The following is a 288,358-nucleotide window of genomic DNA, read 5'->3' as shown; positions in this document are numbered from 1 at the left end:
GCACCAGAAACATGACCTACTTCTTCTTCTTCTTCTTCTTCTTTCATGTGGCGTGTACAGCCTGAAGTTGTTGGACAACTTGTTCTATTCGATCTTCCGTTTGTGCACGTCGAGTTGATTGCATTAGTCGAAACAGGGCGGACCACGTGAAGGTTGCAATCTTCCACCCCAGAAACATGATGACTCTTGTGTATTGCCTGGGTGAGGCCTGCTGTACGATTTTACCAGGTTGTATGCAAAACAAAGCATTTCATTGTACATAGGTACATGTGACAATAAAGTGTCCTTAAATCATTAAAATAATGCTATACATAAATACAATCCAGCCCAACCAAAGTACAGTAGATAGACAGGGCTGGGCCTGGTCCTATGCTGCACTGGTCTCATTAGACATAGGTACCATTCACCCCATCGATTCTGCTCCACCATTCGATCGTGGCTGATCTATGTACTACTACCTAATCTTCTTGTCCTGCCTCCCAACCCATATCATCCCGCACATGTTAAAACTAATCGGACACCCACATGCCCATCCTAAATCTTTGTGAAAGTCATTCCTCATTTTTAAGCTCAGTGCTGGCCATTGCCTTCCATGGGGCTCAGGGGAAACAGTGACCAAGTTAAAACCAGAATGGAGGCAAACCTTCATGCGAGAGCAAGAATTTTTTTGCAATCTCAACCAATCATCAAGTTGACTCCAGAGGAGAGATTAATCTCTGGCTCCATCCACAGGTGTAATTCCTGGGGTCACAACACGCCAGTTAAAGTTACCGGAATTTGAAACAAGGCATTAGCACAAGGACTGTAGCCCAGCTGGAGCCCATTTGTTTTTGGAAGGAACCTGTATGTGTGTGTGAAAATTCTTTGAACCTGCAGTGTCGAAAAGTGTTTTTTTCTTCCCCAGAGAAAATGAAGCTCATGTTAATCACCTCCCATCTCCACAATGCTACGAATCCTCAAGCTAAACCTCTTTCATACTGGAATACCTGCAAACAATAAGCTCAGGGTTAAACTCAGAAGGAAATCATCTGCCTCCAATGTGAAGCTGTTCCAATGGGATTTGGAAGAGAAGCAGTTTCTTTTCATAAAAATAAATATAACTCGAACCCAACAGGTGTGCAATTGGGGACTGCTTTTGTCAAATGTTTAGAAATTCCGAGAGACATATTTTCTTGCTGCCTACACCCTCTCCGCCATCGGTTCAATGCTCTTCTTTCAAAACTCTGGTTATATATTTTTTCTAAGCCAACATTCCTTGAAGATGATACTGCAGCTTTGGAAATCAATGCGCACTGCCAGTCTAGTGCTAACAGAGTGGCCCAAATTGTGTGTGTGTGTGTGTGTGTCTGCGTGTGCACGTGCACGTGTGTGTGTTCGGCATGTGTGTGCGTGCATGTGTGCATGTATGTGTGTGTATATGTGTGAAGGTATGTGCGTGCAAATATTTGTGTGGGTGGGTGCGTGGGTGTGCGTCTGAGCACGCCCGTGCATGTTCGTGTGAGTGTGCAAGTGCGCATGCGTGCGTGTGTGTCTTTTTATTATAAATTCACCCCGTGCACAGTTGTTCCCAATCTGCCTGACGCGCTCTAATTACTAATAGGCGAGAGTTCTGGTGTGAACACTTGTGGCACTGGTGTGGAATTCCTGATACCAAAGCTCAAGAGGATGAATTTCCTGCTAAAATAGCACTGGAAGGGTCAAAGCATGAGCTCGCTTAGAATTCTCGTGTAGGGAGTGGACATCGTTGTGGGGCCAACAGTTACTGCCCAGTCCTCGAGCAGATGAGCGTTCAACTTCCACAGCTGCAGTCCACGTGGCAAAGCTATTTCTACAATAGTTCCAGGATTTAACCCCAGCAGCAATGAAGATATATGTCCAGGCCAAACTAGTTCTTGACAGGGAGAGAACTTGCACTGGTGGAGTTACCATGAGGCTGGGGCCTTAATCTTTCTTATCTTATCTTGCATTAAACATTTTACCCTTTATACTGTATGTATACACTGTGGGCGGCTTGATTGTAATCATGTATTGTCAGTTTGCTGACTGGATAGCACACAACAAAAAGCTTTTCACTGTACCTCAGTACACATGACAATAATAAATTAAACTAAACTAAATTAAAAGTTTGAAAGCACCACCCACTAGATTCAGGAATGGCTTCTCCCCTGCTGCTCTCAGTCTCTTGTATGGACCTCTTATTTGCTAGGGATGAATTCCCGATCTTCCAATCTACCTCGTTGCGGCCTTGCACTTTTTTTTTAATTGTCAACTGTACACCAAATATGGCTGGTAACCAATGGTGTGCAGTGTAATGCGATCGATATGGCCTTTGATTGGGCAAGTAAGTGTTCAAATCTGACAATGAAAAAAATACTTATTGAATTCACAAGCTGTCAACATGTATCTCTGTTCTTTATTCTTTGGCAAATTATCAGTAGCTGCCAGCCGGTAAAATATTTTGCGCCTGTTGTTAATTATCCTTGAACCAAATGAGTTACTGGGACCCAGAGCTTTTCACTTTCTTCAGGTATGTACAATAGCATTACGAAGAGAGGCGAGAGTGAAGCTGATGGTGAGGATCCTGGAAATTGTTAACCAAGATAAAACACAACTGTAGCCAATTTTTCAGCTAAGAACCGTTACCTGATACTATTGTGTGAGTCAAGAGATTATTCACTTCTGTGCCAGCACATGATTAAAACACACTGTGACACTTCTGTGTCCTCCGACATCAAATCCTTCCCTTCTCACCTTAAACATATGCCCTCTAGAATTAGCCTTCCCTACCTTGGGAAAAAGACTGACCATCCACCTTACCTGAATAGTTCAACGGTTCAATGGTTCTTTCCAGTCACGTATGCACTGCATAGTGAAATTTGGTTTGCATAGCTCACACATGCACAAATCGCCATCCCTTTACGCCATTCACAAAAAGGCCAAAGTTCGATCCACATGCTTGATCGATGTACTGGAGCGGCACCCGATCCAGGTAAGCCCCAGACTGCTGCAGGGCCTCCTCCGTCGCCCTGGTCCGGCTCGGCCCACCAACCGATGTCCCTCTCCTCGCCTGACCTCGATGTCCCTGTCCTGTGTCCCGGGGACCCCTCCTGCAGCCGACCTGGAAGGCACTGGAGACAATACCCCGGTTCCTCTCCTCTCGCTCCTCCCACTCCTCGCGTCTGTCATCGCCAGAGGATCCCTTCTCCTCAAATCTCAGGTGTTCGGGACCAAGCTCGGCGATTCCGATCTTCCCCCCTGCAGGCCGCGGCCCGCTGGGTCTTTCTTCACGACGCCCCGCCAGGTCTTTCCCTGTTTCGCTCCGCGGCGCATCCCGGGAACCTTCTGTGCCTCACAAATTTATAAACCACTATAAGATCAATTCTCATCCACTTTCACTCCAGGGAAAACAGACCCAACCTATCCAGACTCTCCTTTTAACTCAGACCTCCACTTCCTGCACCATCTTTAGACTTTACGTTAAACTTTAGATTTTAGAGATACAGCATAGAAATAGGCACTTTGGCCCACTGAGTCAGCGCAGATCAACAATCACCCCACTCTCACTCTATCCTATACAGTAGGAACAATTTACAATTTTACCATCCTCGTGAATCTTTACGGCAACACTCTGGAATTTAGAAGGATGAGAGGGTATCTTATTGAAACATATAAGATTGTTAAGGGTTTGGACACGATAGAGGCAGGAAACATGTTCCCGATGTTGGGGGAGTCCAGAACCAGGAGCCACAGTTTAAGAATAAGGGGTAAGCCATTTAGAACGGAGTTGAGGAAACACTTTTTCTCACAGAGAGTTGTGAGTCTGTGGAATTCTCTGCCTCAGAGGGCAGTGGAGGCCGGTTCTCTGGATACTTTCAAGAGAGAGCTAGCTAGGGCTCTTAAAGATAGCGGAGTCAGGAGATATGGGGAGAAGGCAGGAACGGGGTACAGATTGGGCATGATCAGCCATGATCACGTTGAATGGCGGTGCTGGATCGAAGGGCCGAATGGCCTACTCCTGCACATATTGTCTCTCTAAGTTCAATCATTGAGTGTATTTAAGATGGACATCAATGGTAGTTTATTGTCACAAGGCAAAGTGAAATTCAGTTTTGCATGCAGTTCAGTACAAGTATTACTAAATCATAAGCACATCTTAGATACAGTACAAATGTACAGGAATAGTACACTGACACAGTATACAAGAGTCGCCATTTTCAAGACCCAGTTGTTGTAAGTGCAGAGTTTCTTGGCCTGACCATGAAGGTCCGTTGTGCTGGTGGCATTGCAGGGTTGGCCTAGCCAAGCGTAGCCATTGTGTCCTCCACCGCTGCTCCACCGCTCTGTGCCACTGCAGGCCTTGTCCGGTCCGCGGGCTAGGCCTCTTGGAGCGGTGCCCGATCCAGCAGAGCCCCAGGCTGCAGCAGGGCCTCCAGCGGCCCACTCCACCGTCAAGGCACTGCACTACCTCCCGCAGCTGGTCTGCCTACCGGACCCCTGTTCTGTCTCCGACTCCCTCCTCTCTGGTCCTCGGGGCCGAGCAGGGCCGGGCTCGGCGGCTTCCCTGAACGGATGTGTTCCCGGTTCCGCAGCGGGCGAGCCAGGCCTGATGTCGGCTCAATAGACAATAGACAATAGACAATAGGTGCAGGAGTAGGCCCTTCGGCCCTTCAAGCCAGCACCGCCATTCAATGTGATCATGGCTGATCATCCCCAATCAGTAGCCCAATAGCTCGCTGGGATCCTTCTGCCATGTGGCATGCCGGGATACATAAGGATATAGGGGAAGGCTTGGAAAGTGGTGCTGTGTTAGTGCTTTGATACTGAAAGCACAGCAGGCTCAAGGGACCATATAGTCTTCTGCTGTTCCTGTTGCCTGTTCTTATAATATGTGTTTATTGTTGTTTTTTATTGCATTGTATGTATGACTGCAGGCACGAAATTTCGTTCAGACTTCGGTCTGAATGACAATAAAGGCTATCTGTATCTGTATCTGTTATGAACTCATCATTATATAATTCCTGCAAAGATATTTGAGAATAGAAGAATAGAAACACAGAGGAAGAACAAGGAATGCCATCGGGGTAACTCATTGGCTCACAGTATGGCAGCGGTAGAGTTGCTACCTCACAGCGCCGGTGACCTGGGTCCGGTCCTGGCTGCGGGTGCTGTCTGCACAGAGTTTGTACATTCTTCCTGTGACCACGTAGGTTTTCCCTGGGTGCTCCAGTTTCCTCCCAGACTCCAAAGACGTGCAGGTTTGTAGGTTAATTAAAGATTGTAAATTGTTCCTAGTGCTAATGTACGGGGATTGCTGGGCGGTGCGGACTTGGTGGGCTGAAGGACCTGTTTCTGCGGGGTATCTCTAAACTAAACTAATATTGAGACTCAAAGCATAGATAGGGTAGAAACAAATAACTGCAGAATAGCTTGAAGCCCTTCGGTCTCCATCCGAAACGTCACCTATCCATGTTCTCCAGAGAAGCTGCCTGAGCCGTTGATATTCCAGCACTTTGTGTCCTTTTGCATAGGCAGGGTAGTCAGCCAGAACATTTCTCCCCACGGTGGAAATGTCAAAGACTAGAGGGCATAGCTTCAAGGTGAGATGGACAATGTTTAAAGGAGATGTGCGGAGCATGTTTTTTATACTCAGAGGGTGGTGGGTGCCTGGAACGTGCTGCCAGGGGTGGTGGTGGAGGAAGATATGATAGCGACTTTTTGATAGGCATGTGGATATGCAGCAAATGGAGGGATATGGATCAAGTGTAGACAGATAAGATTAGTTGATGTTGGCATCATGTTCGGCACAGACATTGCAGTCCAAAGGGTCTGTCCCTGTGTTGTACTGTTCTATGTTCCGACAGCCTCAACCCATTGCAATTTTTTTACCTCGAAGGGTTTGGAGTAGCATCCACCTTTTGAGAATTGGTTGCTATATGGAAAGCATGAATAAAATAATTGTTTACACAGTGGCTGATAGTACCACAGCAGAGTACCACAGAGGTCAGGGCTTGGGCCAAAGCTATTCATAATATTTAACACTGATTTGGATGAAGAAACAAACTGGGAAACTGCAAACTTTGCCAACAAGACTAAACTGGGTGGGATTGTGAATTGCAACAACAGGCTTCAAGGAGACTTGGATTGTGGCAGCAAGGGAAAAACTTGGCCAATGCAGTGCAACATGTAAAACCCACCCACAAGTGAAATAAACCATCTTTCATAGTTGAAATAAAACTGTAAATGTAAACAGACAACCAGTCAGGTATTGAACCGGCTTCAAGATCACATGTGTAGGAAGGAACTGCAATAGACAATAGACAATAGGTGCAGGAGTAGGCCATTCGGCACTTCGAGTCAGCACCACCATTCAATGTGATCATGGCTGATTATCCTGCAGATGCTGGTTTACACCGAGGATAGACACAAAGTGCTGGAGTAACTCAGCGGGTCAGACAATATATCTGGAGAAGAGGAATTGACCTTCATCGAGGGGATTTATTGCAGTCGCTGCCTCAAAAAGGCTGGCAGTATCATCAAAGACCCACACCAGCCTGGCCACACACTCATCTCCCTGCTACCTTCAGGTAGAAGGTACAGGAGCCTGAAGACTGCAACAACCAGGTTCAGGAATAGCTACTTCCCCACAGCCATCAGGCTATTAAACCTAGCTCGGACAAAACTGATTATTAATAACCCATTATCTGTTATTTGCACTTTATCAGTTTATTTATTCATGTGTGTATATATTTATATTATGGTATATGGACACACTGATCTGTTTTGTAGTAAATGCCTACTATGTTCTGTGTGCTGAAGCAAAGCAAATGTTTCATTGTCCTATCAGGGACACAGGACAATAAACTCACTTGACTTGACTTGACTTGAATTGGTGACGTTTCGGGTCGAGACCTTTCTTCAGACTGACAATCAAGGGGGTGGGGAAACTAGAGGTATGAAAAAGTACAGAACACGTCACCGCCGGCACCGATAACCCGGAAAAGTTGAAGCCCACAATGGTCCATTGCTGGGGACAAAGGGATACGAACAATGAAACTAGCAGGACAACTAGAGAGGCGGGGGTGGCGGGGATGGCTGGGGGGAGGGACAGAGAGAGAGAGGGAATGCAAGGGTCACTGTAACTATATAGAGAAATCTATATTCATACACATGGTCACCTCACAATGTCTTACTGAGGTGTACAAAATCATGAGAGGAATAGATTGGACAGTCTTTTGCCCAGAGCAGGGGACATGGGTTTAAGATGGGGGTGTAAAGGGTGGTGGGTGCATGGAACAAACAGGAGGTAGTTGAGGCAGGTACTATTGCAGTGTTTAAGGAATATTTAGACAGGTACATGGAGAGGGTAGGTTTTGAGGGATATGGGGCAAAGGCAGACAGGTGAAACTAGTGTAGATGGGGCATGTCGGTCAGTGTGAGCAAGTTGGGTTGAAAGGCCTGTTTCCACGCTGTATGACTTTAAGAATCTATGACTAAAGAAAATCCTTCATATCTAGGTAAATCTATTCCTCCAAATACATATTAAATCCCATCCCAGCACCTGGCGGTACAATGCTGCAATGCTACAGTTGTTGCATAACAGCACCAGAGACCTGGGTTCGGTCCTGACCTCGGGTGCCATCAGTGCGGAGTTTGTACATTCTTGACTGTGACCGCGTGGATTTCCTCCGGGTGCTCCGGTTTCATAGAAACATAGAAAATAGGTGCAGGAGTAGGCCATTCGGCCCTTCGAGCCTGCACCGCCATTCAATATGATCATGGCTGATCATACAACTCAGTATCCTGTACCTGCCTTCCCTCCATACCCCCTGATACCTTTAGCCACAAGGGCCACATCTAACTCCCTCTTAAATAGAGCCAATGAACTGGCCTCAACTACCTTCTGTGGCAGAGAATTCCAGAGATTCACCACTCTCTGTGTGAAAAATATTTTTCTCATCTCGGTCCTAAAAGATTTCCCCCTTATCCTCCCGCATCTCAAAGACGTGCAGCTTGGTAGGTTAATTGGCTTTGGTAAAATTATAAATTGTCCCTAGTGTATAGTGCTAGTTTACGGGGTGATCGTTGGTCAGCGCAGGCCCTGTGGGCCAAAGGGCCTGTTTCCGCGCTGTATCTCTAAAGTCTAAGGTCTAAAGATAAATTCAATGCATCCCAAATCCCAACAGACAATCAAGCTTACACCTGATTGTGTAGGATGAAAAAGTGGGATAACATGGATCGAGTGTATGGGTGATCATTGGTCAGCGTGGCCAAAGGGCCTGTTTCCAAGCTGTATCTCTAAACTAAACTTGGCTGTTTCTTCAGTAAGTACAATGCTTGTCTCTTATCACCATGCAAATCCGATTACAGAGCTGATCAGGTGAAGAAATACATGGGGTCAGCTTCTCAGTTCGTGACCTTCAACCTGTGTCCCTTTGATCCACCAAGCTTCGATGCACATTCATACTCACTGCCTCTGGCTCTCTCTGACACAACAACACACAGCCATGCGTCATGAACTGACCCATTGCAGAGTTGTGGACGCAGCCCAGACGAACACGCAAACCAACCTCCCTTCCATGGACTCCATCTACATCTCATCTGTCTCGGCAAAGCCACCAGCATAATCAAGGACCAGTCTCCTCCCGGTCACTCCCTCTCTCCCCTCTCCCATCAGGCAAGAGGTACGGAAGTTTGAAAATGCACACCTCCAGATTCAGGGGAAGTTTCTTCCCTGGTGTTAGTGTTCCCCTCCCACCAACTAGAGAGGGGTGCTGACCTCCCATCTACCTCATTTGAAACCTTAAACCTATTCTTATTCAGACTTTAACTTGCACTAAACGCTATTCTCTTTATGTTCAAGAAGGAACTGCAGATGCTGGAAAATCGAAGGTACACAAAAGGGCTGGAGAAACTCAGCGGGTGAGGCAGCATCTATGGAGCGAAGGAAATAGGCAACATTTCGGGCCAAAACCCTTGGGTTTGTCTGTGCAGACAGCACCAACAGATAGTCAGGCACGAGCCCAGGTCTCTAGCACTGTAAGGCATCAACTCTACTGCTGTGCCAGAGTGCCGCCCCTTTTTAACAAATGAATGAGTGGAGCATCTCCACTCGATCAAACCTATCAGACTGCTCCTTGAGATGTTCTCAACAAAAGGAGTCATCGTTGGAGGGATCAACAACTATTACTTTGTGACCAATGTATACGGAGTGCACTTCACGAAGATGTTTAGTGCCTTTTCAACAAACCCTTCTCACGTTGGTCCCGTATGGTGCCCATGTGCCTTGTTTAGTCTACACCTTTGACACAATTCGCGGTGATAAGTGAGGCTGATTGCTAATGTAATGTAGCAATGAACATCAATTTCAGCTGCTGTTTATCAGCTGTTTTGACATGTAGTTTACTCAAGCGTTAACTTCAACAATAACCTCAATGCTAATGCAGAATTTCAATGGATTTGTTTTTGTGTCTTCAATTATTTCCAACTGGGAATATTAAGGCCTTTCCAACAGGGGAGATTGACTTCAGAGATACAGAGCGGAAACAGGCCCCTCGGCCCACCGTGTACACGCCGACCAGCGATCACCCCGTACACTAGCACTATCCTACACACTAGGGACAATTTACAATTTTTACCAAAGCCAATTAACCTGCAAACCCGCATGTCTCTAGAACGTGGGAGGAAACCAGAGCACCCGGAGAAAACCCACGCAGTCACAGGGAGGACATACAAACTCCGTACACAAAACCCCTCTTGGTTAGGATCAAACCCGGGTCTCTGGCGCTGTAAGGCTGCAGCTCTACCGCTGTGCCACTATGCCGCCCATGTTCGATCCTGACCTCGGGTGCTGCCTCTGTGGAGTTTGTACGTTCTCCCTGTGACCCTGTGAGTTTCCTCCGGGTACTCTGGTTTCCTTCCATATCCTGAAGATGTGCAGGTTAATAGGTTAATTGGCTTCTGTAAACTTCCCCTAGTGTGTAGGATGTGAAAGTGGGAACTAGTGTGAACTAGTGATCGATGGCCAGCGCAGAGTCGGTGGACAAAAGGCTTGTTTCTATGCTGTGTTATTAAATGAAACTAAACTAAACTGAAATGAACAACTGAACTGAACTGAACAAAACAGAACTAAACTAAACTATATTAAACTAAGCTAAACTGAACCGAACCAAACCAAACCAAACCAAACTAAACTAAAAGTGCCAATTTTTTAGCCTGGAGAAATGTAACCCTCGTGATGTGAAATGGAAAGATCAGAAGGAAGCTCAACAAAGTTGGCACCATCGCAGCAACAGTAACACTACATTGTTACAAATAAATCACATGAAATCAGATAAACGTCATCGTCAGATTTTTTATCCGATTTGTAGTCTATAATCCAGGTGTGAGCATCAGCAGGTATGTTACTTTGACAGGGCATCATTACTTTGTGATCTCTTGAACATTATCTTGGATTGCTGTCCCGAAGGTGGGCTCAATGTTAAAAGTAAAAGTCATGGATATTAATTTAGATGAGACAGCAGTGGTGTTTAGAGGCAAGATAAAGAGAAAACACCCCTGCTCTGTTTTGGACACAAAGTGCTGGAGTAACTCAGCGGTTCAGGCAGCATCTGTAGAGAACATGGATTGGATGACGTTTCAGGTCGAAACCTTTCTTCAGAATGACCCACTGAGTTACTACATCAGTCCATCAGTCTGATGAAGGGTCTCGGCCCAAAATGTCATCCGTCCATTCCATAAGATCAGAGGGGAGTCTGAGAGTACTGAGTCTGGGGGTGGGCACTTTCAAGCCCCTGCACCTCCTGCCCAAAGGGAGTGGGGAGAAGAAAGAATGACCGGGGTGGAACAAGTCTTTGATTAGGTTGGCTGTTTTTCTGAGGCAGCGTGAAGTGTAGATGGAGTCAATGGTGGGGATTCCAGTCTGTGTGATGGACTGGGCTCCATCCACAACTTCTGCATTTATTTACCATTGCCACTTCAAAGTATGAAGGTAGTTCAACTACACATCAGCACCATTCTCTGCGGTGTTTTGCCCTTCTTTATAAAACAACTGCGCCGGGAGTTTGCTCCAGCCATTAAATTAGTCCCATCCCCCCATGGAATCGATCTCCAGTTTCCATAGGCTGGTATTGGTTGCAGCCCTTTGATGAACTCATGAGATGAAGATGTACAATTATTTGCAGGGACGCTAATCAGCACATGATCAAAGCAGGGTAGAAACTAACCTCCCAACAAACCGGGCACTGTAAACCAATCTAACCACTTCCAATCGGGTAGCTTGAAAGTTGATTTCTCCCATAGACAGAAAATGCTGGAGTAACTGAGCAGGACAGGCAGCACCTCTGGAGAGAAGGAATGGGTGTTATTTCGGGTCAAGATTCTTCTTCAGACTTCAGTTGAATTCTCCCGTTTTAGGTAACAAACCTACAGACGCTACAACCCCCCCCACCCCCCCCCCCTCCTCCCCATCCTCCCCCACCTTACATGCTATGAAACAGGTCCTTCAAACTACACTGAGGTACAGTGTAATGGTTGTTTGTTGCGTGCTATCCAGTCAGCAAAAAGACTATCCAATCAAACTGTCCACAGTGTACAGATACAGGATAAAGGGAATAAAGTTTACTGTAAGATAAAGTCCAGTAAAGTCCGATTAGAAATAGTTCGATGGTCTCCACTTAGGTGGATGGGAGGTCAGGACCACTCTCTAGTTGGTGAGAGGACGGTTCAGTTGCCTGATAACAGCTGGGACGAAACTGTCCCTGAATCTGGAGGTGTGCGTTTTGAAACTTCTGCACCTCCTGAGGGGGAGAGGGGAGAGGAGGGAGTGACGGGGGTGAGACTGGTCCTTGATTACGCTGGTGGCCTTGCCGAGGCAGCGAAGGACCTGTTCCATACCAGTCGTATAACTCCATGGAACGGTTATGACGAAGTCCTTCAAACTTGCTACCATTCCCCATAAAGAGACGTTTTGTTGCATTGCCAAAATGGAGGAAGTTTATCAAAGCCTGTGCTGCAGGCTACCTGTTGCGAAGGAATATCTGATCGCTGAGATTAGACTGAGGCCGTTTTTTTTTCACCTCCCAGTGTCACAGAAAAATCTCTTGGCCCCTTTCTTTCCTGAAAGAAGCTGTCATTCAGGAAATATGAGTCTGCTGGCTACAACTGTCACTCTGTAATGGGCTTGTCTTAAGGGGGTGCAAAAGGATTAAAGTCACAGAAGCTTCAGCTTCATGCCACAGATAGACAATAACTCTACACTCCCTCCCCACAGTCTAATCTTCAGCTTGACATTCTTCACAGCAGTGGTCTCTCAGGCATCAGGTCCCTGTTATCAACACCGCGCATTTCTGCAGGCTTTCTTTCAAGCCCATTGGAAAGCGAACTGTTGCCTCTGGCACGACTCACCCTTTACCATCCCTCTTCTCTTTTGAACACTCATGAAGCTGAGAAGTAAAATGATTGAGAGTGAAAAATAAAGATGTGTCAATACCACAGCATAGATAAACGCTCCGCTCTCCCACTGAGCTGGTGCTTGGTTTTTGATTTTAGTTTAGTTTAGTTTAGTTTCGTTCAGAGCACGCAAACAGGCCCTACGGCCCAACCAGTCCATGCCGACCAGCGATCATTCCGTACACTAGCACTATCCTACACACTAGGGACAATTTACAATTTTTCCGAAACCAATTAACCTACAAACCTGTACGTTTTTGGAGTGTGGGAGGAAACCGGAGCACCCGGAGAAAACCCATGCGGTCACGGGGAGAACGTACAAACTCCACACAGACAGCACCCACAGTCAGGATTGAACCCAGATCTCTGGTGCTGTGGTGCTGTGAACTCTACAACTGTGCCATTGTGCCACCTCAATCACAGCATGATACAAGTGGATCACAGTACATTCTTTCTCAACCTGCACTCCCTTCTAAGTTCAGGTTTATTATTGTGATGATCGTTTGTTTATCCTCATGTATAGAACATAGAGCAGTACAGCCCAGGAACAGGCCCTTTGCTGAACATAATGCCAGGTTAGTTAGTTTAGTTTATTGTCACGTGTACCAAGGTACAGTGAAAATCTATTTGTTGCGTGCTATCCAGTCAGTGAAAAGACTATACATGATTACAATCAAGCCGTCCACAGTGTACAGATACAGGATAAAGGGACTAACGTTTAGTGCAAGATAAGGTCCAGTAAAGTCTGAATAAAGATAATCTGAGGGTATGTGGTGAGGTAGATGGTAGCTCAGAACCCTTCTCTAGTTGTTATTTGGATGGTTCAGTTGCCTGATAACAGCTGGGAAGACACTGTCACTGAATCTAGAGGTGTGCGTTTTCACACTTCTGTATCTCTTGCCGATGTACATCTTCTCCAGAATGCTGCCTGACCTTCTGAGTTACTCCAGTACTTTGTGCCCTTTTGTGTATTAACCAGCAGCTGCAGTTCTTTATTTCTACAATGATGCCAGATTAACTTGTAGAAACAAGGAACTGCAGTTGCTGGTTTGCAAAGGAAAAAAAACCCCACAAAGTGCTGGAGTAACTCAGCAGGTCAGGCGACATCTTTGGAGGACATGGATAGGTGATGCATCCTTATTGAGACTGATTGTAGGGGGGGATGGAAATGCTGGAAGAGATGAGGGGCAGGACAAAGCCTGGCACGGATGCGGTGGGACGAGGGGCCTATTGCCACGCCGTATCTCTAAAGTCTAAAGTCAAGCTGAAGAGATAAGGAACTGCAGATGCTGGAATCTTGGACGGAAGACAAATTGCGAGTCAGGCAGTATCTCTGAAGGGTGTGGAGGAGGGTCCCGACCCGAAATGTTGCCTATCCACGTTCTCCGGAGATGCAGCCTGACCTGCTGAGTTTCGCCAGTGCTTTGTGTACTAAACCACTCCACCTCAGTCCTCACCTTTAGCCCCAAGGCAGGGCAGTGCAGAAAGTAACTTGGATCTATGCGCTGATTTTCACAGGAACACTGGAGTAAAGTAGGCCAGTTAGCCTCGAGCATGTTTCACCATTGAATAAGATCATGGCTAAGCTGTGACCTAACTCCACGTATCCGCATCTTCCCCTTAAATACTTCGGATTGAGAAAAATCGATCAGCCTCAGATTTAAAATAAACCCTTGACATTATTTACCTTCTGCAGAGGGAAATTCCAAACTTCTGCCATCCTCTAATAGTGATATCAATCAGTTTTTATTGTCACATTTACTGAGATACAGTGAAAAGATTTTTGATGCGTGCCAGACAGTTAAATCAAATCATACTATAGTGTAGATAGGGTGGACAGAATCTTGTTCCCAGGGTGGAAATGGTAAAGATGAGAGGGCATAGTTTTAAGGTGAAAGGGGCAACGTTTAAAGGAGATGTGTCAGGCAAGTGTATTTTTTTGCACAGAGAGTGGTGGGTGATTAGAACATACTGTCAGGGGAGGCAAACAAGATAGAAGCATTGAAGGGGCTTGTGGATAGGCACATGGATATACAGCAAATGGAGGGATATGGGTCATGTGCAGACAGAGGAAATTAGGTTAACATGGTATCATGCTTAGCACGGACATGGTGGGCCGAGGGGCCTGTTCCTGTGCTGTATTATTCAATGTTCTATACATGAGGATAATCAAACCCTACATATATAACCATATAACCATATAACAATTACAGCACGGAAACAGGCCATCTCGGCCCTACAAGTCCGTGCCGAACAATTATTTTCCCTTAGCCCCACCTGCCTGCACTCATACCATAACCCTCCATTCCCTTCTCATCCATATGCCTATCCAATTTATTTTTAAATGATACCAACGAACCTGCCTCCACCACTTCCACTCGAAGCTCATTCCACACCGCTACCACTCTCTGAGTAAAGAAGTTTCCCCTCATGTTACCCCTAAACTTCTGTCCCTTAATTCTGAAGTCATGTCCTCTTGTTTGAATCTTCCCTATTCTCAAAGGGAAAAGCTTGTCCACATCAACTCTGTCTATCCCTCTCATCATTTTAAAGACCTCTATCAAGTCCCCCCTTAACCTTCTGCGCTCCAGAGAATAAAGACCTAACTTATTCAACCTTTCTCTGTAACTTAGTTGTTGAAACCCAGGCAACATTCTAGTAAATCTCCTCTGTACTCTCTCTATTTTGTTGACATCCTTCCTATAATTGGGCGACCAAAATTGTACACCATACTCCAGATTTGGTCTCACCAATGTCTTGTACAATTTTAACATTACATTACATTAAGGGCCTGTCCCACTGTACGAGGTAATTCACGAGTTCTCCCGAGTTTTCCCCTGATTTGAACTCGGAGAATGTCCGTAGCGGGTCCGTAGGAGTTCGTGGATGTCCCGTAGCGGCCCGTACGAGTAACGGTAGGTACTCGGGAAATCCGGTAAACTCGTGATGTTTTTTCAACACTGTGAAAAATGTCCACGAGTAAAAAAATACTTGTGATGAAAAAATGTTTAACTTTTTACTCGTACGAGCCGCTACGAGACATCCACGAACACCTACGGACCCGCTACGGACATTCTCCGATTTCGAATCAGGGGAAAACTCGGGAGAACTCTTGAATTACCTCGTACAGTGGGACAGGCCCTTAAGTGCAACAAGTAGTGCAAAAAATAAAATTCCAGATTGCAGAATATCTTCTAACTGCATTTTTGAAACAAAAGCTAGTCTTTAATTATTATGTTAAGATATTGGTGTTTTCTTCACAGTCACAGCCACAAATTCATGCTCAAGGCTGCAAGGTGATCAGGATCCCAACATAGACAATGATTCAACTGGATGGGCCAGCCATGGTCTGCCCATTGTATTAGGTACCATTCATTCAAGACCCTGTCATCCCTCTATTAAAGAAGTGCAGGGTTTACTGTACACACTGGCACACAAAAAAGCTGGAGAAACTCAGCGGGTGCAGCAGCATCTATGGAGCGAAGGAAATAGGCAACGTTTCGGGCCGAAACCCTTCTTCAGTCTGAAGAAGGGTTTCGGCCCGAAACGTTGCCTATTTCCTTCGCTCCATAGATGCTGCTGCACCCGCTGAGTTTCTCCAGCTTTTTTGTGTACCTTCGATTTTCCAGCATCTGCAGTTCCTTCTTAAACACTTACTGTACACACTGTTCCTTCCACCTTCTAGATGATTCAAAGTGCTGGAGTAACTCAGTGGTTCAGGCAGCATCTCTGGTGAACATTGATAGGTGATGTCTCGGGTCAGAACCCTTTGTCCCGACCCGAAATATCACCTATCCGTGTTCTCCAGGAATGCTGCCTGATCTGCTGAGTTACTCCAGCACTTTGTATCTTTTGTAAACCGGCATCTGCAGTTCCTTGTTACCACCTTCTAGAGATTCGTGATTTTGCAAGATCTTTAGAAGTGACCGCACAGAAATAGGCCATTCAGCTCACTGAACCAAGAGCACCTCTTCCAGTGGGCTGACACTAAATGCTGGAGTAACTCAGTGAGTCAGGCAGCATCCCTGGAGAACATGCATCTGTGGTGTTTCAGGTCAGGACCCTCCTTCAGACCTGCTGAGTTACTCCAGCACTTTGTGTCTTTCCTTGGTAAACCAACATCTGCAGTTCCTTCCTTCTACGTTCTTCCAGTGGACTGATCTGCTCTAATCCAATTTCCCTCAGGAAGAACAATCATGAAGGCACGGAAAAAGAATGATTAATCGTAGCTGTGATTTAAATGTGTTAACTTCAAACCTGACAAACCTTTTCTTGGAGCTGTCTTTTCTGATGACCAGAATACATTGCCGGGTTGATGAATTATATTATTATATTATTGCCTGCAAGACAGCTTGTTCCTGGAAGGTCTTTAAATACTCCTCCTGGAGTTAATTAAGTCGTGGGTGCCTCCGAGGCTATTCTGGTGCCTGCATTTTCCATCATGTGTCAGGACAAGTATGCTAGCTTTCCGAATCTCAAACAGTTCTGCTTATTGCACCTCTCTGTGGCAACTTACTGTGATCTCAGTCCTGGACAATTTTAGCAGTACTGTGAGCTCAAACCAACTGGGAAGAAATGAACAGTCCCTTTGCTATTCCAAAGGAGAACAGGGAAGTTCTCCGTGTTGAGTTTTGTTTAGAGATTCAGCGCGGAAACAGGCCCTTCAGCCCACCGAGTCCGCGCTGACTAGCTAGCACTATCCTACACACTAGGGACAATTTACAATTTTCATCAAAGTCAATTAACCTACAAGCCTGTACGTCTTTGGAGTGTGGGAGGAAAGTGGAACACCCAAAGAAATCCCATGCAGTCACAGGGAGAACGTACAAGCTCCATACAGACAGCACCCATAGTCAAGATCGAACCTGAGTGTCTGGTGATGTAAGGCAGTAGCTCTACCACTGAGCCACCATTCCCGCCGTATGTCCCAGTGTGTGACACTGTGTCCGAGTGTCAATATTTATTCCTTTTTTTTTTTTCTTCGAGTCCGTTGCAATCTCAGATTTCGTTCTGCCAGTATCTGGCGCAGGTCACAGCTCCTTATTCCTTAAACATTCCTTAAACAGATGACACAATCTCATTAGTATATGAAAAAAAGACAAAGAATTATACTTATACAATGATAATATCTTACTTATACATTGATAATACTTTACTCGGTTATAGTGGACAATTGGCAGTAACGGTTCGGGGGGGGGGGTCGAATGGTTTTCGTTATTGCCAATTATCCACTATAACCAAGTAAGGTATTACCATTTAAGTAGTAGAAACATGCTGTGAGGCATGCTGGCTTATACACAAAAGGACACAAAGTGCTGGAATAACTCAGTGGGTCAGGCAACATCAAGAGAATATGGATGGGTGACATTTTCGGTTGGGACCCTTCTTCAGACTAATTGTCAGATGGGGTGGGGGAGGGAGAAGAAAGCTGGAAGAGAGGTGGGAGCAGGACAAAGCTTGGCAAGTGATAGGTGGGTATAGGTGAGTACGGGGGGGGGGGGGGGGGAAACTGTTCTCCCGCAACGCTGATTACAGTACATCGGGTCGGGTTACTGAAATGGATGAAAAAAAGGCCCACGTTCCGCTCCGTTGCGTACTACATGTCAGCTCATTGCATTTAGAAGGAGTGGTCTATCTTGCTCCGCTATAGGATCTTTGTTCCTGACCTATCTCATTGGAAACCTTTGAACTATCTTTAATTAAACTTTATCTTGCACAAAATTATATATCTTTTATCCTCTATCTGTACACTGTGAACGGCTTGATAGTAATCATGTATAGTCTGTACATTGACTGGATAGCGCGCAAGAAAAAAGATGTTCACTGTACCTGATAATAATAATCTAAACTAAACTAAACCAGCTCTCTCAAATACAAACACTTACATTTACCTCAACATTCAATTCTCATGTATCTCAAAGCCTAAAGTTCTAGGGGGCACAAAAAACAAACTTTTTCCAAAAATTCAAGCCGTCAAGACAAATTACAGGCTGAAAAAGGATTGGGTTCCCAGAGCATTGAAGGCCAGACTGGTGGGTCATGGTCAACAGGGGCGGCACGGTGGTGCAGCGGTAGAATTGCTGCCTCACAGCGGCAGAGACCCAGGTTCGATCCTGACTACAGGTGCTGTCGGTACGGAGTTTGTACATTCTCCCTCTGACCTCGTGGGTCTTCTCCGAGACCTGCGGTTTCCTCACACACTCCAAAGACGTGCGGCTCTGTAGGTTAATTAGCTCCGGTGAAAAAAATGTAAATTGGTGTGTAGGATACGGAGCGGTGTACGGGGTGGGCCAAAGGGCCTGATTTCACGAAGTCTAAAGTGGGCCGGTGAGGAAGAAAGGGGTCTCTGAATATTTCCATCTCATGGATCACAGCGTTTACAATGTCAACTAGTTTGTGCCAACTTTTAATTCATTAATTGAATTTATTTTCTAAAGTCTAAAAAAGTCCTGTGCTTTGGACACCCATGGATTGGGGCGCTGTTAATAAATTCTTTGAGCAGCTGTACATCCAGCAATCCCCCACTTCTTTGTGTTTTGCTCCACCCCTTCCACCTGTCAACTGAGTGGTGCTGCACTCCTGCTCCCAAGTGTCAAGACCCTTGCTCTGAACCACCTTTTCCACCTTGCACAGACATACTTGTTTCTGAACTTGGTTGAAAGCATTTGCCACCTTTAAACCTCTCCTGGGAAGCAATTAACTGAAGGTCCTTGTGCCTTCATCACCTCTCTGCAGTTTACAAGGGCAGAACACATTGCATGTTCCTGTTAGTTGCCAGGCTCCTGCTTCAAGCACACATCTGCCACAGCACAACTAAACATTCATGTCCAGACTTTTAGAGATACAGCTCAGAAATAGGCCCTTCGGCCCTCCGAGTCAGCAACGGCCAGCGATCACCCCGTACACCAGCACTATCCCATGCACTAGGGGTAATTTACAATTTTTACCTGAAGCCAATTAACATACAAACCTGCATTTCTTTGGATGTGGGGGGAAACCGGAGCACCGGGAGGAAGCCCACACAGTCACAGGAAGAACGTACAAATTACATACAGACAGCAAATCATGATCAAACCTGAGTCTCTGACACTATATGGCATTATAAGGCAGCTATATACCGCTGCGCCACTTTGCCTCTCTGCCAGGGCTGCCAACATTGGGTGAGAGTTGGGTGTGAGAAATCGCGAAAGCCCAAGCCTGAGGGAGCGTATCGACCGGGGGGGGGGGGGGGGGGGGGAGGGTGTGGGAAGGGGGGGGGGGGTGTGGGAGGGGGATGTCCCCCCCTTGCATTGGTACGGAGCTTTTGCATTTTTCAGCTTGAAATTGTGCAATCTGGTGCATACTGTAGCGAGTCTTTTAACTTGCACTTGAATGCAATATTTATGCTTTAAATTGGATTAGCTATGAATAAGTTTAGGCTAAATTACATTCCTAATTACATTCCACAGTAGAGCCAGGCTCTGATCAACAGGTGCAGCACATGAATGATCTTAGTATATTCATGTATGGAAATCAGATTATAATCAAACACTTGGCCCATTTTGACCAACCTGGGTCTCACTGCACACCTGGTACTACTCCTGACCCTGACTCCAGTTGCATACCTTCTCTCATTCCTGACCCGGTCCAGCCTTACACCTGGCCCCCTATTCTACCCTGATCATAGCTGCTTACCTGCTTAGGTTCCCAGTGCTGAACACTCCCATTGTCCCAGCTTTGACTGCACACCTAGTACTATTCCAGACCTTGACTCTGGATGCACACTTGGCCTTGCTCCTAGCCCCTCTGCACTGACAATATATCTGGCCCACACATAAAGCCCCATATCTGACCCCCTGGACTTAACATATTACGTTCAAGTCCACAGGTGCTTATCTAATGCGGTAATCTTTCATGGGGCACTTCACAGACCAAATTTTGTATAACAAAATTTGCTACATCCATTGGCTTCCTTGTTATCTAACATGCTAGTTACTTTGTCAAAGAAGTCATCAATTGGTTGAACACAATTTCTCATCCATAAAGTTATACTCACTCAGCTGTATAAGTATTCTGTTAGCATTTCCTTCATTTTCCTAACAAACTGTCCTGAAGTCATTTTCACCCCCAATATTTTCAGTATTTTGCTGTCTTCCTCTCAGCTGGGACTTTTCCGAAATACAAAGTCCAATAACTATATATTTAAGCAATATTATTCTACTAAATGTGGTCTTGAGAGTACATAATATTTTCTGTGGTATTCACAACACAACAATGATAAAAAAGATCTTTGTTTTGATTGCACATACCAACATGCATACATTATTATATTACAGGTAATATGTACTGAGGACAAATTTTTGTTCCAATGCACCCCATTCCCAATTACTTTTACATCGAAGTGATTGAAATCTAAGTGAAGTTTAAATGGCATCAGGAAAATAAAACTTCTGGAAGGATGATATTCATTACATGTTTGGTTGGAGTCAGTATCAGCACAATTACTATACTTTACTTCGGAGTCACGTGAGTGACTACGTGAAGAAGGGCCATCCGTCTGCGTGCGCGTCATTACGTCTGAACGCAAACGCGCAACGGGCTGGCAGAAGCACTGCGTCCTCCCAGGCCGTTAGGATGGGCAGGTAAGGAAAGTTGAATCACTTACCTGCGTTCTTTCGGGCTTGAAACTTTTTGTAGTTTCAGGGCCCAGATGTCGAGGATACGGTCCGTGGGGAAGTCGGCTGCTGAAGACCGCAGCATTTCCCCAGTAGCCCGGGGCCTACAGCAGGCAGTACCGGGAGCCTCGCATAATGGGGCAACCCAATGTCTTCCCCATTGGAGGGGGAAGTACATATGGAAGAAACCACTCTGAATCAGAGTACAAAAGCAGGGGGGGGGAACCTTCCCAGGGACAAGCAGAAGAAAGGAAGTAAGTAAGTAACTTTTACTTATATAGCACTGTTTAAGTTAACTTGCACCAAAGAGCTTTACATAAAATAAATAATAAGCACAAAAGAAAAGAAATACTTCTGCAATCATCCAGGTTCCACTGGGTGCTTCCCTGGGTAGAGATCTAGAAAATGTCTCCTGCTCTGAGGAGAGGAGCATTCACGGTCAGTTTCAGTCTGACCCAAAGCAAGAATCTCATTTAGGCCCGCTGGAGGGGCCATGTCAGCGCAGGTATCCTCAGGGGCCTGCGGCAGCACCTGTTTTCAGGGCTACCTACAAATCTCACTCTCAATGGAGGGGAGTGTGAGTGATCAGTAGGTAACTGATCTCGAATTACAATACTATACAATACCATTTATTTGTCATTTGAACCTCACATAACGTTCAAACGAAATTTGGTTTCGAGATCAGTAGGTAACTGATCTCGAATTAAAGTATGAACATACTGAAGCACATGCATATGGCCTCAAGAGACAGCAGTTGGCAGAATATCCGCACAAATGCCGGCAAGGGAACAGCGCTATCAGGGTGACATTGGAGAAACCAGCCGCCGAATCCTCTCTTCAGGTAAAACCAGAAGAAGGAAGCAAAAGCTGTCGGACCAATCAAGGTACCAACGACAAGCAAACTTCATCAGTAGGCGACAACACACCCCACATCTCCATAGGGGGTAAGCAGTTCACTGAAGCCGGTGGTAGCTTGAAAGCTGGGCACGGAAATATGATCAGGGTCGTCTTTCAAGGCAGACTCAGAATTATGGCCAGAATTGTTCGACAAGGCAGGCTCAGTATGATAAGGTTTTCAGATCAAGACCCAAGCAGAGGTCAGGAGAAACATGGAATCCACACTTCCTACCAGTCCAACTCCCAATCAAGGAGAGAAAAGGAACCCACATCAGGGGCCTTTGGGCTTACCACAAGACCACCGGTAGCCATGGAGGTAGGTGGGTCTGGGTTTACTGAAACAAGGGATTGTGGACCAGTTACATGTTGGTAATTTTACTCTTGTGTTTTTGTTTCAAAATGACAATAACATGAATTTCAGATCTGGTTTTTAAAAACAGATAACAACATATGATTATTTTTTACTGCACAACATACATAGGTTCCAAGCAGACTTGGAACTCGGACCGGAATTGTCTTCAAGGCAGGCCCAGTATTTTGGGCAGGATTGCCTTCCAGGACAGGTGACAGATGGAGGATGTCACTTCATCCAGGTTTAACTCATTTGTGCAGTACAGACTTTTAGAAACAGCAATTTTTTGTTACGGTCTAACTACTGTTTTATAGGAGCTTCCTATAAAATGGTCACATGGCATGCATCGACCTCAAAGATGCATACTATTCGGTGTCTATTCATTAAGAACAGGAGATATTTGAAGTTTAACTGGATGGCATGGCTCTGCCAAATGGGTTGACATTAGCTCCTAGACTATTGACTAAACTACGGAAACCAATTCTGGGACTACAAAGGTCTCAAAACCACATAGTAATGGCATATTTGGAGGACATTTTCATCTTGGAGTCACCAAGAATTGGCAGAAGCATCAGTCAAAGCAAACCAAAACCCTGTTTGAAAGAATTGGTTACCTCATCCATCCAGTTACATCAAAATTGACACCTACAAGGGTAATTGATTACCTAGAATTTACTATCAAAAACAGTAAATATGTTGGTGACTTTGCCATGGGGCAAACGACAATATTAATTAAGCCTGCAATGACCTGATAGTCAAATACTAGCCATCTATCAGGCAAACAGCGAGTGTAATTGGCAAATAGTAGCTGCATTCCCAGCAGTACGGGCCTTTGCATTACCAGAACTTACAGCAAGCAAAGGAACGAACACTCAGATTACATGCAGGCCGAATTGGCAAACTATGGATTGCCAGCAGAGGCCATTGTTGAATAACTATGGTGGATAACGAATGGGAGACAGCTCAGGGAAATTTTGCTCGAAAGCCATCGAGGGTTCTTCAGACCTATGCAAGCGGCTAAGGATGGGGAGACACCAACACAGTCTAAAGCTGTGGGGGCAGATGGAATGAGCAGGAGTCTGTTATTCCCCAACACATGGAATCAATTACCCAGAATTGTTGGGGACACAATATGGACTCAAGGTTCTCTGTAGCGATATGCAACCGGTGCTTGTTCAAATTCAGATTGATAACACCACTGCGGTGGCATATATCCAATAACAAGGGTGGTGTAAAATCTGTATCTTACGACAGATTGTCGAACCTCATTTGGCACTGGTGTATCGAGAGGAATATTTGGGAAATCTACGAGGTAGATATAACACGGTGACAGATGCTGGATCACGAATGTTTAATAACAACACAGAATGGATGTTGAATCAGACAGTATTTAACAAAATAACTACACGATTTGGCATACCAGATATTGATCTGTTTGCATCTAGACTAACCATTAGTTACCCAGATATGTGTCCTGCGAGCTGGATCCAGGAGCAAGGCAGTGGATGCTTTCTCCCTCAATTGGGGAGGAATGTTTATGTATGCTTTCCGCCAATTTGTCTCACAAACCGATGCTTGACAAAAATCAAGCAAGACTAAGCCACAGGCATATTGGTAGTGCCAGATTGGCCTACTCAAGCCTGGTCCCCAAAAATTTTGGGAATTATAGTCCAGCCAGTAATGGCTGTACCCAAGAGCAGGGGCCTCCTAGTGAACCCAGTTACAGGGAGTAATCATCCACTACATGAACGTATAACTTGTTGGTCTGCAGATTCTGAGGAGACCATTTCAAGGCATAGGACTGTCCGAACAAATACAACACAGTTCGGATAACGGATGTCTTGGAGTTCCTATCAACTGTACTATAACTATAAACTGTTATAGTGCATCTATAGTGCCAGAGGCGCACTCTCCTCCAATCTGATGCCGGAAGCAGGGCACAGTTCGATAGGAACGCACCCCTTTACAACAAAATTCATGAAGGGAATTTACAATTTAAGACTTCCAAGGCCAAGGTACACTGACACATGGGATGTGAGCGTGGTACAAACCCTACTTTGACAGTGGGGACCGCCTATAACTAACCCTGAAGGTGGTATGCTGACAAAGAGTCCAGACACTGCAAAAGCTACAGTTGGACTACATGACCACCAATATGAACAACATAACATTCCTAATCAGGAACCTGATAAAACAGGCCAGGAATGCCAGGGATGGAGATCCAGTTCTTGGCATATCCAGAGGACCAACGGTTGTGTGGGTGGTAACATACTAACACCACTATCTGAGAGTTACGGAGAACCTCAGAGGCTCAGAACAATCGGTCCTCATCAGCCATAAAAAAAAACCACACCAAAAGGTGTCAACTCAAACCATCTCCAGATGGTCAAAAGAGGTAATGGCGGTAGCAGGAGTAAACATTTATATGGTTAAATCTCACTCCACCAGGGCTGCATCTACGTCGGCAGCAAGAGCCATAGACGTGCCCCTTGACGACATCCTAGTGGCTGCAGGATGGACGAATGAAATAACGATCCACCGGTTTTATAACAAACCCATAACCGGACTGGGGGTGTTTGCACGTACCATTTTAAGTTCTGTCCCTTAGTTTCCCCCCCAGGGTTGGGAGGGGTAACTTTTTAAAAAACTTTTCTTTCATTTAAAGCATCAGTTTCTTTACTTAACTACGTAATGTCTGAATGCTTTAATGATTACACGCATCCATGGTCAATCCATTCAGTGTGTGACGCCTGGATTTGTAACCGGCGTAAAATCACAGAGCTTTGAAATCTTCACGTAGTCACTCACGGGACTCCGAAGTAAAATAGTAAGATTAAACGAGAACTTACCAGTTTGAAGTTTGATCAGTATTTTATGAGGAGTTACGATGAGCGATTACGTGCCCACCGCTCCCACCCTCATACTATCAAGGTCATATGGAAGTTCAAGTTTTTCACAATCTTACTATTCTCAGGTCTTCTTTTTTATCTGTGATTTAACACCGCTGCTTTGAAGCTTGACGCGCACGCAGACGGACAGCCCTTCTTCACGTAATCGCTCATCGTAACTCCTCATAAAATCAAGATCAAACTTCAAACTGGTAAATTCTCGTTTAATCTTACTATTAAACTTTGAATCTTCAAATGTCCTGGTTCAAACTAAAACAAAAGACGAATAATAATCTCCTCACATTCCCCTGCAAGTATCTCTGTCACTCCTTTAAAATATGCCCCTTCTTTGAACAAGCCCTTAAACATCGCATTTGAATCAGTTTACATCTGATTACACTCCTTGAGGATGTTCATCTACGTGTTCAATTAATAAAACAACAAGATTGGGGACATTTCTATTCAATCTGCAAAGGAATTTGGGGGGGGGGGGGGGGGGTTAGAAATGGTCAGTGAGGTAAACAAACATAATAGTTGACTACATTATACCTCCACCATGCATGAATGCTTCAAAATCAAGTGGTCAGGTTTTATTGCCATATACTCAAGCAAAGAAACATAGAAAATAGGTGCAGGAATAGGCCATTCGGCCCTTCGAGCCATTCAATATGATCATGGCTATTCATTTAAAATCACTACCTCTTTCCTGTTTTCTCCCCATATCCCTAGATTTCACTAGCCCCAAGAGCGAAATGTCTCTTGAAAACATCCAGTGAATTGGCCTCCACTGCCTTCTGTGGCAGAACATTTCACAGATTCACAACTCTCTGCGTGAAGAAAGTTTGACCCATCTTAGTCCTAACTAGCCTCTCCTTTATTCTTAAACTGTGACCCCTGGTTCTGAACGCCCCCAACATCGGGAACATTTTCCTGCAGTTACAGTAAGTGAAAATCTAGCAGGCATGCAGGATGCTTTCTCCAACCACCCCCATTTGAAGGCCACTATCTTCCTCCGTTTCTACCCAGTGCTTGGTACTTACTTCCAGCAGCCACTGGTTGTCTTCCAGGATGCACCGAGCCGCAGCCAAATCCATGCCGGTCACCTGGGCGAATTCGGCACAGAAACTCTCACGGCAGCGGCGCAACTCTTCCGACGCCTCCGACGCCCAGGGACTCTTGCACTGAGGCTGCTCCATGGCCGGAGCTGCAGCGAGCGACTCGCCAGCCCGGCAAACAATTGCCAGCCCAGCAAACACTCACCAGCCCGGGCTCCCCATCCACATCTGTCCCCGCCACTGCTTCTGCTTCCATCCCTCCCTCAGCCCTGGCTCTCCAACACCCGCGGCCCATGCAGTTGATATGAGTTTTGAAATTTTCGTTGATCACAGAATTTCTCACGACAGAGCGTGAGAAATTTGTGATCAGCGTGAGAGCGTGAGAATTTGGCGAAATGCGTGATTCTCACGCTCAATGCGTGAGAGTTGGCAGCCCTGGCACGCCGTTTAGGTTTATTATTGTCATGTATACAGTGAAAAGCTTTATTGCCAAAGAGTTTCAGGCTAGAGTTTCATCAGACCAGAGAATCTTGTTTCTCATGCCTTTTGGCAAACTCCAAGCGGGCTGTCATGTGCCTTTTACTGAGGAGTGCTTCCGTCTGGCCACTCTACCATAAAAGCCTGATTGGTGGAGTGCTGCAGATATAGTTGTCCTTCTGGAGTGCTGCAGATATAGTTGTCCCATCTCCACAGAGGAACTCTAGAGCTCTGTCAGAGTGACCATCGGGGCTTGGTCCCTGACCAAGGCCCTTCTCCTCCGATTGCTCAGTTTGGCCTTGCGGCCACCTCTCTGAAGAGTCCTGGTTATTCCAAAGTTCTTCCATTTAAGAATGACGGAAGCCACTGTGCTCTTTGGGACCTGCAATGCTGCAGAAATTATTTAATACCCTTTCCCAGATCTGTGTCTCGACACAATCCTGTCTCAGAGGAATACAGACAATTCCTTCATCTTCATGGCTTGGTTTTTGCTCTGACATGCATTGTCAACTGCAGGACGTTATATAGACAGGTGTGAGCTGTTCCAAATCATGTCCAATCAATTTAATTTACCACTGTGGACTCCAATCAAGTTGCAGAAAAATCTCAAGGATAATCAATGGAAACAGGATGAACCTAAGCTCAATTTTGAGTTTCATAGCAAAGGGTCTGAATACTTATGTAAATGAGATATTTCAGTTATTTCTTTTTAATTACGTTGCAAAAAATTCTAAACACCTTTTTTCGCTTTTTTATTATGGGGTATTGTGTGTAGATTGTTGATAAAAAAAATAATGTAATCCATCTTAGAATAAGGCTGTAACGTAACAAAATGTGGAAACAGTGAAGGGGTCTGAATACTTTTTGAACGCACTGTAATTACAATCAAGTGAAACTCAAGTAAAATAGGTGAAGCAAACGGGAAGATACAGAGTGCAGAATATAATTCTCAGCGTTGTAGTGCAGCAGTTCCTGAGACAAAGTCCTAAGCTCAGGTGCTGTCTTTGTGGAGTTAGCACGTTTTTCCTGTGGCCGAGGAGAATTTCTGGTGATTCTCCAATTTCCTCTCAATTCCCATTAATGTGTGCGTTGCTAATCTGCATCTAGTGTGCAGTCAGTGGTAAAATCTGGAGTCGATGTGATGGGAATATTAGGAGAATAAAAACATTGAGTTATAGAGTAGGGAAACAGGCCAGTTGGCCCAACTGGCCATGCTAACCATGATGCAGCATCTATGCTAGTCCCACCTGCCTGTGTTTGGCCCATCTCCCTCTAAACGTTTCCTATCCATGTATCTGTCCAAATATCTTTTAAATGCTGTTATAGTACCTGTCTCAACTACCTCCTCTGGCAGCTCGTTTCATACGCTCACCATCCTCTGTGCGAAAAAGTTGTCCCTCTGGTTCATAATAAATCTTTGCCCTCTCACTTTAAGCCCATGTCCTCTAGTTCCTGATTCTCCTACTCTGGGTAAAAGGCATTGTGCATACACCCTATCCATTCCCCTCATGATTTTATGCACCTCTGCAAGATCATCCCTCAGCCTCCTGTACTTCAAGGAATAAAGTCCTAAACTGCCCAACCTCTCCCTATAGCCCAGGCCCTCAAATTCATGCGATTAAGGTAGAATGCAGGATGAGTGCGAATATGTGGATGATGGCCAGCATGACTCAATGGGCCAAAGGGCCTGGTTCCGTGCAGCATGACACTAAGATTTATTTAAGGAAGACAATATTACCTGCTTCTACTGCTATGTCACTCCACACTCATGACAGTGCAGTTGTCATTTTGGTTGAGTTGAGTTTATTGTCACATGTACCGGGGTACAGTGAAAAGCTTTAGTTGTGTGCTAGCCAGTCAGCGGAATGACAATACATGATTACAATCGAGCCGTCCACAGTGTACAGATACATGATAAGGTGAATGACGTGAATAATGTTTAGTGCAAGATAATGTCCAGTAAAATCCGATCAAAGATAGTGCGAGGGTCTCCAATGCGGTAGATAGTAGCTCGGTAGAGTATGCCAGACAAGGAGAGATACACAGAGGTTGACGGAAACATTCTTTGACATCTGAAATTTTTTGTTAGCAGATTAACATTCGTACGTTAACCCATGAGATTTGCAAAGACCTGCCCCAACGAAATCTAACCGTACACAAGGCCCAAGGCATTTCAACAGTAGAATTGGCTTTACGCACCATTGTGTAAAACGGATAACTGACAGGTTCTGTTCGCTGGCTATGGTGGTGATGGTGGAGACTGGGAGATCATAGTTCAGTTTAGAGATACCACGGACAAACAGGCCCTGTGACCGCACCATGTCCGCGCCGACCGACAATCACCCCATACACTGGTTCTATCTTACACTCTAGGGACAATTTACAGAAGCCCGAGCTGCTGCCTTGTAGCGCAGATGTACCATGCCTTACAGAGCTTTTTTCCATGCTATACAGTGTTTAGACTTTAGGTTTAAGAGCTACAGCACAGAACAGGCCCTTCAGCCCACTGGATCCGCGCTGACCGGCGATCACCTCATACACCAGCACTATCCTACTCACTAGTGACTATTTACATTTTTTACCATTACAATTAACCTACAAACCTGTACGTTGTTGGAATGTGGATGGGAACCGGAGGTGTCAATAGACAATAGCCAATAGTGTGTGTGTGTATGTATATCATTTATACATACATATATATAGATATATACACACACACACACACACACACACACACACACACACACACACACACACACACACACACACACACACACACACACACACACACACGCACACACGCACACACACACACACACACACACATATATATATATATATAAATAGTAGTGCAAACACAAAAATAATGTCCCCAAGTCTAAGTAGTTTGGACCTTATTTGGAGGTTATAGAGTTTAATGGCCTGATGGTCGTTGGGAAGAAACTGCTCATGAACCTGGATGTTACAGGCACTGCCAATGTTTCATAGATTGAGCTCCTTTCTGCCGAGCCTGCTCCAATTTTTTAATCCACCAGGAAGGTTCTTTTAGATTGTCTGTTGATAACCATGTTTCTCTCAGTACTGCCGCCCTTCATCTATTCCAGGCACCCTGCCATTTCTACCGGCTGGGTCATGGTATGTTAATAATCAATAACCCTTTCAGCATCCCCCAGCACTTGTTAGGCTTCTGCAAGTGATAACATCTACCATTGTAAACACTAGCATGGGCACTTCATACAAAGAAGTGCAAACAAGAACACGATGACCAAAAGAAAAAGTGCTTTAACTCTTTACGGTCCATAAAAAAGCAAGGGAAAATTAACTGAATATTGAGGGCCTGATGTCAATTCCTTTTGGGGTGGCACAGTGGCGCAGCAGTAGAATTGCTGCCTCACAGCACCGGATACTAGGGTTTGATCCAAACTATGAGTGCTGTCTGTACGGAGTTTGGACGTTCTTCCTGAGACTGCGTTGGTTTGCTCCAGGTGCTACAGACACTCCAGACATGCAGGTTTGCAGGTTAATTGGCTTCTGTAAATTATAAATTGTTCTTAGTGAGTAGGATAGTGCTGGTATATAGGGTGATCGCTGGTCAGCGCAGACTCAGTCGCCGAAGGGCCTGTTTCCACACTGTATCTCCAAAGTTGCTAAAGTAAAATTTGGCAATATTCTCTCTGTCCCTTTTTCTCTCACACGCTCTTTCACTATCTTTCTCTTTTTCTCACTCATTCACTGGTTCCGTTTAGAGGTACAGTGTGGGTAACAGGCCCTTCGGCCTACCGGGTCCACGCGGACTGGGTTGACTGCGCTGACCAGCGATCACCCCGTACACTAGTCCTATTCTGCACACTTGGAGAAACTATTTTTCAGAAGCCAATTCCTACAAACCTGCTCACCTTTGGAATGTAGGTGCAAACCGGAGTACCCGGAAAAACTCATGAGGTCACAGTGCAAACGTGCAAACTGTACGCAGACAACAACAGTACTCAGGATCAAACCCGGGTCTCTAGTGCTGTGTGACAAGATACAAGATACAAGATACATGTATTTGTCACATGTGCCAGATGGCACAGTGAAATGAGGTTCCCATACAGCCATACAATAAAAATAAAGAACACAACACACGATAGAATTCAACATAAAAACATCCCCCCACAGCAGAATCAAAGTTTCCCACTGTGAGGGAAGGCACCAAAGTCAGTCTCTTCCTCCAATGTTCCCCAATGTTCACCCATGGTCGGGGCCTCCCCGAGCCCTCCGCAGTCACCGCTACGGGCGGCCCGATGTTCAGGCCCGCTCGCCGGGGTGATGTAAGTCCGACGTCGGGGCTGGGGGACGTCCTCAGCGGCCTGGACAACAGAGTCGGCCACCTCCTACCAGAGTCCGCGGTTCCCAAAGTCCGCAGGCCGCGCCGGGCGGAGACTCATGCTGGCGGCCCTCTGCAAGGAGCCCCAGGACTCCGCGACAGCAACTCAATCACTGCACCACTGTGCCAGCCACACTCTCACACACTCTCTTTCTCCTGCACTCTCTGTTTCACTGTATCTCTCTCTCTCTCTCTCTCTCCTGCACACTCTCTCTCCCTCTCCCTCTCCCTCTCCCTCTCCCTCTCCCTCTCCCTCTCCCTCTCCCTCTCCCTCTCCCACTTTTTCTTTCTCACCATCTCTCTCTCTCTCTCTCTCTCTCTCGTTCTCCCTCGCTCTTGCTGTAACTTCCAGATTTGCTCCAAAGACTTGAATCCAAAATCCCAGTGACCCACAGCTCCATTGGGAAATGATTCTGAATCACCTTGAGGCCCAGATTTTGATAGTTCTACGTTGTAAGCAAAGACCAAAAATGGTGGAATTTGCATTTGATTTACATTCAATTCAAATCCACCCAGAATCGTAGGTATGTTCAAATCAGCCAGAAAATACAGATTTAGATTAATTAACCATATTTAGGTTCAGATTGCAACCGAACAAAATCAGCCCAATAATGTTTAATGTAATAAAAATGAACTGCAGATCCCTGTTTGCACCAAAGATAGACACAAAGTGCTGGAATAACTCAGTGGGTCAGGCAGCATCAATGGAGAAAAAGGACAGGTGATGGTTTGGGTCTGACGAAGGGTTCCAACTCGAAACGTCATCTATCCATGTTCTCCAGAGATGTTGCCTGACCCGCTGAGCAACCCTAGTATTTTGTGTCTATCTCTCCGATAAAGCTTCCCTTATTTAAAGCAAACATTTTTTTTTGGTGTGTGTTTTGAATCATGATTGGCTCTCTAATTATTTTGTAACTTTTCTCAGTCCTGAAACTTAGTGGCATTCAGGTCCCTATCTAAACATCATCTCATCATTGATTATAAAACTTATAGCTTATGAAATTAAATTAACTTTTAATAATTTAATAATGATAACTTTGTCGGCGGCAGGCACGTGGCAACAGTTGTGTACCGCTTAGGTTGTCTGCAAAACAAAGCATTTCACTGTACCTAGGTACATGTGACAATGAAGTATCATTCATTCATTCATTCATTCATTCATTCATTCATTCATTCATTCATTCATTCATTCATTCATTCATTCATTCATTCATTCATTCATTCATTCATTTATAGTTAAAACAATACAAGTTTTACACCCCAACTTCCACCAAAACAAACTGCACATTAGATGTTTATGGGAGCTTTGAGCACTGCTCCCTCTGACCACAAAATAACCTTGACTGCCTTTGAGAGTTTCCAAACCATGCTTCTGAAAAATCCAATCAGAATTTCTGATTGCCTGTCAGGCTGTAAACATTATCGCAACCATCATCCCCAACCTACAATAAGTCTTGGTATTATCAATCTGCAGGTTATCTTGTCAGAACACACATGCACTAAAATGTCACCTAAATGTAAACAAGAGTTGAGTGTTATGGAATATGCAGGGGGACAGCTCCTGGAATAAAAATCAAACCTGTTGCCTGAGAGGAGATTAGAGTCATTGAAGCCTACAGCACAGAAACAACTTGTCGGCCCAACTCGTCCAAGCCGCCCATTTAGATTTTACATTTTAAAGGTACAGCGCGTGAACAGGCCCGTCGCCCTACCGAGTCCGTGCCGACTCCTCCTCCTACACTAGTACTATATTACACACTAAAGATAATTTACAATTTTTTTTACCAAAGCCAATTAACCTACAAACCTGCATGTCTTTGGAGTGTGGGAGGAATCTGGAGCACTTGGAGAAAACCTATGTGGTAACTGGAAGAACGTACAAACTCCGTACAGACAGCACCCGTAGTCAGGATCAAACCTGGGTCTCTGGCACTGCTGTGCCGCACAAAATAACCAAAACTCCCTCTGAAATAAAACAGGAAATGCTAGACCATGTGTTTATGGTATGCTTGTAAAACTGTAGCAAGTAAGAATTTATTTGTTCTGGTCCCGGTGCATATGGTGATTGGCTTTTAGTTTTAGAGATACAGCATGGAAACAGGCACTTCAGCCCGTCGAGTCAATGCCAAACGGCAATCTCCCGTTCACACTGCTATGCTATCCCGCTTTCGCATCCACTCATCCATTCACTAGGGGCAATTTACCTACAAAGGACCAAACCCTGATCTTTGGCACTGTGAGGCAACACTGTGCCACTTCGCCATCTAAAGTAGCCAACATTCCCTCCAACTGCACCTCCCATTCAACAATGCCCCATTCAACAAGGCTTCCTATTCAGGAATAATTACTTAACAAAAAAGACAAAAAAGTATCAAGAAATAGGAATATCAGAAGTTATTGCCATTCAGCCTCATTGGGGTCATTGTCATACAACATGGAAACGGGGTGGGAGATTGCAACCTTCACGTGGTCCACCCTGTTTCGACTAATGCAATCGACCCAACTTGCACAAACAAATAGATCTAATAGAGCAATTGACCTACAACTTTAGGCTGTGCACGCCATATGCAAGAAGAAGAAGAGGAAGCATGGAAACAGGCCACTCGGCCCAAGTGGCCCCATCTAAGTTTGTTCCATTTGCCAGCATTTGCCCATATCCCTCTAAACCTTTCTTATCCATGTACCTGTTTAACTGTCTTTGAAATATAGTTATGGTTCCTGCCTTAACTACCTTAGTGTCATAGTGGTGCAGTGGTAGAGTTGCTGCCTCACAGCGCCAGAGACCCAGGTTAGATCCTGACCATGGGTCGTGTCTGTACGGAGTTTGTACGTTCTATCTGTGACCGTGTGGGTTTTCTCCGGGTGCTCTGGTTTTCTCCCACACTCCAAAGACTTACAGGTTTGTAGGTTAATTGGCTTCTGTAAATTGTCTCTAGTGTGTAGAACAGAACTAGTGTACGGGTGATCACTAGTGGACGCGGACTCAGTGGGCCAAATAGCCTGTTTTCATGCTGTATATCTAAAACTAAAACTAAAACTACCTGTTATCTAGCAGCACATTCCATACACCCACCACCCTCTGAGTGAAAATGTTGCCCCTCAGGTCCCTATTAAATATTTCCTCTGTCATCTTAAACCAATGTACTTTGGTTCTTGATTAGCTGCCTTTGGGTAAAAGGTTTGTGCATTCACCCTTTCTATTCCCCTCATGATTTTATACACTTTATGAGATCACCCTCAGCCTCCTGCACACCAAGGAATAGCGTCCTGATTTTTTGGCACACTCTCCTGAGCCAGGAGTATCTTCTGGGATTCGACATCCAGGTGAAGTACGACAATAAAAGCTCTTGTACAAACTGTTGACTTCAGAAACATTCCTGACATTATTGTTTTATTTTTCTCGCTATTACCTCATGCTTATGTGTTTTGCTTTGGCACGGTGGCTGGCTAAAAATCTCCTCGCGTAGGCTCAAGTCAACTGTCAAATATTAATCTCGTCCCAGTGTGTTGGATGTATCTGCTCTTTGAACAAAATCACTTTGAAATGTTCATTCATATTTGCACAATGTGTGTGAATGAACACTGAAAGGGTTATATCATTCAAGAGTCTCCTTGGTTATCTGGTTCTGTGCCCTAATCACAACTCGGGGTGGGGTGTGAGAAAATTATGATTGATAACATTCATGGGCTACACCTTGGGATATTTGACTGTTGGCTGGGCTTAGGAATTGTATTTGGTACTGGCCCCAACACATAGACAGACAGCAGCACTTTGCAAAGCCACAGTGGTGTGTAACAGTAGAGTTGCTGCCTTACAGTGCCAGAGACCTGGGTTTCATCCTGACTACGGGTGCTGTCTGTATGGAGTTTGCACGTTCTCCCTGTGACCACGTGGGTTTTCTCCGGGCCCAAAGATGCTACCTTAACCTATTTCCCTGTTCCGCCATCTTTGGTCAAAGGAATGCTTTGAAGTAGACAAATTATAGACCGGAATATATAGGACATTGTTGAATGGGAAGGGCAGTTGGTCGGAGTGTTGGTTACTTTGGGTGGCACAGTGTCACAGTGCTGCTCCCTCATAGTGCCGGACATCAGGGTTCGATCCTGACCTTGGGTGCTGTCAGTGGCGACTTGGCACCTTTTCCCTGTGTCCTTCAGCCCACCGAGTCAATGCTGACCATCAATCTCCCATTCACACTGGTTGGATGTTATCCAACTTTCGCATCCACTCACCAACTCACTAGGGGCAATAACCTTAACCTTCAGCCGGGTTTTCTTCGGGTGCTCCGGTTTCCTCCCACACTCCAAAGACATGCAGGTTTGTAGGTTGGCTTCCGTCAATTGTTCCTAGTGTATAGGATAGTGCTAATGCACAGGTGATCGCTGGTTGGCGAGCACTCGGTGGGCCAAAGGGCCAGTTTCCATGCTGTATATCAAATGTCTAAAGTATGGCAACAGGCCCTTTGGCCCAACTTGCCCGTGCCAACCAAGATGCCCCATCTACACCAGTTCCACCTGGCTGCAATTAACCCATATTTGTTTAAACCTCTATCATGTACTTGTCCAAATGTTTTTCAGAGATAGACAATAGACAATAAACAATAGACAATAGGTCAGGAGTAGGCCATTCGGCCCATCAAGCCAGCAATGTGATCATGCCATGCAATGTGATCATGGCTGATCATCCCCAATCAGTACCCCGTTCCTGCCTTCTCCCCATATCCCCTGATGGGGTGGAAGGTGAGGACAAGAGGGACTCTGTCCTTGTTGCGAATGGGAGGAGGGGGAGCAAGAGCGGAGCTGTGGGATATCGAGGAGACCCTTGTGAGAGCCTCACATATAATGGAATTATATCCTAAAGAATTTCCTAAAGAAATGGGTTTGCTAAAGATGATTACAGGTTTGTGATTCTAGGTTTACTATTCAGACACCCATCTATATTTGAAGCACTGAAGGGCCTCGACCCGAAACGTCACCTATTCCTTCATTGCATAGATGCTACCTTTCTATGTTTACCTCACCCGCTGAGTTTCCCCAGCATTTGTGTCTACCTTATATTTTCATCCAAGTCATTATATCTGTCACAAACGACAGAGGTCCCAGAACTGATCCCTTCGGCATGGACCAAACAGTGGCATTAGGGAAAGGGAGAGGTGGAAGTATCTGTCTCCTGGTAAAATCTTTGTGGTGCTCAGATGTACCGGGTCCGATCTGCGGCAGAGACCCGGGTTCGATCCTGACTCCGGGTGCTGTCTGTATGGAGTTTGTGCGTTCTCCCTGTGACCGCGTGGATTTCTCCAGGTGCTCCAGTTTCCTCCCACACTACAAACACATGCTGGTTTGTAGGTTAATTGGCTTTGGTAAAATTGTAAATTTACCCTAGTGTACAACTCCTCCCCCTTCTGTGGTGGGGTAGACTGACTCCCCTTCCCCCTCCCCGATCTTTACACACCCCCAATCCTGGACTTTCCGCTCCTAACTTTAATTTCATGTTTCATGTATCTTGTTGTGTTTAATGCTTGTTGCTAGACCAAGTTCCCTCCTGGTATAAATAAAGTTCTAATAAACAATAAATGAATAAAGATCCAATCTCCAGGGTCATCGTTGATCAGGGGCGGAGGGCCTGGTGCCACGCTGTATCTCTGAAGTCTAATGTACAGGCCCTGTCCAACTCCTGCTCTCCACACCTGGAACATCTGGCAGTGAAGTGCCGTCACTTCTACCTCCAGAGAGAACTCAACAACCAAATGGGTTCAGAAGCCTGCTAACAGACGGGAAGAAGCTGTGCCTGAGTCTGGTGGTGCGCGCTTTCAAGCTGTATACCTTCTGCCGAACGGGAGCAGTGAGAAGGAACGACTGGGGGACAAGTCTTTGATTATGTTGGCTGCTTTTCCGAGGCAGCATGAAGTGTCCATGGAGTCTGATGATGGAGTCTGTTCTCTGTGCTACATCTGCAACTCTGCTACATCGACAACTCTGCAGTTTCTTTTTATGACTTTGCCTCCAGAACATCGAAGCGACCCCCCCCCCCCCCCCCCCCCACCACTCCCCTCCTCTGCAGTAAAAGACCAAGACTCGGGCCACCTATATTTTACTGGTATAAAACATTGCCATCGCAGCCCGGTTCTCTGCACCTGTTTAAACAAACTCTGGGTGAGGGGGGGGGGAAGAGAGATGGCTTTGTTTGTCCGCCCTTTCACTGTACAAAACAGGTCGGTCTGAAGCTTAGCACAAATACCTCATCTTGAACTGGATTTATTTGTGTTTCTCCGGTGGAGTTTTTGTGGGTCAGAGCAGCCAGCCAAGAAAAGCAAGCGCTGTCCGGCCACCCCGCCCAGCGATGTGCAGGACAGATGACAGTCAATATTATTTCCTTCTGAAAATGTCATGCTTTCGATTTATTTACACTGAGCGGAGTACGTATCTAATGGGCACTTTTCTGCACAAGCGAAATAGTCACCGCACTTCACAGCTGCACTGCTGGCGAAAATGCTGAATGATTTTTTTTATTTCTGATGTATCCTGGGTCACATTTAGAGTCACCGTGACCCGCGCTTTGGTACCACGAATGGTTACCGGGGTTGAGCAGCTTTGAAGAAGGCACCCGCCACCCCTAGTGGTCACCTCCAACTACTTCTCCATCTGAGGAGTTTAGACTTTAACACATGTATGCAGCGAGGAACCAAGTCCTTCGGACGACCGAATCACCCCGGACACTAGCACACTCCTACACGCCAGGGACGATTTTACAATTTACCGAAGCCAATTAATTTACAAACCTGCACGTCTTTGGAGCGTGTGTGGGATAGGAGTGGGGGGGGGGGGGCACATAATCATAGGGAGAATGTACAAACTGCGGACAGACATCACCCGCTGTCATGATCGATCCCAGACCTGGCGCTGTGAGGCAGCCAGCAAATCTGTGTCGCCCCGTCCACGTTTTATGGGCCAAACGCGGGCAGGTGGAACTAACGTGGACGGGGCATCTTAGTCGGCGTGGCCCGTGGGCAATGGTGGACCTGCCGCTTTGTTGAACGAGGAGATGTTTTTTTTGAAGAAGGAAAATCTGACCAGTTCGCCAGAACTATCTCGCCCTCACTTCGTTGGTGGTCTTTCCAATGAGAGAAGCCACTGCTTGCATGACCAAGATTATTCCTGGCCGCGGGGAATGTGCGGTTGGAAAAGAAACTGATTCACCATGCCACACACACACACACCTTCCCTGCTCCGCTCTCATCCATTTATTTAATCCCACAAATGTTAATAAAAAATAAAGAAGGGGGGGGGGGGGGGGGAACCTCCCTGGATTCTTCAGGGTCAGTGAGTCAGTGATTTTGAAGGCGACACTTTTGGAAGAGTAGCGCCAAGCACATTGGCGATAGCAGCATTGTGCTGGTGCCCAGTTTTAATGTTGGTTGTAAATATTTGTTAGCTCTTTGAAGTAGAGTCATGGAGTCATACAGCTCAGAAACAGGCAATTCGGCCCAACTTGCCCACACGGACCAAGATGCCCGCAGTTTTTAAATCATTAGTTGATACAGCATTGAAACAGGCCCTTCGGCCCACCATTCCCTCAATAAATGAGTTTGGTATTCCGACTGCGCATGCCCAGGTCATAGGTCTGCGATAAACATTCTCGGCAGCTGTGCTGCTGTGTGTATACAGACCTGCGTTTCAAAGCGCCTTGAGTATTCTAGAAAGGCGCTATATAAATCCCATCCATTATTATTATTATTATTATCCGTAGTCAGGATCGAACCCGGGTCTCTGGCGCTGCAAGCGCTGTTGAGTTGCTACTGGTTCACCCTCGTCCCCTCCCGAGTGTCCCATCCCTGTCCGGGGGCGGCCGGAGATGTCCGGGGTGATCCTGGACTGACGGAACACCGGCCCGGAGCAGTGGCAGCCCCAGGCTTACAGACAGCGCGGAGAAGAAGCGCTAACTCCAGCTCAACTCTGCCTGTCCCGCCGGGTTAGCCGACAGCTCTGGACTGACGTTAAAATGCAGCCATTTGGAGATTATTCCCGCCCAGTTTCTGAAGATTATTAAAGTGGAGGAATGAGAGGGTTAGACAATTATCGATTTGGCAAAGATGAATAGATGTGGTGGAAGGAACTGCAGATAGTGGTTTATACGGTAGACACAAAGAGGATGGGTGCTGTTTCAGGTCGGAACCTTCGGGTCAGAAAGGTTCTGACCAGAAACGTCACCCATCCTTTTTCTCCAGAGATGCCGCCTGACCCGCTGAGTTACTTCAGCATTTTGAGAATATCTGTTGCAGTAATATCTGATTTTGCAGGAATCCTTGGGTGGTTTGCTGCAGTGTTGGCCACTTCCTTCCTGAGTATTTTACCCGTACACTTGATACAGAGACTATTGTCAAGGACCTGGCCACTGCCTGGCTCTGTCTGTAAACAGTTTAGTCTTGTGAGGGTTGCTTCAAGTCTGTGTGCTTACCACATGGACCACATGGGTTGGCCTGAAGGACTTGAGGCTTAGAGCAGGTGGAATTTCAAAGCTGCATTATACTGCTGCTCACACCATCACTCAGGTTGGTCTCTTCTATCTTGACTGGTATATATATAAGGTTTACACTGTTCCAGTGTATAACTAGGATGAAATGTTCAGAGATGCTTTGCAAGAGCATTACCAAGGAAAACCTAATACTGGGCCACTAAGAGAGGTATTGGACAAGGATGGGGTTGAGGAGTTTCCTGAAAGAGAAGATACTGGTGAAGAGCTTTAGGAAGGAATTCCAGCTCGTAGGTCTGCAGAAGCAGAGCAATGAAGACTTCCTCACCATGAAAGGGATCTACAGGAGGTGCTGCCTCAAAAAGGCAGCCAGCATCTTCAAAGACTAACAGCACCTGGCCACGCTCTCTATTTCTTTCCTGCCACTTGGGATGAAGGTGCAGGAGTCTGAAAACTGTGACTTCCACGTTCAAGTACAACTTCATCCCAACAACTATCAGGGTCTTGAATATAAGACATAAAAACAAGGATGTAATGCTGAGGCTTTATAAGGCACTGGTCAGCCAGCATTTGGAGTATTATTATGATCAGTTTTGGGCCCCATATCTGAGGAAGAATATGCTGGCGTAGGAGAAGGTCCAGAGATGGACACCAGGAATGGTTGGGTTAACATATGGTGAGCGTTTGACGGCACTGGACCCGTGCTCGCTGTAGTTTAAAAGAATGAAACTTACTGAATATTGAAAGACCATCATAGCGTAGATGCGGAAAGGATGTTTCCGCTCGTGGGAGAGTCTAGGACCAGAGGGCATGCCTTCAGAATAAAAGAATGTGCCTTTAGAAAGGAGATGAGGAAGAATTTATTTGGTCAGAGAGTGATGAATCTGTGGAATTCATTGCCACAGAAGGCTGTTGAGGCCATCAATGGATATTTTTAAGGTAGTGATGAATAGATTCTTGATTAACACAGGAGCAGCGGTGGAGGACACCAACGGTTCTGCTTGGCATAGCTGACCCCGCAACACCGCCAGCACAACAGGCATTCATGGCTAGGCCAAGAACCCTGCACTTACAGCAACTGGGACATGAAAATGGCACCAAAATCTGGCGACTGTATGGTGACACAGTGTACTGCTGCTGAACACATGTACTGTATTCGAGATTCTTAGCTAAGAGGTATCCAAGGACAGAAAGGTCTGTGTAGGAATGGGAGGGAGAATTAAAGTGTCCAGCAACCGGGGAACAGGTTGGTTCACACGGGCTGAGCGAAGGTGTTTTGCGAAACGATCGCCCAGTCTGCGTTTGGTCTTGCCCACATCTTGAACAACGGATACAGTAGATGAGATTGGAAGTGCAAGTGAACCTCTGCCCTTGGACAGAGTCGAGGGAGGAGGTATAGCGACAGATGTTGCATCTTCTGTGGTTGCAGGAGAAGGGGGTCGTTTGGTGGGAAGGGATGAGTTAGCCATCCCTTGTATGCAATGGCTGATGGGGTGGAAGGTAAGGACTTGGGGGACTCCGTCTCTGTTGCGACTAATGGGAGGGGGGGGGGGACAAGGGTGGAGCTGTGGGGTACCGAGCAGACACGGGTGAGGGCCTCATTTATGATGGGAGAAGATATTCCCCCATTCCTTAAAGAATGAGGATATATCGGATATTCTAGTATGGTACGCCTCCTCTCGGGCGCAGATGCGGCGTAGAGGGAGGAATTGGGAGTAGGGGATAGTCTTTGCAGGAAGTTTGGTGGGAAGAAGTGTAGTCGAGGTTGTTGTGGGAGTCAGTGGGTTTGTAATAGACATCAGTCAAGAGTCTATTTCTTGTGATGGAGACCATGAGATCAAGAAAGGGGAGTGAGGTGTCGGAGATGGTCCAAGTAAATTTGAGTGCAGGATGAAAATTGGTGGTGAAGTTGATGAAGTCCATGAGTTCTGCAGCGGTGCAGGAAGTAGCACCGATGCATTCGTCAATGTAACGGAGATAGAGTTCGGGGATAGGGCCAGTGTACACCTGGAACAGGGATTGTTCAAGGGAGCAGAACTGGGATGAATAAGCTCAGATGGGAATTCAGCGGTAACTCCAACATCAATGCAAATATCAGATCCAAACTGTTGGTTATCTCTCTGTCCACAGACGGTGAGCTGTTCTGCTAAGTGTTTTCTGTTTTTATTTCCTGCTTTCAAAACATTATTGAAGGAATGGTTATGCGATACCACACGCACTCATACCAGTCACATACACAGTCATACCTGACACAGTCACGCCAGACACATACATAGTCTCACACAAGCAGTTACACCAGCCACACCACAGACAGAGACACACACGACCACTCCAGGCACGACACACAATCACACCACAGACACGACACGCAGTCACACTACAGATACGCGCACAATCACACCAGACTTAGTCACACCACAGACACGTGCACACACTTCAGACGCAGTGGTGCATGCATACACACACACACACACAAGCCACGCACACCAATGTCACACACATACACAGACCTCCACGCATAATGTATTTCAAGTTCAGATCTAGACGGACAAAAAGTAATAGAATCCAACCCATCCCCCACCTCTGGGTGAAATATTACCTCTTCATGAACCATGGTAAAGCATTTATGGGTTGCACAGGTTCAGAGCCCGTGAATGAGTTGATGTAGGTGTCAAATAAAGAGCAACACAAGTAGGAACGGGATGTGGGGCATGCTGGTTAGTTGTAAATGTTTCATTCAGGAGTTCATGCTCAGTACATGGGTATACAGTATCTCACTACACCTTATTTAATTGGTTTGAGCTGTATCTATAGAGGAGCAGCCTGCTTTACTCGCTTAGGGTCAGAAGCAATAGTATAGGACACAGCAGGATATAGATCGGTTATAGATAGGGGCTGAAAAATGGCAGATGGTGTTTAACCCAGGAAAGTCTGAGGTGTTGTACTTTGGGAGGTCAAATGCAAGAAGAACGTACACAGTTAATGACCCTTTTTTAGACCCACAGTAACAAGAGGATTTCAGTATAGGAATAGAGAGGTTCTTCTGCAGTCGTATAGGGCTCTGGTAAGACCACATCTGGAGTACTGTGTACAGTTTTGGTCTCCTAATTTGAGGAAGGACATCCTTGTGATTGAGGCAGTGCAGCGTAGGTTCACGAGATTGATCCCTGGGATGGCGGGACTGTCATCTGAGGAAAGAATGAAAAGACTGGGCTTATACTCACTGGAATTTAGAAGGATGAGGGGGATATCTTATAGAAACATATAACATTATAAAGGGACTGGACAAGCTAGATGCAGGAAAAATGTTCCCAATGTTGGACGAGTCCAGAACCAGGGGCCACAGTCTTAGAATAAAGGGGAAGCCATTTAAGACTGAGGTGAGAAAAATCTTTATCACCCAGAGTTGTGAATTTGTGGAATTCCCTGCCACAGAGGGCAGTGGAGGCCTTCTTCTTCTTATCGAGTCCACACACAAGATTAGAAGTTGTTCAGCCAGAGCTGAACACACTTCTCGGCATCTGCACAATGGTGTCTGTCTTGCGCTTCTTGTGCGTCTTGTGCGTGGTGGTGGAAAGATTGGTTGAAACAGGGCCGCGACGTGAACGCTCTTTCCTTGACCCCAGTGGAGGCCAAATCACTGGATGGATTTAAGAGCGTTAGATAGAGCTCTAGGGGCTGGTGGATAGCATAAGTAAGGTAGACAATTAGAATCTTTTTCCAGGATGGGGTTGTCAAACAATTGAGGGCATATAGCTTTACGGGTGTGGGTGACAAACTTTAAAGGAGGCGTGTGGGGCAAGATTATTTTTTAGACAGCAAGCGGTAGGTGTCTGGAGCACACTGCTAGTGGTGGTGGTGGAAGCAATACAATACAATACAATATTTATTGTCATTTGAACCTCAGTGAGGCTCAAACGAAACTCTGTTTTTACAGCCATACAAACAAAAACAAAAAAACGATTCCTACGAGACACACAACCAATTTAATTCACACAAACATCTATCACAGTGAACCTCCTCCTCACTGTGATGGAAGACAAAGTCTTTTCTCTCCCCCCTGCTCTCCATTTTTCTCCCGATGTTGAAGCCCCAGGCGGGCTTGGTAAGTCCCACGGCCATTTTAGGCCGCGCCGGGCGATGTACGGCCCCGCTCCAGGTCTAAATGTCACAATGTTGGAGCCCCCGGCGGGCGCTGGAATGTCCCGCGGCCATTTAAGCCGCACCGGGTGATGTACGGCCCCGCGACACAGGCCGGAGGTTGCGTTGCGGGAGCTCCGGAAAGCGGTCTCCCACCCGGACCTGCGAGCTCCCGATATCACAGTCCACAAAAGCTGCGTTGCTGGAGCCTCCGAGCCCCGGAGTTGGGCCGCAGCAGCGAGCCACCACTGTTCCCCACGCTCCGAGGCCGGCCAGCCCCATGATGGTAGTCCGCAGCTCTGCGACTGGAGCCCCCAGGTCGTTCCGGCTGGAGGCCGCTCCAAGGTGCTAGGCCCCAACGACAACGGAGACCCGACAGCAGATATGATAGTGGCATTTAAGAGGCTTTTAGATTGGCACATGAGTATACAGGAAATGGTGTGATATAGATCCAGAGCAGAGAGAGGGGATTAATGGAATTTTGCATCATGTTCAGCACGGACATCATGTACAGAAAGGTCTGTACCAATGCTGCATGGATTAGAGTGTGTATGTGTGTGTGTGCTCGAAAAAACGACGCTCTAATGGTAAGATTTTTACATATTCCTGTAGTTTTATCCCATGGATTCAGAAATCAGCTTACCTGAACATTTTGTGCTTTATTCCTTGAGTTATTAATAAAAATGTTCACAAATTCACCACGAGTGAACATCTGGGAAGATCTGCGGGGAGGCTGGCTGGACTATGGTACCTTCCTCAACTTTGGTGCCACTGTGGGGTTATGTTGTGTCGTGGACTTCTGCGTTTGTGCTTTTAAAAAAAATCTTTAACTTATTTATTATTTTTATGTTACTTGACTGTAAGGAAAATCAATTTCGTTGTCTCTTATGAGATAATAACAATAAATTGAATACAATACAATAACAGGCTAGACACAAAACGCTGGAGTAAGTCAGCGGGACAGGCAGCATCTCTGGAGAGAAGGAATGGCTGACGTTTCAGGTCGAGACACTTCTTCAGGCGATAACAGGCTGTTTATTATAAGCAGGAAACCCAGTATCTTTCCTCTCTCTCCCTTTCTACAACATTGCCACCTGGAGGTTAAATGTTGAAACCCGTCTCATCTCTGTGGTTAAATACTATAATAAAATCCCTTCTGACAAGGAGTATTAGACCTGAAATACTAACTCGGTTTCATTTCCCATAGGTGCAGCCAAACTTGCTTTCAGCATTTTCTGGGTTAGATTTACAACATTTGCAGTTTTTAAAAAGAATATATTAATTAGGTAATTAGGTATATTAATTAGGTAATTGGTAATTTTTACTGGTATTTTTCATTTACTGATTTGATATTATAATGGGTGCAACATTCATGAATTGAAATAATGGGTTCTGGGAATAGAATTTATGACATAAAATCCATCTTTCAGCTAGTTAAACTCGCTGGCAAATTATATAACAACCATTCAAACATCCGCAAGTATTTTTCTCAATAATTCCAAAGGCTTTTTTCATGAATTTACAAGACTTCGGCATATTTGGCAAGGGGAATATTTAAAGCCTATTATCCCTATTTGGTCTTGGAAGATGGTGGCAACATTTCCCCTTGAAATGCTACTAAATCTAGCAGCTTGATATTGTGATATTGCTGGGCTGGTGGGCCTGTTTATAAACAATTATAATGCAATCTATCTTATGTCTATTTACGCAGCCTTCAGAGGATAAGAGATTTCCTTCTCTATAGGATATTAATGGTATCCAAGATTATGAACATTAAATTCTCCAATTTTAGGTAATCTCTCACTATTCACCGCCCCCCTTCCCTCCACAGATGCTGTCTGACCCATTAGACTTTAGAGATACAGCGTGGAAACAGGCCCTTCGGCCCACCAAGTCCGTGCCGACCAGCAATCACCCCATACACTAACACTATCCTACACACTCGGGACAATTTACAATTTCACCAAAGCCAATTAACCTACAAATCTGTACGTCTTTAGAATGTGGGAGGAAACCGGAGCACCTGGAGAAAACACACGCGGCCACAGGGAGAACGCACAAACTCCATTCAGACAGCACCCGTGGTCAGGATTGAACCTGTGTCTAAGGAGCTGTAAGGCAGCAGCTCTACTGTTATGCCACGGTGCCACCCTATGGGCACTGTGCACCTGCTGAGCTCCTCCAGTAGTTTTTTACTCAACTGATGGCTGTACAAGATTGGATATCCTACAAAGAGTGTGACGCATTCCTTGATATCTCAAGACAATTATAAAGATATAGCATGGAAATAGGCCCTTCGACCTATCAAGTCCACGCCGACCTTGTTCACACTAGTTCTTCATTAACCAACTTTCACATCCACTCTCTCAACGAGAGGCAATTTACAGGTCAAATAACCTACAAACCCACACATTTTGTTGATGTGGGAGGAGACCTGAGCACCTGGAGGAAACCCACACGTTCACAAGTAGAACATGCAACCTCCACACTCACAGCACTTGAGTTCAGGATCGAACTGAGGAGGCTGAGGAGAGGAGGCTACGCAAAACGCTGGAGAGGGAGAGACGAAAGAAGGAGATGTCAAGCAAGCTGATTCAGTGTGATGCTTGCAGTATGTGGGAGGTCAAGGACACTGCTGGTGCCTTTGGCTGCTACAAATGTGAGAAGTGCATCCAGGTACAGCTCCTGAAGGACCGTGTTGGGGAACTGGAGAAGCAAGTGGATGACCTCAGGTTCGTCCGAGAAACAGAGTCCTTCCTCAACAAGTCCTAGAGTAAGATTGTTACACCTAAGGTACTGGAAGAGAGAAGGTGGGTGACGGTGAGAAAGGGAGGGAAGCATGGAATGCAAACGTCCCCGGGTGTTGTACCTCTTGTGAACAGGTTAGATGTGGCCCCTGTGGCTAATCAGGGGGTATGGAGAGAAGGCAGGTACAGGATACCGAGTTGGATGATCAGCCATGATCATATTGAATGGCGGTGCAGGCTCGAAGGGCCAAATGGCCTACTCCTGCACCTATTTTCTATGTTTCTATGAACCTTGGTCTCTGGCACTGTGAGGAATCTTGCAATTGCGCCACTGCGCCAAGGTCTAAATCCCTAAACCCCCTACCCAAGTGGAGTCAACCAAAAGAGATGCACCAATTCAAGAAGGCAGATCACCACCCAGGGCAATTTGAAAGGCAGTACATTTTAGACCATAAGACATAGGAACAAAAATAGGACATTCAGCCGATCATGTCTACTCCTCCAATCGATCATGGCTGATCTGTTTTAATCTTCTTGTCCAGTCTAGCAAACCTCTAAACCCCATTCTACTGCCTTCCCCCCCAATAACCTTCAATGTACTTACTGATCAAGAACCTATCAATCTCCACTTTAAAAATACCCAATGTCTTGGCCTTCACAGCTGTCAGTGGCTGAATTCCACAGATCACCACCCCCTGGCTAAAGAAATGTTTAATCTCCATTCTATTTTTTTTTCTTTGCCTCGGATCCTGAGAATGAATTAAAAACTCTCAATGCATAGCCCTCCAACAGCAATTGCATTGAATCTATTTTGTGCAAAGGCCTCTATGTTGTTTCTGACATTGCAATATAAATAGGGTGGCACAGAGGTGGAGTTGCTGCCTTACAACACCAGAGACCAGCGTTCGATCCTGACTATGGGTACTGCTTGTGCGGAGTTAGTATGTTGTCCCTGTGTTTTTAGTTTTAGAGATGCAGCGTAGAAACAGGCCCTCCAGCCCACCAAGTCAACTCTGACCAACAATCACCTGTACACTATTTCTATCCTACACACTGGGGAACATTTACAGAAGCCAATTAACCTACAAACCTGAACCTACAACCTCCTTAGTTTGTGCATTCCCAGCTGTGGCCTTGTGGACATTTTCCGAGTGCTTCGGTTTCCTCCCACACTCCAAAGACGTATGTTTTGTAGGTTGATTGACTATGGTAAAAATTATAAACTATCCCTAGTGTACGGGGACAGTATATGTGGTGCTAGTATATGGGGTGATCACTGGACGGCATGAACTCTGTGGACCAAAGGGGCTGTTACCACATTGTATTTCCAAAGATACTAAAGAATACACATTTTTCTCTGTCAATGATTGTGATTCAAGTTGAACTGTGATTACAAAAAGCTGAAAAAAATCAAAGCCAAGATGAAAATGTGCCTCAAACATGGAGTGTCTGCCGCACATCCGACTCTGCAATGAGGCAGGGCTGTCAGTGCTCAGTAATGAGCAGTATTCATTCCCAGCTTATTTTATGACTGAGGCCACAGGTCACACATGCACCTGTACCGGAGACCAAACAATGCCACGCTGTCAATAGAGATCAGTCATACAAGTTGAAAGTGAAGCAATTGACAACAAGGCCAAATGCCAATAAACACGCTTTAAAGCACTTTGCTTGCAGCACCAGGCACAAATATCCCTTTTGAAATCATTCCCTGGCAATCCAGCCAGCTGGCTCTCAACCTCGCCTTTTCTAACACCCTGTCAAAGTTTGTTTTCTTCAACAACCTGACAAGCAATCTGAGACTGCTCTCGTTACACCATACTCACCACCGCTGGGAGGTGTCTGCAATCTGTAAGCGCCATCTCCTGTCCGATGGCCTCTAGTGCTTTTGAGTCAAATAAACGAGGCTGGGTACCCAGGGTATGGCATGAGACAATACAACCAATGGGATCTCTGTTATACTTTCCCTTCTGCAATATCTAATATGAGATTGCACATTATAGGCTTTAAAAGGGGCAGAAAGTGAAGTAAGGAAGAAACTGTGGATGCTGGTTTATACTGAAGATAGATACAAAATGTTGGTGAAACATGCTTTGCAATGGCGACAGAGGGAACTGCAGATGCTAGAACCTTGAGCAAAACATCAAGTGTTGCAGGAACTCAGCTTGTCAGACAGTATCTGCGGAGGGAATGGATAGAGGTGTTGGACCAGGACATTTGTTCAGACTGACTGAATCCGACTGAAGGGGAGTCCTGAACCAACACATTTGTCTACCCATTCCCTTCATTGATGCTGCCTGACCTCCTGAGTTCTTTCAGCACTTTGTGGCCTGTACTGAACGGAGGTTGTTAAAGGAGATGTACCTTTTTTCCTTAAAAACAATTGCATGCCAGGGGTTAAATCCAAAGAAATAGATGTCCACAGATCCTAGGTCAACAAGGTGGTTAAAAAGGCATTATCATATGGGCATGCTTCCCTTCATTAGTTGTGGCAGAATACATGAACAGGAAGATTACACTAGAACCATATTCAATGCTAATTAGTATGCAGTTTGTGCACATTGTGCAGTCTTGGTCACATTAAAGAAACATTATTTCACTGGCGAGGATGTTGAAGCCATGATGCTGTCTCGGATTAGACATTTTCAGCTGTGAGGAAACATTGAATTAGCAGGCAACACAAGGAACTGCACATGCCCGAATCCTGAAATGCTAAGCACTGGAGCAGCTCAGCAGGTCAATTAGCATCTCTGGAGGACATGGATACATGGTGTTTTGGGTCAGGACTCTTCTTCAGACCTGGACTCTGAAGAAAAAGGTTTTGACCCAAAATGTTACCTAGCCATGTTCTCCGGAGATGCTGCCTAACCCTTTGTGTTTTACTTGAATTAGCACAGATTGTTCTCTTTCTAAGAGACTAAACAGAGGTGTATAAAAGTATGAAGGATCTGGAAACAGGAAATTGAAAATGGACTGTTTCCCAAGGGACATCATTTTTAAATAGTTTGCAGGATTAGGAGGGAGATGAGAGAAAATGGTGTCAGGAACTTTCTGCCTGAAAGGGTAGGAGAAACAGAAATCATTTTAGTATTGAATGACATGCATCGGAACAACTGTAACCCGCAGGACTAGAGCTAGAAGGCAGGGATCTGACTAGTTACCACCCATCTTAGATGGCATGGGCTGCCAAATGGGTTTGTTGTTTGGTACATTTTGAATGATGTTTCATGGAGTGTGGGGAGCAAAAAAAAACACAAAACAAAAAAAACTTACCTCAACATATATTTTTGTCCCTTATCTCTCAACGAGTGACAGACCAAAGAGCTAATTCTAGCTCTCTGTCCAATCAGCTATCTCACCAAGAAAGGGAGAAGGAAACTGTAGCTGCACATCAGAAGCCTGCTTGATCATAGAACTCCAAAACAAGTCTCCAGGGTCACCTTAAGCATAATTAAAAACTGAAATACTGCACATTTTTAAAGACAGACTGCATTGTAAGCAAATGTGTGGAAATTACGAGATCATCCATTTTGGATCCAGGAAAAGAATAGAGATGCTACGGGTGCTTCTGTGTGGAGTTTGTATGTTCTCCCCGTGATCGCATGGCTTTTCTCCAGGTGCTCCGGTTTCCTCCCACATGCCAAAGACATGAGAGTTTGTAGGTTAATTGGCCTCTGTAAATTGCCCCTTGTAGGACAGAACTAATGAACGGGTGATCGCTGGTCAGCGAGGACTCATTGGGCCGAAGGGACAGTTTCCACGTCGTATCTCTAAAGCTAAAACTGCATTATAATTCATTCCTGAGATGTGGGTATTGCAAGTATGATCAAGTCTTATACTCAATACTAATGAAACAGATTGGCTGACTTGCTATGCCATTTCAGAAAGCATTTAAGTGTTTGATACAGCTTTGGTTAGTAATGTTTAGATTAAGGAATATACACCATCTTTAAAAAAAACTTTTAGAGATACAGCGTGGCCTACCCAGTGCACTTGCATTATCCTATACATTAATCATAATTTATAATTTTGGATTGTAGGAGAAAACCCACCCAGTCACAGGGAGAACGTACAAACTCCGTACAGACGGCACCCACAGTCAGGTTCCAACATAGGTCTCTGGCGCTGTAAGACAGCAACCCCACCGCTGCACTATCTCACTGGGTAGTAAGTTCCAATGATTCTAGTAAGTTCCAATAAGCAACAATGAATACTTCAGAAAGGCAGTGATGCGCAAGTTATCATCATTGCCTCATAGCTCCAGGGACTTGGGTTCAATCTTGATTTCGGATGCTGCTTGTGTGCAGTTTTTTAATGTTCTCCCTGCAACGTGTGGTTTTCTATTGGGTGTTCTTCTTTCTTCGCGCTTGCCATGGATGCAATGATAGGTTAATATGGTGTGAAGGAAGGAGGTGGAAAGGACTAAGTTCAGGACACGTTATTAAATGGTAAAAGAGTTGTTGATGCAAAACATTTGAGACACCTTCAGAATGGCATGGTGGTGAAACTTGTGGAGCTACTGCCTCGTAGCTTTGCTGAGTCTAGTTCAATCCTGCCCTCCAGTGGTATTTGTGTGAATACAATGAGGTTTACATGTTTTCTGTGACTGAGTCATGTTCCTCCCACACAGTAAAGACGTGCGTAACGGTAGGGGAATTGGCCATTGTTAATTGTTCCTCGTGTGCCGATGAGTGGTAGATTCTGGGGAGCTGATGCGAATGCGAGAATTAAAACATGGGTTTTGTGTAGAGTTATTGGAAATGTGTGCCAAGTTAGCATGGATTTGGTGGGTCGATTAGCCCATTTCTGTGCTGCGTGACTCTATGATCAAGTTATAACCCAGAGATTTCAAGCTTCTCTAATTAAATTTCAGTTACAATCTGTTACAGAAGCGAGGGATTACTACATTACTCCACCTGAAAGATTAAAATCAATATTGCATGTACCTGTACCATCATAAACTAATGTTCAAAATGGAGTAAAAGGGGAGGAAAAAAACCAAATCAAGAATCACAGCTCAGATTTCTGAAACCTGTTTTGCCAAGTCAGGATGTGAAATGTCATGCAAGCAAAAAGAATTGGAGATAGACACAAAATGCTGGAGTAACTCAGGACAGGTAGCATATCTGGTGATGTTTTGGGTCGGAACCCTTCTTCAGACTGAAGAAGGGTTCTGACCTGAAACGTCACCTGTTCCTTTTCTACAAAGATGACGCCTGACTTACTGAGTTACTGCAGCATTTTGTGTCTATCTAGGTGACGGGATCATTTTTATGAGTCAACTGCGTTGTATGGGACAAGGTGTCTCACGTAGGCAAGTGCCTAGAGGGATACAAACTTACCTTCCCCGCATAGCATTAATGAGCAAATTGCATTTGTAGTGACTGCACAATTGTGTTCGTTTGGTGCATTCAGCAAGTTGAAATAGCACAAATGGGATATGAATTAATAATTACTGTCGTTTTTCTGTTAGCAAGATTCCTCATTTTATGCCTCAAAACCAACTGAACCAATCCCTTTTCCAGTCAGGTTTGAATAGACACAAGAAACTGCATATGCGGGAATCCTGAGGAAAACAAACACATTTTGGATTGGGACCTTTCTTCAGACTGATGGGAAGTTAGGGGGTGGGGGGGGATGAGAAAGCTGGAATAAAATAGGTGAGGATGGGGCAAAGCCTGGCAAGTGGCAGGGATGGGAGACAAGCATAGAGGAGAAAGGAGCAGGGGGGGGGGGGGGGGGCAGAAGCAACATGAGCTCGCCAGGGTAGTGGGGGCATAACTTGAAACCGGAGAATTTAATATTCAATCTTGACCTAGTAATAGTCTATTAGAATCATTGTGCTCATTTTGACTTGCCACATTCTACTCCCTTCCAAGAGATCTAGATGCAACAGAGCTAAATATGGTGGTCCTCAAATGAACCAGTTGGAAGCCCAGTACGTCACCTTTCAACTCCCCAGAGATGGTGCTTGACCACCTCAGCATTTGTGTCTTATTTTGGAAATTGACTTAATCCATTCCAAATTTGTTCATATAACCAGAACCTATAAGTCTCTGCAGTCCACTAAAATTAGTTTTCCTAATTTAGTGTTTCATCTCATCATAACCCTTCCATCTATTTTTCAAAAATCACCCATGGAAAGTCTGCAATCAAAAAAAATTTCCTCCAATCAGAATCCCACAGTGTATTAATGCTCCAGAATTTACTGAAAATTCTTTGGTCCTCAGAAGAAAAAGCTTCCAATCAAGGGGAGATTTAGTGATAAAGGGTTCCAGTTATAATCAGATGCATAAGCCAAAGTAAATATCCTCAGGTACAGTAGGGAACATCTAAAAAATGACTTGCATTTGCTCTACACAATTGTTTAGGTACAACTGCCAAATCAAGTGGATTGAGATATTCCCGATGATTTAACTGGCTGCAAGTCCTTTTGACCTGCTGTTTATCATCCTAGTCATTCTCCAAGCTTGGTTTCATTTTAGCACCACTTATCTTTTTAAACCTTCAGTCAACACTGAGGAATCGTGGCAGTGTAGCACAATATGAACTGTGGGTCGTCTTCTGAACTTCATTTTAAAATCCCAAGCATACTTCTCTACAACAACTTCTCTTATAATTCAGCACCCAATAATATCTTTGGTGGTATTAGGCTTGAACATTTGTCCAGACTAATGGATGCGATTCTTTAATATCCCTTGACTTTAAGATGTTGCACAATACTGCAATTTATTTTCTAGTGAACTCAGCAAGGTCCAAAGGAGAAGGGGAACCAGGTCCCGGTGAGCCAGATGCCAATCAGAATGTTTAAATAGCAGATTATAGAAGATTTACTGCATTTAAAAATCACCTTTTGGATCAAACCTTTCAACTGATTATTCCTAGAATTTATGGAAGAGATCAGAAAAGTCACACCGTTCCTGCACCATTAAATTGCCTAACAATTGAATATATAATATTCAGAATGCAAGGTCTCATTAAATCAAAAATGTCAGTCTCATGATAAACCACGGATAAATCCACAAAAGGAAACTTAACAAATGAGAAATGACAACACTGTATAGTTTGTCTTATTGTTTAATCATCTTCCTTGTGAAAACCCTTCTCTACAACAGCAAAGAATTTTGCCAGGTAAATTAACTCCAGAGTAATACTCCAGTGAATATAAAGGGCTCCAAATCAGTTCTTATTTAGCTGTGTAGCTGATGCAAATGTAGGCATGAAAAAGCTTGATGTAATACAAAGAGTGCAGTGAAATACAGTTTAAAAACGGTATTTGCCTTCTAGGCTAAGCAGTTTGATGCCTACCTTGACAGTAGTTTATATATGCTGACCTACTTTGATGATACAGTCACCTATATCGGTGCAACAGTTGACACTTGGCTAAGCATGTAAACCTGTATGTGCTTTTTTCTTTATAAACATCTTATAAACCAGCCCAGCAAACTGGAGGGAAGAAAGTACCCAGAAGGAAAAGTCTTAAAACAATGGCCGACACCAATTTTGTGCCAGCAGCAAATACCTGTGCGTTTTACTTATTGACAACGGCCAAGTCTACCTGGCTTTAGATGTTACAACAAATACACAAACTTTGGTTTGACATTATTTGTCAGGAGACATGGTAATAAATTTTGACTGAACTAAAGAGTGCAATGTGGATCACATTTACTGCCAGTTTCCCTCATCAGAAAGGATGCAACAGTATATAGATTGTAGTAATGCAGTCCAAATAGGTTTTGTGGCATCAGTGCTGGCTGATCAGTACTGACTTCAGTAAGTTGACCTCCTTTCACGGTGATGTTTGCTAATGAAGTATTTGAAGAACTCATACACAGACCAGGCAATAGCTGTAGATGGCATTTGATAGATTATTCTCGCCTGAACTCCCTTAAAATATGCTGGGATTCCACCCAGTCTGTAAACCGTCCTGAAGGCATTTGCCATGCCAGAAATATGTCCGCTGATGTTGAGGGAGTTTAGAGCCAAGGATTCCTGTGTGTTTAGTAGTGTTTTGCAAACGTCCAGTGGTGTTGTTACTGCTGCCGAGACAGCACCTGCCATAGCTCCGGAGAGAACGTGCGAGGAAGGGTTGTATTGTCTGTGCGGATTCAACTTTTCCTGCAAGAACTCATAAGTCATGAAATGAACAGCTTGGAAGGGGATGTTCATAGTCAGTTGGGTTGTGTAGCTCCGATAGAATGCTCCAGCCCCTTCCTTTTTCCACACGGTGCTCATACAGTCTAACACCCGCTTGTAGGGAGAGTTGTACATCTGCATCCTTTGCTTCACCACTACGACGTTCAACAGCAGATCAACGCAAACGTTCCAGTCCGCAGAAAAGGGAAGTCGAGTCGGATTTCCAGGCCAGGCCATCCCAGGTCACAAGTGCAGGTCATGTCAAAGAGAGATGGGTTTTAGAGCAACAAAAACAAAACATTAAAAAGGGAGAGAACAGGAAACAAGTTAGAGAAACAGTCGACAACTCTCCCCATCCCACATGCCAGCAGAATGAAACCACTTTGCCATCAAGTGCAAAGCCCCAAGATTGTTTTAATGAAAGCAATACATTACTTATTTGGAATATGGATTGTTAAAACGGCACTCTAAATTGCTGCGTTCAAAAATATTGAATATTGCTTTAAAAACACAACTTATCAGGCAGATTTGTAGATGATTGCCTTAACAGCGAGAAACAGAACATTTGAAAGAAAATGTTACCCTAAAGTAAAATTTTTACAATTCTTAACTGCCTGTTATGACAAATTTTGCAACCTACTGATTTCTTAATCTACACTTTTTGCAGTTTTCTCTCATATCAAAACAGAAATTCTTCTCTCTACACCATTCCCAATGTATAATAAAACCACAGATTTCAATACTGGACAGCATATGTACAGTTATAATTTGCCCCTATTGTTATTCTTGATTAACATGAACTATGTAGACTTAAAATGTTTTTGACATTTGCCAATTCATGATGTCAAGCAAAATTTCCACTGTCAGCTTCAGTCAGTATATAAAGGTTCAAAGGGAAAATTGGCCAAATTCTATAGGATCACTTGTTTACAGTTTTAATTAAAAGACAAAATGACATGGGGTTAGTAAATTTAAATCTTATTTATCGAAAGGATTCACCCAACTGAAAGAGACTGATCAACTACTGAGTCCAACTCATGGGGGTTCTTTAAAAATAAATGTTTATGCATGGATGCTCTGGTCCATTTTAGATAACAGGCTGAAAGATCATTTTATGGATTTAGACAAAAAATGGAATCTAAGGAATTGAATAATGTTCTCATATCTCTGAAAAGATGACCAAGTAATAGAGATTTGTTGTGATTTGAAAGGCAGCTCCTCACCCACTTCCCACATTATTTTTCTCTACACCATGCAGCTGAAATGGATAAAAACTTGACAACGTCCCTAAATATGTTACTTGAAATACTGCAGAAAAAGGTTTGCAGACTTCAGTGAGAAGATAGAAGAGAGTAGCCCGAGTTAGCCTGGGAGGCCAAATCACTGGATGGATTTAAGAGAGTTAGAGCTCTAGGGGTTAGTGGAATCAGGGGATATGGGGAGAAGGCAGGCACGGGTTATTGATTGGGGACGATCAGCCATAATCACAATGAATGGCGGTGCTGGTGCGAAGGGCCAAATGGCCTCCTCCTGTACCTATTTTCTCTGTTTCTATGTAATTATCTCAAACTTCACAGAAATCCAAATGAGGTTGAACCATTTTCTGAAAACATCTCCAGAATTTGCAGATTGAGTTTTAGTTTAACTTATTGTCACATGTACCGAGGTACAGTGAAAAGCTTGTTGTTGTGTGTTATCCAGTCAGCGTAAAGACTACATGGTTACAATTGAGCCGACCACAGTGTAGATACATGATAAAGGGAATAACGTTTAGTGTAAAATAAAGTCCAGAAATGTCTGAATAAAGATAGTCCGATGATCTCCAACGAGGTAGGTTGTAGCTCAGGATCACTCACTAGTTGTTGATAGGATGGTTTAGTTGCCCGATAACAGCAGGGAAGAACTACAGTTCTCAAGAAAAACGGATTAAAACATCTAAAAGGCAGTTGTTCAATTATAGCAAACCTCCAAACTCGTCCGTTCAGCTACTGCAGAAAAATAATTACCCAATTATTGATTTATCATTAAGTGCAGAGACTACCTAAAATTAAAAAAATGATTGATGAAATTCTAACATTTACCTCAACACAAGATTGGCCACATGGTATGTGGCCATAAGATTCATAAACTTAACAAGCGACTTACAGGTAACTGCATTTATGAACCCAAATTTCAACAGGCAAATTTACCTCGAGGCTACCCAGCAAAGCCCAATCTCTTGTCTTACCATTATATCAGGTACTATCCAAATGAGTCACTTAAAAACAATTTTCTTCCCCTCTCTTTTTTAATACTTAAATGCATGCTCTTGTTAAATTGTTCGGTGAACATCTGAATGGCTTGTTTACGTGCTTCAATACCCACCTGACTGGATTACAAAGATAAAGCCGGTTGTCAGCCTGCCAGGCACCCTTAAGTCTACAAACCAATTTACAGCATTTTCTCCAAAGCACAAGACAGTTATTTGCACATTAGAAGACACTGGAATGTAGTGGAAATAATATCTAAATGATTTTTAATTAACAATGTTCATTTAGGAATATGTAAATCTAAGAAAATACTACATCCAAGTTCCCTTTTCCATAAACCCCACCCCCACATCTTTCTTGAGGATCTTTTCCTTGCAGCTGCAGGCAATGCTGCACCTGCCCTTCCAACATCCAAAGAGTCTTTACATGTGAAGATGTACACTTCTTCCAATCAAGATGTTCAGAATGTGCTCTCTCAATTTTGGAGAAACCAAATGCAGACTGGGTGACCATCCTGCGGAGCACTAGTGTTCAATCCACGGGCATAGAGGTTCACACTGCTTGCCATGTTGATTCTCCATCCTACTCCCACTCCAATTTATTGGCTGTAGCCTCCTGCACGGAGAACCAATGCAACTGCAAGGACCAGCACCTCATCTTGTTTCCAGTCAAACGACCCAGCTAAAAACCGCAAATGCCATTGTTCCATTGGGTCAGATCCATATTCTGAGAGATTTGGCATTCCTGCTACTTCCATTGTCTGCTGGTAAACTGAATAAAATGTAGAAATATCCCAATCGCTGCAAAACCTTCCACATTCAAAGAAAAAAACTGTTCATGTGTCATGACAGAAAGCATTTAAAATCCAGACATTGCTACAATTTATAACCATGAGAATGCTTACCATAACAGGAACTTCTTTCTACTGGCTATATTTATTTGTGAATCAAATAAAAGAAATGCAGTGTCATAAATGCATAGGTGGCAGAACAGGAACTGCAGACATTTCTGGGATATCCAGAAGCCCAATAAAGTTACAACTTCAGGAAATTTCATACGTCAATGGAATTAATGTTCTTGTTTGTTCACACCACTAGAAGTATGGGTTCAATATACTGAGTGAAGGGCTGGGGCTGAAGAAATATGCAAATTTACTGCTCCAAATTAGTCTGAAGGGTCTCGACCAGAAACGTCTCTCCAGAGATGCTGCCTGCCCCGCTGAGTTACTCCAGCTTTTTGTGTCTATCTTCAGTTTAAACCAGCATCTGCAGTCCCTTCCTACATACTATATACCCCTACTGGTAAACATGTCTCTTATGTTGCCCTTTACAGCTAGCACTGCCTTGGCTCAAACACACAAGTATGGGCAGCCTAGACACAATATCTGAAGACTTCAAACCCCTTAACGCGTAGTCAACAGGAGAGTAAAAAACAAATGGTTGAGGAAGAGGTTCGGCGGATGGGGCAAGCAGTATGGGCAAAAGTATTGAGGGCAGAATAATAAGTGGAGAGAAATCCAAAGCAAAGCTTGCAGCTAAGATGTTATTAATGGCATTCACCATTAGAAATATATCAGCTGCAATGCATTCTGTTTAAATACAGGGGAGAATATTACTGATAAATGTAGGAAAAGTAGTCATCTTGGGGAAATTAGCAATTAATAGAAACCATGTAGACCTTGGGTAGACGTATCAATACTCACTGCACCTGCATAACAAGAATGGTCTTTCTCATCCTACAGACCAGTAGTTTAATAAATACCTTCATACACAAGACCTTGGTTTCCCCAGCTGCGTAGACCCTTCACAAGGCGACACCAATTAAGGGACTATAAACTTGCTTTTTTTTTTAATATATTTTTTATAAACAGCTTCTGCTGCTTATCAATCAACAACAATTTCACTGTCATTTATGCAGCACCTGGCTATTTCCTTAAACCTTTTACATTTCACCATTTTGAATCCAAACAATGTTTAAGAAATTGAAAAACCCAAGGCTGCAATCAGTGATGATCCAGGGTGTTCATAGCATGAAAGGATGCAACTATTCACATTGGGCAATTTATCCGTTTTTATGTAGACTTCAAAATGGACCACTGAATTGCAGAGAAGCAGTGCATCAAGAGGCCAGTCAGACTAACTGTAGTCATACAGAATCTAAACTCTCCTGGCACGAGGTCAGAAACTTAAACTATTTGTCAATTTGCTCGAGTCAGCTTACTAGTAAAAAAATGTAAAGCAAGCACAACTCAGCATACAAACTCCAACAATGCACCCCACAGGAAATTACCCTTTCCTCTTGGTCACTTTCCAGTTGAAAAATTGAGTCAAGTTGTTGTCAAGCCCTTACATTCAGACAATAACTTCATTTTTGAAAGAGTGCACACATGATTACATTATCTTGCATAAAGCCTACTTCCATTTTTCTGGGATCACATCTGACAAGTAGGACACATAAAGTTTGTTACTTTTGAGAAAAATCAGAAGCATTAGCGATCTTTAAAAAAAACCCCAGAAAGCTTCAATACCAGGTGGAAAGCAGTTGGAGGATCTAGAAAATAGTCAATCCCTTTCCGACCGAAACACTATCCAGGTTACAAGCTGAAATTTACCTCAAATTGTATTGATTCATCAGGGGGAGAGAGGAAGAGGGAAGAACAGAACACAACCACTTCCAGCTTTGGAAAGCAACTTTACTCACAAAAGCACAGGCTTTGCATTCAGATTAAAAAGTCAAGATAACCCTATGTTAAAAACACTGTTACATGGAGTAGCCAAGAAGCATTGACAAGTACATTTTATAATACTTACACCATGTTTGAAGATAAAAGCTAAAATACATATTTGAACCTCAGGCTGCTGAAACAAAAAGGTTACATTTGCTGCAAACATCAGGGAGCAATGCAAGCAATTCATTGAGTGAAACAAATATTCATCCTTTTTCTACCTTACTCCAAAAATGAAAAAAAGCCAAGCGATTTCTCTTTTAAGTGTATAGTAAATTCTTCATATTTCTTAAAAGCCATACTTAAATGTTCAAACCAAAAACAAGTCAAACATAATGTGATTAGCAGAGTTTTAAATTCCATTAAAACAGCAGATTTCATAGAAAAGGAACAATAAAGATCGATACCCAAGAATGATCAAGCCAAGTTTAAGAGGGTAAAAATTTAAATGTATTCTGGGAAAGAAATTAAATTCATTTTACTTTATGCAGAACATTGGAGGAAATCTAGGAACAATCTTTTGTATATAGTTACGGAAGGAAGGAAAAGGAAGTGTGGAGATGGACAGAAATGAGGACAACAAAAACAAAAAAATGCTGGAAATACTTAGCAGGTCAGGTTGCGTCTGTACAAAGAGAAACAGTCGACGTTTCAAGTCGGCGACTGTCAAAACTGAAAAGGAGACATAAGAATGTTATAAAGCTACAGGGAGAAATGTCTCCAATAGAGTAAAACTGGGCTGACCATGACGATAAGTTGTGGACAAGCTTACCTGGTTAATGTGCAACTGGGAATGGTTAGTGGGCGAGGCAAAAATAATTTGAGTTGAAAAACGAAGAGCACGAAGACAAGCCCAGTGGATCAGGCTAGGCATGCTCTCCATTCCAAAGGAAAAAAATCTTATCCCCCATGGTCACACTAGTTTTATTCTGTTAGAGACATCCATCTCCCCCAGCTGCCCTGCAGCTTTACAAACTTCTTTTTGTCTCCTTTTCAGTTTTGAAAAGGATCCCCGACCTGAAACGTTTTCTCCCCTACAGATGCAGCCTGCCCTGCTCAGCATTCCCAGCATTTCCGGTTTTTGTTTTAGAAGCAGCGGCATTTTTTTAAATTTGCAGAAAAGAGTGCAGGATTATAAATTATAACCGCAAATAAATGTTAATTTAATGAGTAACAACACACCATTGGTTGTAAATGTTTTACCTGTGGAAAGTTGAGGGGAATAAAAAGTAAATTTTTTCAAATCCTCCTATCAACCCCCAGGAGTTAAAGTGTAAAGTATTATAGAAGTAGGCATTGGTAAAGCATGCCTTCCCAGAGACAACAGATTGTTCTTTTTGATGTCCCCTTCAGCATTTGTGGGTTATCAAAATCGAAATTCCTTTATAGTCCGTTACAAATTTATAAAATGATTTGTTTTTCTCTACTTTTTAAAATATATTTCCTCTGGACAGGTTACAATAAAAATGTATGGCAGATTTGATACAGGCTAACTTCTGTGACGTCTTCTGCTCTTACGGTGGTGGAAGAGCATTAAACAGTTCTTCACTAAATATATTCAATTGAGAATTGCTCAATGAAAATTAGTCTAATTCGGATCCAAAGTAAAATTTAGTAAAAAGTTACATTCTTGTGTTTATATACATTACAAAGCTTTTTGTTTTGGATAATGGAACACTCTTGAAGTGTGATCTCTTTTGTAGGAAATACAGAACCCAATTCTAACATCCTCGAGAACAAAGACCAAGTCATTGTAACATTGCTTCAACAAACAATACGGCAATGACCAGGTAATGCATTTTAAGAATATTAGCAGAGGGGTACCAATTACATCCAGCATATTTGGATAACCCATTTTCATTGAGGAGTGCCATTTGGTTCAATGTTTCATCGGTAAACAACAGCTTAGACAGTCCAGTACTACCGGAAGGGTCAACAGATGACAAAAGCTTTACGGAAAATATAGAACAAAAAGAGCTCCAAATGGAAACAGCAAGAACATTCCAGAAATGTTGCAGACCCAGAAACCTCTGAACCATTTTATACTTTTCAAAACAATACAATCGCACAGACATCCGATTTGAATCTGTATTCATACATTTAAGTAAAAAACAATCAGGGCAACATTTGCAGTTAAATTCTTAATACTGTCAACATTACCTTCAGCAGGGTTCATAGCTGCATCATGAAACAAAGTCGCCACACATCCTGCTGCACCTGTAAAAGAAACTCCACACATGAATAAAGGTCATAATCACACAGAACTATCAACATTGCTGGAGGAAATTGTATCCCCAAAAATATCAAAATATCTAATAGCATGAACTGCAAGGAGCCCAAGAGCAGAACATTCAGAGCCCTGTGCGGATAGCCCGAGGAATCAATACTACTTTAATAGATGGGCCGTATTGTTTCACATTTGTTCCCCATATATCTTGATTGAGGAAAATAGGTGAATGAAAGCCAAGAAAACTGGGTAAAAGTCAGTTGCCATTACATCTACTGAATGGCTCAGGAAGCTCAATCATTTTGAGTATTCGACTTGTTTATATTTTTGTTGCCCTTCACACATGCTATTGTCACTGCCAAACACATCAACAGGAGGAGCAATTCAGGCAAGCTAATGGCAATTTATTTCTCCTCCCGAGAAATTGTGCCTACATTCTGTAGCATGGCCTGCTGAGAAAAGAGGGGGAAAACATTCATCCTGCCAACCAAATCAACTGGAACTCTGGTTCCACGCAGAGCAGCAAGTTTAGTTGTTTGAGGACTAGGTGCAGTTAGGTCCAAACCGAAGGTTTAAAAACCAGGAAGGCATCACATTTGATCACCTGGCTAAGCAAGTCAGCTGTTTTCACCCAAGGAGGGATGGTAGGGTGTGGTTGGGTATGGTTGCATGAATGAGATGAGAATGAACTCCATCTCTACCAAAATACTTGTTGTGAATGTGCATTAGCAGCATGGAGGACAGAGATGTGTAGTGCATCCATCACCTTGCCCATCAGAAACCAGCACCACTGTGTCGCTAATGTCTTCAACAATTTAATAATAACAAAAAAAATAATGCATGTGCATTAATCGTGACTGGATATGCTTATCTTGCATATGAAAAATAACCACAAGTGGTGAGATTATACCCAGCACCCAAGATGACTCTCAGAGTGAAGTATGGAGATAAAAGTAAAAAACAACATCTGGGCTATGGTTTAAATGATTTAGTATTTTGTGTTCGGATTTGCAATGTAATATTCAAAATTAATGTGGCAATAATGTACTACACTTTTCAAAGTTAGCATTTTTCTTCTTCAGAGATAGATTCTAACCCAGATGATTCACCTTCTAACACTTGTTAATGGGTCTCAATTACAGCAAACTCTGCCAACCTACAGTTCCCACTTCACAAATGCATCACAAGGAATTCAAATTAATTAATAATTCAGCAACCATAGAATACACCGATCCAAAAAAAACTTACTGGCTCATTAAGTTAAAAAAAGACCATACATTGAATCAATAGTTTCTTTTTACAATGTGTAGCAAAGTCATGACAGGATTATGTCACAAGTTGAACTGGCAAATTCAAACACCTATTTAAAATCCTTCAATGTAGCATTTCTGAGAAAAGTGTTCAATTAAAATACCAGATCACAATTTTGAAAACACAGGCAAGGCAAAGACATACCAATATTTTACTTACCAAGATTCACAACCTGCAAAATGAAACAGGGACTAGGAGGAAGGATTGGAAGATAAACAACAGCTAAACTGAAAATATCACAACTGTAGTTGCCAGCTTATAAGCAAGTACCATGTATTAATGCAAAACAGGGTTACATAAGCTTTGAGTTGCAAGATTAAAAAGTTCCTAGGTATTGTAAATTAATTACTGGAATTAATAGCTCTACCTCAGTCAGGAATGCTCAGTTGAGAATCTGATATTTTAAGTGAAAAACATGAAAATTAAAGTCAACTAGATTGCATATTAGAAAGTTATATCAGGAGAAAACATTATTCTCTGGATAACATTCAATAAGCTTTATCAAGTCACAGTTTAAGCAATCAGGCACACACCTATGTTGTTAAAATGTGAAACTCCTGCACTCTACTATGTTATGATTGAGTATTGCTAAAAGGAGAGTAAAACATTGTACATACCCAAAAGATACAGGGGAAGATCATCGAAAGGCACTGGGCAAATAGTCAGATGAATGAATGTTGTCAAATAAAAACTCAGAACCACACTAAGTGGCAGACACAGATACAAGTCGAAACAATATAAAAAGGTCAAAATTCTCTGGGAGGAAGTACCACTAGATGGAGCACAGCACAAAATAATCTGCAGGACTGGCTCCAACTTTCAAAAAGTGACAACCAGGAAATAAAGAGTAACAACTAGAACAACTGAAGTGAGAGAGGGAGAAGCTTAACAAGTATCTGCAGACTGATTGCACACCACGGATTAAGAAAAGTTTAATTGACGATCAAAGTAATTTGTATTTTTGAAACTTCAATTAAAAGCATTGGCAAATAATAGTACGACAATGAGACGTCAACTCATAGCTAACCATATTTAGTGAGATGATAACTGGAATTAAACAAAGGTGGTTTCGACAGTTGTGAAACAGCTATGCATCATAAAACACCATATGCAGAGTGGAACGGAAGGAGCATACGCCAATCTTGTGTAAGATTTGTTATTAATCTTCCATTCAAAGTTCAGTGCCAATTTTTTCTTCAAAAAAGTATCATCAAACTTAAAAATCCGGAAATTGAAATTTAAAATCTACAAATTCAACCTCTTCAGTTGAAATTTTCAGTATATAATTCCAAGGTAATATGATTTTCTGAAAATGTCCTACCTTGGAAACCATTTGTTTAAATTTGAAGTAAATCCCGAACAAGAATTAGGTATACCTGAGAGTATGTCAAGCAACTTCAAAGAGCAGCCAAGTCAAATCTATCACTGTGAACCTGGATTCATTAATCCAGAGCTCTAGCCCAGTAACGTAATTGCTATGCCACACATATACTGCACATTAACCCGAGATGCAAAGAGACTTTTAACTACAATATCGTCAATTGCAATTAAGCCAACTTGCATGACATTTTCAGCACAGAAACACGCCTTTTCACTAATCAGATCTACGGCAATGGTTATGCTCCACAGAAATTGCCTAGCAACCTCCATCTTTCCCAATAAACATTTCTACTCTTTCTCTAACACACACTTATCATTCTTCTCCTTCATTATATCTATGCTGAATGCCTCAACCATTAAGTAGCTTCAAGTTCAATATCACCGTGTACTTGAAAAACACACTTTTGGATGTCAGTGCAAAATAAATTCACACAGGTTTCTTCAAGCCATTCTCAGGCAATAGAGGCAATTAGGCCATTCGGCCCAGTTAATCTACTCCGGCCCATCAGGCTTTCTTACTTCTACTTAATAAATTGAATTAAATATTATTTATATCCAACACAAATCAAAAACATGCAAAAAGATTTAGATCTTCCAGAAACATGGAATTAGTGTAAAAAAGTGAGTGTTTTAAAAGAACAGCCATTCTTCCCAAGTTTAGTATCCCACAAGCTCATAATTGCTGCAAGTGGTTTATTTAGTTGCGTTAGGTCCCCATTAGGTCCTATCATCTGTTTTCTAGGTAAAAACACAGAGAGCAAAACTAAGTTACATCACAGCAATGAATGAAAAAAAAGTCAAGGCTAGGAAAAGACCAACATGCTTACAGGAAGGCAGATTAGTAGATTTTAAAACCAGGACAGCACAAGCAGTTTTCAGCATTAGGTGAACATTCTGGTCAAGGTACCTGTACAGAGCATTAAAAGATTACATGAAAGCAACAAATGGTAAGATGAGGTATAAGGGTGAAAACTGAGGAAGAATCACTGAAGTAATTAATACCATTAGCTATGTGACTATTACCACCCGGATGGATGGTATCACTCAATGTCTTTTTAATCTTTTCATAGCAGGCAAAATAGAGGGCATGTGCTGGCCCGGCACCAGTGGCAGTCACATTTAATCCTCTCATTGGCCTCCAAAAACCTTCAGTACGGACAATCCTCTTCAAAGCATCCATTACATTCCTGTATCGGGCAGCAGGGTCTGGCTGCAGGCTCTGCATTCGGGTCTGAAATCAAAGAACAGGAAAGCTATTTAAAGCAAGTACAAAAACACTTGTGGTTTACAGCAACACCTCTTCAGTGGAATTTACACAAAATCATAATTGACCATTAGGTTATCTTGATGAGGTACATCCATCACATTATATCTAGTGAATGAACAGAATTCAAAGCTGGGAGAATGAGTTGTATCAAAATCTACAGGCTTTTCAGGAAGAGAATTGAACTTTTTTTTTTAAAAGCCTAGTCACCATCTGGATTCTGTTCAACCAATTACTAAGATACCCAAGCTCATCCGCATTAGTTTGATTTTAAATCTCACCTGCAGATTTTCCTTTCATCACTCCCAACCACAAAAAATTAAACATGTTTTAAAAACATCATTCAAACTAAAATATATTTACAGATCATATCTTCAATTCAGTTTTTCAACTAGAGCCTTCTTTAAACTTCAAAAAATTAGTCCAGCTATCAATTTTCTCACCTCAACTCACGTTGAAAAATTCTGTTAATTCAAAATCATTTAATACAGTAACTCAATTCAAAGCAAACATTACAAAAACTACACTTAAACTTCCATATTTACGCAATTTAATTAAGCCAGCTCGTCTTTCTAATGACAATATTTCAAATGATAGATTTAACACATATAGAAGATGTCTACCATCCCTGAGATTTTGTGATTTACATGGTAACCCGTGATCACATGTAAAAATCCAGGCGATTAAATCGGAGCAGTTCACTTAGTTGGAGACAGAGTAAAGGCCCTGTCCCACTTACTTGTCCTAGGCACGCAAATTACGCAACCTTGTCGTCGCGTTGAGGTGCACGAGCATCGTGTGGCTACGCAGGGCCGGTCCCACTGAGAAGCACGGAGGGGTATGGAGTCGTGCACGGTATCGCGCTGCACTCCGAAATTTTGTAGCGAACAAAATCTTCGCACGCCACCGGCCTGTCGCGTAACTGACGGCCAAAATGGGACAGGCCCAAGACCCTGGCACCGCGCAACGTCTCACCTCCAACAGCAGCAGAAGCAGGCAACCGATCGCCGAGCTCATCCTGGGGCTCACGGCCGTTGCGGATCCGGTCCGCCCCCACTTCTACTCCCAGAGCGGGACCAAGAAAATTGAAGATAGACACAAAATGCAGGAGTAACTCAGTGGGACCGGCAGCATCTCTGGAGAGAAAGAATGGATAACGTTTCGGGTCAAGACCCTTCTTTCAGACTGAAGGGTCTCGACCCGAAACATCACCCGTTCCTTCTCTCCAGAGATGCTGCCGGTCCCGCTGAGTTACTCCTGCATTTTGTGTCTATCTTCAAATGACGTCACGCGTTCCAGACGGCTGTGCGGGCGCATGAAGTCGCGCGCAGCCTCCGCGGAACCATCGCGCCCACGAGGTCGCGTAATTAGCGTGCCAAGGACTCGCAAGTGGGACAGGGGTTTAAGGCCCAGCTGGTAGCAAATGGCTACTCAGTGCTGTGATATTTATGTCATGCAAGTGTACAGCAAGTTAGAAATCCAGTATTATCCCAAACTGTTTGTTTCAGGTCTTCAAAGAGATAGCTACTAGCCCTAATGAATCTCCAAACAACAGCAGTCTGCTACAATGGATTCAAAGAGTATACATTTTCTCCAACCCTGACTGCAATGTTAATCTTGTCCCACCCTTCTAGGGCACCGACTGTCATTTATTTCCAGGCACTAGGTGGAGAAAAGGTACACAAAAATGCTGGAGAAACTCAGCGGGTGCAGCAGCATCTATGGAGCGAATAGGTGACGTTTCGGGCCGAAACCCTTCTTCAGTCTGAAGAAGGGTTTCGGCCCGAAAAGTCACCTATTTCCTTCGCTCCATAGATGCTGCTGCACCCGCTGAGTTTCTCCAGCATTTTTGTGTACCTTCGATTTGCCAGCATCTGCAGTTCCTTCTTGAACACAGGTGGAGAAAAGAGTCACTGCTCAACAATGCCAAACAAGTGCTGTACTTACTTCCATATGTTTGGAGCCAAGTGTGTATAGTACAACTATAAGTTGACACCTCCTTAGTTCACAAACAAACCTGAATTTCTCCCAATTCTTACCTGAACTGAAAGGCTATTTTTCCATATGTGAATCAGGCAGCAATTGTTGTTCCTTGAAAATGTGCTTTCTCTAGTGCTAATCTGCAAAAGCTATCATTACAAAATGAGACATGAGGTTTAATGTATTCCCATTGCATGTGTTCACTACACCAAAAAATATGTACAATAATAGATTGGTTACCAATTTCATTTTGACAATCGGCATATAGCCATACTGCACAGAAACAGGCCTACACGAGTTTCTCCCGCCTGCATTGCCCATATCTCTCTAAACGTTTCCTATCCATGCACCTGTCCAACTGTCTTTTAAATGTTATAGTACCTGCCTCAACGAAATCCTCTGGCCACTATATACTCACTGTGGTAGGAGGCCTCAAGGCTGTAATGGATCAGTGGTAGAGGTAAAAATGTTTAGGGTAGTGAGGGGGATCCCAATAAAGCAGTTTATGCCCGGGATGGCGTCAAAGCAAGTGGGGAAGAGTCTATCATTCCCCCGACTTGTGCCTTGAAGATAGTGGAAGGACTTGGGGAGTAAAGAGTTATTTAAACCGGCTCTTGCATTCAACTCATTTGAACTACATACTAATGGTGATTACATTTCTTCACAAAATCCCAATACCATCCTCGCTTCCCCCAAAAGAGTTCATTGAAGAGGGAGGGTGGGAGAAGACTGATGGATTTGCCATTGAATGTCAAGGCTTTTGTTAGATTCAAAATGCTAAAACATTTTTGCAGGAATATCCTTAAAGTTACTTTGCATACAAACACTTAAACCATTATTTAGTAATGTAAACAATCATACTGATAATATATTTTATAATTAACCCAGCTTCACTTCCTGCCAACACCATCCTTTCCTTGAACTCTTTTACAGTAGAGAAAGTAATAGAGACTCATGTTGCACAACAGATCACTGCTACTCATTTTCCCAAATGAATTTGAAACAGTATGCAAATAATATTAATTAAAACTTGCAGTTAGGCATTATTTGCAGTTTCTTCACGTTTATTGTCGCTCTTGCTCACAACTTTCAAATCTTCAAGATACCAGATATTTTTCATCAGAAAATTTCATAAAACAGTATTTGCTTCTGGTTTGCAAGCACATACGCACGAAAAGACACTTTGGTAAAAGGGCAAAGAGAAGGTCACATTCGCGGAAAAGAATATGATAGAAAGCATCAAAACGAATTATATATTTTTTAAATAGGTATTACAAGCTTCGCTTTCCCACACCATGTGTGGAGAAAACAATGCAATTTTACCAATTAAAACAAAACTGTCATCCAGCTACCAAAATTGGACCTTTATCAGCAGCTCTATCTCACACTCAGTCAACTTAAACATATTGATTCTCATTTCACACAACTTAAGGAAAACTCCTTTCAATCCAAAAGGCTTGATTAGCAGAAAATAGGTACAAGAGCACTCAAGTTATATCCAGTAATATTTACTAATGTACCTTCACATTAAGTTCACAAGATGATATTGGTTCTGGCAAAAGCAGTGGTTATTTAATCAAGATGATTGTGTTACCATACCCGAAGGGGCTTCCTTTACAGGTAACATTTCAGGTGAATATTTCCCAGACGGTAATGGAATTTTACCTGCACGGATTTAAACCATCAAAATAACAGACACTTATTTCAATACATGTTGCTGAAGTTTTCTAACTGAAGCAGTTCATCTGCACAAGAATTGTTACATTTCAAATGCTGTACTTTGGCTTAATTCAGTCTGACAAATATAAGCAGCAGGTAGCCTCAGAACCACAATGGGAAATGAACAATATTCATAACAACATTGTTTCTGAACAGCATTCATTCAGACAAATCTGCTTAGCTCCTACATTACTACTAGTTTTGATCTTCCTGCGGCAAAAGGAAGACTTAATTACCCACAAGTCTAGGTAAGGCCTATCTAGTCTATTGTTCAGTCCAAACAATTTTTAAGAGTTGCAGATTCCCCAAGGGAGTCGCTTAATTTTTAGTGGCCAGACATTTGAATCCTCCATCCTATTCCTACTGTTGCACAGTTCCAATGAAACAAAGCATATTTGAGGAACATGCCTCATCTCCCATCTAAGACCATTACATCCTGGGTCTCAATATCCATTTCAGATAACTCACTTTTTCAGATGAATCAGAAATTCCCAGTTTTGCTGCAAACTGTCCATCTGTAAAATTGTCAGCTTTCCTCTCTATGCTCTCTACCGAGTGTTTCGGTCTCAGACTTCAAAGTTCTGACTTAAATTTCACAGCTTCCGTATGTTTCTTTGTTTTTTGTTTCCCCCCCCCACTGATCTATTAGCCAGATGGCTTTATAAACCTTGCCAATCCTAGCCTCACCTCAGATATTATTTTTATCCCATCCATCCCTTCCCCACACTCTGCAATTTAAGACTAACTTGCTTTCTCTTTCCCAGTTCTGGTAATTGCTCTGAAATATTGGCTCGATATCTCTTTCCATGGATGCTGCCTGATTTGCTAAGTGTTACCAGCATTTCTGTTTTTAATTTTATGTTGGGGAATCAGCCTTCAACCTGGATGTAACCCATAAAGTTGCAAACTGCTGGCTACCCAATTGTTTAGATGTTCAAAAGGGAACTGCAGATGCTGGAATATCGAAGGTACACAAAATTGCTGGGGAAACTCAGCGGGTGCAGCAGCATCTATGGAGCGAAGGAAATAGGCGACGTTTCGGGCCGAAACCCTTCTTCAATTGTTTAGATGTATGGATTCTAGCATCTTAAGCAGTTTCGGTCCGGGATGAATAAAGATCTATCGTATCGTAGAATTAGTCCTTGTTGCAACTGGTATGCTTTGAGCAGAACCACAAAGCTGAATAACTACACGACATTCCCTTTTCATTAAGCTGCAGAGAAGAACTTTCTTTTAATTTTTAATTAAGTCTTGTGACTACATTTTCCAGTAATGAAAATATCAGCTTTACATCGCTGGCAGGATGGACACCCGATTCAAGTGGCGAGGTTCCATTTCACAGTTTGAACACATGAATCAAGCTAACATTTCACTGCAAGATCTAGAGTACGCTTCATTGTCAGCGGTGCTGTGTTTGTTCAACCCAGATCTAAAAGTGCCAATACGGGTTGAAGAGCAGGAAGTTCCTCCAAGATTGCTTCCTCAGCCAGCAAGAACAATAAATTAAAATAGTGCAAACATTCAAAAATGCATCAACGGACAAAAAGTCAATAGTTCAAAATCGTTTCGAAGAGAAGTCAACTTCGAAAAACATTAGGTTGGTATTAACAGCAGAAACAGAAATTGCCACCACCAATTTCACATAAAATAATGTAATTTCAACAGGTACGATCACAATAACGTGGAATTTGTCTTCCCAATCATTTAAATTGCAGATATGTTAGAACTGACCTCTCTGTAGCACTATAATGGCACCTGATTACCAGACTGCACAAGCCAAATCCAATCATCTCTAAATAGTCAATTTACACAGGCTACAGTCCAAAATTCTTACAAAAACACGAATAAAGTTTTAATATTGTTGTTTACAATGACTGTGGAAATCCACTATAAACAAAAGAGTCTAAAAGGCCATATCCTCCCACTGGAAGGGAAATTACACTGAAAGCCTCTGATAAGCCTTTGGAATTAGTCCACCCTAAATTTAGAGGTTTCTAAAACAGGCTTCTAGTGAATGCAATTTCGTTCGAACTAAGTTGTCGTTAGTTAGAGTTTTAAACAAAGCTTTTCTGATTTTACTTGCTTACAAGAAAATGCAAACGGATTGCAATTGTATCAACCACCAATTAATTGCAACCTCACCTTGCACTGATTGAGCTGCTACTTGATTTTAAAACTTAAAACTTGTTTTGCCAGTTTAAAAAAAAAAATCCAAATATAGTCAACGGGCTAATCAGTTGCTGTTTTGACCAAAGGAAAAATAATTACTCGGGTCACACACAGTAAAGACAAATCAATATTTTACAAAATGAGATTACCATCGTATACAAATCCAATTCATTTAAAAAGTTTAAGTCATCGTGCCACAAAATATGACCAAGTCACAGTAATGGCTCACAAACCAACATAATGTTATGCTGAGAGAATGGAGCAACTGGGCTTGTACACTCTGGAGTTTAGAAGGATGAGAGGGCTCTAATTGAAACATATAAGATTGTTAATTTGAGGAATCTGAGGAAAGACATTCTTGCCATAGAGGGAGTACAAAGGTTCACCAGACTGATTCCTGGGATGGCAGGACTTTCATATGAAGAAAGACTGGTTAGACTCGGCTTGTACACGCTGGAATTCAGAAGATTGAGGGGGGGATCTTATAGAAACTTACAAAATTCTTAAGGGGTTGGACAGGCTAGATGCAGGAAGATTATTCCCGATGTTGGGGAAGTCCAGAACTAGAGGTCACAGTTTAAGGATAAGAGGGAAGTCTTTTAGGACCGAGATGAGAAAATAATTTTTTACACAGAGAGTGGTGAATCTGTGGAATTATTTGCCACAGAAGGTAGTTGAGGCCAGTTCATTGGCTATATTTAAGAGGGAGTTAGATGTGGCCCTTGTGGCTAAAGTGATCAGGGGGTATGGGGAGAAGGCAGGGATGGGATACTGAGTTGGATGATCAGCCATGATCATATCGAATGGCGGTGTAGGCTCGAAGGGCCGAATGGCCTACTCCTGCACCTATTTACTATGTTTCTATGTTAAGGGCTTGGACACGCTAGAGGCAGGAAACATGTTCCCGATGTTGGGTGAGTCCAGAACCAGGGGCCACAGTTTAAGAATAAGGAGTAAGCCATTTAGAACCGAGACGAAGAAACACTTTTTCTCACAGAGAGTGGTGAGTCTGTGGAATTCTCTGCCTCAGAGGGTGGTGGAAGCAGGTTCTCTGGATACTTTCAAGAGAGAGCTAGATAGGGCTCTTAAAAATAGCGGAGTCAGGGGATATGGGGAGAAGGCAGGAACGAGGTACTGATTGGGGATGATCAGCCATGATCACATTGAATGGCGGTGCTGGCTCAAAAGGCCAAATGGCCTACTACTGCACCTACTGTCTATTGGGTCATGACCCAAAATGTCACCTATTCATTTTCACCAGAGATGCTGCTTGCCCTGCCGAGTTACTCCAGTATTTTGTGTCTACGTTTGGTATAAAACAACTACTGCAGTACCTTTTACTTTTAGAAGGATTTCAGGAAGTTGATATTTTAAATATCTATGTAACCATGAATGCTTTAAACCCAATAACATACTGCTAATTAGACTCAATTCTTCCACAATCACCCAAATTGTACCAGCAACATTTTCACTCACACATGCATTTGTTTTGTAACTGATAAGATACAATTTTGAGTAATGTAAACAAGATAAGAGCTTGTTAGTTTGAAAAATGAACTCCCAGCAAGTCAGGCACACAACGTGCAGTCTTGGAGGGCAAGTTATGAGCTCCCATTAAGTGTTTTACAGCTTTGTCTCTGCTTCAATCAAATCATATTAATGATTACCATGTCCATAAATAGTTACATCTAATGTTAATGAATAGTTTTAACCTTTATTACATTTATCAATTCGCTACGATATTAGCAACAATCACTTTTTAATTATGGATTTGAAATCTTGTTGCATGAAGCAGCCAAACAAAACTTGTATCATGCCTATCAAAATTGAGGGGAAAAGGTCTGCAGTACTAAGAGGCTATTTTCTTTTTATATAGTGCCACAGCTGGAGAGAAAACTTTCAACTGTACAATTCCAGGATAGTCTGGGTATTGAGTATAGAAGTTGGGACACCATGTTAGTTGTACAAGATGTTGGCGAGACCATATTAAGAGTATTGTTTTGTTTCGGTCAACCTGTTATAGGAGGGATGTTATTAAGTTGGAAAAGAGTGCAGAGAAGATACAAGGATGTTACCAGCAGTAAAGTACCTGCGCTATAGGGAGAGATTGGGAAAGCTAGGATTTTATTCATTGGAGCGCAGGAGGCTAAGGGGTGATTTTATACTCATGATGGGAATAGATAGGATGAATGCAGTCTTTTACCTAGGATAGAGGAATTAAGAACCAGAGGACATAGGTTTAAGGTGAAAGGGGGAAAATGTAATAGGTACGCAAGAGGCAACATTGCCATATGCTCTAAAGGGTCTACGGCATTGATAACCGAAGCAATATGAAGCGGTGAATTGGCACAATATGAATGTACGGAGATCTGAAGTGTTCTTATTACATGAAGTGTCATAAAGTTACTTGACTAAATCAACGACCACGTCAACACTATGTTCACCCAAAAAGTAGAGATCTCCTTTTGTTATGGGCCTGTCCCACTGTCAAGTTATCGGCAGTCGCCAGAAAAACCAGCAACTGGAACAGCAACCGTCAGAGTGGAACACACACACATCACTTCCTTCACCAGCCCGTTCTGCAGGCGGTGGACAGGCCAAGCATGGGGAGTGCTGTCTGACTGAAATTCACACGGTGCAAAGCCAATGTGATGCAGACACACACCGCGATGAACAGGAAAAGTCAAGTTGAGTTGCTGCTGGGCCGTCCCCGCCCGGGTGTCCCGTCCCTGTCCAGGGTGGTGGGACGTTGGCGGCCCTGGATTTGCAGCCAGCGCGGGGGGAGGTGCTGGCTCCAGCTCTGCCTGTCCTGCCGGGTTGGCTGGCAACCCTGGACTGGCAGGGTGCCTGCGCGGAGGGGCACCAACTCGGTTCTGCTCCGACTCCCGGGGGGGGGGGGCTGCGCCTCTCGCCTTGTCCAGTGGCTGTCGGTTGGCCGCCTTGGTGCCAGTGGGGGCCGAGTGCCGGTCATCACCGGGGATGCACACTGGATGCTGCGGTGGCTCGGCGGGTCAGGCAATATCTCTGGAGAAAGTCCTTAACCCAAAACGTCACCCATTCCTTCTCCCTGTGTCGCTGACTTACTGCGGCATTTTGTGTGTATCCAAGTTGATGGCTGGTGCTTGGCTTTTGCCGGAGGGGGTGGGGTTGGGAGTTGGTCGGCGGACCCCAGCCAGTCGTGGAGCGGGGTTGGGCTGGAGTTTCCGCTTCTTCTCCGTGCTGGACGTCTCCGGCCACCCCTCGGGCGAGGAAACGGTCCAGTGGCAGTTCGGCAGCGCTTCGTTGGCTTTTTCTTTACATCGAGCGACCTTTGACAAATCCCATGGGACAAATCCCATGATTCCTTGAGTTTTTTAGAATATCAAACTCGCTTATACACAACAGCACAAGGATAATTTTAATTATAAGAAGGGCGCTGCCCACTAACACGGCTACCTCAAGCCAATCCACTGCCTGAAAATTGCCAGCAGTAATGAAGTCCAAACTTGGCATTAGCAGGTAGGTAGATGTCCCAATTGACAAGACAATTAGAATAGCCATCATGGACCAAGTTGTGTTTACTCATGCTATGTTCCACAAACCTTGCCCTGAAATGGAGGGGACTCTATATAAACACTGCTGTAATTTCTATATGGTGAAACCAAAATGTATAAAAATGGCCTTTATTAAAATCTGACAATGTGCACTTTAACCACATGTGTGTGTTTTCTATTACAAATCTCAAATTGTGGAGTACAGAGGCAAATAAATAAATGATGGGTCTTTGTCTCAAGCATGGAGGGCACTGTATTTAGTCAGTGAGCAGGTGAAGTTATTTGGAGGAGTCTGCTACCCTGCATAAAATAGGTAATTACATGCAAGCGGTTAATTCACTTTAGCTCCAGATTTTTAACTTCTAGTATTGTACTAGAATTGTACCAAAACTATCCCAGTAAACAAACATTAAATGCCAAAGCAACACCAATGGAAAATTAGCAATAAGGGAAAAAAATAAATTCTAACATTTATAAGCCTCCTGGGAAAAATTCTGCATGATTTGGTTGTGTGAAGGAGAAAAGGAAACAGCCTATTCAAATTCCAGGAATCAATTTAGTTTCAGTTTTTATTTTGAATGAAGCTGGGATGAATCTCTTTGGAATTTAACATTAGTGCCAAGATGGCAGATTTCACAGCCAGTCAGAGCTAATTCATTGCCTTTTTCAAAAACATGTTGCATAATGCAGATGAATGATCAGGAAAAAAAAATTTGAATCTATTTGGGGCAATTATTTATTTTTAAGCTGACCAAGTCTAGTGTCTCACCACATTGTTTACTAGCATATTGAATAGAATCACGTGATCAGCCCGCAACTGCATGCTTTTTTTGTCTTTAATTTTAGAGGCAGATTTTTTATTATGCTGTCACAAGTTAACCCAAACAAAGACCAGCACTAGGGTAGATGGACAAGAGGTCATCTATTTACAATTGAGATGAGGAATTTCTCGGGACAATGACTCTAGAGCTGTGGAGGCTGAATCATTGAATATCTTGACAGTTGATTTCCAGACCACACCACATTCAAAAGCAGAAAACAGACAGAAAAACAGAGCAGCGTGCAAGATCACATGACCTTATCGATTGGCAGCACAGGCTCAAGGAATCATATCATTAGCTACACAGCTGATGTGTACATTAAGTTTCACAAAATTTGTATAAAAATTGGAAATCATAAAAGATTAGAAATTTAAAGACAAATGTTGAACATTCAGACTGCAAAACAGATGTACATCCAAGGGTCTTAGGGTCACGACTCAGATATTGTCCAACTACAGGTTTTATGCCATCAAAGCTTGGAAATAATGATAGAAGAAAAGAGGCGACTACAGGATACTGAAGTCAGCAAATGCATGATAATTGACCAGTATTGTTTCACAATGAACTTGATGTAGACCAGGGTACATGCCTGGCTGTCTGCTGCAAATCCAATATGACAGATAAGATGAATTTATTTAGAAAAAAAAAATCAAAATTATTTTGAACATCTGAAATAAAACATTTATTTTCCAAATCCAAGCAGAATAGTTTGGCCAGAAAATGCAAAGAGGAAGATCTCAGTGACATGCAGAAATATCAATCCAGGCTTGCTCGACAATCTAATGACTCAATCATAACAATCCTGATTTGGTTTCCAAAAAAACATTCGCAGCCACATATACAGCAACGGGTTTAAATTTAAATATCAGTTTTAAAGTGAAAGCAACAGAGACTTCAAGACCAGAGAGAATAAAAAGATACAGCTGATTTTTTTTGGAAAAAAAAAAAAAAAACACAAATAAAAAAAATCAGCTTTCTGGACAGAAACTTCAGCTTTCTGTGAACTTGAATAAAATGCTTGTTTAGACCTCAGTGGCAATATAATATTGTCTAGGTCCAAGATCAGATCTTTCCAATCAGTTCAATAAATCTACAAAGTCTGCCAAGGCATTTTTCCCCTAGTTCGCCTCAAGTTGCTTTTAAGTCAACAAAATAGAGAGAGTACAGAGGAGATTTACTAGAATGTTGCCTGGGTTTCAGCAACTAAGTTACAGAGAAAGGTTGAACAAGTTAGGGCTTTATTCTTTGGAGCGCAGAAGGTTAAGGGGGGACTTGATAGAGGTTTTTAAAATGATGAGAGGGATAGACAGAGTTGACGTGGAAAAGCTTTTCCCACTGAGAGTAGGGAAGATTCAAACAAGGGGACATGACTTGAGAATTAAGGGACTGAAGTTTAGGGGTAACATGAGGGGGAACTTCTTTACTCAGAGAGTGGTAGCTGTGTGGAATGAGCTTCCAGTGAAGGTGGTGGAGGCAGGTTCGTTTTTATCATTTAAAAATAAATTGGATAGTTATATGGATGGGAAAGGAATGGAGGGTTATGGTCTGAGCGCAGGTATATGGGACTAGGGAGATTATGTGTTCGGCATGGACTAGAGGGGTCGAGATGGCCTGTTTCCGTGCTGTAATTGTTATATGTTATATGTTAAGTCTACTTCTATCAAACTAGTGCACACCAAATTACCATGACCTATTGAGGTAGAAGTACTTCAGCTAACTATCAAAACATGTTAATTTGTCAGGATGGGAGTTCAAGATTCCAAGGCAACCTCTTCTCTTTTGTATGGAGCTCTGTACCCACCTTTCGAAAAGCTACAGGTGAGAGGGGCATCTTGTTTAGTGAAAGACGGCAGGTCTACCTTCACCATAACCCCACCCCCCAACAGTAAAGAGTCTCAAGTGTGCCTTTTATCACAAGGCCTGGACTCGTGATCATCCTGCACAAGGCAAAAAGAACTATTGAGTCAAGTGAATCAAGCTTGTCACATAACCAAAAATGTTAAAGTGCAGTGTGGGAAGGAATAAAAATCAAATACTGTTGTTTTTCAAATCAAATACGAAGCTTTGTTTTTGGCTTGACAACTCAAAAAATTCAAAAGTATATACTATTTCTAGGCTATTTTGAATGTCACTTTTAGAAAGTCACTGGGTCCATCTCTTTTACAGGAGATGGTGTGCTTTGTTTTAATCTATGTTTTCCAATAGTTGAAAATACACTAATGTTATCAAGTTGGATACCAGCTTCGCAGTTCAGTGTTCAGTTAATTGGGCTCGACTTCACATGCCTGATTTCAGACTTTAATGCACATGTACAGTTCTGGCAGTACTTGCAACCCAAATGCAAACTCAAATGAACCTCCAGACCCATCCACTTAAAGATGGCTCTATGAGCTAGTTTACATCAATAGGACAAAATCACTTCCAACGCTGTGTGAGATGGGCTACATGGGAATGCAACATAGAAATTGTGGGATTTGGAATGATAAACTAGCTGGTACTAATCTACTGGAGGGTCACTCAAAACAAGTATAATTAACTAATGCCCTTTAAGGAAGAAAATGCACATCCTTCATCTGCCCTATATATCACTTCACATTGAAGAATCAAGCATGTTGGCCAATGCTAATGCAATGCCAGCTAGGGTAGCCCATAAATACTAGCATTTTGCGAAATAACCTCATTTTATGAATACGACATTTAAGACAGTGATAGGACATAATGTATTAAATGGCATCAACATGAGGTCTACTGTGTGGCGCCGTACATGGCAGCCTCGCCAACAGCCTGTCTCGTCCCTTTCTTCTTTTGTTGTTTTTACTTGTATGTTTTAGTGTATGTTTAGTTTTTGTATAATGTGGGGTTGGGGTGGGCATTTTTTATCTCCCCTCGACGGAGATGCGATGTTTTCCGTATCAATAGACAACAGATAATAGGTGCAGGAGCAGGCCATTTGGCCCTTCGAGCCAGCACCGCCATTCAATGTGGTCATGGCTGATCATCCCCAATCAGTACCCCGGTCCAGCCTTCTCCCCATATCCCCTGACTCTGCTATTTTTAAGAGCCCTATCTAGCTCTCTTGAAAGCTATCGTATCTCAGTCCGCACTGTACGATGCAGTATCGTATCTCCGTCCGCACTGCAGCCTTAACATTGTGCAGCTGGTGGTCCCTTTGTTAGGGATCGACTTCGGGAGCTCCAACCGCAGGAGCCTCAACCGCCCCGATCGCGGGAGCCTCGATCGCCCCGACCTCGGGAGAAAAAAGGAGGAAAGAAGGTATACATTATTTTCCTTCCATCACAGTGGGGAATGAGGGGTCGCCGAAAAACGAGATTGAACATGCTGCCTGCACTGGTGAGGACTCAGAGGGAGTTTCACATTCTATTTTCAAACCATGTCCATATTTTGCACTGAACCGTAACAGAAAGTTTTTGTTAATGCACTTCTGCAGGACAGTAATACCACTTGAACTAAATGTAATGACTTTTTGGTCATTTAGTAATGCCAGTTGCCTCACTTAGCCATGTTGAAAACAAATTTGTTTCCAGTGTAATTGAACCGCTTCTTACACAATCTTGGAATACTTTTTCCTTCCTTCATATTTCTTTCCAGCATGTTCTTAAACGGTCTTCCTTTTCCACTTAATTAAACTTGGCAAGAACAACAGAACAGATTGTGTTGCAAGGTGGCACGTTGAAAAGTTGACCGACATGAGGGATTGGAATAATTAAATGTATCTTAGATAGCACAATTTTTATTTTAGAATTAAACACGGCAATTTAGATCTTATTCAATGCGTCCTTCATTACTTTCTCAATAAACCTTGGTTGAAGGTGGAGGAAGTACACTGTAAATTACTTCATATCAGTTTTTGAATGGATGGCTTCTTATACTGGAAGCATACCCCCCACCCTATTCTAATGTGCCAGACAAAAAGAAACATCCTCTCAGCATCCAGTCCCTCAAAATCTTACTTTTTGATAAGATCACTGCTCCAAAACTCCAAGTATTGACTCAACTTGTTCAACCTCTGCTCATAATGCCTTCAGTTTAGGAATCAACTTTGTGAAACTACTCCAGACTGCCTCCAAAATCTATTTTCATAGACAAAGCCAAAACTATGTACTGCTCGATGTGTAGTACAGCAGCAATGTCTTCCCTGTCCATATCAATTACACCCTTTGAAATCAAAGATGCAGTTTATATGCTTTTCCAAATTAGTTTGGAAAAGCATATAAAAGTTTATCCTTGATACCCCATCCAATACTAATTATAATTTCAAACAAGCCCAAAATGTGACAGCTTGCATTACACAAGCATTTCTGGGATTTTACTATTATATTTTAGCCACCAATTTACATTAATGGCATGAAAGTTACATGATAGGTGTAATGTAAATGCAGTATTAAGAATTCACAACTGTTAGGACTGCAATAGGAGCTCAGCAAGTCATACAATTAACAAAAACCAAATCACAAAAGGCAGCTAACATTAACAAACTGAAGATGCCAGAAATACATAATAAAAAATAAAATGCTAGAAATACCCATCAAGCAGCATTTGATAAAAGGATTAAATCCTTGAGGATAATGAGCTCTTTTTAGATTTGAGAAAATAAAGAAAAGTTACAGAGAAAGATTGAGTTATGGGAAGAACCAATGATCGCGATTGGGTGGTGACTAAGAAAATATGGAAGACAGATTGGTGTTGGCTGAGAGAGAATGGAAGTCAAGACAAAACTGCAGATGCTAGAACCTTGAACAAAACCCAATGCTGTTAGAACTCAGTGGGTCAGACCGCATCTGTGGAAGAAATGGACAGGCAATGTTTCAGGTTGGGTCTCTTTTTCAAATCTTTTGTTGTTATTATCTTTGTAATCATGTTGGAATAAAGGTGAGGTGTCTACATAGAGAGGAGACCAAGAGGAAAATGACTGGCAGTTTGTTGTCTGCTAAGTTGTTAGTGGCACCCAATTTTTGGTGTCCCTTTCCAAACAAAACAAAAAATGTAAAACAATGCTTCAGCTGAGTTGTAGAACTATTGTTGCTGACATTACAAAGTAGAAAACACTCAGAGTCAAGGAAAACCTAGTACAAAAGTTGCTAGAAATATTCAGCAGGACATGAAAAAGCCGCAGAGAAAGAGCCAACACATAAGTGAACCAGAAACACCAAACTTGCTGCCCAACCTACAGATTTCACTTGATCCACCAGATACCCCAGCATTTTCTGCTTGTACATGCAAACTGGCCAGTTCTCTTACAAACTGGAAAGGTCGTTTATTTGAAATTATTGAATTCCCGAGGACTCAACCAGACTTTCTAGTTTCTGTCAGAAGGAATCAATTTTTATGCAACAGCACAGAATATTGGAGGAAACTAGCAGGTTTGATAACATATTGGGGTGGGGTTAAGGTTTTCCAGTGGATAATCTTTTGTGGTGAGGGTGACATCATTTGTTCTAGTTCTTTTTCTGTTGATGCTGTCTGGGCCACTGAGCATTTCCAGTTTATGTTTAAGGCTTTCTAACCTCTGCAGTTCCATGCTTCAAAATCTCAGACACATTCTGCTCAAATTTAAACTTCTATACATACCAGAGGTAAACCTGGTGGTTTGGAATTTCAAGAATGTGATCCACCCACAAGATAGATGGAAATACTGATCAAAAGTAAATTCCCAGTCTGAAAACTGACTCGTGTTGTTGTCATCAATTTGTTTTAACATTTTGCTCTAAAAAGGCACCATGGGATGGCATGAAATCTGAAATTGTGCCAAGATAGAAAAATACAACCAAGCTTTCCATCTGTTGATGCACCCGAGAAAACGATGACAAATCTTTTGACACGTTATACCTCTAACACATGGTTGATAATTGAGAAAATTACTTGTGTTTTTCAGCTTCTAAACCAGAATATCAGATCTTTTTGGAAAGAAAATGCGATCTCCGAACAGATATGCAAATCGATACCAAGCAGACACAAAATGCTGGAATAACTCGGGTCAGGCAGCATCTCTACAGAAACTGAATAGGTGACTTTTTGGGTATTTATTACATGAAAATTGATATGTTTCCACCGGTACGGTATCCTTGAATGCAATCATATCACAATAATAAAATGTTCCATCATTTACAAGTCCATTGTTTAGCAGGCAAACACCATGTCAATAACATGCAAGATACACAATGTGCAATCAAACAAACACCACTACCAATAAGTGCAGCCATCAAGCAGACTCTTCCAGCTTGCTCACAGAAGATTCTTACCTATCAAGGTCATGTAAGCATCAGCAGCAGATTGCAAGTCACTTGTCAATGGTAGCTGACCACAAGGAAGATAGCAGCAGTGGTTCTACCAACAAGGACCAAGACCTTCTTTTGGAGAATACTCTCGCCATCAAATCCTACAACAGTTTCAACAGTACACCACAGCTTCCTGCTCCTTCCTCAAAGAACTGAAGTGGTGCACGGTCCTCATGTAATGCATAACCCATCATTGGATACAATGCATATTTATCGTTGGATAGCATTGTCACAAGAAAAAAGGCAGCAGGCCAGCGTGGACAATTTACCCGACTGTGCAGCTAGTCAAAGTTTTACTCAGTTGACTTGGTCATCGTGAAGAAACTTGTCTCAAAGTTGCCTCAACCCTAATAGGGTGGTTGATATAGATTTATAGGAACTAGTTAAATCAGGCTCCTATAAATCAGGTCTAGAAAATATATTGCTCATGCAAAGAGGATGGGGGGGGGGGGGGGGAAAGAATGTGACTAATTGAATTAGTCTTTGAAAGAGTTAGTTAGCTGTTAACCTGAATGGTCCATTCTGGGATTCTGATTTGCAGACAGCAACCCAAGAAATGGGTCTCACTTACTTTAACTTTTCAAACATTTTACCAAAAGTAAAATAAAGATTGGAACATGCATAGGAGGCGAGGAGTTGAATCTAAAACATCAGATAAGCTAGAGCAAATGACAAGGAAGAGTAACTTTATGGTCAATGTAGATCTGCAGTAATATACATCTCTTGCAAACTTGTTTCATGTTCAAAAGACATCCACTAAAAAGTTACTCTAAAGGATAAACAGAGAAAACATTTCTTGCTTCTACTCTAGAAATATTATCACTGCAAATTCAGGTAGAGTTGCAGTATTAAGATATTTGCAGATGTTGGGCCTTGCCCACATCATCAATTAAATAAACAAGATAATGGACCTTTCACAAAAGATCTAGAATGTTAGGAGGTCTGCCAACATGCTCCCACTGAACAACAATCTTCAATGAACAATGAAAACCTTGAAAACAGCTGATCTTCATCCCATGAGCCACTTAGCAGCCTCAGCAGGGTTCAAACCATAGACCTTAGAGATGGTCCACTCCTGCAAAATCCAATGGATTGACGTGTAGTACGCAACGGAGCGCAACATCCGCCATTTCAGCAAACCCGGCCCGACCAGTTATGCCTCTCGCAGTGTAATCAGCATTGCGGGAGAACAGTTTGTGTGTTTTTAAACATTTTTAAAATTTATCTTTTTAAATGGCTCATGTCCTGTGTTTGAATTGATTTTTGTATTAAACTTGCAGTAATCAGCATTGCGGGTGAACAGTTTGTGTGTTTTTAGTAGTTCAGGAGATCTTGTTGACGAATATTATGGACCCACTGTCAACATCTGAAATTACAGAAAATATCATATAGGATTAACTTGTAAGAACAATTTGATTACAACTACATACCTGCAGAATGGATGACAAAAATTGTTTTCAGGGGTGGGGAGAGACGTATATTGAAGACACATTTTTCCTCTAATATATCAATTTATCTTAAATGTAGAAGAGCCTTTTAAAATCTTCTTACACTAGCATGCATGCCTTACAACAAGAACAAAAGCAAAAATGTACAGCAGGTGCATAAATCCTTGTAGGAAGTGGGGCAGGTTGACAGAGCAATTAATGAAGCAAATAGGACGCTGGACTTATTAACAGACATTAATATAAAAGTAAAAAAGAGATGTCAAATGATATAATACATTGTTGGGATCATAAGAATAGAATTGTATATGGTTATATGTTATATGATATGGTTACAGTCATCATACATTGGGAAGGAAATTAAGGCTTTAATGTGTGCTCCTCGTGGCATGTCGTTGTTCCCTTCGATGGGGGAGCTGTACAAGTGCAACACAGTCCAGATCAAAGATCATAGTCCCTTCTACGATCTTTAGTATAGATGTCCAACTGAATTTGTACGAGAGGCTGAAAGAAATTTCATTATTTAGCCTGCCCGATCTCTCCCACTTGATAGCTCAGATAGTCGAGTCCTGGCAATGACTCGACTATCTGAGCTATAGGGAGAGATCGGGCAGGCTAAATAATATTTTCACTGCACGGCAGAAAGTAATACATTTTTTCTCACCTTTCCTTTCTCGTGGGGAACCTGCAGACAGGTCGGGTCGTCTACATTGGCCATTCGAGCAAATTGTAGCAGAGCGTACTCCGCTTGTAGATGACACCGTCATGACAGAAGCCGGTTACGGGAATGTCGCTGAAGATAACCCATCAGCTACTACGGCTTTTTCACGGAGTGAACCATCTTGCTCCGCTACAAGATCTTTGGTTCAAACAATAACGTTCACCCCAGGCTCCACACCTTTGGCTGGCTAAGCATATGAAGGTCAACCACCCTGAAAGTAAACTCAAATTCTGTAAGTCACCGACCCTCAAGTTTGAAATCACAGTGGAGTACTTATTCTTGAATAAGTTTGAACAGTGGTATCAGCTGGTGTCCAGAATGGAACTACAGTATATGGAGGTCAATCAAAAAATACAACAGGAATACAGTCTCCTAAACAATCCACCCATACCTTCCAGCATCTACTCCCTCACCTGAAGAGTACGCAGATCCCAGACACAACTGCTCAACCACCTCTGAACTATAGTGATAGAAAACTGGGCTCAACTTCAAAAGAGACAGTTTGAGAGAAAAGATAGAAATTCGCACATTGTTGTTTCATCTTGGTGAACTAGTCTTGATATTTTCCATTAAACTGTGCATAAAATATTACTTTCAACCAATTGAACAGGTAGAAATTATAATGTACTCTTGCCCAGACTCCTTCAAGAGTGGTTTTGTGGTCTAAAGTTTCCTACGAGAAACCCACAGACTGGGCCATAAACAGAGCAGATGATACTTAACAAGGTAGAATGGTGGGTAGATTGTCTGCGATATTATGTACTGCTTTCAGTGCATGCAAATGCCCCTCTGGTCTCTCTCTCACTCCCTTTATTCAGAGAGGAGTGATGTCAGGGAATCCAATTACTCAAACAGGACATTTCATTTTTGCAAAGAAATTTTTCAAAATGTCACAATGACATACCGCATGGGAACAGGCCTTTGGCCCAAGGCCAGTGCCAACCACCAATCACCTATTTATACAACTAAATTAACCTTTTAAGAAAACACTTCCCATAATCTCACCAACTCAGCCACGCCCGCTGTATCGATGGACACTCTACAGTTAGGATCCATGGTCAAGAGTGAATCCAGGTCTCTGCTATTGATGTAGTTGCTCTTAGCAGCTGCAATGCAATGCTTGAACCTGTTGCTCTTAAATATCCCTTGGTGTCAGGCTTGCCAAGGTATACTCACTACAGCTGATTAAACACATTCAGAACCTTGATACTGGAGATTTTGACTGAATATGGGAGAGGGGCAAGAATACTGGAATTTCTCAATCCACTGTAGGACAGAGACAATGTGACATTTCTCTCCAGCGTTTCAGTTGCTGGAAACAGGTAATCCAAGAAAACAAAACACATAGGAAGGTTGGAAGCACCGTTACTGGTGAACTAATAACTAGTGGCCAGATACAAAATCTTGGAACAGTCCTCTAAATGGTGTGCTGATACAATAAATTGTCAATGTCTGCCGTGAATGCAAGGTGGTTCTCAAAATACACAAAATCTGGCATTTTCCAAGGACCTCGATTGTGCATTTTATGAATGGCAGCCGACAGTGCTGTGCAATGTCAAGTTTGTACATGAATAGTCCTTTCCACATATTTAGCACAAACTCAGTGAAGGAATCACTTGCTTAAATAATTAAAATGGAATCTTGAGCAAAAATCAAAAGGCTGGAGGAACTCAGTGGGTCAGGCAGCGGGTTGGGGCTCAGCTTCAGCATGGCCTCTGAATGGGTGTACAAATAAATGTTATCCACTTACTGTAAATCCAATGACTAAGGTTGGGTAATTCCACTTTCCCCACATCTGCTATTTTATTTGGCCCAGTGAGATCAAATCTTTATGTCCATGATCTAATTATACTATTGCTTTTCTGCACTGACTGTTACAGACATTAGGCTGTTTGTTGCATAACCAAAGTTTTGCTCCAAAGGATTATATAAACTTGACAAATAACCAAGCAGAAGAATTGTTCAAGTTGAATTTCAAATGAGACAAGATATTGTTTCCTTGTCCCAAACATCTCTGACTCACTGGTTTACCTGCCCTTGGGTCTGGACAATTTATATCATTCTTCCATAATTTTAACATCGTTTCCTGAGGAACAACAAACTCATGCAAACCAACTAGCATGCACTGAACACGTTGCTATTTAAGACAGACAACACCCTTCGATATTAGAAAACTGCAAGTCATGATGAATCTCCCGGCCAAGTCATCACATCAGTTGAACATTCTGCTTCTATGCCAGATACAAGAAAAAAGCCTGCACAGATATTTTCTGCACAAGATTACCCCTGACCCCCCCCCCCCAATCACAAGTATAATTTAAGATTTTACCCAAAAAAGGGGGGGGGGGGGGGGGGGGGGAGATGGACCATACGGTTACCCACATCACTTATTTTACACAGCATCTTCTCATTTTGCATCTTACTTTATTTGAAGTTTAGCATAGTCGGGGTTGCTCCGCAGTATAATGAAAAGCATAATGCAAATTCATTAATTTGAAAAGATTTTAATTTATTGCAGCTCATGCAACAGAAGGTCTCAAAATACTTTCACTGTGGCCAAAGCACTTTTCACATGCAGTCATTATTGCAAGTTGGAAACAAGAAAACCTATTTTCATTCACACACAGAATATCGTAACAAACTTTTCTGAAATAGATTATTCAGTTAAAGGATAAATATTGAGATGGGCACAAGGTAACAGCGCTAAATGGCAAGTTCATGTACAGCTCAAACTCACTCAGTTTAGACCAACTGCTATAATACAGTTCAACACTGGCATCAATAAATTTACCATTCACATTTGTGTAAAATATGTGTTTTTTTGCAAATGGATTGTACCTTAGCTATCATTCAAGGAGATCCACAAGGTCATTATAACCCATTTCAAGCTTGTAATCCTGACATCTAAAGAAGGACTTGTTGATTCATTTTATTTATTATAGACAATCTTTTCCTGCACAATGGCATTGTTTTCCTTTGGTTAGCTGACCTGCATAAGCAAAGGAATAGAACACCACACACATTTACCCTTACCCCGTGATTAGCAAAAACATCTGTTTTCTGGTAGCAAATTGGCACTTGAATAATGCAGATCACCGGGTACGTTAAAAGCTCCATCACTGTGCCCTTGACTCACAACTAACGTGGACAAGGTCAATTTTAAATATGAAGAGACCATGAGATTTCATTGAGGAAACAGCTTCTTCCAGCATGGTATTGTTTCCATGGCTGCCTGTTTTACATGCCACACAAAGGAGGGTATTCACTCATTCACTGCACCCCCACCCTCCAATTACCCCCACTCTCAAAAAGAATGCTCCTTCACATGTACACTGCAGGATAATTACTTAAAATCATCACAATTTTTGTCACAAGTTTGCACTTTTTTTAAATTAATTCTTTATGCTTGGCCCAAAAAGATTTCCTAATGAGTTTCTGGGTCAGGTACTTTACACATTATATTTGCATTGCTGCTTAAAAGTAATGCTTGACACAGATGAGTCTTACTGTAATTACATAGTGAAATGCAGGCAGAATTAGACCAGGTTTAACAGGCTTCTGCCTTCAATGCAGTTCAACTGGAGGGGATGGAATGAATTGAGATTGTTAGGATTTCTAAGTTATTCAATCACATATGATTCCATGTCCAGCAACAAAAGCAAACGGCATTTTTTCTCCTTTGCATGGTTCGGTTTAACATGAAGGGCATGGAATCCCACAGCTATCCTGCACAAGCATCCTAGAAATATTGTAAAACCAGATTACCAGAAGCAAAACTGAAAACTCCCATCTTGATTACAGAGTCGAGGCTTCAAAAAGTAATTCCCAACTACAAAGAACCATGAGATTCCATAAATGCCTCAATCTTGAATTACAAGTTCACCCCATGTGACCAATATAGTTAGAGTACAAAAGGCACCGTGTGGTCAGAACATCCTAAAGAAAACCTGTCACATCAGTTAACAGAATTAATAAAACTGTTATTTTTCAGCTAAACAACATTCACGTCTTCAACACACCTTATCTGACTACAGCACGCGTAACAATATTAGCTATTAAAATAGAGATACACATCACCAATAATCTACTTTAGAAAGATTACCCACAAACAAAATGGCTGCCAATGTCTACTTTCATAAGCAAAGTCTTCACATAAGCCATTAGGAACAAATACATTGTTAAACTAACGCTATTGTGCTATCACAAAAAAATCCACTACAAATAACAAATCAAATTAATCTTTTTACAGATTTGAACAACCAAATCATAACTTATTGGTTACAAGTAACAAGATACATTGTAAACCAATGGCTAATATATGCCATCCCAAAAGCTGCTGAAACAATCTGTTACCTCCTTTCCCCATATGAAGATAAAATAGAAGCAATTTAAACAAGGCATTTCAATGATAAATCATTGCACATCTTCCCAAACAATCGGTAAATGCAAAAACAAGGAACAGCAGATGCTGGTTAATACACAAGAGGACTCAAAGTGGTGTTTAAGCACAGGTTTTGTCGATACAGGGAGAAGAATAAGAATCAAAACAGATCCCATGTAAAGTAACCACGGTCACAGGTATAGTCTTGACCAAAACATCACCCATTCCTTCTCTCCAGAGATGCTGCCTATCCTGATGAGTTATTCCAGCATTTTGTGTCTATCACAGATATTTGATACATGTACCTATGAGAACTCACCCAAACTACTACACACTTGAATAGGAAAAGTTTTAACACACCAAAGTCACACTGAAGAAATCAGCAAACATACCTGGCTTTTGAATTTCAACAATTTTCTGAAGATACAGGTTTATAGCTGTTGTCTATTTTAGCCGCACAGAGCAAGAAAACTTTCACCGGATGCAAGCAACATGTTAGGGAATTTAGGTGTCCTTTGTCTTCCCTAAAATGTAAACAATTTGCTGGAAAACCTATTGAATCGTTTGTCTTGTAGCTACAGGTTACTTGTAAAATGTTAGCTTCAGCTTTTTCCACCACAGCCACCTAACTTCATGACCTAACCCAAGCCTCCATTTACCACCAGTTCTCTTTTAATTACATCAGCTAATATGCATTATTTGCTTTCTTCTCTTTCATTAATCAACTATATATAAGGACATTTCTAGTTACTAATGTACCACTGAACATTACAAACATTTGCGTAGGTATGTATAACCATTATTCTGCTTCCCTCAGATTTCTTGATAACATTCTTCTAAAACAATTCAGAGCAAAATATATATTTACATATAAACTGATAACATTCCCTAACCAGTCTGAAGAAGGGTCTCGATTCGAAACATCACCAATTCCTTCCCTCCAGAGATGCTACCTGTTACTCCAGCTTTTTGTGTTTATCTTAACATTACATGTTGTGCCCAATTTAGTCGACTCACAGGACTGCACTACCAACTTAATGGGTGAAATGGTTTCTCACATTGCTGTAACAATTCTAGAAAAACTATTGTTCTCAACTATAACTTAAATACAAAAAAAAAATTGTGATCTACTGCCAGCACTTAGTTGGGTGATGTTTGGTCAAGACTATACCTGTGACCATGGTTACTTTACATGGGATCTGTTTAACCAAAACTGCCATTGGGACAATTTTGTCATAAGTTTTTTTTCCTAAAGAAAACACTGTATCAAACAGACTATTAATTTTATTTATCTGTTGATGGGGATAGTTAAATGCACTAGCCCGGTTGGAGTCATTGCCCCTCATTGTCTCAGCCTAGCAATCGAATTAAGCACTGCCAAAATATTCATTACAAAACTTAATCAAAAAACTAAAATCCTTCTCAACTGTAACTATTTATGCAATTATTGATTTGCATGTCAGACAAGGACAGTCCCATAAAAAAAAATCTAATGCTATTCTTACCCAAGGAACAGAACTGAAATGCCATGGCATCAAAACTACAACTTCAAGTAAACTAATTCCCTCCCCAAACCCCCAGCAATTTGAAAGCTTAAGCGCTCCAACATTTATAGAGCTCATGACGTTTCTCCAAAGAGTAGATCGACCACAGAAAATTATCTTCTGCCATATCATTTTACTCCCATCCTTCTAAAGATAAACTTTCAAAAGCAGGATACAAGGAACTGCAGATGCTGGTTTACAAAAAAAGCAACACAAAGCACTGGAGTAACTCAGCGGGTCAGGCAGCATCTTTGGAAAACATGAATAGGCGATGTTTCAGGTTGGGACCCTTCTTTAGACTGAAATGTCAGTTATCCATGTGTTCAAGAAGGAACTGCTGATGCTGGAAAATCGAAGGTACACAAAAAAGCTGGAGAAACTCAGCGGGTGCAGCAGCATCTATGGAGCGAAGGAAATAGGCAACGTTTCGGGCCGAAACCCTTCTTCAGACTGATGGGGGGGGTTATCCATGTTCTCTAGAGATGCTGCCTGACCCGCTGAGTTGCTTCAGAACTTTGTGTGTTTATTTCAAAAGTAGGTTTTGACAGTGGTGTCTCTACAATGCACCACAAAATTCCTAGCTTTGTTAAATCTCCAAAAGTATCAGATTATAACAACCATGTATAAGAAAGAACTACATATGCTGGAAAATTCAAAGGTAGACAAAAATGCTGAAGGAAGGTCTCGACCCAAAAAATCGCATATTCCTTCTCTCCATAGATGCTGCCTTACCCGCTAAGTCCCCATCCTTTCCAAGATGATTTTGACAGTGGTGCCTCTACAATACACCATACAGTTCCTAGCTGACAACTCTCAAAATATCAGAGTATTATAACGTGCTGCTTGTAATAATGCTGCTTGGATAAACTAACATTCTTCTATGCAAGATGATTTTGACAGTGGTACCTCTACAAAACACCATATAATTCCTTGCTTACTCAAGTCCTCAAAAATATTACATTACAGTGCTTGGGCAAAGGAATAATACTATCCTCTTAGGTACACAAAATTACTGGAGAAACTCAGCGGGTGCAGCAGCATCTATGGAGCAAAGGAAATAGGTGACGTTTCGGGCCGAAACCCTTCTTCAGACTGAAGAAGGGTTTCGGCCCGAAACGTCGCCTATTTCCTTCGCTCCATAGATGCTGCTGCACCCGCTGAGTTTCTCCAGCAATTTTGTGTACCTTCGATCTTCCAGCATCTGCAGTTCCTTCTTGAATACTATCCTCTTCCTTTGCAAGGAACTTACTGAGCTCTCTTACTGAACTCTCCAAAAACTGAGAGCTCTGTGTAAAGGAATAAACTACCACTGTCCTTTGCATGGAAAGACACAACATACAGGGGGAACTCAACGTTGTAACCCAGTCTGAAGAAGGGTCCCCACCCAAAACATCATCAATCGATGTTCTCCAGGGCTCGTCAGGGATGTTGTCTGACCGCTGAGTTACTCCAACATTGCGTTTTCCCTTGAACGATGATTTTGACAGTAGTGCCTCTGTAATACATCGTACAAATTAAAAAAAAACTGAAAACTGGATTGAAACTCGGTGCCTGTGTGAGGGAATAAACTATTCCCCTCCTTTGCAAGATAATTTTGACACTGTTGCCTCTACAATACAATGTAGGATTCCTTGCTTAACGAACTTCAAGAACAGAGAACTGTATTGCAATCCAGCGCCTGTGTGAAGGAATAAACTATTCTCCACAATCGCAAGATGATTTTGACACTGATGACTCTACAATAGACCGTACAATTCCTTGCTTGCTGAACTGTCCACAAATACCAGAATTGCAGCACAGCACCTGGGTGAAGGAATAAACTATTTCCCTCCTTTGCAAGATGACTTTGACACTGGTGGCTCTACAATACACCGTACAAATCATTGCTTACTGAACTCTTCAAAAACAGAGAACTGTATTGCAACTCGCTGCTTGTGTGAAGGAATAAACCGTTCCCCTTCTTTACAAGATGAAACTTGCAACTCTCTCGACGTTTCAATTTCCAAAAAGAGACCGGCTGCCAATGCAGATGGACCGTGCCGTTTGTTTTTTTCCACTGCTTGCACCCGCTTCCCTCCCTCCCCCGGCAGCGGACGGCAGGGCTGTCGAGCGAGTACCTTGACGCAGTCGATGGGGTACATCACGCAATGCTCCAGGACCCCGGCCACGGCTCCGGCGATCATGTGCGTGGAGGTGGAAACGGTCTCGGGAAGGCTCTCGTACTCTGGCTCGTTGCTGCTGCTGCTGCTGCTGCTGCTGCTGCTGTTGTTCTCATCCGAGAAATTGTCCATAATACTCAGGAAGCGGCTGGCTGGGGACGGAGGGCTCACCAAGATGTCGAAGAAAGGAGGCGGCGTGGCGAGCGCTGGCGACTTGCGGGCGATGGCCACCGAGCCGCCCGCGATACCCGTCCCGCTGCTGCTGGCACTGCCCTCACCGCTGCTGATCGCTTCGGCTCGCTCCGGTACTTTGATCCTCACCCCTTCATGTTCAAATTCCATCGGGGAAAAACTTGGCGGCCAAGCCCGGGCTGGTTTTCTCTCCCTTCCCCTCCTCTTCCTCCTCGCGGTGTTTGTGGCGCCCCTTTGCCCTAATATCGTCCTCACGTTCGGCTCACTCGACGCGCCGGCCCTTTATGAGGAGCCGCCCGCATCTTCTGCCCCCACCGTCGCTATCCTCTCCTCCTCCTGGCCTAACTTGCGACAGGCAGGGGGGCAAAATGGGGGCCGCTGACCGTGACGTACCACGGTTTCCCAACCCCTCCGCGCCCGCCCAGCCGAACTTCCGCCGGCCGAGGGCGGGACCCAGCCGTGACCCCGCCCTTCACACGACCTGATTGGTCCGCCCTTATGACTGACATCGTCACCGCCACCCCATCCCCTTTCCCATTGGTTGAGACGCATGTCAATCCCCAACGGCTGCCCCTCCCCCTCGCCTCCACCCGCTCCGCTCACGCGCTTCAGAGGGCCGCGTTTTGACTTTCAATCTAACTTGATGAGGAGGTCCCGCCCACTCCCCTCGTTGTCATTGGATGTCACCCCGCCTCTCCCCGTCACTTTGCGCGCTGGTTGGCTGCTTGCCGCGTCACTCATGCAATCAGGTTGGGTTGCGAGGGAGGCATGGTCGGCCGTGAAGGGTTCACGAGGAACGTATTCCAATCATTGGCGGGAAACCCTGTCACATGATTGATAGGACTTGCCACTGCAAGAGCTGTGTGCGGTCCCCAGCAAGGACATGGTGAGAAAGGTTATACGGCCCCTTTAAAGTGGAGGCAGCCACATGGAAGCAGAGTCGTTAATGCAAAAAGTACTAAAATATGCAACACCTTGTAATGACGCGCCTATTACCTAACTTGAAACCAAGTTATCACCAGACTTGAATTTCATTTCAAACTTGCAAATGAAAGCCACAGGCCAACAACATCATGGAAATGTTTGGAATTTCACAATTCCAGAGTTTTACCGGCAAATTGTATCAAAACAAGTAATACTGCGGTTGGATTTATGAATCAGACAAATGGAAGCCAGGGTGGACACAAAATGCTGGAGTGACTCAGCGGACAGGCAGCATCTGTGGAGAGCAGGAATGGGTGACGTTTCGAGTCGAGACCCTTTTTCAGACTTAATACTTTTTCTTCAAATGTTAGGCAGGCTTTTTTGGAAAAAAAGATGTGGTTCTAGAATAGTTGGATGAAGGCCATTTTGGCCATCGAGGTTGTATCTGTCGCAGCAACCTGCAAGATTTATCCACATTTCCTCCACAGCCTGGCAACTTCTTTCGTCACTCATTCCTTCTCTCCAGAGATGCTGCCTGTCCCACTGAGTCACTCCAGCTTTTTGTCACTCTGTTCGGTTTAAACCAGCATCTGCAGTTCCTTCTTCTTACACACTCTTTTAGATATATGACCAGTTCCCAGTACGGGTGATCGCTGATTGGGGCGGTCTCGGTGTGCATAAGGGCCTGTTTCCTCGTTGTATCTCCAAACCAAAAGGGCAAGGGAGCATCTCTGGAGGACATGGCCAAGCGACACTTTGGGTCAAGACTCTTCTTCAGAAATAAAAGTAAAATAATTTGAAATTGATAAACTGCAGGCGGGATTCCTTGCACGTGATCAGTCTCTGTTGTTCACCTGTGAACTTGAAGTCTTCCAAAACTCGGTCACCTGTGTCTGAATGTACACCAAGTTCTATTCACCTATTCTCCCTGTGCTAACCTGCCCACACTGGCAGCTGGTTAAGTAATGCATCAAATGTAAAATTTGTATTGTTTTTTTTCTTCAAATTTCGCCACAGTTTTATCCACCCTGGTTCTAATATCGTCCAGTTTGTAACCCTCCAGGATATCTGAACTCCACAAATGTTGTTCTATTGATCATATTGAAAGTAATTGGACTATAACTGATGGTTCAGCTGTTTAGTAGCAAGGCCACCAACATGATCAAGGACGAGTTTCACCCCGGGCACTCCCTCTTCTCCCCTCTCCAAACAGGCAAGAGGTACAGAAGTTTATAAACAAATACCTCAGATTCATGCTTGTAATCATGTTCAGTCTTTCCAATGACTGGATAGCACACAACAGTACACATGCCAATAAACTAAACAAAACACTCTCCTAATCTCTGGATTTCCCTCTTTGATCGCCCGTGCATCCTCACTTTCCTACTAATCATTTGTCCTGGCAGATCCATTGTGTCTGCTTGTTCATGTCCCACCAAATTTATTTCCACATACCTCGACTCCATGCTATCCCCGCTGGTCAAATTCCTCCCCACCTATGTCCAAGACACCTCAGACGCTCTTCGTCTCCTTCATGACTTGCGTTTTCCAGGCCCCCACTTCCACATCTTCACTATGGATGTCCAGTCACTCTATACCTCCATTCCCCACCAGGATGGTCTTCGACCGCAGAACCAACCAATCGCTGTCTACTAATATTCTCCTCCGCCTGGTCCTTACCCTCAACAACTTTTCCTTTGACTCCTCCCATTTCTGCCAAATCCAAGTGATAGCTATGAGCATGTGCATGGGGCCTAGCTATGCCTGCCACTTTGTAGGGTACATCGAACAATCCTTGTTCGAGGTGTACCGTGGCCCTATCCCCGAACTCTACCTCCGCTAAGTTGACGATTGCATTGGTGCTACCTTCTGCACCCATGCAGACCTCACTGACTTCATCCATTTCACCACTAATTTCCATCCGGCACTCAAATTTACCTGGACCATTTCCAACATCTCCCTACCGTTTCTTGATCTCACCATCTCCATCGCAGGTAACAGACTACTGACTGACATCTACTACAAACCCACTGACTCCCATGGCTATCTGGACTACACTTCTTCCCACCCTGCTTCCTGTAAGGATTCCCTACTCCGAATTCCTCCTTCTACGCCGCATCTGCACCCGGGATGAGGTGATCCAGACCAGGGCATTGGAGATGTCCTCATTGTTTAGGGAACGGGGGTTCCCCTCTTCTATTATAGGTGAGGCTCACCAGGGTCTCCTCAATATCCCGCAGCTCTGCTCTTACTCCCCATCCCCCTACTCGTAACAAGGACAGTCCCCCTTGTCCTGACCTTCCACCCCATCAGCCGTCGCATACAACATATAATCCTCCAACATTTTCGCCACCTCCAAAGGTATCCCACCACTGGCCACATCTTCCCATCTCCTCCCCTTTCTGCTTTCCGCAGACTCCCTTGTCAATTCGTCCCTTCCCATCCAAACTACCCCCTCCATGGGTACTTTCCCTTGCAACCGTAGGAAATGCTACACTTGTCGCTTTGCCTCCCCCCTCGACTCCATCCAAGGACCCAAGCAGTCTTTCCAGGTGAGGCAGAGATTCACCTGCACCTCCTCCAACCTCATCTACTGCATTCGCTGTTCCAGGTGTCAACTTCTCTACATCGGCGAGACCAAGCGCAGGCTTGGCGATCGCTTCGCCCAACACCCCCGCTCAGTTCGCACTAACCAACCTGATCTCCCGGTGCCTCAGCACTTCAACTCTCCCTCCCATTCCGATCTGACCTTTCTGTCCCCCTCCATTACCAGAGTGAGGCCCAGCGCAAATTGGAGGAACAGTACCTCATATTTCGCTTGGGCAGTTTACACCCCAGCGGTATGAACATTGACTTCTCCAATTTCAGATAGTCCTTGCTTTCTCCCTCCTTCCCCTCCACCATCCCAGCTCTCCCACAAGCCTACTGTCTCCGCCTCTTCCTTTCTTTTTCCCACCTCCCCCCCCCCCCGACATCAGTATGAAGAAGGGTCTCGACCCACAACGTGGCCTATTCCTTCTCTCCATAGATGCTGCCTCACCCGCTGAGTTTCTCCAGCATTTTTGTCTACCTTTAATCATTTTAGCCAAGTCTTTTGTTTTCTCCCAAAAATGTCAGCTAGACACTAAATATTTGATTGATAATGCTGTAGTGAGGATGTTTGTTATATTGGAGGTACTACTGTACATAGATAGACCATTTTTATGGTGCTGTTGTAAACAGAGTTACAGCCAACAATTGCATGGAAGCTTTCTTAATTGGAGACACAAGGAATTGTAGACGCCAGAAAATACCTGAGAAAATCAGTGGGTCAGGCAGCATCTGTGGAGGAAATGGACAGACGACATTTCGGGTCAGGACCCTTCTTCACAATGATTGTGGTTGGGAGGGAGTAAGCTGGAAAAGAGGTGGGAGCGGGACAAAGCCTGGCAGGTGATGGGTGGATACGATTAGGAAGTTTGGTTGGCAGAAGGGTGACATAAATGACAAAGGAAGCCATCTTGATTATATATAATTCACGGGTTTTGACACATTTGAGAACTGGGTCCAACTCTGGGGACTACACTTTAAAGAGGTCCTATATTTGTAGAACGATACAAGGAATAGAGGCCTATATTTATGTGGAAAAACTTTTGGAGCAGCGGGTTTCAAAATCATCAATGGTTTGAAAATTGTAAACAGGTCACTATTTCCACTGAAAAGGGGGGTTGCAAAGCTATAAGTGATAAATGAATGGGTGGGGAAAGTGAAAGTTGTTTAAATTGCTGTTATGACCTGAAAGAGAAGTGAAGACAGATGTAAAGGCAACTGGCAAAAGAAAATGGATTCTTATTCAAAGGAAAAATCAACGGCAGTGCAGCAGGGAGAGATCAGTGTCGTGGAACTAGTTGGACGACAACTCAGGGCGAGATTCTGGTGAGGTAGGATCCTGTGCGTTCTGTCCCAGGAGACCACAGAAATGCTGTTTTAATAGCACTGATCGCATTGATCACGACTTCGGGGTGCACAGTGGTGCAGCTGGTAGAGCTGCTGCCTCACAGCATCAGAGACCCAGGTTCGATCCTGACCCCAGGAGCTGTCTGTGTGTGGAGTTTGCATATTCTCCCTGTGACCTTGCGGGTTTCCTCGGGGTGCTCCGGTTTCCTCCCACACCCCCAATACATAAGCGGGTTTGTATGCTGATTGGCCTCTGGAAATTGCACCTAATGTGTAGGGAGTGAATGCGAAGGTGGGATAACATAGAACTCGTTTGAACGGGTGATCGATGGCGCAAGAACCTGTTTCCATGCTGTATCTCAATCAATCAATAACCGAATGTTAGACACAAGGAACTGCAGATGCTGGTTTACAAAAAAAAGGCACAGTGCTGGAGTAACTGACGGGTCGGGCAGCATCTTTGAAGACCATGGATAGTTGACTTATCAGGTCGGGGCCCTTCTTCAAACTGATGGTAATGGTGGGAGAAAGCTAGAAGAGGTGGGGGTAGGACAAAGCCTGACAAGTTATAAGTGGATAGACACAAAGTGCTGAAGTAACTCAGCGGGTCAGGCAGCATCTCTGGAGAGAAGTGATGGATGACGTTTCGGGTCGGAACCCTTCTTCATACGGGTTCTTTAACCCAAAACGTTACCTATTCTTTTTCTCTACTGATGCTGCCTGGCACGCTGATTTACTCCAGCATTTTGGGTCTATTTTTGTTATAAAGCAGCATATGTAGTTCTTTGTTTCTACATTAAGTGATAGGCAGATACAGGTGTAAAGGGTTATGTGTTCTTCAGTGGGTTCAGACACAGTGGCTTTATCCAAACCTTGTGTTATTTTCCCTGTGAGTCGTTTTTTTAAAACCCAACCTAAAGAACAAGCTGTATCATTTGTATAGGAAGGAATTGCAATTGTTGGTTTAAATCGAAGATAGACGCAAAAATCTGCAGTCGCTCAGCGGGTCAGCCAGCATCTCTGGAGAAAAGGAATAGGTGACGTTTCCGGTCAAGACCCTTCTTCAGACTGAGAGAGGGGAAAGGGAAATGAGAGATATAGACGGTGATATAGAGGGATATCGAACAAATGAATGAAAGATATGCAAAAAATTAATGATGATCAAGGCAACGGTCCATTGTTAGCTGAGGGCTAGATGAAAATAATTAAACAATAGAGCTGTATAATTTTCTGCGGCAGGTTATTGAAAAAGTTCAGGCAATGAGATTCTCATTCCCGCTCCTAAAGTCCGTTTAATCATCCCTGTCCAGCAGACATGTTTATCAGTCTAGTGGTCGGGCTACATCTCCGGGCATTCCATTTCCTGTCGTCACCTCACCGCCTTCACCATCTAGCAGAGAGGCAGCCATGTCCGTCTCCCCTGTTTTGGGGTCTGATTGGCTGGAAATGAGCTCAGCCTTTTTATTCCAGGCCAATCGTGTTTTGTCACCCTGGCCTCTCGCACAGAAGAGGGGGAACCAGGAAGTGAAGGGAGAGAAGCTTTCATACATTGCATCCTTTTTAAAAAAAACAATGGCATTGTGCAAAATTTTATTGAGTGAACGTCAGGGGAAATAATAACGCGGTAGAAGGAACAGAAGGTGTTGGGAGGTTCAAAACAAGAAGCAGGGAGTTTCTCTTATGGGAATTTGAATAAAACATGGGAGTTAACATGCCAGATAGAGACGCTGCTTTGATAGGGGAGGAGAAAGCTGGAAGAGAGGTGGGGCGGAAATTCCCAGCGATTTTCTCAGGAAGCTTTGTGCATCCTGATCAATAAAAGACATGTGCTTTTTTTTGTGGACACAAGAAACTGCAGATGCTGGTTTACAAAAGACACAGAGTGCTGATGTAACTCAGTGGTCAGGCAGCATTTCTGGAGGACATGAAGAAACCTGACCTGAAACGTCATCTAAATATGTTTAGTTTAGTTTAGAGATAAAGCATGGAGACAGGCCCTTCGGTCCACCGAGTCCGTGCCGACAACGACCCTCGCACACTAATTCTCTCCTGCATACACTAGGAACACTTTAGAATTGTGCCAAGCCAATTAGCCAACAAACTTGTATGTGTTTGAAGTGTTGGAGGAAACCAGAGCTCCTGGTTACGGGGAAAGCATACAAACTACAGATAACACCCCTAGTCAAGATCAATCCCAGTTCTCCAGATATTGAGTTTTTCCACCATCTTCTGTTTTTATTTCATGAAATTGCTGAAGTTGATTGACTGTTAGAAAGCTACAGCATGGAAGCAGGACCTTCAGACCATCAAGTCCCCGCCGACCATCAACCATCCGTTCTTTTTTTGTCCCATTTTCGCATCCACTCCCTGCACACACGGGGCAATTTAAAGAGGGCCAATTGACTTACAAATCCGCACGTCTTTGAGATGTGGGAGGAAACCAGAGTACCCAGAGGAAACCCACGTGGTCAGGGAGGACGTGTAAACTCTACACAAACAGCACCTGAGGTCAGAATCGAACCTGAGTCTCTGGCACCGTGAGGCAGTAGCTGTACCAGCTGCACTACTGTGCCGCCCAATAATTCCTTATCTCTCCTGAAGCGAACTGAAATGTGTCTCTGAACTAGTGATTCAGAACTTTAATTACTAGTCCAGTAATTTAACCACTACACAAGCATGTACAAATATAGAACCGGTGTAAACAAGTAATCAACGGTCAATGTGGACTCCACGGGCTGAAGCGTCTGTTTCCATAGAACGTGGCACAAAGAACCGTACAGCACAAGGCTAGGGCCTTTGACCCACAACGTCTGTGTCAAATAATGATGCCAAGACTGTAGATGGGTTATGCATGCAACCTATAATGTAGTTACCTCATCACCACTAACCACGCCCCATCATATTAGTATAACTGTAGTATCCTCCCTTTGTTACTCCCACTAGGTCCCAGTACGCCTGAAGGCTGGATGCAGTCAGTGCTGGGACGTGTGTGCCAGGTCCTCCTTCAACTCTTATCTGTCTTCACATGATCCATATCCCTCTATTCCCTGCATATCCATATAGCTATCTAACAGCCTTTTAAATGCCACTATCATATCTGCCTTCACCACCACCCCAGGCAGCACGTTCCAGGCACCCTCACTCTTTATGTAAAAAATATGCCCCGCACATCTCCTTTAAACTTTGCCCCTCTCACCTTAAAACTGCACCCTCTTGTCTTTGACATTTCCACCCAAGGAAAAAAGAATAGATGAGGTTAATGCACCCAGAGCAGGGGAATCAAGAAACAGAGGACAGACATTTAAGGTGAAGGGGTGAAGATTTAATAGGAACCTGAGGGGCAACTTTCTTAAACAAAGGATGGTGGGTATATGGAATGAGCTGCCAGAGCTAATTGAGCCAGGTACTAGCACACCGTTTAAAAGACATTTCGACAGGTATCAGATAATTTTAGGATATGGGTCAAATGCAGGCAAGTGGGACTAGTGTAGATGGGACATGTTGGTCAGCGTGGACAAGTTGGGCCAAAGGGCCTATTTCCACACTCTGTGACCCTTCAACTATGACTGTCTACCCTTTCTATGCCTCTCATTATGTTATATACTTCTATCAGGTCCTCCTTCAACGTCCGCTGTTTCATGTTGTTAAACGAAACAAAACTAAATTGAACTAAACTAAACCTACATCAGAGGAAGCACGTGACAAATTTGGGTTTGGAGGTTACCAAATCCAATAGAGTTCCCTGGCACTCTGCGAACCAAAGTCTTACACTGTCCTGTCACAAGTGATCTTATAGAGGTGTGTAAAATCATGAGCGGAATAGTTTGGGTGGACGAACAAGTTTTTTGCCCAGAGTGGGGGAATTGAGAACCAGAGGACACAGGTTTAAGGTGAAGGGGGAAAGATTTTATAAGAATCTGAGGGATAATGTTTTCACGCAAAGGGTGGTGGGTGTATGGAACGACTTGCCGCAGGAGGTAGTTAAGGCAGGGACTATCACACGTTTAAGAAACAATTAGATAGGTACATGGATAGAACTGGTTTAGAACGATATGGACCAAACGCAGGCAGCTGGAACTCGTGTAGATGGGACATGTTGGTCAGTGTGGACAAGTTACGCTGAAGGGCCAGTTTCCATACCGTATGACTCTATGACTCTTAAGTTATGTATCTGTCAGAAGAGGTCAAGGTGAAGCTCCAACCTTTATACTGGTGAACTCCAGGTAGAATGTGATGTGTTTTCAGTGACCTGCAGTTCACAGCAGTCACAGAAGTTTTAATAAGTTACTGAAGGTTCTGTGGTCAGTCTGTTGTTCTTCTGGGAATGTATTCTTTTATTTATTCGGTACCAGGATACTAACATGCTTATCTGTGCCAGTATTTATTATCCATGCCGTGGAATCTCACTGTTAAAAATGGGTGCTCAGAAAAAATGAACAGCACATTTTTAATAACCCTGTCATTTCTCAACAGAGGCTGGCAGAAGATGAATAATGGTTGATTCCTGGAAATTCCAGGACAATCCCAGAGAACTGGCAAGTATTCCTGCTTCAGAAACAGAAGTCATGCAGAAATAAAGGGGATTGGCAGAGGTGGTAATGTTCGCTGGGCTGACAAACTAATAATAGGTTTGTGGAAACAAAGTTTTGTAACATGAGTTAAAGAATTTCCCAGTGAAATCCAATACTTATGTTTTTCTAGCCATTTTCCCTACAATTCAATAGCTTTACCATAACAACATTATTCAGCAGAATCGCCCATCATCAACATCCTGGCATTATCATTGACCAGAAATGCAACAAGACCATTGGCATAAATATTGTGGCTCGGGTATCATTAGATATCATACAGTAGTGACTCACTAGTTAACTGGAGTCAATGAGAGACAACAGCCTAACTTGAGTAAGAAGCAAATTGGAAAATGAGTCTGGGTAGCTTAGTACTAATGGTATGGACATTGAATTCTCTAATTTTAGGTACAAACAATCCGTCACTCCTCCTCCCCTTTGCCAGGAATCCCACCTGGACTCGCACCCATTTCTCTCATTCTCCTTCCACCTATATTCCTTCCACTGGCTTGACAATTTGCAAATCTTCTATTCTTATCTCACACCTTCTCCCTTTTCATCTCTGGCCTTTGTCCAAGCCTCTTCCTATCACCCCCCCATCTGTATTCACCTATCACTTGCCAGGCTGTCCTGCCCCCACCTTTCCTCTAGCTTTCTTCCCCCCCCCCCCCCCCCCCCCACGTCCTGACCATAATTAGACCCGACCCGAAATTTCTTATATCCATGTTCTCCAGAAACACTCCCTGACCCGGTGAGTTACTTCAGCACTTAGTATGTTTTTTACTAAACCAACATCTGCAGTTCCTTGAGCCTGGAAAATATGTCTGTTCAGTTCCATTTAATCCATTGGAGAGATAGAACTAAAACGGAGGAGTGTCACGGTGGCGCAGCGGTCGAGTTACTGTCTTACAGTGCCAGAGACCCAGGTTCGATTCTGACCAAGGGTGCTGTCTGTACGGAGTTTGTACATTCTCCTTGCGACCGCGTGGGTTTTCCCCGGGTGCTCCGGTTTCAAAACGCACACCTCCAGATTCAGGGACACTTGCTTCCCCGCTGTGATCAGGCAACTGAACTACCAAAAACTAGAGAGTGGTCCTGAGCTACTATCTACCTCATTCGAAACCTTCTGACTATCTTTGAATGGACTTTACTGGACTTTACATTGCACTAAATGTTATTCCCTTTATCATGTATCTGTACACTGGATGGCTCCATTGTAATCATGTATAGTCTTTCCATTGACAAGTTAGCGCGCAACAAAGATTTTCACTGTACCGGGGCCTATCCTTTGGAATTGTCTCCCTCAGCTATCTGACCCTCTCTCTTTAGCAAAAACTTTTAAAGCTTTTGGTCGTATACAAACTTAAAGCACACGGTATTGGGGGTTCAGTATTGATGTGGATAGAGAACTGGCTGGCAAACAGGAAGCAAAGAGTAGGAGTAAACGGGTCCTTTTCACAATGGCAGGCAGTGACTAGTGGGGTACCGCAAGGCTCAGTGCTGGGACCCCAGCTATTTACAATTTATATTAATGATCTGGATGAGGGAATTGAAGGCAACATCTCCAAGTTTGCGGATGACACTAAGCTGGGGGGCAGTGTTAGCTGTGAGGAGGATGCTAGGAGACTGCAAGGTGACTTGGATATTTGGCAGATGCAGTATAATGTGGATAAATGTGAGGTTATCCACTTTGGTGGCAAAAACAGGAAAGCAGACTATTATCTAAATGGTGGCCGATTAGGAAAAGGGGAGATGCAGCGAGACCTGGGTGTCATGGTACACCAGTCATTGAAAGTAGGCATGCAGGTGCAGCAGGCAGTGAAGAAAGCGAATGGTATGTTAGCTTTCATAGCAAAAGGATTTGAGTATAGGAGCAGGGAGGTTCTACTGCAGTTGTACAGGGTCTTGGTGAGACCACACCTGGAGTATTGCGTACAGTTTTGGTCTCCAAATCTGAGGAAGGACATTATAGCCATAGAGGGAGTGCAGAGAAGGTTCACCAGACTGATTCCTGGGATGTCAGGACTTTCATATGAAGAAAGACTGGATAGACTTGGCTTATACTCGCTAGAATTTAGGAGATTGAGAGGGGATCTTATAGAAACGTACAAAATTCTTAAGGGGTTGGACAGGCTAGATGCAGGAAGATTGTTCCCGATGTTGGGGAAGTCCAGGACAAGGGGTCACAGCTTAAGGATAAGGGGGAAATCCTTTAGGACCGAGATGAGAAGAAACTTTTTCACACAGAGAGTGGTGAATCTCTGGAACTCTCTGCCACAGAGGGTAGTTGAGGCCAGTTCATTGGCTATATTTAAGAGGGAGTTAGATGTGGCCCTTGTGGCTAAAGGGATCAGGGGGTATGGAGAGAAGGCAGATACGGGATACTGAGTTGGATAATCAGCCATGATCATATTGAATGGCGGTGCAGGCTCGAAGGGCCGAATGGCCTACTCCTGCACCTATTTTCTATGTTTCTATGTATCTATGGTCACCTGTTCTTTCATGCTGCCAAATGTTCTTGATGATTCCATGGGTTTAGTTTAGTTTAGAGGTACATCATGGAAACTGGCCCTTCTGTCCACCGAGTCCACGCTAACCATCGATCATACTTTCACACTAGTTCTATAATATGACCCATCAGCTCCCTACACACTCGGGTTGGTATGGCCCATTAATCTACAAACTCGTGCATTTTAGGTTGTGGGAGGAAACTGGAGCACCCAGTGAAAACCTAACAAGTCACAGGGTGAAAATGCAAATTCCACACAGGTAGCATCTGAGGTCAGGATCGAACCCGGATATCTGGCGCTGCGATGCAACGGATCTACCAGCTGCGCCACTGAGCTGCCGGATGAAGCATCTTGATATGAATTTCGTTTAAAACTCCTTTATAAATATGTTTATGATGTTATTGAATTTTGAAACTGAGGGAGAATATGTGATACTGAGTAAAATAACAAGTTTTTTTGTTCGGTACAAGAAACTGCAGAAGCTGGCTTACAAAAGAATAAAATAAAGTGCAGAAGGAACTAAGTCGGTCAGGCTGTATCTCTGGAGAATATGCAAACGTGACATTTCGGGTCAGGACCCTTCTTCAGACTCAATAAGGCGCCTTTAATAAACATACTTGTTCCATGGTCAAAAATCAAAATAATGGTGTTTAACCATTTAGAGGTGGCAATTCATTGTAATGTCACGAATAAAGCAACTTGGTGAAATACAGTGACAATTTTTGTTCTTATTTACCAGCAGTTGTCATAGCAGCTTGCGGATAAAGTTCATGGGAAGTGAAGATACTGAATGCAAGTTGAATATCTCATGGGTATTGGTGTAATATCTCCTCGAGGGATAAATAGGCTCTTACAATGATGGCATTGATTGAAAGAAACACAACATGTTTGTTGTGAAGTATGTCAATGCATGTGTGGACATTTCAGAAAAGTTGGTGACTCAATTATCGGCTTCTTTGAACCTCTGGTTGTGCCATACCCTGAGGTTAGATGCTAAGAAAGGCGTCTGCAAACAGTAAGCTGGTTACAGGAGGGAACTAAATGCGTTCTATCCCCTGAAATATAAAAGAGATCTACAATTCTTCATGTTGTGCATACTCAGTTAATGGCTGGAGATGAGTTACCCTCACTGAGACCACACTAACACCTATACTTAGAAACATAGAAAATAGGTGCAGGAGTAGGCCATTCGTCCCTTCAAGCCTGCACCGCCATTCAATATGATCATGGCTGATCATCCAACTCAGTATCCTGTACCTGCCTTCTCTCCATACCCCCTGATCTCTTTAGCCACAAGGGCCACATCTAACTCCCTCTAAAATATAGCCAATGAACTGGCCTCAACTACCTTCTGTGGCAGAGAATTCCACAGATTCACCACTCTCTGTGCGAAAAATGTTTTTCTCATCTCAGTCATAAAAGACTTCCCCCTTATCCTTCCACCATCTGGCCCCCCCATATCTCACTGACCTCCTCTCCCCCTACCAATCCTCACGGTCCCTCAGATCCACATCAGCCGGTCTCCTCTCCATCCACAAATCCAACCTCCGCAGTTTTGGGGACAGAGCCTTCTTCAGGGCAGCTCCCAGGCTCTGGAACTCCCTCCCCCAACTGATCCGCAATTCCGTGTCCCTCACCATCTTCCAGTCCCGCTTCAAGACCCATCTCTTCACCTCTGCCTATCCTTAGCCCCACGTCCCCCTCCCTTTTCATCTGTGCTTAAATTGCCTCATATTGTGTTTTGAATTGAATTCTGTCTTTAATTTGTGTACTAGTCATGTCTCTACTATTTATTTCATTCCGCTTACATGTTTTTCCTCTACTTGCTAAATTTTTGTAAGGTGTCCTTGAGACTCTTGAAAGGCGCCCATAAATATAATGTATTATTATTATTATCCTTAAACTGTGACCCATTGTTCTGGACTTCCCCAACATCGGGAACAATCTTCCTGCATCCAGCCTGTCCAACCCCTTAAGAACCCATTCCGGAGGAGACTGAAGGAATTCAGCATGTCTCCAGTGACTCTTACAAGCTTCCACAGATAAGTTCGTGACACACCTGTAGGAGCAGTATTAGGGTATTTGGCCCATTGCATCTGCTTTGCCATTTGATCAAGGTTGATTTATTTTTTCCTCTCAACCCCCATTCTCCTGCCTTCTCCCGTAATCTTTGATACCCTCACTAATCTAGAACCAATCTCTGCTTTAAAAATACCCAATGACTGGGCCTACACTGCCGCCTGTGGCAATAAATTCCATAGATGCAGATCCCCTCCTCTTCATCTCCATTCTAAAGGTATGTCCTATGGTGCCCTCTGGTCCCTGATGCACCATAGAAGGCATACTGTCGGGTTGCATCACAGCTTGGTTTGGGAACAATTCTGCGCAAGACCAGAAGAAATTGCAGAGAATTGTAAATGTAGCCCAGTCTATCACACAGAACATATTTGCACCATTTTCACGCTGCCTCAGAAAAGCAGCCAACATAATCAAAGACTAGTCTCACACCGGTCATTCCATTTTTACACTGGTACACTCAGCTGCCTGCCCCTAACTCTCACAGTTCCAATCACCGATGGCCCTATTAAGTAAGAGCCTGATTTTAAGATTCTCTTAACTTTTCACATCCCTCTGAGATCTCATCATTCCATGTCTCCATAACTCCTCCAATACCTCTGGGATCTCTAAGCTCCTCTAATTCACATCATCCCCATGTTTAGTGATTGTACCTCAGGTCACCATGCCTTCATCTGTCACAGCTCCTGTGGCTCAGCTGTGATTTTCATTTGATAATCCTCGTGTTTTTTGTTCCACTAAGCTGTTATGTAAATGAAATAGTTGTTGGTGATGAACAAAAATAAACTTTATTCCGAATGAAAAATATATACAAAGCAAAAACTGTGCAAAAATTCTTCATATATTCTCAGTGGCTATGCATTCAATATATCATACTCAGTAGTGTTTGCACCTGTTTTTAAACAAAACACTATTGCCTTCTCATGTGCTCCCCTGGGGTGATATCCCTTCCCTTGGTTGAGAGGTGCCCTCACTGGACTCTGCTCCTCAATGTCTGGCAGTGGAAGAATCCCAGAATATACATGTAAACAAAAAGTGGGCAGATATTAGGTTGTCACAGACATCCGAGATGTTGAACTACCTGTAACACGTACCTCAAAGCAATGGCCATGTTAACCAAGGCAATAAACACAGCCACGTGGAAATCATCCTTTTCACTCAAGAACCAGAGGACATAGGTTTAAGGTGAAGGGGGAAAGATGTAATAGGAACCTGAGGGGCAACCTTTTTACACAGAGGGTGGTGGGTACATGGAATGAGCTTCCAGAGGAGGTAGTTGAGGCAGGAACTATCACAATGTTTAAAAGACATTTGGACAGGTAGATGAATAGGAAAGATTTACAAGGATATAAGCAAAATGCAGGCAGGTGGGACAAATGTAGATGCGGTATGTTGGTCGGCATGAGCAAATTGGGCTGAAGGGCCTGTTTCCACACCATATACACTATGTCTCTAAATTGGTTACGTATTGGTGACTTCACAGAAGAGCATAAGCTCCATGAAACCAAGTGGCACAATTAGAATGCAGTAGGGATATGTGACTGGAGAATAATCTTCTCCCTGTCGACTGTCGCTATCACGCTCCAGTATGATTTTAGACTTTAGAGAAACAGCGCGGAAACACGCCCTTCGGCTGACCAGCCATCACCCTGTATACTAGCACTATCCTACACACTAGGGGCAATGCACGATATTTTTCCCGAAGCCAATTAACCTACAAACGTGTACGTCTATGGAGTCAAACCGGAGAACGTACAAACTCCGTACAGACAGTACCCATAGTCAGGATCAAACCCATATATCTGGCGCTGTGAGGCAGCAATTCTACCGCTAGCCCACTGTGCCGCCTGCTGTTGTAGTATCCGATGGAATCCCACGCGGCCACAGGGAGAATATACATAAATCTGTATGGTAAATTTGGTTAATTTTACATGGGCATTGCCAGTCTGAAGAAGGGTCTCGACCTGAAACATTACCTATCCATGTTCTTCGGAGATGTTCCCTGACCCGCTGAGTTATTCCAGCACATTGCGTCTTTTTGTGTGTGAACCAGCATCAGCGGTTCATTATTTCTACACGACACAGGAATCTGATGAATAAAGTAGTAGGAATTCTGGTAGTAGGAATAAAGGTATAGACTATTTTGTAAATAGGGAGAGAATTCAGAAATCAAATAGTGAAAGGCCTGGATAGAGTGGATGTGGAGATGATGCTTCCACTAGTGGGAAAGTCTAGGACCAGAGGCCATAGCCTCAGAATAAAAGGACGTACCTTTAGAAAAGAGATGAGAAGAAATTTCTTTAGTTAGAGGGTAGTGAATCTGCGGAATTCATTGCCACAGACTGCTGTGGAGGCCGTCAATGGATATTATTTAATACGGATGGCTTATTCTTGATTAGTAAGGGTGTCAGGGTTTACGGGGAGAAGGCAGGAGAATTGGGTTGAGAGGGAAAGAGATCAGCCATGATTGAATAGTGGAGTAGACTTGATGGGCCGAATGGCCTAATTCTGCTCCTATAATTTGTGAATTTACAGACGCAAATTGCTGGAGTAACTCAGGCAGCATCTCTGGAGAAAAATAATAGGTGACATTTCGGGCCAGAACCCTTCAATGGACGTCCAGGGTGCAAGTGTTGGATAGTTCCCAAAGTCCTGGTGAGATAGGGCTACAAATACACGCATCGCATGAATCTTCTGGGAGAAGAATGCTTCAGTTTTCCCCACAGCTGCTTTAAATTTGATATTAGGCCCAGGATCAAAGAAATGTGCACAAACAATCAGAGTACTTGGATCAGTTCCACGTTGAAAACAAAGGCTCAGTCGGAAACCTGGTGGGAGTTGACCAATGATGAAGGTGCATCTTCTTAAAATAAAAATGTTGTCTTACATGGTAACAACAAAGAAAAGAAACTTCACAACGTTAGCCAAAAAGAGTTTGCCTCAGAAAAAAACTTCCTTGGAAGATCGATTTTTGCCAGGCAAGATGTTTTTATTTGACAAAGTGTTTTGATACAAAAAGGAACTGTAAGCACATTTTAAATGAATTTTCTGAAGGAAATTCAAGTGGGGGGGATATTTGCAGGATTTAGGGAGATGGAAGAAGAGGGATTGGACTGAATGGAAAGCTCTTGCTAAGTGTTGGGGTAAGAACGATGGCCTGAATGGTCTCCTTTTCGTCACACAGATATTGAGTCCTCCTGCAATGTGCCCAGATGAGATGAGGTGATGTAGGTGGCCACAGACAGAAAGGTCCATGTGGTGGTGGGATGAAGAATTAAAGTGGCAGACGACCAGAAGCTCAGGGTCTCCCCTGGGGACTGAGCACAGTTTCCTCACAATGCGATCAAGGGTCCCCTTCCAAAACGTTGCTTGTCCATTCCTTCCACAGATGCTGCCTGGCCGCTGGGTTCCTCCAACACTGTGTTTTGCTCAAGATTTCATCATCTGCAGTTGCTTGTGTCACCCATTCAGCATTAGAATGGAGATGAGGAGGAGTTTCATTAGCCAGAGGGTGGTGAATCTGGCCAAGTCATTGGGTATTTTTGAAGCTGAGATTGATAGGTTCTTGATTAGTAAGGGCGTCAAAGGTTACAGCCAGAAGGCAAGGGAATGGGGTTCAGAGGGAAAAATAGATCAGCCATGATCGAATGGTGGAGCAGACTCATTGGGGTAAATGGCCTAATTTTACTCTTACATCTATGATCTTATGGTTTGGTTTCAACAATTTCACAATCAAGGATCTATCACCACCATCTGGGTCATGCCTCTTCTCGCTGCTACTATCAGACGGGAAGTACAGAAGCCTGAAGTCCCAAATCACCACTTCAGGAACAACTGCTTTCCTACAAGTCTCAGGTTCTTGGACTGACCTGCAAAATCATAAAGGTCCTGTCCCACTTGGCCGTCATTTACGCGACAGGCCGGTAGTGACTGACGCGCGACGGTCACGCGCGTCATTATGCGTCCGCACAGCCGACTGGTGCGCGTGACGTCATTTGAAGATAGACACAAAATGCAGGAGTAACTCAGCGGGACCGGCAGCATCTCTGGAGAGAAGGAATGGATGATGTTTCGGGTCTAGATTTTTCTTCAGTCTGAAGAAGGGTCTCTACCTGAAACGTCACCCATTACTTCTCTCCAGAGATGTTGCCGGTCCCGCTGAGTTACTCCAGTATTTTGTGTCTCTCCAATCGTCTTGGCCCCGCTCTGGGAGTAGGAGCGGGGGCGGATCCGGATCCGCAATGGCCGTGAACCCCAGGCCGAGGTCGGCGATCGTTTGCCTGCTTCCGCTGCTGTTGGTCGTGAGACATTGGACCACGCCAGGGTCTTGGGCCTGTCCCACTTTGGCCATCAGTTACGCGACAGGCCAGTGGCGCGCGAAGATTTAGTGCAGGCCGAAGTCCACACTCCTCCACGCCACTCCACACTCCTCCACACCACTCCATGCACCCGTACCCACGCGCTACCCACGCGCTACCCACACGCTAGCGTAAATGACACGCGAATGACGGCCAAGTGGGACAGGCCTTTAATGCTACCTCAACAACGGAACACTCTTGCACCACCATGGACTTGTGTTTTTTTTCTTTTCAAACTTTTGTTTTTGCACAAACATCTTGTTCACTTGCACAGTCTTGTTTCTTTTAGAATTTTAAGTGAAATTCGTGCATAATTTTTTTTTAAATCTGAGCCTGTCTGAACGCGTGTGCCTGTGATGCTGCTGTAAGCAAGATTTTCCATTGGACCTGTACTTCGCTGCACTCATGTGTATGATAATAAACTTGAACTTGATGTAGAGGAGGCCACATTGTGAATACTTTCATCTATCTTTTTATGGTGGCCGGTTTAAAACCAACTGCAATATTTAAGAAGGGCGAGTTTAGCTGGACTCAAGACTGTCGATTCTCACTTCATTCCACTATCTAAACACAGATAATGATCAACTATTCCTGCCCCTGTGGTCTGCTGCAGGCAAAGTCCACTTCAAAGCACTCGTTGCCAGTGCTTCGTGTTGTAAATGGTATTCCGGCAGTGTGGCCAACTCTGGTTACATGTATTCCTCATGCAGTTGATGGTTTCATCTATCACACGTAGCCTTTAACCACCCTCCCCAATCAATTTTATTTCCAAACAACAAACATCTTTGAAGTATTTGAAGCTCTTGTATTTAAGTCTTTAACTCGTGTCCCATTTTCCATATCTCTTTGACGAATAAAGTATAGAACCAAAGAACTGGAGATGCTGGTTTTACACAAAAGGACACAGAGTGCCAGATTAATTCAGTGGGCGAGGCTAAATCTCTGGAGAACATGGACACAAAATGCTGGAGTAACTCAGCGGGTCAGGCGGCATCTCTGAATAAAAAGAATAGGTGACATTTCGAGTCGAGAATTTTATTCAGACTGAGAGTCAGGGGAGAGGGAACCGAGAGAGATACATAGAACAACAATGAAGAATATGCAAAAAGACAGATCAAATCTACTGCCGTTGTACAGGGTCTTGGTGAGACCACACCTGGAGTATTGCGTACAGTTTTGGTCTCCTAATCTGAGGAAGGACATTCTTGCCATAGAGGGAGTACAGAGAAGGTTCACCAGACTGATTCCTGGGATGTCAGGACTTTCATATGAAGAAAGACTGGATAGACTCGGTTTGTACTCGCTAGAATTTAGAAGATTGAGGGGGGGGATCTTATAGAAACTTACAAAATTCTTAAGGGGTTGGACAGGCTAGATGCAGGAAGATTGTTCCCAATGTTGGGGAAGTCCAGAACAAGGGGTCACAGTTTAAGGATAAGGGGGAAATCTTTTAGGACCGAGATGAGGAAAACATTTTTCACACAGAGAGTGGTGAATCTCTGGAATTCTCTGCCACAGAAAGTAGTTGAGGCCAGTTCATTGGCTATATTTAAGAGGGAGTTAGATGTGGCCCTTGTGGCTAAAGGGATCAGGGGGTATGGAGAGAAGGCAGGTACAGGATACTGAGTTGGATGATCAGCCATGATCATATTGAATGGCGGTGCAGGCTCGAAGGGCCGAATGGCCTACTCCTGCACCTATTTTCTATGTTTCTATGTTTCTAAAACCAACATTTATGCTCAAGGAATAGTGGAGCCCTCAATGATCCATTGTTGGCTGTGGGGAAGGTGATAATGAGTAATACGAATAGTGAAACTCAACAGGACGACAGTGAAACTAAGATGATGACTAAGGTGGGGGAGAGACAGACAGTGAGGGAGGAGATGCAAGAGTTACTTGAAGTTTGAGAAATCAATATTCATACCACTGGGTTGTAAGCTGCCCAAGCAAAACATGAGGTGTTGTCCTCACTCTGACAGTGGAAGAGGCCAGGACAGAAAGGTCAGTATGGGAATGGGAAGGGGATTTAAAGTGTTTGGCAACTGGGAGGTCACGTGGGCGTAGATGTTCATGTTCTGTACTATGCAATGCTTGGAAATTAAACAAGATAATGAGCAAAAAAACAACTCCTGAAGGAACGCTGAGGATCTCCAATCTGAAGAAGTGTCGTGTCCTGAAACGTCATCTGTCCATTTCCCTCTGCAGATGCTCTCCAGAGATGCTGACTGACCTTCTGAGTTACTTGATGAAACAACGGGCACGAAGGCTGAAGAACTGGAGAGGAGAGGGGTTTTAGTGGTTTTCCAGTGGAAATAGCTGCTTGTAATGAAGTGATATAAACAGGTGCATAATAAGGTGCAGGAGCTGAGGGTCATTGAAACTCTACGGGGAAAGGCCCTTGTATAGATCCTCCTGCCTTCTTGGCAGTGACCTACATAATAAGGCCAACATCATGGGATGCTTAGAAATAAAACAAAATGATGAGTAAAAAAAAAACTCCTGGAGGAACTCAGAGGATCTCTGGTTTGAAGAAGGACCCCATCCCTAAATGCCATCTTTCCATTTCCCTCCACAGATGTTGGCTGACCTGTTGAGTTCCTGCAGCAGTTTTTTTTTGCACAGAATTCCAGCATTTTGTAATTCCAATAAAATAAAAATCATGCCCAGTTGGCATATTGTAGGTGAAACTAACTGTATGTTGGTATAGTGAATTAAACAATGAAATGATTTGTGTTGTATTACAGTGTATTTTGTGATTTAAAGTCCACTTTTGGAAAAATAACCAAAGCACTCAACGTCCTAAACTATAGGGATAGGTTCTGCAGGCTAGGACTTTAGTTAGAGCACGGCAGGCTGAGAGGGTAATCTTATACACTTGTGTAATCAGTGTAAGTCTTTTACCTAGAGAGGAGGGTAATTTTTTAATAGGAACCTGAAGGGCAACCGTTTCACATGCAGGGTTGTGAGTACATGGAACGAGCTGCCAGAGGAGGTTGTTCAAACAGGTATAATAACAACAGTTAAAAAAACGTGGATAGGTACATGGATAGGCAAGGTTTATTGGTATATAAGCCAAATGCAGGCATATTGGACTAATTAAGATGGAGTATCTGGATGGCAGGGACAAGTTGGGCCAAAGAGCTTGTTTCCACTGTGCGTGACACTATGATTGCAAAATGAAAAGTAGAAAAAATCCACTCATGATTTATATTTTAGTGTTGTTCATGGCAGGGTCTGAGAGATAAATAATTGCTGGAGATTCCAGGCCTGTCATGTCAATTGACAAACCCATTTCCCAGACATGGGAAGTGCTAATGACGACATGTCATTGAGGAAATGAATAGTTTTAGTTTTAGTTTAGTTCAGTTTTAGTTTAGTTTACTGTCACATGTACAGAGCTACAGTGCAAAGCTTTTTTTGTTGCTTGCTATCCAGTCAGTGAAAGACTATGCATGATTACAATCAAGCCATCCACAGTGTACCGATACAGGATCGCTGCTTGGCGCAGACTCACTCAGTGGCCTGAAGGGCCTGTTTCCGCGTTGTATCTCTAATACCAAAGAAACTGAAACTGAAACTAAAATCTGGAGGTAGGGAATATTTGCTTGAAGCAAATTGGCAGCAATAACAGATGAAACAATCAAAGCCTATTACTCACCCCAGTACCAGGAAAGAACATCATGAAAACTATGATGAAATAATTGGCGTGACACAATAGAGGAAAGCCTAGGGATTTCAACTTTCAGTTTTAATATAACTTTGTTGGTTCATATACAGTAAATGTATGCAAAACGACCAAATATCTCATCAAGGGGAGCGTTGCAATTGCTCATCCATTGCAAACTCACTCATGTATTTCAGTTCATGCACATTATATGACTGGACCTTGGTCTCCCCAAGCTTCCTGTCGCAGACGAATCGTCCATGATAACGCTGAGCATCGCAGGTCTTCACGCCAAGAACATGATCCGTTATTCTTAATGGGTTAACATCGGAGTTGATCTACCAATTCAACACTCAGCATCATGTCATTAGCAACAGAAATGTATGTGACCACTATCTGTAACCTCATGGCCCAATATATCCCTCAATCCATCATTACTGTCAAATCCATACCATAAGACCATAAGACCCAGGAGCAGAATTAGGCCATTTGGCCTATCAGGTTTACCCTGTCATTCAATCATGGTAGATCTATTTTTTCCTCTCAACCCGTTTCGGAATGGGGCCTTCTCCCCATAAACTTTGACACCATTCCTAATCAAGAATCTATCAATGTCCGGCTTTAAATAACCAATGCCTTGGCCTCTGCAGCTGTCTGTGCAATGAATTCCACAGGTTCACCATCCTCTGGCTAATGAAATTCCTCCTCATATCCATTTTACGTCCTTTTATTCTGAGGCTCTGCCCTCTGGTCCTGGACTCTCCCATTACTGAAAACATCCTTTCTAGATCCACTCTATCTAGGCCATTCATTACCTGGTAGGTTTCAATGAGACCCCCCTTCATCTTTCTAAACTCCAGAGAGTACAAGCACAATGCTCCTCATACGTTTACACTCTTCAAGTCAGGGCATAAACCGTAGATCATTTAGATGTGTAGAAGCGCTCAATGGGAGCAGCACAAGGTATACATTAACAAAGGTGAGGTGCCAATCATGCACCTCTCTCTGGAAGCTATTTTCATATACCCACCACTCTCTCTAGGAAAAAATTGCCCCTCAGATTCCTATCAAATCTTTATCATCTCATCATAAACCTATGCCCTCTAATTCTTGATATCATTACCGTGGGGAAAATACAGTGCATTCACCCTATCAAGTCTCCTCACAATTTAATACACCTCTATAAGATCACTCCTCAGCCTTCTACGCTCCAAGGGATAATGTCTAGCCTGCCCAGTCTCTTCCTATAGATCAGGCCCTCGAATCTTGGCAACATCCTTGAAAATCTTCTCTGCACTCTTTCCAGCTTAATGTCTTTTTTCCTAAAAGTGGGTGATCTAAACTGAACACAATACTCCAAGTCCGGCCTCACCAATGTCTTGTACACCAGGAATATGACATTCCAAATTCTATACTCATTTCCCTGACTGATGAAGGCCAGCATGCCAGAAACCTTCTTCAATGCCACTTTGAGAGAACTATGTACTGTACCTGTACTCCTGGATCCCTCTGATCTACAGCACTTCTCACGGACCATTCACTGTGACGATCCTGCCCTAGTTCAGTTTCCCAAAATGAAACACCTCACACTTAGAACATACAATAGTGGAGTACAGAAACAAGTACTTCAGCCCACAGTATCCGTGGCAAACATGATGCCAAGTTAAACTCATCTCCCCTGCCTGAACATGATCTACATCCCTCCATTTCCTGCACATTTATGGTAAATAAACTTTAAAAGCTATCTAAATTAAAATCCGTTGGTCTGAAGAAGAGTCTTGACCCCAAAACACCACCTATCCATGTTCTCCAGAGATGCTACATGACCTGCTGAGTTATTCCATCACTTTGTGTCCTTTTCCATTTCCCATTCCTTGGCCCATTTGCCCAGCTGATCAAGATATCGCTTTAATTCTTGATAACCAAATTCATTGTCTGCTATACCACTTATTTTACTGAATTAAGAAAGGGGACCTTGCACGAGATCACATAGAGCTTGGGAATCTGCGGTGAAGCAGCCCAGGGAAGGACTAGACTAAAAAAAGCAAACATACGGGAACGGTAGCACAGTGGTAGAGTTGCTCCCTTACAGGCCCAGAGGCCCGGGTTCGATCCCGACTACGGGTGCTGTTTGTATGAAGTTTGTACCTTCTACCTGTGACTGTGGGTTTTACCCGGGTGCTCCGGTTTCCTCCCACACTCCAAAGAGGCACGGGTTTGTAGGTTAATTGGGTTAGGTAAAGATTGTAATTTGTCCCCAGTGTACAGGATAGTCCTAGTACTGGGCGGCATGGACTCGATGGACCGAAGGGCCTGTTTCCTCACTATCTCTAAAACTAAAAAAAAAAAAAAGTGTTCCCAATCTTTCAACAATCCCAGTAGGTTTTCAGAATCCATTTAGCGTTCCCTAGCTGCCCTCGCAGTCAATTACAGCAGGATTACTTGCAACAACAGTTAAAAATTGAATTTTAATTAAGCACTGCAGCTGCATTTGGAGCAATTTTATATCTGTGTCAAATTAGTTCATTCTTTCTCCATCAGGTCTTTCCAGTAAAATACAATTTATTGGGAAAATTAGCTACCGGACTGGTGATTTCTGCTGGTGATGTCTTTAGTCAGCATGCAACACACTACATTCCTCGTTGTAATCTCATTGAGGACAAGCCTGGGCTTCTATCCAGCTCACTCAACCTCAACACCATTGGGAAAGCTTGCTTTTATTTTTTTCCCCTTTAATGTTTAATTTTAAAAGAAAGTACATAATTAGTTTGCTTCAGGATTTTTTGATTCTGAGAACAATGTCAAATGCGTGCCTTGCCCTGACCTCAGTTGACCATGGAAGTGCCTTGCTGGAGCTAGGTCAGTCTGGTTTCTGCAGTGTCAGTTTGAGTGAGGTGGACTAGCAAGGACTAAGCTACAAAGCATAGAACATAGAACATAGAGCAAAACAGCTCAAAAACAGGCCCACAATGTCCATGCCGATGATTAGTTTAGAGATACAGCGCGGAAACAGGCCCTTCAGCCCACTGAGTTCATGCTTGTACTCTGTGTGTAAGAAGACACCGAAGAAAGACACAAAATTCTGGTGTAACTCGGCGGCCCAGGCAGCATCTCTGGAGAAAAGGAATAGGGTTTTTACGGATTGATACCCATCTTCAGACTGAGAGTCGGGGAGAGGGAAACTAGAGGTATGAAAAGGTACAAAGATCGAATGATTGAAAGGTATAAAAGGTATGAAAAGAACAAATCAAAGCCAGCAATGATGATCTAGGAATGGCGGAGCCCACGATGTTTGTTGGCCGTGGAAAAGGCGTCCTGCTTAGTTTCAATGTTTGTATTCACTCGTTATCACCTTTTCCTCTCCCCTGACTTTCAGTTTGAAGAAGGGTCTCGACCCGAAACTGCACCAATCCATGTTCTCCAGAGATGCTACCTGACTCAAGCATTTTGCATCTATCACTAGTTCTATACTACACACTGGCAATTTACAGAAGCTAATTAACCACAAACCTGCAAGTCTTTGGAATGTGAGAGGAAACCGAAGCATCCGGTGGAAACCCACGCGGTCACGGGGAGAACGTACAAGCCCTGTACAAGACAGCATCCGTAATCAAGATTGAACCCAAGTCTCTGGCGCTGTAGGTAGCAACTCTACCATAAGGCTGCAAAGATTACAGGGAGAAGGCAAGAGAATGGGGTTGAGAGAGAAAAAAGATCAGTAATGACCAAATGGGGGAGCAGACTCAATGGGCTGAATGGCCTAGTTCTGCTCCTATACCTTATGGTCTTATGGAATATGATGCCAAGACTATCTCTTATCTGTGTAAGAAGGAACTGCAGATGCTGGTTTAAACCGAAGATAGACTCAAAAAGCTGGAGTAACTTAGTGGGACAGGCAGCATCTTTGGAGAGAAGGAATGGGTAACGTTTCGCCAGGGTCTCGACCCGAAACGTCACCCATTCGTTCTCCCCAGAGATGCTGCCTGCCCCACTGAGATACTCCAGCTATTGTGTCTATCTTCTTTCTCTTATCTGACTGCGTATGATCCATATCCCTCCACTCCCTACATATCCACGTACCTATCCAAAAGTCTCTTAAATGCCACTATCGTAGCTGCATCAACCACCATCCCCGGCAGCACATTCCAGCCACTCACCAACTTCTGTGTGAAAAACATGCCCAGCACATCTCCTTGAAGCTTTGCCGTCTCACCTTAAAGCTATGGCCCTTCGTATCTCACTTTTTATTCCTGACTGTCTACCCTATCTATACTCCCTTTTTAAAGGCTCCACATGCTTACTGTAATGGGGAAACCATAACTGCACTTGGTCCATCGAGTCCATGCCGGCCATTGATCACCCATTCACAGTAGTTTGCTAACCCACTACCACTCTCTACACACTAAGCAAATTTTACAGAGGCCAAGTAACCTACAATCCTGCATGTCTTTGGAATGTGGGGGAAAACTGGAGCACCTGGAAGAAACCCACGCAGTGACCGGGAGAACGTGCAAACTCCACACAGACAGCACCCGAACTCAGAATCAAACCCGGATCTCTGGTACCATGAGGCAGTGGCTCTACCAGCTTTGGCGTAAAATGATTCATAACAAACAGATCCCAGCTCCTTAACGATAAACCCTGCCCGGCTTTGTTACCTAATTCACCGGTGTCTATGGCAACTAGATTTAGCTATGTCTATGCAGCTCACAACAATGCCTTAAATTACACATAAATGCCCACTGCTATTCACCTCCCCCACACTGAAGTCTAATGGTTAACCATTGGTTCATGATTCCTTTTCCACATTTAGTGATAGAGGTCATTTCCCTTTCAGAATAACTTTCTCTTTTATAAACTCCCCTCACCTGTATCAGTGCATTACCTGCCAGGCTTTGTCCTGCCCCTCCAGCTGTCTTTCCCTTCCCCCTTCAATCAGTCTGAAGAAGGGTCCCGATCCGAAACGCACTTATCCATGTTCTCCCGAAAAACTGCCCCACCTGCAGAGTTACACCAGCACTTTGTGTATTGTTTTCTCTTTTAAGATTTTGTTAAGGTTTATATTGCAATTGATTGCTTTGTGCACTATTTAAGTAATAATTTAAGATTAAATATCTATTGCCAGTGGTGGACTGGTCAAGTCGGAAACTGCTACTGACAATATAAACCGAAGCAATTACCTTAAATGCTGTGGTTGTGTCGCTCTAGTGATTAGTTAAGGTCACCTGAATTCTGAGATAGTATTACATTTGGCAAGACCTTGCTGTTAGTTACCTGTTTTCGTAACATGCCTGTATATAATACTAGACTAAGTGGGACCCGTTGGGTCCCAGCATCACATGGAGGGCTGGTCCCCCAACGCAATATTCCACCTCTCCACCAATTCCAATATTGCGGGCCAGTGGGGGGGGGAACCGGTTTCCAGAGGGCTAGTATGGACATTGTGGGCCGAATGGATTCTTGGGCTGGCGGCTCAGTCACTCAAGCCTGTTGTGCTGGCAGCTCACTCACTCACGGCTGGTGGGCTGGCAGTTCACCCACAGCCATTCCTTGAAATTCCATTTCAAGCAGGGTGCAAGGCCACCAAATTCAAGCGCAGTTTCTTACCACTTCAAGCAGGGTGCAAGGCCACCACATTCAAGTGCAGTTTCATACCATTTCAAGCAGGGTGCAAGGCCACTAAAGACAACGAGTCGTGACCTCTCCCTCCTCCATCTTGCAGAGACTGAGCCACGCCCACACTTCTGAGTTTTATAGTCCCTCCCCCTCCCACCAGAAGGGGCGTAGCCTTCATGGCTTGATTGACAGTAGAGAGAATCTCAACATTTTTTAAACACTAATAACTCTTTTATTTTTCATCGATGGGAAAAATCCTCGGCACCTGATGAGCGGAGGGGGACTCTGAGTAAGATTTCCAAAAATCACAGCCGTACGTGATAGCGTTTTTTTCTAAAATCAATATAAAGCGCAAACAGGAAGGCAACTTTAATTAGGCAAGGCAACTTTAATTAGGCAAGGCAACTTTAATTAGGCAACACACCTTTAGCATTTCCAAACCAAAGGCAACACAGCTTTAGCATTTCCAAACCAAAGGCAACACAGCTTTAGCATTTCCAAACCAAAGGCAACACAGCTTTAGCATTTCCACACCAAAGGCAACACATATTTTCAAACCACATTAAGGGCACTGATGGGTCAGTAAAACCATTCACAGTTTAGTAGACATGTGTTCAGTGTTATTCACAGCTCAGACTGAGAGACGTGACCCTCTCGCTCCCCCATCTTGCAGAGACTGACTGAGGCACGCAACACTTCTGGGTTTTATAGTCCCTCCGGAAGGGGCATGGCCTTCAGGAGAGAGAATCTCAACATTTTTAAAACACTAATAACTCTTTTATTTTTCATCAATGGGAAAAATCTTCTTGTCCTGCACAGCGGAGGGGGACTCTGAGTAAGATGGCCCAAAAACACAGCCATAAGTGGCAGCTTTTACTAAAATCAATATACTGAACAACAGGAAGTGGTCAAGATCAGAGTTTTAGTGATATAGATATTTGCGAGTGTATTTAGTTTAGTTTAGAGAGCGCTGAAACAGGTCCTTTGGCCCACCAAGTCCACGCTGACCAGTGATCTCTGTACACTAGCACTATCCCACACACTAGGGAAAAATCACAATTTTTTATCAAAGCCAATTAACCTACAAACCTGTACATCTTTAGAGTGTGGGAGGAAACTGGAGCACCCGGAGAAAACCAATGCGGAGAACGTGCAAACTCTGTACAGACAGCACCCCTGGTCAAGATCGAACCTGCGTCTCTGATGCTGTAAGGCAGCAACTCTATCGCTGCACCACCATGCCATGTGTGTGTTGAATGTTTGTTTGTCCATTTGCATTTGTTTCTGTCGGTATGTTTATAGGCGTGGGCATGTTCTCATATATTGCGTGTGATTTTGTTTTCTGTATAATTCAACTTATCATTTAAGAGCACCCTGGTTAGACCATAACATTAACATGTTCAGCACAAGGAAATGATGCAAAATAATCACTTAATGAATTAGCATTGCACAACGCCCGTATGTGTATTTCTGACAGTAAAATGGTCAGATATCCGTGTAAAATAGCATTCCACATCTGATTCTGGCAAACGATTAATTATGGGAGAAGATTCAAACATTTACACAAAGAATACGGAGTGTGGAGTGAGCCATTGAGTAGTGGAGTGAAGTGTGCAGCTTAGAGAGGATCAAGTAGCTACTTCCTGAGAACGAGGTGATCACTTCATAAGTTCACAAGTTATAAGAGTAGAATTGGGCCATTCGGCCCATCGAGTCCACTCTGCCATTCAATCTTGGCTGATCTCTGCCTCCTAATCCCATTCTCCTGCCTTCTCCCCATAACCCTTGACACCCGTTCTAATCAAGAACTAGTCTTTCTCCGCCTTAAAAATATCCACAGACTTGGCCTCCACAGCACTCTGTGGCAATGAGTTCCACAGGCTAACTACCCTCTGACTACAGAAGTTCCTCCTCACCTCCTTTCTAAAAGAGCGCCCTTTAATTCTGAGGCTATGATCTGTGGCTCTAGACTCTCCCACCAGTGGAAACATCCTTTCCACATATATACTGTATCTCTATCTATGCCTTTCATTGTCTGTAAGTTTCAATGCAGTGAGAAGGGTCACCGAGGTTGGACATGGATAGGCGACCCTTCGTCAGACTAATTGTTGTCAGGGAGAGGAAGCTGGAATAAAGAGATGGGGGTGATACAAAGCCTGGCAAGTGATAGGAGGATACAGGTGAGGGGTGTTTGATTGGCAGATAAGTGGACAAAGGCTCGGAACGACAAGGAGACAAAGGGGTGTCAGATAAGGAGAGAAAAGGAGTGAAGTGTAAAGCCAGAGGGAGGGATATAGATGGAAGGGGGGGGGGGGGCGAGGTGGGAAGACAAAAAGGGGGAACAGGATAGTGGGAGAAATGGATGGGGCACAGGAAAGAGAGGGATGGGGGGTAAAATTAAAGGGTTCAATGCTCATACCATTGGATTGTGAGCTACTCAGGCAGATCATGAGGTGCTGTTCCTCCAATTTGAGTGCTTCACCCTGGCAAAGGAGGAGGCCCAGGACAGAAAGATCAATACTAATGCATTCTGCTAGTAGCAATGTTTCTTAACATTATATCTGGAAAGCTTGGCTTTAATCTCGCTAGATAATTAAACCCAGATTTCTGGTAGAATTTATGTAAAATTTCTTTCTGTTGTTATTCATTCTGACTGGGATCACTGTTGTTTATCATGTGACCCTGCTACAAAGATTAGTTATGTCATGTTGATGGCACATGGCTCTTTTTCTTGCTGTAAACATGAAATCAATTACAAATGCCAGCTATGTGCAGAGAAGCTTAGGACATTAAAGCAGATAAAACTTGCTTGGCAGTAAACACAGAGTCATACAGCACGGAAACACACCCTTCTGCCCCTCGATTACACATCGACTGTCAACTACCCACTTACACTATTCCTGCACTGATCCCATCTTATATGGACCACAGAGTCACAGAGCTATGTCTAGAACTCTGGGTCGGCACAGTGGTGCAGCAGTAGTTGCTGCTTTACAGTGCCAGAGACCCTGGTTCGATCCTGACAACGGGTGCTGTCTGTACAGAGTCTATACCTTCTCCCTGTGACCGCGTGGGCTTTCTCCGGGTGCTCCGGTTTCCGGAAAAGAGGTGGGACAAAAACTGGCAAGTGATAGGCGGAGGTACACAAAAATGCTGGAGAAACTCAGCGGGTGCAGCAGCATCTATGGAGCGAAGGAAATAGGTAACGTTTCGGGCCGAAACCCTTCTTCAGACTGATAGGGGGTGGCGGGGAGAAGGAAGGAAAAAGGAGGAGGAGGAGCCCGAGGGCTGGGGGATGGGAGGAGACAGCCCGAGGGCCGAGGAAGGGGAGGAGACAGCAAGGGCTAACAAAATTGGGAGAATTCAATGTTCATGCCCGCAGGATGCAGACTCCCCAAGCGGAATATAAGGTGCTATTCCTCCAATTTCCAGTGTTGCTCACTCTGGCAATGGAGGAGACCCAGGACAGAGAGGTCGGACTGGGAATGGGAGGGGGAGTTGAAGTGCTGAGCCACCGGGAGGTCAGGTAGGTTCTTGCGGACCAAGCGAAGGTGTTCGGCGAAACGATCGCCCAACCTCCGCTTAGTCTCACTGATGTAGATCAGCTGACATCTAGAGCAGCGGATGCAGTAGATGAGGTTGGAGGAGATACAGGTGAACCTCTGTCGCACCTGGAACGACTGCTTGGGTCCTTGAATGGAGTCGAGGGGGGAGGTGAAGGGACAGGTGTTGCATTTCTTGTGGTTGCAACGGAAAGTGCCCGGGGAGGGGGTGGTACGGGAGGGAAGGGAAGAATTGACCAGGGAGTTGCGGAGGGAGCGGTCTTTGCGGAAGGCAGATATGGGGGGAGATGGGAAGATGTGGCGAGTGGTGGGGTCACGTTGGAGGTGGCGAAACTGACGGAGGATTATTTGTTGTATGTGACGGCTGGTGGGGTGAAAGGTGAGGACTAGGGGGACTCTGCCCTTGTTGGCAAGTGGGGGGATGGGGAGAGAGAGCAGTGTTGCGGGGGTATGGAAGAGACCCTGGTGCGAGCCTCATCTATGGTGGAGGAGGGGAACCCCCGTTCCCTGAAGAAAAGTGATAGGCAGATACAGGTGATGGGGGTTTTGATTGGCAGATGAATAGACAAAGGCTAGAGATGAAAGGGAGACAAAAGGGTGTCATATAAGGAGAGTAGAGGAGTGAAATGTAAAGTCAGAGTGAGGGATATAAGTCAAAGGGGAAGGGGGGAAATGTTTACATTGAAGTACACTATCAGGAGAAACAACACAGGGCAGGCAGCATTAAATTCCACCCCTTGGTAATTTTAAAAAGATTTAACTTCTTAAAGACAAGACTAGCTCGAAGTAGGTGGAGCCGTTCCTCACAGCGCCTGAAACCTGGATTTGATCCTGACCTTGGATGCTGTCTGTGTGGAGTTTGCACAATTTCCCTGTGACCGCATAGGATTCCTCCGGGTGCTCCGGGCTCCTCCCACATTCCAAGGACATGCGGGTTTGTAGAATAACTGGCTTCTCTAAATTGCCCCCAGTGTGTAAGGAGTAAATGCGAAATACCATAGAATGGCATGCGAGTGATGGGTGGATACAAGCGAGGGTGGTTTGATTACCAGATGGGTGGACAAAGACTAGAAATGAAAAGGAGACAAAAGTGTGTCAGATATGGAGAGAAAAGGAGTGAAATGTAAAGGCAGGGGAAGGGATATAGATGGAAGTGGACAATATGAAATAGCATCACATTGAACTAGTGTGAACAGATGATCAATGGCTGGCGTGGACTCAGTGGGACGAAGAGTCTGTTTCCATGCTGAGAGGCATGTTTCTCAACATCAGTATATCTCACAGTGACTGAAGAAATGCAGCATCCACTTGCAAACAAGAGAGATAAAGAAAGAGAGAGAGAGAGGAAGAGAGAGAGAGAAAGAGAGAGTGGCAGAGAGAGAAAAGAGTAAAAGTACTGGAGTAACTCAATGGGTCAGGCAGCATCTGTGGAGGAAAAGAACAGTTTGGGACCCATCAAGCTCAGATGCTTCTTCAATCTGGCCTTCATATTGAAGAAAGATCCCGACCTAAAACATCTCCTATCCATTCCCTTCACAGATGCTGCCTACCCGCTGAATTACTCCAGCACTTTGTGTTTTACTTAAGATTCCAGCATCGGCAGTTCCTTGTGTCTACAAAGAGAGAAAAAAGATTACATTTAGAGAAAAAAAATGAATGAGCATGATGTTGAAACAAATTGTGAGATATCTACTAGATATTGGGAGTAATAACAAAACTGAGAGAGGGACACAATCAGTTGATTAAGTAATTTCGTAACCTTGGATAAGTTTGTTATGTACATAGACATGTGCAAGCACTTTGATTATTGGAGAAATTATCTTTGCTGTTTTCGTGCCTCCCCTTTGATGGTTGTTGCTTGTGCATCTCAGTATCACCAAAATGGGGCATTAAAACAGGTTGTATTGTATTGTCTGCTTCTCTGCTGTATTTGAATTGTAATTCTTTGTTTATCCCAGCTAACAAAAACAGAGATAGGATCCATTTAGAAAGGGCACAACAAAGTTGATTCTGATGTGAAAATATTGAAACAATTGCTGATTAAAATGCTGTGTATTTACAAGGCGGTAGAAATTGTAAAAAGCTTGGTGGAAAGAGGGAAAATTTCTCCACTGGTTAGGATCCAAGGCTAGGGGACATGTATAAAGATTCAGGCAAGATCTTTCAGGAGTGAATTAGAAAATCCTTCTACGGAGCGGGTGACACAGTGGCACAGTGGTAGGGCTGCTGCCTCACAGCACCAGAGACCTGGGTTTGATCCTCATCTCGGGTGCTGTCGATATGGAGTTTGTACGTTCTCCCTGTGACCGCTTGGGTTTTTCTCCGAGTGCTGCGGATTCCTCCCACAATCCAAAGACGTTCATTAGCTTCTGGAAATTGCCCCTAGTACGTAGGATGCAAAACTGGGATAACATAGAACTGATGATCTTTAGTCGCTGCAGACTCTGTGGGCCGAAGGGCCTGTTTCCATGCAGTATCTATAAACTAAACTAAACCCAGAGACATACATGTGTGTAGGTTAATTGGCCTCTGTAAAATTGCCCCAAGTGTGTAGGGAGTGCATGAGAAAGTAAGATAACATAAATGCTGTATCTCTAAACTAAACCTTTGAACTCTTTCCAACAATGGCAATAATGTTAACTCGGTAGGTTATTCATTTAAATCTGAGACTTGCAGCATTTTGTTTGTTTGTGTTAAGAATGGGAATGGGTAGGAAGACAGCTCACTAAGAGGAAGGGTGGAACGAGACGTTCCCTTTATGTTATCACTTTTTATGTTGCAATTTTGGAGTCCTTTGGATGTCTGGAAATTCTTAAAAATTCTTGTAAATTGTGGTCACTGTCGTTTTGGAGAGGAAATGCAGTGAAGAGCAAGTTGGCCTGGCCATGTACTTTAACCTTTGAATAGCAGCATGGGTTTGTTTATATCCAAGTGGTTTAATGCACCATTAACAGGACCACCTTTGGGGTGGAAGATTGCAACCTTCACGTAGTCCGCCCTGTTTTTCGACGAATGTAATCAACCTGGCGTGCACAATCAAATAAGATCAAATAGAACAACTTTAGGCTGTGCACGCCATACGCAAGAAGAAGAAGAAGAAGAAGGACCACCTTCCCTCCGTACCATACTACATCTAGCATTTGAATCCTTCCCAGCACCCGGACCCCAACAGCTCTTGAGTTAGAGACAAACGTTGATCACAATGTAGGGCTGGCATATGGAGTGAAGCCACATGCTAATTGGAAGATCAGCACATCATATTTCGCTTTGGTAGCTTACAGTCCAACTGCATGAACATTGCACTCTCCAATTTTAGGTAAGTGCTATAAACACCTCCCTCCCCCCCCCCCCCCCCCCCCCCCTATCCTCCCTCCATCAAAAAGTCCATCCCACCTATTCATCTTCAAATCATTGACCTTGTGAGAAATCAGCAGGTATCTCTATTCAATGTCTCAAAGGTTGTATCTCTGTCCATATCTGCCAACCCTTTTTTAGGCCAACCAGTGTCGATAGACTTTCAAATTCTTTTACTTTAAAAATTTCAGATGTGAGTGGAAAAACTAATTTTGAAATGTCGAACTAACGCTAGGAAGTAAAAATAGGTTTTAAGCCTCGATTTAAAGGAGTCGATGGAGGGGGCAGTTCTGATGAAGAGAGGGATGTTGTTCCAGGTGCTACAACCGCAAAAGCGCGGTCACCCCTGAGCTTAAACATAGACCGCGGGATAGTCAGTAGCCCCAAGTCGGCCGACCTGAGGGACCTGGAGGTAGAATGGTGGGTTAAAAGATTTTTGATATAGGAGGGGGCAAGCCCATTAAGGGCTTTGTTTACGAATAAGAGGAGCTTGAAGTTGATTCTGTACAGTACTGGGAGCCAGTGGAGAGAGGCCAGAATCGGGGTGATGTGGTCCCTTTTACGGGTACCCGTCAGAAGTCTCGCTGCGGCATTTTGAACCAATTGCAGGCGGGACAGGGATGATTGGCTGATGCCAGGGATTTGCAGTAGTCAAGGCGGGAGGAGATGAATGCGTAGATGATTTTTTCAAGGTCGTCGAATTGGAGGAATGGTTTGATTTTAGCTATGGTACGAAGCTGGAAGAAACTAGCTTTTACCACAGAGTTGACTTGCTTGTCAAAATTTAATGCGGAGTCAAATATCACGGCAAGGTTTTTGACGTGCGGTTTGACTAAGGAGGTTAGGCTTCCAAGCCTGCCTGGTATCGTTTTGAAGGAGTCGGAGGGGCCGAGTAGGATGAACTCAGACTTGCTCTCGTTTAGTTGTAGGAAGTTCTGTGCCATCCAACATTTATCTTTCCATAACAATACAAGATTTCACGATTTAAGGCAATTTTGTAATTTTATATTTGTTTCATTACTTGAATTTCTAACTCTGACAAGAGATTTGAATTCACATATCTAGACCAATGAGCCAAGCTTCTGGTGAAAACCAATATAACTTAACCAGTGAGCAAAAAAAACAGTGAGGGCCACAGATACAGCTGAGAATCCTGCTGTTCCTGGCAGGGTAAAGAGGGAGAAAAGGTCTGAGTTTAGTTTATTGTCACGAGTGCCGAGGTACAGTGAAAAGCTTTTTTGTTGCGTGCTATCCAGTCAGTGGAAAGACTACACGATTACAATCAAGTCATCCACAGTGCAGAGATACAGGATAAAGGGAATAACATTTGCGCGTGACACAATGGCGCAGCGGTAGAGTTGCTGCCTTACAGTGACAGAGATCCGGGTTCAATCCCAACTACAGGTGCTGTCTGTACGGAGTTTGTACGTTCTCCCTGTGACTGCATGGGTTTTCTCCGGGTGCTCTGGTTTACTCCCACACTCCAAAGGCGTACAGGTTTGTAATTTGATTGGCTTCGGTAAAATTATATACCCTAGTGTGTAGGATAGTGCTAGTGTATGGGGTGATCTCTGGTCAGTGTGGACTCGGTGGGGCGAAGGGCGTTTCTGCACTTTATCTCTAAAGTCTAAAGTAAAGTCTAAAGTTTAGTAGCATAGTGAGAGTAAGAAATGTTGCTGCTGGAGTAGAGGTTTAAAAGAGTGAACCAATTGTAATGAATGATTGCAGATCTACTTCTGGGACCAGCACGCAGAGAGTGCCATCATGGGTACATACGGCCTGAAGAACGAAGGATTATCGTCGGTTTGAGGGCTGCTCAGGGTGAGTGAATCCATCAAGGCCAGTGCTCTAGAAAAATATTCAGTCCCTAGCCGTTTTAATGAACCCAGAAAATGGATTACATAAATTGTAAATTAAGAAAAAGACATAAACTTGGAATGGTTTGGCCCAGAGACTGCAAAAATAAATATCGGATTTTAACACCAACAGCCTTAAGGAAGAGTGGAAAAGCATTTAAAAGTTACTCTAAGCAATGAAATCCATGGTGGGCTGAAGAATCTGATTCATCTTGTGGGATTAGCTTGGCCTCACAGAGATTCTATCAAAAGGCACAAGCTGGTTAACTTGTGGACCTAACTCAAACTATTGTGAAGGATTTCCGGCTATCTTGCAATCTCAGTTATATAGAGCACAAAGTGCTCAGCAGATCAGGCAGCAATATTTGGAGGTCATGTGTAGGCACCGTTTTCTTGACCGCTGCAGTCCTTTCGGCAAAGATTCTCCCACAATGATGTTGGGCAGGGAGTTACAGAACTTCAACCCAGTAAAGGAACGGCAATATGTTTCTAAGTTGATGTGGTGTGTGACCTGGAGAAGAATTGTATGTTATGATCTTTCCATGCACCCTCTATTCTTCCCCTTCAGGGATAGAGAGGTTATGTGTTTGTGGCAAAGATTAACACAAAATGCTGGAGTAACTCAGCGGGACAGGAAGCATCTCTGGAGAGAAGGAATAGGTGATGTTTCAGGTCGAGACCCTTCTTCCCGAAACATCACCCATTCCTTCTCTCCAGAGTTGCTGCCTGAAGAGCTGAGTTACTCCAGCTTTTTGTATCTATATTTTGTTTAAACCAGCAACTGCAGTTCCTTCCTACACATTGTGTGTTTGTGGAGAAGTTTGAATGAACTGGGACGTGTAAAATTAAAATTACATTGCATCCATCGTACAGTAATGAAGGAAGGAATAAACGTCCAGGGTGACGATGAACTACTAATCGTGAAAAAGGACACAAAGTGTTGGAGTAACTCAGTAGGCCAAGCAGCATCTCTGGAGAACATGCTCTATCTGTCCTGTCCTGCTGAATTACTCCAGCACTTTCTGTCTTTTTTTGTAAACCAGCATCCTTGTGTCTACAATTGCTAATAGTAAACTGTTTTGTCCTGGTTGGTCTCAAGTGAATAAAATAAAAAGACACAAGGTGCTGGAATATCTCAACAGGCCAGAGAGCATCCCTGCAGAACGTTCCTCAGTCTGAAAGAGTCCTGACCCGAAGCATCACCTATCCATGTTCTTTAACCCATGGTATCATGTAAAATAACTAGAGCAAAGAGGAAGATACAGAGTGCAGAATATAGTTGTCAGCATTGCAGCACATCATTTCCTTAGACACAGTTCAAAGTCAACAATGGGCTAGCGGTGAATCATCCTAGCTGAGGGAAGGACTGCTTAGAAGTCTGATAACAGAGGGGAAGAAGCTGTTCCCGAGTCCGGTGGTGCATGCTTTAAAGCTTCTGTATCTTCTGATGCACTGGAGCAGGGAGAAGAAGGAATGACCGTAGTGGGACATGTCTTTGATTATGTTCGCTGCTTTTTCAAGGCAGCGTGAAGTGTAGTTGGAGTCTAAGGGATGAGGCAAGTCTTTGATTTGGTTGGCTACTTTATTCAGGTAGCGTGCAGTGTAGATGGAATCAATAGTGGAAAGTTTGGCCTATGTGATGGACTGGCCTACATCAACAACTCTCTAAAATTTCTTGCAGTCTTGCGCCCAGCGATTTATTAATTGTTATTGCTATTATTAGGAATAATAAGGAGAGAGATCCTTTCATAACAGTTTTCTCTGAGCAAAGGTCTGCCTGTCTGTTGAAAGGTAAAATAAATGATGGACTTTTATAAGTCTATTGCACATCATGAAAGAGAGACATAAATTAAGAGCAAATGGCACTTTGTGAATACAGGGAGCTCCAGGAATATCATGTGTAGGCGAAGATCCATAAAAGGTCAAATACACAGCGTTTCCTGTCATAATAAATATACATTAAACAAATACACAGAGATTTTAATCTGCTTTTATATTCTTATTTTCCAGACATATCCAGGCCACTGTTGAAAGGCAGGATGTTGAAGGGTGCCTCAGAATAGACCAGCTTCTGTTAATTGCGGCAGGGATGGTGGTGGTGCTGGCCTTGGAACTGACAAATGATGTCGGCCCTTCTCCAAAGCTCCCTCTGACAAAGGGCTTTTTCTCCCTCCAAAGCTCCCTCTGACAAAGGGCTTTTTCTCCCTCCCTAGTAGAATTAAGGAGAATACCGTGGTGGGATTGGTCTCAACTCCCTGAGATTCACCGGCGTGGTTTTATGTCTCCGCAAAATACACACAAGAAATCTGTCCAAAGACATTGTGGGGGAGGTGGGCAGCAGGGATTTGCCGTTTGTTCAATTTCTGCTTTACTTTACATAGACATTAGAGATACAGTGCGGAAACAGGCGTTTCGATCTACCAAGCCCATGCCAACCAGCAATCCCCATCCTACACACTAGGGACAAATAATAATTTTACCAAAGCCATAATTAATCTACAAATCTATACATCTTTGGAGTGTGGGAGGAAACTAGAGCTCCCGAAGAAAATCCACACGTTCACAGTGAATGCACAGACTCGGTACAGACTGCACCCGTAGTCAGGATAGAACCTGGGTTTTTGGCGCTGTGAGGCAGCAACTCTACCGCTGCGCCACCATGTCGCCCTTCTGCTGTTCTCTGTGGACAGAACAAAGGGAGTGAATTTTTTTTTTTTTGTTAGAAACACTCAATTCAGGCACATTCAGAGAGTGGCTGCACTTGGCTGCCTGACGTGGCAAATAAACAAGTTCAACGTGTTTCCGCCAGCATTAACCTTCCACACCCACCCCCTCCACGCCCACCCCCAACAATGAGTTATTTGCTTTGTGCACATTCTAGTTTGGAGGTCAGATGATTGATCCTGTTAATCAGGTTTTGGGTTGTAATTTCTTTCATTTCTGTAATATTTTGCATAACTAAAGTTTTGTATACCATAATGTTTTGCAGCCATTGAAATATCTTTTTTAAAGTTCAATCACTGTCGTAATTTTGGAAACATGGATGCCAGACTACACGCCTCAAACTCCCACAGGGAACAAGGCCATATGCCAGTGACGTTTAAGAGGCTTTTAGATAGGGTATGCTGGGAATTGAGGGGTATGGATCAGAAGAGATTGGTTTATCTTGGCATTATGTTTACCAAAGACATTATGTTTACCACATGCATATTATTTATTTCAGATTTCCAGCATCCACGATTTACTGTCCCATTAGTACCATACCTACTTATTATCTACCTCATTGATGACTCTTGGACTATCCTTGATCGGATTTTGTTGGCTTTACTTTGCACTAAACGTTATTCCTTTATCATGTATCCATGCACTGTAAATGGCTCGATTGTAATCATGTGTTGTCTTTCTGCTGACTGGATAGCAAGCAACAAAAGCTTTTCATTGTACCTCGGTACACTGACAATAAACTAAAGTGAAACTGAAATTGCTTCCCCTCCCACCCAATTTCCCCATCATTACACCTCTTTACAGAAATTGAATATTTTTTACTCTAGCAAGAAATGGAAACTGAAACCAATTTGCCAGTGGTGCTGGTCAGAGTCTGCACGAGAGGGATTAGTCCCAGATTGAGCAACATTCAGCCTTGAGCCTCGCCCGAATCAGGGTCTGGACCAGAGGCCGGATTTCCCCACAGTGGAACCAGTGATCTAACCCACAGAAAGAAAAAAACTTGCAAGTGTGCTTAGAACAAAGACTGAAAAGTCGCCTTGGGAGAAACAAATACATCATAAGGAGACAGAAAAATGTTAGGGGTTTGACCAAAAGTTGACCAGATTCCACACTCTACAATTCTGGTTTCTGTATATTATTGCAGTGATTAATTCATTTCCTATTCACCCCAAATGGATTCCTCATCCAAACACAACAAGTGTGTTACAGTATGTCATCTTGATCCAAGTGCTGGAGTAAATTCTCCCGATTATTTGCCTCCATTTCTCAGTACACTGAAAGAATACTGTCAACCCCTTGTCTGATTCTGCCCAGACTCACCAGCTTGTCTTTCCTGCCTAATTTTTCCCATATTTATCCTTTCTCCTTGTGGACTGTTTTGTTAAAAGTATCCAGTGACGAGACCACTCTGTTAGTTTTATTCATTCCCAGGATGTGGGCGTCATTGGCAAAGCCAGTATTTATTGTCCAACCCCAATGCCCTCGAGAAGGTAGTGGGCCACCATCTTAAACCACTGCGGTCAGTGTGGTAAACACACTCCAGCAGAGTGTGGAGGCTTTATACAGACAAATGGCTTGCTGAGCCACTTCACAGAGCAGTCACACTTCCTCGGAAAAGCAGTCAACATAATCAAAGACTTGACCCACCCCGGTCATTCCTCCAACTTCCCCACTCCCATTGGGCAGAAGATACGAAGGCTTGAAAACACACATTGCTTGGCTTAGGAACAGCATTTTCCCCTCTGTTACCAGGCTTCCGAACGGTCCTTCCGTGAACTAGGGTAGTATCCAATTCACCTCTGCCCCATTGTTAACATTACAGGGTGAAACGGTAGCGCAGCCAGTAGAGATGCTGAGTCACAGCTCCAGCTAGACTAAGGCATTTATGTTGCAGTAAACAGCTTAGAGGGCACACAGAGCTTTATTTCAAAATGGAACCTCCAAAAAGCAGTACTGCACGAGGGACCAAAAAGGCAATCCAGGAGTAAACACAGCATTCTCAACCAGAGGTGAGTTTGTTGACAAATGATCCACAATTTACACTTCTTGACAAACACAACAGACAATGGGAAAAGACATTGGCCACATGATATCCCCCCCATGCAACTGGACATAGATGAGAGGGCCGCACGGTGGTGCAGTGGTAGAGTTGCTGCCTTACAGCGCCAGAGACCCGGGATCGATCCTGACTACGGGTGCTGGCTGTATGGAGTTTATACGATCTCCCCGTGACCTGCATGGGTTTTCTCCGGGAGCTCCGGTTTCCTCCCACACTCCAAAGACGGACAGGTTTGTAGGTTAATTGGCTTGGTAAAATTGTAAATTGCACCTTGTGTGTGTAGGACAGTGTTAATGTGCGGGGATCACTGGTCGCATGGACTCGGTGGGCCAAAGCGCTTGTTTCCACACTGGATCTCTAAATGAAACAAAAATAATTGACATTGAGGATGGAGGCTGCCTACCATTTTGACATGATTCACCCGCTGTCTATCTATCATATATGTCGAGACCATATTGGAGTTGTAGAGCTTTCTGCAAGAGGATTGAAAATGTTTGCCTTTACAGAGAAGCAAATCAGTTGGGTTTACAATGCAAGCTTAAACCATCACGTTTTTTTTTAATGGGTCCAATGTTACAGGGAGCGAGCAGGAGAATGGGGTTAAGAGGGAAAAAATGAATCAGCCATGATTGAATGGCAGAGTAGACTCGATGTGTCGACTGGCCTAATTGTTCTCCAATGTCTTATGGCCCGAATACAGAGTGCTGGAGGAACAAAACAGGTCAGGTAGTATCCGAGGAGGGAATGGACAGCCGACATTTTGGGTCTGGACCCGTCTTCAGAACCCAATCATCACCTATACATTTCCCTCCTCGCTGAGTTCCTCCAGCACTTTGTGCTTTACTCGAGATTCTGGCATCTGCACCTTTTTGTGTCCCTTTGCTTTGCTTTTCCATGCATATTAGTTTTGTCACAAGAGTATCTGCAACAGTGCCATCTGCAGGTAGTCTGCATGCCAAAATAATCAATTTCATGCAGCATGGAGACCTGCAAGATTATGTCCAGGTTGCCAACCATTTTAAATCCTCTTCTCATTCCCATATTGACCTTTCTCTCCTGGGCCTCCTCCATTGCCAGAATGAGGCACATGCAAACTGGAGTAACCTGGTTTAAGGGATGTGGGCCAAACACAGGCAGATGGGACTAGTGTAGATGGGGGGTTCTTGGTTGGCATGAGCATGTTGGGCAGAGACTGTTTCCACACTGATCCTCCATGCAATAAACCAAAGTTGGCTTCGGAGCCCACAGTATAGTTCCAGCATGGGTTAAAAGTGGAGTTGAGCTGGAGTTCAGTTGATAGCATGATTGTATAAAGCAAACCCTTTCTCTTTATGCCACTAGTTTAGTTGTAACATTCTGCATGTGAAGCATTCAGTTCTAGCCCTCTATTATTTTTGTCTTTATCTAGATATTTTTAGTTAAAAAAACAATTGGCCTCCTTCTGTTGAAATGTTATATCTATTGTAAACTGGTTATGAACCTTTCTCTACAGTTACTAAACTGTTTACACAGGGAGATTACTCACGTACTGACGCTGTAAAAAGACTTTTCAATTGTTTTTATTTTTCAATTATATATCTATATATATATCTTGGTTTCCGCCTTTGAACTCTTAGTCACTGAAGAAATTGTAATTCTTAAGGTAAAGGTACAAGAATTGTTGGATTCTTAAGTTTTCAGACTTTCATAGGAAATAGCTTGAGTGTGAAACAGGATGTAAGGTGGAGAGGCATTTAAGTGCAACTAGAGGGGATTGCGATACAAGTCATAAACAGTACAATACCACTCTCTGGAGGCTAACTCTGGTATGGATGGTAGGTACTCCACATACACGTGACACATAGGAGAAATGTTAAGGCTGTTTTAATCCAGTTTACTGCGCACACACACCATGTTAAGTTAAAGTAACCTTCAAAAAGATACTTTGTTGGATTTAGACTTTACAGATACAGTGTGAAAACAGGCCCTTCGGCCCACCGAGTCCGCTCCGAACAACAAGCTCTCCATTGATTACAGGTGCTTGTCTATACAGAGTTTGTATGCTCTGAGTTTTCCCCAGGTGCTCCGGTTTCCTCAAACACTCCAAAGACTTATAGGTTTGTAGGTTAATTGGCTTGGTAAAATTGTAAATTGTCCCTAGTTTAAGCAGGATAATTTATGGAGGGGATCACTGGTCGGCACGGACAATTTGGGCTGAAGGGCCTGTTTCCACACTGCATCTATAAACAAACCTAAACTTATTTTAATGATGTTCGTTGATGGATAAACATTGTCCAGAATGCCTTGGAGAACTCCAGTTCTTCTTTGAAGCAACGGGCCATGGAATATTTTACGACCAACTAACAAGCCAGATAGGGTCTTGGTTTTAACATCTCACCCAAACGAAGGCAACTCTGACACCACGGTGCTCTAAATGGGGTTGTGCTGTGAGAATCCCTCTAGATGAGGTGCTGTGGATGAAGTTTAATGTTTAACACTTCTTTAAGGAGCCGAAGACATCTGCCTATGTCCCGTGTTCCAGTGAGGCTCAGGTTTCACGGTCCATTACAACAGGGATTGGATGCACAGACAGATGAGGATATTTGACCTTCCCAAATCTCTCTCAAACAATTGGGTGATTGGAAGCAGAAACACCTCGGTCTCCAGCGCAGCTTGAGATTTCCCAGACCGCTGTTTGGCTTATCTGTTTGCACTAAACTGTGTTGTATTTTACTACTATCTGTCTGTGCATCGGAAGAGTAGGATGGGATGTTTCTTACATACTTTGAGAAATGCAGATACCAGGTTCACATGTGGTGAAACGTGTCGAGTAACAGCTGGCTAAAATATTCAGCATTTACTTTCGTTAAATCTATTTTTGGCTGTGGGATTAGGTCGACTAGGGGGAAAAAAAACTACTCAGCCTTATGTAGGTCCAGCTCTGGATAACAGTTTAATACTTCCCCTTAAAGATAGAAATCCTAGAATGCTTACCCCTGTTCAAAAGTGTAACAATGAAGATATTTTCAATATTTGGTTTCAAACAAAAAGAACAGAAAGACACAAAAGCACACTCTTATTGGAGTTGGCATTATAATAGTAGTTTGCCAGTTGAGGGAGATACCATAATGTTTAAAAGACATTTGGAGAGGTACAAGGGCCAAATGTTGGTAAATGAGACTGGCTAAGATGGGGTATCTTGGACAGCATGGACAAGTTGGACCGAGGGGCCTGTTTCTGGGCTGTATGACTCTATGCCCCTTCACTTCATGCCAGAGTGTTGTTTAGGCCTTGCTGTTCACAGGAGTACAATGTTTCATTTGCTCAATAGAATTGAACATTGTATATTCATCTGTGTTTACCTGCACTTCCCATCTTATAATTGATACAAGACCATTGATAAAACAGCTGAAGATGTTTGAGCAAAGGAACTGCCCTGAGGTAAGCCTACACAATCATCTTCCTTTATGTGGAGTATGACTCTATACATTGGAGAGATTTTCCTTCAATGGCCATGACTTTAGTTTCACCATTTTTCTCTGATGCCACACTTGTGCAGGTATAGCTTTGACGGCAAGGGCAGACATTCTCATCTCACCTCTGAAATTTGGATCTTTGGCAGATAATTATGAACAGTTCTGGAGTGAATTGGTCCTGAGAAAATCCAAACAAGCATCAGTGAGCAGCTTATTTGCGAGTATAGGCTGATGGAAAAGATTGTGGATGACATTTTTCATCACTTTGCTGAAAAATGAGAAAAGACAAGGCACAGTGGCGCAGTGGCAGATTTGCTGCCTTACAGCTCAGAGACCAGGTTCGATCCTGACTATGGGTGCTGTCTGTACGGAGTTTGTACGTTCTCCATGTGACCTGCGTGGGTTTTCTCTGGGTGCTCCGGTTTCCTCCCACATTCCAAAGACATGCGGGGTTGTAGGTTGTTTAAGAAGGAACTGCAGATGCTGGAAAATCGAAGGTACACAAAAAAGCTGGAGAAACTCAGCAGGTGCAGCAGCGTCTATGGAGCGAAGGAAAAAGGCAACGTTTCGGGCCGAAACCCTTCTTCAGACTGATTGTTAGAGAGTAGGTTGTGAAATTGTGAAACGGGTTTGTAGGTTAATTGGCTTCTGTAAATTGTCCCTTGTGTGTAGGATAGAACTAGTGTATGGGTGATCGCTGGTCGGCACTAACTCGGTGGGCCATAGGGCCTGTTTTCACGTTGTATCTCTAAGCTAAACTAAACTAATCTAAACAACATTTGTAACACATTTAAAAGACATTTGGACAGGTACATGTAAAGGAAAGGTTCAGAGGGGCATGGGCCAAACACAGGCGGGTGGGACTGGTATAGATGGTGCACCTTGGACATCATGGGCAGGTTGGGCCAAAGGGCCTTTTGCGCATAATTAGCTGGATTAGATTTATTTTTGTGAACCGGACATAGCCCGCTAAATTTCTATGTTATTGTGTAAATGTCAGCTTTCATTCCAAGAACAGTAGTACACAACACTTGACCTACAGGATAGTTTGGTTCAGACAATGGCAGTGAACGATGAGCTACCTCTGTGTAGGCATCTCGGTTCCTGAAATCAATCCTTTGAAGCACAAGATCTCCCTGTCAGAAATGCCAAGGCCTGGTCCCAGAAATTATTTGCCAGACAATTAAACTACACCCCGACCCATCTGATGTCCACACTGTCAAACGATTTTGAATACTTATTAATGTCTGATAGTAACATTATAAATTCAAAACTGTTTCAAGTATCCATAAACCTTTGAAAATAGGAACTCATTTAAGTTAACAAGTAAACCAATGAAATTAACCTGGTCAATTTAAAAAAAAGTTACTTATTAGAAAAAAGGACACAAAATGCTGGAGTAACTCAACGGGTCAGGCAGCATCTCTGGAAAACATGGATAGTTGACATTTCGGGAACCTACATCAGTCCCTACCCAAACATCACCTATCCATTTTCTCCAGAGATGCTGCCTAACTCACTGTGTTACTCCATCACTTTGTATCCTTTTGTGAAAACCAGCATCTGCAGTTCCTATTTTCTTAAATATTGGAAACCTACCTACTACACTTATAGCTGTTTCTCTGCATTGAAGATCATTGGAGCTGTGTCAGGCTTACTAATAAAGACTGCTGGACATGCTCAGGAGATCAAACAGCATCTGTCGAGAGAAAAGCAAAGTTACCATTTCAGGTTAATTACCTTTCATCAACAATGTGATCCAGTAGAGGCCCCAGGGGAAATAGATGACAGAGATTGATAAGGGTGCAGATTTAGTGCTGATCTTGCATTTTCTCTATTTTAAAATATTTATTTACCAATAAAGGAGTCATTCGACCCATCAGGTCCGTGTCAGCTCTCTGAACAAACCCATTATCCTGTGCAGTGGCGCAGCTGGTAAGCTGCTGCCTCACAGCAGTTTGCACGTTCTCTCTGTGATTACGCGAGTTTCCTCCAGGTACTCTGGTTTCCTCCCACATGCCATAGACATGCAGGTTTGTAGGTTAATTGGCCTTTGTAAACTGCACCTACTGTGTAGGGAGTGAATGAGTAAGTGGTTTGATGTAGAACGAGTGCTAATGGGTGTGATGGTTGGCATGGGCCAAATGGCCTGTTTCCATGCTGTATTTCTAAACTAAACCCTCAATTCCCCATGAACCTCTCTTGCCTATGTTCATTAGCCACCTCCCCCACCCAGATTCTCCCACCACCCATAATATGTAAGGGGTAATTTTTAGCAGCCTATTCGGCTACCAACCAGACCACCCTTGAGATGTGGGAGGAGGCTGCAGCACCTTAGAAAAATACACAGAGTCCCGAATAAGAGCGTAAGCTCAACACAGACAGCTCCGGAGTCCCAAGGTAGAAAGCTGCCCCTCCTCACGAGGGGTCTAACTGGAATGTGTTCAGAATGGCTACAAAACTGAATTTTCAGGCATTTTGTGACCTGCATTAGCAGATGGGTTAACCAGTCCACCCTCCCTGCAAAAAGCTGTGCATCAAAATGGTGGAATCTAGAAGGGTGGGGTGTAGGTAATGAGGGGGGGGGGGGGGGGGTGGATCACATCACTGAAGGGCAAAATATTTTTAATTTTATTGGAAACTATTTTGCATTCTTCTAGAACGGAAAGAAACAGACCAGTATATAAACTGGTCTGGCAATACTCTCATTGCAAAAGGCCACACATGCCATTATTCAGGAATCTTAAAGAGGAAGGGGCTGACATGGAGCAGACAGAAAATGCCCAAGAAGGCATGTAGGTCAGTTCCACTGACAACCATGGGAGGAGTCAGAAAATAACAAAAGAGACGGGTTAAATCCTGCAGTTGCTCTCCCTGTCATCAGTGTCTAGCATTGTTTATATATAACTGCAGTTCAGCCAACAGGATTTCAAAATTCTCTATCAGCTTCAACCCAGACATGACCAGATCAATCCATTTGGGAAAGGCAATATCATTTGGGCATTTGAGACTACAAGTATGCCACTGAGATGATTGGAGCAGTGTCACCCAAATCATATCCTCAATATTCATTCAGCAGCACACCAATGCTGGAGTGCGCACCTTTTACAAAATGCACTGCAGTTCCTTATCCATGGTCCTCCAACAGCACCTCCCAGACCTACAACTTCCCTCAGCTGCAAAGGTGAGGGAAGCAGGCACATTGCAAAGTTCGCAGATCCCCTTCAAATTACACCACCACCCGACAGGGAAATATATATGTGATGGTTCCAAATTCTGGAACTCCCAACCCAACAACACTGTGCGAATATCTTCACCAGACGGACTGCATCTCCAAAGGTGGTTCAAGAAGATGGCTCAACCGCCATGGTCAGAGATATTGCCTTTTGACTGAGATGCTCACATGAATCATTGGCATGCACTGGACCCGCCATGCACAGGGCCAGACTGCAGAACCTGTGCCACAAACTTAAAATCACATTAATACAATGTCTTGAAAACATGGAGCAATGATAAAAGTGGTTGTGTGCTGGAACATGGGATTAGATCGTGGGAAATTTGACAAAAGATAACAGAGTGAATGGGCCAAACAATATTATTTAAAACAAATGATGTAACATTATGCGATTCTGTATGTGGTACCATAGTTCATTATTATTGTGCATGAATTTGCTTAAAACTGTAATGTAAACAGGTGCTGTTTTGTTCTGATTGATGTTTCTTTCTGCTTTATATTGGGCATAGCTTTAAGGTGAAAGAGGCAAAGTTTAAAAGGAGATGTGTGGAGCATTTTTTTTTTTGGAGGGACGCAGTGGATCAGGGGGAGTCTAGGAGGAGGACGTCGACACTGCGATGAAAATATGCAGAGGCAGGGTGATGGAAGAAGAGTTTGACACCATGATGGGCTTGAAACTCGTTGAGATGTGGGCACAGGGAAATAAAGGCAAGGCCTTTGCTGAGGATAATTCTCACAGCATTGAAAGTCAGGGTGGATGGTGAAAATACGACAGGTGTCGGAGCTGGGGTCAGGCACAGGTCTAATGACGGCAAAGGGTGGGAGGGAGGTTCAGGGGATATACGTGGAGGGTTAACGGAGAAGGGGGTGAGTGAAATAGTGTAGGAGCATGATTAGTGGAGGGGCAGTGGGATCCTGCAGTGTCAGTGTTAAGGGCCCCACCGGGTGTGGGTGGGGAGCGGCAGGGGGAGCAGTAGAATCCAGCCGAGTCCACCGTTCCAGCCTGCAGGCAGCCGGGTGAGCTGTAGGAATCGGCAACATTGACACTCCCGGCCTGGAAGTAGACAGTGAAGCTGTAAAACCTGGCAACGACAATGATCCTGAACTGTTGGTGGCCGGGGATGAGGTAAGGATCAGCAAAGTCAGAAGCCCTGGCCTGGGGGGCATTGTTGGCACAGGGGCCTTGCTCGATCAAGCCGTTAGAAGGGTCCCGACCCAAAACATCATCTGTCCATTATCCCCACAGGTGCTGCCTGACCTGCTAAGTTCCTCCAGTACTTTGCTCAGGATTTCGACAATTGCAGTCTCTTGTGTTTCCATAAGGTGGAGCTATTCTCTACACCAGCAGCAGAGTTAACTGTAAACCATGTGAAACCTTCAGTTTACTAATTATTCTTTTTTTTTTAGAAGAGCTGCAATTTGCCTTTACATATAGAGGTAATACACCTATGAGACAATGACCAGTAAGATATTGCCTTGAAGCAAACTGCCTCACTGTTTAAGCCTATACATAAGCATCTTTAAGTCACCACCTTCAGCAGCTTTAAGATATTTTGGAATTACAGATGAGCCCTTCCAGCTCACAGGAACACTATCAAACTTAACAGCCAGAAATTCCAGGTAATTGACTCCCAGCCAAGACTTGGTTATCCAGACCCTCTTATGGACTATCTTCTAGATATTGTCTCCCTGTAAACAAACTCAGCTGAAACACCACGCTCCATGTTACAACACAAATCAGGTTCCATACCCCATTACCCACTCCACGCTTAGTTTCCAATGCCTCAATTTCAGCATGTTCCTCTATTGTGCTGGTTTCTCTATGGCTTCTTCCCCTTCCCTTTTATCCCTCTCTGCGATTTCCTCTAATTTTACAATCCTCTGATATTCATCCAGTTCTGGCCCCATGATTCAACTCAATGATACTTTATGGTCACATGTCCCTAGGTACAGTGAAATGCTTTGTTTTGCATTCAACCCGCTAAAATCATAGAGTAGACTTCACCTTGGCAGTACACAAGAGTCACCATGTTTCTGGCACCGACAAAGAACACCCAGCATTAGCTTCACCATTAGCAGCCACGCTCTGACCTGATAAAGCCCCAAGATCCAGAATATCCTCTGCCATTCAATCTCTCCTACTTCTTTTGTCTTGTTTACCTATTCACTTCTGCACGCCATTTATAGAGAGCATGTACAGTAGCTTCTACAAAAGAACAAATGCTGCCTATGTGATGATGAAATTCCATATAAGATGACACATCATTGGCCGCTTTGTCATGGTCTCTGGCAAACTGCAAGACACACCTGTCATATTGGCCAGTATTTACGGTCCCAACTGGGATGACAGCTCATTTGTAACCAAATTTTTTACATCTCTCCCTAACATTGAAAATTACCACATCATTGTGGGTGGAGATTTTAATCTGGTCCAAAACCCTATACTGGACAGATCTTCGAACAAAGCCTCCACTTTAACTAAATCAGGTAGGACTTTGCATGCTTTTACCAAACAACTTGGGCTTACTGACCCATGGAGACATACATTTCCCACGACTAAATTATTTTCATTTTTTTCCCACGTGCACCGTACCTATACCCGTATAGACTTCTTCCTCTTAGATAACAGACTGCTCTCCAAAATCAAATCCAGCGAGTATCATAGTATCGTGATATCAGATCACGCTGCGACTTCCCTCGATCTTCACTTTCGTAAACGAACTAACCCCTTTAAACAGTGGAGGTTCAACTCCTCATTACTAGCAGAGGCTCACTACAAGCAATTCCTGCACTCCCAAATCACCTTATATTTTGAGCTGAATGACTCGCCGGACATAGCAAGAGGTATACTCTGGGAAGCTTCAAAAGCTTATATTAGGGGCCAACTTATCTCTTTTGTCTCCAACCTGAAAAGAGCCGAGACGTCCCAAATGGCAGACCTGTTACGAAAAATAAAGGACATTGATGATAAATACGCATCTGACCCAGACCCTAATTTTTATAAAGAACGCTTTAGGTTACAAATAGACTTTGACCTCATGTCTACCAATAAAGCCAAGTTACGACTGCTTAAATCTAGGCAACACTTTTTTGAATCTGGGGATAAAGCTGAGAAGCTTTTGGCCCATCAGGCCAGAACCGAGGCGACTTCACGGCTAATTCCAGCCATTAGATCCAGCTTAGGGGAGATTCATACCGATCCTCTTAGAATTAATGAAGCATTTGCTAAATTTTACGCTGAGCTATACGCTTCCGATTGTCCTCCCACTGCAGATGACATGTTCCGTAGTATGACGTTTCCCCGAATTGACGATGAAGCCACGAAAGTCTTGGGTGGTCCCATAACTGTCACTGAGGTCCAAGCAGCCATCACATCGCTGCAAAGCGGAAAGTTGCCCGGCCCTGACGGCTTCACTGTAGAATATTTCTCTGCTCTCCTCGCACCAGTCCTGAGAGATATGTACAATGAGGCGTTTTTACATCGTCGCCTACCGCCCACCTTGTCGTTGGCTACTATCTCCCTAATTCTTAAAAAGGAGAAAGATCCTCTGCTTTGTAGTAGCTATAGACCAATTTCACTCTTGAATGTGGACCTCAAAATCCTCTCTAAAGTTCTTGCGCTCCGTCTTCAACAAGTGATGCCCTTTATTATCTCATTAGATCAAACAGGGTTTATGCCAGGCCGACAGTCCTCCCACAATACTAGGCGTCTCCTTAACATCATCCATTCACCAAGTAGTGAGACCCCGGAGATAGTGGTCTCCCTCGACGCCGAAAAAGCTTTCGACAGGGTCGAGTGGAAGTACCTATACGAGGCGATGGACAGGTTTGGCCTCGGCAATAGTTTCATTCATTGGGTCAGTCTATTATACTCGTCCCCGGTGGCCTCAGTACAAACAAATGACACACTGTCGCCCCACTTCCCCCTTCGGAGAGGTACCAGGCAGGGTTGCCCGTTATCACCACTTCTGTTTGCTGTCGCGATAGAACCCTTGGCGGTCTGATTACGCTCAGAGAAGGGCTTTAAAGGTATTACACGGTTTGACACAATTCATAAAGTATCATTGTATGCGGATGACCTGCTCCTGTACATCTCGAATCCAGTCAGCTCTCTCCCTGTGATTATGAATATTTTAGAACGGTTTGGGGTGTACTCTGGTTATAAACTTAACTACCAAAAAAGTGAATTATTACCGATTAACTTATTGGCTAAGCAGCTCCCTCGCTCTTTAACCTCATTCAAATGGGCGGAGGACGGATTTTGCTACCTCGGCGTTTTTATCACAATACCTATATTTGATATGTTCCGCACAAACTTCCTGCCTCTGGTTGAGAAAGCTGAAAGAGACTTTGACCGCTGGTCAGTCTTACCGTTATCCCTCGCGGCCCGGATAAATCTGGTCAAGATGGTCGTCCTACCCAAATTCCTGTACCTTTTCCAGCATGTTCCTATATTTATCACTAAATCTTTTTTTGATAAATTAGAAAGGAGAATATCTAAATTTTTATGGGGTAGCAAACCGGCCAGAATTCGAAAGACGGTACTACAGTCTCCTAAGAGTGACGGCGGTTTGGCACTTCCTGACTTTAGGCGATACTACTGGGCTGCTAACTTGCAAAAAATCCTGTACTGGATGAATGATGATTGCGGCCACCTACCGACCTGGGTACACATGGAAAAGGCGAGTTCACATCTCCCGTTGCGGTCTGTCCTATGCTCTCAACTCCCCATTTCTATAACATCTGCGGGTGCAGGCCCAATTGCGTCCCTCTCGCTCAAGATATGGAGTCAATTTAGGAAAAACTTTGGTTTACAAGGCCCTTCCATCTTGACCCCACTGCTTAAAAATCACATCTTTAATCCTTCAAGTACAGACTCCGCCTTCAAAACCTGGCATAGTAATGGCATCAGTAGTATCAAAAACCTATACAAGGATGGTATTTTTTCGTCTTTTGCGGAGCTTTCGTACAACTATAGCCTCCCAAACTCCCACCTTTTTCGTTTTTTCCAGATTAGGAATTTTGTGAAGAAGATATTCCCCCATTTCCCAAATCGTCCCCCTGAAACCCTGACCGATTCCATCCTAGCTCTAGATCCCAACCGGAAGAAATGCATCTTTTTTTTGTACAACTTGTTAGGGTCGGGTATATTGAAACCTCATACCTCATTAAAAGCTGCGTGGGAGGGCGAGCTGAATATGAAACTAACAGACCAGCAATGGGACTCTGCCTTGGATTTGATCCATTCTTCCTCCATATGTGCCCGTCATGGCCTAATCCAATGCAAAGTCCTTCACAAAGTCCACTACACAAACGCAAGATTATCTAGAATGTACCCCGCTGTTAAAGACACCTGCAACAGATGCAATCAATCCCCTGCCAACCATAGTCATATGTTTTGGTCTTGCCCTAAGCTAGCAACCTTTTGGAGGAGTGCTTTCGACGTGCTAAGCAGAGCCTATGGCCAGACTATTCCTCCAAACCCACTGTCAGCTATTTTGGGTATTCCCCCCAACACCAACCTCTCTGTTGCGTTGAAGCGGGTCCTGGCTTTTACAACCCTGTTAGCCCGGAGACTGATTTTGCTTAACTGGAGACTTACCTGTCCCCCGACACACGCCCGCTGGATCAAGGAGGTGCTCTACAACTTAAAGCTTGAAAAACTTAGGTTCTCTCTCAAAGGCTCTACCAAGACATTCCTAGATACATGGAACCCTTTCCTGGAACTTGTTAACTCTCTTAACTTGTTTCCGGACTCGGAAGAGGACTGAGTGTCCTCTATCACAGCTCTGTCTTATTGCAGCTGCTATCCCCTCAACCCCTCCCCCCCCCCTCCCTCCCCACAATTTATTTATTTATTTTTTTATTCTATTTATTATTATTATTTTTTTTTTTTTTCTCTCTTTTTTTTTTTTTATTAAAATTTTTTTTTTTTTAATCGTATTTGTGTGGATGTGTACGTATGTGAGTGTTGTTTGTTCCCGGGTGGCGAGGGTGGGTAAGGGTAAGGGTAAGGGTTTTGAGGGTCGTTTACATACTGTTGTACAATTATGTCCTGATTATCACTGTCTGTTATCATTGTATGTATGCAAATTGCTGTTAAATTCAAAATTCAAATAAAAAGATTTAAACTAGATGACACATTATTAGTCGTCAATACCACGTGATCTTGATACGACTTTTTCCATGCTTCTGATCTGGTATCCAACAGAAGCCTATTCTGGGCAATGTGCCAGTGGTCCTTTGAAGCAGGTGTCCTAACCAACCCACCTTTACACTGTTAGGACAATAGGTTTTGTCCTTGTATATAGCATTTTGTTTAAGATAATCATCTTAAACCAGAAGAATAAGAGGATTTAGTTTCGGAAGTTAGGGTGCAGGATGGTCATGTTGGTAACTTCCAGCTCTTTGAGTACTGCAACAACACACATTGGACATTTTTTGTAGGAAAGAACTGCAGATGCTGGTTTAAATCGAGGGTGGACACAAAATGTTGGAGTAACTCAGCGGGACAGGCAGCATCTCTGGAGAGAAGGAATGGGTGACGTTTCGGGACGAGACCCTTCTTCAGACTGAAGGAGTTACTCCAGCATTTTGTGCCTACACATAGGACATTGCCGCTGAAGAACTTTGGTTATGTCCTCATTTCTATTTATTATGTAGATGTTTCGGGTTGGGACCCTTCTTCAGTCTGGTCTGTGTGATGGACTGGGAAACATCTACAACTCTATGCAATTTCTTGTTGTCTTGGGCAGAGCTGTTCATAAGCCAAGCTGTGATGTAACCCAACAGTGTGCCTTCTATGATGCATCAGTGCAAGTTTATATGAGTCGCTGGAGACATGGTGAATTTCTTCAGTCTATTCAGGAAGTAGGGACACTTGGCTTTTCAGCCTTCTTGGCTGTTGTACCAATGTGGTTGGTCCATGACAGATCATTGGTAACATTAACACCAGGGAACTTGAAGCTCTCAACCATTTCCACCTCTGCACCATTGAAGCTAATTGGGGTATGTACTCCAGCATGCTTCCTGAAGTCAGTTAACCGTGCTCACCAAAGGTAGACCAGGGATTTGGGGTGATCTCCATCAGTCTGTCCATCTTCTCTTGCATGTCCATCTGAGATATTACCAACAGGTTGATGTTGTTCAATCAATTCCTTGACGAACTTTGATAAATTGTCCAAATATATGTGGTTTTGGCATCAGTTTTTCATGAATAATTACCCCACTTTAAGATACTTTGCTTCGTTAAAAGTGTGAGATAATTAGACAATTCATTACTCAAAAAGGTCTGAAGGTCTCGACCCGAAACACCACCCATTCCTTCTCTCCAGTGATGTTGCATGGCCCGCTGAGTTACTCCAGCATTTTGTATATAAAATGGTGTAATCCAGCATCTGCAGTTCCTTCCTACACAAATAAATATGCAAATAGTTCCAATTTAACCTCATGAACAACTTCTCCAACGTGCATTAGATTGAACATCAATCACAAATAAAGAACTCCAAATTCAAGTTCACCACAAAATACGCAATTAAACCAGAAACAAAACATTTGAGCCGATTGGAACCTTTCACTGCTGCTCTGCTTGGGCTTCCCTCAATGGTTGCCCACGGCAACTGTTGCCGGAGAGTGGATTGTAGGGGATTCGCGTCACTTTGTGGCAGCGGCTGAGCTGTCACCCTGGTTACGTGGCTGCCGTTCGGCGAATGGGCCTGTCGAGGCCCGGGGCCGCAGGAGGGGCAGGTGAGGGGAGGGGGAGGTTGGGAGAGGGCGCCGTGGGGGTGGAGAAGGGTAAGGGAGAGGGAGAGGGAGAGGGCGAGGGCGAGTAAAGTAAGGGGGTTAAGAAGGAGGGAGAGGGAAGGGGTGAGGGGAGTGTGTAAGGGTGAGGGGAGTGTGTAAGGGTGAAGGGAGTGTGTAAGGGTGAGGGGAGTGGGTGAGGGAAGTGTGTGAGGGGAGTGGGTGAGGGTGAGGGGTGAGGGTGAGGGGAGTGTGTGAGGGAAGAGGCGAGGTGAGAGAGTTATAAGGGAGAAGGGTTGGAAGAAGAGTAGGTTGAGGGGGAGGGGGTAGTCAGAGGTGGGAGGGGTAGTCAGAGGTGGGAGGGGGTAGTCAGAGGTGGGAGGGGGTGAGGTTTGAGGGAAGATCGCAGGGAGGGGGAGAGATGAGTATCGGGTGAGTTTTAATGGTTAGGGTTGGAAGGGTGTTGGAACAGAGTTAGGAAGAGGGGTCAGAGCTGTGGTTATACAGAGGGGAGCAGGGTGGGGGTAGTAGGATGAATTTAGATGGGATTTGGAACAGTCAGGGCAAGTATAGAGAAGGATTTTTAGGGCATAGAGTGAGGCATATGATAACAAAAAACTGCAGATGCTGGTTCAGGCAGCATCCCAGGAGAACATGGATAGGTGACTCTTTCAGATTGGAACTCTCCTTCAGAGGGGCGTGTTCAGGTTGGGGAAATGAATGGAGGGTGAGGGTCAGAGACAGGTAGGGGAACGGAGTGGGCAGGTCTAGGATATGGATAGTGGGAGAGGGAATTTGTGAAAAAGAGGTAGGATCCACAGTGGATGGGGAAAGAGGCAGGATCTGGGAAGACAAATTGTCGAGGAAGGATGGGGAATGTGCAGGGAGGATGAGGAAGGTCAAAGTTGGGGAACTGGAATGGGAGACAATTAGATGATTCATGAGTATAGCTCCTGACTGTGGAGGTAGGAAAGGGTATCAGTGAGGGAAAAGAGAAAAGTGGATGTGTTGGTAAAATGAGGCGGTGGTCAATGAGGAAGTTATTTAATAAAGAGGCGCATTAGTTTGTGATTATTGTTGGGGAGGAGGAAGTGACGGATGTTATTATTGAATGGGAAGGGTTCATTTTGGGGTAGATGGTTAGTGAGAGATTTGATGTGCAGGAGAGATGGGAGATTAGTGTTTTGAGTGGGCAAGAGGTTAAGATGAAATAGGGAACAGCAGATGTGGATGGTTGGGTTAGGTTGAAAGGTGTAATAGAAAGGAGTATGACTGGTTACAGCATGATGAAGGGCTGGATCGATGAGTGGATAGGGAGGGAGGAGGGATGGAAACAGTCACAGTTACAATCATGAAGACCGGGAAACAGATCAATACTTTAATGTCATCCAAACAATGTTCAACATGTAAATAATACTGTATTGTCATCAACCTATTTTGCTCGTTTTACAAAACTTAATTGTAGATTGTCGTGTTTATGTGTGTGGATGCGCTCATACGCGCGCACAGCATTTGTTTAATTTCCATTTCCATGGCTCTACCTAGTCTCCCATTTCAGTGAGCACTGTTTTCACATTCAAAAATTGTTGTGTCAATATTATCAAATTGTGGCTCAAGTTTGATAATAGAAAAAAGGAAGGCCATTGGAGGATACATATAATACAGATATAATTTGCTTTATGATATTGATTATATGGTGTGTGTATATAGCATTATCTGATTACTTTGGATAGCACGCAAGACAAAGCTTTTCACTGTACCTAGGTACATGTGACAATAATGAGCTTAAAGCTACTGGCTTTTATTTCTTGTTGGGGGGGGGTTGGAGAGAGTAGATTGAGGGCTTTAAGATGTTGGGAAATGGTCATTTGTATATGTTAATCACTTAATAGCAAATCACCATACTAATCTGAAAAAGATATTGGGAGGAAAGGGAATAATGTGGAAAAAATCAGGTGCCACTTTTCAGTGCATTAGTATTTTTTTGCTGGATATTCAACATGATCTGTTGGTAATATTCTACTACCTTCCAAATTTTTCACTCTCTGTATATTTTTCTCCCTCTGCTAAAGAGCTAAGCACAGAGTTGTCGATATCAAAAGCAGGCGGCCCTGAGTCACGCTTTCAGCAATGTGTACCTTTCGACTCGAGATGTGACGTTCACTTGCTCAGAGCCTAGTGCAGAAGCTGCGTGGTCAAGTCCCTCCTCTCTACCAGTTGTGTCTTTACCATATGGCGAGGTAAGTAGCAAAATACTTCAGTATTCAGTATTTACTTTAATGTCATTTTAACTGAGTACTTACATACACAGATGATACGAAAAAACTGTTTCTCGATCAGTTCCCATCAGTGCGGTTAATAAAAACAGAATAAATACATAGAGCTTTAATAAATTAAAATTACCATATCTAAAAAATAGGCCTAAAAATTAAAATAAAAACAGACATTCAGACCGACAGTGGCTTTGCTTTGACAGGTGCCTAGCTGTCAAAGTATGGGCGAGGTTAAACGTGTTGGTGTACGATATATGGGGAGGGGACACAGTCTGTTAACCAGTCTTATTGCCTGTGGGAAGAAGCTGTGTAGCATCCAGATCTTTCTGTACTGCAGTTTATTAATGATCCTGAGGCCAACCAGAATTGACAACTGAAGTTCAATATATTGTTTGCCTTTTTCACTCAATCCAAAGTCACTTGCACTTGGTGTATAAAATCACAAGGGGAATAGAAAGGGAGAATGAACAGTCTTTTACCCAGTGTAAGGGAATCAAAAACAAGAGGATATTGTTTGTGGTGAAATTCTTGGTTCTTGTTCTTGGGTAAGATTGGGTAAGATGGGTAAGATTTAAGAGGAACATGAGGGGCAACTTTTTCAATCAGAGGATGGTGGGTAAATTGAATTAGCTGCCAGAGGAGGTAGTTGAGGCAGAAACTACCACAGCATTTAAAAGACACTTGGACAGATATATGGATAAGAAAGATTTAGAGGGATATGGGCCAAACACTGGTAAATGAGACTAGCTTAGATGGTCAGGTTGGATAGGTTGGTCTAAAGGACCTGTTTCCATGCTGTATGACTCTACTCTCGCCATTCAGGAATTAAAATTCTAACAACTTAGTTTGTGAAAGAACAAAAGTCTTTCATTTTCAATGCCAACAAATATTTGGGGCCCACGATCTCTGATTCTCAGTGACTTGTTGACATGCTGATTAACTGACGTAAAGAAGGGGGAATGTGTAGGTGTGAAGAAATATTTTGAACCAAAATGAATAGCTGGTTTTACATTTTCACAAATGGAATGGGTGATGCAATAGAACAGTAAATGGTGCACTGCAATACTGTAACCTGTCTATTTCTAGTGTCATGCTCGTCTATTTCAGTGGGTCCATCTTCCTGGCTAGAAATAAACAGCTGATACAATCCGTGTGGGATCCTAATGCATCCAGCCGTTTTTATCAATATGTGTCATTGGACTCTCTCCCACATTCTTTACTTTAAAATAATTAAAGTTAACTGTCACTGTATGTCATGTTGTCGCTTGCGGGTGGAGCACCAAGGCAAATTCCTTCGATGTGAATACTTGACCAATAAACTTATTCATTCATTCATTCAAAAGAGTCCAAGGCTGTGAAAATAATTCAAGTGCTGGGTTTATAGACTGACACCCATAAAGCTGGAAAATTGGAAATGTTTCCTGGTTTTGCTATCAGGGCGGCAAAGTTGCGTAATGGTACAGTTGCTACCTTACAGTGCCAGCAATCCGGGTTTGATCCTGACTACGGGTGCTATCTGTATGGGATTTGTACGTTTTCCTTGTGACCATGTGAATTTTTTCCGGATGCTCCAGTTACCTCCCACATTCCAAAGACGTACAGGTTTGTAGGTTAATTGGCATCAGTAAAATTGTCCTTAGGTTGTAGGATAGTGTTAGTGAGCATACTAGGGGTGATTGCTGTTTGGCGCTTGATTTGGAGGGCCGGAGGCCCTGCTTTCATGCTGTATCTCTAAAGTCTAAAATATAATTGAGAACTTTCTTCACAGTGCAGGCTCTTGTATGATTCTGGCAGACATCATTATGCTAACAATAATACTTCGCTTTTCTGTATTGAAGAAAGTTGGAGCATGATTGTTTTTGAGGGTGAGTTATGAAGACTGAGAGAGCAGGAATAAACTCTGCTCAAAAAGATGCTGCTGTGATATATCTCAGGGAACTACCATCCAAAAGATTGCCAATGCTAAAAAAGTAAACATACAACACAGATGTTAATAAATGCTACACCAGGTAATTCTTTGGTAAACCAGCATCTGCAGTTCATTGTTTCTACATTTTGATGGCTCTACTGTGAAATCTTCTCAATTCCTTGGCAAACCAACATCTGCATTTCCTTGTTTCTGTATTTTGACTGCTCCACTGAAAATCGCCTCGGGTTCTGAAGAAGGGTCCCAACCAGAAACGTCACCCATCCATGTTCTCCAGGGATGCTGCCTGACTCGCTGAGTTGCTCAAGCATTTTGTGTCTTTCCTTAATGAATTGTTTGTTTAAGAATTAAGAGTCTTGAGATTTGGTTGTATTGTCCAATTATAAGTGGCATGCTTGTAAACGGATCTGAATGCTTCCAAAAAATAAATGTTATCAGATTATCTATTTGAATTTATCAATGCTTCAGCTAGTAAATGCTCTAAATCGGAAAGCAGTATATTCATGTCCCACCCCAGAGACAAGCACTTAACCCAAGTAAGCACTTGCATGCAGTCCCATCAGGAATGGTGCACAGCTTGAGATGGAGTGTTTCACTTGCAACATGGAATAAGGATTGCATTTTCCTTCTTTCCTAGATAATAAGTAAAAATCAGCAGCACTATTCTATGGAAAATAGGCAAGTTCTCTTTGTATTCTGATCATTTATTTGCCAACAGCAGCTGAAAAAACTGATTGAGTTTTACTGGTGGGAGCTTGTGTCCAAAAAGTGTCTATTGTGTTGTCTGTATTACAATTATTTGAACGTGAAAAGCAATACATTTCTCATTGACATTGTGACATGAAGAGGATTTAATTGTCATTTTATTTAATGCTTTTAAAAGCGAATTAAAGCATTACTTTTTAATTTTGTTTCAGAGTTTGTTTTTCCTGTTTGCTCCCTGCATCGAGGCACTTCAGTGCCTCGCCCATAATCTTCACGACCAGGCAGAAGGTGGCATTGGCCGGTGCCACCGTGGCATTTTGTTTGGTCTTTCTTCTTATTTTCATGGAATATCAACATTGGAGACCACAACTCAAGGACAAAGAGCTGGAAAGGTCAGTAGAACAATGAAATCACCAATGTCACACCAACTGCAATTTCGTTCAGACTTCGGTCTGAATGACAATAAAGGCTATCTAATCTAATCTAAACTGTGTAAGAAACTGGTCATGTATTTGTCTTGGTTTATTATTGTCACATGTACCGAGATACAGTGAGCACTTCACATTTCAGTCACTGGGGAGTGCTATGTTGTTACAAGTGCCATTATTCAATTGAAACACACAAGCAAGACCACTTTAGAGTTCACACAGCACTATTTCATGATGAACAGGGCAAGTGTAAATGCAATAGAGATGTTTGATATTTGTAACTTTTAACAAAGCTTTTTAACCCATTCACAGATTGTTCTGTAAAATATTGAGGGGCTAAATGTGGTGCAGGTGTGCTAGTTGTACCACGGTTGATTTTTATTTTGTCTCCTATCTGTTGCGCCTCATTTTTAATAACAAATATAGTAATGGTATAACTAAATCTTTGGACTTTATTCATTTAACACAGAACAAAAGGCTGGGCAGAAGGTTCCATTGTCAGGAGATAATGTGAGCAGTTACAGACCTGCTGATTTGTTCTGTCTATTTGTAGGCGGAAAATCTAGTGGTAGTAATGAAAAACATTATATCCATAGCCTTTCCCTGCACATCTTCAATTCTTTCACTGCTTTATCTTTCTTTGACAGCTCATTGTATTGCACTCTCTCTCCCCTTGTTGCCGTGTGTGCTCTGTCCACTTCCTGCGTTATCAGAGTTGAAAAATGTTAAAGGGGTCAGAGGTTCAATGGTTTCTTTATTGTCATGTGTACCAGGTACAGTGAAATAAATTTTTTGCATACAGCTCAGCAAGACTATCTCAATACATAAGCACAATTGCCCCGGTCAGTACAGAATGTACAGAATAACCCACTGAGTCCATATGTAAGAGGTGCCATTCTAGAGTCCCAAGTTTTAATTCATAAGTATCAATAGATATTTCATAATAGGACAATTCCATTTATCAGTTAACCTGTGTAATTTTAAGAGGGACACAAGGAACTGAAGTTGCTGGAATCCTGAGTAAAACACAAAGATGCAATTTTAAGTGTTTATTTTAATTGAATCCTTGTTTTGTCCTCACAGATTATGAAAAGAAAAGATTGTGAATCAAATTAATTTCAGAAAGCATTTGGATAATTGTAAAAAATCAATAATACATATATTGTCAGTGTATATGGGCAGAGGAATGTATTATGGAAAGAGTTGAAACAAAAAAAAAAGAAAAACCCTTGTCAGCATGAATTTGATTGGAATCGCATCTGGATATTGCAGTAGAATGCGTGAGATAATTTTAAATTATCTGGTATATTAGAAGTTAAAATCCTGGCTGTAACTCGGGATCACTGCCCATAAGTTGTCAAAGAAGATTTGTAACAATCTCGCTCTATCTACAGCCCAGCTGCAGCCCTCTGCCAAGTTGTTTAGTCATTGTTAGTCATTCTATTCCCATGAAAAGCTTCCACATTGCAGGAACTCAATCAGGCCTTTTATCATTTGTGACACAAGACAGCCATCCGATCAAAAAAGATTCACGATCAGCGATTGCTATCAAAACTTGCTGGGATTATTCCTTTTTCCTGGAGGACATTCTATAAACGGCTGAGCCAAAAGCAATATATCAACTCTGTGTCAAGATTTCTTAAATCTCTTTCAAACTTGGTTTCCTTTTGGCTTGATTAGCAGTTTCTATTACTGTTTGTTTGTGAGACAAGATTGGGTATGATGCCACTGATGTACCAAAGGTTCTCCTTCAGTTAAAGATCTATCTCCAGGTCATTTGATAGCTTTGGTCATTACATTTTTTAATATAACATGTCCTGTTTCTGTAACTTCCCTCCCTGAAGTAGATTCCCCCTCCCCACCCCCCTCCAATAGGATAGTTCTCTGGAGAGTAGTTGACTTGACTCAAGTAGCCATGAACAATGAATGCATGGAGGGAAAAAAGAGACAAAGTGCTGGAGTAACACAACAGGTCAAGCAGCATCTCTGGAAAACATGGATAGGTGACGACCTTAACTGAAACGGCACATATCCTCTTCTCCAGAGATGCTGCCTGACCTGCTGTGTTACTCCAGCAGTCTGTGTCTTTTCTTTGTAAATCAGCATCTGCAGCTCCTTGTATCAGCAATTTGTGGGGTTTGCCTATGAGTTCAGTGACTCTTCCATTGAAGGTTGGGCTATAGGCAATGCTGGTCCTGGGCTTGTTGAGTCTACACACACAGTTGTCAGAATATACCCCTGCATTTACATGTATGGGTGCTGGAGGGGGATGCTATAATATTTTTCACCCAGATCTATGAGGTCAACTATCTTCTTCTGTCTCAATTGTACTCACTGAATACCATACTCTGGGATTTGAACCATAACCATCTATTGATACAAATACATCGATAGATGCTCCTGAACACATCATCAGTGATGTAACCTGGGATCATTGGGTGTTTCGGGTCTTTCAACATCAGACACCCTCACCCAGGCGACCCAGCCGTGGTTGATCAGACCACGACTTGTGTTCAGGTGGCATTCGCTCCTCCCCATGGACCTCCTCTCCTGATCCAGAGCCATCTCGAGGCCTTCTCCGCTGCCTCTGTGGTGTTCTTGATGGCCTTTCTCCTCGCCTCTCCGTTTATGCCCAGTGCACTCAAGGCTTTGTAGAGCGATTGCCCTGCAAAACCTCTGCAGCCAACCTCGATGGGCATACACCTTGCCTTCCAGCCCTGCTTGCGGCAGTCTATGACCAGCTCTTCATACTTGGCCATCTTCCTCTCATGGGCCTCCTCCAGACGGTCCTCCCACGGCACTGTCAGTTCCAACAAGACGATGTTTTTGGTCGCCTCTGAGACCAGGAGGATATCTGGCCTCAGGGTGGTCGTGGCAATGTGCCGTGGGAACTTCAGCTGTTTCACCAGGTCTACAGAAAGCTGCCAGTCCTGCGCAGTCGCCAGGATTCCTGACTGATTACTGGCCGCTGTGGTTTTTAGCAGCTGCACTCCGGCCTTCACGAAGGTGATCATCTGGGTGGTGGGGCGTTCTCGTCTGCAGCTGCTGATTCCCATGCTGATGGCTTCTGCAATGGGTTTAAGAACCTGGTCGTGACGCCATGTGTACCGGCCCTGCCCAAGAGCCTGTGGGCACAGCTCAGGATGTGCTCCAACGTCCCCTTGCCTGAGCATTGCGGGCAATCTGGAGATTCCGCTTTGCCCCAGATGAAGAGTTTCGATGGGCTGGGCAGGACATCATACACTGCCTGGACCAGGAACTTGATGCGCTGTGGTTCAGCCTGCCAGAGCTCAGTCCATGTGACTTTTCGGTCCATGGCCTGCTCCCACCTTGTCCAGGCTCCCTGCTGCCTCAATCCAACTGCTCTAAAACATCTAAAACATAGAACAGTGCAACACAGTCCCTTCAGCCCACAATGTCTGTGCCAAACATGATGCTAGACTAATCTAATCTAATCTGCCGACGTTCTTTGGCGCTGTGAGGAAGCTTCTGTACCAGCTGTGCCACTGTGCCCCATGCTATTGAGAAATGGTGCTAGCCAGTGGCAGACGGGGTCTAAAAATATTGGTTGCCTGGAGACAAAGGGGGCCCATTTCATCAGGGGCCCACTTGATATACGGGGTCCACTTCATCTGGGGCCCACTTGATATAGGGGGCCCACTTCATCAGGGGCCCACTTGATATAGGGGGCCCACCTCATCAGGGGCCCACTTGATATAGGGAGCCAACTTCATCAGGGGCCCACTTGATATAGGGGGCCCACTTCATCAGGGGCCCACTTGATATAGGGGGCCCACTTCATCAAGGGCCCACTTGATATAGGGGGCCCACTTCATCAGGGGCCCACTTGCCATCGGGCAAGCTGACACCCTGGCCAGTCCGCCACTGGTGCTAGCTATTTATCTGAACAGCCACAGTTTGTACAGAGAAGTTGTTCCCAAAGTGGTGTTACTGAAGGTTCCATGATTTGAAAGCAGATAATGACAAATGTTTCTGAGTCAATTGTGCTACTTTTGCCATTCTGCACCACTTATTACTTTATGACTGGAGGCCACAGTCTCAGAATAAAAGAACGTACCTTTAAAAAGGAGATGAGAAGGAATTTATTTAGTCAGAGGGTGGCAAGTCACTGGCACTGGTATACTGCACTGGTCAGAATGCATTTAGAGAATTGTGAGCAGTTTTGGGCCCCACATGTGAGGAAGAGTTGGCGAGCGTCCAGAGGAGGTTTTCGAGAATTATCCCAGGAATGAGTGGGTTAACATATGATGAGCGTTGGATGGCACTGGGCCTGTACTCGAGTGTAGAAGGATGAGAGGACACCTCATTGAAACTCACTGAACAATGACAGGCCTGGATAGAGTGGATGCGGAGAGGATGTTTCTACTAGTGGGAGAGATTAGGATCTAATGTCATAGCCTCAGAATAAAAGGACGTACATTTAGAAAGGAGATGAGGAATTTATTTTGTCAGAAGGTAGTGAATCTGTGGAATTCATTCCCACAGATGACCGTGGAGGCCAAGTCAATGGATATTTTTAAGGTGGAGATTGACAGATTCCTGATGAGTATGGGTGTCGGGGGTTATGGGGTTGAGAGGGAAAGATAGATCAGCCATGATTGAATGGCGGAGTAGACTTGATTGGCCGAATGGCCTAATTTTGCCCCTTTAATTTACGAATTTATGATCTTATAACATTATCTGGAGCTGACATTAATAATTCTTTGCGAAGATTTGACAAACACGTTAGATTTAAACCCACTTGGTGAGATAATAATGCAATGCACATTCCATGTCCCTTCACTTCATTACACAAGGTATAAAACTAATTGTGTTAAATATTTATATCCAATTATGTTCAACATTTACATAGCTCAATCCTGGTTCTCATTAATGTATTGAATCAGTTGTTCCCTACCATCGTCAAAATGACCAATTCTAATATAGTGAACATGCTAGATGGCAGAATTGTGAAAACATGGAAATATAAATTGGGTTTAAAAACAAATCTCTCCATCCTTATCCCAAAGTTTCGAAGGAAGTTTCGAAGTTTCGAAGGCCTGTTTCCGTGCTGTAATTGTTATATGGTTATATCCAGTGGAAGTGGTGGCGGCAGGTTCGTTGGTATCATTTAAAAATAAATTGGATAGGCATATGGATGAGATGGGAATGGAGGGTTATGGTATGAGTGCAGGCAGGTGAGACTAAGGGGAAAAAGTTGTTCGGCACGGACTTGTAGGGCCGCGATGGCCTGTTTCCGTGCTGTAATTGTTATATGTTATATGGTTATAAGTCACAGTATACTCTGACCTCTTCAGAGAATTGCATACACGGAGCTTGCAGGCTGTCCTGGTAGTTGAGATGTAGGCATCAAGAGGCTCTACGATTAAATATGAACTATTATCAGTTCCTCCGCTCTTGCAAAAGGGGTGGCCTATTTTTGGGTCTGTTGAATTAGTATGTCGAAAACATTTCCTTGTGCAATCTGCACACATTGTGCTCCGCCACTCATTTTCTTTTGCAACTCTTGACAGTTTATGTACAAGCTCAATTTATAGCTCCATCTGACAGTGACCTTCTTGCATTGCCTTGATGGGAATGGTTTCCTCCTATTGAAGGCAGCTCCATGCCTTGCATACTATGGGAAAAAACAGTACCAGTTCAGTCTTGAGTACAGGACATGCTTACTTCATATTTTCAGCAATGACTGATGCCCAACTGTTTTGATAACCATCTTTCTTTTAGCCTTCATTTTTTTTTTCTATTTTAAGATTTTTATCCTCTCTTTCCCATCCTCTTCCCCCTTACTGTACGTTATTTAGTAAATTTGCAATCTATCAACTTCAGAGCTATTCTCCAAGGCTACAGCATTGCACTTTCTCAATTGTTATTTTTTTTCCCCCATTAGCAAAACTTTCATTATAAATATTCCCAAGCTAAAGAAAAAGTAGAGCTTTTCTATTTCAATCCTTGTTGGTTTGGAGATACAGCACGGAAACAGGGCCTTTGACCCACCAAGTCCACACCGATCATCGATCACCCGATCAAATTATTTCTATGTTATCCCACTTTGGCATCCACTCCCTACACGTAAGAGGCAATTTACAGCAGCTAAACAGTACTTTTTGAGCTGTGGGAGGAAACTGGAGCATCCAGAGGAAGCCCCTGAGGTCAGAGGGAGAAGGTGCAAATTCCCCCCAAGTTTCTGACGTTGTGAGGCGGCAGCACTCTCACCTGATTGAAGCCAATTTATAAATTGACTGGGAAAACCAACATGGGATATTCATCCCCACAGTCATGCCACTCTTAAACTGTTTACCCACCCACTTAATCAGCAAGAGCTCCACTATCTTGAGAGTTCTTTAAGGAAAGAATGACCATTGGCATCATTTTTGGTTGCGTTGCACAGCATCAAAGAGGGCAAGATCCGTGGCCCTTCAGGTGTGGTGGATAGTGGGGCCTTCTTGAATCGCTGCAATCCTTTTGAAGGTTTCCAGAAAGTTGTTGCTCAAGTTTCAGAAATTCAATCACTGATGAAGAAGGAAATGCAGTATCATCCCAAGTGATACCTGTCTTGGAATATATGAGGCAGTGTTCCCAAGTAATTGCTGAAACAAGGAACTGCACATGATGGTTTACAACAACAAAAAAGACACAGAGTGCTGGAGTAAGTCAGCCTGTCCGGCAGCATCTCCAGCGAACACGGATAGGAGACATGTCAGGTCAGGATCCTTCTTCAGACTGATTGTGGATTGTAACCATCCATTGTCACCCATCCACGTTCTCCAGAGGTGCTGCCTGGCCTGCTGAGTTACTCCAGAACTTTGTGTCAAGATTGACTGGCAATTAATTCTAAAAGGGTTGATGGTGGATATGCAATGGAAGACATTTAAAGACTGCATGGATGAACTACAAAAATTGTTCATCCCAGTTTGGCAAAAGAATAAATCAGGGAAGGTAGTACATCCGTGGATAACAAGGGAAATCAGGGATAGTATCAAAGCGAAGGATGATGCGTACAAATTAGCCAGAAAAAGCAGCATACCGGAGGACTGGGAGAAATTCAGAGACCAGCAGAGGAGGACAAAGGGCTTAATTAGGAAAGGAAAAATAGATTATGAAAGAAAATTGGCAGGGAACATAAAAACTGACTGCAAAAGTTTTTATAGATATGTGAAAAGAAAGAGATTAGTTAAAACAAATGTAGGTCCCTTGCAGTCAGAAACAGGTGAGTTGATCATGGGGAACAAGGATATGGCGGACCAATTGAATAACTACTTTTGTTCCGCCTTCACTAAGGAAGACATAAATAATCTGCCGGAAATAGCAGGGGACCGCGGGTCAAAGGAGTTGGAGGAATTGAGTGAAATCCAGGTTAGCCGGGAAGTGGTGTTGGGTAAATTGAATGAATTAAAGGCCGATAAATCCCCAGGGCCAGATAGGCTGCATCCCAGAGTACTTAAGGAAGTAGCTCCAGAAATAGTGGATGCATTAGTAATAATCTTTCAAAACTCTTTAGATTCTGGAGTAGTTCCTGAGGATTGGCGGGTAGCAAACGTAACCCCACTTTTTAAGAAGGGAGGGAGAGAGAAAACGGGGAATTACAGACCAGTTAGTCTAACATCGGTAGTGGGGAAACTGCTAGTCAGTTATTAAAGATGGGATAGCAGCACATTTGGAAAGTGGTGAAATCATTGGACAAAGTCAGCATGGATTTACAAAAGGTAAATCATGTCTGACGAATCTTATAGAATTTTTCGAGGATGTAACTAGTAGCGTGGATAGGGGAGAACCAGTGGATGTGGTGTATCTGGACTTCCAGAAGGCTTTCGACAAGGTCCCACATAAGAGATTAGTATACAAACTTAAAGCACACGGCATTGGGGGTTCAGTATTGATGTGGATAGAGAACTGGCTGGTAAACAGGAAGCAAAGAGTAGGAGTAAACGGGTCCTTTTCACAATGGCAGGTAGTGACTAGTGGGGTACCGCAAGGCTCAGTGCTGGGACCCCAGCTATTTACAATATATATTAATGATCTGGATGAGGGAATTGAAGGCAATATCTCCAAGTTTGCGGATGACACTAAGCTGGGGGGCAGTGTTAGCTGTGAGGAGGATGCTAGGAGACTGCAAGGTGACTTGGATAGGCTGGGTGAGTGGGCAAATGTTTGGCAGATGCAGTATAATGTGGATAAATGTGAGGTTATCCATTTTGGTGGCAAAAACAGGAAAGCAGACTATTATCTAAATGGTGGCCGACTAGGAAAAGGGGAGATGCAGCGAGACCTGGGTGTCATGGTACACCAGTCATTGAAAGTAGGCATGCAGGTGCAGCAGGCAGTGAAGAAAGCGAATGGTATGTTAGCTTTCATAGCAAAAGGATTTGAGTATAGGAGCAGGGAGGTTCTACTGCAGTTGTACAGGGTCTTGGTGAGACCACACCTGGAGTATTGCGTACAGTTTTGGTCTCCAAATCTGAGGAAGGACATTATTGCCATAGAGGGAGTGCAGAGAAGGTTCACCAGACTGATTCCTGGGATATCAGGACTGTCTTATGAAGAAAGACTGGATAGACTTGGTTTATACTCTCTAGAATTTAGGAGATTGAGAGGGGATCTTATTGAAACTTATAACATTCTTAAGGGGTTGGACAGGCTAGATGCAGGAAGATTGCTCCCGATGTTGGGGGAGTCCAGGACAAGGGGTCACAGCTTAAGGATAAGGGGGAAATCCTTTAAAACCGAGATGAGAAGAACTTTTTTCACACAGAGAGTGGTCTCTGGAACTCTCTGCCACAGAGGGTAGTCGAGGCCAGTTCATTGGCTATATTTAAGAGGGAGTTAGATGTGGCCCTTGTGGCTAAGGGGATCAGAGGGTATGGAGAGAAGGCAGGTACGGGATACTGAGTTGGATGATCAGCCATGATCATATTGAATGGCGGTGCAGGCTCAAAGGGCCGAATGGCCTACTCCTGCACCTAATTTCTATGTTTCTATGTGTCTATCTAAGTAATTGCTGCTCTTTTCCTTGTAATTGTCAGAGTGCTGAATCTGAACATAGAACAGGAGAGCACAGGAACAGGCCCTTCATCACACAATGTCTGTGCTGAACATGATGCCAGGATAAACCAATCTCATCTGCCTGCACATGATCCATTTCCCTCCATTCCCTGTATATCCATGTGCCTATCGTATCTGCCTCTACCACCATCCCTGGCAGCGCGTTCCAGGCACCCACTGCTGATTAAGTGGAGAAAGAAATTTGCCCTGCACTTCTTCTTTAAACGTTTCCCCTCTCATCTTCAAACTATGCTCTCTAGTCTTTGATATTTCCACCATGGGGGAAAGAATATTCTTACTATCAAACTCAAGGAACCTTTGGCAAGTAACTACATTTATTTTTAAGATGATAACGCCAGATAATGCCAGAGTCTGCCATTGAAAGAAGTAAATGTTTAGGATGGTGGATGGGTTACTAAATAAATAAGCTGCTTTATTCTGAACGCTTTCTGATCCTTCAGGACCTGTGTGCGGCTTGAGTGAAAGAGGTTAAGATTGGGAATTCTTCTCATTTCTCGGGTTTACAATCACAATCACAATCGCAATAATACTTTATTAGCTAAGTATGTTTTGCAACATTCGAGGAATTTCATTTGCCAAGTCAGTCATACAATAAAAAGCAACGGAACACACATAACATATTTTAACATGAACACCCGTCAGAGTGACTCTGCCACATTCCTCATTGTGATGGAAGGCGAAAAAAAAGTTCAATCTCTTCCCTTTGCTCACCTGCGGTCGGGAGGCTCGAGCCTTCGTTGACGGGCTGATCTTGACTCCCATAGCCAGCGCCGTTTTGGAATTTGAGGGTGGTGGAGGCCAACTCATTGGGTATTTTTTAAGCAGAGATTGATAGGTTCTTGATTAATAAGGATGTCAAAGGTTACAGGGAGAAGGCAGGAGAATGGGGAGAGGGAAAACTAAATCAGCCATGACACGCTGGGTCAAACGGCCTAAATCTGCTCCTATGTCTTCTGGTCTAAGAAGGTACCATGTTTGTTGTTGGACGGAGCTTCTAATTCTGGCTTAAGAGCGAACTCTGGCCGTGGGAAATGTCGCAGTTTTTGAAATTGGTGTTGTGCATTAAGTAATTGCTTCTGTTGGGGAAGCCATGATGGCTACATTGTTGGCATTCAGCCCTGTGCTCGTCCACAAATTTTACAACAGACTTGCACTGTAAACATCGCCATTATACTTCAGTGTAGACATGAGGTATTGCCATTATTTAACTGTCATTTGCCAGCTTTCCAATTAAATTCTAAATAGTTCTTTACATTTTTAAATAAAAAAACATATCTGCATTCAATGTTTGGTGCACATTTAGTGAGTGTCTGACTTGCTGAATGCACTATTAGTCTGGTCACGCTGTTAAATTGATAACTATACTTTTAGTTTTTACCCCCGTTGGTCTTTGCAAGGTCGTGAGAGTGTTGTCAATGGACATGGAGTATATCGTAGATATATATTAGATTTATGTTATATTAAATAAATTGTAATCAGACTTTTGAGTTCTGCATGGATAGCAGAGGACAATCTTTCAATTGATCTTCTCAATTGGGAAACATTGTTTTGTTTAGTTTTGAGATATAGCGTGGAAACAGGCCCTTTGGCCCACCGGGTTCATGCCAATCAGTGATCTCCACACACTGAGTGTCCTGCAGCTGTCTGTTTTTTTCACTTATTTTTTATTATTTTTAGTACGTTAAAGTGTGTAGTCGGAGGGTCTAATCTTTTTATGTGTGGGGGGTGGTGGGGGGGAAGGGGGAAACTGCTTTTTCAAGTCCCTACCTGGTCGGAGAGGCTGCCTTCCTCCGAGCAGCACCTTCGCCTTGTCCTTGCGGCCTACCAGCGGGTCCTGGAGCGACGTTTCCTGAGGGGACCTGGCCAGAACCTCGGCTTTGGCGGCGGCACAGCACTGGAGCGCTATTGCGGAGCGGGCGATGCCTTTCCTGGGTCGCCGCGCTGGAACTCCAGTATGCTGGGACCGCCGATGAAAACATTGTGGAGCCGCGGTTCTGTGGAGCGGCCAGCTGCGGCGCTGAACTTTACATCCTTTACTCTCGCCGAGATCGCCAGTGTGTGGAGCTCCGTCAAACGCGGTCTGTTGGCTTGGAAGCCGCGGTCTCCGGTAAGAAGGCAGCCGTTCCTGGCACCCCAAGCCGCTGAGGGTTCTCCCGACGCCGGAGCACCATCACCCAGCGAGAACATCGGGCGCCGTGGCGGCGACTGTGGAGGCCTCAATAGGCCCGACTCTGGGTGGACAAGAGGATGGGGACTGGACTTTGTGCCTTCCCCCACAGTGGGAACCACTGTGGGGGGAATGTTTTTGTCTTTTGGTGTTGAACTTCTTGAATGCTATGTTGTATTTTTATTAGTGTGCTGCAAGGACATCTGAATTTCCCCTGAATAAGGGGATTAATAAAGTAAATCTAATCTAATTAACACTATCCTACACTAGGGACAATTTGCAATTTTATTAAAGCGAATTAGCTTACAAACCTGTACGTCTTTGGAGTGTGGGAGGAAACTGGAGATCCCGGAGAAAACCCATGTAGGTCACAGGGAAAACGTACAAACTCCGCACAGACAGCACCTGTAGTCAGGATCAAGCTCTGGTGCTGTAAGGCAGCAACTCTACTGCTGTGCCACCGTGCCACCCTTTGAACCAGTGTCATGGAAAACAGCTGCCAAGATCGAAAATGATGAGAGAAAAACAATTAGGCTGATATCAAAAGTCTAAATGCACCAAGCTTGTATTATAAATGGCCACAGGTTTTAGAAGGTGGTAAAAGAGCGTTCAGAAAGATGAAACAGGTGACCAGGGCCCATGATTATAGCACAGTACAGGGGAATATATTTAGAAACACAAGGAACTGCAGATGCTGGAATCTTGAGTGGGTCGGGCAGCAGGCCAAACTGAAACGTCGCCACAGATTTTTGACTGACCCGCTGAGTTACTCCACTTTCCACAAGTATATTTAGAAGTTGAGTAACAGATGGAAAATGTTATTAAGCTGGAATGGGTGCAGGGAAGATTTACCACGATGTTGAGCAATCTCGAACTTTATTCCTTGGAGCGCAGGAGGTTGAGGGATGATCTTATAGAGATGTACAGAACCCCATGAGCAGAATAGATTGTGTAAACACCCAAAGTAGGGGAATCGAGAACCAGAGGACATAGCTTTAAGGTGAGAGGGATAAAGATTTAATAGGAACCTGAGGGGTAACCTTTTTACACAAAGGTAATGAGTGTATTGAACGAGTTGCCAGTGAAGCTAGTTGAGGCAGATATTATTACAATGCTTAAGAAACATTTAGACTGGAACATGGATAGGAAAGGTTTAGAAGGATATGGGCCAATCGCAGGCTGGTGGGACTAGTGTAGATGGGATCTGTTTGTTGGTGTAGACAAGTTGGACTGAGGGGCCTGTTTCCAATCTATATGAATCTATGACTCAAGAACAGTAAGTTTAATGGCAGAAGCGGGAGGATCAGGGCTGAGACAAACCTTTCTTTACGTTTTGAAATAATTAAAAACAGAGAAATGCCCCTTGCAAATTTCCTTAACAGTCTCTTTAGGATTTACAAGGTTTTCCTTTTGCTGTGCTCCCTTTATAACCTTCAAAATCTGAACTGAGAAGCAAAATGACCAATTGAATTGATTATTCTTGGTTGTTTGCTAATGTACGCCACACTTAACACTACTTTGCTCTTTAAGTGTTCTCTGATGGACTAGGCACTTTGTTGTATAACGGTCCTTCAGTCCTCATGTGCGATAATTTGGCCAAATTGAAGGAAAATTTGGAGATAAGGTCTGTCTCCTTGCACATAATGTGATTTGCTTGAATACTGAACGACATCTTGTGACCAAAGAGTATAGAATTTCTCATGCAGCAACAGGAAAGTGAAATTTCTGCTTACACAAACAAATTATGTTGAGCATAAACACTGTTACCAGTGAATACACACTCAATTTCTAATGATCTAATGAGAGTAATCGGAAGCAATTCCTCCTCATTTTGCAGTCTGCCGGCAACAGATACTAATTAACGTGGCGTTGAACCAACAACTTAGAGAGGCAAGATAGGCTTTGGTTGAAATTCGATACAAGTGGCGCAGTAATTTAGTTCTTGGAAAAGGGCTGCGGACAACTAGTTACCCGATGACACCACTTACTAATGCAAACGCTGTCAATCTTTGGAGATTTAAACTTATTATCCCCATAAGCAATATTCAATATCAATTTTTGTCTAGTTAATAAAAACCCTTCAGAAGCTGTTATCTTGATGGCTGCATTGACAGGGACTCATTACACACCGCCTTCTCAATTTTGTGCATCAAAGTGCTCCTCAGAGGAGATGTACTTGCAAACCCCCATTTTCTAAGCACTTTAAGCCCAGGAACAGTTTCCACGGTCCTTTGATTTTGCTGTAGCTACAGCTATTCCACAAACCACGCACCATAACCATCTTCTTGGTATCCAGCACAGATATGTGATGTTTCGAATCGGAATCCTTCTTTTTTCTATTAACTATAAAGTCTCCATGTATGACATCCAGTCTGTCAGTGGAATCTTAATAGAGTCTCTTATTTATTTTTTCCCATTAAACAGGGAATTGACTGAGATGAAACTGAAATATGCACACTGGTTTGATGCATTATCCTTACTTAATGATGTTCAAAGAAGTCCTGATATTATCAGAGGTATAGAAAGGATAGATATAATCTTTTCCCCAGGGTGGATGTGTCAAATATCACAGGTCTTACCTTTGAACCGAGAGGAGGAAAGTTCAAAAGAGATATTTATATTTTAGAGATACAGCATGGAAACGGTCTCCTTGGCTCACCGAGTCCTCGCTGACCAGTGATCACCCCATACACTAGAACTATCCTACACACTACGGACAATTTACAGAAGCCAATTAACCTACAATTATGAGCTAATAAATTTATGAAAACATCAGGGAGATGGAACCTTTGGGGAGATCCTGGAAGGAATACTAGATTCTGAATCCAGTGACAAGCTCTACAAACTCTGGATTCTGATTTGGTCACCTACAGCTAATATCTTCTAATCCAGAGAGCATTCTAGTATTAGAAATATAGCGCGGAAACAGGCCCTTCGATCCACCGAGTCCGCACCGACCAGCGATCACCTTGTACACATATCTACACACTAGGGTCAATTTTACAATTGCCAAAGCCAATTAACCTATAAACCTATACGTCTTTGGAGTGTGTTAGGAAACAAGAGCACCCAGAGGACCCCAAAGTGGCCAAGGAGAATAAACTCCCCATACAGCGAGCACCCGAGTTCAGGATTGGACCTGGGTCCCTGGCGCTGTAAGGCAGCAACTCCACTGCTGTGCCACTGTGCCGCCCTTGTTGAACTTCTGCATCCTCTCCAAAGCTTCTACAACCTTCCTGTAATGGGACGATCAGAATTGCGTGCAATTCTGATGAGAAGCAGGAATGTGGAGTTGAGGTTACAATCACTTCAGCCATAGGTAGACAAAGATGCTGGAGAAACTCAGCGGGTGAGGCAGCATCTATGGAGTGAAGGAATAGGTGACGTTTCGGGTCGAGTCCCTTCAGACTGATGTTGGGGGGGGGAGAAGAAAGGAAGAGGCGGAGAGTAGGCTGTGGGAGAGCTGGGAAAGGGTGGGGAAGGAGGGTGAAGGCAAGGATTACCTGAAATTGGAGATCAATGTTCATACCGCTGGGGTGTAAACTACCCAAGTGAAATATGAGGTGCTGCTCCTCCAATTTGCGGTGGGATTCACTCTGGCCATGGAGGAGGCCCAGGACAGAAAGGACGGATTGGGAATGGAAGGAGGAGTTGAAGTGCTGGGCCACCGGGAGATCAGGTTGGTTAATGCAAACTGTGTGGAGGTGTTGGGCGAAGCGATCGCCAAGCCTGCGCTTGGTCTCACCGATGTAGAGCAGTTCAACCATGATCTCTTTTGAATGGGATATTAAGCTCAAGGGGACAAATGGCATTGTCCTGCTCCTAATGTACATGTGTTTGCCATACCAATTGACAGATGTCAACTAGTAGCCAAGCTGCGATGAAATATTGTTGTTATCTTGCCACATAGAATCATACAACGCAGAACTAGGTCTTTTATACCATCAGAATCATTTTTGAAAGCCAATTAATCCCACTCCCACAGCTTTCTTCCACAGCCCTGCAAATTCTTCCCTGTCAAATTCTCCCTTTTGAAAATGCATTTCGCCATCAATGGAAATGCAGTGCAGACAATGCTGGCAGTGTTTCCCAGTGCTGCCCTTGATCTTATGATTGCCGTCAGCATCTGCGTTATTTTTGATTGTTAATTCTGAAGTCTGTTAACCAGATCGTTCCCATGAACTGTCAACCTTCGTTTTCAAGGCTGATGGAAACTGGCAGCCGATCAAGGGCTCTTTTCATATCCAGCCTGACACCGCGTGTTTGAAGTCCAGATTATTCTATTTATATTGCTTTAATCAAATTGCCAGGACGTGTATATTAAACATGTTTTTTTTTCCATTTTCAAACTTTAGATAAGAAACGGCTGATGATGTTAGGATTGTTTTGGGTTCAGCTTCTACCAGTTCAAACTTTCTCGGCACTCTCCACTAATTTGCAGGACTTTGCCCCAACTCCTGAAAACTGCCGTAAGCCGCCACCCATACCTTTTTTTGCACTAGTGCGCAGGTCAGATCAGACCCTCGCTTCTGAAGAAGGATTCCAACCCCATACGTCACCCATTCCTTTTTTTCCAGAGTTGCTGCCTGACCTGCTGAGTCGCTCCTGCACTTTGTGCCTATCTTCGGTATAAACCAGCTTCTGCAGTTCCTTCCCCCACTTACCTTTCCTCTCACTTACTCCAAAATAGTTCCATGGGGTGCCACATGCACAGTGGTGTTTTGATGTCACCTCAAACGGGGCTGTGCAGACATGGCCGAGGAGAGTGATCTGTAGTTGCTTGCGGTGACTCTCTGTAAGCAAGTAGAAGAACGCTACGATCATTGTATGTTGAAATCTTTGTTCTATAAAATGACCTGGCTTTCCTCCATTCCTCCACCTTGTACTAAATATTATTCACGTTTTTCCTGTATCTGTACACTGTGGATGGCGTGATTGTAAACATGTATAGTCTTTTTGCTGACTAGATAGAACGTAACAAAATAGCTTTTCACTGTACCTCGGTAAATGTGACAATAAACTAAACTCTGATTCAAGGAAGAAAGACAGGTGCCAGGATGAAATGTTGGAGCAACCCAGGCAAAATTAACAGTAACAATGACCAAAAATGTTCAATTTTAATTGGATTGTCGTACGTGAAGGCATTTCAACCAAGAGTGATGCTGCTAACTAGAAATTATTTTGAATCTCAAAAGAGGGTTAATATAAATGGCGATATCAATGTTAATATGAACGGCAATTAGATCCACATGACATTGTACCGTTAACGTGCTGCTGATAATGGTATCGATTGAGCTAATTGTTGTCCTTCTACCTCTTGCACAGGTACATGGCCAGAATCGAAGACATGGAACCTACAGATACCAATGACGCTGCGCTAAACTATGGGGTGGCGATAGACTGTGGAAGCAGTGGGTCCCGGGTGTTTGTGTACTTTTGGCCTCGCCACAATGGAAATCCCCACGATCTCCTCAACATCAGGCAGATGAAAGACAAGAACAGGACTCCGGTGGTGAAGAAAATCAAACCAGGTAATGGCAAAGACTAGAGGGCATAGCTTTAACGTAAGGGGGAGAAAGTTTAAAGACTTCAGACTTTACGGATACGGTGTGGAAATTGTATCTCCTTTTGGCCCACCAAGCCTGCGCCGACCAGCGATCACTCCGTACATTAATTCTATCCTACACACTAGGGACAATTTACAACTTACAGAAGCCAATTAACCTACAAACCTGCATGCCTTTGGAATGTGGGAAGAAATCAGAGCTGGAGAAAACCCATGCGGTCACAGGAACACACAAACTCCATACAGCAGTACCTGTAGTCCGGATCGAACCATGGTCTCTGGCGCTGTAAGGTAGCAACTCTACCGCTGTGCCAATGTGCTGCCCTGAAGAAGATATTCTTGTGTCAAGTTTTTTTTTTTTACACAAGAGTGCTGGGAGCCTGGAAAGTGTTGTTGGGGGTAATGATGGAGGCAGAAACAATAGTGGCATTTAAAATGTCGCCTCACCCGGCCAAGACACCACATTTTATGGGGGACTTCCGGGGGTGGGGGGGGAATTACAATTGCACTCTCATAATTTTGTCCGGATTAAGGATGTGCCAGACCGGCAGTTGCTGGAAAATCGATGGTGAACCTGTATTGATGTTTACTCCAAGGTATTGATTGTGCCATCGTATCTAAGATTGCAAATTCAGGAACGGGTTTTGTTACATTGCACCGCTATAGCTTCCTCTGGCGACTTGTTCCATGTACTCACCACCCTCAACATGAAATAATTGCCCATTGCATCCCTATTTCCCCCCTGCCCCCCCCTCCTCACCTTAAATTGTCGAGAAGTGTTGGAACACAGCTGAAGCTCTCTCCGTTTCACTAATAATTCATCTCGTGAAGTGGTGGGGAAGTCAGCGAAATGAAAGGGTGTTCTCCTATTTCCTGGGTGTATTGTGTGTGTTCGTAACTGGACCGAGGCTACAGAGCTCGACAATGAAACCGGTCAGTTACAGCATGTTGAATTTGACTGAATTCTCTTCCCAGTAAATAACTTGAGTTCAACGCTGTGGAGCTCTGCTGCCTCCCTCTGGTTAGCAACCTACATTGAAACTTCACATCGATACAGTTTTAATGCCACCATGAGTGAATAAAAGCAGCATGCTGAAGAAACAGCGAGTCAGGCAGCAACTGTGGAGGGAAATAGACCGATGATGTTTCGGTCGGGCCCCTTTCCGGCATCTCCAGTCTCCTTTTAGTGCAGTCATGTTAAGATTCTACCAGGTTGATCCATTACGGTCTTGCTGGCCTGATACTGTTTGTTCCATGTCCGCAGAAGTTAATACTAAATTAACGCAATATATTAAAGCAGTAATGCAATATTAATGCAATATAACTAAACTAACCCCACAGGGCTGTTCTGTACAATATAAAAGTAGTAGAACACAAAGAGTGGGAGTAACTCAGCGGGTCTTGCAGCATGTCTGGAGGACACTGATAGGCAATGTTTTGGGTCAGGACTCTTCTTCAGACTGATTGTAAAGGGGAGAAAGCTGGAAGAGAGCGGAGGGGGGGGGGGGGGGGTGCAGACAACGCTTGGCAAGTGATAAGTGGATACAGTTAAGGGGGTTCTGTCATGCCTATCAACTGCAATGTTGCTAGCCCAATGCTGTTTGTGCCATATATGATTAAACAAATGCTAAATGAGTCATACAGGGCTATTCTGTGCCATATAAAGACAGGTTTGTTCCCCAGAAATAACCCCTTTTCCGTTAAAGTGCTGCTGCAGCTGGCACTAACTGACTCAATACAGATTTGCCAATTATGTAGATCCAATAAACTGCAGATGTGGGATTATAATAAAAAAAAGACAAAGTGGTGGTGTAACTCAGCGGGTCAGGCAGCATCTCTGGAGACCATGGACTATTCCTCCAGTTTGTGTGTGGCCTCACTCTTGCCCTAAACGCACACTGGAGGAACAGCACATTTTATACCACTTGGGTAGCTCACAACCCAATGGTATGAACATTGAATTCTCCAATTTTAGGTGACCTCTGACGAATGCCCCCTTACCCTTTCTCCCCCTCAACCGCTCCCCCGCCCCCCATTCTCCCTCCGCCTTCCCCCCCCCCCCATTAGACTTGCACCTATTTCTCCACCCCCCCCCCCCCCACCCTTCCCCCTCTACTTTCATCCCCTCTGGCTTCACGATCCGCAACTCCTTAAACTTGTCTCACACCTGTTCTTATCTCTGGCCTATGGTCCAACCATCTGCCTGTCAAAACCTCCATCGCCTTTGTTGACCGATTTCCTGCCACGCTTCGTCCTGCCTCTCCACTTTTCCAGCTTTCTTCCCACTCACCCACCACCCCCCTCCTCCTCCAATCAGTCTGTTAAAGGGTCCTGGCCTGAAACAGCCCGAGATGCTGCCTGACCCGCTGTGTTGCTCCAGTACTTTTTATCGTTTTGCAGCATTGAATATCTTGCGGTTCACTTCTGAATACGTTTGACCTCTTGTTAATGTGTTTTGTAGTATTTAATTGGTATTTAACAATTGTTCATTGCCATTGTTTTTCCAGGTATTTCATCCCTGGCCTCCGCCCCAGATAAAACCATGAATTATCTGCGTCCTCTCCTACACTTTGCCGCTGACCATGTCCCAGTTGCAAAACACAAAGAGACACCATTGTACATCCTGTGTACAGCAGGCATGAGACTTCTACTAGAAAGGTAGAGATTCTGAGTTTACGGGATTTCACTGCATTTCTCTGCAAATTAAATAACAGGTCTTGTTTCAACGTCACATAATGTCAATTGCATAGGTTCTTTATCACATGTATAGAGACGTACAGTGCAATCCATTTTTTGCATACAATTCCGTAAAGTATAGCCATACTCAAGCACAATCCCTCATTAGTACAGACTGTATGGAAATAGTCCACTGAGACTGCATACAAGAGTCGTCTGGTTTTAGTGCCATTTTCAAAGTCCAGTCCGGGCACTTGGCTTCTGAGATGGTGCTCAATCCAGTCTTAAAAAGTATACTAAAAACTACTGTGCAATAGCATGCATGAATGAACATTGAGTCTGTTGCTGGGAAACCTGCAGTTCTGGACAATGTTCTCGGGCTGTTGCTCTTTGGTAGGGTAGGGTTCCATTGATACCACAGTCCTTCAGTATCCAGCCAGAGAGCCATTCCCTATTCAGTCCCATGACATCCCTATCCAATTGCAAATGTGTCAGAGCTGGTAGAGCTGCTGCCTCGCAGTGCCAGAAACCCTCATTCAATCCTAACCTTGGATGCTGTCTGTGTGGAGATTGCACATTCTCCCTGTGACCGCGTGGGTTTCCTCCGGGTGCTCCGGTTTCATTCCCCATCCCAAAGGCATGTGGGTTTGTACGTAAAATTGCCCCTAGTGTGATGGAAGAGGAAGTGAGATAACCTGCCTCTGTAAATTACCCCCTGTGTGTGAGGGAAGAAGAAAGTGGGATAACTAGAATTGGTGTGAACGGGTGATTCAGAGTCAGCATGAACTCCATGCTATATCTTTAAACTAAATTAAACTAGAAACCTGTCTTTTTCTCTCACAAAGGCTTTCTCTGTTCCCCGGTGCACGTGACAATCATACACCTAAACCTATGGCATTAGAGTGGGGGAATGAAATCTTCCACCACGGGAAGCCAGTGGTAACTTATCTTTAAATTACTTGCTCTGGTTTAACCAGGAGGTTTTGCCAGGATGGTTGTCTGCTTCCAAGGTTCCTCTTGAAAGTGACGTAATGTTAGAGGTTAAATTAGATTGGACTTTAAATATATTTCTTCTCCTCAGTCAACGGGGTGCCATTCTCCAGGAGCTCTGCACAAACGTGCCTATCGAATTTGACTTCCTGTTTTCTGAGTCACATGCCGAAGTGATATCTGGTAAACAAGAAGGTGCGTTTCATAGAGTTATAAGGGTGGTGCAGCGGTAGAGTTGCTGCCATACAGGGCCAGAGACCCAGGTTTGATCCTGACCTCGAGTGTTGTCTGTACAGAGTGTGTACTGTGGAAGCTTCAGTATGACAAGGGTTACGATAGCTGTACAGCACAAGGGCCTTTGGACATCCTTTGATAATGCAGCACAAGGTTTTTGATAGGCATCCTTTTACGTACAGCTAGCTGTAACCTAGAGCACAAGGTTCTTGATAGATAATCCTTACAGGAATTAAATACAAGTAAAGGATTGAATAATATGTAGTTTTATTAAAGTAGACATAGTTAATTAATTATTAGTGTTTTTGAGAATGTCTTGTGATTAGAGATTAAAAAAATTAGAGGGTGTGCACGATTTCAAGTGTCAAAATCTGTATAAAAGCTGACAGTTCCGAGTAGAATTTCAGAGCAGTGCGGTAACTGGGACTGTGCCGCTCTACTTGTGTAAATAAAGTGTGTCGGGGAAACGTGCAAGTTGTCAGCGTCCAGTTGATCGGCGAGGACAGTATCCTCTCCTTGTGACTGCGTGGGTTTCCTCCGGGTTCTCCTGATTCTTCATACATCCAAAGGATGTGCGGATTTGTAGATTAATTGGCCTTTATAAATTGCCCCTAATGTGTGGTGGGATAACTAGTCTGTACGGGTGATCAATGGTCAGTGTGGACTTGGTGGGTGGTATCCATGCTGTATCATGTTTCCATGCTGTATCCTTAAACTAAAAGCTGAACTGCTATGATATTTTTTCATTACACATTTCAAGCTTGTGAGTAATATGGAATTATTTTGACAGGGGTCTATGCCTGGATTGGAATCAACTTTGTCCTTGGACGGTTTAACCACATTGAAGATAGTAAGTCGGCCTGTTAATATTGTTATGTTACCAATCCCGCCCAAACTTTGTGTTACAGTGTGCTGTCTTCACCCTCATGTCCACTGACATCTCTCCCCAGTCTGCCTCTATTCACCATCAGTGACAACTTCTATTGTCATTGGCCACAATCTCTTGGCTCCCTTCCTAAACACCATAATAGGGTCACAGGGTCATACAGCATGGAAGCAGGCCCATTGGCCCATGCTGACCAAGATGCCCCATCTACACCAGTACCATTTGCCTGTATTTGGCCCATATCCCTATAAAACCTTCCAATACATGTACCTGTCCAAGTGTTTTTTTAATGCTATTATAGTTCATCCCATATACCCACCACCCTCTGAGTGAAAAAGTTGCCCCTCAGGTTCCTATTATATCTTGTCCCTCTCACCTTAAACCTATGTCCTCTGGGTCTTGATTCCATACCCTGGGTAAAAGATTCTGTGCATTCACCCTATCATTTCCCTTCATTGTTTTGTACACATCTATAAGATCACCCGTCATCCTCCGACGCTCCAAAGAATAAAGTCCTAGCCTGCTCCATCTCTCCCTGTAGCTCAGCTATAACTTGTTAGAATAATTAAGAGGGAAAAAAATACGCTGCATGTCCTAAATCTAAAATACGAATAGAAAATTCTGTAAGTGCCCAGCAGGTCAGGCAGCACCTGTGAAGAGGAAACAGAATTATCGTTCAAGTCATTGACTTGTCTTTACTGACGCTACTGGCATGTAGTGTTGAACTGGATTATTTTACCCGCGATCTGGTTTAGTAAATATGCTAAGACGAATACAACATGTTTCATTCAACAAGTTTATTTTTCACCCTGGGGGACTGACTCTGGTCCGCAACCTGTCACTCCCCAGAGTAAGTACTTTACAATAAGCATAATACAGGTATAAAAGCAGCAGCAAACCGACCACCAGCCCCCCCGCCGCCCGATCCTCCAATCATTTCACAACACGGTATGCGGGCAGAAGCAAAGGCTGGTTCCTCAATAGAAATGACTCATCGCAACCGCATGTTCCATTATTCCAGCTGCAACAGCACCCAGTATTTTTACACTCAACGCTGTAATTTTCCACTGACTTATACAGTTCAAGTCAAGTCAAGTCAAGTTTATTTGTCACATACACATACGAGATATGCAGTGAAATGAAAGTGGCAATGCTCGCGGACTTTTGTGCAAAAAGACAAACAACCAAACAAACTATAAACACAATCATAACACACATATACCTTTACATAATAAATAATGGAAGGAAAAACGTTCAGTAGAGTTAGTCCCTGGTGAGATAGGCGTTTACAGTCCGAATGGCCTCTGGGAAGAAACTCCATCTCAACCTCTCTGTTCTCACCGCATGGTAACGGAGGCGTTTGCCTGACCGTAGCAGCTGGAACAGACCGTTGCAGGGGTGGAAGGGGTCTCTCATGATATTGTTGGCTCTGGAGTTGCACCTCCTGATGTATAGTTCCTGCAGGGGGGCAAGTGAAGTTCCCATAGTGCATTCGGCCGAACGCACTACTCTCTGCAGAGCCTTCTTGTCCTTGGCAGAGCAATTCCCAAACCAGATGGTAATGTTCCCGGACAAGATGCTTTCCACCACCGCTGCGTAGAAGCAATGGAGGATCCTCGGAGACACTCTGAATTTCCTCAATTGCCTGAGGTGGTAAAGGCGCTGCCTTGCCTTACTCACGAGTGCTGAGGCGTGTGATGCCCATGTCATATCCTCGGAGATGTGGACTCCCAGATATTTAAAACAGTTCACCCTATCCACAGGATCCCCATTTATCCTCAATGGAGTGTACGTCCTCGGATGATGTGCCCTCCTAAAGTCCATGATCAGCTCCTTCGTTTTTTTGATGTTCAAGAGGAGGCTGTTATCCTGGCACCAGAGTGCTAGATCAGCCACCTCCTCCCGGTAGGCCTTCTCATCGTTGTCTGAGATCAGGCCCACCACCACAGTGTCATCAGCAAACTTAATTATTGAGTTGGAGCTGAACCTAGCCACACAGTCATGTGTGTACAGGGAGTACAATAAGGGGCTAAGGACGCAACCCTGGGGCGATCCTGTGCTCAGGGTGAGGGACTTCGATGTATTCCCTCCCATCTTGACTACCTGGGGCCTGGCGGTGAGAAAGTCCAGGACCCAGGCACACAGGGAGGTGTTGAGCCCCAATTCCATTAGCTTCCCGGCCAGTCTGGTGGGGACTATCGTGTTGAAGGCTGAACTGTAGTCTATGAACAGCATCCTCATGTAGCCCCCCTTCTGGCTGTCCAGATGGGAGAGAGCGGTGTGCAAGACCTGGGAGACCGCATCGTCCGTGGACCTGTTCGGACGGTATGCGAACTGCAACGGGTCCATGTTCCGAGGGAGGAAGGCGCAGGTGTGTTTCTTCACCAGCCTCTCAAAGCATTTCATGACTACCGAGGTAAGGGCCACCGGACGGTAGTCATTCAGACCAGCTGGGGAGGCATTTTTAGGTACCGGTACAATGATGGATTTTTTGAAGCAGGCAGGGACCACGGACTTGTCCAGGGAGAGGTTGAATAATGTAGTGAGCCTAACTCGTCAGTAGTACGAAGGGACTGCCAGAGATGCTGCCTTTTGAATGCGACTTGCGCTGCATATGCACGTCTTCTTTCATCCTTAAGTCTTTCTGTTCTTGTTTGTCATATGCTTTGATCGGCCACTCCCAACCATTTTCATCTGCAGCCGAAAATTGATCAAACTTTTTGACTTGGGGCCCATATTTTAAGATCGCATGTCGAATTAATTGATAATTCTATCAAGATGATTTTATCCTCGCTAAAAAATTTCCAAGAGGAAATAATTCTGTCCATGGGATGGAAACAGTTAACTTAGTCACTCACTGACTCAATAAACAATAGACAGGAGTAAGCCATTCGGCCCTTCGAGCCAGCACCGCTATTCAATGTGATCATGGCTGATCATCCCCAATCAGTCCCCCGTTCCTGCCTTCTCCCCATATCCCCTGACTCCGCTATCTTTAAGAGCCCTATCTAGCTCTCTCTTGAAAGTATCCAGAGAAACGGCCTCCACCGCCCTCTGAGGCAGAGAATTCCACAGACTCGCCACTCTTTGTGAGAAAAAGTGTTTCCTCGTCTCCTTTCTAAATGGCTTACTCCTTATTCTTAAACTGTGGCCCCTGGTTCTGGACTACCCCAACATCGGGAGCATGTTTCCTGCCTCTAGCGTGCCCAAACCCTTAACAATCTTATATGTCTCAATAAGATGCCCTCTCATCCTTCTAAATTCCAGAGTGTACAAGCCCAGCCGCTCCATTCTCTCAGCATATGACAGTCCCGCCATCCCGGGAATTAACCTTGTAAACCTATGCTGCACTCCCTCAATAGCAAGAATGTCCTTCCTCAAATTAGGGGACCAAAACTGCACACAATACTCCAGGTGTGGTCTCACTAGGGCTCTGTCCAACTGCAGAAGGACCTCTTTGCTCCTATGCTCGACTCCTCTTGTTATAAAGGCCAACATGCCATTTGCTTTCTTCACTGTCTGCTGTACCTGCATCATAGACTGTTGAACAAGGACTCCCAGATCCCGTTGTACTTCCCCTTTTCCCAACTTGACGCCATTTAGATAGTAATCGGCCTTCCTGTTTTTGCTACCAAAGTGGATAACCTCACATTTATCCACATTAAACTTCATCTGCCATGCATCTGCCCACTCCCCCAATCTGTCCAAGTCACCCTGCATTCTCATAGCATCCTCACAGTTCACACGGCCATCCAGCTTTATATCATCTGCAAATTTGCTAATGTTACTTTGAATCCCTTCATCCAAATCATTGGTGTATATTGTAAATAGCTGCGGTCCCAGCACCGAGCCTTGTGGTACCCCACTAGTCACTGCCTGCCATTCTGAAAGGGACCCGTTAATCTCTACTCTTTGTTTCCTATTTGCCAACCAATTTTCTATCCATGTCAGCATTCTACCCCCAATACCATGTGCCCTAATTTTGCCCACTAATCTCCTATGTGGGACTTTATCAAATGCTTTCTGAAAGTCCAGGTACACTACATCCACTGACTCTCCCTTCTCCATTTTCCTAGTTGCACCCTCAAAAAATTCCAGAAGATTAGTCGAGCATGATTTCCCCTTCGTAAATCCACGCTGACTCGGACCGATCCTGTTACTGCTATCCAAATATGCGGCTATTTCATCTTTTATAATTGACTCCAGTATCTTCCCCACCACCGATGTCAGGCTAACTGGTCTATAATTCCGTTTTCTCTCTCCCGCCTTACTTAAAAAGTGGGATAACATTAGCTCCCCTCCTAGCCACAGGAACTGATCCTGAATCTATAGAACATTGAAAAATTATCACCAATGCATCCACGATTTCTAGAGCCACATCCGTAAGTACCCTGGGATGCAGACCATCAGGCCCTGTGGATTTATCAGCCTTCAGTCCCATCTGTCTACTCGCAATGAATATTGCCACGTCACTGAATGCTTCTACCGGTCTACCCATTTGTCCCTTGTGCTGAAAGTTGCACAGCAGCTGCTAGGCTGCGTGTCACTTTGCGTGTAAAAGGGAACTGCAGATGCTGGTTTATACTGAAGATGGACACAAAATGCTGGAGTAATCCAGAGGGTCATGCGGCATCTCTGGGGAAAAAGAATGGGTGATGTTCCGGTCGAGTCTGCAGAACGATCCTATCCTAACTATATTCTGCACTCTTTATCTTCACCATTGCTCTACCTATAAATATTGTATTATCTGATTTGATTGGATAGCATGCAAAACAAATCTTTTCAATGTATCTCGACAATAATAAAACTAAACATAAATACACCACAGAAATTACCTTGTGAGGTGTAAAGTGCTTTAGGGCCTCCCAGGGAATGCGAAAAGGTGTTACAGAAATGTAATGTTTGAGAATGAATGAGTCTGCAGAAGGATTCTGACCTGAAACATCACCTATTCGTTTTCTCCAGAGTTGCTGCCTGACCCACTGAGTTACTCCAGCACTTTGTGTCTATCTTCGGTATCAACCAGCATCTGAAGCACTTGCTACATGAGTAATGTTTATTATTTTTTGTCATCCATCTGTCGGGTTTGTTAAGGCCACCGATCTAATTTTCGCTTGTTTTCTTTTTCTCCCGTTCTCACCTGTTGGTTTCAGATAACGATACCCATGATGCTGTGACTGTGTCCAGCAATCCCAAGAAAGCTTCTGTCATTCGCAAACGGACGGTGGGCATACTCGACATGGGCGGTGCTTCTCTTCAAATAGCTTATGAGGTGGCAAACCCTCTGGTCTTTGCCTCACCGGTGCAGGTCGGCATCTGATTTTACTTTAATTGATCCTAACAATATTAATTGAGGGCACAGCTCACAGTAATACAGAGCATGAGTGACACAAAATGATTTATTGCATTGTCACCAAATGGTAAAGTGAAACAGCTCCAGGGTTATAGTTATACAGCAAGGAAACAGGCTCTTCCATGCCGATCAAGGTGCCCCAGCTAAGCTAGTCCCATTTGCTGGCATTTGGTCAATATCCCTCTCAACCTTTACTGTCCATGTACCTGTTGAAGTATATTTTGAATGCTGTTATAGTGCCTGCCTCAATTATGTCCTCTGGTAGCTTGTTCCATGTACCCTCCACTCTCTGAGTGGACAAAGGTTGCCCCTCAGGTTCTTATTAAATCTTTCCCTTCTTACCTTAAACCTATGTCCTCTTGTTTTTGATTCCACTACCATGGGTAAAAGACTCTATGCATTCTGAGGGCCAATTAACCTACAAGCTTGCATGCCTTTGGGATGTTGGAGGAAACCGGAGCACCTGGAAGAAACAAAAGCAGTCACAGGGATAACATGCAAACTCCACACGGACGGCACCTGAGGTCGAGATCGAACCAGGTCTCTGGCATTGTGACGCAGCTGTGCCTCCCTGTTGATTCACTTTATGATGAGAAATTATGGTCAGGATAATTCCCAACATTTCCATTATAAATCTGAGTTCATAGTCATGCTGAAAATTGCAACTAGTTTCCCCAAGCAATTTCTAGCATAAATATGATCTCAGATTTATAACATAAATGTTGATGATTACTGTGACTGTAGTTTTTCATTGTAAAATGAATCAACAGAACCCTTCTTAAAAAGAGTAACACCTGATTGAAGTATACAAATTTACGAGAGGTACAGATAGGGTAGACAGAACCTTTTTCCGAGGGTGGAAATGTCAAAAACTAGAGTGCATCTCTTCAAAGTGAGTGGGGTAAAGATTAAAGGAGATGTGCAGGGCAAGTTTTTTTACACTCTGTGGTGAGTGCCTAGAACACGCTGCCTGGGGCGGTGAACAATGAAAGTTGCTGATTCTGGTTGCAAAGACTACAAAATCATTCTTTTCCTGGCCACAAAAGACCTCACCTCTGAAAACTATCCAATATATTAAAGGGAAAATATTGTGCTTGGAATCATTTTTAAACACAAAATCCTGGTGTAACTCAGTGGGTCGGGCAGCATCTCAGGCGAGCATGGATAGGTAACATTTTGGGTCGTGACCCTTCTTCAGACTCAAATAAGAATCTGAAGAAGGGTCCCAACCCGACGCTACACCTATCCATGTTCCCCAGAAACCTGACCCACTGAGTTCCTCCAGCATTTGTGTCTATCATTGATATAAACCAGAATCTGCAGTTCCTTTTTAGTACATTAAAATATTTTATATATTCATTTTGCAGAAAGGTCGTATTTTGGAGTGGGAAAAAATTAGGAAATGTTCCAGTGTGGCATCATTTTGTGTGTGGCATACCTAACAGGGCACTTAAGTCACTTCTTCATTCTAAGCTACAGATTTGTCATTACAGGAAGAAGCTGCGAAAGGTTTACTGGCTGAATTCAACCTTGGTTGTGACGTTCATCATACTGAACATGTGTACAGGGTTTATGTAAGCACCTTCCTCGGATATGGTGGAAATTATGCTCGACAGCGCTACGAGGACCTAATTTTTAATAATATTACGACTGCAAACAGGTATATTAACAAAGATGACAATATTTGTGTGTAATGCATAGCAAGCTCTGTGCTGTTGCAGTGGCTCATCTTGTCGACCATTGGTTTAGTTTCGAGATGCAGCGTGGAATATCTCAGCAGATCAGCCAGCATCTCTGGAGAACATAGATAGGTGACATTTTGGGTCCGACCCTGGTTCACTGCATGCAATCAGGACAAGGCCCTTCCCATTTGCATACTGATCTTTCTGTTCTGGGCCTCCTCCACAATCTGAGGCCACACGCAAATTGATGAAGAACACCTCATATTTTGCTGGTGCAACTTAAAACCCAGTATGAATATTGATTTCTCTAACTTCAAGTAACCCTTGCATCTCTTCTCTTTCCATCCCTCCCCCACCTTGGTCGTCATACTAGTTTCATTATCGTCCTACTGAGTTTCATTGTTTGGATCACTTATTAACCCCTTCTCCACAGCGAACAATGGACCATTGTGGGCTCCACATTTCCTTGATCGTCATTGCCGGCTTTGATTTGTTCTTTTGCATCCCTTTCATTCCCATGTTCTATGTACTTTTTCATATCTCTCGTTTCCCCCCTCCCCTTACTCTCAGTCAGAAGAAGGGTCTCGACCGGACATGTCACCTAATTCTTTTCTACAGCGATGCTGCCTGACCCGCTGAGCTACTCCAGGTTTTTGTGACAATCTTCTATGTACAATAAAATTGGTCTTAAATATGAAATTGAAATTTAAGTTGGCATCTTTGAGGTGCAGTTTACATATTTCAAGGTGAAGGAAAGATATTGTGTTTAGTGGAGATCGTACTGAGTATAAAGCTGTTACCTTTTGCAGATTGCTTGGACAGCACATCGGTATCAGTGCAGAGCGCCCTTACCTCGATCCCTGTCTGTCCCTTGAAACAGCCGATACCATTCAGGACGAACAGATTTTGCACTTGAAAGGAGTCGGGGACTTTGACGAGTGCTGCAAGCGAATCAAACCATTCCTGGGCAAAGGGAATGAGACCAACACTTCCTTCAGTGGGGTTTATCAGCCTCCTATTGATTTCCATAACAGTGAATTCTACGGTTTCTCTGAATTTCATTACTGCACTGAAGATGTCTTGCGCATGGGAAGTCAATACGATGGCGTCAGGTACGCAAAAGCAGCCAAGGTATGGAAACACGATACTTATAAGGTCATAATACGACATAATATATCGGTGATACTAACTGGCTGTTAGCTCAATTAAGATTTTTATTCCCCATTCTGGTGTCTTCCCAATTAACTTTATTCTGTTCTCCCTCCTTTTAGACAATAGACAATAGGTAATAGGTGCAGGAGTAGGCCATTCGGCCCTTTGAGCCAGCACTGCCATTCACTGTGATCATGGCTGATCATCCACAATCAGTACCCCGTTCCTACCTTCTCCCCATATCCCTTGACTCCACTATCTTTAAGAGCTATCTAACTCTTGAAAGCATCCAGATAATCGGCCTCTACTGCCTTCTGAGGCAGTTTTCTTACATGTTCCCAAGCAAAGCATCAAGCTTTGGCAACAAGCTTTGCGACATAACCAATCTCCTTGAATACCAATGGCTGATATTTCACTGGTGGTAGAAGAGACTTGGCACATTTGAACTCTGCAACCCCCAACAAGACAGTTGGGGCTGTTTTTCTTCTCTCTTTTCCACTTCCTTGGTCATATTTGAATCCAAAGGCACAATAATTGTATAGTTTAAAGAAACTCCATGCCGACCATCACACTAGTTCCATGTCATCCCACTCTCTCACCAACTACACACAAGGGGGAAATTTACAGAGGGCCAATATCTTTGGGATGTGGGAGGAAACTGCACAAATGCACAAGTCTTTGGGATGTGGGAGGAAACTGGAGCACCCGGAGGAAACCCACATGGACAACATCAGAGGTCAGGATCAAACCCTGGTCTCTGGCGATTGGAGGCAGTGGATCTTCAGTTCAGTTTGCTTTATTGTCACATGTACCGAGGTACTGTGAAAGCTTTGGTTGCATGCTAACCAGCCAGCCGTGGACAATACCTACGGCCCCCACAATCAAAATGTGGATTATAGAAATGACGGAGACCTTAAACGTGGAAAGAATCAGATTTTCCCTGTTGGACAAACAGGAATTATTCGTTGGAACATGGTCTCCTTTTATTGATTATTTAAAGGGTCAGAATGGTTCAGCACAGGAACCTGACTAGCACGCGGGCTAAAGAATGGATGAAATACTATACTCTGAAATGTACGAATATATCTCGAATGAAGTCTTTTTTATTTTAATAAATTTTTCCATTCTTCTTTAACTATCTTTTTCCTTTTTTTCTTTTTTTTTTTCTTTTTGTTTTTGTTTTTCTTCTTTTTCTTTTATTTCTTTACTTCATCTATCTCTTTAGTTCTATCTAGTTTAAAAAAAAAAAGGCAAAAAGTATTGGAGACAATGTAATAATAATTGACAATATTATCAATTCAAAAATGTAAGTGTAATGATGTAAATAGGTTATGTACCTATGTACCTATGTACCTATCTCCAATAAAAAAAATATTAAAAAAAAAAAAAAAGACAATACCCGATTACAATCGAGCCTGATACATATCTGGTACAGATACATGATAAGGGAATAATATTTAGTGCAAGGTAAAGCAAGTAAAGTCCGGTCAGATAGTCCGAGGATACCCGATGAGGTAAGTAGTCAATATGACTACTGCTACAATTGTGATCAGAATTCAGTTCCAAATGCTGAGATCTGTGTAATATCGGATGTAAATTTGGCTTTTACTAATTTCCATTCGTGTCACTTTCTCCTGCTTCTACAGTTTAATTTGATGTACTGATCTGGCTTTAATTTCCCAGTACGCTGTTAAAACAGCAAATACACTCAGGGCACACTATGACCCCGGGTGTTTTCAACCAGTGGAGTGCTTTGTGCGCAGTAACACATGGAAGTGTGGGAGCCAGAAATGTGCATGATGTGATCCCAGATAGATAAATGATCAATTGTCAAGCCTGTGTACTTTTGATGCTGTTGTCCAAAGAAAGGTGTCACAGTGGCAAAGTTTATAGAGCTGGTGTGCCTCATAGCTCCAGAGATCCAGGTTCAATCCTGACCTCGGGTGCTGTCTGTGCAGAGTTTGCATGATCTCCCTGTGCCGCGTGGGTGGTCCAGTTTCCTCCCACATCACGAAGACGTATAGGTTTGTTAATTGGATGTTGTTGAAAAGGTGTAGGTTAATTGGCCTCTGGAAATTCCCCTTAATCTGTAGGGTGTAGGAAGGAACTGCAGATGCTGATTTACACCAAAGATAGACACAAAATGCTGGAGTAACTGCGGGACAGGCAGCATCTCTGGACAGAAGGAATTGGTGACATTTCGGGTCGAGACCCTTCTTCAGACCAGGAGTCAAGGGAGAGGGAGACAATGAGATAAGGAAGTGTAAGATGTGAAAACGTGGCTTCAAATGAGATTGGGTCAAAGGAAAATGTAGAATAGATCTGTGTTAACTAGGAGAAGTTGACAACGAAGCATATAAAGATAAAATTTAATCGTGATAGTCAAACTGGTCGGAGAACTAGGATGGGGAGGGATGGCGAGAGAGGGAATGCAAGGGTTACTCGAAGTTAGAGAAGTCAATATTCATTCCGATGTGGTGTAAGCTGCCCAAGCAAAATATGAGGTGATGCTCCTCCAATTTGCATAGGGCCTTACTCTGACAGTGGAGGAGGCCTCATATGGGGATGGGAAGGGGAGTTAAAGTATTTAACAACCGGGAGATCAAGTAGGTTCAGGCGGACTGAGCGTAGGTGTTCAGCAAAACGATCGCCAAGCCTGTGCTTGGTCTTGCCGATATATAGGAGTCCACACCTGGAACAGCGGATACTACTATAGTAGTAGTATACTGTGAAGAGCTTTGTTTTGCATACAGCCCAATCAGATCAGATAATACTATACATAAATACCATCAAATCAAACTCAAGTGCAATAGGTAGAGCAAGGGAGAAGGCACAGAATGCAGAATATAGTGCTCACCATTGTAACGCATCAATTCCATAGACAAAGTCCGATGTCTGCAATGGGTTAGAAGTGAATTGGACAGTACCCCAGCTTATGGAAGGACCATTTAGAAGCTTGATAACAGGGGAAGAAAATACACAAAATGCTGTTGTAACTCAGTGGGTTAGGCAGCATCCCTAGAGAATATGGATAGGTGACGTATTGAGTCAGGACCTTTCTTCAGACCTGGAACGTCGCCTATTCATGTCTCCACGGATGCTGCCTGACCCGCTGAGTTAAGGGGCTGTCCCACTGCGGCGACCTAATCTGCGAGTTTAGAAGAGTTTGCACTCGACTCAAACTCGCAGCATGGTCGACACGTGGTCCTATGAGGTCACTGAAACTCCCCCCTTCATGCTCGAGGGAATTTCCCGCATACTCGGATATATTTTCCGCGAGTAAAAATTGGTCGGCATGGTTCTTTTGAGCTCATAGTGTAGCGGGGTCGCTATGTAGTTACAGGCAGTCGAGGGCAGCCGTAGGCAATCTCCTTCGCTGACCAGGCATTTTAATTGGCTCATTGGAGTTTTCAGGACCAAAGAAAGCCGACCAGTAATGTAAAATGTCCGCTAAACTTTATTATGTTGTCTGGTTTATTTATTATAAGTGTCTCCACTCCTTCTTCCCCCCCCCCCCCCCCCCCCCCCCCCCCGCCCCCAGGCGACATCTACAAATCTCTGCAATTTCATATGGTCGGCAAAGCTGTTCCCAAACCAAGGCGTGATTTAACCCAAACATACTGATTGTGAGGTTAATTGAAACTAAGTTCATAAATTGTAGGTGCAGAATTTGGCCATTCGGCCCATCAGTTAATCCCCAAGCTAGGTAGGTGGTAAGAGCTTCTGAGCAAAATTGATGTGTGAATGTGTGAGAATAGTTTGCAAGAAGAGAAGTTGGGAATAGGAATGTTCTGAGAGCTGGCATGAACTCGATGGGCTGGATTTTTGCCACATATATATTAATGAAATCTAAAAATCTAAGATGGATATTGAAGTATTGGCAATCTTTTCAAACTGTTGAGATTCAGCTCCAATTCTCTTTTCCAGGATTTTTGTGCTACCAAATGGACAACCTTAAAAGAACGATTTGACCTCAATCTGTTTTCATCTCATGCAGACCTGAGCAGATTAAAGTAAGTGTTCCAGGGACAAACCATGAGCAGCAAATCCATGAGGTGAAGCAGTAGCTTCAACCTAGCTTTGTTTAGTTTAAAGATACGGCGTGGAAACAGTTTCTTCGACCCACCGAGTCCACGCTGACCAGCGATCATCCCGGACACTAACACTATCCGACACACATTAGGGACAATTTACAATTTTACCAAGCCAATTAACCTACAAACCTGTAGTGTCTTAGGAGTGTGGGAGGGAAACGGAGCATCCGGAGAAAACCCACGCAGGTCATGGAGGGAACATACAAACTCCGTACAGACAGCACCTGCAGTCAGGATTGAACCCAGGTGAATGGCGCTGAAAGGCAGCAAATCACCCGTTGCGCCAGACTTTTACAGTACGGACATTGAATTAAGAACATAAGAAACAGGAGCAGAATTAGGCCATTTGCCACTTCTAGCCATTGCATTCATCAATATGATACACAGAGACTTGGAGCACAGGAACAGTCTCTTCAACCCCCCCACCCCCCACCTCCCACCTTACCTCTGCGATTGTGTATACCATCAAGGACCCATCCCACCTTGATATTCTTACCACATGCACATTACGTCTCCTCAGATTCTACAACTCACTAGCACACAAAATGACTTCACTTGGATGGCCAATTAACCTTTGTATGTGGGAAGGATCCAGAGCACCTGGACGAAACTTGGGGGAGAAGGTGCAAGTCCCACGGCACTGGAGGTCCCCACTGGACCTGGGCCACTAGAATTGCACAGCTGTGGCTGTATTAACTGCACCACTGCCTCCCCATTTCTGATCTTCCACTTCAGCGCCACTTTTCGTGTTTCATTGCCCTATCCCTTGATCGCCTTAATATTCAGGAATTTTGAGTTAGAACGAACTTGATCACCAGCATCAGCATGTACAGTACTTTAGCAAAAGCAAAAATCATAACATTGCCAACCAAGAAACAAACAAGGGATTGCAGATGCTGGTTTACAAAAAACAAAGACAAAGTGCTGCAGTAACTCAGCAGGTCAGGCGGCATCCCTCAAAATCCAAAATAAAATGCTGAAAACTCTTCCAACAGGTTAATGGTCATCTGTGGAAAGAGAAGCAGAATTAATGTTCCAATCCAAGAACCTTCGAACATAGTGTCGAACGGATCTTTGACTGAAAGGTTGATACTCACTCTCCTTCCACAGAGGTTGCCTGACTTGTTGAATGTTCCCAGTGTAGAACACAAAGTGCTGGAGTAACTCAGCAGGTCAGGCAGCAACTCTGGAGGATAGTAAGGGTGTCAATGTTTATGAGGAGAAGGGGGTTTAGAGGGAAAGATAGATCAGCCGTGCTTGAATGGCAGAGTAGACTCGATAGGCTGAATGGCCTAATTCTACTCTTATGACATAAACATATGACACTGGAGGATATTTTGGGTTGGGACCCTTTGTGTTCTATGTTAGACTCCAACATCTGTAGTTCCTTGTGCCTGCAATGTTCCAATCATTTGTTTTTATTTTTCATCACAAGATTGCCAAACTGGACTTATGAAATTCAGGGCGCAAGGGTGGCACGGTGACGCAGCAGTAGAGTTGCTGCCTTGCAGTGCCAAAGACCCAGGGTCGATCGTGACTGTACAGAGTTTGTATGTTTTCCCTGTGTATGAGCACGTGGGTTTTCTCCAGGTGCTCCAGTTTCCTTCCACCCTCCAAAGACATGCAGGTTTGGCGGTTAATTAGCTTTGGTAAAGTTGTGCCTAGTGTGTAGGATAGTGCTGGTGTATGGGGTGGCCGCTGGTCGGCGCAGTATCAGTGGGCTGAAGGGCATGTTTCCACGCTGTATCTCTAAAGTACAAAGGTACATTATCTCCCTAAACCTTTATCCTATCCTTCTTCTGAGATGTTGCGTGTAATCTGCCTCTGACCAAGTTTTGTCCCAATGTCTTGGTGTCTCATTGTTAAACTTTGTTGAAAAGGCTGCTTTGAAATGTTTCGAGACTATCACTGAGATTGAATGCTAATTGTAGTTTGAGGCTTCCGCGGATAATAGTGACAATTGTCCTCTGACCTTGCAGGTATCAGTGTTTTAAGTCTGCGTGGGTGTATGAGGTACTGCACAGTGGTTTCGACTTTCCAGCTGACTATTCCAACTTGAAGACAATCAAGTTGGTCAATGACAAGGAAATACAGTGGACGCTGGGAGCAATTCTTTACAAGACCCGTTTCTTACCTCTGTGGTATGTCGCCTCATTGCGTGAACTAAAGAATACTTGGCGAAATGCAGCGGGATGGTTTAGGTTTATTATTGTCACATACACTGAGGTACAGTGAAAGGCTTTGTATTGCATGGTATCCAAACAGATTAGATATGCCATACATAGATACGATCACTTCAAACTTAAGTACGATTTCTTGGAGCGCGTTAGAGTGGGGGGTGATCTTATAGTAAGTAAGTAAGTAAACTTTATTTATATAGCACATTTTAAGTCAATTTGCATTGACCCCAAAGTGCTTCACAATAATTTAAATAATAAGTTCCATTGCAAACCATAGAAAAAGGTTTTAAAAAAATGAATTAAAATGGACACAACATATTACAGAGTTCAACACAAACATCCCCCCACAGCAGAATCAAAACATTTCCACTGTGGGGGAAAGGCACCAAAAAGTTAAGTCCTCTTCCTCTGTGAAACACCCGAGGTCAGGGCCCATCTGTGGCCGTGCAGCCAGTCCGATGATTTTCAGGGCCCTCTTGCCGTAAAGATGAAACATCGGCGTCGGGTGAAACATTCCTCAGCGGCTTGGAAAAGTCTGGAGCGGCAGTCCCCTCCCCGGAGACCGGAGACCGCGGCACTCGTAGTCTTCCGGCCGCGCCGGCTGGAGCACCGACCCCGGCGAACTCGATCTCTGGCTCTGCGGCGCTCCAAATCCAAATCCAGCGCCGCCCGCAGCCGAACGCCCGCAGCCACAGCTCCGCGATGTTGGAAGTCGCCGACCAAAGCGCTCCGGAGCTTACCGCACGGCGACCCGGTAGGCATCGCCCGCTCCTTGTTGGTATCCCAGCGCTGCGCCACCGCCGCCGAAGCTGTAGTCCCAGCCGGTCCCGACAGGAAAACGCCGCACCACTTTCGGTGGTAGGCCGCGAGGACGGGGCGAAGAAACAGCACGGAGGGATGCTGCCTCTCCGACCAGGTAGGGGACTAAGAATAAAGTTTCCCCCTTCCCCACCCCCACCCCCCACATAGAAGACCTCCACTAACATAAAATAAAATAAAGAAAGGTGTAGAGGCGGACTGCGGGCAGGCTGCCATACACAGACGGCGCCCACTCCCGCACATCCGCCATCTTGTATCTAGTGTGTTATAGACAAAGATCATAGAGGAGCTCCTCTATGATCTTTGGTTATAGAGGTGTATAAGATCACGAGACGCATATTTAGGGTAAATGCACACCCTAAGTAGGGGAATCAAAAACCAGAGAACGTAGATTTAAGGTGAGAGAGGAAAGATTTAATAGTAACTTTAGGGGTAAGTTTGTTTTACAGAAATGGTGGTAGGTGTATGGAATGAGCGATCAGAGGAAGTAATTGAGTCTGTACTATCACATTGTTTAAGAAACATTTAAACAGGTACATGGATAGATTAGATTCAGAGGGACATGGGGCAAACACAAGCAGGTGGGACTAGTGTATATGGGGCATGTTGGTCAGCATGGTAAAATTGGGCCGAAGGGCCTGTTACCACATTGTATGACTCTACAATAGATAGAACTAAGGGGAAGATGCAGAATGCGGAATATAATTCTCTGTCTCGTAGTGTTACAGTTCTTTTGACACAGTGCAATGTCCTCAGTCATAGAGGTGATTCGATCAGTACCCCAGCTTATAGAGGGACCACTAAAAGCCTGGTAACGGGACTGAGAAATCTGTATTTGAGAGTCAAACTGCTGTGTAGTGTGTAATCTGGGGCACAGTGGGTGGATTCTGCAATAGAAACAGCCCAAAGGCTGACAGCAATTTTAGTATTTATAGACAGTATTTACAAGAAAAATCTGAGAGCAGTTTCCAGTTGCTGCCGAAGTACTGTTTGTCACGTTGCCATCCAAGTTGCCTTACTCCAGAAACTGACATCTCATCAATTATATCTCATCAAGTGACTCACAATTGAATATCACAGCAGACTATGGTCTTGAGTTTTGGTTGTCACACTGTCAGAAGGAACTGGTTGTGCCAAGAAGACTCGCCACTAGAGAATGGTCCTGGCCTACCATCTACTTCATTGGAGACCCTTGAACTATCTTTAATCAGACTTTACTGGACTTTATCTTGCATTAAACATTATTTCCTCTATCATGTATCTGTACACTTTGTGTGGCTCGATTCTAATCGTCCTTCCGCTGGATAGCACACAACAAAAGCTTTTCACTGTACTTCGGGAAACGTGACAATAAACTAAACTAAACTAAGATATATTGTCTGCATTGGGGGAACTTCAGTTAGGGGAGCAATTATTTGGGCTTTGATTTCTCTGGAGTGAAGGAGGCTGAGGGGTGACTTAGCAGAGGCATGTAACATTTCCAGGTAGAGATAGGTAGTCAAAATCATTTTGCCATGGTAGGGGCTTTCAAAGGTTAGCAGGCAGAGGTTCAAGGTGAGAGGAAGGAGGCTTCAAGAGGAAAGCTTTTTTTTTCAAAACCTAGAGTAGTTGATGTCGAGAATGTTCTGTATAACTAGAAAAACTAGGTTAAGCAAGACATAGAAGGAGCTTCAAAGAACGACAGATGCTGGTTAACAAAAAAAGACAAAATGCTGGACACATAGCGGGTCAGGTAGCATCTCTAGAAAACACGGATATGATGTTTTGGGTCAGGGGCTTTCTTTAGATTGATTGTGGTGGGGGGGAAGCTTGAAGGGAGGTGGGAGCAGGACAAAAACTGGCAAGTGACGGGTGAATACAGGTAGAAGGGGCTTTGATAGACAGATAAGGTCCTAATGCAGGTAGATGGAATTGGTGAGATGAGCATAGACGTTAGCGCAGATAATGTGTCTCTTCTGTGTTATACAAGTCTGACTAGACAACATCAAATGGATTCTGTATGGGATGGATGTATACATGAAATATATTCATTAATTTTTATTCATTATCCCCTTTCCTCAACGAACTGTGTTCCACCAACATCGGCAGGGATCTGCGAAAAGACGCCATCAAAACGAGTCATTCCAGCTGGCTGCGAGTCTCCTTCGTCTACAACCACTACCTGTTCTTTGCCTGTTTCTTCGTGGTCCTACTGGCCATCATCCTGTATGTGCTGAGGCTCCGACGCATTCACAAGAGGGCACAGCAGGAGCTGCAGTGGTTGCAAGAGGCCGAACCAATGACTGAGGGGTCATGATCAGCCCAGGCGAGATGTAGCAAACCTTTCAGAACGGAAAAAGAATGCCCCTGAATCACGCATTGGAAGGAACCGCAGATGCTGGTTTACACTTCATGTTCAGAGAACCAGAAGGGTTCCGACCCAAAACATCACCTATTTTTCTCCAGAGATGCTGCCTGACCCGCTGAGTTACTCCAGCATTTTGTGTCTTACCCCAGAATCATGCGTTGGCTTTTGTTTGACTGAGAAACACTTCAGCGTCATCTTTGCCACAGTGAACTGTGGTTTATGTGGAGGGCTTGGATGTACAGGCCTTTGGGACGTATCAGGTATTTATGTTCATTCTAAAGTCTACAACTTCTGTTGGATGACCCAAGACCTATTCTCATCTTCTCTTTGAATTTGGAACCAGTAGCAATGCAATATGCATCTTTCTTTTCATATATCACACGCATCCGAGGTGCTAAGTTATATATGTGTTCTGTACAGATTAATTGGGCACTATTTGTGGTCCTTCTCTGTCTTCTTCCAATGTACATAATGTGATGGGACAGTGATGAACGTAATTTGGCAAATAGTGATTTTCTGTTTTGTCTTTTGCCATTCATTTCCACTCTTAAACTCAAAAATATTCACCCAGTGCATCCTAAGTATGGTGGGAAAGTGACATCTAATACAATATATGCTTAACTCAAGCTTGAATCTATAAGCCTGAAGGAGTATGAAGATGGGTCCTCACCCAAAACTTTGCTTATCCATGTCCTCCAAAGATTCTGAGTGAACCCAGAATGTTGTGTTTTCTGCAAGATTCCAGCATCTGCAGTTCCTTGTGTCTCCATTGAACCTACTATCTTCTGATACAATGGACATTCCTACCAGCTGAGCCAAACTCTCATTCCAAAGTTACCTTGGGTCAAGTCTCTATAAGTGTGAGGCTCCAATGCAAAAACCACTTTGTGCAGATAAAATCAAGGAAATCCACAGATGCTTTCCATTGCTGGGATTGGTGAACCTCAAGCCTTATCCACTGAACTGTCCTGCTCATGGTCTGATGGAATGCAAAACAAAAGACTGAATTGTGGAAAATGATCCAAACCTACCGATGCACATTCAATAATCCACCAGAATTTGTGACAACCAAAAAGGGAATGTTTCCATGGAAAACACAAAATGCTGGAGTAACTCAGCGGGTCAGGCAGCATCTCTGGAGAACATGGACAGGTAATGTTTCAGGTCGGGACTCTTCCCGATAGATCGTGTCCCTTCCCGACCCGAAACATCGCCTATCCATGTTCTCCAGAGATGCTGCCTGACCCGCTGAGCTACTGGAGCATTTTGCATCATTCTTTGGTAAACCATCATCCGCAGTTCCTTGTTGCTACTAATGTTTACGTGGATCATTTGAAATATTTCCAGCTGATGATTTAAATTCCAACCAGTTTTCATTTCATGTGTCAACCTGTTAGGTGGTCAAAGTCAAGTATCGGCACCATGTCAAGTAGCTCCATTCCAAGCAGAACCAGCTACATTTATAATACTTGACCATCTCTGTGTTTTGACATTCACTGCCATAACTTTTCCAAATGATTGTCCTACCTCTAATGAAATTTGCACCAATTTAAAAATCTATGAACACCTGCCATATTACACCTGGAAGTGTTTGGTATTCCGTTCAATGATGTATATCATTCTCTTCCATCTTGTATTAACTTCTCTCTTGGTCTTGATTTACAGCAGAATATATTTAATAATGTATATTGTACAGCATTTTAAATGAAATAAAGATCCAGATTAACATTTTGTTGATGATGGCCCTGTTTGCCACTTATCAAGTGATTGCACATGGCAGGCACTGGAACCTCGGAGTTAGAATAAGTGTGCCTAAGCTGGAACAAAGTCATTGTTTTGGCTCATTTTAGCAATTTCCTCTTGGGGTGACCTTTTACACTTGTGAAATGCTACAAACCAATTCTGGCCATTTTGGGTCAGATTTGGACATCTCAGCATCAAGTCTACAAAGGTAGGTTGTGTTGTCATCCCAATGGTTCAATGGTTTCTTTATTGTTATGTGACCAGGTACGGTGAAATACATTTTTTTGCATGCAGCTGAGCAAAACTATCCCCGTACATAGGCATAATCGCCTCGGTCTGTACAAGATGCAAAAAACAGCCCAATGAGTCCATGTGGAAGTGGCACCATTTTAGTCCCAGCTGCAGCTGGCTACAAAGCCCAGTGCCAGTACCATTACATTATCAAACATGGAACATAAAAGCAGAATCGCACGGCAGATGCTTTCCAAAAACATTTCTTACAAGGAAGCAATAGATCAGCGCCAAATGATTTTTGTGCTCCAGACTGTTGATTAATTTTAGATTATAGCTGAAGAGATGGCCGGCTCACTGAGAAGGACTTGTACTATGGAAGTTTACGAGATTAGCTACAGAGAAGATGTTGGACAGAATTGGATTGTTTTCTCCGGATTGCCAGGTGTGGAAGGGAAACCTGATGAAGGTATATTGGGGTGGCATGGTTGCTACCTTACAGCACCAGAGACCCAGGTTCCATTCTGACTACGGAGTTTGTACGTTCTCCCAGTGACCGGGTGTTCCTGTTTCCTCTCACTCTCCAAAGACGTACAGGTCTGTAGGTTAATCAGCTTGGTATCATTTTCAATTGTCCCGACTTTGTGTAGGATAGTGTTAGATTGCGGGGGAAAGCTGGTTGGCATGGACTTGGTAGGCCGAAGGGCCTGTTTCCGCGCTGTATCTCTAAACTAAATTATATAATATTATGAGAGGCATTGATAGGGTAGACAATCAGAACATTTTTTCCCAGGATAGAAACATCAAACTAGATTCCATAGCTTTCAGATGAAAGAGGCAAAATTGAAAGGAGATGTGTGGGGCATGTTTCTTACAAAGGGTGGTGAGTGCCTGGAATCTGCTGCCAGTCATGAGGGTGGAGGCAGATACAATAGTGACATTTCAGAAACTTTTGGATAGGCACATGGAATGGAGCAAGATGGATTATGTGCACACAGATAAGAATTAATTTTGGCATCATGTTCGGCACAGACATTGTAGGCCACAGGGCCTGTTCCTGTCCAAAGAAGCATCCCAACCTGAAACGTCACCTATCCATGTTCTCCATAGATGCTGTCTGACCTGCTGAGTAACTCCAGCACTTTGAGTCTTTTTGGTTATAAGCAAGCATCTGCAGTTCCTGGTATTGCTTTTCTGCGCTGTACTGTTCAATGAAATATGCCCCGGTTCAAGACAGAAGCTCAAACATCAACAGGTATACCAATAAATGCTGGAATCGGTATTGCAACAATCATCCACAAAAAATAATTACAGAATCTAATTTTACTTGTATAGGTGGTCGCACATGACACCCAGGTATCTCTAACTTAGGGGGCCCCACCACCCCCAGGTATCTCCAATGTAACTGGTCCCACGCACCCAGGCGGCTCCAGTGGAGGTAGTTACTCAACACCCAGGCATGTCAAGCGTAGCTAATCACACTACATCCAGGCACCTCCAACTTAAGAGGTCTCACCACACCCAAGCATCTCCTGCATGAGGTGGTCCACCACACCCAGCTATCTCCGATGTAGAAACTCCCACTACACCATCCAGGCATATCACTACACCAGTGTAGGTGACCACTCCACATACAGGCATATCCAACCTAGGCGGTCCCACCACACCCTGGCATCTCCAGAGTAGCTGGTCACTCCCCACTCGGGTATCTCCAGCGCAGATGGTCCCACCACACCAATGTATCTCCAACTTAGGACGTCCCCACGCTTCACACCACAGTCATCTCCAACGTTGGTGATCACACCACCTCGCCATCTCCAGCTACATGGTAAAACCCAGGCACCTCCTACGTGGGTGATCACACCACACACAGGCATTCCAATGTTGAAGGTCAAACAACGCGCAAGCAGGCATCTCCTCCGGTTACCCATAATGTCTAAAATATTTTACTTTGTTTCGCTTTGGCACCCAGTCTATTTCTTGATTTCCGTTTTGCTCTACAGAACCTCTCAGCAGCAAAGATACCAGAGGAGCTCTGCTCTATAATCTTTGCTCAGCAGAATCAGACCACACGGCAGCGGGAAACATTGGAAACATGTTCCACGGCGATAACTGGCATCGAACGTACTCCGCCAAAGGTGGAACGGAATCATTTTACCCCTATAAACACCTACGCAGCTACCGATGGGAATATGTGCGCTATCCTCGAACGCCAGACTACGATTTTCTACAGGCAGATGAAAGAGACCGGGCTCGCTTCCAGCCGACACACCTGTCCCATGTAACCACCTTTACCGGTGCCCGAGGAATCTTCTCCAGCGGCACTTTCAGCAGCCACACTCCGAAAAACATTGGAGTTGAAGTGGATGCATATTTCTCATGGTGGAGTTTTGAAATAGCTGAAGGTCAGAAGAAGAGAGAGAGAAAAAAGTACAAACAGATCATAAAAGCCAATGATTGGCCTTCAGACACAATACGTCAATTCTTCAACTCTCCTCCTTTCCAAGAGGAATCTCGATACGGGAATTTCAAGTTCACCTACGACATGGAGAGTCTGTTCGAGATGTACCAGAACTCGGTGTGTGACGGCTGGCGAGCTGAGTTCCGGGTCCTGGGCACCTTCACATACAAGCAGGAGGTCATGCACGCCGTGGTGGTGTGTCCCCCCTTGGATGTCGATCCCTTGTTCAGCAGCTGCCCCCTCGTTGGCGACGACATCCAGGCGGTCGTTTCCAGATTCGGCAACCGTTGGAGATGGAGACCCGATTCAACCCGATACAACTATAAGCCTTACTGCTGCTGGGATCACGTCTCCTTGGCTTTCTACCTGCCCTGCTATTCTCCCTACCCTGAATTCCCGCTCCCTCCCGGATACCCGGAGGTCACCTACTGCAAGGAGTCGGGGAATCTTCTCAGACCGATCGATATTACACCGGTGTGGGAATTTGATCAGTGCTTGGAGATATTGCGAGAGACATGGGAAACATAGAAAATAGGTGCAGGAGTAGACCATTCGGCCCTTCGAGCCTGCACCGCCATTCAATATGATTATGGCTGATCATCCAACTCAGTATCCCATCCCTGCCTTCTCTCCATACCCCCTGATCCCTTTAGCCACAAAGGGCCACATCTAACTCCCTCTTAAATATCGCCAATGAACTGGCCTCAACTACCTTCTGTGGCAGAGAATTCCACAGATTCACCGCTCTCTGTGTAAAGCGAGTGGCTGAGCTGAACATTCATTATCCGCAGAGTTAGATATGTAGGATGAAACTGTAGATGCTGGTTTACATAGAAGACACAAAGTGCTGGAGTAACAGCGGGTCAGGCAGCAACTCTGGAGAAAATGAATTGGCGCCGTTTCGGATCGAGACCCGTCTTGTCTGAAGAAGGGTCTCGACACGAAGCGCCACCGATTCCGTTTCTCCAGGGACGCTGCCTGACCGCTGAGTTACTCCAGCACTTTGTGTCTATCTTACGAGTTGCTTAGATACTTTAGTTCAGTTTATTGTCGCGTGTACAAAGGTACAGTTTGAAGCTTTTGTTGCGTGCTCGTCAGTCAGCAGAAAGACTAGACATGATGGCAGTCGAGCCGCCCACTGTGTGCAGATAGTGTAGCGAGACCAGGCAGGTTGAGCGAAATGTTTTTTTATTGACATAAACAAACAGCAACTCTTCAAAGCGCGCACCTGGTCTCAGTAACGGACGCCGCTCCCGTCCATGGGGAGGCGCGCGCCTGGTCTCAGTAACGGACGCCGCTCCCGTCCATGGGGAGGCGCGCGCACCTGGTCTCAGTAACGGACGCCGCTCCCGTCCATGGGGAGGCGCGCGCACCTGGTCTCAGTAACGGACGCCGCTCCTGTCCATGGGGAGGCGCGCGCGCCTGGTCTCAGTAACGGACGCCGCTCCTGTCCATGGGGAGGCGCGCGAACAACTGACTGAAAGCCCGCCAACCAACCAACCGCCGCGGTCACGTGACAGTGCCGACCAATGACGGGGGCCCTGACTTCCCAGCCCCACCACCAGGTGCCGCTACAACAGTATAAAACAAATATTATAGAGCATCTTTGGTATAAAGAGAATAACGGTTAGTGCAAGATAAAGTGCAAACAAATCCCATTGAACATAGTCCCAGAGCAGGGGAGGGGAACCTGCGACCTTAAGGCCATATGCGGCCTTCTAGGTCTTTTTAATGAATCCAAATTTTGTAGAACAAATCCTTTTATTTTTATTTTATTCATGTGTTTTTGTTTGTCTTTTATTATTTTTATTTTATTTTAATTAGATTAGATTCGTTTATTGTCACGAAATTTTGCTTCCCTGCAGTCATACATATAATTTTTTTTAAATGACAAAAACACACAATCAGCACAAATTTAACATCCACCACAGTGTGAGATATATTGTTTCACAAAACACCTCCTCACTGTGGTGGAAGGCAAAATCTTAAAGTCTCTGTCTCTTCCCTCTTTGTTCTTAAAATCTTAAAATGAACGTATTTAAAATACCAAAGAGTAAAAGAAGATTCAACGAAATAATCCTCCCCGACTGACGGCCACAATTAAAGCATTAGTAAGTCGTGAGGGCTATTCTAACACCTGTTATGCTCATGACTTAGTTCTAATGCGACTCGAGAATGTACGTTAACCTCCCACAAAAAGCAGTCACAACAAAGTCATTAAAAGGTTAGTTAACTTTAGAATTAACAATTTTTTTTCATTTTCTTGAAGTTAGTACATAGTAGTTAGATTTTACAAAATGATGTACATTTTGAAGTATATCTAATTTAAGTTTCTTGGATACGGCCTTATTAGATTACAGCTAACTTAATACGGCATTCCAACATGAAAAGGTTCCCCACCCCCGTCCCAGAGTCTCTAATGAGATGGATGGGAGGTTAGGGCAGCTCACTAGTTGGTGATAGGACGGTTCAGTTGCCTGATAACAGTTGGGAAGAAATTGTCCCTGAATCTGGAGGTAGATAAAAATGCTGGAGAAACTCAGCGGGTAAGGCAGCATCATATATAGAGCGAAGGAAATAGGCAACGTTTCGGGTCGAGACCCTTCTTCGGACTGAAGAAGGGTCTCGACCCGAAACGTTGCCTATTTATTCACTCCATATATACTGCCTCGCCCGCTGAGTTTCTCCAGCATTTTTGTCTACCATCGATTTTCCAGCATCTGCAGTTCCTTATCTGAATCTGGAGGTGTGCCTTTTCTGTACCTCTTGCCTGGTGTGAGAGGGGAGAAAAGGGAGTGGGGGGGGGGAGACTGGTCCTTAATTATGCTAGTGACCTTGCCGAGACAGCGTGTTCAATGGTACAATTATACTTTATTGTCACATGTATTCTAAAATTTATTTTATACATGCAGTTCAGTAGCAATCTATCAAGACAATTACCTTTCCCTCAATGTCAAAAAGACGAAGGAGCTAGTTATCGATTTCAGGTGGGTGGTGGTTTGGTTTGTACCAAAGATAGACACAAAATGCTGAAGTAACTTAGCGGGACAGGCAGCATCTCTGGAGAGATGGAATTCGTGATGTTTTGGGTCGAGACCCTTCTTCAGCTTTTTGTGCCAATCTTGAGTTTAAACCAGCATCTGCAGTTCCTTCTTACACGTGGTTTGATTTGTGTTCCTTTTCATGGTCTATGGGTGTGTTCTACATATGCATATGAATTTACCTTTAGAAACTCTGTATGCCACGCAATTTCATTATCAATACATTGTTGTACGTGTCATTACCGTCAGTTGGATGGCGTTAACCTTCAATAAAGTGTGTTAATAGATCGTCTGTCCATTCATTTGTCTTTGGGTCTATGAGACTTCAGCCCACCTTGTCAGTGGTGGTGGTGGAGGCAGTTACTCTGGTGGCCTGTAAGAGGCTTAAAGATAGACGAGTATGTCATTAGTTAGTTGTCATGTGTACCAAGGTACAGTGAAAAGCTTTTGTTTAGTTTAGAGATACAGCACGGAAACAGGCTCTTCTGCCCACCGGGTCCGTGCCGACCAGCGATCCCCTCACATTGTTGCATGCTATCCAGTCAGCGGAAAGACTGGTTACAATTGAGCCATTGACAGTATACATGTACATGATAAAGAGAACAACATTTATTGCAAGGTAAAGTCCGATCAAAGATAGTCTGAGCATCTCCAATAAGATAGATAGTAGCCCTGAACTGCTCTCCAGTTGTTGCAAGGACGGTTCAGTTGCCTGATAACAGTTGGATAGCCCTTTTGCTAGCCCTTGCTGTCTCCTCCCCTTCCTTAACCCTCTAGCTGTCTCCTCCCACCCTCCCATCCGCCCGCCCTCGGGCTCCTCCTCCTCCTCTCCTTTTCCTTCCTTCTCCCCCCCCACCCCCCATCAGTCTGAAGAAGGGTTTCGGCCCGAAACGTCGCCTATTTCCTTCGCTCCATAGATGCTGCTGCACCCGCTGAGTTTCCCCAGCAATTTTGTGTACCTTCGATATTGCAGCATCTGCAGTTCCTTTTTGAACAGTTGGAAAGAAACTGTCCCTGAATCTGGAGGTGTGCATTTTCACACTTCTGTACCTCTTGCCTGATCAGAGAGGGGAGAAGAGGGAGTGGCTGGTCTGCGACTTGTCCTTGATAATCATCTCGATAAAATACTTTCTACGGCTCATATGTCGATATGTGACACATTAATATGTGACTGTTATTATCTGAATGGTGGCCGATTAGGAAAGGGGGAGATGCAATGAGACCTGGGTGTCATGATACACCAGTCATTAAAAGTAGGCATGCAGGTGCAGCAGGTAATGAAGAAGGCGAATGGTATGTTAGCATTCATAGCAAAAGGATTTGAGTATAGGAGCAGGGAGGTTCTACTGCAGTTGTACAGGGTCTTGGTGAGACCACACCTGGAGTATTGCGTACAGTTTTGCTCTCCTAATCTGAGGAAAGACGTTCTTGCCATAGAGGGAGTACAGAGAATGTTCACCAGACTGATTCCTGGGATGTCAGGACTTTCATATGAAGAAAGACTGGATAGACTCGGTTTGTACTCGCTAGAATTTAGAAGATTGAGGGGGGATCTTATAGAAACTAAACAAAATTCTTAAGGGGTTGGACAGGCTAGATGCAGGAAGATTGTTCCCGATGTTGGGGAAGTCCAGAAGAAGGGGTCACAGTTTAAGGATAAGGGGGAAATCTTTTAGGACCGAGATGAGGAAAACATTTTTCACACAGAGAGTGGTGAATCTCTTGAATTCTCTGCCACAGAAGGTAGTTGAGGCCAGTTCATTGCCTATATTTAAGAGGGAGTTAGATGTGGCCCTTGTGGCTAAAGGGATCAGGGGGTATGGAGAGAAAGCAGGTACAGGTGCAGGCTCGAAGGGCCGAATGGCCTACTCCTGCACCTATTTTCTATGTTTCTATGTGATATGGAGGGATATGGGTCAGACAAGCAGAGATTCGTTTAGCTTCATGTTCAGCATGGAAACTGTTGGACCCCCCCCCCCCCACCGTACCTCCTCCCTCACCTCCAGCTATAGTGACCCCAGGTGAGACAGAACTTCATGTGCACCTCCTCTAACCTCATCAACTGCATTCAGTGAATCATAGAAATCATGGAGCATGAAAACAGGACCTTTGGCCCAACTTGCCCATGCCGACCAAAATACTCCATCTATACTCATCCCACCTGCCTGCGTTCGCCCCAAATCTCTCCAAACTTCTATCCATGATCCTGTCCAAAAAGCATGCAAAACAAAGCTTTTCACTGCACCTCAGTACAAGTGACAATAATAAACCTAACCCTGGGCTGGAAATTGCCAGAACATTTATGCTCGACAGCGCTACGAGGACCTAATTTTTAATAATATTACGACTGCAAACAGGTATATTAACAAAGATGACAATATTTGTGTGTATTGCATAGCAAGCTCTGTGCTGTTGCAGTGGCTCATCTTGTCGACCATTGGTTTAGTTTAGAGATGCAGCGTGGAAATAGACCCTTCGGCCCACTGAGTCCACACTGACCAATGACACCCCATACGCTAGTTCTATCCTACATACTAAGGTCAATTTATAGATGCCAATTATCCTACAAACATGCACGTCTTTGGAATGTGGGAGGAAAGCATAGCACCCGGAGAAAACCCACACGGACACAGGGAGTCTCCCTGTGATAACATGGGCTTTCTCCAGGTGCTCTGGTTTTCTCCCATAACCCAAAGACATGCGGGTTTGTAGGTTAATTGCCCCTCTGTAAATTAGCCCGAATGTGTACGGAGTGAATGAAAATGTGGGCTAAAATAGAACTAGTGTGAATGCGTGATCAGTGGTCTGCATGGACTTGGTGGGCCGAAGGGCCTGTTCCCATGCTCTATCTCTATACTTTCTAAACTAAGATATTGTATTTACTTAATTTTATAATTGTCACATTTATCAACGCAATCAAAAACTTTGTTTTGCATGCTATCCAATCAGGTCAGATAATACCAAACGTAAATACAACCAAGTCAAACTCAAGTCCAATGGGTAGCGTAATGGGGAACATACAGAGTGCAGAAGGCAGAATATAATTCTCAATATTGTACAGCATTAGTTCCATGGGCAAAGTCTAATGTCTGCAATGGGGTAGAGGTGAATCAATTTTAATTGACGTGGGAACATACTGAGACTCGTAGATGTTTATCATAAGTCTAGCTTTGTATTTAGGTTTATTAGTGTCACACGAACTGAGGTAGAATGAAAAGCTTTGTGTTGCATGCTATCCAATCAAGTCCACTAATACTATACATAAATGCAATCAAGCCAAAGTCAACAAAAATAGCAAAATTATGTTGGCAACCATATTTACCAAACATGTTAAAATTATGCACTCAACACTTAGCAATTTGAAGTGGTGGAACCTATGTGATTCTCACTTCCTTACATTAGTCACTGGGAGGAAGTTGGTGGTTGGTCTCTGACTGATGTGTCAGCTATAATCTCAACAGGAAACATCTAACTCAGACCTATTGGATCTCATGATGTGCCTCTACAAGTGAATGTGGTGCCAAATAAAGGTTAACGACCTTATTGTAAATGTTGGATAGAAAAGCAGGAACCATGAAGTTCAAGCTGTATAGAGTGGGTGCTGACAAATCATTTCATAGAATAAAGAACAAAGAACATTACGTCGCAGGAACAGGTCCATCGCCCCATAATGCCGAACATAAAGCCAAGTTAAACTAATCTGCTTGTGTGTGATCCATATTCCTCCATTCCCTGCATTATCCATGTGCATATATAAACGCCTCTATTCTCCTGTTAAAGTTCGATTACTTATCACACACGTCAAACACCAAGTAAGACAAGATTCCTTTATTCGCTAGCGGGAGTGTGCTGGAAGCACGTTAGTTTCCCTGTCGCTAACTCTCCGAACAAGGAAAAGTTAGTACGGTTATAGTCATTTCTTATCAATTAACACACCTTCTAAATCAGACGTAAAGATCAGTAGCCTAAAGGAAACAAGGGAGGTTGGACCCATATAGCTGTAATGTCAGCCTTATTCTCAAAGCTTGGCACAGCTTCAGTACAGCTGCCCATTCTGGAAGGATAACTAACTCCATTTTTGTTTTCAAATTACTTCCATTTTGTTGCCAGAATGGCCATCCGTCTGTGAACTAAAACAAGCTTGTAAGACTTGAATGAAAGCCATTACCTTGTCCTTATTTGGGACAGGCTGTTCAGTCAGATGGCTAATATGGTGCTGTGTCCAGACAATACATCTCTATGTTAATACATTGTTTCAATGATTAATCTAAACCGAGCTTCTAAAATTTTCCCATAATTTTTTTCTGCTGGGAAAAATACAACTTGAAAGATGACTGCTTTCTGTTCTTTCAGTAAATTTCCATTTTAATTTACGAACCAAACTCGACCAAATTTAACTCCTTTTCACTCCATTACCACAATCCCTGGAAGCACATACAACCCACATATCAGTCTCTCCGTAAAATGAAAAGCTTGCCCTGCACATCTCCTTTAAACTTTGCTCCATTCACTGTAAAACTATGTTCTCTATTTCAAAACTGTGTTGAAGTTTTGTGTCAGAAAGCCTAGGTTTTTTTTTAAAGACATTAAGTGCTGGAATATCTCAGCAGATCAGGCAGCAGCTCTGGAGAACATAGATAGGTGACATTTCGGGTCGGACTCTGGTTCACTGCATGCAATCAGGACAAGGCCCTTCCCATTTGCATACTGATCTTTCTGTTCCAGGCCTCCTCCGCTATCAGATTGAGGCCACACGCAAATTGAAGGAAGAACACCTCATATTTTGCTGGTGCAACTTAAAATCCAGTATGAATATTGATTTCTCTAACTTCAAGTAACCATTGCATCCCTTCTCCTTCCATCCCTACCCCACCTTGGTCGTCATACTAGTTTCATTATCGTCCTGCTGAGTTTCATTGTTTGGATCACTTATTATCACCTTCTCCACAGCGAACAATGGACCATTGTGGGCTCCACCTTTCCTTGATCGTCATTGCCGGTTTTGATTTGTTCTTTTGCATCCCTTTCATTCCCATGTTCTATGTACCTTTTCATATCTCTTGTTTCCCCCCTCCCCTTACTCTCAGTCTGAAGAAGGGTCTCGACCGGACATGTCACCTATTTATTTTCTACAGAGATGCTGCCTGACCCGCTGAGCTACTCCAGGTTTTTGTGACAATCTTCTATGTACAAATAAAATTGGTCTTAAATATGAAATTGAAATTTAAGTTGGCATCTTTGAGGTGCAGTCTACACATTTCAAGGTGAAGGAAAGATATTGTGTTTAGTGGAGATCGTACCGAGTATAAAGCTGTTACCTTTTGCAGATTGCTTGGACAGCACATCAGTGCAGAGCGCCCTTACCTCGATCCCTGTCTGTCCCTTGAAACAGCCGATACCATTCAGGACGAACAGATTTTGCACTTGAAAGGAGTAGAGGACTTTGACGAGTGCTGCGAGCGAATCAAACCATTCCTGGGCAAAGGGAATGAGACCAACACTTCCTTCAGTGGGGTTTATCAGCCTCCTATTGATTTCCATAACAGTCAAGTTATGAAGTCAATACGATGGCGTCAGGTACACAAAAGCAGCCAAAGTATGGAAACACGATACTTATAAGGTCATAATACGACATCATATATCAGTGACACTAACTGGCTGTTAGCTCAATTAAGATTTTTATTCCCTATTCTGGTGTCTTCCCACTTAACTTTATTCCGTTCTCCCTCCTTTTAGACAATAGACAATAGTTCAAGTTCAAGTGAGTTTATTGTCATGTGTCCCGGATAGGACAATGAAATTCTTGCTTTGCTTCAGCACACAGAACATAGTAGGCATTTACTACAAAACAGATCAATGTGTCCATATACTGTAATATAAATATATACACACATGTATAAATAAAATTATAAAGTGGGGGATGGGGGGGGAAGTGGAGGAGTGCCGGGCGACAACAGCGAAAATCGCTAGCGAAATGTGAAAAATGTCGGTGTTTTTGGAGGAGAGCCGGGCGGCAGCAGCCGTTATGGTGGCTGGCCAGCAGGAGGCGAAAAAATGAGTATGGGGGGGGGGGGGGGGGAAGTATTTTATTAAAAATGTGTACAGAAAAATGTCTAAATGTAATGAGGAGTGGATATGCGAATGTAAAAGTGAAATCGCTAGCGAAATGGAAAAAATCTTTTTACGTGTGGTTTTGGCGGACCAAGGAATCAAAGGCCAAAAATCGAATCTGAAAATCTAATCTTACATTCACCCACAAACAAACAAACAAACAAACAAACACACACACACACACACAGTTTTAAAGACAGACAGACATCCGGATTAACATTTTGTTGATGATGGCCCTGTTTGCCACTTATCAAGTGGTTGCACATGGCAGGCACTGGAACCTCGGAGTTAGAATAAGTGTGCCTAGGCTATAAAGAAGTCATTGTTTTGGCTCATTTTTAACAATTTCCTCTTGGGGTGACCTTTTACACTTGTGAAATGCTACAAACCAATTCTGGCCATTTTGGGCCAGATTTGGACATCCCAGCATCAAGTCTACAAAGATAGGTTGTGTTGTCATCCCAATGGTTCAATGTTTTCTTTAATGTTACATGACCAGGTACGGTGAAATACATTTTTTGCATGCAGCTGAGCAATACTATCCCTCTCATCTGTACATCAGCATAATCGCCTCGGTCTGTACAAGATGCACAAAACAGCCCACTGAGTCCATATGCAAGAGGCGCCGTTTTGGCACCATTTTACAGTCCCAGCTGCAGCTGGCTAGTGCCAGTACCATTACATTATCAAACATGGAACATAAAAGTAGAATCCCACGGCAGAAGGTTTCCCAAAACATTTCTTGCAAGGAAGCAAGAATAGATCAGCATCAAATGATTTTTGTGCTCCAGACTGTTGATTAATTTTAGATTATAGCTGAAGAGACGGCCGGCCCACTGAGAAGGACTTGTACTATGGAAGTTTACGAGATTAGCTACAGAGAAGATGTTGGACAGACTTGGATTGTTTTCTCCGGATTGCCAGGTGTGGAAGGGAAACCTGATGAAGGTATATTGGGGTGGCATGGTTGCTACCTTACAGCACCAGAGACCCAGGTTCCATTCTGACTACGGAGTTTGTACGTTCTCCCAGTGACCGGGTGTTCCTGTTTCCTCTCACACTCCAAAGACGTACAGGTCTGTAGGTTAATCAGCTTGGTATCATTTTCAATTGTCCCGACTTTGTGTAGGATAGTGTTAGATTGCGGGGGAAAGCTGGTTGGCATGGACTTGGTAGGCCGAAGGGCCTGTTTCCGCGCTGTATCTCTAAACTAAATTATATAATATTATGAGAGGCATTGATAGGGTAGACAATCAGAACATTTTTTACCAGGATAGAAACATCAAACTAGATTCCATAGCTTTAAGATGAAAGAGGCAAAATTGAAAGGAGATGTGTGGGGCATGTTTCTTACAAAGGGTGGTGAGTGCCTGGAATCTGCTGCCAGTCATAAGGGTGGAGGCAGATACAATAGTGACATTTCAGAAACTTTTGGATAGGCACATGGAATGGAGCAAGATGGATTATGTGCACACAGATAAGAATTAATTTTGGCATCATGTTCGGCACAGACATTGTAGGCCACAGGGCCTGTTCCTGTCCAAAGAAGCATCCCAACCTGAAACGTCACCTATCCATGTTCTCCATAGATGCTGTCTGACCTGCTGAGTAACTCCAGCACTTTGAGTCTTTTTGGTATAAGCAAGCATCTGCAGTTCCTGGTATTGCTTTTCTGCGCTGTACTGTTCAATGAAATATGCCCCGGTTCAAGACAGAAGCTCAAACATCAACAGGGATACCAATAAATGCTGGAATCGGTATTGCAACAATCATCCACAAAAAATAATTACGGAATCTAATTTTACTTGTATAGGTGGTCGCACATGACACCCAGGTATCTCTAACTTAGGGGGCCCCACCACCCCCAGGTATCTCCAATGTAACTGGTCCCACGCACCCAGGCGGCTCCAGTGGAGGTAGTTACTCAACACCCAGGCATGTCAAGCGTAGCTAGTCACACTACATCCAGGCACCTCCAACTTAAGAGGTCTCACCACACCCAAGCATCTCCTGCATGAGGTGGTCCACCATACCCAGCTATCTCCGATGTAGGAACTCCCACTACACCATCTCCAGTGTAGCTGACCACTCCACATCGAGGCATATCCAACCTAGGCGGTCCCACCACACCCTGGCATCTCCAGAGTAGCTGGTCACTCCCCACTCGGGTATCTCCAGCGCAGATGGTCCCACCACACCAATGTATCTCCAACTTAGGACGTCCCCACGCTTCACACCACAGTCGTCTCCAACGTTGGTGATCACACCACCTCGCCATCTCCAGCTACATGGTAAAACCCAGGCACCTCCTGCGTGGGTGATCACACCACACACAGGCATTCCAATGTTGAAGGTCAAACAACGCGCAAGCAGGCATCTCCTCCGGTTACCCATAATGTCTAAAATATTTTACTTTGTTTCGCTTTGGCACCCAGTCTATTTCTTGATTTCCGTTTTGCTCTACAGAACCTCTCAGCAGCAAAGATACTAGAGGAGCTCTGCTCTATAATCTTTGCTCAGCAGAATCAGACCACACGGCAGCGGGAAACATTGGAAACATGTTCCACGGCGATAACTGGCATCGAACGTACTCCGCCAAAGGTGGAACGGAATCATTTTACCCCTATGAACACATACGCAGCTACCGATGGGAATATGTGCGCTACCCTCAAACGCCAGACTACGATTTTCTACAGGCAGAAGAAAGCGACCGGGCTAGCTTCCAGCCGACACACCTGTCCCATGTCACCACCTTTACCGGTGCCCGAGGAATCTTCTCCAGCGGCACTTTCAGCAGCCACACTCCGAAAAACATTGGAGTTGAAGTGGATGCATATTTCTCATGGTGGAGTTTTGAAATAGCTGAAGATGAGAAGCAGACAGAGAGAAACAAGTACCAAGAGATCATAGAAGCCAATCGTCGGCCTTCAGACACAATACGTCATTTCTTCAACTCTCCTCCTTTCCGAGAGGAATCTCGATACGGGAATTTCAAGTTCACCTACGACATGGAGAGTCTGTTCGAGATGTACCAGAACTCGGTGTGTGACGGCAGGCGAGCCGAGTTCCGGGTCCTGGGCACCTTCACATACAAGCAGGAGGTCATGCACGCCGTGGTGGTGTGTCCCCCCTCGGATGTCGCTCCCTTGTTCAGCAGCTGCCCCCGCGTTGGCGACGACATCCAGGCGGTCGTTTCCAGATCCGGCAACGGTTGGATGTGGAGACCCGATTCAACCCGATACAAGTTGAAGCCTTACTGCTGCTGGGATCACGTCACCTTGGCTTTCTACCTGCCCTGCTATTCTCCCTACCCTAGATTCCCGCTCCCTCCCGGATACCCGGAGGTCACCTACTGCAAGGAGTCGGGGAAACTTCTCAGACCGATCGATATTACACCGGAGCGGAAATTTGATCAGTGCATGAAGATATTGCGAGAGACATGGGAAACATAGAAAATAGGTGCAGGAGTAGACCATTCGGCCCTTCGAGTCTGCACCGCCATTCAATATGATCATGGCTGATCATCCAACTCGGTATCCTGTACCTGCCTTCTCTCCATACCCCCTGATCCCTTTAGCCACAAAGGGCCACATCTAACTCCCTCTTAAATATCGCCAATGAACTGGCCTCAACTACCTTCTGTGGCAGAGAATTCCACACATTCACCGCTCTCTGTGTAAAGCGAGTGGCTGAGCTGAACATTCACTTTCCGCAGAGTTAGATATGTAGGATGAAACTGTAGATGCTGGTTTACATAGAAGACACAAAGTGCTGGAGTAACAGCGGGTCAGGCAGCAACTCTGGAGAAAATGAATTGGCGCCGTTTCGGATCGAGACCCGTCTTGTCTGAAGAAGGGTCTCGACACGAAGCGCCACCGATTCCGTTTCTCCAGGGAGGCTGCCTGACCGCTGAGTTACTCCAGCACTTTGTGTCTATCTTACGAGTTGCTTAGATACTTTAGTTCAGTTTATTGTCGCGTGTACAAAGGTACAGTTTGAAGCTTTTGTTGCGTGCTCGTCAGTCAGCAGAAAGACTAGACATGATGGCAGTCGAGCCGCCCACTGTGTGCAGATAGTGTAGCGAGACCAGGCAGGTTGAGCGAAATGTTTTTTTATTGACAAAAACAAACAGCAACTCTTCAAAGCGCGCGCCTGGTCTCAGTAACGGACGCCGCTCCCGTCCATGGGGAGGCGCGCGCCTGGTCTCAGTAACGGACGCCGCTCCCGTCCATGGGGAGGCGCGCGCACCTGGTCTCAGTAACGGACGCCGCTCCCGTCCATGGGGAGGCGCGCGCACCTGGTCTCAGTAACGGACGCCGCTCCCGTCCATGGGGAGGCGCGCGCACCTGGTCTCAGTAACGGACACCGCTCCTGTCCATGGGGAGGCGCGCGCACCTGGTCTCAGTAACGGACGCCGCTCCTGTCCATGGGGAGGCGCGCGAACAACTGACCGAAAGCCCGCCAACCAACCAACCGCCGCGGTCACGTGACAGTGCCGACCAATGACGGGGGCCCTGACTTCCCAGCACCACCACCAGGTGCCGCTACAACAGTATAAAACAAATATTATAGAGTATCTTTGCTATAAAGAGAATAACGGTTAGTGCAAGATAAAGTGCAAACAAATCCCATTGAACATAGTCCCAGAGCAGGGGAGGGGAACCTGCGACCTTAAGGCCATATGCGGCCTTCTAGGTCTTTTTAATGAATCCAAATTTTGTAGAACAAATCCTTTTATTTTTATTTTATTCATGTGTTTTTGTTTGTCTTTTATTATTTTTATTTTATTTTAATTAGATTAGATTCGTTTATTGTCACGAAATTTTGCTTCCCTGCAGTCATACATATAATTTTTTTTAAATGACAAAAACACACAATCAGCACAAATTTAACATCCACCACAGTGTGAGATATATTGTTTCACAAAACACCTCCTCACTGTGGTGGAAGGCAAAATCTTAAAGTCTCTGTCTCTTCCCTCTTTGTTCTTAAAATCTTAAAATGAACGTATTTAAAATACCAAAGAGTAAAAGAAGATTCAACGAAATAATCCTCCCCGACTGACGGCCACAATTAAAGCATTAGTAAGTCGTGAGGGCTATTCTAACACCTGTTATGCTCATGACTTAGTTCTAATGCGACTCGAGAATGTACGTTAACCTCCCACAAAAAGCAGTCACAACAAAGTCATTAAAAGGTTAGTTAACTTTAGAATTAACAATTCTTTTTCATTTTCTTGAAGTTAGTACATAGTAGTTAGATTTTACAAAATGATGTACATTTTGAAGTATATCTAATTTAAGTTTCTTGGATACGGCCTTATTAGATTACAGCTAACTTAATACGGCATTCCAACATGAAACAGTTCCCCACCCCCGTCCCAGAGTCTCTAATGAGATGGATGGGAGGTTAGGGCAGCTCACTAGTTGGTGATAGGACGGTTCAGTTGCCTGATAACAGTTGGGAAGAAATTGTCCCTGAATCTGGAGGTAGATAAAAATGCTGGAGAAACTCAGCGGGTAAGGCAGCATCATATATAGAGCGAAGGAAATAGGCAACGTTTCGGGTCGAGACCCTTCTTCGGACTGAAGAAGGGTCTCGACCCGAAACGTTGCCTATTTTCTTCACTCCATATATACTGCCTCGCCCGCTGAGTTTCTCCAGCATTTTTGTCTACCATCGATTTTCCAGCATCTGCAGTTCCTTATCTGAATCTGGAGGTGTGCCTTTTCTGTACCTCTTGCCTGGTGTGAGAGGGGAGAAAAGGGAGTGGGGGGGGGAGACTGGTCCTTAATTATGCTAGTGACTTTGCCGAGACAGCGTGTTCAATGGTACAATTATACTTTATTGTCACATGTATTCTAAAATTTATTTTATACATGCAGTTCAGTAGCAATCTATCAAGACAATTACCTTTCCCTCAATGTCAAAAAGACGAAGGAGCTAGTTATCGATTTCAGGTGGGTGGTGGTTTGGTTTGTACCAAAGATAGACACAAAATGCTGAAGTAACTTAGCGGGACAGGCAGCATCTCTGGAGAGATGGAATTCGTGATGTTTTGGGTCGAGACCCTTCTTCAGCTTTTTGTGCCAATCTTGAGTTTAAACCAGCATCTGCAGTTCCTTCTTACACGTGGTTTGATTTGTGTTCCTTTTCATGGTCTATGGGTGTGTTCTACATATGCATATGAATTTACCTTTAGAAACTCTGTATGCCACGCAATTTCATTATCAATACATTGTTGTACGTGTCATTACCGTCAGTTGGATGGCGTTAACCTTCAATAAAGTGTGTTAATAGATCGTCTGTCCATTCATTTGTCTTTGGGTCTATGAGACTTCAGCCCACCTTGTCAGTGGTGGTGGTGGAGGCAGTTACTCTGGTGGCCTGTAAGAGGCTTAAAGATAGACGAGTATGTCATTAGTTAGTTGTCTTGTGTACCAAGGTACAGTGAAAAGCTTTTGTTTAGTTTAGAGATACAGCAGGGAATCAGGCTCTTCTGCCCACCGGGCCCGTGCCGACCAGCGATCCCCTCACATTGTTGCATGCTATCCAGTCAGCGGAAAGACTGGTTACAATTGAGCCATTGACAGTATACATGTACATGATAAAGAGAACACATTTATTGCAAGGTAAAGTCCGATCAAAGATAGACTGAGCATCTCCAATAAGATAGATAGTAGCCCTGAACTGCTCTCCAGTTGTTGCAAGGACGGTTCAGTTGCCTGATAACAGTTGGAAAGCCCTTTTCCTAGCCCTTGCTGTCTCCTCCCCTTACTTAACCCTCTAGCTGTCTCCTCCCACCCTCCCATCCGCCCGCCCTCGGGCTCCTCCTCCTCCTCTCCTTTTCCTTCCTTCTCCCCCCCCACCCCCCATCAGTCTGAAGAAGGGTTTCGCCCCGAAACGTCGCCTATTTCCTTCACTCCATAGATGCTGCTGCACCCTCTGAGTTTCCCCAGCAATTTTGTGTACCTTCGATATTGCAGCATCTGCAGTTCCTTTTTGAACAGTTGGAAAGAAACTGTCCCTGAATCTGGAGGTGTGCATTTCCACACTTCTGTACCTCTTGCCTGATCAGAGAGGGGAGAAGAGGGAGTGGCTGGTCTGCGACTTGTCCTTGATTATCATCTCGATAAAATACTTTCTACGGCTCATATGTCGATATGTGACACGTTAATATGTGACTGTTATTATCTGAATGGTGGCCGATTAGGAAAGGGGGAGATGCAATGAGACCTGGGTGTCATGATACACCAGTCATTAAAAGTAGGCATGCAGGTGCAGCAGGTAGTGAAGAAGGCGAATGGTATGTTAGCATTCATAGCAAAAGGATTTGAGTATAGGAGCAGGGAGGTTCTACTGCAGTTGTACAGGGTCTTGGTGAGACCACACCTGGAGTATTGCGTACAGTTTTGCTCTCCTAATCTGAGGAAAGACGTTCTTGCCATAGAGGGAGTACAGAGAAGGGGATCTTATAGAAACTAAACAAAATTCTTAAGGGGTTGGACAGGCTAGATGCAGGAAGATTGTTCCCGATGTTGGGGAAGTCCAGAAGAAGGGGTCACAGTTTAAGGATAAGGGGGAAATCTTTTAGGACCGAGATGAGGAAAACATTTTTCACACAGAGAGTGGTGAATCTCTTGAATTCTCTGCCACAGAAGGTAGTTGAGGCCAGTTAATTGGCTATATTTAAGAGGGAGTTAGATGTGGCCCTTGTGGCTAAAGGGATCAGGGGGTATGGAGAGAAAGCAGGTACAGGTGCAGGCTCGAAGGGCCGAATGGCCTACTCCTGCACCTATTTTCTATGTTTCTATGTGATATGGAGGGATATGGGTCAGACAAGCAGAGATTCGTTTAGCTTCATGTTCAGCATGGAAACTGTTGGACCCCCCCCACCGTACCTCCTCCCTCACTTCCAGCTATAGTGACCCCAGGTGAGACAGAACTTCATGTGCACCTCCTCTAACCTCATCAACTGCATTCAGTGAATCATAGAAATCATGGAGCATGAAAACAGGCCCTTTGGCCCAACTTGCCCATGCCGACCAAAATACTCCATCTATACTCATCCCACCTGCCTGCGTTCGCCCCCAAATCTCTCCAAACATCTATCCATGATCCTGTCCAAAAAGCATGCAAAACAAAGCTTTTCACTGCACCTCAGTACAAGTGACAATAATAAACCTAACCCTGGGCTGGAAATTGCCAGAACAATTATGCTCGACAGCGCTACGAGGACCTAATTTTTAATAATATTACGACTGCAAACAGGTATATTAACAAAGATGACAATATTTGTGTGTAATGCATAGCAAGCTCTGTGCTGTTGCAGTGGCTCATCTTGTCGACCATTGGTTTAGTTTAGAGATGCAGCGTGGAAATAGACCCTTCGGCCCACTGAGTCCACACTGACCAATGACACCCCATACGCTAGTTCTATCCTACATACTAAGATCAATTTATAGATGCCAATTATCCTACAAACATGCACGTCTTTGGAATGTGGGAGGAAAGCATAGCACCCGGAGAAAACCCACACGGACACAGGGAGTCTCCCTGTGATAACATGGGCTTTCTCCAGGTGCTCTGGTTTTCTCCCATAACCCAAAGACGTGCGGGTTTGTAGGTTAATTGCCCCTCTGTAAATTAGCCCGAATGTGTACGGAGTGAATGAAAATGTGGGCTAAAATAGAACTAGTGTGAAAGCGTGATCAGTGGTCTGCATGGACTTGGTGGGCCGAAGGGCCTGTTCCCATGCTCTATCTCTATACTTTCTAAACTAAGATATTGTATTTACTTAATTTTATAATTGTCACATTTATCAACGCAATCAAAAACTTTTGCTATCCAATCAGGTCATATAATACCAAACGTAAATACAACCAAGTCAAACTCAAGTCCAATGGGTAGCGTAATGGGGAACATACAGAGTGCAGAAGGCAGAATATAATTCTCAATATTGTACAGCATTAGTTCCATGGGCAAAGTCTAATGTCTGCAATGGGGTAGAGGTGAATCAATTTGAATTGACGTGGGAACATACTGAGACTCGTAGATGTTTATCATAAGCCTAGCTTTGTATTTAGGTTTATTAGTGTCACACAAACTGAGGTAGAATGAAAAGCTTTGTGTTGCATGCTATCCAATCAAGTCCAATAATACTCTACATAAATGCAATCAAACCAAAGTCAACGAAAATAGCAAAATTATGTTGGCAACCATATTTACCAAACATGTTAAAATTATGCACTCAACACTTAGCAATTTGAAGTGGTGGAACCTATGTGATTCTCACTTCCTTACATTAGTCACTGGGAGGAAGTTGGTGGTTGGTCTCTGGCTGATGCGTCAGCTATAATCTCAACAGGAAACATCTAACTCAGACCTATTGGATCTCATGGTGTGCCTCTACAAGTGAATGTGGTGCCAAATAAAGGTTAACGACCTTATTGTAAATGTTGGATAGAAAAGCAGGAACCATGAAGTTCAAGCTGTATAGAGTGGGTGCTGACAAATCATTTCATAGAATAAAGAACAAAGAACATTACGTCGCAGGAACAGGTCCATCGCCCCATAATGCCGAACATAAAGCCAAGTTAAACTAATCTGCTTGTGTGTGATCCATATTCCTCCATTCCCTGCATTATCCATGTGCATATATAAACGCCTCTATTCTCCTGTTAAAGTTCGATTACTTATCACACACGTCAAACACCAAGTAAGACAAGATTCCTTTATTCGCTAGCGGGAGTGTGCTGGAAGCACCTTAGTTTCCCTGTCGCTAACTCTCCGAACAAGGAAAAGTTAGTATGGTTATAGTCATTTCTTATCAATTAACACACCTTCTAAATCAGACGTAAAGATCAGTAGCCTTAAGGAAACAAGGGAGGCTGGACCCATATAGTTGTAATGTCAGCCTTATTCTCAAAGCTTGGCACAGCTTCAGTACAGCTGCCCATTCTGGAAGGATAACTAACTCCATTTTCGTTTTCAAATTACTTCCATTTTGTTGCCAGAATGGCCATCTGTCTGTGAACTAAAACAAGCTTGTAAGACTTGGATGAAAGCCATTACCTTGTCCTTATTTGGGACAGGCTGTTCAGACAGATAGCTAATATGGTGCTGTGTCCAGACAATACATCTCTATGTTAATACATTGTTTCAATGATTAGTCTAAACCGAGCTTCTAAAATTTTCCCATAGTTTTTTCTGCTGGGAAAAATACAACTTGAAAGATGACTGCTTTCTGTTCTTTCAGTAAATTTCCATTTTAATTTACGAACCAAACTTGACCAAATTTAACTCCTTTTCACTCCATTACCACAATCCCTGGAAGCACATACAACCCACATATCAGTCTCTCCGTAAAATGAAAAGCTTGCCCTGCACATCTCCTTTAAACTTTGCTCCATTCACTGTAAAACTATGTTCTCTATTTCAAAACTGTGTTGAAGTTTTGTGTCAGAAAGCCTAGGTTTTTTTTTAAAGACATTAAGTGCTGGAATATCTCAGCAGATCAGGCAGCAGCTCTGGAGAACATAGATAGGTGACATTTCTGGTCGGACTCTGGTTCACTGCATGCAATCAGGACAAGGCCCTTCCCATTTGCATACTGATCTTTCTGTTCCAGGCCTCCTCCGCTATCAGATTGAGGCCACACGCAAATTGAAGGAAGAACACCTCATATTTTGCTGGCGCAACTTAAAATCCAGTATGAATATTGATTTCTCTAACTTCAAGTAACCATTGCATCCCTTCTCCTTCCATCCCTACCCCACCTTGGTCGTCATACTAGTTTCATTATCGTCCTGCTGAGTTTCATTGTTTGGATCACTTATTATCACCTTCTCCACAGCGAACAATGGACCATTGTGGGCTCCACCTTTCCTTGATCGTCATTGCCGGTTTTGATTTGTTCTTTTGCATCCCTTTCATTCCCATGTTCTATGTACCTTTTCATATCTCTTGTTTCCCCCCTCCCCTTACTCTCAGTCTGAAGAAGGGTCTCGACCGGACATGTCACCTATTTATTTTCTACAGCGATGCTGCCTGACCCGCTGAGCTACTCCAGGTTTTTGTGACAATCTTCTATGTACAAATAAAATTGGTCTTAAATATGAAATTGAAATTTAAGTTGGCATCTTTGAGGTGCAGTCTACACATTTCAAGGTGAAGGAAAGATATTGTGTTTAGTGGAGATCGTACCGAGTATAAAGCTGTTACCTTTTGCAGATTGCTTGGACAGCACATCGGTATCCGTGCAGAGCGCCCTTACCTCGATCCCTGTCTGTCCCTTGAAACAGCCGATACCATTCAGGACGAACAGATTTTGCACTTGAAAGGAGTCGGGGACTTTGACGAGTGCTGCGAGCGAATCAAACCATTCCTGGGCAAAGGGAATGAGACCAACACTTCCTTCAGTGGGGTTTATCAGCCTCCTATTGATTTCCATAACAGTCAAGTTATGAAGTCAATACGATGGCGTCAGGTACACAAAAGCAGCCAAGGTATGGAAACACGATACTTATAAGGTCATAATACGACATCATATATCAGTGACAATAACTGGCTGTTAGCTAATTAAGATTTTTATTCCCCATTCTGGTGTCTTCCCACTTAACTTTATTCCGTTCTCCCTCCTTTTAGACAATAGACAATAGTTCAAGTTCAAGTGAGTTTATTGTCATGTGTCCCTGATAGGACAATGAAATTCTTGCTTTGCTTCAGCACACAGAACATAGTAGGCATTTACTACAAAACAGATCAATGTGTCCATATACTGTAATATAAATATATACACACATGAATAAATAAAATTATAAAGTGGGGGATGGGGGGGAAGTGGAGGAGTGCCGGGCGGCAGCAGTGAAAATCGCTAGCGAAATGTGAAAAATGTTGGCGTTTTTGGAGGAGAGCCGGGCGGCAGCAGCCGTTGTGGTGGCTGGCCAGCAGGAGGCGAAAAAATGAGGGGGGGGGGGGGAAGGATTTTATTAAAAATGTGTACAGAAAAATGTCTAAATGTAATGAGGAATGGATATGCGAATGTAAAAGTGAAATCGCTAGCGAAATGGAAAAAATCTCAGAGTTTTTGAGTGTGGTTTTGGCGGACCAAGGAATCAAAGGCCAAAAATCGAATCTGAAAATCTAATCTTACATTCACCCACAAACAAACAAACAAACAAACACACACACACACACACACACACAGCGTTTTAAAGACAGACAGACATCCGGATTAACAATTTGTTGATGATGGCCCTGTTTGCCACTTATCAAGTGGTTGCACATGGCAGGCACTGGAACCTCGGAGTTAGAATAAGTGTGCCTAAGCTATAAAGAAGTCATTGTTTTGACTCATTTTTAACAATTTCCTCTTGGGGTGACCTTTTACACTTGTGAAATGCTACAAACCAATTCTGGCCATTTTGGGTCAGATTTGGACATCCCAGCATCAAGTCTACAAAGATAGGTTGTGTTGTCATCCCAATGGTTCAATGGTTTCTTTATTGTTACATGACCAGGTACAGTGAAATACTTTTTTTGCATGCAGCTGAGCAATACTATCCCTCTCATCTGTACATCAGCATAATCGCCTCGGTCTGTACAAGATGCACAAAACAGCCCACTGAGTCCATATGCAAGAGGCGCCGTTTTGGCACCATTTTACAGTCCCAGCTGCAGCTGGCTACAAAGCCCAGTGCCAGTACCATTACATTATCAAACATGGAACATAAAAGTAGAATCCCACGGCAGAAGGTTTCCCAAAACATTTCTTGCAAGGAAGCAAGAATAGATCAGCACCAAATGATTTTTGTGCTCCAGACTGTTGATTAATTTTAGATTATAGCTGAAGAGATGGCCGGCCCACTGAGAAGGACTTGTACTATGGAAGTTTACGAGATTAGCTACAGAGAAGAGGTTGGTCAGTCTTGGATTGTTTTCTCCAGATTGCCAGATGGAAGGGAATCCTGATGAAGGTATATTGGGGTGGCATGGTTGCTGCCTTACAGAGCCAGAGACCCAGGTTCCATTCTGACTACGGAGTTTGTACGTTCTCCCAATGATCAGGTGTTCCTGTTTCCTCTCATACTCCAAAGACGTACAGGTCTGTAGGTTAATCAGCTTGGTATCATTTTCAATTGTCCCGACTGTGTGTAGTATAGTGTTAGATTGCGGGGGAAAGCTGGTCGGCATGGACTTGGTAGGCCGAAGGGCCTGTTCCCGCGCTGTATCTCTAAACTAAATTATATAACATTATGAGAGACATTGACAGGGTAGACAATCAGAACATTTTTTCCCAGGATAGAAACATCAAACTACTATGCCGATGACACTCAAATCTATGTAGCGCTATCACCAAATGCCTATCGCCCCATAGATCTGTTGTGCCAGTGCATTGAGCAAGTCAAAGACTGGATGTGCCAAAATTTCCTCCAACTAAATAAGGACAAAACGGAGATAATTGTTTTTGGTGCTAAAAAAGAAAGGCTTAAAGTAACCCAACACCTTCACTCTCTGTCCCTGAAAACTTCAAACAAAGCCAGAAATCTCTGGGTTATTATGGATTCAGATTTACATTTCGACAGTCACATCAAATCAGTAACAAAATCGGCCTACTATCACCTCAAAAACGTAGCAAGACTAAGAGGACTCATGTCAGCTCAAGACTTAGAAAAACTTGTACATGCCTTTATTACTAGTAGGCTAGATTATTGTAACGGTCTCCTTGCAGGTCTTCCAAAAAAATCTGTCAGGCAGCTACAGCTTGTTCAGAACGCTGTTGCTAGAGTTCTAACAAAGACCAAAAAATTTGAACACATTACACCAATTCTTAAATCCTTACATTGGCTCCCTGTATGTCAGAGAATTGATTTCAAAATCCTGCTGCTCACCTATAAATCACTACATGGTTTAGGACCAAAGTATATCACTGACATGCTTCCACTATATAAGCCTTCTAGACCGCTAAGATCTTCTGAGACCAATCTGTTAGTGATTCCCAGAGTAAATACAAAACATGGGAAAGCAGGATTTAGTTACTATGTAACAAATAGCTGGAATGAAGATTTCCTGAAGATTTAAGACTTGCCTCAACTTTGACCACTTTTAAAACAAGACTGAAAACTTTTATGTTTACTTTAGCTTTCAGCTAAATTTTAAGTACATTAACTTTTGCACTTTTTTATAATGCATTTTTAACTTTGCTTTTATTTTATTTTAATTCTTCTATTTTATTTCATTTTATTATTTCATTTTATTGTATGGCATGTTTTTATGTGAAGCACTTTGAGTCTGCCTCGTGTATGAAATGTGCTATATAAATAAAGTTTCCTTGCCTTGCCTAGATTGCATAGCTTTAACATGAAAGAGGCAAAATTTAAAGGAGATGTGTGGGGCATGTTTCTTACACAAAGGGTGGTGAGTGAATGGCCTGTTCCTGTCCTAAGAAGCACCCTGACCTGAAACGTCACCTATCCATAGATGCTGTCTGACCTGCTGAGTAACTCCAGCACTTTGAGTCTTTTGGTATTAGCAAGCATCTGCAGTTCCTTGTATTGCTTTTCTGCGCTGTGCTGTTCGATGAAATATGCCCCGGTTCAAGGCAGAAACTCAAACATCAACAGGGATACCAATAAATGCTAGAATCAGTATTGCAACAATCATCCACAAAAAATAATTACAGAATCTAATTTTACTTGTATAGGTGGTCGCACATTACACCCAGGTATCTCTAACTTAGGGGGCCCCACCACCCCCAGGTATCTCCAACTGGTCCCACGTACCCAGGCGGCTCCAGTGGAGGTAGTTACTCTACACCCAGGCATATCAATCGTAGCTAGTCACACTACATCCAGGCACCTCCAACCTAGGAGGTCCCACCACACCATGGCATTCCAGAGTAGTTGGTCACTCCACACCCACGTATCTCCAGCACAGATGGTCCCACCACACTAATGTATCTCCCTTAGGACCAACGTCCCGCCGCTTCACACCACACTCCGTCATCTCCAACGTTGGTGATCACACCACCTCGCCATCTCCAGCTACGTGGTAAAACCCAGGCACCTCCTGCGTGGGTGATCACACCACACACAGGCATTCCAATGTTGAAGGTCAAACAACGCGCAGGCAGGCATCTCCACCGGTTACCCATAATGTCTAAAATATTTTACTTTGTTTCTTTTTGGCACCCTGTCTATTTCTTGGTTTCCGTTTTGCTTTCCGGAAGCTCTCAGCAGAATCCGACCACACGGCAGCGGGAAACATTGGAAACATGTTCGACGGCGAAGAATGGCACCGAACGGACTCCGCCAAAGGTGGACCGGAATTATTTTACCCCTATGAACACCTACGCAGCGACGGATGGGAAGGTGTGCACTACCCTGTAACGCCAGATTATTGGTTTCTATGGGCAAAGGAAAGAGACCGGGCTAGCTTCCAGCCGACACGCCTGTCGCACGTCACCACCTTTACCGGTGCCCAAGGAATCTTCTCCAGCCGCACTTTCAGCAGCCAGACTCCGAAGAAAATTGGAGTGAAAGTGGGTGAATATTTCTCGTGGTGGAGTTTTGAAATAGCTGAAAATGAGAAGAAGAGAGAGAGAAACAAGTACAAACAGATCATAGAAGACAACCCTGAGTCTTCAGACACAATACGTGAAATCTTCAACTCTCCTCCTTTCCAAGAGGAATCTCGATACGGGAATTTCAAGTTCACCTACGACATGAAGAGTCTGTTCGAGATGTACGAGAACTCGGTGTGTGGCGGCAGGCGAGCTGAGTTCCGGGTCCTGGGCACCTTCACATACAAGCAGGAGGTCATGCACGCCGTGGTGGTGTGTCCCTCGGATGTCGCTCCCTTGTTCAGCAGCTGCCCCCCCGTTAGCGACTACACCCAGGCGGTCGTCTCCAAATTCGGCAACGGTTGGATGTGGAGACCCGATTCAACCCGATACAACTATGAGCCTTACTGCTGCTGGGATCACGTCTCCTTGGCTTTCTACCTGCCCTACTATTGCCCTGAATTCCCGCTCCCTCCCGGATACCCGCAGGTCACCTACTGCAAGGAGTCGGGGAATCTTCTCAGACCGATCGATATTACACCGGAGCGGAAATTTGATCAGTGCATGAAGATATTGCGAGAGACATGGGAAACAAAGAAACATAGAAAATAGGTGCAGGAGTAGACCATTCGGCCCTTCGAGCCTGCACCGCCATTCGATATGATCATGGCTGATCATCCAACTCAGTATCCCATCCCTGCCTTCTCTCCATACCCCCTGATCCCTTTAGCCACAAGGGCCACATCTAACTCCCTCTTAAATATCGCGAATGAACTGGCCTCAACTACCTTCTGTAGCAGAGAATTCCACAGATTCACCACTCTCTGTGTAAAGCGAGTGGCTGAGCTGAAAATTCACTATCCGCAGTTAGATATGTAGGATGAAACTGTAGATGCTGGTTTACATAGAAGACACAAAGTGCTGCAGCAACTCTGGAGAAAATGAAAAGGTGCCGTTTCGGATCGAGACCCGTCTTGTCTGAAGAAGGGTCTCGACACGAAGCGCCACCGATTCCGTTTCTCCAGGGACGCTGCCTGACCGCTGAGTTACTCCAGCACTTTGTGTCTATCTTACGAGTTGCGTAGATACTTTAGTTCAGTTTATTATCGCGTGTACAAAGGTACAGTTTGAAGCTTTTGTTGCGTGCTCGTCAGTCAGCAGAAAGACTAGACATGATGGCAGTCGAGCCGCCCACTGTGTGCAGATAGTGTAGCGAGACCAGGCAGGTTGAGCGAAATGTTTTTTTATTGACAAAAACAAACAGAAACTCTTCAAAGCGCGCACCTGGTCTCAGTAACGGACGCCGCTCCTGTCCAAAGATCCTATAGCGGAGCTATAATCTTTGGGCAGCATCTCTGGAGAGATGGAATTCGTGACGTTTTGGGTCGAGACCCTTCTTCAGCCTTTTGTGCCTATCTTGAGTTTAAACCAGCATCTGCAGTTCCTTCTTACACGTGGTTTGGTTTGTGTTCATGGTCTATGGGTGTGCTCTACATATGCATATGAATTTACCTTTAGAAACTGTATGCCATGCAATTTTATTATCAATACATTGTTGTACCTGTCACTACTGACAGTTGGATGACATTAACCTTCAATAAAGTGTGTTAATAGATCGTCTGTCCTTTCATTTGTCTTTGGGTCTATGAGTCTTCAGCCTACCTTGTCAGTGGTGGTGGTGGAGGCAGTTACTCTGGTGGCCTGTAAGAGGCTTAAAGATAGACGAGTATGTCATTAGTTAGTTGTCATGTGTATCGAGGTACAGTGAAAAACTTTAGTTTAGTTTAGAGATACAGCATGGAAACAGGCCCTTCGGCCCACCAGGTCTGTGCCAACCAACGATCCCTGCACATTGTTGCATGCTATCCAGTCAGCAGACAAACTATACATGGTTACAATTGAGCCATTGACAGTATACATGTACATGATAAAGAGAACAACATTTAGTGCAAGGTAAGGTCCGATCAAAGATAGTCTGAGCATCTCCAATAAGATAGATAGTAGCCCTGAACTGCTCTCCAGTTGTTGGTAGGATAGTTTAGTTGCCTGATAACAATCGGAAAGAAACTGTCCCTGAATCTGGAGGTGTGCATTTTCACACTTCCGTACCTCTTGCCTGATTAGAGAGGGGAGAAGAGTGAGTGGCTGGTCTGCGACTTGTCCTTGATTATGCTGGTGGTCTTGCCGAGGCAGCGCGAGGTGTAAATGGAGTCAATGGAAGGGAGGCTGGTTTGTGTTTATAGTCTGAGCTACGTCCACAATTCTCTGCAATTTCTTGCAGTTTGGATGAAGCTGTTCCCAAACAATGCTGTGCTGCATCTCAATAACATGCTTTCTACGGTGCATATGTAGATATGTGACACGTAAAAATGGAGGGATATGGGTCAGACAAGCAGAGATTCGTTTAGCTTCATGTTCAGCATGGACACTTGGACAGAGGGATTTTTCCTGTTCTGTTCTATGTCCATCCAACCATGAAGTTCCTAACTCTACCAACCCCATGTACCAGCACTTGGCCCTCAGCCTTCTGTGCCGTGGACAAAATACTGGAGTGACTCAGCAGATCAGGCTGAACTATTGAATGGTTCAATTGTTTCTTTGTTATCATGTGCACCTTGGTACAGTGAAATACTTTTATTGCGCACACAGATCAGCAAGACTATCAACATACATATGCACAAACGCCCCCACCCACACACCCCCATCCCCATACTCCTCCCTCACCTCCATCTAGTGACCCAGGTGAGACAGCTTCATGTACACCTCCTCTAACCTCATCCACTGCATTCAGTGAATCAGTCATAGAGCACGAAAACAGGCCCTTTGGCCCAACTTGCCCATGCCGACCAAAATATTCCATCTATACTCGTCGCACCTGCCTGCATTCGCCCTACATCCCTCCAAACTTCTATCCATGTTCCTGTCCAAATAGCATGCAAAACAAAGCTTTTCACTGCACCTCAGTACAAGTGACAATAATAAACCTAAACCTGGGCTGGAAATTGCCAGAACACCACAATTCCTGAATGCAGAGTCTTCTGATTTGGATGAGCCATTTTCCAAGCACGCTGGAGCATGCAGTGATCTTTACTTAAGATTTTTGACTTTAGAGATACAGCATGGAAACCGGCCCTCTGACCCACCGTGCCTGCACTGACCCACCGTGCCTGCACTGACCAACTGTGCCTGCACTGACCAACAACCAGCTGGTACACTAACACTATTCTACACACTGAACAACTTACCATTTTGCCAAAGCCAATGGACCTACAAACCTGCACAACTTTGGAGTGTGGGAGGAAACCGGACCACCCGGAGAAAACCCACCCGGTCACGGAGAGAACGCACAAACTCTGTACAGACAGCACCCATTGTCAGGATGGAACCCTCGTCTCTAACTACCGCTGCGCCACCGTGCTGACTCACTGCTTCTACTTCCCACTGCTTAGACAAGAGCAGCCCACACATGCTCAGGAATCCTCCTTGCAAGTCTGCAGGTTAATTGGCCTTTGCAAATTGTCCCTAGTGTGTAGGATAGAGCTAGTGTATGGGTGATCGATGGTTGGCACAGACTCAGCGGGCCTGATGTGGCCTGGAGGATATGGATAGATGATGTTCAGGTTGGGATTCTTCTTCAGCCTGGTTGTAGTGGGGGGGGGGGGGGGGCGGGGGGGGTCTGCAGAGAGAAGGCTGGAAAATAACTGGAGGTCGTACAAAGCCTAGCGACTGATAAGTGGAGGAAGGAACTGCAAATGCTGGTTTAAACCGAAAATAGACACAAAAAGCAGGAGTCTCTCAACAGGTCAGACACCATCTCTGGAGAAAAGGAATAGGTAACGTTTCGGTTTGAGATCCGAAACATCATCTATTCCTTTTCTCCAGACATGCTGTCTGACCCGCTGAGTTACTTCAGCTTTTTGTGTGTGACAGGTGGGTGCAGTTGAGAAGGGGGAGGGGGGGAAGTGGAGGGCTGATTGGCAAATAGGTAGACAAAGGCTAAAGATGCAAAGGAGACAAAAAGATGACAAAAGGAGACAGGGAGACAAAGGGATGTTGATCAGGAGAGAAGTTCATGTCATTGGAGCAGAATTAGGCTATTCGGCCCATCGAGTCCACTCTGCCATTCAATCATGGCTGAGAAGAGGAATGAAATGTAAAGCCAGAGGGAGGGATGTAGATGGAAGAGGGTGGAAGGAGGGAGTGGGAGAATGGGTGTGGAAAGAAAGAGGCGTGGCAGAAAGAAGAAAAAGAAAATCGGATGGGGTGTTGGAGAATTCAATGTTCATACCTTAGGGTAAGCTACCCGAGCGGAATAGAAAGGTGCTGTTCCTCCAGTTTGCAAGTGGCCACACTCTGACAATGGAGGAAGTCCAGGACGGAAAGGTCAGTCTGGGAACGGGATGGGGAGTTAAAATGGTTAGCAATCGGGAGATCCAGCAGGCCTTGATGGACTGGGCGCAATTGTTTGGTGAAATGATCACCTAGTCTAAGCTTGGTCTCGCTGATGTATAGGAGGCCACATCAGGAGCACTCAATGCAGTGGATGAGTTTAGAGGAGGTGCACATGAACCTCTGTCTCGCTGGAAGGGCTGCTGGGGTCTCTGGATGGAGGTGAGGAAGGAGGTACCGGGACAGGTGTTACCTCTCCTGGGGTTCGAGGGGAAAGCTCGTGGGGAGGGGGTAGTTTGAGTGAAAGTTAAGAGAAAATAACGAATGAATCTTTTGCTTGGGCACAACAGGAAGCAGCTTGGATGCAGTTTGAATACTGGCCTCCAATTTCCTGATTACCCAGCCCTTCTACAGAATCCAATTTCAAAGCTTTCATTTACTCAGAACCCAAAACCCAAATTAATCTTTACTTAATAAAATACATAAGGTGTTCCATTATTAACTAGGATATTATCATTCCTCCCTATTATCATATCAATGATAACACTACAGTCCTTGGTTAGTACACAGTAAAGGCTTCAGACATTTCAATACATAAGTTAATACAACAATCAGCAGTACAATAGATCCATAGTGAATGATCATTCCCCATATTCCTCCAAACATACTAAATGGCAACCATTCTCCACCTTTATTAACATTATGCATCTCTTCTCCAACCTCTGTAATCTTCTTAATTTCTCTGGTGATATGTGCTGCTAAATCTGCAATCTTAGAGGATTCATCACTTATTATTACGAAGGGCAAATTCAAAACTCATAAACAAAAACAGATTATTTCCCCAAGTCCAGTCCACGTGGGCCAACCCCAGAATATAAGAGGATCAATAGCCCGATTGTCCTTTCTTGGTTCTCCAAACTGTTTAAAGTCAATCAGATGTATCCTCTTCACTGCAATTGATGTTGTTGATAGCATCTGCTTTCAACACAGTCCCAATTTCTTCTGATCCCAGTACCATATCAGCATGTAGTCTGATAGTATGGACTCGTCCCTGTGTTCAACGGATAGTGGCTTCTGTGACTCTTACCTGAGAATGCAGACCTGGCAAGGCATGGGTTAATTGCTGTGCATACGTAATTAATTCATCGCTGAGAACCAGTAGGTAAATCCATAATTTCACAGCTTATCCTGTTAAAAATTCGAAAGGTTTTAACCCTGTCTCTCTAGCTGGGGTTGTTCTAAACCATCAAAATAGCTGAATACCTTAACCCATTCCTGTCCAGTCTCCGTCAAAACTTCACTTAAACTTTTTAGGGACCTATTCATTCCCTCCACTAATACAAAACTCTGCAATTAGTGGAAGATATGAAATAACTCTTTAACTACTGACAAGGCAGTGTCCCTTTCATCACCTTACCTGTGAAACATTTACCCTGATCACTCTAAAGAGGGACGGACCCCTTACCTAAATATTATCTCTTTGATTCCTTATCACAATTCTAGCTGTTTTATCTTAGCATGGAACTACTGTTACCCAGTAGGTAAAGAAATCAATCAGTGCTAAACAGTACCCTTTATTTTATGGCTCCAGGAAGGGTCCTGTGAAATTTATCTATCTATGTTGATCTGCAGGCTACACTCATTTTCCATTTGGCACTGCAATGATCTCAAACTGCCCTTAACTTCCCTGCTTCCAAGTCACACTATACTATGGGGAGAGTGTAAGTTATAATCCCCCTCAGTGTGTTGGGCTCTAAGATTTCCACTACCCATGTTATGTGTTCATATACTTAAGCACACCAGTGCAGCCAAGCTAACACTTGACTTTGCCTAGTGGAACAGCAAGCAACTGTTCTCATTCTATCTTCATAGTCTGTTACTACCACTGAAGTACCCTTCTCTCATTACCACAGCACAAATGGTGGAATTTAATCAAAGATGAGAATCCCAGTGCTGGGAAGGAGGTCAGGGATAGTTAATATTTTTTTCAATTGTCCAAATATATTTCTCCCCCCCCCCCCAATCTACTCGATCTCTCAACATTTACTCCCCATAATTATTTATCTCAAACTAGGTCTGATGTAATCAACGAGCACAAAACACAGACTTCCTTCCACACATTTAAGACAGGAAACAGGAAACCTGGCTCCTCGTTTGCATTCTAAGAGACAAAAACATCTTTATTTTCACCACATTAGAAAGAACATTATTTAAGATATTCTTAATATACTTTGTACATTTATGTAATCTTACACTTTTCATTCTTTACAGGCACTTTGCCCCTGGCTATCTTCAGCCAAATAACAACGTACTGGATTTTTAAACCAGCATGATAGCTTCATTATTCAACTACAAGGACACCCAAATCCCCTTGCAGAGTTACATTCCAAAGTTTAGATACTCTTATTTTCTATTCTTCATCCCTATATATATTCCTACATTATGCTCCAACTGCCAACTTCTGTCTCAGTCAACCTACACCCTGCAATTTTACTTCGGAGTCACGTGAGTGACTACGTGAAGAACCCGCTCAGTGCGCAGGCGCGGCATTACGCACAGCAGTGCAACAGCGGCTGCAACGGGAGTTAGGCGCTCCCGCTACAGAATGATCCGGACGTCAGGTGAGTACCCTGAGGTCGGGTTTTCTTTTACAGGTGAGCCTTTTTCTGCTTGTGTTTTTTACAGGCAGAGAAAAAGGCTCTGGAACAAAACTGCCCCGCGTTCAAGAAGGAACGTTTTCCCGTTGGGGAGGGGGCAGCAACAGGCGGCAGGAGCGTTACCCGGTGTTCCTCTATTCCCCGACACCGTGCCGAGCCCAGCCCGCTAGCACCTGAGCAGCGGGCTGGATGCATAGCCACCCGAAGAGGCATCCGGCAGGTGTTCCCGATTACGGACGGGACGTCTCTCCCCCCGCACGGGGGGAGAGAGAGCCGCCTGAGCCGCTGGAGCGGCTCACGGAGCAGGTGCCTGCGAGACGCGCTGCTTGAGGGGCGCTCTCGCTTCTACAAGGCAAAAGCTCCAGAAGAAGGCGGTAGGAACAATTACCGGGCGCTCCGCTATCCCCATCACCGCGCCGAGCCCAGTCCCGCTAGTGCCTGAACTACGGGCTGGATGTCTAGCCATCCGAACAGGCATCCGGCCGGTGGCGTCCGATTCGTCGAACGGGGACATGTCTCCACCTAAATGGAGGAGAGACAGCCGCCTGAGCTGCATCCAACAGCTATTGGAGCAGCTCCAGCGAGATGCGCAGAAAGAGCGCTCTCGTGGAGGGAGGTCAGGCACCCCCTCCGCAGTGTTTCATGCACTGCCCTCTGCTCCCTCATTACTGGAGGCTAGCATTGGTGACCAGGGCTGGGCTGGTCTGGAACAGGGGCAGGCCGACGAATTCGGGAGTATGCCAGGGGTGCAGGAACAGGAAGAGCTGTTGGGTGTGATGGACCGCTTTGTAGCAACCCCACGGGCTGGAGCACCGCTGGAACCAAGAATGGCGGCCAGCATCAACCATCTATCCAATAAACCATTACTGGAAAAGGTGCTCGCTGAGGTGCTGAAACAACACACAGCACCAGAAAACACTGAGGCCCTCAAAGTAAAAAGTGTCAACAACCAAATCTGGGGGCATGTGGGGTCACACATCCGGACCCAAGAACTCAAGCTACAGCGGATCCTAAGGCTCCTGACGTCGGCCATCACAGCCTTTGCTCGTTCCGTGGAGACCACGGAGAATGATACCTGCCAGCAGGATGTGCTGGCATTAATGTGTACCACACAATTTGAGATCAACAATCTCCGGAGGGAAACATAAGACCTGCCCTCAATCCCAAATTTGCTGGCTTGTGTAAAGCCCCAGCTGCGGAGACGGACGCGCTGCTATTTGGGAAAGATCTCAATAAAAAACTGAAGGAGATGGAGGAAGCATCAAAAACCTTCGGCCTAATGAGGGCAGGCCCCGGGACGAGCAAACCAAGACCTCCGATACCCAAGCGGCAGCACCCCACGGCATCCACCAGTCGACGTCCGCAATATGGGACTGGTGAACGCTTGGGGTCCGCACATTATCCCCAAAGATCTTTTTAGATCAGGGCCCGCAGCGGACCCTCTGGAAAATGCGCCTCCCCCCAACATCGCCAGCACGTCACAACAAAATCTTCAGGAAAATGAAGAAACAGAATCGCCAATAACCATGGAGGTAGGTGGGTCTGGTCCCTACCAGCATATAGAGAATAAGGGTGCTTTATTAACAGGGGGGAGATTACACTTGTTTAAAGAAGCATGGGGTATGGTCACGAGTGACAAGTATATACTCAACAGCATTAGTGGATATAAAATACAATTCATGTCAGAAAAAACGCCTCCAGTTCAACAATGGCCCCAAAGGGTATTTCTCCCTCCGTCAAAGAGAAACGTGAGGGACAAGCTGAACTGGTGAGACTTATCACAAAGGGGGTCATCGAAAAGACCAAACATGAACCTTTGGAATTTGTATCGAATATATTCACTAAAACCAAAAAAGATGGTGGCTGTCGCATCATCATTGACTTAACATCACTAAACAAATTTGTTAAGTATATACATTTCAAAATGGAGACATATGTTACTGCCAAACAACTGAATTCCAAAGGACACTTCATGGCAAGCATTTATCTTAAAGATGCTTACTATCTAGTACCCATATACAAGGATCATCGCAGATACCTAAAATTTATCTGGATGGTACAAAGCATTGCCCTATGGGCTAACTTCAGCCCCAAGATTATTCACCAAAATATTGAACCCAGCCATGGCAATACTAAGAAAACAAAAACATATTGTCATGGCATATCTGGATGATATTCTGATAGTAGGGAAAACGATGGAATTGGCTGTGGCAGCAGTATCAGCTACAAAACAGCTCCTCGAAACTCTGGGGTTCGTCCTACATCCAGATAAATCTAAGTTGAAGCCATCCACTATCATGGACTACCTGGGCTTCACAATTAACTCAGTCCATATGACTGTTACCTTGCCAAAGGCAAAAATGGTTGAATTAGTACAATCATGCAACAATTTAATGGTCAACGAGCGACCAACTATTCGACAAGTAGCAAGAGTAATTGGGGAAATGGTAGCAGCATTTCCGGCTACACAATTCGGACCTTTGCACTATCAAAAAATTTACAGAGAGCAAAGGTACAGGCAATAAAACGACATACAGGTCACTATGATCGTGTCATGAACTTACCCACTGAAGCAATATCAGAGCTACAGTGGTGGGCAGAAAACGTTTGGCATAGTTTCAGCCCTATCTTTATCACTAACCCTACTTTAGTTACTCAAACAGATGCCAGTGCTCAAGGCTGGGGAGCGACTAACTCCATATCCAGCACAGGTGGTAGATGGACTAACCTAGAGTCATCATTACTACTTACACTGGGCATTAACTTTCTAGAGATGTTGGGCGCCTTTTATGGTTTAAAAGCATATGTATCTAATATGCAGCACTTGCATGTTCGGTTACAAATTGATAAATACTACGGTGATGGCTTATATTAACCATATGGGTGGCATAAAATCATTATCATGCGACAAATTGGTCAACATGATTTGGCAATGGTGTGTCGAAAGACATATTGGCTATCAGCTACTTACCTACCAGGTAAGCTAAACACCCATGCCATGAGAAAATTAAACGCCTGGGTTGCAAGTTTGAACAGACCTTACCTGGAACTGGGATTGTCCAAACAAACCATCACCACCATGTCGGCATCCCTTCGAACATCCACCAAGAGGCAGTACTTAACCAGCATCAAAAAAGGGAGAAGTACTGCCAGGAAACAGGGACAACATACGCAACAGCTACAGCCACCAACATACTGGAGTTCCTGGCCTATCTACACCACGATGTAGGGATCAGCTACAGTGCCATCAACACAGCGCAGAGTGCTCTTTCTGCTTATCTCAAACCAGCGCCAGGACAACAGGCGATGGGATCCCATCCACTGGTGGTAAAACTGATGAAGGGCATTTACAATATCAAGCCCTAAGCCCAGGTATACCCATATTTGGGATATCAGTGTGGTCCTGACATATCTCAGGGAATGGCCACCAGCCAGATCCCCCGGCCTCGAGCAAGCTACACTAAAGACGCTCATGTTGATGGCACTTGTATCCGCTCAGAGGGTCCAGTCACTACACCTATTGCGACTGGACAACATGATCACAGCTCCAGACCAGATCTGTCGTTATCCAGCGACTGGTCAAACAGAGCAGACCAGGAACACCTAATCCAGTCGTGGCTTACCCACCAGAACCACGGTTATGTGCCATGACCCACCTACTATCCTACATAGACACAACCAAAATATTCGAGGGAGATGAAAAGCCTTGTGGGTCAGTCACAAAAACCTTATGGTCGGGTGACGAGCCAAACCATTGCGAGATGGCTCAAGCAGGTGCTAGAAACTGCTGGGATAAACACTAACATGTACAAATTTTATTCCACCAGGGCAGCATCCATGTCGATGGCTAAAGAATGGACATGCCTATAGACCACATCCTGGCTACAGCAGGATGGTGGGGGGGAAAAGACCGTTCAGAAATTTTATAATAAGCCGTTGGCAAAACCTGGTTTATTTGCAGTAAAGATTTACGAACTGCAAATATTTAATTTAAGCCCAGGGGAGCAACTTAATTCTTTGTTGTTATTGTTTAAAAAATACCATTGTGTTTTTCTACAAATAGACTCATTGGTTGATTACGATAACACTTCCTCCCTCAAGAACTTCGGCAGTGAGTGAAATGAAACTGTTACACGGTTTGAAATCACAGAGCTTTGAAATCTTCACGTAGTCACTCACGTGACTCCGAAGTAAAATAGTAAGATTAAACGAGAACTTACCAGTTTGAAGTTTGATCTGTATTTTATGAGGAGTTACGATGAGGGATTACGTGCCCTCCGCTCCCACCCTCATTATATGGATCAAACTAATAAATTGATGTCTCCTTAACTTTACTATGTTTACTTCAAAATAACTGTGTCTATCTGTGATTCCACACCGCTGCTTGGAAGTATGCCGCGCCTGCGCACTGAGCGGGTTCTTCACGTAATCCCTCATCGTAACTCCTCATAAAATACAGATCAAACTGCAAACTGGTAAGTTCTCGTTTAATCTTACTATTTTATGTCATCACCACTTACTAACCAATTTGACAATAAAAGTCTTGCTCCTTTCTAAAATCCAATTCAATAACATGGATGATCAATGATTGATATGCTAGCACTCGCTCTTGTGGCACAAGTGGCATTCTAGAAACCAGTCCCTTTAAGAACAGGGAGTAGGCCATTTAGGACTGAGATATTGTCTCCTTTTTTTTACTCAATTCAAAAGATTAAAAAATAGGAAGAAAATACTTAAAACACGAATAAGACAAAACAAACAACCTACATTTTTTCATCTCTCCTCTATTGAAAGTTAAGAGAAAATAACGAATGAACTTAATTTTCATAGATTGCTAACACATTTGCAAAGACCAAAGGAATTAAAAATAACCTGTCTCCACCTCCACACAAGATTCAAGATTCAAGATTATTTAATGACCACACAGTCAAGCTGGTGGAATTCATGTTCAGTACAGGATTTTACACAATAAGCTGATTCCAGTCATGCAGACATACAGTTTGTGGTACAGAAGAACACAGTAAGCAGAACATAACATAACATAAAACACAGACAACATACAGTATACAGTACATGCACGGGGTGGCTTTGTGATATTATCATAGAGTGTTCAGAGTTCGAATTGCATATGGGTAGAAACTGTTTTTGAATCGTGATTTTTTGGCAGGCAGTGAGCTGCAGCACCTCCCTGAGGGCAGCAGGTGGAAGATGTGGTGAGCTGGGTGGGAGGGATCAGAAATGATTTTCTTCACCCTTGACACGGACCGTTTGAGATTGAGTGATTCTATTGATGGGAGGGGGGTGCTGATGATTTTGGATGCTTTGTTGACAATGCGCTGTAGTTTATTACGGGAGTGAGTGTCCAAACTGCTGTACCAAACTGTTATTGATGAAGTGAGCATGCTTTGGATGATGGCTGTGTAAAATCGGATTAGGTGATGTTTCCTCACTCTGAACTTCTTGAGCTGGCGGAGAAAGAAGAGCCTTTGGTTGGCTTTTTTATAAATGTGGTCTGAGTTGGTTTTCCATTTGAGGTTATTGCTTATGTGAGTGCCAAGAAATTTGAATGAGTCAGTGGTGGATATGGGTTCGCCGGAGATGAGTAGGGGGTTCTTGGGTTGTGCCTTTCGTCTGAGGTCGATGATAAGTTCATGGGTTTTTGATGTGTTGAGTAGGAGGTTATTGTCTGTGCACCAAGTGACTGCTTTGTGTGTTTGAGTGCGGTATTCTGTTTCGTTGTTGTTAGAGATGGGACCTATGATGGTTGTGTCGTCTGCGTATTTGTATATTTTGACTGAACTATACTGGGATGTGAGTTGATTTGTATAGAGTGAGAATAACCAGGGTGACAAGACGCAGCCCTGAGGGGCTCCTGTACTGAGGTGCAGAGGGTGAGATGTGGTGTTGTGTATCTTCACCCTTTGTTGTCTGTTCCAAAGGAAGCTATGGATCCAGTGACAGATGCAGGGGTCAATGTTCATGTCCGTTAATTTATGGAGAGTTTGACCGGGTTGATGGAGTTGTCACCCTGGTTATTCTCACTCTATACAAATCAACTCACATCCCAGTATAGTTCAGTCAAAATATACAAATACGCAGACGACACAACCATCATAGGTCTCATCTCCCACAACTACTGACTTCTTAAAAAGACACATACTACATAAAAGAGCAAGCTCATTCAATGATATCCTATTTCATCTGAAGTGTAGGATTAAATCAGCATTCATCCATCGGTTCCACAAACATGTAACAATCTTTAAACTTACTTATTTTATACCTTTTTTCCTGTGACATTCACTCACAAGTTGCCACACATACAATATGCTCACAGATATTCACACTTTAAACAATTAAATTATCACTCAAAAGTAAAACAGTAATACACACCTCAAGGAAATAATTCTAACTCTTAAAACGTTGATACACCCAAATACGTTCATAAGCTTGCCTTCCATTTCACACATTTACTAAATTAGCATGGAATTTTCACCAAGGAAAATTGGCATCACAATTAGGTTTTTTAAATTGTACGGTGTATCTCTATTGTTTATCCTTCTTATCAGCATGCGTAAGGGAGTGCATATAAAATAACAGACAGAAAAACATCAATTACACAAATTTGTCCAAAAGGGCTGTGATCCAGAGTCCCATAGTGGAATCAATGGCACTGCCCTTTTGTTTCCATAATTATTTTCCCTAGTCAAAGGCGTCCCTTTGCAATTTCTAAACCTTCCCTTGTCTGACAAGTCTGTTCTGTTTACTAGAATCTTTAATTATTTTTGGACCAGAATTTACAAGCTGTCATATGAGCAGTACTATTAGCTCAGGCATTCCCCTGGGAGATTTTGTCATGGCCACTCAAATGGGTATTGCACTTAATAATGGCTAGATGGACTGGGAAGGCTGAGGCTAATGTAGTTGTCAGCGTTGTCTTTAAGTTGTGAAAGTCGTCTTCTTGTTGGAAAGAGAGTTAAAATGAATAAGAATTAACCAAGCCCACAAAAAGCTTCATCTGCTGGGAATGGGCAGGTCGGTATGATTCTACTTCTTCTTCTTCTTTGGAGTTTTACGGTAGCCGGCATCCGCAATGTTGCATTGCTGCCACCTTCTGGCTTCATTCCACAGTACTCATGTCTTTATATTAGATCCTTTTTATAAGCCCAGAGGCCCTCAAGAAATCAAACAACAACTTTATTCCTTTTCCTTTCCCTCCACACTCTAGAATGTTCTTTACTCTCGGTATGATTCACAATGGGATGGTTCAATTCCCTGTCAATCAGGATCCTGGGCACTGTGATTAGACTTTGATCCAGATTGTGATTAGTCAGACTTCCTGTCAATCAGGATCTTGCCACACCCCACAACCATTGGGTCACTCACAAACTCTCCCCTCTGTCTTTCTCTCGCTCCTGCAGAGACGAGCTGTTTGCAAAAAGTGATTCAAAGTTCGAAGGCAAGTTTTGTTTTAAACGCTATAGGCTGTTGGCTTGTGAGATAAAGTTTTTAAGCAGCCTCAATTCTCATGCTTTTTTTCTCTTCCAATCTTCTTTAATTTATCTGCTGTTTTCTCTCGCTGGTCATCTGCGTTGTTTAACTCTCTCACTGCTGAATTCAATTACTGCTTCTTCTTCCGCTTCCACCTCAGCACTTTCCCTTCTGCTTTCTCATCTGCCTTTTCAGTCTCCAAGTCGCTATCAGTATCAGTTTCTTCTGGGGGGTGCCATTCCCTGTAGGAGTGCTGGAGCCTTCCCCCCCACTCCTACAGGATCTTATATGGGGGAGGTGGTCTACACTATTCCCAACTTTGTTCCTCATTTCCCCATCGAACTTGTTCCTTCATCCCCCCTCTTCTATAAACAGGGTTGCTTATGTCAGACAAGGGGTCCCCGGGGTTATATCGTTTCAGTGCCTTTTTCCCTTTTTTCCCCTTTTTTAAAGTTTCTACATCCCATGTTCCTTCGACCGGATAAGATTCATCTCCCAAACATTTTTTTTTGCTGATAACTTAATATTCTATAGTCTTTGTTACTTTTAGGATTCAAATTACACATGTGCACAGGCGTTCCCCAGATTATTCCCCATAGATAGATAGATAGAGAGAAAGAGAAAAAGAAAGCAGACTTCTCAACTCTTTTTTTTTTTTAAACCCAATGCCCCAAGTATTTCAACTCTTTAACTCTTTAAAATATTCCAATTTCCTGATTACCCAGCCCTTCTACAGAATCCAATTTCAAAACTTTCATTTACTCAGAACCCAAAACCCAAATTAATCTTTACTTAATAAAATACATAAGGTATTCCATTATTAACTAGGATATTATCAGTGGAGGAAGGAACTGCAAATGCTGGTTTAAACCGAAAATAGACACAAAAAGCAGGAGTCTCTCAACAGGTCAGACACCATCTCTGGAGAAAAGGAATAGGATGCCGGTTCGGTTTGAGATCCGAAACATCACCTATTCCTTTTCTCCAGAGATGCTGTCTGACCCGCTGAGTTACTTCAGCTTTTTGTGTATGTGATAGGTGGGTGCAGTTGAGAAGGGGGAGGGGGGGAAGTGGAGGGCTGATTGGCAAATAGGTAGACAAAGGCTAAAGATGCAAAGGAGACAAAAAGGTGACAAAAGGAGACAGGGAGACAAAGGGATGTTGATCGGGAGAGAAGTTCATGTCATTGCAGCAGAATTAGGCTATTCGGCCCATCGAGTCCACTCTGCCATTCAATCATGGCTGAGAAGAGGAATGAAATGTAAAGCCAGAGGGAGGGATGTAGATGGAAGAGGGTGGAAGGAGGGAGTGGGAGAATGGGTGTGGAAAGAGAGAGGCGTGGCAGAAAGAAGAAAAATAAAATTGGATGGGGTGTTGGAGAATTCAATGTTCATACCTTAGGGTTGTAAGCAGAATAGAAAGGTGCTGTTCCTCTAGTTTGCAAGTGGCCACACTCTGGCAATGGAGGAAGTCCAGGACGGAAAGGTCAGTCTGGGAACGGGATGGGGAATAGAAATGGTTAGCAATCGGGAGATCCAGCAGGCCTTGATGGTCCGAGCGCAAATGTTTGGTGAAATGGTCACCTAGTCTAAGCTTGGTCTCGCTGATGTATAGGAGGCCACATCAGGAGCACTCAATGCAGTGGATGAGTTTAGAGGAGGTGCACATGAACCTCTGTCTCGCTGGAAGGACTGCTGGGGTCTCTGGATGGAGGTGAGGAAGGAGGTATCGGGCCAGGAGTTAACTCTCCTGGGGTTCGAGGGGAAAGTTCTTGGGGATGGGGTAGTTTGAGTGGAAATGGATGAGTGAACCAAGGAGTTGTGGAGGGAGTGGTCTTTGTGGAAAGGGGTGGGGACTGGTGGTGAGATCACCAGAGCACCCAGAAAAACCCACATGGCCACAGGAAGAACATGCAAACTCCCTACAGACAGCATCCAGAGTCAGGATCGAACCCGGGTCTCTGGTGCTGTGAGGCAGCAACTCTACTGCTGCGCCACTGTGCCACCCTCAGTTTTGAAAGACAGGAAAGACATCTTAGGAACAGATGCAGTGGAGACGGAGAAATTGAGAGCAGGAGGAGATGGCGTCCTTGCACGAAGCAAGATGGGAGGAGGTGTCGTCCAGATAACTCTGGGGGTTTGACCCGCTGAGTTACACCCACACTCTGTGCTTCACGTGGGTTTCTGCAGATACTCGTGCTTACAGGGATACTGTTGTTGGCTACAACAATATGTGAACCAAGTTGACTTTGTGTATTATCTTACAGGTAAGGGGTCCTCAACGTTACAGAAGCATATGTGGGCAGTGTTGTGGAGGTCAGCCATGATCAGATATAACAGGTTTACATAAGAAATAGAAGGGGCAGTCCACTCAGCCCCTCAATCCTATTTGTTCATTCAACATGATTTTGGATGCTTCCGTACAGCGGCAGAGACCCAGGTTCCATCTTGACTACAGGTGCTGCCTGTACGGAGTTTGCACGTTCTCCCTGTGACAAGGTGTTCCTGTTTCACACTCAAAAGACTACAGATTTGTAGATTAATCAGCTTGTCTAATTGTAAGTTGTCCCTAGTATGTGTTGGATAGTGTTAGAGTGCGGGGATCACTGGTCGGCATGGACTCGGTAGGCCGAAGGGCCTGTTTCAGCGCTGTATCTCTAAACTAAACTATATAACATTATGAGAGGCATTGATAGGGTAGACAATCGGTACCTTTTTCCCAGGAAGGAACATCACAACTAGATTGCACAGCTTTACGGTGAAAGAGGCAAGATTTAAATAGACAATAGACAATAGACGATAGGTGCAGGAGTAGGTCATTAGGCCTTTCAAGCCAGCACCTCCATTCAATGTGATCATGGCTGATCATCCCCAATCAGGACCCCGTTCCTGCCTTCTCCCCATATCCCCTGACTCCGCTATCTTTAAGAGCCCTATCTAGCTCTCTCTTGAAAGTATCCAGAGAACTGGCCTCCACCGCCCTCTGAGGCAGAGAATTCCACACTCACAACTCTCTGTGAGAAAAAGTGTTTCCTCATCTCCGTTCTAAATGGCTTACCCCTTATTCTTAAACTGTGGCCCCTGGTTCTGGACTCCCCCAATATAGGGAACATGTTTCCTGCCACTAGCGTGTCCAGACCCTTAACAATCTTATATGTTTCAATAAGATCTCCTCTCATCCTTCTCAACTCCAGAGTGTACAAGCCCAGCCGCTCCATTTTCTCAGCATATGACAGTCCCACCATCCCGGGAATTAACTTTGTAAACCAACGCTGCACTCCCTCAATAGCAAGAATACCCTTCCTCAAATTAGGGGACCAACGCTGCACACAATACTCCAGGTGTGGTCTCACTAGGGCCCTGTACAACTGCAGAAGGAACTCTTTGCTCCTTTCTTCGATCCTCTTGTTATAAAGGCCAACATGCCATTCGCTTTCTTCACTGCCTGCTGTACCTGCATTCTTACTTTCATAGACTGATGAACAAGGACCCCCAGATCCCATTGTACTTCCCCTTTTCCCAACTTGACACCATTTAGATAGTAATCTGCCTTCCTGTTTTTGATACCAAAGTGGATAACCTCACATTTATCCAAATTAAACTTCATCTGCCATGCATCTGCCCACTCCCCCAATCTGTCCAAGTCACCCTGCATTCTCATAGCATCTTCCTCACAGTTCATACTGCCACCCAGCTTTGTGTCATCTGCAAATTTGCTAATGTTACTTTGAATCCCTTCATCCAAATCATTGATGTATATTGCAAATAGCTGCGGTCCCAGCACCAAGCCTTGCGGTACCCCACTAGTCACTGCCTGCCATTCTGAAAGGGACCCATTAATCCCTATTCTTTGTTTCCTGTCTGCCAACCAATTTTCTATCCATGTTAGCACTCAACTCCCAATATCATGTGCCCTAATTTTGCCCACTAATCTCCTATGTGGGACCTTATCAAATGCTTTCTGAAAGTTCAGGTACACTACATCCACTGGCTCTCCCTTGTCCAATTTCCTAGTTACATTCTCAAAAAATTCCAGAAGATTAGTCAAGCATGATTTCCCCTTCGTAAATCCATGCTGACTCGGGCCGATCCTGTTACTGCTATCCCAATGTGCCGCTATTTCATCTTTTATAATTGACTCCAGCATCTTCCCCACCACCGATGTCAGGCTAACTGGTCTATAATTCCCTGTTTTCTCTCTCCCGCCTTTATTAAAAAGTGGGATAATATTAGCTACCCTCCAATCCACAGGAACTGATCCTGAGTCTATAGAACATTGGAAAATTATCATCAATGCATCCACGATTTTTAGAGCCACTTCCTTAAGTACCCTGGGATGCAGACCATCAGGCCCTGGGGATTTATCAGTCTTCAGTCCCATCAGTCTACTCAACAACATGTCCTGCCTAATGTGGATTTCCTTCAGTTCCTCGGGCCACTACTATATCAGGAAGATTGTTTGTGTCAAGCTTAGTGAAGATGGATCCAAAGTACCTGTTCAACTAATCTGCCATTTCCTTGTTCCCCATAATAAATTTACCTTTTTCAGTCTTCAAGGGTCCAACTTAGGTCTTAACTATTTTTTTTCTTCTTCACATACCTAAAGAAGCTTTATATTCTTGGCTACCTTACCTTCATACCACACCTTTTCTCCCCGTATTGTCCTTTTAGTTATCTTCTGTTGCTCTTTAAACATTACCCAATCCTCTTGCTTCCCGCTCATCCTCGCTGCATTGTACTTCTTCTCTTTTATTTTTATACTGTCCCTGACGTCCCTTGTCAGCCATGGTCGCCCCTTACTCCCCTTGGAATCTTTCTTCCTCTTTGGAATGAACTGATCCTGCATCTTCTGTCTTATTCCTAGAAATACCTGCCATTGTTGTTCCACTGTCATCCCTGCTAGTGTATCTTTCCAGTCAACTTTGGCCAGCTCCTCCCTCATTGCCCCATGGTCCCCTTTATTCAACTGTAACACTGACACCTCCGATCTGCCATTCTCCCTCTCCAATTGCAGATTAAACCTGACCATATTAGGCCACTACCTCCTAATGGCTCCTTAACCTCAAGTTCCTTTATCAAATCCGGTTCATTACATAACACTAAATCCAGAATTGCCTTATCCCTGGTAGGCTTCAATACAAGCTGCTCTAAGAATCCATCACAAAGACACTCTACAAAGTCCCTTTCTTGGGGTCCAGTACCAACCTGATTTTCCCAGTCTACCTGCATGTTGAAATCTCCCATAACAACCACAGCATTACCTTTGCTACATGCCAATTTTAACTCCTGATTCAACTTGCACCCTATGTCCAGGCTACTGTTTGGGGGCATGTAGATAAGTCCCATTAGAGTCTTTTAACCTTACAATTCCTTAGTTCTATCCATACTGACTCCACATCTCCTGTTTCAATGTCACCCCTTGCAAGGGACTGAATTTCATTCCTCACCAACAGAGCTACCCCACCCCCTCTGCCCACCTGTCTGTCTTTTCAATAGGAGGTATACCCTTGGATATTCAGTTCCCAGCCCTGGCCCTCTTGCAGCCATGTCTCTGTAATTCCCACAACATCATGCTAGTTTCTAACTGAGCCTCAAGCTCGTCCACTTTATTTCTTATACTTTGTGCATTCATATAAAACACTTTGACCTCCGTATTCACATCCCCCCTCGCATTGCTCGCAATTGGCCCTGACCTTACTCTTTTATCCCTTCTCGAACTTTCTTTCCCATTAATTTGAGAATCTCTTGTAATTTTTCCTGTACTCACTTCCCCTTCAACTCCATCTTTAGAATCCCAATTTGTCAATCCCTCCCCCCCACTATTTAGTTTAAACCCACACATGTCGCCCTAGCAACCCTGCTTGCCAGAACGTCCGTCCCCCTCCAGTTAAGGTGTAACCCATCCCTTTTGTACAGGTCACCCCTACCCCAGAAAAGATCCCAGTGATCTATAAATCTAAATCCTTGCTCCCTGCACCAGCCCCTCAGCCACACATTCAGATCCCCTGTTCTCCCTGTTCCTGTCCTCACTAAAGGAGGTATGTGGGGCATATTTCTTACACAAAGGGTGGTGAGTGCCTGGAATCTGCTGCCAGTCGTGATGGTGGAGGCAGATACAATAGTGACATTTCAGAAACCTTTTGATAGGCACACGGAGTGGAGGAAGATGGATTATGCGCAGGCAGATGAGAATTTTACTTCGGAGTCACGTGAGTGACTACGTGAAGAACCCGCTCAGTGCGCAGGCGTGGCATTACGCCAGCAGTGCAACAGCGGCTTGCAACGGGAGTTAGGCTCTCCCGTTACAGAATGAACCGGACCGTCAGGTGAGTACCCTGAGGTCGGGTTTTCTTTTACAGGTGAGCCTTTTTCTGCTTGTGTTTTTTACAGGCAGAGAAAAAGGCTCTGGAACAAAACTGTCCCCCGTTCAAGGAGAAACGTATTCCCGTCGGGGAGGGGGGCAGCAACAGGCGGTAGGAGCGACCCGGTGTTCTGTAATTCCCCGACACCGTGCCGAGGCCAGCCCGCTAGTACCTGAGCAGCGGGCTGGATGCATAGCCACTCGAGAGGCATCCGGCAGGTGTTCCCGATGTCGGACGGGACGTCTCTCCACCCGCACGGGGGGAGAGAGAGCCGCCTGAGCCGCTGGAGCGGCTCACGGAGCAGGTGCCTGCGAGACGCGCTGCTTGAGGGGCGCTCCCGCTACTACAAGGCACAAAAGCTCCAGAAGAAGGCGGTAGGAACAATTACCGGGCGCTCCGCTATCCCCATCACCGCGCCGAGCCCAGTCCCGCTAGTGCCTGAGCTGCGGGCTGGATGTTCAGCCATCCGAAGAGGCATCCGGCCGGTGTCTTCCGACTTGTCGGAGGGGACGTCTCTCCACCCGCATGGGAGAGAGACAGCCGCCTGAGCCGCTGGAGCGGCTCCTGGAGCAGGAGCTCCTGCGAGACACGCTACGTGAGGGGCAGTCTCGCTGGAGGGTTCAGGCATACCCTCCACAGTGCCTAGGCACTGCCCATCGCTTCCTCCTTAGTGCGGTTAGCTTTGGGGTGACCAGTGGCTGGGCTGGTCATGAAGAGGGGTCACTGGCTGAACAATATCGGGAGTATGCATTTGGTACCCTGACGTCGGCTATCATGTCCACCTGCTCATTCCAGAAGGGCAGGGTAGTATGGCAAAACACCCGACCCTACTGTTCAACGGTATACCTCATAACTTCTGAAATGAACTCACAAACCTGCCCTCAATCTATGAAATTAACAGGACTATGAGAACGCCGACCTCACAAGCACAGATCCTACTACCTGGCACTTACCAAACCAGTCCTAAAAAACTGGACGAAGTGTTCAAACTATTCAGCACAAGAGGGCAGAGTCTGGAATGAGCACCACACTAAACCAGACAGCAGTACCTCTACGTGTCCACCAGGGGCGTCTACCTCATGGTACTGGTGAACGCTCGGGGCCTGCATGCCAAATCCGTAGCATTTTAGGCCACGGCCCAGAGCAGGCCCCAGGGGAAAATGCGCCACCCCCCAACAAACATCGTCCCTACAAGAACAAGGAACCAGAAACCGAAGAAAACACCAATGAAGACAGATAAGTATGGTTCCTACCATCACATAAAGGTTAAGGGTTGTACTAACAAGGGGTGGATGAATCACGCCTGGTTAGGAAGCTATCACTCTTGGTAGTTATATACCAAAAAATAAATACAAGGGGAATAGAATTAATATCTTGCCACCAATTCAGCAAGCACCCCAAGTGGTCTACCCTCCCACGATGGTGAATGTCGCACCATCGCTGATAAACCACTTGAGTATTTCACCAGGTATACCCATTCATGGGATTTGTAACTACTACCATGGATCCAAGGATACTTTATGGTAGACATCGACCTTGAAGATGCACACTATTCAGTACCTTCTCATATAAGTTTCGGATATACCGCAATTACCTGGATGGAGTAACCATGATGAGCGTTGCGGCATTTAAGTCAAAGTTATCCAGAATCAACTTGCCCTGACACTTAGAAACATTCCGTCATGGCATGTCTATATATTAACGACAAACTATCCTTGGATACAGCTTTAGCTGCATCGCTTCTCGGCCTTTTGGCTAAGATCAAGTGTAGTATCTGTTCTTATCAGTTTAATAATCTGATACGTCCCTTATCTAGGGACCATATATTAAATTGAATTTTGGAACAGGGAGATGGAATAGGGGCTTGCTCCGTCCACTCCACGCATCGACCCAGTATTGCAGTGCCTCTGGGAACGGTGCACAAAATATATATCCAGATATTTACGTTGACCATCCACAACGTTGTTATCTGGTATTCATTAAGACTATCAGTCATGGTGCATTAACCACCAATCAACTACGTGGCAAAGTAATTGGGATATAGCAGCATTACCAGCTACTGAACTTTGTACCTTTCCTATGAGCTGAGATACTAGTGTTCAAAACTATCTCCATACCTGTAATATGGGGGCAAATGGATTAATCTGTAGTGTTATCATGGAATTTATCGGCAGGAAGGATTATGGTTGTACACTTCCACCTGTTTTGAGTAACATCTTATGTGTCCTGATGTGTTACTGAGCTTGTAATACTTAATGCCAATATGAATTGACTTAAACATGTTATATATTAACTTACTTAATTCTAGTGAAGCATTTGCTCAGTAATCCACCAAATTTGCATGTTCGTTTATAAGATAACAACATCACAGTGGTGGCATATACCAAACCACTTGGGCGGAGAACATCGATATTAGGGGACAATTTATTAACAATTGGAAACCGTATGTCGTCAAACATGTTTGACCATCAGTAACTCACCTATCAGGTGAGCTAAATACTGTAAACATGCATTTAAACCAAAAATATTTGCTGAAATCACTAAGCAATATGGACACCAGATATCTATTCCTTATATCCAATTAAATCACCACATACTAACTTACGTCACATGAAACCAATCTCAAGGCAGCGGCAATGGAGACATTCCCGCGTATTGAGGGGTGGGGGTAACCTAATCTCTATGTTTTCCTTTCCTTCTACCTCTTCAATAGGTACTACGGCTTCATCAGTCGGGTACTACGCAAATTACAGTGGACCAAGTCCACAAGCATGGTTCCCAGTGATCCTCGACATGGTCATTAAAAGAATTGCAGAATTGGGAAGACCATTGCTGTGCTTGGATCAGGAGCACTATCAACCTGATGACAGCATTCCGTCGCATATCCTAGGGAACATACCTGAGGAGCATCAAGAAATGGTACACTGTTTTCCAAAACAGGAATTACACATTCAACTATAACAAAAAACTGTACTGGAGCTCCTGGCAGGTCTTCACCACAATGAAGGACATGTTCTGTTAGCCTACTCAACTTGGGTACCGCTCACTGGTGATCAGATACAGGAGAGGTATATCAATCCATTCCCCAGAAATAGGTACCCCCAAATTGGGATGTCAGTGAAATCCTGACATACCTTAGGGGATGATCACCAGCCAGGTCACTCACCCTGGAACAGCCTACCCTGAAGATGGACATGCTGGTGGCCTTACATCAACACAAAGAGCCAGCTCTCCCATCTACTGCGATGGGACAACATGGTTATAACACCAGATAGTGTCACATGCCCATTCAAGGGTTGGCCAAACAGAACAGACCAGGAACATCAGTTCCAGTCATGAAATTCCGGGCATACCCACCTGAACCACGTTTTATGTGTCATGACCCACTTAGAGATCGACACAATAAGGAATACCGAGGGAGAGGAAAAAGCCTTATGGGTCAGCCACAGGAAACCTCATGGTCGGGTGACGAGCTAAACTATCTCTAGTGGCTCAAGCAGGTACTGGGAGTTGCTGGAGTAAATACTAACGTGTATAAAATCTTATTCCACCAGGACAGCTTCCACGTCAGTAACTAAGAGGATGGATGAGCCTATGGACCACATCCTGGCTACTGCAGGGTGGTCTAGGGAGTATACGTTCCAAACTTTTATAACAAACCACTGACAGAACCTGTATCGTTTGCAGAAAAAGAATCTGCAAAAAATATATAATTTAAGCCCGGGGGAGCAATTGGTCTTGTTGTTGTTAATAACACCATTATTGTTTTTACAAACAGATTCATGGTTGATTACGATAACATACTTCCTCCCTCGAATGACTTCGGCAGCGAGTGAAGTATGAACTTACACGGTTTGAAATCACAGAGCTTTGAAGTTTTCACGTAGTCATTCACGTGACTCTGAAGTAAAATAGTAAGATTAAACGAGAACTTACCAGTTTGAAGTTTGATCTGTATTTTATGAGGAGTTACGATGAAGGATTACGTGCCCTCCGCTCCCACCCTCATTATATGGATCAAACTAATAAATTGATGTCTCCTTATCTTTACTATGTTTACTTCAAATAACTGTGTCTATCTGTGATTCCACACCGCTGCTTGGAAGTATGCCGCGCCTGCGCACTGAGCGGGTTCTTCACATAATCCCTCATCGTAACTCCTCATAAAATACAGATCAAACTTCAAACTGGTAAGTTCTCGTTTAATCTTACTATTAATGTTGGCATCATGTTCAGCACAGACATTGTGGGCCACAGGGCCTGTTCCTGTCATACGAAGCATCCCAACCTGAAACGTCACCTATCCATGTTCTCCATAGATGCTGTTTGGCATGCTGGGTTACTCCAGCATTTTGAGTCTTTTTGGTATAACCAAGCATCTGCAGTTCCTTGTATTCTATTTCTGTCCTGCACTGTTCAATGAAATATTCCTCGGTTCAAGGCAGAAGCTCAAAAAAGATGCCAATAAATGCTGGACTCGGTATTGCATTAGACATCCACAAAAAATAATTACAGAATCTAATTTTGCCTGCATTGGTGGGACTGCACCCAGATATCTCCTGCGTAGATGGTCCCATCCGCCCAGGTACCTCCCACGTAGATGGTCACGCCCCTTTGGTCACACCATTACCAGGCATCCTCTCCAATGTCTAAAATAATTTACTTTGTTTCCTCTCCCGGAAGGTCTAAGTAGTCTCAGCAGAATCGGAACACAGGCAGACGGAAACATTGGAAGCATGTTCAACGTCGGCAAATGGCACGAAACGGGCTCCGCCAAGGGTCGAGATGAATCATTTTACCCATGTGAACACCTACGCTGCAATCGATGGGAAAAGATGCAGTACAGTGTAAAGCCAGACTACAAGGTTCTACGGGCAGGGGAAAGCGACCGGGCTAGCTTCCAGCCGACACACCTGTCCCACGTCACCACCTTTACCGGTGCCCAAGGAATCTTCTCCAGCGGCACTTTCAGCAGCCACATTCCGAAGAACATTGGAGTGAAAGAACATTTCTCATGGTGGAGTCCTGAAATATCTGAAAATGAGAAGGAGAGAGAGAAAAACAAGTACAAACAGATCATAGAAGCCAATGCTCGGCCTTCAGACACAATACATCATTTCTTCAACTCTCCTCCTTTCCAAGAGGAATCTCGATACGGGAATTTCAAGTTCACCTACGACATGAAGAGTCTGTTCGAGATGTACGAGAACTCGGTGTGTGGCGGCAGGCGAGCCGAGTTCCGGGTCCTGGGCACCTTCAAATACAAGCAGGAGGTCATGCACGCCGTGGTGGTGTGTCCCCCCTCGGATGTTGTTCCCTTGTTCAGCCGCTGCCCCCCCGTTGGCAACGACACCCAGGCGGTCGTTTCCAAATCCGGCCACGGTTGGATGTGGAGACCCGATTCAACCCGAAACAAGTTGAAGCCTTACTGCTGCTGGGATCACGTCTCCTTGGCTTTCTACCTGCCCCGCGGGAACCCGGAGTTCCCGCTCCCTCCCGGAACCCCGCCAGTCACCTGCTGCAAGGAGTCGGTGCGGAATCTTCTCCCTCAGTGCAGCATTACACCGGAGTGGGAATTTCATTGGTGCTTGGAGATATTGCGAGAGATCTGGGAAGCGAGTGGCTGAGCTGAAAATTCACTTACCTCAGAATTCGTTAGATATGTAGGAAAGAACTGCAGATGCTGGTTTACATAGAAGATAGACACAAAATGCTGGAGTAACTCAGCGCGACAGGCAATATCTCTGGAGAAAAATAATAGGTAATAGGTAAAAACAATAGGTCTCGACCTGGAGATTCCATTTCTCCAGGGACGCTGCCTGATCCGCTGCGTCACTCCAGACACTTTGTCAATCTTACGAGTTGCTTAGAAACATAAGTTTAGTTTATTGTCACGTGTACAAAGGTGCAGTTTGAAGCTTTTGTGGCGTGTTCGTCAGTTAGCAGAAAGACTATACATAGAAACATAGAAAATAGGTGCAGGAGGAGGCCATTCGGCCCTTCGAGCCTGCACCGCCATTCAATATGATCATGGCTGATCATCCAACTCAGTATCCTGTACCTGCCTTCTCTCCATACCCCCTGATCCCTTTAGCCACAAGGGCCACATCTAACTCCCTCTTAAATATAGCCAACGAACAGTCCTCAATTACCTTCTGTGGCAGAGAATTCCAGCGATTCACCACTCTCTGTGTGAAAAATGTTTTCCTCATCTCGGTCCTAAAAGATTTCCCCCTTATCCTTAAACTGTGACCCCTTGTTCTGGACTTCCCCAACATCAGAAACAATCTTCCTGCATCTAGCCTGTCCAACCCCTTAAGAATTTTGTAAGTTTCTATAAGATCCCCCCTCAATCTTCTAAATTCTTGCGAGTACAAACCGAGTCTATCCAGCCTTTCTTCATATGAAAGTCCTGACATCCCAGGAATCAGTCTGGTGAACCTTCTCTGTACTCCCTCTATGGCAAGCCACCCACTGTGTGCAGATTACAATCAAGCCACCCACTGTGTGCAGACACAGTATAAATCAAAGATCCTAGAGCGGAGGTATAACGTTTAGTGCAAGATAAAGTCGAAACAAGTTTGATTAAAAATAGTCCCAGAGTCTCAAATGAGGTAGATGGGAGGTCAGGACAGCTTTCCTGTTGGTGATAGGTCGGTTCAGTTGCCTGATAATATCTGGGAAGAAACTGTCCCTGAATCTGGAGGTGTGCCTTTTCACACATCTGTACCTCTTGCCTGGTGGGAGAGGGGAGAAAAGATCTTGTAAAATCTACCCTGCAAGCGGTAAAATGCCTAAAGTCAAGTCAACACCTGGTAAAAATCTGAACGATTTGGTGAGAGTGTATGGGAGTGATATATTCTCCACAGTGATATATTCTCCACAACAGCACACAGTTTTGCAAAGCATGTGAGAAAGCAGTGAATCATGAGAATAAATATTTCGTCTCCCAGCATGTACACACTGGTCGGCGGCAGAGAAACTGAAGGCCGGAAATACGCAAGCTTGTCTCCTCACTACTTTTACTGCTGGCTCCAGTCGCAAATCTGAGTTTTTGAGTGATCTGTGCAAGGCATTCATTGATCTGGAATTCCACTGTGGAAATTGGAAAACAAATCTCTCAGAGGTTTTTTAGAGAAATACACAGAGGAACATATACCGAGCGAGACATAATTACGGAAAACTTATGTTGACGGCAACTTCAACATTGTTGTGCAGAAAACTGGAAATGAAGTTGCATGCACCAAAATATAGATCTCAATAGACGAGACAACTGATGCTGTGGGGAGATATGTTGCCAATGTGGTCATCGATAAACTGGAGGCAGGTCAACCATCAAAGGAGTATTTGTTGACATCGGAAGTATTGGATAAGTCAAACAGCTCAACTATTGCTCAGTTGTTTACAACTTCACTTGCTGTACTTTGGCAAGAAGGTATAAACGAGAGAATGTTCTTCTGATTTACTACTGATGTAGCTCTGTACATGTAAAAAGCTGCTTGTGCTCTTAAAGGTTTATTCCCCAAAATGTTGTATTTGACATGCTTAGCTCACGGATGCCATAGAGTTGCCGAGCACATCAGTAGCTTGTTTACAAAAATCAATCGCCTAGTTTCCAATGTCAAGAAAATCCTCCTCAAAGCACCGTCACGTGTGTAGTTGTTCAAGGAAATGGCACCCGAGATTCCTCTACCTCCTCAGCCCGTTATGACTAGGTGGGGTACATTGCTCTCTGCTGTATTCTACTATGCTGCAAATTTTGAAAAGATAAGTCGTCAACTGTTTTGAAGAAGAAGAATCTGCTGCAGTCAGGATCCTCAGCGAAATCATGCAGGAAAAAGTCTCCCTAACCACGATCTTCTGTTTATTGCTTCCAATTTTGTAAACTTCCCACAAGCTATCACTTCCCTTGAAAAACGTGGCGAAACATTAGTGAATAACTTGCAGGTTCTCAACAAAGTAACTGAAGATATTCGTAAAGTTCCTGGCGATGTAGGTAAAGACATACAAGAAAAATGTGAGAGAGTGATTTTAGGTAACAAAGATCTTGAGGACATACAAAACATAGCTGAAGTTCTCAAAGGTAGTTGTTATGCACAAGATATGGACACAAATATAGAGTCTGTAGCTTGTTTCGGGTATGCACCAGTGACCTCAGCTGGGGTAGAAAGAAGTTTTTCACAACTGAAGCATATTCTGTCTGACAAACGGCATAATTTAACACCAGATAATTTGAAAAAAATGCTAGTAATTATGTGCAACCAGGCAACTTTGGTCATTTAATGTGGTATAACTTTATATTATCAGTTTTAACCATATTTTGGTGTGGGAAATACATGCCTTTATATGCCTTTTTTTTGTCAATAAATGCCCTTTTCGTGCCTTTTTTGTAATATTATTTTGCCTGCCTATTTCAGAGATTTTTAGCGCCTAAACATCCTGGCTCTAGTTATCAACTTCAAATGGGTGGTGGCTTGGTTTGTGTTCCATTTTATGGTCTACTAGACCAAGTGCAGACCCGTTGGGGAAACAGACCCAACGGATCCATTTACATATGCCTTTGCAGGAGCCCCAGCCAATGGTGAACGTTCAATTGTGTGATGTCACAATGCCCAATGTTCACATATGTCCAATCGGAATGGATTCATTTACATATGGGGGGGGAGGGGTGGGGGAGAGAGGGGAAAGAGTGGGGAGGGAGAGTGGAGGGGAAGGGGGAGAGAAGTGGCAGAGCGGGGAGGGAGGAGGAGAGGGGTAGGGGGAGTGATGGAAGAGGGACAGAGGGATAGGGGGAAGGGGGTGGGGGGGGAGGGAAGGGGGTGGGGTAGAGAGGGAAGGGGGGTGGGGGAGAGAGGGATGGGAGAGGGAGAGGAGTGAGGAGAGGGGAGGAGAGAAGAGGGAGAGAAGTGGCAGAGTGGGGAGGGAGGGAGGGGTAGAGGGGTAGCGGGAGTGGTGGAAGAGGGACAGAGGGGTAGGGGAAGGGGTGGGGGAGAGAGGGGAAGGGAGGGGAAGAGAGAGGGGTTGGGGAGGGAGAGGCGTGGGATAAGGGGATAGAAGTGGAAGAGTGGGGAGGGAGGGGTAGGGGGAGTGGTGAAAGAGGGACAGGGGTAGGGGTAAGGGGGTGGTGGTAGAGTGGGAAGGGGGGTGGGGGAGAGAGGGATGGGTGGGAGAGGGAGAGGGGTGACAAGAGGGAAACATAGAAACATAGAAATTAAGTGCAGGAGTAGGCCATTCGGCCCTTCTAGCCTGCACCACCATTCAATATGATCATGGCTGATCATCCAACTCAGTATCCTGTACCTGCCTTCTCTCCATACCCCCTGATCCCTTTAGCCACAAGGGCCAGCATCGGGCATTGTGACATCACACGATGGAACGTTCACCAGGGGCTGGGGCTGGGGCTGCTTCTATAGGTGAGAAGCCAGTTTAGTTTTGAAATATTGGGGGGGGGGGGGGAGAAGGATTTGATTAAAAACGTGTACTTAAACACGACGAAATGTAATGAGGAGCGGATACTTAGAAAGAAAAGTGAAATCTCTACCGAAATGGAAAAGATGTCGGCGATTCTGCGTCTGGTTTCGGAGTTGCAGGGAATCAAAGGAAGAAAGGCGGCCGGCAGCCGTCCATGTAAATGGATCCATTCCGATTGGACATCTGCGAGTATTGGGCATTGTGACAGCACACGATGGAACGAATCAAAAGGCAGAAAGGCAGCCGGACGGCAGGCGGCAGGCACACAGTTTTATATATTAACTAGACCAAGTGCAGACCCGTTGGGTCTGTTTCCCCAACGGCGTTTGCGGGGGGGGGTGAGAAGATGGGTGGGAGGGGAGAGGAGGAGGAGGAAACGGGATAGATTTGGGAGGGAAAGGAGAGCGGGATAGGGGGTGAGAGATGGGGAGAGAGATGTGGGGAGGGGGGATGGGGAGGGAGGGGAGGAGGGCGGGAGGGGGAGAGGGGTGGGAGAGAGAGGGGAAAGAGTGGGGAGGGAGAGTGGAGGGGAAGGGGGAGAGGTGGTAGAGTGGGGAGGGAGGAGGAGAGGGGCAGGGGGAGTGATCGAAGAGGGACAGAGGGATAGGGGGAAGGGGGCGAGGGGAGAGAGGGAAGGGGTGGGGTAGAGAGGGAAGGGGGGTGGGGAGAGAGGGATGGGAGAGGGAGAGGGGTGAGGAGAGGGAGAGGGGGAGGAGAGAAGGGGGAGAGAAGTGGAAGAGTGGGGAGGGAGGGAGGGGTAGAGGGGTAGCGGGAGTGGTGGAAGAGGGACGGAGGAGTGGTGGGAGAGGGACAGAGGGGTAGGGGAAGGGGTGGGGGAGAGAAGGGAAGGGAGGGGAAGAGAGAGGGGTGCGGAGGGAGAGGGGTGGGGTAAGGGGATAGGAAGAGTGGGGAGGAAGGGGTAGGGGGAGTGGTGGAAGAGGGACAGAGGGGAAGGGGAAGGGGGTGGTGGTAGAGAGGGAAGGGGGGTGGGGGAGAGGGGGATGGGTGGGAGAGGGAGAGGGGTGACAGGAGGGAAACATAGAAACATAGAAATTAAGTGCAGGAGTAGGCCATTTGGCCCTTCGAGACTGCACCACCATTTAATATGATCGTGGCTGATCATCCAACTCAGTATCCTGTACCTGCCTTCTCTCCATACCCCCTGATCCCTTTAGCCACAAGGGCCACATCTAACTCCCTCTTAATTATAGCCAATGAACAGGCCTCAACTACCTTCTGTGGCAGATAATTCCAGAGATTCACCACTCTCTGTGTGAAAAATCTTTTTCTCATCTCTGTCCTAAAGGATTTCCCCCTTCGCTTTAAACTGTGACCCCTTGTTCTGGACTTCCCCAACATCTGGAACAATCTTCCTGCATCTAGCATGTCCAACCACTTATTTGATTAAAAATGTGTACATAAACACGACGAAATGTAATCAGGAGTTTCTATAAGATCCCCCCTCAATCTTCTAAAATCTAGCGAGTACAATCCGAGTCTATCCAGTCTTTCTTCATATGAAAGTCCTGACATCCCAGTAATCAGTCTGGTGAACCTTGTCCGTACTCCCTCTATGGCAACAATGTCTTTGAGCATTGGGCATTATGACATCACACGATGGAACGTTCATCAGGGGCTGCGGCTCCTGCATAGGCATATGTAAATGAATCCATTCCGATTGGACATATGTGAACATTGGGCATTGTGACATCACACGATGGAACGTTCACCAGGGGCTGGGGCTGGGGCTGATTCTATGAGCGAGATGCCAGTTTTTATCTGAAATATTGGGGGGGAGGGGGGGGGGCGGGAGAAGGATTTGATTAAAAATGTGTACATAAACACGACAAAATGTAATCAGGAGTTTCTATAAGATAACCCTTCAATCTTCTAAAATCTAGTGAGTACATGCCGAGTCTATCCAGTATTTCTTCATATGAAAGTCCTGACATCCCAGGAATCAGTCTGGTGAACCTTCTCTGTACTCCCTCTATGGCAACGATGTCTTTGAGCATTGGGCATTGTGACATCACACGATGGAACGTTCACCAAGTGCTTGTGCTCCTGCAAAGGCATATGTAAATGAATCCATTCCGATTGGACATATGTGAACATTGGGCATTGTGACATCACACAATGGAACGTTCACCATTGGCTGGGGCTCCTGCAAAGGCATATGTAAATGGATCCATTCCGATTGGACATCTGTGAGCATTGGGCATTGTGACGTCACACGATGGAACGTTCACCAGGGGCTGGGGCTGGGGCTGCTTCTATGGGTGAGAAGCCAGTTTATTTCTGAAATATTGGGGGGGGGAGAAGGATTTGATTAAAAACGTGTACTTAAACACGACAAAATGTAATGACGAGCGGATACTTAGAAAGAAAAGTGAAATCTCTACCGAAATGGAAAAGATGTCAGCGATTCTGCGTCTGGTTTCGGAGTTGCAGGGAATCAAAGGAAGAAAGGCGGCCGGCGGCCGTCCATGTAAATGGATCCATTCCGATTGGACATCTGCGAGTATTGGGCATTGTGACATCACACGATGGAACGAATCAAAAGGCAGAAAGGCAGCCGGACTGCAGGCACACAGTTTTAATATATAACTAGACCAAGTGCAGACCCGTTGGGTCTGTTTCCCCAACGGCGTTTGCGGGGGGGGGGGGGGGGGGGGGGTTTAATTTCGGAGTTGCAGGGAATCAAAGGAAGAAATGCAGCCGGCAGCCGTCCATGTAAATGGATCCATTCCAATTGGACATCTGCGAGCATTGGGCATTGTGATTGGACATCTGCGAGCATTGGGCATTGTGACATCACACGATGGGAACGAATCAAAAGGCAGAAAGGCAGCCGGACGGACCGTAGGCGACAGGCACAGACTTTTATATAATAGACTAGTCCAAGTGCAGACCCGTTGGGTCTGTTTCCCCAACGGCGTTTGCGGGGGGGGGGGGGTGAGAAGAGGGGAGGGAGGGGAGAGGAGGAGGAGGAAACGGGATAGATTTGGGAGGGAAAGGAGAGCAGGGTACGGAGTGAGAGATGGGGAGAGAGATGTGGGGGAGGGGGGGATGGGGAGGGAGAAGAGGAGGGAGGGATGGGGAGAGGGGTGGGGGGAGAGAGGGAAAAGAGTGGGGAGGGAGAGTGGAGGGGAAGGGGGAGTGTAGTGGAAGAGTGGGGAGGGAGGAGGAGAGGGGGAGGGGGAGTGATGGAAGAGGGACAGAGGGATAGGGGGAAATGGGTGGGGGGGGAGAGGGAAGGGGGTGGGGTAGAGAGGGAATGGGGGTGGGGGAGAGAGGGATGGGAGAGGGAGAGGGGTGAGGAGAGGGTGAGAGGGAGGATAGAAGGGGGAGAGAAGTGGAAGAGTGGGGAGGGAGGGAAGGGTAGAGGGGTAGCGGGAGTGGTGGAAGAGAGACGGGGGAGTGGTGGAAGAGGGACAGAGGGGTAGTGGAAGGGGTGGGGGAGAGAGGGGAAGGGAGGGGAAGAGAGAGGGGTGGGGGTGGGAGAGGCATGGGGTAAGGGGATAGAAGTGGAAGAGTGGGGAGGAAGGGGTAGGGGGAGTGGTGAAAGAGGGACAGAGGGCAGAGGGGTAGGGGGAAGGGGGTGGTGGTAGAGAGGGAAGGGATGTGGGGGAGAGAGGGATGGGTGGGAGAGGGAGAGGGGTGGAGAGAGGGAAACATAGAAGCATAGAAATTAAGTGCAGGAGTAGGCCATTCGGCCCTTCGAGCCTGCACCACCATTCAATATGATCATGGCTGATCATCCAACTCAGTATCCTGTACCTGCCTTCTCTCCACACCCCCTGATCCCTTTAGTCACAAGGGCCACATCTAACTCCCTCTTAAAAATAGCCAATGAACTGACCCCAACTACCTTCTGTGGCAGAGTTCCAGAGACTCACCACTATCTGTGTGAAAAATGTTTTCCTCATCTCAGTACTAAAGGATTTCCCCTTTATCCTTAAACTGTGACCCGCTTGTCCTGGACTTCCCCAACATCGGGAACAATCTTCCTGCATCAGACAAATGCAATTCAGGACTTTTCTCTTCACAAGCAAAGTCAGAATGACGGTTAGTGAAGAATTCGAATAATCGCTGAGCGTTCAGATGCTGCGCGCGCCTCCTGCACCAAAGGGGGGGGGGGGAGCGTGTGTCGTCACACACAAAGATCTTGTAGCGGAGAGCTCCGCTATAAGATCTTTGGTCACATACTAAGCACGCGCCTCCACAAACAGATGAGTGTCTTCTTGAATGGAGAGCGCATGGCCGCCTCCACAAACAGTCACACACACTGAGGACCCGCCCCCACAAAAAAGATTTTGTGAGGAAGGGGAGGAGGAGGGTGGAGAGGGAGAGGGGGAGTGGGGAGAGAAGTGGATGGGGGAGAGAGGTGAAGGGGGGGGGAGGGGTTGGAGCGGGCGTGCATGAGTCGAGAGAAGAGAAAAGGGGAGAGAGAGAGAGATGCTGGTACAACAACAAAAAAGCTGGATAAACTCAGTGGGTGCAGCAGCATCTATGGACCGAAGGAAAAGGGCAAAGTTTTTGGCCGAAACCCTTCTTCCGTGTTTCAGCCAAAAACGTTGACCATTCAATTCGCTCCATAGATGCTGCCGCACCCGCTGAGTTTATCCAGCTTTTTTTATGTCTACCTTCGATTTTCCAGCATCTGTAGTTCCTTCTTAAAGACAGAGACTGTGCACGGTAAGGGAATGAGGAGGGAGAGGGGGAAGAGTGTGGAGGGAGGGGGAGAGTGGGATGGGAGGGGGAGAGGGGTGGGGGCAGAGAGGGGAAAGAGTGTGGGGGGGGGGAGGGGGGGAGAGGTGGAAGAGTAGGGAGGGAGGGAGGGAGGGGGAGAGGGGTAGCCTGAAATATTGGGGCGGGGGGGGGGGGGGGTGAAGGATTTGATTAAAAACGTGTACTTAAACACGACGAAATGTAATGAGGAGCAGATACTTAGAAAGAAAAGTGAAATCTCTACCGAAATGGAAAAGATGTCGGCGATTCTGCGTCTGGTTTCGGAGTTGCAGTGAATCAAAGGAAGAAATGCAGCCGGCAGCCGTCCATGTAAATGGATCCATTCCGATTGGACATCTGCGAGCATTGGGCATTGTGATTGGACATCTGCGAGCATTGGGCATTGTGACATCACACGATGGGAACGAATCAAAAGGCAGAAAGGCAGCCGGACGGCAGCCGGACGGATGGGACGAGAGTTTTATATATTAACTAGACCAAGTGCAGACCCGTTGGGTCTGTTTCCCCAACGGCGTTGTGAGAGGGAAGGGGTGGGGTAGAGCAGGAAGGGGGGTGGGGGAGAGAGTGATGGGTGGCAGAGGGAGAGGGGTGAGGAGAGGGAAGCATAGAAACATAGAAATTAAGTGCAGGAGTAGGCTATTTGTCCCTTCGAGCCTGCACCACCATTCAATGGCTGATCATCCAACTCAGTATCATGTACCTGCCTTCTCTCCATACCCCCTGATCCCTTTAGCCACAGGGGCCACATCTAACTCCCTCTCAAATACAGCCAATGAACAGGCCTCAACTACCTTCTGTGCCAGTGAATTCCAGAGATTCACCACTCTCTGTGTGAAAAATGTTTTTCTCATCTCGGTCGTAAAAGATTTACCCCTTGTCCTTAAACTGTGAGCCCTTGTTCTGGACTTCCCCAACATCTGGAACAATCTTCCTGCATCTAGCCTGTCAAACCCCTTAAGAATTTTGTACGTTTCTATAAGACACCCCCTCAATCTTCTAAAATCTTGCGAGTACAAACCGAGTCTGGGGCTGATTCTATGGGTGAGATGCCAGTTTAAAAAAATATATTTGTTGGGGGGGGGGGGGGGGGAGGATTTGATTAAAAATGTGTACATAAACACGACGAAATGTAATCAGGAGTTTCTATAAGATCCCCCCCCAATCTTCTAAAATCTAGCGAGTACAAGCCGAGTCTATCCAGTCTTTATTCATATGAAAGTCCTGACATCCCAGGAATCAGTCTGGTGAACCTTCTCTGTACTTCATCTATGGCAACAATGTATTTGAGCATTGGGCATTGTGACATCACACGATGGAACGTTCACCAGGGGCTGGGGCTGGTGCTGCTTCAATGGGTGAGAAGCCAGTTTATTTTTGAAATATTGGGGGGGGGGGGTGAAGGATTTGATTAAAAACGTGTACTTAAACACGACGAAATGTAATGAGGAGCGGATAATTAGAAAGAAAAGTGAAATCTCTACCGAAATGGAAAAGATGTCGGCGATTCTGCGTCTGGTTTCGGAGTTGCAGTGAATCAAAGGAAGAAATGCAGCCGGCAGCCGTCCATGTAAATGGATCCATTCCAATTGGACATCTGCGAGCATTGGGCATTGTGATTGGACATCTGCGAGCATTGGGCATTGTGACATCACACGATGGGAACGAATCAAAAGGCAGAAAGGCAGCCGGACGGACCGTAGGCGACAGGCACAGACTTTTATATAATAGACTAGTCCAAGTGCAGACCCGTTGGGTCTGTTTCCCCAACGGCGTTTGCGGGGGGGGGGGGGGGGGGGGGGTGAGAAGAGGGGAGGGAGGGGAGAGGAGGAGGAGGAGGAAACGGGATAGATTTGGGAGGGAAAGGAGAGCAGGGTAGGCGGTGAGAGATGGAGAGAGAGATGTGGGGGAGGGGGGATGGGGAGGGAGGAAAGGAGGGAGGGATGGGGAGAGGGGTGGGGGGAGTGGGGGGAAAGAGTGGGGAGGGAGAGTAGAGGGGAAGGGGGAGAGAAGTGGTAGAGTGGGGAGGGAGGAGGGGAGGGGTAGCGGGAGTGATGGAAGAGGGACAGAGGGATAGGGGGAAGGGGGTGGGGGCAGAGAGGGAAGGGGGTGGGGTAGAGAGGGAAGGGGTGGGGGAGAGAGGGATGGGAGAGAGGTGAGGAGAGGGGGAGGAGGAGAGTGGGAGAGAAGTGGAAGAGTGGGGAGGGAGGGAGAGGTAGAGGGGTAGCGGGAGTGGTAGAAGAGGGACGGGGGAGTGGTGGAAGAGGGACAGAGATGTAGGGGAAGGGGTGGGGGAGAGAGGGGAAGGGAGTGGAAGAGAGAGGGGTGGGGGAGGGAGAGGTGTCGGGTAAGGGAATAGAAGTGGAAGAGTGGTGAGGGAGGGGTAGGGGGAGTGGTGAAAGAGGGACAGAGGGGTAGGGAAAGGGGGTGGTGGTAGAGAGGGAAGGGGGGGGGGGGAGAGAGGGATGGGTGAGCGAGGGAGAGGGGTGAGGAGAGGGAAACATTGAAACATAGAAATTAAGTGCAGGAGTAGGCCATTCGGCCCTTCTAGCCTGCACCACCATTCAATATGATCATGGCTGATCATCCAACTCAGTATCCTGTACCTGCCTTCTCTCCATACCCCCTGATCCCTTTATTCACAAGGGCCACATCTAACTCCCTCTTAAATATAGCCAATGAACTGACCTCAAAGACCTTCTGTGGCAGAGAATTCCACAGACTCACCACTCTCTGTGTGAAAAATGTTTTCCTCATCTCAGTACTAAAGGATTACCCCTTCATCCTTAAACTGTGACCCGCTTGTCCTGGACTTCCCCCAACATCGGGAACAATCTTCCTGCATCAGACAAATGCAATTCAGGACTTATCTCTTCACAAGCAAAGTCAGGGGAGAGAGGGGAAGGGAGGGGAAGGGAGAGGGTGGGGTAAGGGGAGAGAAGTGGGAGAGGGAGGGGTAGGGGGAGTGGTGGAAGAGGGACAGAGGGGAAGGGGGCGGGGGAGAGAGGGAAGGGGGTGGGGTAGAGAGGGAAGGGGTGGGGGAGAGAGGGATGGAAGAGGAGTGAGGAGAGGGAGAGGGGGAGGAGAGAAGGGGGAGAGAAGTGGAAGAGTGGGGAGGAGGGAGGGGGGGTAAGGGAGTGGTGGAAGAGGGACGGGGGAGTGGTGGAAGAGGACAGAGTGGTAGGGGAAGGGTGGGACAGGGAGGGGAAGAGAGAGGGGTGAGGGAGGGAGAGGTGTGGGGAAGGGGAGAGAAGTGGAAGAGTGGGGAGGGAGGGGTAGAGGGACTGGTAGAAGAGGGACAGAGGGGTAGGGGAAGGGGGCGGGGGGAGAGAGGGAAGGGGGTGGGGTAGAGCGGGAAGGGGGGTGGGGGAGAGAGTGATGGGTGGGAGAGGGAGAGGGGTGAAGAGAGGGAAACATAGAAACATAGAAATTAAGTGCAGGAGTAGGCTATTTGTCCCTTCGAGCCTGCACCACCATTCAATATGATCATGGCTGATCATCCAACTCAGTATTATGTACCTGCCTTCTCTCCATACCCCCTGATCCCTTTAGCCACAGGGGCCACATCTAATTCCCTCTTAAATACAGCCAATGAACAGGCCTCAACTACCTTCTGTGGGACGACAGATGGCACAATGGGCTAAGTGTTCGGCTGGCGACCGGAAGGTGGCCGGTTCGAATCCCGCTTGGAGTGCATACTGTCGTTGTGTCCTTGGGCAAGACACTTCACCCACCTTTGCCTGTGTGTGAATGTGTGTGAGTGATTGGTGGTGGTCAGAGGGGCCATAGGCGCAGAATGGCAGCCACGCTTCCATCAGTCTGCCCCAGGGCAGCTGTGGCTACAGAAGTAGCTTACCACCACCGAGTGTGACTGAGGAGTGAATGAATAATGCGATGTAAAGCGCCTTGAGTATTAGAAAGGCGCTATATAAATCCCATCCATTATTATTATTATTATTCTGTGCCAGTGAATTCCAGAGATTCACCACTCTCTGTGTGAAAAATGTTTTTCTCATCTCGGTCGTAAAAGATTTACCCCTTATCCTTAAACTGTGACCCCTTGTTCTGGACTTCCCCAACATCTGGAACAATCTTCCTGCATCTAGCCTGTCTTTTAATCTTGTAAGTTTCTATAAGATACCCCCTCAATCTTCTAAAATCTTGCGAGTACAAACCGAGTCTGGGGCTGATTCTATGGGTGAGATGCCAGTTTTTTTTTAAATATTTGGTGGGGGGGGGTGCGGGGAGGATTTGATTAAAAATGTGTACATAAACACGACAAAATGTAATCAGGAGTTTCTATAAGATCCCCCCCCATACTTCTAAAATCTAGCGAGTACAAGCCGAGTCTATCCAGTCTTTATTCATATGAAAGTCCTGACATCCCAGTAATCAGTCTGGTGAACCTTCTCTGTACTCCCTCTATGGCAACAATGTATTTGAGCATTGGGCATTGTGACATCACACGATGGAACGTTCATCAGGGGCTGGGGCTCCTGCAAAGGCATATGTAAATGAATCCATTCCGATTGGACATATGTGAGCATTGGGCATTGTGACATCACACTATGGAACGTTCAGCAGGGGCTGGGGCTGGTGCTGATTCTATGGGTGCGAAGCCAGTTTATTTCTGAAATATTGGGGCGGGGGGGGGGTGAAGGATTTGATTAAAAACGTGTACTTAAACACGACGAAATGTAATGAGGAGCGGATACTTAGAAAGAAAAGTGAAATCTCTACCGAAATGGAAAAGATGTCGGCGATTCTGCGTCTGGTTTCGGAGTTGCAGTGAATCAAAGGAAGAAATGCAGCCGGCAGTCGTCCATGTAAATGGATCCATTCCGATTGGACATCTGCGAGCATTGGGCATTGTGATTGGACATCTGCGAGCATTGGGCATTGTGACATCACACGATGGAAACGAATCAAAAGGCAGAAAGGCAGCCGGACGGACCGCAGGCGACAGGCACAGACTTTTATATGATAGATAGATAGATAGATAGATAGATAGATAGATAGATAGATAGATAGATAGATAGATAGATAGATAGATAGATAGATAGATAGATAGATAGATAGATAGATAGATAGATAGATAGATAGATAGATAGATAGATGTGCTCTACATATGCAAATGAATTTATCTTTAGAAACTCTGTATGCTACACAATTTTACTATCAATACATTGTTGTACCTGTCATTACTGACATTTGGATGTCGTTAACCTTCAATAAAGTGTGTTAATAGATTGTCCTTACATTTGTCTTTGAGTCTAAGAGGCTTCAGCCCACCGTGTCAGGGGTCGTGGTGGAGGCAGTCAATATGGTGGCCTGTCAGAGGCCTAAAGATAGACGAGTATGTGTTTAGTTTATTGTTATGTGTACCGAGGTACAGTGAAAAGATTTTGTTGCATGCTATCCAGTCAGCAGAAAAACTATACATGATTACTATTGAGCAATCGACAGTGTGCAGATACATGATAAAGAGAACAACATTTAGTGCACGATAAAGTCCAAAGCCCAGCGAGTGATAGGTGGAGGAAGGGACTGTGGATGCTGGTTTAAATCGAAGATAGACACAAAAAGCAGAAGTCTCTCAACGGGTCAGACAGCATCTCTGGAGAAAAGGAATAGCTGACGTTTCGGTTTGAGACCTGAATCGTCACCTATTCCTTTTCTCCAGAGATGCTGTCTGACCCGCTGAGTTACTCCAGCTTTTTGTGTATGTGATAGGTGGGGGTAGTTGAGTGGGGGGGCGGGGGGGAAGTGGAGGGTTGATTGGCAGATAGGTAGACAAAGGCTAAAGATGCAAAGGAGACAAAAAGGTGACAAAAGGAGACAGGGAGACAAAGGGATGTTGATCGGGAGAGAAGTTCATGTCATTGCAGCAGAATTAGGCTATTCGGCCCATCGAGTCTACTCTGCCACTCAATCATGGCTGGGAAGAGGAATGAAATGTAAAGCCAGAGGGAGGGGTGTAGATGGAAGAGGGTGGGAGGAGGGAGTGGGAGACTGGGTGTGGAAAGAGAGAGGCGTGGCAGAAAGAAGAAAAAGAAAATCGGATGGGGTGTTGGAGAATTCAATGTTCATACCTTAGGGTTGTAAGCTACCCGAGCGGAATAGAAAGGTGCTGTTCCTCTAGTTTGCAAGTGGCCACACACTGGCAATGGAGGAAGTCCAGGACGGAAAGGTCAGTCTGGGAACGGGATGGGGAGTTAAAACGGTTAGCAATCGGGAGATCCAGCAGGCCTTGATGGACCGGGCGCAATTGTTTGGTGAAATGGTCACCTAGTCTAAACTTGGTCTCGCTGATGTATAGGAGGCCACATCAGGAGCACTCAATGCAGTGGATGAGTTTAGAGGAGGTGCACATGAACCTTTGTCTCGCTGGAAGGGCTGCTGGGGTCTCTGGATGGAGGTGAGGAAGGAGGTATCGGGACAGGTTTTACCTCTCCTGGGGTTCGAGGGGAAAGTTCTTGGGGAGGGGGTAGTTTGAGTGGAAATGGATGAGTGAACCAAGGAGTTGTGGAGGGAGTGGTCTCTGTGGAAAGGGGTGGGGACTAGAAGATGTGACGGGTGGTGAGATCACGTTGCTGATATGTGGGAGGCGGAGGCAGGTGGGGTGAAAGATAAGAACAAGGAGAACTCTGTCTTGTTCCATCTGGTGGGAGGGGGACTGAGAGCAGAACTATGGGACACAGAGGCAACACTGGTTAGAGATCTATCTTTGACTGCAGGGAGAGAATAACATTTACTGAAGAAAGAAGATGTCTCGGAGTGGAAACGGTCATCTTTTGAGCTTTGTTTTTAGCTCTAGAGACACAGCGTGGAAACAAGCCCTTTAACCCACCGAGTCCGCTCTGACCAATGATCACCCATTTGCACTAGCTCCATGTTATCCCAGTTACGCATCCTACATACTAGGGACAATTTACAGAAGCCAATTAAGCTGCAAACCAGTACGTCTTTGGAATGTGGAAGGAAACCAGAGCACCCAGAGAAAACCCACATTGTCACAGGAAGAACGTGCAAACTCCTTACAGACAGCATCCAGAGTCAGGATCGAACCCGGGTCTCTGGTGCTGTGAGGCTGCAACTCTACTGCTGCACCACTGTGCCGCCCTCGGTTTTGAAAGACAGAAAAGGCATCTTAGGATCAAACGCGGTGGAGACGGAGAAATTGAGAGCAGGAGATGGCGTCCTTGCACGAAGCAAGATGGGAGGAGGTGTTGTCCAGATAACTCTGGGGGTTTGACCCGCTGAGCTACACCCGCACTCTGTGTTTCACGCAAGTTTCTGCTGATCCTTGTGCTTACAGGGATACTGTTGTTGGCTACCACAATATGTGAACCAAGTTGACTGTGAGTGTTATCTTACTGTTAAGGGGTCCTCAATGTTACAGAAGCAAATGTAGGCAGTGTTGTGGAGGTCAGCCATGATCGAATTTAACAGGTTTACATAAGAGATAGAAGGGGCAGTCCACTCAGCCCCCTCGATCCTATTTGTTCATTCAAAAGTTTAGGATGGCACGGTGGCTCAGCGGTAGAGTTGCTTCCTTACAGCGGCAGAGACCGGAGTTTGATCCTGACTACGGGTGCTGTCTGTACCGGGTTTGCACGTTCTCCCTGTGACCATGTGGGTTTCCTCTGGGTGCTCCGGTTTCCTTCCACACTTCAAAGACGTACAGATTAATTGGCTATTGGCTTCAGTAAAAATTGAAAATTTCCCCTCATGTCTAGTGTTAGCGTATGGGTGATCACTGGTCGGTGTGGACTCAGTGGGCCAAAGGGCCTGTTTCAGTGCTGTATCTCTAATTTCATAAGTGTAAAAGATCAACTAATATATTAGATCATAGAACTATACAGCATAGGAACATGTCATTTGGCCCACAATGTCTGTCCCCTGCCTACTGCACCACTTTCTCCATCTCTCCCATACCCCCCCTCCCACCTCACCTGTATGCCCCTGGGTGGTGGTGAGGAAGGAGGTGTAGGGGGGGAGTAATTTAGTGGGTCAGGTGACATCCCTGGAGAACGTTTTGGGTTGGGACCCTCCTACAGACTAATTGTGGTGGAGGATAAATAAGTGAAAACCCAGATGGAGCACAGGGAAAAGTGGGGTGCAAAGGAGGAGTGGAGGGGCATTGGTTGTTTGTAGGTTAGTTACTGAAAATTGGAGAGTTCATTGTTTGTGCCGTTTGGTTGCCGGCTACCCAAGCAGAATACAAGGTAAAAGAAGACACCAAGAGCTGGAGTAACTCCATTGACCAGGCAGCATTCTTGGAGAACACGGATAGAAACATAGAAACACAGAAAGTAGATGCAGGAGCAGGCCATTTGGCCCTTCGAGCCAGCACTGGCACTCAATATGATCATGGCTGATCATCCAGAATCAGTACCCTGTTCCAGCTGTTCCCCCTTATCCCTTGATTCCATTAGCCCTAAGAACTATATCTACAGTAACTCTCTCTTGAACACATCCAGGGGAAGAGGATCAATAATGAGGTCTCAGTATACACAGGTGAAATGATTGCAATATTGTTAGCGGTACAGTGGGTCGAGGATACTAGGCCTTTAAGGACAGTTATTTGCTCAGATTCAGGTTTAGCAATAAAAAGTTTACAGCACAGCCATTCAGACAGTAGACCAGACATTTTGATTGAAATACAACAAACACTATTCAGAATTCAAATGATGGGGCTTACAGTCATATTTTTATGGGTACCAGCACACATTGGCATTAGAGGAAACGAAATGGCAGATAAGGTAGCAAAAGAGGTAGCAAAAAGAAGTAAAATTGATTTAAGTATTAACATAGGTAAAACTGAAATCAAAGACATTATTAAGCAAAGACTGAAGGAAAGATGGCAAAAGCAATGGGATGAAGAGCGGAAAGGACGGTGGTTCTACAGAGTCCAGAGGAAAGTGGGAGAAATGAGATGTGCAGGAAAAAACAGAAAAGAGGAGACAGTAATCTCAAGAATTAGATTTGGACACACTGGTCTGAACAGTACACTTTTTATAATAGGCAAGCATAATACAGGTAGATGTGAATACTGTGGGCAAGAAGAGACAATAGAGCATGTCATTGTACATTGTGAGAGGTATGAGGAGGAGAGAGAACGGATGAGTGAGCAGTTCAGAAAAGAAAGAATACAATTTGATTTGGTAGATATTTTGCAAGGAAGTTCATATAAGTGCTATCAAATCCTGTTGCATTTTCTTAGGGTAACCAATTTGTTCGGAAGGATATAGGTTATTAGTATATGTAATGGTGTTGTTTGATCCACACTCCATGCCAGTTGGTGGCGGTAATGCACCAAAAAAGTTGTTTGCCAACCGCCAAAAAACACCACATAGAAGAAGAAGAACACATCCAGTGAATTGGCCTCCACTGCCTACTGTGGCAGGGATAGGTGACATTTCGGGTTGGAACACTTCAAACATTGTGGGGGGAAAGAATGCTGGAAATGAGGAGGGTCTGGAGAAAGCCTGGCATGTAATGGATGAAGTGTATAGGAAGGAACTGCAGATACTAGTTTACACCATAGACACAAAATGCTGCAGTAACTCAGTGGGTCAAGCAGCAGGTCAGGTGATAGGTGAAAACAGGCAAGGGGGGAGGGAGGGTTGAGAGATGCCCCAGTTTTTGTGAGGCCTCACTCTAGCAATGGAGGAGGCCCAGGGCAGAAAGGTCAGTGTGCAAATGGTCAGGTAGTTCCTTTCTGCTTGCCCTGTAGTTCTGTCATGTTGTCAGGAGAGGGAGCTGAGAGACTGGGAAGAAAATGTAATCCTCCATTGCCTGAGTGAGGCCACATGCAGAAGGAACAGCACCTCATATTCCAAAGATAGACACAAAAAGCTGTCGTACTTCAGCAGGACAGGCAGCATCTTTGGAGAGAAGGAATGAGTGACATTTCGAGTCGAGACCCTTCTTCCAGTCGAGACCCGAAACGTCACCCATCCCTTCCCTCCAGAGATGATGTCTGTCCTGCTGAATTACTCTAGCTTTTTATGTCTATCTTTGGATTAAACCAGCATCTGCAGTTCTTTCCTACACACCTCATAGTCCACTTGGGTACCTTACAACCCAATGGTGTGAAGGTTGAATTCTCCAATTTTAGATGATCTCTAACTCCCCCCCTCCCCCCCTCCATTTCTCCTCTACAACCTCCCCCTCTACACCCCCCCCCCTCCCCCACCTCCCCTGGGCCCCACTTGGACTCCTAACTATTTTCCTCCTTCCTACCCGCATCCTTGAAGCTTTCCTCTCATTGGCTTCACAATCTCAATCCTCCAAACCTATCTCACACCTTTTATTCTTATCTCTGGCCTTTGTTCCAACCAGTAACCCCCCCCCCCCCCCCCCTCCCCTGAGTCGACCTATTATCTGCCACACTTTGTCCTGCCTCTCCCCTTTCCCAGCTTTCACCGACACCCCCCTCCCACAATCAGTCTGAAGAAGGACCCTGACCCGAAACATCACCTAATCACGTTCTCCAGAGATGCTGCCTGACCCGCGGGTTTACTCCATCATTTTGTGACTTTTTGTGTATTAACCGGCATCTGCAGTTCTTTGTTTTCTACAAGGAGAGATTTATGCCTCGTACTGTAAAAAATCACTGCAGTTGCGGACTCCCACTATTCACAGACTCACTGCTCACCGCACTGCAATGTCACCAGATTGGAGTTCTACCTTAAGCAACACATTATGCCCCACACACGTACATCAGGTAGTTCTCCCTGTATGAGACAATGCGAGCCACACTTGCAACTGCAAGAATATTCTTTTCTTTGTAGCGAGGATGGGAAGCACACAAATTAAAGTTTGTGGCGGTCCCTGGTGGTTAGCCACTCGTGGTGCGAACCCTCGGCTCTAGGGCCTTCTCCAGGAGGTCAGAGGGGGGTGGGTCTCGCATCGACCACCTGTACATTTCTCGGGCGTACGTCTCCCGCGTCTCGGCGGCCTCCATGCTGCCGGTGCCGTGCTCGGACCACCGCCTGGTGTGGGTGGAGTTTAACCTGCTGCGCACGAGGGGAGGGTCCGCCTACTGGCATTTTAACAACCGGCTGCTGGAGGATCGCCACTTCCGGGAATCGTTTGCGAGGTTCTGGAATACCTGGAAGAGGAAGTGGGGAGGATTTCACTCCCTGCGGCTATGGTGGGATGTGGGCAAGGCCCACATCCGGAGTTTCTGTCAGGAGTACACTAGAGGGTCGACCAAAAGACGCGATTCCAAGATCAGACAGCTCGGGAGCGAGCTGCTCGATTTGGATTCGCGTCTAAGTCAGACCGTCGGGGACACGATCCTCTGGAGGGAATACCAGGAGAAGAAGGACGCGCTGAAGGAGCTACAGTTGGAGCAATCTCGAGGCGCGTACGTGAGGTCGCGGATCCAATTGCTCCACGATTTGGACCGCGGTTCACCCTTCTTCTACTCGCTGGATAATTGGCGGGGAGTCCGTCAGCAGTTAGTGGAGCTGCTCGCTGATGATGACTCCTCCGTCACTGAACCAGAGGACATTAACGCAGCAGTTCGTTCCTTTTATGGGACCTTGTTCTCACCAGATAGCTCTGGCGGGGACGAGTGCAGTGATCTGTGGGAAGGTCTAGCCACGGTCGACCCGGAGGGTGCCGAGCGTCTGGATGCCCCCCTGACACTGGATGAACTGACCGCGGCCCTCCATCAGATCCGAAGGGGCAAATCCCCTGGCCTAGACGGACTGACAGCAGAGTTCCTCCGCACTTTCTGGGGGATCCTTGGGGAGGACTACACCATGGTATTGAGGGAGAGCCTGGCGACCGGAGAGATGCCCCTGTCTTGGCGAAGGGCTGTCGTGGTCCTTCTGCCCAAGAAGGGCGATCTCCGCCGTCTAAAAAACTGGCGCCCAGTCTCCCTCCTCTGTACCGACTACAAGGTCTTGCCAAGGCAATGGCAAACCGTCTGGGCCCAGTGCTGGCTCAAGTGATCCACCCTGACCAGTCTTACACGGTCCCAGGCCGGTCCATCCAGGACAATATCCATCTGGTCCGGGACCTGGTCTACCTGGCTCAGGAGACTGGTGTACCCACTGCCTTTCTCACCCTCGACCAGGAGAAGGCTTTTGACAGTGTGGATCACGAGTATCTGTTGAAGACTCTGCGGGCGTTTGGGTTCGGACCGCACTTTGTGTCCCGGATCCGACTTTTATACGCCACCGCAGAGTGCCTCGTGAAAGTCAATGGATCCTTGACGGCCCCCATTCCCTTCCACAGAGGAGTACGTCAGGGATGCCCCATGTCTGGCCAACTGTACGCCATCTGCGTGGAGCCATTCCTTAGTCTGCTTCGGAGGAAGTTGACGGGCATGGTTCTACGCGAGCCGGACATGGAGGTGGTCCTCTCGGTCTATGCCGATGACGTGCTCCTCATGGTCACCGACCCCGTCGACCTGCAGAGGATGCGTGAGTACCAACGAGTCTTCTCGGCCGCCTCCTCTGCCAGGATCAACTGGGGGAAATGTTCTGGACTCTTGGTGGGTCGCTGGCAGGTGGACTCCCTCCCGGAGGAGATGAGGTCTTTCACGTGGAGTACCACGCACCTCCTCTACCTGGGAGCCTACCTGAGTCCCGGTGCGGAGATCTGGCTGGCGAACTGGCAGGAGCTGAAGGCGAAAGTCGTCACCCGGCTGGGGCGCTGGGCGGGTCTCCTCAGAGTGCTTTCCTACCGGGTCAGGGTGTTGGTCATTAACCAACTCGTGGCCTCCATGCTCTGGTACAGATTGACCACATTGGTCCCATCAGCCACCTTTGCTGGGATCATCCAGAAGAAGTTGGTGGACTTCTTCTGGGGCCACGGAAAGCACTGGGTCTCTGCAGCGGTCCTGAGTCTCCCGATCGAGGAGGGCAGTCAGTCGCTAGTGTGCATTCGCACCAAGTTGGCGGCTCTCCGCCTCAGGACCTTGCAGAGATACCTGTACTCAGGGCATCCTCCCAGGTGGCACGTGCTGGGGACGCACTTTTTCCAACGGAGCCGCTGCCTTCAAGGAGGTACGCGGATCCCGATGGTGGGGGTCAGCCGTGCGGTCCTGATGGGGATGCCCGGCTTCTACAGGGACTTGTTGAGAGTCTGGAACCTGGTTGCCGTTGACCGGGCCCCACCTCCGCCGGCGGAGGGTGACGGCCCGGGCTTGAGAGCAGCCGGTCCTTGTCCCGACCCATCGGGTGACCGGGGGGCTCAAACATGTGGAGAAATTGTGGTTGAGCAAGCCCCCGCTCAGCCGGAAGTACTCATCGGACCCAGGCGCCGTAATCCATCCCGGGAGCCGGTCCCGCACGATTTGAGCCGCCTTTCCTCGACACCCTTCGTCTCCCTCCGAGACGCAGGGAGGCGTGTCCTGTACAGGCTCCTCCTCCAAACGCTGCACTTCCTCGCCCTGGTCCACCGTCCGGACACCAAGTGGCGGTCGGTGTTGCCTTCCGGTCGCGAGGGGGGCCCCCGGTGGGGGTCCCTCTACGCAGGGATTCTCCCCCTCTACATTGGGGACCTGGGGTGGAGGGTACTGCACTGAGGAGTTCCCTGCAACCTGTTTCTCTCGCGGTTCACAGACTCGCCAGCCACCTGCCACTTTTGCGGGCTGGAAGAGTCTGTGTACCACGTGTACATGGAGTGCGTGAGGCTGCAGCCACTGTTTGAATATCTAAAGGGGCTGCTCCTTGCCTTCTGGCTGCATTTTTCACCCACCATCCTCATCTTTGGACACCCTGTGCGTAAGGGAGAGGGTAGGGCTGAAGATGTCCTAGTTGGGTTGCTCCTGGGCCTGGCCAAGCTGGCCATCCGCGAGTCACGGCGCCAGACGGTGGAGGGCTCTACCCGAGCCGGCTGTCTGCCCCTTTTCCGGGGTTACGTCCGTGCCCGGGTGGGATTAGAAAGGGAATACGCCCTGTCTACGGGCACCCTGAGGGAGTTCCGGGACCGCTGGGCTCCGCAGGGTGTTGAATGCATCTTCATTAAGGATTGTAACATAGTTGTATAGTAGTTTATTATGGATACATGTTTGTATTGTATTATGGTGGTGGGTTCTGGCTTGTTTTATTGTAGTGTAAATATTATTTTTAATAATTGAATAAATTTTTTGATTAAAAAAAAAAAAAAAAAAAAAAAGGCGTGAAGGTTGAATTCTCCAATTTTAGATGATCTCTAACTCCCCCCCCCCCCCCCCTCCATTTCTCCTCTACAACCTCCCCCTCTACACCCCCCCCCCCCTCCCCTGGGCCCCACTTGGACTCCTAACTATTTTCCTCCTTCCTACCCGCATCCTTGAAGCTTTCCTCTCATTGGCTTCACAATCTGCAATCCTCCAAACCTACCTCACACCTTTTATTCTTATCTCTGGCCTTTGTTCCAACCAGTAACCCCCCCCACCCCCCTCCCCTGAGTCGACCTATTATCTGCCACACTTTGTCCTGCCTCTCCCCTTTCCCAGCTTTCACCGACACCCCCCTCCCACAATCAGTCTGAAGAAGGACCCTGACCAGAAACATCACCTAATCACGTTCTCCAGAGATGCTGCCTGACCCGTGGGTTTACTCCATCATTTTGTGACTTTTTGTGTATTAACCGGCATCTGCAGTTCTTTGTTTTCTACAAGGAGAGATTTATGCCTCGTTCAGTAAAAAAATCACTGCAGTTGCGGACTCCCACTATTCACACACTCACTGCTCACCGCACTGTAACGTCACCAGATTGGAGTTCTACCTTAACAACACATTATGCCCCACACACGTACATCAGGTAGTTCTCCCTGTATGAGACAATGCGAGCCACACTTGCAACTGCAAGAATATTCTTTTCTTTGTAGCGAGGATGGGAAGCACGCAAATTAAAGTTTGTGGCGGTCCCTGGTGGTTAGCCACTCGTGGTGCGAACCCTCGGCTCTAGGGGTTGGGTCATGTGACTTGGTATATAGCGGGAAGAGCGGGTCACGGGTCCCCCCTGGGGTATGAAGATATGGAATTCCCTGCCACAGAGGGCAGTGGAGGCCAAGTCACTGGATGGATTTAAGAGAGAGTTAGATAGAGCTCTAGGGGCTAGTGGAGTCAAGGGATATGGGGAGAAGGCAGGCACGGGTGATTGATAGGGGACGATCAGCCATGATCACAATGAATGGCGGTGCTGGCTCGAAGGGCCGAATGGCCTCCTCCTGCACCTATTTTCTATGATTCTATGCCTATGTTTCTATGTATAAATACTGTTGATAACGCCCTTGCCCATGTTGTGGTTCTGAGATCTGTTTTGTGTGAACCTAATAAAATCACTTTGTTTGACAACACGTGGCTCACTATAAGTTTTTCACGGTGTCTCGGTACACGTGACAATAATCCAATATCAATACTCTTTAATTGAAACCAGGAACTGCAGATGCTTGTTTACAAAAGTGGACACAGTGGCACAGCGGTAGACTTGCGGTCGTATAGCACCAGAGACTTGGGTTGGATCCTGACTACGGGTACTGTCTGTATGGAGTTTGGACATTCTCCCTGTGACTGCGTGGGTTTTTTCCAGGTGCTCTGGAATCCTCCCACACTCCAAAGATATACTGGTTGGCAGGTTAATTGGCTTGTGTAAGTTGTAAATTGTTCCTAGTGAGTAGGATAGTCATCACCGGTCGGCACGATCTCTTGTGGCTCCACTTATCTGGACTACTGATGGTCCCGTTCATTTACAGACACCATAAGCAAAACCACAGTCGCCGCCGTTACAGCCTTACGATGTGAACTTTGAGATCATTAACTTGTAAACCGTTTCAAGAGGAGTATTTATAGGGTCCATAATCAAAAAACAATTGGGCTTCTATTGGCCTCCACCCTATCACTGAGATGCCTTTGATCTCTCCACACCTCCACCTTCAATACAACTGAAAAGGTGCTTGCTTTTCCTTGTTCTGATTGAAGGTCACCGACCTGAAAAGTTAACTCTTCTTCTTCCACCCCCCACAAAATGTTGTCTGACCTGGATAAGCCCCCCCACAGCTTTACTTTACGCCTCTCCTTTAGAGCGGCACAGAGCCACAGCATTAAAGTTGCCACCTTACAACACCAGACTAATGGGTTGGATCCTGTATGGAGTTTGTACGTTCTCCCTGTGACCATGTGGGTATTCTCCGGGTGCTCCGGTTTCCTCCCGCATTCCAAAGACGTACAGGTTTGCAGGTTAATTATCTGCTGTAAATTGTTCTAAGTGTAGCATAGAAAAGGTGTACAGGTGATTGTGGTCAGCACAGACTTGGTGGGCCGAAGGGCCTGTCTCCATGCTGTATCTCTAAATTAAACTAAACTAAGTTACAGGAGACTTTCGTCTCCTTTCACATCCAGCAGTTATCCACCCATCTGCCAATCAAACCCCCCTCATCCACCTGTATCACCTATCACTTGCCGGGTTTTGCCCTGCCCTACCTCTTTTTTTCCGCCCCCAACTTCAAAGAATTTCCCGACTATTTGTCCTCCAGAGATGCTGCCTGACCCACTGAGTTACTCCAGCACCTTGTTTTTTATTTCTGGTGATTCTTTTCCGCATTTTCCATTTGTGGTTCTTGCGTCACATACTTATATTACAGCTCGGTATATAACAATGGGCAGATTGCTGCCGGCAATTTCAAATATAAACTCTGGTCCTTTTATGTTTTAATCATAATCATAATCATATTTTATTAGCCAAGTGTGTTTTGCAACATACTAGGAATTTGAGTTGCCATACAGTCATACCAATAAAAAGCAACAAAACACACAAGATACATTTTAACATCAACATCCACCACAGTGACTCCTCCACATTCCTCACTGTGATGGAAAGGGAAGGGATCGCAGGCTCCGATGGTAACTTTAACCCCGCCGTGGGGCTCAAAGTCAGTCTCCAGCCAGGCAGCCAGCTCCACGATGTTAGGCCGCAGAGTGATCAGAGATACAATCCGGACAACAATCGCATCTCCGACAAGGATTGAAAAAAAGTTTCACCCGATCCCCTCCCCCACCCCCCCACATAAAACAAACCAAAGAACATTAACACAAACTTTTTAAAACACTCTAAAAATAACATAAAAGTCAAAAAGACAGACAGACTGTTGGCGAGGCTGCCATCGCTGGTGGCAGACTTTTATCATCAGCAGTTTAAAAAAAAATTTGTTCGAGGGCATTGCATTGTAGAAGGACTGGCATTGAACATTTTTCAGAACTGTCATAGAGACATAGAGAAATAGGCCCTTCGGCCCAACATGTTGATGTCAACCAAGAATCTTCTTCTTTCAAGTCTATCTATCTATCTATCTATCTATCTATCTATCTATCTATCTATCTATCTATCTATCTATCTATCTATCTATCTATCTATCTATCTATCTATCTATCTATCTATCTAATAACTAAAGCTCTGATCTTGTGCTCTTCCGGTTTGCGCTTTTTTTCTATTTGCGCAAAAACGGTATGCGATAGCGCTATGATTTTTTGCCAGCTCACTCACTGTTCTCCTGTGTTGCGAGTGCAACAAGTTTCGTTCCGATCGGTTGTCTATTATAAAAGTTAGCAAGGGTTAAAAATTGTAAAAACCGTGTGTGCGCGGATCGATCTCCTCTCCTGCCAGTCAGCGCCGCATGGATTGGTCTCTTCTCCTGTCACTCCCCGGGACAGTCCGCCCCTTCCAGCGCCATCGCGTCTTTACTGGAGCTGGGGGTGGCCGGCGGAGGTCTCCAACCGGACACAATTATCAGAGGGACTGGAAGCGGCGCGGTGATGCGATGTCGCCAAACGGAAAGCGGCGAATCTGATCCCGGCGGAGGGGAGCATCCAGCGCCCGCTGTGAGTCCTAAACGCACCGCCATCACAACTCCCCCAGCTCCAGCCCCTTCCCCTCTGGTCCCCCTCGCTGGCTCCTGCCCCCCTCCCCCATGATACCCCCCTCTCCCCCATGGCTCTTCCCCCGTCTTTTCTCCGAGCTCTCTCCCCCACCCCCCCCCCCATAGATGCTGGTGCTTCTGGACCGATCCAAGGCCTGGCTCTGAGAGCGCCGACGGCTGATGCTCCTTTGGGGCACGCAAGATGGGAGAGGAGAGGAGCGGCAACCTTGAGTTACTGGGGAGGGAGAGTGGGGGAGGAGAGGGGAGAGTGGGGGAGGAGAGGGGATAGAGGGAGAGGAGAGGAGTAGGGAGGGGAGAGGAGTTATGGAGGGAGGCAGGGAGTGACTGAGGGTAGGGGAAAAGAGAGGTGAGGGAGGGATTGGGGAGGGGAGGAGGAGAGGGGAAAGGGAGGAAGTGAGGAGGGGGGAGTGGGTGAGGTGGGCGAGTGGGGTAGGGAGGGGAGAGGAGTTCTAGAGGGAGGGAGGGAGTGACTGAGGGTAGGGAAAAGCAGAGGGAGAGAGAGGTGAGGGAGGGATTGGGGCGGGGAGGAGGAGAGGGGAAAGAAGAGGGAGGGTGAAGAGGAGGGGGAGAGAGTGCTAGGGAGGAGGGGAATTGAGGTGCGCCTGTGCAGTTGGGGCCATGGGTGAGTGGTGGAATATTGCGTTTGGGGACCAAGCCTCCTGTGTGACAAGGACCCAACGGGTCTCACTTAGTCTAGTCTTGTTATAAATGTTGACATCGCTGTCATCGTCCGTCCTGAAAAGGACGCAAGTTTCCTGTGACAATCGGTGGAAGCCACCACTTGTTACAATAGACAATGGTAGTAGCAGAATTAGCTGAGGATACTTCCAGTTTCCAGCCCTGCGACGTGGACGCTTCTGCTATGGGGCTTCAACCAAGATGCCCCATCTACACTAATCCCACCAGCTCACGTTTGGCCAATACCGGGGTGGAAGAGGCAGATATGATAGTGACGTTTAAGATGCTTTTAGCTAAGCACGCGGGCATGCAGGGAATGGAGGGATATGGATCATGTGCAGGCAGAGGAGATTAGTTTATCTCGGCTGCTCGTTTGGTACAAACATTGTGGGCTGAGGAGCCTGTTGCCGCTCTGTACTTTTCTATATTCTATCCATCTGCTATAATTCTCTGCCACCATTTCTCTTCCTTGGATTTCACCTTCTTAATAGGAGATCTTCTCAATTACACTGTAACCACACTGGACAGTCAGTCAGCCTGTACTGACTTGTACAGGGAGAGGTTGGACAGACTTGGATTGTTTTCTCTGGACCGCTGGAGGTTCAGGGGAGACCTGATACAAATATATACAATTATGAGAGGCATAGATAGGATCGACAGTCAGAACATTTTTCCCAGGGTAGAAAAATTAAATATTAGAGGGCAAAGCTTCAAGATGAGAAGGGCAAAGTTTAAAGGAGATGTGCGTGGAAAGTTTTCTACACAAAGGAGGGTGAGGGCCTTGAATGTGCTGCTGGGGGTGGTGGTTGAGGCAGTTATGAAAGTGGCGTTTCAGGGACATTTGGATAGGCACATGGATATGCAGGGAATGGAGGGATATGGAAAATGTGCTCGCAGATTAGAGTTGGTCTTGGCATAATGATTGGCATGGACATTGTGGGCCGAAGGGCCTGTTCCTGTGCAGTACCGTTCTGCACTCTATGTTCAATGTATGTTCAGAATGGCTGCTTCTTCTTGAGTACGGTGCGCACAGTCTAAAGTTGTAAGACAACTTGTTCTGTTTGATCGTCTGTTTGTGCACGCCAGGTTGATTGCATTCGTCGAAACAGGGTGGACCAGGTGAAGGTTGCAATCTCCCACCCCTGCGGAATGGCTGAGATCTCGCAACCTGTGGCACACAGCATCCAGATGTAATGTCAGCTCCGTGAACTGTTCGTGCTCACCAAGAAGCTCCCGAAGAGCCACGAGCCGCCGCCTCACTCCAGCAACACACCTGGCTTGCCCGCTGCCGATCCGGGAACCCCACCTGGAGTAGTAACCTTGACAGAGGCTCATCTCCTGCTCTTCCCCGAGCACCGGGAACCAGAGACAAGGGTTGAGGGAGTTGGTGGCGGACGCTGGACAAATGGCCGGTGCGATGGAACCGGGGGTGTCTTTCTTTCCGTGCCTCAAGGTCGGCTGCGTGAGGTGCCCCTGGGGCACGAAGGCTGAGGGTGGCCGGGCGGGGAGAGGGACGAAGGTTCACGGGATGATCCGGATGGAGACGACGGCTGCAATGGGCCCTTATGGCCAGCTCCAGCTGGGACTGTGAAAATGGTGGCAAAACCTGGCGACTCTTGCATATGGACTCAGTGGGCTGTTTCTATGCATCATGTACCTAAAGCGGGGATTGTACTTATGTGTGGCAATAACCTCACTGATCTGTATGCAAAAAAGGAATTTCACTGTACTTTAGTACACGTGATAATATTGAACCATTGAACCGTTGAGAACAGACTTGCCAGGCATGGAGTTTGTGCAGAATCTAAAAAACTAAATTCCAAACAACTTTAAGACTTTTCCGTGCTGTGCTCATTCTCATCATTAAGTCTCAGCTGCATTTCTGAGATTCTTATCACATTCTCAGATGCCACAACAATCTCGAATTCAGTCATCTTCTGAATGTTTTGGGGGGATTGCAATTAGCTGTGTGCAGCCTTCTCAACATTCCTTGCCTTGTTTGAGTTCCCAGCTCCTCGCGACACTCAGAGTTTGCTGCGCTTATCCTGTACCATCCGGAGGGGGGAGGGGGGGGGGGCGTCACATGGTAGGGCTGGTCCCCGAACGCAATATTGCACCACTGAGCTATAGGTCCCAATACTCAGGGGTAGAGAGGGAGGGGGGTAGGGAGGGAGGGGGGTAGAGAGGGAGGGGGGGTAGAGAGGGAGGGGGTTAGAGAGGGAGGGGGTAGAGAGGGAGGGGGGTAGAGAGGGAGGGGGGTAGAGAGGGAGGGGGTGAGAGGGAGGGGGGTAGAGAGGGAGGGGGTTAGAGAGGGAGGGGGGGTAGAGGGGGAGGGGGGTAGAGAGGGAGGGGGGTTGAGAGGGAGGGGGGTAGAGAGGGAGGGGGGTAGAGAGGGAGGGGGGGTAGAGAAGGAGGGGGGTAGAGAGGGAGGGGGGTAGAGAGGGAGGGGGGGTAGAGAGGGAGGGGGTTGAGAGCAAGAGCGGAACTCGCTATGAAAACATGGAGGGGACGGGGACACAATTTCTTGGCGGCCGCATGCGCACACACACACACACACACGCGCGTGAGGCTTCGGAGGCTCAATCCAGCGCTAAATGCAGCTCAACTCTGCCTGTCTCACCGGGTTAACCAACAGCCCTGTCTGGACTGACGGGATACCAGCGCTGCTTCTCCGCGCTGGCCATATTTCCCGCATGTCCAGGCAGGTTAACCTGGCGGGACAGGCAGAGTTGAGCTGGGTTTAGTGCTGTTTCTCTGCGCTGGCTGTGGGCCTGGGGGTACAGCTCGCGTCTGACTCCCGACCTCTCTGGCCACCCGTGGGAGGAGGGGGGGGGGCACTCGGGACAGCGCCGGAGACCTGGCCGGGATCGATCCTGCCTGCAGATGAGGCGCAGGTCTGTACCATGTCTCCAATCGCCGCACTCTATCCTCAGTCCCAGCCCCACCCCCCACCTCCCTCCTCCAATCATCGCGCCATCGATCATCAGTCCCACCCCCACTGTCTCGCGGAAAGCGGAGATTTTAAAATACGGATCACAAAAACTTGGGGGGGATGTCACCCACCTCTCAAAACATGGGGGGGACAATTGTTGCAGATTTGCTGCCTGAACTACATACTGTTTACTGTATGCCTACATACTGTTTACCCTGTTTTTGTTATTTCATCGAAACATTCCCCTGGTTGCAATTATTATTCAAGTTCGAAAAAGAAACATTGTGGAAGGTGACCACGATTACAATGGCTACAAACACTAATTAAACAGATTGAGAGAATTCGACTTCATGAGTCAAGAGTCAAGAGTGTTTACTTGTCGACAACGGAACTATGAAATTCTTACTTGTAGCAACATCACAGGTCTGTAAACACAATAGACAAAGATAATATATTATAAATAATTAATTAATAAATAAATTATTTTAAAAAAGTAATAACCCCAATACTAGTGCGAAGAATCTGAAGTTCTTAGTGCAAAAAGACAGTCCATCGTTATTATTAATATTACACATTTATTATTGTCACGTTTGCCCAGGTACAGTGAAAATCCTGACCTCGGGTGCTGTCTGTGCGGAGTTTGCACAGCCCCCCTGTGACCGTGTGGGTTTTCTCCGGGTGCTCCCGGTTTGCTCCCACATACCAAAGATGTGCAGGTTTGTAGGTTAATCAGCTTATAAATTGTCCCTTTGTGGGATGGGATTAGTGTACGGGGGGGTGACCGCTGGTCAGCGCAGACTCGGAGAGCCAAAGTGCCTGTTTCCACGCTGTATCTCTAAAGTCTAAGTGATTCTGGATCCATCCACGTAATTATGTGAGAAAGCTGAGGGGGGCAATTAGAGTTGAAGAAGAAACAGTGGCCTTGCCAGTGATATTTATATTGTGCTAATAAAGAAATAAAATAACGCTCTTCATGATCCTGAGTGCCCTCTTCCATGCATTTCATTTTCCTGCCCTTACTGCACCCTTCTAAACTCTAATCTTCCCGTTGTTGGACAGCTGGAAATCTTGCATTAAAACCCACTGCATCCGAAGGAATTTCCAGTAGTTGCAATTCCACCTGTACACCTTTAATCTATGTTAGTTCCACCTACTTGCGTTTGGCCTATATCCCTCTAAAACAAGGGTTCCCAACCTGGGGTAAATTTACCCCCAGGTGGTAAATTTTACCTACCCATGGGGTAACTTTATTGAGTCTGGATTTGTACATATTTTTTCTAATTAACTGACTGTGTTTGGTTCTGGTATACCGGTGTCTGTTCAACATTAGTTGTTCATAAATAAGTGAAATAACATTGTTATGTGCTATTAAAGTTGCCAGGGGTAAACGGGACGGAAAAGGTTGGGAACCCCTGCTTTAAAACCTTCCTATCCATTCCCCTGTCCAATTGTGTTTTAAATGCTGTTATAGTACCTGCCTCAACTATTTTTTCTGACAGCTCGTAACATATATTTACCACTCCCTGAGTGAATAAGTTGCCCCTCGGGTTCCTGTTAAATCTTTCCACTCTCACCTTAAACCTATGTCTTCTGGTTCTTGATTCCTTTACCCTGGGGAAAAGACTATTAGCCGACCTATCCCACTCGTGACTTTGTCTTATTAAATATTTATTTACGCTCCCTGATAATTAACAGCCAACTCATTATTAGTTATAATAGATCTGGCACATAATAGCATAGAGTCATAGAGCGTGGAAACAGGCCCTTCGGCCCAACTTGCCCACACCGACTAACATGCCCCATCTACACTAGTCCCACCTGCCGGCATTTGGCCCATGTGTGGTTAAAGAAACATATTTTGATGTTAAACGGGAGCACAACTGACTGAGACTGGCCAGCACCAGACAGTAGAAAGCTCAGTCAAATTACTGCTGCTATGTCCTGATTTCTCTCAAACTCTGAAGCAAAGAACCAAGTTCAAAAACCGTGAAAGGAAACCTAACAGCTCTCAGTGAGAATCTGCATTAAAATTACACCTACTGTAAAATTGCTCCTTTCTAGCTCTGGGCACCCCTCCTCCACTCCATCAGTTAGAAGCAGAGTCCCGGCACAAAGGTCACACTACCCGCCATTTCCAATTGGGAAATATTTTTTGGTGTATTGTCCAGTTCTTTTTTTAATTTAACCCAGTGGGAGTGGGCGAGCGATAGTGGAGGGGGAGAGATAGGGGAGTGGGCGAGAGAGTAGTGGGAGTGGGCAGAGAGAGTGTGGGAGTGGGCTAGAGTAGTGGGAGTGGGCGATGGAGAGTGGGGAGAGCGATAGTGAGTGGGCGAGAGATAGTGGGAGTGGGCGAGAGATAGTGGGAGTGGGTGATAGTGGAGTGGGCGAGAGATAGAGAGTGGGAGTAGGAGGTATGGGAGTGTGTGGTGAGTGGGGGCGTGGGGATGAGTGAGTGGGCGAGCGATAGTGGGAGTGGGCGAGAGATAGTGGGAGTGGGTGAGAGATAGTGGGAGTGGGCTGATAGTGCGTGGGCGAGCGATAGTGGGAGTGGGCGAGAGATAGTGGGAGTGGGCTGATAGTGAGTGGGCGAGCGATAGTGGGAGTGGGCGAGAGATAGTGGGAGTGGGCGAGAGATAGTGGGAGTGGGCGAGAGATAGTGGGAGTGGGCGAGCGATAGTGGGAGTGGGCGAGAGATAGTGGGAGTGGGCTGATAGTGAGTGGGCGAGCGATAGTGGGAGTGGGCGAGAGATAGTGGGAGTGGGCGAGAGATAGTGGGAGTGGGCGAGAGATAGTGGGAGTGGGCGAGCGATAGTGGGAGTGGGCTGATAGTGGGAGTGGGCTGATAGTGAGAGTGGGCGAGCGATAGTGGGAGTGGGCGAGAGATAGTGGGAGTGGGCGAGAGATTGCCAGAATGATCAGGGCTACAGGATTGGCACAGTGGTGCTGCAGTAGAGTTGCTGCCTCACAGGCCACAGACTCGGGTTCGATCCTGACTGCGGGTGCTGTCTGTATGGAGTTTGTACGTTCTCCCTGTGACGGTGCTCCAGTTTCCTCCCACATCTTAAAGATGTGCAGGTTTGTAGGTGAATTGGCTTCTGCAAATTGTCCTTAGTGTGAAGGATGGAACTAGTGTACAGGTGATCTCTGGTTAGCGTGGATTTAGTGGGCCAGTTTCCACATTGTATCTCCAGCTTTTTGTGTCTATCTTAAGTGATAGGTGGATACAGGAGGGGGGGGGGGTTGATTGGCAGATGGGTGAATAAAAGCCAGAAATGAAAAGACTTTAGACTTCACCTTTACTTTAGAGATACAACGCAGAAACATATCCATCAGCTCACCGAGACTGTGCCTACCAGCGATCAACCCATACAATAGGGACAATTTATAATTTTACCAGAGTCAATAACCTACAAACCTGTTCGTCCTTTGAGTGTGGGAGGTAACTGGGGCACCCTGAGATAACATATGCTGTCACAGGATGAACACACAAACTTCCGTACAAGCACAGTACAAACAAACGTACCCGTAGTCAGGATTGAACCCAGTTCTCTGGTGCTGTAAGGCAACAACACTACCGCTGCACCCCTGTGCCATCCCCAAAAGAAGACAAAAGACTGTAAGATAAGGTCAGTGTGGACAAGTTGGGCTGAAGGGCCTGCTTCCACGCTGTAGGACGCTGTGAGTCTATGACCCATAATCGCCCGTGTGATGGATCAAATGACTCTTTTATGGCTACTATGGTTTGTAATGGACCACTACATTATGTGCCAGACCTATTATAAATAATAAAGAGTCGGCTGTTAATTAGTAGGGAGCTCAAATGAATATTTAATAAATCAAGTGAGATTTGTCAGTGTTCAATATCAAAGGTCAGATTTCACCTCATAATGCTGTGTCTAAGATGGAGAATCAATTCCAGTATTGAGTTTAAGCCGGGATACTCAAATTACAGAAATGTATTTAAGAATGCAGGGGCGGGCAGCACACTGCCACAGCGGGTAGAGCGGCTACTTCACTGTGCCACAGACCCGGGTTTGTTCTTGACCTCGGGTCCTGTCTGTGTGGAGTTTGCACGTTCTCCTGTGACTGCATGGGTTTCCTCCGGGTGCTGCTGTTTTATCCCACATTCCAAAGACGTGCGGGTTTGTAGGTTAATTGGCTTTTGTAAATTGCTCCTAGTGTGTAGGGAGCGGATGAGAAATTGGGAAAACATGGAACTAGTGTGAACGGGTGATCGATGGGCCGCGTGAACCCAGTGAGCCGAAGGGCCTGTTTCCACGCTGTGTTTTAATCTAAACTGAACTGATGCAGTTACAGTAACTTAATCACTTGTTCTATCCGTCTTGGTTCAATAATCTTTCAAACCCTTGACCAGGTTCAGGTTTATAATTGCTAACAGGTGCCCACACACACCAGCATTTTAGGACAGAGTGTTCCAGATCTGCGTGCATTGTGTGCGAAGGATTGCTTCATAATATTCCCCGGAAGGCTTGGCTCGACTTTCAGGATGATGGTAAAAGTCCGACAAGTTGGCATGCCGCTGATTTCCGTGGTGAATGCCTGGCAGGTTTATCCGCGCCAATAAGCAATACTTGTGCGCACTTTTCATTTACTTTCTTTTCGTTGCTTCACAATAGCAAACCACACGTCCCTGTGGTTCCGGTGACTTGAAAGGGAATGGAGGGAATGGAGCGCCGGGTTAATGGAGACGTAGAAAGCCAAGGGTCAGTGAGTTTAAAGGAGTGCGGTCCGCTCCACCTGGTGAGCCAATTGCTGAACCAGCGGGATTTCAGAACGATCACATTGATGATTATCAGTTTTAACATACCGTAGAACACAGAACAGTACAGTACAGGAACCCCTAGAACACAGAACAGTACAGCACAGGAACAGGCCCTTCGGCCCACAATGTCCACGACAAACATGATGCCAAGATAAACTACTCCAATAGAGTGATGGCGTAATATTGCACTAAAACAGGCCCTTCGGCCCAACTCGTCCATGCAGATCAAGACACCCGATCAAAGATAGTTCCACTTGTCTGCATTTGACCCATATTCCGTTCCTATCCATGTACCTGTCCAAGTGATACATAGTCTAGTATAGTTTAACTTAGAAATACAGCGTGCAAACTGGCCCTTCGGCCCACCGAGTCTGCACCGACCAGCGATCACCCTGTGCACTAGTTCCATCCCACACACTAGGGACAATTCACAGAAGCTAATTAAACCACAAACCAAATCTTTGGAGTGTGGGAGGAAACGGAGCAGCCGGGAAAACCCACGCGGTCACAAGGAGAGGGTACAAACTCCATACAGACAGCACGCATCGTTAGGATCAAACCCGGGTCTCTGGCACTGTGAGGTAGCAACTCTACTGCTGTGCCATTGTGCCCTTCTCTTATCTGCCTGGACATGATGCATATCATGTATTGATCTGTATGCATGTTGTATGTCTCTTTGTTCTAGACTCTCCCAACACGGGAGATAGTTTCTCATTATTGTATCAATTCTTGTCCAATGCTTAAAAAAGGCTAAACTAGATCACATTGTCATTTTAGTTGTGTGACCGACAGCCTAGTTCCATCTCCTGTCGGACAGAAGGTGCACAGGTTTGTAAACACGTGTCACAAGATTCTGATAAAATCCTCTTCCCTGCTGTTATCAGACCACTGAACGTTCAGAGTCATACACCAGGAAAACAGGCCCTTGGGCCAAAATTACCCACTATACCCCATCTATGCTATTCCCATATGCTTGCATTTGGTCCATATCAACCTTTCCTATTCATGTAGCGGCCTAAATGTCTTTTAAATTTTGTTTTTGCCTCAACTATTTCCTCCAGTGACTCATTACATATACCCGGGTCCTCTCATAAGCTGGAGTGTCATCCTGATCTTCCAACCTACCTCATTGCAGGCCTTGCGCTTTTTCTCTGCAACTCTAACTTTAAAATGTCATAATACTGCATTCTGCACTCTGGTATTTTTCTCTTTGCACAACCTGGTATATGAGTGTGGCTTGATTGTACTCATTGTACTTTCAGCGCTGGAGACACGAGTTCGATCCCGACTACGGGTGATGTCTATGCGGAGTTTGTACGTTCTCCCCGTGACCGCGTGGGTTTTCCCCGAGATCTTCGGTTTCCTCCCACACTCCAAAGCTGTACAGGTTTGTAGGCTAATTGGCTTTCTGAAAATATAAATTGTCAAGTCAAGTCAAGGGTCAAGTCAAGAGAGTTTATTGTCATATGTCCCAGATAGGACAATGAAAGTCTTGCATTGCTGCAGCACAACAGGATATTGTGGTCATAAATACAGATCAGATCAGTGTGTCCATATACCATAGAATATATATATATACACACAGCAGTAAACAGATAAAGTGCAATAGGTTGTTATAGTTCATAGTTTGTTTGAAGTTGTGTTTAATAGCCTGATGGCTGTGGGGAAGAAACTGTTCCTGAATCTGGATGTTGCAGATTTCAGCTCCTGTACCTTCTACCCGATAGCAGCGGAGAGATGAGTGTGTGGCCAGGATGGTGTGGGTCCTTGATGATGCTGGCAGCCTTTTTGAGGCAGTGACTGCGATAGATCCCCTCGATGGTAGGGAGGTCAGAACCAATGATGGACTGGGCAGTGGGTACGAATTTTTGCAGCCTTTTCTGCTCCTGGATGCTCAGGTTGCCGTACCAAGCCAAGATTCAACCGGTCAGTATGCTCTCTACTATGCACCTGTAGACGTTCGAGAGAGTCCTCCTTGACATCCCGATTCTCCGTAACCTTCGTAATCCGAAACGTCACCCATTCCTTCTCTCCTGAGATGCTGCCCGTCCTGCTGAGTTACTCCAGCATTTTGGGTCTACCTTCCACTTAAACTCCAGCACCTGCAGTTCTTTCCAACACATAGATCATTGTTAGTTGGGAGAAGGTAACAACAAAGCAAACAGAGATAAAATGTAGTTGGAGACAGTAAGACTGGTTGGAGAACTGGGAGGGGGGGAGGGGGGGGAGAGAGAGGAAAAGTAAGTGTTACTTGAAGTTAAACAAGTCAATGCTTATACCGCTGTGGTGTAAGCTGCCCAAGGGAAATATGAGGTGCTGTTCCTCAAATTTGTGTTGGGCCTTATGATAAACTAAAATATAGTATCATTTGACTGGATAGAACGCAACGATACATGAGGAGAAGAGCTGGGAAATTGGGTGCTCAGTTTTCCCTCACCCACTCTCTGTATTCCCATGATTAAGAACTTCTCATGATGTCCTAGAGAGTCGTAGATTGGCCATCCTGGTCGGCATGAACAAGTTGGGCCAAAGGGCCTGTTTCCCTGCTGTGTGAGTCTATGAATCTAATAAAACTGTATTAGATTGTGTACCCCCGGCCCAACGGCTGAAGTTCAGGAGAAGCTTTCTCAGCCATGTCCAGCCCCTAATAGCATCACGGGAAGAAACCAGACTCCAACTATGGACAAAAAGGCTTGAGGACGACCCCCCTCCTACTGACATGGGTATCCCTCCTTCTGAAGCCCTCCCTCCGGGCTCAGAAGCACCATGGGTCCAGTGGAAGACGCTCAACCGCCTGAGAACAGGAACAGGGCGATCAAAAGCTGCCATGGCCAGATGGGGCTATGAAACTGGCCAAACCACCTGTGAATGTGGAGAAGAGGACCATACAATGCAGCACTGCCTTGTCTGCCCCCTACTACCCAACCAGTGCAGCTCAAAGGACCTTGCAGTGTTCAATAAAAACGCAAAGGACTGTGTAAAGGAATGGGAAACTGTCATATAACCAACCAGCTTCAAAGACACAAAAAGAAGAAGAATAAAACTGTAAGACATATGAATTGTTGAAATAGGAATAGCTCGAATTAGAAAACATACCTTTTATATCACATTGCAAAGTAAAACCTGTGCCATAAAAGTTTCTATTCTTCTTGTTATCATAATTCTTAATCAGTCGGATAAAATAAAGAACATACTATTTGTACAAGACATTATACAGAAATTATAGGCTTTTTTTTTTAATGGAGTCCTAATTTTGATGAATTGCGAATAGCTTCAATAACGATTCCACACACTATTGATTCCACATTGTCCTACAAAATACTATCAATAGATGACTTATTAGAGTGCATTCCTCCTTCTACATAACTTCTCTCTATAAAGCCTGTCCTTCCCAGACTTATACATTTCTCTCTCATCTGGGTAGACACTTGCTCACCCTCTTAAACATGGTACAATGCAAAACTTTATCACCTTAAAAGTATATCCGATTGGGTGCCTTTAAACTTTGCCCCTCTCACCCTAAGTCACCCTCTTTGATATTTCTACCCTGTGAAAAAGGTTCTGACTCTCTACCCTGTCTATGCCTCTCATAATTTTATATACTTCTATCTAGGGTGGCACAGTGGCGCAGCAGTAGAGTTGCTGCCAGGGTTCGATCTTGACTATGGGTGCTGTCTGTACGGAGTTTTACGTTCACCCTGTTTTCCCTGGGTGCTCCAGTTTTCTTCCACACTCCAAAGACATACAGGTTTGTAGGCTAATTGACTTCGGTAAAATTGTAACTTGTCCTTATTGTGTAGGATAGTTCAAATGTACAGGGATCACTGGTTGGCACGGACTCGGTGGGCTGAAGGGCCTGTTTCTGCGCGATAAGAGTCTAAAGTCAAAAGTAGTTCCTTAAGATAGTGAAGATGGTACATAGTGAAGACGGTTATCAAATATTACAGCAGGATCTTGATTAACTGGGCAAGTGGGCTGAGGAATGGTTGATGGAGTTTAATGCAGATAACTGAGAGATGATGCATTTTTGGAAATCAAACTAGGGCAGGACTTTCATAATGAATGGCAGGGCCCTGGGAAGTGTTGAGGAGCAGCGGGATCTCGGAGTGCAGGTACATAGTTCCTGGAAAGGGGCATCACAGGTGGATAGGGTGGTCAGGAAGGCTTTTGTTATGTTGGCCTTCATCAGTCAAGGTATTGAGTAGAGAAGATGGGATGTTATGTTACAGTTGTACAAGAGGCCGCATTGCAAGTATTGTGTTCATTGGTCACCCTGCTACAGGAAGGATGTTGTTAAGCTGAAAAGAGTGCAGAGTATGGTGCGTTTATTGAACAGGCTGCCAGAGAAGGTAGTTGAGGGAGTTATGAGAACAACATTTAAAAGATGTTTGGACAGATGTGTGAATAAGATGGGTTTAGGATAAGGGCCAAACGCGGGGAGCAAGTGTAGGCAAGATGGGCTGAGGGGCCTGTTTTTGTGCTGCATGACTATGACTCTAAGGCGTACATCTTTGACCATTCATTTGATCACCTGAACCAATGTCTCCTTCTGTGTCTGGTTGTGCTCCTGTGCATTAAATCAAGAGATTAATATGTTAAATCCCCATTGCAGATGAACACTTAAAGACCCAGACATGTGAATATTCTGACCCACATGCTATCCAAAAGCCTGCTTGTTGGGCACCGTGGCACAGCAGTAGAGTTGCTGCATACAGCACCAGAGACTTGGGTTCGATCCTTACTAAGGGTGCTGCGTATACGAATTTTATACGTTTTCCCTAATAACGCATGGGTTTTCTCCAGGTGCTCCGGTTTCCTCCCACATTTCAAAGACGTACAGGTTTGTTGGTCAATGGGCTTCTTAAAAT

General features: G+C 44.8%; 4 protein-coding genes, 1 long non-coding RNA gene and 1 other non-coding gene across 12 annotated transcripts; 4 read left to right on the top strand and 2 right to left on the bottom strand.

The window, feature by feature from the left end:
• Positions 1 to 53,552: 53,552 nt before the first annotated feature.
• On the bottom strand, positions 53,553 to 93,174 carry slc25a28 (solute carrier family 25 member 28). Its single transcript, XM_033034064.1, has 4 exons — positions 92,512 to 93,174; positions 65,524 to 65,752; positions 61,764 to 61,820; positions 53,553 to 54,784 (listed from the first exon to the last, which is right to left on the bottom strand). The coding sequence occupies exons 1-4, from the start codon at positions 92,893 to 92,895 to the stop codon at positions 54,264 to 54,266; spliced, it is 1,191 nt and encodes a 396-aa protein (XP_032889955.1). The 5' UTR covers positions 92,896 to 93,174; the 3' UTR covers positions 53,553 to 54,263.
• A 42,935-nt stretch (positions 93,175 to 136,109) lies between these two features.
• On the bottom strand, positions 136,110 to 148,245 carry LOC116981215. Its single transcript, XR_004414186.1, has 3 exons — positions 148,217 to 148,245; positions 139,011 to 139,110; positions 136,110 to 136,406 (listed from the first exon to the last, which is right to left on the bottom strand). It is a non-coding gene; the product is annotated as an uncharacterized LOC116981215 (long non-coding RNA).
• Positions 148,246 to 148,320: 75 nt separating this feature from the next.
• LOC116981212 (ectonucleoside triphosphate diphosphohydrolase 4-like) lies at positions 148,321 to 194,681 on the top strand. 4 transcript variants are annotated; one of them, XM_033034056.1, is made up of 13 exons: positions 148,321 to 148,392; positions 150,459 to 150,626; positions 153,504 to 153,683; positions 170,293 to 170,498; positions 173,041 to 173,191; positions 174,291 to 174,394; positions 175,224 to 175,283; positions 180,473 to 180,627; positions 182,166 to 182,332; positions 183,164 to 183,485; positions 187,434 to 187,519; positions 189,580 to 189,741; positions 192,688 to 194,681. In XM_033034056.1, the coding sequence occupies exons 2-13, from the start codon at positions 150,619 to 150,621 to the stop codon at positions 192,893 to 192,895; spliced, it is 1,809 nt and encodes a 602-aa protein (XP_032889947.1). In that variant the 5' UTR covers positions 148,321 to 148,392; positions 150,459 to 150,618; the 3' UTR covers positions 192,896 to 194,681. The 4 variants fall into 4 exon arrangements, with proteins under 4 accessions (XP_032889947.1, XP_032889950.1, XP_032889949.1 ...); XM_033034059.1 differs by lacking the exon at positions 148,321 to 148,392 and adding an exon at positions 148,469 to 148,479; XM_033034058.1 differs by lacking the exon at positions 148,321 to 148,392 and adding an exon at positions 148,846 to 149,048.
• A 2,178-nt stretch (positions 194,682 to 196,859) lies between these two features.
• Positions 196,860 to 249,000, top strand: LOC116981213. Of its 4 annotated transcripts, none has more exons than XR_004414185.1 (4): positions 196,861 to 197,901; positions 211,936 to 211,941; positions 222,930 to 222,999; positions 248,683 to 249,000. XR_004414185.1 is itself a non-coding variant. In XM_033034062.1 (3 exons), exons 1-3 carry the CDS (start codon positions 197,016 to 197,018, stop codon positions 210,224 to 210,226), a joined length of 903 nt encoding a protein of 300 aa, XP_032889953.1. In that variant the 5' UTR covers positions 196,860 to 197,015; the 3' UTR covers positions 210,227 to 210,658. The 4 variants fall into 4 exon arrangements, 2 of the variants coding, with proteins under 2 accessions (XP_032889953.1, XP_032889951.1); XR_004414184.1 differs by lacking the exon at positions 248,683 to 249,000 and adding an exon at positions 225,867 to 225,929 and having other exon boundaries at positions 196,862 to 197,901; positions 222,930 to 223,006; XM_033034062.1 differs by lacking the exons at positions 211,936 to 211,941; positions 222,930 to 222,999; positions 248,683 to 249,000 and adding exons at positions 199,811 to 199,816; positions 210,216 to 210,658 and having other exon boundaries at positions 196,860 to 197,901.
• On the top strand, positions 236,393 to 248,710 carry LOC116981214. The gene is made up of 2 exons (XM_033034063.1): positions 236,393 to 236,597; positions 247,674 to 248,710. Exon 2 carries the CDS (start codon positions 247,727 to 247,729, stop codon positions 248,615 to 248,617), a length of 891 nt encoding a protein of 296 aa, XP_032889954.1. The 5' UTR covers positions 236,393 to 236,597; positions 247,674 to 247,726; the 3' UTR covers positions 248,618 to 248,710.
• Positions 244,726 to 244,917, top strand: LOC116981666. Its single transcript, XR_004414271.1, has one exon. It is a non-coding gene; the product is annotated as a U2 spliceosomal RNA (small nuclear RNA).
• Positions 249,001 to 288,358: the final 39,358 nt, after the last annotated feature.

Source organism: Amblyraja radiata, chromosome 15 (assembly GCF_010909765.2).
Source record: "Amblyraja radiata isolate CabotCenter1 chromosome 15, sAmbRad1.1.pri, whole genome shotgun sequence".
In the NCBI taxonomy this organism is placed as follows: domain Eukaryota; kingdom Metazoa; phylum Chordata; class Chondrichthyes; order Rajiformes; family Rajidae; genus Amblyraja; species Amblyraja radiata.
The sequence above is the reverse complement of the archived record's forward strand: the minus strand, read 5'-3'. Positions and strand labels throughout refer to the sequence as shown.

What these genes read in the sequence shown, in the direction of transcription:
- LOC116981214 (XM_033034063.1), top strand. Translation starts at nt 247,727, where the DNA reads ATGTTCAACGTCGGCAAATGGCACGAAACGGGCTCCGCCAAGGGTCGA.
- LOC116981213 (XM_033034060.1), top strand. Translation starts at nt 197,016, where the DNA reads ATGTTCCACGGCGATAACTGGCATCGAACGTACTCCGCCAAAGGTGGA.
- LOC116981212 (XM_033034056.1), top strand. An exon ending in GCAGACCTGAGCAGATTAAA is followed by an intron (nt 187,520 to 189,579) that starts GTAAGTGTTCCA and finishes CTGACCTTGCAG; the next exon opens with GTATCAGTGTTTTAAGTCTG. An exon ending in ACCCGTTTCTTACCTCTGTG is followed by an intron (nt 189,742 to 192,687) that starts GTATGTCGCCTC and finishes CAACATCGGCAG; the next exon opens with GGATCTGCGAAAAGACGCCA.
- slc25a28 (XM_033034064.1), bottom strand. Translation starts at nt 92,895, where the DNA reads ATGGAATTTGAACATGAAGGGGTGAGGATCAAAGTACCGGAGCGAGCC. An exon ending in ACCCCATCGACTGCGTCAAG is followed by an intron (nt 65,753 to 92,511) that starts GTACTCGCTCGA and finishes CTTTGATTTCAG; the next exon opens with ACCCGAATGCAGAGCCTGCA. An exon ending in AGCTATGAACCCTGCTGAAG is followed by an intron (nt 54,785 to 61,763) that starts GTAATGTTGACA and finishes TGAACGTCGTAG; the next exon opens with TGGTGAAGCAAAGGATGCAG.